This window comes from Apus apus, chromosome 1 (assembly GCF_020740795.1).
Source record: "Apus apus isolate bApuApu2 chromosome 1, bApuApu2.pri.cur, whole genome shotgun sequence".
Classification (NCBI taxonomy): Eukaryota; Metazoa; Chordata; class Aves; order Apodiformes; family Apodidae; genus Apus; species Apus apus.
In genome coordinates, this window is record NC_067282.1 from 15,089,830 (window position 1) to 15,378,187 (window position 288,358).

The window sequence follows — 288,358 nt, forward strand, 5'->3', positions numbered from 1 at the left end:
CCTAACATATCTGAGGTCAGTAACAATACCTAATTCAAAGTTCTTGTCAGAGGTACATGCAGTATTTCCTCCTTTCTTATGCATTGAATTTCTCCATCAAAGGCACATTTCTTTGATGTCTTGTAGATACAAACACTCAAAAGACAAAGCATGGCTGTTAGCAATATTTCAAGACTTGTGCAGAAGAAGCAAAACTGCAAAATTTGTAAAAAGAAATTCAGCTGAAGAGTTTCAATGAACTGCGACTAATAATTTTCAGTAGCATGTTAGCACTGAGCAGACTTCTCAACATTTCCTGTGTAATCAAAGGAAGCCTGGAAGAGGAAGACAGGGAGAAAAATGAGAGAGTCTTGCATAGTACTTGTATTAAAAGTCTTCAGTGAATTTCAAAGAAAGACAGAAAAATTTGGAATATTGCATCCAGGTCTGGGCTCCCCAGTTCAAGAGAGACAGGGAACTACTAGAGAGAGTCCAGTGGAGGGCAACAAAGATGACTGAGGGATTCGAGCATCTCCCTTATGAGGAAAGGCTGAGAGAGCTGGGACTCGCCAGCCTGGAGAAGAGAAGGCTGAGGGGAGACTTTATTAATCTGAAGGGTGGGTGCAAGGAAGATGGAGCCAGATTCTTTTCAGTAATTCCCAGTGACAGGATGAGGACCAACAGGCACAAGCTGGAACATAGGAAGTTCCACTTAAATATGAGGAAAAACTTCTTTACAGTGAGGGTGACAGAGCACTGGAACAGGCTGCCCAGGGAGGTTGTGGAGTCTCCTTCTCCGGAGACATTCAAGACCCACCTGGATGCAGTCCTGAGTAATGTGCTCTAAGGGATCCTGCTTTAGTGGGAGAGTTGGACTAGATGATCTCTAGAGGCCCATTCCAACTCCAGCAATTCTGTGGCTCTGTGTTTTCTCATTCCCTGCTGATGAATTTTATCTTTTATCTAGGATTTAAACTTTTTCCTGCTGTGTTTTAACTTGGAGCTATAGAAAATCTTATACACATACACGTATATGAAAATAATATATATGTGTAATACATATTTTTCTATATGCCTACATGGCTGTATTACTACAATCACAGATACATTAGCAAGATGCATTTGATCAGGGGATTGTTCCATTTTTTATTAAATGGAGAAGTAACTGCTTGGAACCAAATGCAGTGAAAAAAAATAGTCAGAAAATTTTCTGAGGCTAGGAAAAACCCCCACAACTTCAGTGGAATATATCATACACTATTGTAGAGCTCATTTCTTGGCCATTCAGTACCTTATCAGGTACTCTAGACTCAGAAAAGTTCATATGGTTCTTCACAGTTTTCAAGTTCCACTCAGATAATCTGGTTTTCCTGGATCAAGCAGTGTGCATGAGTTTTTCCAAGTTAAAGGTCTTAGCATGGTCTTAACATTTCCAGCACTTATCTGTAGGTGACTTTTTGCCTTTTTTATGCTGCCCCCACATAATGATATAGCTTACACAGGTTTTATAGAGAGTAAATAACAATATTGTGTCTCAGCCTTCACTCTGATAAGCTGGACGAATGTCAGGTTGCTTCTTTGGTCAGACCAGTTGTAGTGTCTCCTTGTATGGCCCTGAAGGCCAGTGTCACTGGGTGTCAGACACTGTAGTTTAGACAATCATAATGCAGTGGAAAAGGAATGAGCTGTCAATGGGATTAACAGTTTGCTTAGCAGATGCCTCACAAACATAGTTTATAGGTGGGTTATAAATTTGCCAATTTACTACCACTACTGGTTATTCAGTAGGGTGCTACATGAATATACATTGTATTTTGGACTCTGAAAGCAAATATCTGTCTTGAAACACATGCCAGCAACAAGAAAACTTTATCAGCACATATACAACTAATTCTAAACATGTTTGGGTGTTTTTTGCTATAAGTTGTAGACATTTGCGTGTCCTATGCAAAGATTACTTTTTGGTCTCTGCTTTTCAATAAGCACTGCTGTGAAGGGCAAAAACCAGCAGTTTAGTATTTGATGAAATTTGCATAGCTTGTCAAAATTCCTGTCAGACAAAAGAACTTATATACTCAGAAAAAATAAAAAGCACTTGATGCTGGCCAGAGCTCAGTACAATCAGCTAGTGATATTAAAATGCAAGGACTAGTTTTCATTTGCTCCTTGAATTAGCTTTTTATAGAAGGACTTTTCAAGGGATACTTCCATTTTGATCATTAAAATTGCTGACTTAGCCTGCACTGTTCAAATCCTGAAGATTTCAGGTATGCAGTATCTGCATTTCTCAGTGAAATTAATTTGCTTACCTTTTCTTGTTGGGGTCTTAATTTGGACCCAAGTGTCTTAATTTTAATTGAAATAAAACAATCAGTCTTCTTCATGGAAGCCTACATGGCTTATCTTAATTTAATAATCAGTTGTGTAATTGGTGTTCAGATGCAGCTTAACTGGGAAAATTGCAGCATTTTCCCTGTGTGGGGATATTTGAATACTGAACTGCAGCTTCCTATAAAGCAATCGATTCCTTGAGGACACACAAATCCTTGCCTGACCTTTTGAAATAAACTAGCAACAGAATCCAAGGGTTGGTATTTTGATGTAAAGGTTGCAATGAATGCCATCTGCCAGGCATCAGAACAGTCTAATGAAGGCCTCTTTTACATCAGGTGCTTTCTGAGTTCAGGAGGACACTTTGGGAGCTGTGCTGCAGCCTGGCCTGTATATTCCAGTAAAGCTGGACAATTTGCCTTCCTAAGACTTAATGAGAAAAACTATCTGAAAGATATGAAATGCTGCAGTTTCCAATCTTTTCACAGTTTATGAAAGACTCCCCTGTGATGGCTTGCTGAACAGTTAGCAGCTGCTCAGACCAGCAGTCTGGTGGAGGGGAGGCTGCCACAGCTTCATGCACCCACATCTAGCCAGCAGTGGGGTGAACACAAGTATCCATAGATACACCTGCACGTGGAGGTGGGTCTCAGCTGACCCCCAGGCCCCACAGTCCCTTAGGAAATTGTCCTGGACCCTCTAGTCTCTACAGCAGCCAACTCAGTCTCTCCAGTCCTTGGCACCATGGACACATGGGCCTCCCTCCAGTCCTACCCTAAGGGCTGTCACTAAGACCCCTCCCCAAACATCCCTGCAGACAGGACAGAGCCCCTCATCCAGGAAAATGGTTAGAAAAAGGGTTTAGTGAGAGGCCAGGACAGACTGTACTGGTCACACACAGGGCACATGACATGCTTGCACATGACAGGCTCTTTTTGTCCCTTATCTCCATTTTACCACTCACTCCTCCCCAAAAATCCTTGATCGTCCCTTTCCCCATCCTTCCTGGAACATTCCATAATAAATCCTGTGCCATCTTGAAATGCCCTTCCCCTGCCCTCCCATGGTGGTGCCCGTAGCCACTTCTCCATCTGTGGGGTGATGTGGGGCCACTTTCCCATCTGTGGGGCCCTCTCCTTTTGGACCGTGGTGATGGGTACCCCCTGGCCCATGGGCTGAGGCTCCTCAGGAGCACAGAGGTGAGGGGTTGGGGACTTCACTGCTCTGATGAGGTGACTGTGGCTCCCTCCTGTGCTGGTGTACGCCTCTGCTTCTCGTGTGTGGGGACAAGTCATTAGTCATGTAAGTTAACAAGGTGTATCTGTATTATTATTAATGAACCTGACACTTACTAAACCTTGGGGGAAAAGTCCTCCTGCCTGGATGTTTGGCCCTTCTCCCCACACCACCTAAGATACGTGGCTCTATCTGGTCTTTGAATTATCATATCATACTGCTGGGTATATGTGGGGCTAGGAGCTCAAAATTTTGTCTAACTTGAGAGAAGCACTTGGTCACCAAGAACCGGACAGTCTTCCCTGAGTCACAGCCTCCAGTGGAGGTCCAAGATTTTGTCAGACTTTTCTCTGTCTCTTGTTTCCACACAGTATGTCAAAACAAACTAAAGTCTCTCCCTCGCACTAACATAAAGTCTAGTAATAGAGTGGATTCTCCATCCCTGGAGAAATTCAAAACCCAAATGGACATGACTGAGCAACCTGCTGTAGGTTATTTTGCTTTGAGCAGATGGCTGGACAAGAACATCTTCAGAGACCTCTTCCCATCTCAGCCAGTCTGTGATTCTTCAATCCATATTACTTTTTCATTCTGGGGGAGCAAATCCTCTTTCTCCACATACTAGTTGCAAGTGGAAATACCATATTGCCAAACCAAATTGTTTTGTTTATTCTTTGTTTGGTAAAAGACTATGGCAATGACAGTGGGTAGAAGATTTGACAGATTTGTATTAATATGAAGGGTGGTTCTCTGGACCACCTTCATTTTGGAGAGGATAAACTGATTTCAGACCCAGCTGAGAAAGCTCATGTCAGTGCACCCACTGTTTGAGATAATACTTTTGAAACTCACACACAGAACAGAAAGGTTAAGATGTCTGCTCTTATTACTTATCTAATAAAATGCAATGAATAAAACGTCAAAGGTTTTTTTCTGATGTCATCACCATTTATATGAAAATACTTGAAAGGTAGCCAGTTCTTTTTATCCTGTTGTCTTCATACCAGTTATAAAACTGAAATTATTTTACCTCAAGTAGAAATCTTTTGTCAGCTTGAAATTGGAGCATCTAATACAGTAACTGTTGTTACATAACTAGGTCAATTTTTATTAAAGCATGTCTGTGCCACAACAACTTGCTAAAAGCAATAAATGAGGTTTTGAAACTACGTTTCAAAAATCAGCTTTTATAAATTCAAGTTTGAAATATCAGTTTTGCTACCTACAAAGGAATTTCAGAGCAAGTCTTAAAATCAATTTTAGAAGATGGCTTAAATACCTAGAATACTTCCTTCCCTCTATTCATGGTAGAATATTTGCTGGTTTGGAAATCCCATTTCTTGAATAGATCTTTGAATATAAATGCAAAAATAAATTTGCACTTTAAACACTTAAGGTAGATTTTTCAATGCCCATTTACAAAAGACCAAACAAATAATGAATGTTTTGCATTTCAGCATATTAGGCCAAGACTATCAATAAATAAAGTTAAAGTTCCTAGAACAAGAGACCAGAATACTAATTTCTGCATTTTCATTAGCTGCTGCATTGGAGTCCCTGGGAGAATAAATACAAATTGGACATCTGTTCAATACACATTACAGCAGTGTGACTGGTCAATGCACTCCAGAAAAGAGCATGAATTTGCAGGGAAGTATTTGTACAGCTGTTGCAGATCTTGAAATCAGCTAAAGATTGTGCATTCTTCAAAAGTGGGAAGAGGACTTCTTAAAAAACATATTTTTTTAAAAAAAAGGTAACGGCGAGTTCCTAAATGACCTCAGGAGCTGTGTACTTTCTCAGCTGATCTGCTCTTCACATGCAGATTTAGAAAAGCTTTCACTCCTGTGAACACAAGGACAAACTGATAATGTTAGCTAGCCATTAGCTATATAGGTACCTAGTGATGCCAGAGGGGAGGAGCTTTATACAAGCCTTGAACACTTAACAATTGCTGAGCTGCTGTCTACACAGTGTTTTCAGGGCACTCCTGAAAAGCAAAAAATGTCTTATCTACCTATTAAATATGTCCTTGTTCACTGTACACAAGAGAACTGCTTCCTTTGTTAGGTAATGTCTTTTCTGACTGCCTTCCCTCCCCCCCAAAAAAATAAATAAAAAATGTCTTTTTCTGAGTAACAAGGAGCAAACCAAAGGGATAAATATGCTCATTTGGACGGCTGACTGTTCCAGGTAGGGGTCATTGCCATACAGAACAAAGCACACCTTCATGAGGACAGGCTGCCAAGATGGGTCCCTGAATAATATGCTATCTGCATTTCCTTTATCAGACAGGGCATCTAGCTAGTGAAGAATTAATCTGGCAAAAAATTTCATGCCCTCATTCAGTTCAAGTTCTAGTGAATGGCTAAGGTAGCTTTAGCTTAACACAAGATTCTTGAACTGGAAATTATCAAAGGTATGGAAGTTGTGTTCCCAATGCAACACAACAAAATTTGCTTCTGACAAAGCTGGAGGAAATACCTGAACTCGCAAGGGTAGACTGACTTTCCACATCTTGAGAGGCTTTATGTTCCTGCAGCTGCACTGCACACAGCAACTGGATGATTAGCTCTGCCCTGATTCAGGTGAAGTGCACAGCTTCAGCAGGAGCTTCCTCTGCCAACAAGGACCAGCTTCAGTAGGACAAGCAAGGACATCTCTGCTTGAGCCAAGCCAAGCCAGCAAAGCATGAGACCAGCACTCAGCCTGGGAGAGTGCCCTAATCTGGTTATGAGAAATGTTGTGCCTCTGTCATGCTGCTGCTTCTTGGTAAGGAAGCTGTGAGCTCTTACACCTCAGGGATTCCAGCTCAGTTACCCCTAAACTGCACTTTGGTACTTCCCCAGCGGTCCTGGGAACGACTGCTAAAATTCACAAGGAGATCTAGAATGGATGGTCTCCTGTTGTGGAAACGTCTCCCAGTAAATAATGGGGTTTAGTCCATCTGAATTCTAAATAATCACTCAGAGCATCTTCTTTTAAAAGCAGTATTTATTTTTTCATCAAGATAAGACACATAACATACTGCATAATGTAAAAAATACTGCTAGAAAAGCTGCATTTAACTGAGATAGCAATAACAACAACAACAACAACAAAAAATATACAGAGATTGCACTTGAGAAAGTAGGCTCTATCCCAGAAGAATACAGTAAATAAAAAGCCAGTGAGTGGTTTGAAATTAGGAATCTTTCTGAACTTCCTTTGAATTTATATTTATTTTGCAGGTGTCAATTCCACCAATACAAAACATCAGGTTTAGGGTTTTTTAGCTTCTTTGCTTTTTAAGTTAAAATAGTAGGTAAACAACATAACAATTATTAAAAAGACAAATGAGGGAAAAAAAGGTATAGAAAAACATCTCTGCAATTTCTGCTAATAAATACAAAGTTTTGCTGGCATTTTGTTTCACCAAGATAATTGTAGGTTGGGACTCAGGCTTTTGGAAGTTTTTCTTAGTTCAAATATGGGTTATGATCCCCACAGTGTAACATAAAGCCCATCCTTGACTGTCCTGCACTGGCTGGGAACATGCCGTCTGCATGCCAGATGGCAGCATGAAGCAGTGAATGTGTCCCAGGAGTAATACTTTATATTTGTGACAAGATTAACCTATATTTAAGAAAGCAAGCCCACCATTAGCAAGAGGATAATACCTGTTACATTAGCCTCTTTTTACTTTACAGCTGAATTTTTCTGCTGGACTCTGACATCCACTGCTGCCTGTACCTAATTCAGTTAGCTAAACTATCAGCTGTTCAGTCTTTAAAGCAAGTATTCACACCATCTACCTTTGTGTACATCACTTAGATGTCCAAATCATATTTCTGATTTTTCTACATAGCCAAAAGAGAGAAAAAATAGTTCCCACACTGGGCAATTTCAATTCTGGGGCTAAGGCACACTTTGGAAGAGCCTCTCTCTCTCCCAGTTGCCTCTAGAGGTAAATCAGACTCCCAGACAAGGCTGGATCCCCCAAACTCGGAGGCACAAATACCCCTCCCAACACATGGCTGTTGGGGTGGAGATTGGGCCAGCAGAGGTGGGTGGAAGGTGTCAGACACAGGGAATGTCTGTTGCATACCTTCCCTTGGGCGGTGGGAATTAAAAGGACCACTCAAAGCCATGTGAAACTGCTGCTTCCTACAGCCAATGCTAACTACGAGGCCAGAGTGCTTAGATATAATTTGGACATAACTCAGGAATATACATCAGAGTGCACTGCCTCAAAAACAATCAGTACTGCTAAGGTCTTGCACGCAAATTTCTTCCAAAATTAGCTAAAAATTACGTAAGGGCTGGGTCATTCTTGTTGTGAAGCTAGAGCCAGAAAAAGAATCAAATCTTCTTTAAATAGCCCTAAACTATGAAACAAAGCTGGCCATCTTTGGTTACGTGCTGTTGTTTTAATGAGAATTGCTTTGAAAAAAGATGAATCACTTCCCAAGTCAGCATCCAGGAGCATTTTTAAATAGACATCTTGGAGCCAGAGAGGAAAAAATTAATATAAATAATAAAACCCCACACTTACTGAATCTCAAAGGTTAAAGCACAGGAATAAAAGTAACACAACATTTTGAAGGGATGATTCAGTAAAGTTTTGCTAAAATTATAAAAGAGTACTTATAAAATACTTGAGCTGCTGAAGAGGGTCAGAACATTAGGGCATTTTTGTAACAAAACTGTACGTTGCTAAAACATACTGGCTTGAAGGCTCTCTATATTATACTATAGCACATGCCTGTTTCCACTAATTATAACACACTATTGTCAACCTACTTCACTCTTTCAGAGAGACAGAAATACAAGTGGCAACATGAACAAGATTAATCAATGTCTTGTCATTAAACATGCTGCCCCGTTCCTTCTGTTATATTTATGATCAAAACTCCATTTCCTTGCCAGACTTAAATCTGCCTGAATTTTACACTTCAGGAGCAGCATTAAAAAATCTTTAATACTAGTTTGGAAGGATCTTTTTTTCCTTTTTCAGCTACAGCACTTCATAATATTTTAAAAGGTACAGGAAGCTATGCCGCAGCTTTTAAAATGCTTATTTTATTATGAGGTGGTGTTTAATAATATTCTTCTGGAAGTTAATAAATGATGCACGTTTTCCATGACAGACAGACATTGCTTAATGAGTTAATATGCTTCAGCAAAATGCAATCAAATGAAATTCACCGTCAACAGCTTAACCATGGCAATACACAGAGCTGAAATGAGACAACTAACCTCAGATAACTAAGATTAATGCATATATGACAAAGCTATAATAATCCATATTTAAAACAAACAAACAAACCCCAAACCAAATAATGATAATTAAATCTCAAGCACAATTTTGTTTTGCAGTAACACAACTGCAAAACAAATCAATATTTTCAACAAACAAGTGCCTTATCTTCATCGCCTGCATGGGGAAACACGGCACTCCTCAAACCACAGCGAGGATACAACAGGGATGCTGTCTCTCCCTTTTCATGTAGAGGAGGCTCCTACTGGGCAACTGTGGGCAGCTCTGAGCAAGGGACAGGAGTCCAGTCCAGGTAGGTAGAGACCAGAATCAGCCCCAGGCCACAGGAATTTGCCTGGGGAGCTGGCAGGAGCCCCCTCTTGCAGAAGCACCCAGGTGATGGCTCTAATGGAGTCACCATGGCAAAAGTACCAGCCTCTGCACCCCCTGATCTCCACCAGTGTCCCAGCTTATGCAATGCATCTACTCTTTTCAGCACACAATTTGCTCAAGTACAAACAATGAGATTTCATTTTAGTGGCATGTTATTTCATGTATTGATGGATTCTCCTCGTTATAGCTCACTCTGTTGGGCTAGAATGCTGGGCAGTTCCCTCTCGGAGTGGGACAAACCATTTTACACTCATACAGGCTCAAATTCTCTCTTCACTTATATTCACAAAACCCTGCTTATTGTTAGGAGAGCTGAGCAGGTAAAAATGGCAGCAAAATTTGAGTGTAGGAACTGGTAAGTGAGAAACACAAATGCCACACTATTTCATTGCCAGATACCACAAATACCTATACAACTGGTGTTTCACTTCAGTGGGCATGGTGCCTAAAGCTCACTATAAGTGAGCTTTGAAAATCTCAACCCTCAGAATCTAGCTACAGATAACCATAATCCTATATTCTTGGATGCTGATACATAAATCTACGATATACCTGTTCAGCTGCCATGGCACTAATCAGCACAGCTATGCTGAAACACAGCAATCATTTTTGCTAATTGCAAAGGCAGGCTAGTAGCAAAGTTCAAATTATTAGTGAGTAAAGGTCCTCAGAACAATCCTGCTTAAAAGTAAACATCTGGTAAGCTGCAATCAGTGTGTCCTGTTTTTTTCTTTTATGTATGTATGTATGTATGTATGTATGTATGTATGCATGTATGTATGTATGTATGTATCTATCGGGGTGGTCTTGAACTGCAGATACAATCACAACGCTCATGGTGATCCAGCTGTATATCTATTAAGGCCATGTTGTTCCTGGTTCTGCCTTTTCTTCTGGGATGCCCAGCCTCAGGGATGAATTTCAGCACCTGGGAGGATCAACAGAAATGTATCAATGAGAAAACACTGTGAGAGATTTGAGGATGAAGCGTTTAGGCCCTCAGGGCACCAACAGTATTTCTGCTCTAAAGAATACACAACATTTTTTTATGGAATTTGAAATTTATGATGCACATATCATTAGAAATGGTCAAAAAATGAAATGCCTGTGGGAGGCTGAAAGAGATGAATAGAACTTGTGCAGAATATGTGCCATATCCCATAGAGTTTCTCTGGAATATCACTTTTGTTGGCTTACCTTAGAAATCTCTGCCTCAATTTGAATAATTTCTTAAGAACTTACTGTGAACAATGTAAACCAAACAAACATATCATTTTTTCCTAGGGACGTATTTATCACGTAAGAGGCTTCTGAAAAAATTATATCGAGACAAGATAACACTGAGACACCTAGAGAGACAATGAACACAATTTGCAACAAAAGAAATTCTATTTGAGTATACAGAAGAAAACATGGAGAGTAGTCAAACACTGGAGAAGATTGTTATTCTGTGGTTCTATGACCTGCCAAAGCTGCCAGTCAAGTGGGAAGTGAGACCTAAAAGTCTTTAGTATTTCAGCCACAAAAAACACCCACACTTCTATCTAGAATAATGGGTTCCCTAACTACCATACTGTTAATCAATTATTAATCCTCTTTTCTTACAAAGTACTTTCTGTACTTTGTAACCATACCCTCTATGTACCATACCATGTAATACCATACAAGGATTGAGATGGTCTCAGGAAGGAGTGGGGCTGCATACCAGATCAACAAAACTATCAATCTCAACCAAACTAGAAAGTCCCCAAAAATAAGTGTGATTGCTGCGCCAAAGGTTGATCACAGATGCTGTGAAAAAGGTGAGCAAGGGCAGGCAGTTGAGCACCCTTTGAGAAGAGATAATCCATTCTCTACCATTAGTACCTGGAGAGCAGGAAGGCCATGGAATACGACACAAGTGATAAGCAATGAACAGTCTGTTTTGTGGTGATAAAATTAATGTTTAACATATGTAATACTGAGAGGAAGGACTGGGCCTAAGCAAGGTACAAAGATATTGCTTTAACGTGTTGGAAATGTATAATTACTTTTAATTACTTTTAATTGTTAGAAATGCAGACACAGCATTTTGTATTTTGTTTTAACGCATCTGGGTCCAACCTCCAAACCAAGATGATGTGACCAACGAAGTGATACTCAGGTTGCTCAGGCAAGCTTCGGGTCAACCAAACCTGGTACTTAATGGGAGACTTTAACTACCCAGACATTTGCTGGAGGAAGAACCTTGCAGTTCACCTGACATGCATCAAGTTCCCGGAATGTGTAGAAGACAGCTGCCTCATACCAATATTGGATGTGCCATCCAGGAATGGGGCACAGCTGGGCTTACTACTCACTAACCTGGGTGTCTTTGTGGACAACAGGGTCAACAGGAGTGAAAAGTGTGCTGCAGCAGCAAAGTAAGTCAAGATGTTGGTCTGCATCAAGAAGGGCATCACCAGCAGAGATAAAGAAGTCATCATCCCACTCTACTTGGCACTTGTCAGACCACACCTGGAGTATTGCTTTCAGGTCTGGTCCCCGCTCTACGAAAGGGACGGAGAAGGTCCACAGAAGGGCCACAAGGATGATGAAAGGACTGGAGGACCTGCCATACGAGGAGAGGCTGAGAAAACTGGGTTTGTTCAGCCTTGAGAAAAGAAGGCTTTGGGGAGACTTCTATTACCATGTTCCAGTACTTGAAGGGTGGCTACCAAGAAGATGGAGACTCTCTATTTACAAGTAAAAAACAAGGGGTAATGAGCACAACTTGCTCCTGGGGAGATTCCAATTGGACACAAGAGGTAAACTTTTCACCATGAGGACAATCAAACATTGGAATAGTCTCCCAAGGGAAGCAGTAGATTCCCCTGCATTGGACAGTTGTCTCAGCTTGACAGGGTGCTGAGCCATCTCATATAAACTATAGTAGTACCTATAAAGGTTGGACCTGGTCCCTTCCAACCTGGAATTCCATGATTCTATGATTCTATAATGGATTTTATCTTATTTCAAGCATTGACTGCCTCAATACATGCAGTAAGTCCTGATGGACACAAGAACAATTCACTATACCACATTGCCATCAAAAACACAGAGAAACTGTACTAAATCAAGTTCCTGTGATTATTACTGAGCTTAAAATCTACTACATCTTCCAAGATCCTTTTTTTAAGAAAACATACTTTTCAAATCAAGTACAGCTGCTAAAGCTGAACCCATGATAAAATTCATTCTTTAAAGAAACCTTTCATCAAAATCTGACAAATTCAGATGACTGGCACTTTACAAGATCATGGATAGGTGGATCTGCTTTTTTCAATTAAGAGTAAATGAAAGTATGCAACAAGATGAGAACGAAGATGTGGGCTGTATTTAAGCTAAGATACCTCCCAACAGCTTGGGGTTTTTCCCTGTTTTCCCTGTATGGGCTTTGCTGATAACGACTAGAAAAATGAATTGGCAGGACAAGACAGGAAAGCAGTGTTTGAACACAGCTGAAATTGGACTGCTTTAATAGCTTATCACAGAACTGATGTTCAAAGCTCTTCGTCTAGCTTCCATCTAATAGTTTTAGTTTCAGCTAAACACAAGGGGAATTGAAAAGAATCAGGAAGCAAGGTCATTTCTGGTGACCACAGTAGCCAAAAGAAAATCCTTTTTTTCTGAAAATAGCAGCTATTTATTCATCACATGGTCAGGTCCTTAAAGGTGAGGAACTACTGAATTAATTAAACAGTTCAAAGAAGTTTTGTTCAAGACATTTTATTGCTCCTTTCTTTTTGGAGTTCAGTAGCTATAAGAAAACACAGATGTGAGGGAGGTCTAGAATGTTCAAAAGATTTGTCTTGGGTGGGCAAAAAAGAATAACTTTGAAGTTTTCAAACTAAAGGAGCAATGTATGTCACTACGAATCAAAATGTGGTGCCTCAGCTGTTCAGATCAATGCCACACAAAGAGTATATAACTACAGCCATACTCCCCTCATCTCAAACACTGAGTTAATTATAGTCATTGAACTATTAACACAATTAAAAAAGAAAAAAATCAAGACAGAGGTCTGAGCTTCTGAGCTGGATTTGATGTTTATACTTAATACAAAACAGGGTATCAGGGCCTTATAGCATTTATTGTGTAGGCAGACGCATAGGATCAAGCCAAGCTGGTGGATGGTGTTTTGCTTTGTAGATATATGCCTGAGCATCTGAGAGGTTTCAAGGTGAGGTGACTGTAGCCACTGCATAATTTTTGGGGGCAGTGGTGAAGGAAATATAAAGAAAATGCTTACACTTGTTTCCCTGCCAGGAATCTTGCTCATTGACCGTTCCTTGAACTTGGATGCCAGCTTCTGAAGGACTCTTTAAATGAGAAAGCAAAGCCTTCACAAAAACCAGTATCTGGAAGCTGATGCCATAAAATCTGTAAATGGAATTAGGACCCACTTGTTTAAGACATGCTGACTCATGGCCTGGACAGCTCTTCAAAGAACCACGGTTTCCAGCCTGTTTGAAGACATCAGAAAATGGCTGCCTTTCCAGAAGTTATATGGTACAAGTTTGGGTCTTGCTTTGGGGGCAGCAGGGCACTCTCCAGGGGCCTGTGGAGCACGGGAGTCCCAGTGGCCCCTCTAACCTCAGTAGATCTGTAAGAGCACTTCATGATCAGGGATGGAGAAGAGCAGAGCATCGATGACTGCTGGGGAAAGGATCCAGCTGGAGGTAACCTGTTTACGCTGACCTATACCCAGTGTTTCTCCAGTACAAGCAGCAACAAAGAGGTGACTCCAGAGAGCGATTCATCTGAGACACCCACCTCTGGTGGGGCTATCTCTGATAACAAGGAAAGGAACCCAAATGCTGGACTTGTAGCTTTAAATAGGCAGAGTCAGATGAGGTGAACCGTTCCCTCCAGCATTCCTTGATGGTCCCAGCTGATGGTCCTAGCCATGGATCCTCCTACTTTAAAGTCAAGCAAAATTTAGCCATGACAGCACATGATGGCTGACTTCTGTTTTAATAAAAAGCAGAGTAATAGGAAAGCTGGTCAATACTTCTTAATATTAATTAAAAAAAGGGGTATTCAGTTGCTCATAGCCCTTTTTTACTTAATTTACTTAATTTATTAGGAACAATATTAACTGTCTTGGTAGAATTTTTGACCAGTAGTTAAAACCCCAATAGAAATCTGAAGCCTCACTTTTTTTTTTTTTCTTTTTCTTTTTACTTTTTTTTTTTTTACTTTTTTTTCCCCTTTTCTTTCTGGTTAACTTAAGAAGACCATGCACGTGACCAGGGCTTACCACATATCTGGTTAGCTTCATATTCCAGTGACAGGGAATGGAGAGCAACTTGGGAGGCTATTTTAGATAGTGAAATTTGTACTCTGCAGAATTTATTTTAAAATCCTGCTATGCAGCATTATCTAATCTCCTGATCATCTAAAAATACCATCATTCTAGCATGCAAACCAAATTATATTTGTCTGAGATTCATGAAAGAGGAAGCATCAAAAGTGCAAAACATTCAATACAGATCCAAGTTCTGATACAGATGAAAAATCTTACTCTGCAATTTTTGGAAGTTATCTAATCCAAAGTTCACATGCAGTTTAGCTGTGTTCAGAGCACAAGAAGCCAAGTATTATGGGAAAGTGGTTCATAATTTAGCATAAGGACCTTTATTCTAGTAGGAACACAGCCTAAAATAATGACAGACTCAAAGCTATATTCTCTCTTACCAGAGATAATTGCAGGATATCAGGAACAAGGAAAAAGAGTTCATTTGCTGATCAGTGGTATCATTCAATTTAAGGGATTATTAAATGTAGCTGGGATTATTGATTCTATTTTTTTCTCTGTCTGAATAAGAAACACCCGGTTTTAACACTGTAAACATGGGGGAAAAATGACATGGCTTAAAACTCAGTTATCTGAAACAAGCACTAAAGCTACGATGTTTTTGACATATATGACATCAGCAAGACCCTCACTTTTGGTGATCTTGTCACACATTATGGCTCCACCTTTTCACTGACTAGATACAGAGGTTCCTCCTTCCCAGATTGCCTCTGTGCCCAGACATGTATCACAGAATGTCTCACTTGCATAACTACCATGTGTTATCCCAAGAACTTTCATTTTCATCTTGTAAAAAATGAATATCTATTCTCTCACTGCACTTCTGTGCTCTCTCTGCTCATCCTGTGATTTAGCAGTAATTTCTGACTCATTCTGTTTCCTTGTATTTACATTCCAAATAAATCCCCTGGCTGCTTCTTGTATAATATTTCTATGCATTATCCCTTTTGCCAGGTTAATTCTGTGCTTTTATTACCATAACAACCTTTTATCTGCTTTATACACGTTCTATCAACTCCAGGACGTACAACAACCAGACCATATTCCTTGCAGACTGGTTTGATGACACTAGCTCCTTTTAATCCTTTAGCAGATTTCCTTTGTTGTATCAGCAGCATTTGTATAATTTTTGTCCATTTCTCTTATGTTTTCCTGTGTAAAGACAGGGTTAGAATGATTATCTACTCTCTCAAGTTCCTCTTCAGGGTTTAATTCTCATTTCTCTGAAAAAAAAATTAAGAAAAAAAAAATAAAAAAGCCTCCACAACACCAAATTGTGTTATAGTTCTTAGCTCCACTGCAACAATTCCTCTGTCTTACTGAAGACCTATGTCACCTCTTTATTTTCTCCCCTGCTCCCCTGTTAATTTCTACCCAACAATAATCCCTACTGTCTTGTTTTCCCTTTACATTGTTGGGTACAACTAAAGCTGTTTGTATGCCCTAGAAACTCGTGCAAAGACTTAGTATCATGCAGGTACTCAGAGGTGTCTACTACCTCAGGGCAGCAAGAGGCTATGCAGTAGCTACCTTAACAGTAATTTATACCTTGTTGAACTTATACCTTGTTGTTGAGAATTAACTGCGTGTATGTCCTATGAAGGCACCAGAGAAGCTGCAATCAATATGAAACATGAATGGAGGTATAATGCCTCAAAAAGGGGAGGATTAAGGGGGAGAAGAAGCACCATATAGAGTGAAAAATGCGCCACTCTTTACAGGAGAGACAAGCAAGTAGGTAAAAGATGCAACCAGCTTTCATCACTTTGCTTCTTTCCTTATATGCCTTTCAGCTGTGTTTCTCAGCATTGTGTGGAGTTTTACACATTCTGACAAATTCTAGTTGCTACCTTAAGAACATTTATTCCTCATGGAAAGTCATTTCACATCTCATCAGTTACAGCAATGAGACGAGGAAACCGATTTCTTGTTTCTCTGAGGTGCGTGCACGCTGGGTACAGCTGCAGCCTGAGCTGAATTGAGTCTTGGCCTGAGCTCCCCCACACCTCCTCTGGGCTGGGTGAGCTGCAGGTTTAGAGTCTACCTCTCTTTAAAGAGAAGCTTCAGACACTTCCAAGAAATGCACTGCAATGGAAAACACACTTTCATTTCAACCGCCCTTTAGCAAGTTAGACAGCAGTAGACATGAGCATTTGATTCACGTGTGCTGCATCTACTTCCATTTATTGCTTTGTCTTTCCCTTGCATGGAGCCCTGTGACATAACTCAGTATCGCTTATGGTAGACTGTGCCTGACAGTCATTTTGAGACACTGCCAGCACTTGGCCTGCTTGGTTTGCAGGGTTCGTGTGGTAAGTCATGAGTATTTGTCCATGAGCTCTGGTCACAAGCAAACCCAGAAACCATGGAAAACCACAGGGAATCACAAGACTCCTGCAAAAAAAAACAACCCATAAAACTATCTGTTTACTCAAGTTATGAACCCATTTACTTCTGGAAACTGCTGAGTATTTTGGTAAAGCTATGGCAAACTGCCAGGTCATAAAAAAGACCCAAGATCTCATTATTAGCATTTCCCAGGGCAATAAAGAAAAAGATACCCCTTACCGTGGCATTCTCATTTTCTCATTTTCCCTGCTGTTCCTTTACTTCTTACAATCGGACGTGATAGGAAAGAGCTGTACAGTCTGTTCAGGGAACCGGAGCAGTGCTCACAGCTTGGGGAAATTAAAGGCTACACGTGACAGCTATTAGTCCTGTGATACTAGGAGGGAACATTCAGTGATGAGTACAGCAATAGGCTCTGAATAGGAACTAAGGGGGAACTAAAAGACATTAAGAGCATAAAGAGAAGATAACTTTGAAATCTCTCTGGACCAGGAGCCTCTCTCTGAACAAACGCTCTGGGCAGTGGTACCCCCACAGCTGCTGTCATGCAGCTACTCTGGCACTGGCTACAAGCCAAAAAGGAACCTATTGCTTCTGGAAAATTTGCCTGTCTTTCTCACCCAGAAATACTTGGTAGCTCAGAAATGTGATTTCCAGTTGTATTTTTTACTGTTGAGGACAAGCATATCCACGTGCAGAAGTAGCTCGGGTGGGTCCAGGAACTCCGTAGATGAAGCTCCAGGATAGCAGTTAGGCAAAATCAGCCTGGCAAGAAAAGTGGTCTGTAGCCTCCAGGATTCAGTTTCAGCTGCTAAAAAAACACCTTCTCTGCTCCACTGCCTTATACTTCCTTGTGGTGCCTTTTGTGACTAAAATAAAAGTAATTAAGATTTGTGTTTGAATCTGGCCTACATTCTTTCGCACCAGAGGCAGAGATTTTTAACTAAATACTGAGGATATCATGAAGTCTGAGGCTCTGTCCTTTTTTATGCAGGTTTTTGGTTAAGGTCAGTCAATTTCAAATTAGTTTTGAAAAGAGTAAACGAGCTCCATGGTTCTAAAACTGTTATGTTGAAAGGCCCTTCCCCAGTACCTTTATTGCCAAGCATTTACATAAAATTAAAGTTAACTGTTGAAGGAGAATAAAGAATCAAACTGATTAGCTGTATGTGGCAAATAACAACAATACAGTGGAAAACATTTTGGACTAAAATTAATGGACATATCTTTAGTATGTCATACATTAATTTATCTTCATGACTTCCACTCATGTTAACGGGAGCCACTTGCATAAACTTCTACTCAGTGAGCTGTTAATTCATCCCTAAGGGTTGAAGCTTAAATTTAAATTTACAAAAGCCATTTAATGTTAAAGCTGAAACACTGTCTTTAACTCATATGGTTTTCAGTGAACAAATGAGTAGTGAAATAAATTATCGGTGATGTATTCGTGTGAATATTCAATTTCCCAAATTTAGTGATTAATCTGGGCTGGTCATAAATCATAACATCTCGATTCTGACCAATACCTGGTTAGCGTAGTATTCTGGTGTCTCAGCACTAAATGCTCCCTAACACCTAGCAAAAAATACGTGCTTGATAACATGTTATCAATCAGCATTTTTTCTAGCTACTGTCAATAGCTGTCTTAAGTTCTGATACAGATGTGACCCAGGATTCTTTAGTTTGTATAATATTTCTACATCTCTCAGAATCCTTCTGAATTATGCAGCACTCATATTTAAGGGTTGAAATTCCATACAGATTTACTGTGCAAAAAATTTGATTCCTTTTTATAACTTTGAATTAGTTCCCTTTTCCTTTGTTCTTTACGTAAGGAAAATATTATTTAGGAAGACCTAATTTTCCATTAGGTACTATTCACTGTTCTCTATCTTTCACTGTGTACTCTCTTATTCCCAGCTTTTTCTAAATGAAATTATCTAGAACTTTTGAGACACTTTCATTTCAAATGTTTTTGATGTGTATCTTCTCCTGTATCTCTCTTGATGTATGTTTTCTGCTTCTATGTAGCTTTTCTGATCCTATCTGTTTCCTTCTAATCACCAATGGCCAAAACCCATATATCCCAACAATATATTCAGGCCATAATATTTGCTGTGTTACTAAGTGTTCCCCTTTATTCCTGCAGAAGACTGTCACTTGTTTTTTTCCTATCACCACTTCAGTAACTTTTTCTGAACCTCTTCACAGCGATTCAATACTGAACCTTTAGTCCAACTTCCACCCCTTGTTTCTCCTTCCTCATCTCACACGCCCAGTGTTATATGAGTAAATAGTTGAGATTATTCAAACTAATGCTTCCTGCTTTTATGAACTCCATTCATAAGTAGTTACATAGCCTTCTGAAATGCCTCAGTCTCCTCTGCTGTTAAAGTATACTATCTCCTGTGCTAGCTTTCCTTTTTGCCACCTCTCTTTTTACCTCCTCCAGACTGAACATGCATGAAATAACATTTAATCTGCATCCTGGGGGCACCCACAGATAGCCACTTCCCATGTAGAAAACTGCTTCTCTCTCCCATCTCTTTGCTCTTTATCTCTTAACCAGCTTCTAATCCCGGTCTGATCTTGTCTGGTGGACTGTTCGCTCTCTGAAGGAGGTGACAGGTCTAGCAATCTTGTACAATGTTGTGGTGCTGTATAAATATTAATACATAAGGCATTCTGAGTTCATTATATCAGCTTATAGTCATCTAGGTGTTTTATATCTACTAATTTTTTTCCAATTAACTTCTCTACCATTGAGATAAGACTTTCCGCTCCATAATTACCAGGGTGATCCTCTGCATCTTGTTTAAAACGAGATGAAATATTAACTATTCTCTAGTCCTAGCTGATGTGGAGTATGCTGTATTCTGCTAGTAACTGTAAGAAAAAATCTCCTGCCTTGGAAAAGAGTAACCACATTGCTCACACTGAGACAAAGGTCTGACTTTGAATAGCCTGCTATTGCAGCCCTAGAGTCTCCCAAGTTAATGTCTTCAAGGTATGAGCCCACATCACATGCAGATTTAAAGTCCATAAAGTTCATTTTAACTTGAGACTTAAGAGCAGTGGTAAATAGCTCTTATAAGTGGTATGTTCAGAAATTAAGTCAGCATGGCATGCAGCTACTTACTTTTAGAAAACTGAAAGAATAATAACAAGTAATCTTCCTAGATATGTTCACTTTAGTGAACATTGTTCATGTCTGTTCTGAAAATACTGATTTAGAGGCAAGAATATAAACTGCTCTGTTCCTGATTTTTTCCTCTTTAGATGTGTTGTGAATGCATTAAAAATAAATATAATGGACTCTGTTCATATGTAAAAAAATTCATCTTCCTAAAAAATCGCTGAGTAGTAAAAAAGCAAAGACTGAAAGATTCAGCTGCTTTCTATAGGTAATAAATCTGGAAGGGAAGAGAGTTTACAAGTGACATAATTGTCATTTCCAAGCATGGTCATAAACTTAAAAGATACAGCACAAAACAAGAGGAAGGGCAGTTAAATGTCTCAAGGAATATGTCTCTGTGTTACTAAAAATAATATTTCCAGTGTTATATACATTCATGGTGTATCAGTCCTCTGCTGGGAAAAATCAGTCCAACACAAACAGATGCTCAGAGGGCTGGAGCACCTCTGCTATGAAGACAGGCTGAGGGAGCCGGGGCTGTTCATCCTGGAAAAGAGGAGGCTCTGGGGAGACCTTATAGCACCTTCCAGTACCTGAAGAGGCTACAGGAAAGCTGGGGAGGGGCTTTTCACCAGATAAGGCAGTGACAGGACAAGGGGCGATTGTTTTAAAATGAAAGAGGGGGGATTTAGGTTAGACATCAGGAAGAAATTCTTCACCATGAGGGTAGGAAGGCACTGGAACAGGTTGCCCAGAGAAGCTGTGGCTGCCCAGCCCCTGGAGGTGTTGAAGGGCCGGTTGGATGAGGCTTGTGCAGCCTAGTCCCTGCTCATAGCTGGGAGGTTGGAACCTGATGGTGTTTAAGGTCCCTTCCAACCTTAACCAATCTATGATTCTATGATAAAACTCATTCTCTCAACGAAGTTCACTAGAACCCTGTGTTAGCATCCATACAGAAAAGTGGCAAAAGTTCTCTCCAACATCTTTTAAATTAACTTCCCCAGAAATGCCTGTTACTACCCCTTTCTAACGCATAACCTCCTTTCACTCTGCTCATTCACCACTTCCAAATGTAAATCGCTGGGCGCTGTTCTGGCATTAATATGAGCATTATTTAAAATCAGTGTTTCCTGCAGGTTGGCTACTTGTGTGTGTGTGTTGATATAGCTTAATGATAATGATTATATAATATAAAATGATTAATATAACATGAAAATCAATACAAGCAGCATTTATGGCTCTGAGAAAAGTCTTCAGAACCATGTAAGCAATAAATAATGAAAAAAAGTACCAAATAAATGAAAAAGAATAAAAATACCTCATGATACTTTTTCACTGTTTTCCCTGACATGCATGTGCAGGATTTCCAGTTTGAAGTCCCACAGCCACAGTTTCCTCCACAGCGCTGGACAAGGAGGCAGCGGGGGAAGAAAACTACATTTGTCAGCTTCAGTTCCTCCCTTAAATTGACAGAGTAGTTTCTCGGGGTGCAGCTGTAACGTTTCACATCATCATTCAACCTGTCCAGGTCAACTGCAATGCAAAAGAAGTTTCATCAGTATGGTTTCAGTGGGACCTTGCTCTGGTTTATACCACTGCCCAGGCAGTCAATAACACAAAGTGATGACACTAGTTGAAAAATATGTTAAGTGTAGCAGTGATTTCTGAAGTTTTATATAATTACAGGTGGCCATCCAGGCTTTCATCCTACTCCCACTGACTCCCAGAGCAGAGCTCACACTGACTGTAAAGGTGAAGGGAAGGCTTGCAGTAAAATATTGGTCTGAATGCTCAAGTCTGGTTATTTTATTTGCTTTGTCACCAATCTCTGGAGTCCTTGGGAAAGAGATTCAATTCTGCTACTCTCGTCCCTGCTCCACATATACCTGGCTTTCTTAGATCATGATCTTTCTAGTTATGGGCATAACTTTTGTCTAACTACAGGCATACAAAAGACAAACACTGTCAGCAAGTACTTGTGGTCAGTAGAGAGAGAAACATCTTTGGAGAGTGATTCATCCCTTCCTCACAAGGGCATTTAGGACAGGTGGCATGACTTGTTTTCCCAAGTTGCCTGTCTCTATTGTTTATGGACAGAGTCTACATAACTCTCTTTTAGATGGAGAAATCATTCTAGGCAATATTAATTTTAGCTGGTAAATGCTACTATAATAGACATACAAATAAACACAATTAAAACTACTTCATTGCATGCCAGTAGTTGGTAGATGTTTAAATGTCTGATATCTCTGTGTGATGTGTCATGTAAACAAGTAGTAAAGCCAACAATAAAAATAACTTATAGACTATCAACTGTGAGTTTAAGTGCTGTTTCTAGCTTGCAAAGCTAAAACAAACAAACAAAACCTCTTCCATAAATAAAAGTAAAAAAAAAAAATTAGTTTTATTTCTAGATAAGTTTTATGGTTTTATGATTTCTTTTCCCCTGACTTCTTCCTTAGGGTTCTGTCCATCAGCTAAATATTCAAAAGCTCAGTAATTAATTCAGGACTGGAGAACATGTGAACTTGAAGTTCCCACCCCAAACAACTTTTGCTAATAGAAACATCAACAGTAAAATAAGAACAGCTCACACGAGAACTGAGATAACGATGCGTTTGTGAACATACAGATTTCAATGGCCATGTTTAATAGCTCAACACCATCTCTGGTCCTGAGTGCATGTACGCTTGCGCTTTACTACAAAAATATGAAACCTTCCAGCAAAGACACTTCATACCTTCTTGTGACTCAGTTCTTGTCAACAACACAAAGTAAAATGTGGAAAAAGCTGTGATTGTAAATATCATGCACCTTTACTTTCTGGCCTAGAGCTATTCATGAGGCAGATATGCAAGAGGCAAGGGTACGTAAATGTCATGAGTGCTATTATAGAAAATCATAGCAGCTTCACTTTTCTGGCAAGGTGTTATCTCAGTCAATGGGAATTTAGCTGATAAATTGCAATTTTATAGCAATTGTGATACATCTCACCATGAAATCTCAGTGGTTCTCTCCAGAGAACTAGCATCTCTCCAAAAGAGGTATAGATCATCCTCCTGATATAAGCACAAAATCAATAGGGCTGCTGGTATACTCATGCACTGGGAGAAAAATACACTCTGGATGTCCACAGCCAGGACTTAGAAGTCCAGAGAATATTGATTTCTTTGTTTTAACAGATGATATTTTCTTCTGTGTTGTCATTCTCCAAAGCCACCCGTTCTTGTTGCAGGCTCTCAGGCTAATTCTCACAAGGAAGTGTTTCTCATTCCTCTAAACGATCTCATCAGGACCTTTGCCATCAGCCTTGCTTACTGATAAAGCAAAGAGGTATCTGGCTATTATTCATTTCAGTTGATTGATGTGAAGGGAAAAATAAACAAAGGAAGAAGAGGGATGTGAAGGGAAAATTAACCAAAGGAAGAAAAGGGCAAAAAATATTCTACTTTCATGATTAATGAGATTTCTTGAGGGGAAAGCCTCAGTCACTCACACCCTGGCACTGCAACATTCCAGGGGAATGGCTACTGATACAAGCAAGCTCCTATCAGGACAGGATGGCCATGGACTATGACGGCATTTGTGGATGGTTCATCTTTAGACAGAATAACATGCTCGGAGACTTAATTCAGCCTTTGATCAGCTGAGGTAACATAGGAAACAAGGCTTCCAGCAACAAACTGGTCATTAAAGAGGTCCCAGACCCAGGTCACATGAACTGACATCTGTGTCCAAGAGAAGATGTCTGGGGGACTGAACAAAATTTTCTCTATCACAGATGAAATTTCCCCTCAGGCTCAGCCATCCTCCTTCCTGCACTGAGCTGATAGTTAGTATCACTGCTGTGTTATCAACACAGAAATGAGTCTGTAACGAGACTGGCAGAGAGGGAAAGCAGCAGCATTTAAAGGACCAGGGTGGGGGGCCTTTCCTGCAGAGAGCGTTTTACATCCATCACAGTGTTACACATATTAGCTGCAGAACTTAAGCTGCTCAATTTAAATGGCAAGAGGTGACCTGGCAAAGGGCTTTAAATGGAGAGAAGGCTTTGCTCACTAGCTTTCAAAAGCCTAGTTTTGATGACTTTCAGAAGTCTTTGCAGGGTCTCTTAGGGTGTAGCTGAGTCAGTACTGCAGATAGCCGTTAACTTCCTTGGAGCATAGGAAGGAATAACCAGATAATTAGGGTATTTTTTTTCTCTCTGCAGTATGAAAAAAATCAGCTGTTTTCAATGAGGACTGAAAATTTTCTCTGGATACATTATTCAGGAATTCTGAAATCAACCAGTAGCAAAATGCATTTAATTTAATGTATTCTTCTGTGATTAACTATATTAAAAAAAAACTATGGAAAACAATTCCAGTGGACAACTGCATTAATTCTCCTTGGTATCATACTCAAGGTAAGGATCCTGACTTATTAGCAGTTTTGGGGACCCCAAATTCCAGAGTTATCAGTTAAGATGTGAATTTTCTGCACTTCACCCTTTCTCAGGTATCAGAGTGCAGGCTGATATAGAAAAATAGAATATCAGAAAGGTCTTATTTTAGTGATGTTGAAATAATGAAAAAAAAGTAACTTCAAGCAGAGAATAAAAGGATAAAAAAAGGATTGAAAAGATACACAAGCCATTCTTCATAAATGTTAATCCAGAGGTAAACACCTACACTCTTTGACTTTGCTCTACAGAGGTCCAGTGCTTGCTGTGACAAGGCAAGTGTGCAATGTCTTCTGTGAAGAGCATATACTGTACTCTGGTACCACCACACTGACACCCAAGAACAGTTCCCACTGTCTAATTAGCTTCAGACCACGGTTTGCAGCCCCCTAACAAAAGAACACAATTTGCTCTGAACAGCTCTCTCTGCTGAAAGTTTTGATATACATTTTTCTCTGTCTTGGGATTGTTTTACTGTCGAGCCAGTCCATTTCCTATCCATATAACAATGAGATTTTACAGTACAGTCAGTTTCATGCATCACTTCACTGCTGTGACTAAAATGTAACTGAGCCTTGGTGTGATTGGTGTGAAATCCTGTGGCTTTACTTATCAAGGACTGAAACCACTGGAGTCCTTAATTTAAAACTAGAACTAAAAGATTCTGTAGACTGGATGCAAATAACTTCAAAGTATTATTATAGAATGTCTGCATCAGAGATTCAATTTACAGGCAAGGCAGACATAAAGAGATGCACTAGATCATTAAGCTTGGGGTACAGTCTTTGCCCCCTCCTTCCTCTTAAAGCTTATGCTGAAATCCATCCTCATTTCACAGAGTGCATATGGTGTGTGCTTACCTTGCAACATTGATCTCAATCAGGGGTAAGCACTGACATCAGGGACTGAAGCTAATACCATGACTTACTCAAAAGGGACAGACAGCCTTAAGGACTGGAGAGAAAACCTGTGCTGCTGGTCACTGATTAATTAAAAAAACCACAACAGGTCGTCTGTTAGGGTTTCTTTAAACACTTTATCTGTTCCAAATTAACACCTGCCCTAATATTACCATATCTGTATATTTTACACTTTTATTCATACATCACCCACAGACCAGAGCTGAAGTGTAAAGAGGGTAGTCACCTTGCCACCGTATTCCTTCACCACATGTTAAGGTCATCTGCAAGCAAGGCAAGAACTCAGGTAGGTGAAGACCAGTCAGCCTAACCGAAGCTCATGATAAAATTAAGGGGTAAATGCCCCTGGAAACAACGTCCAGGCACATGAAAGACAAGAATTTGCCTGGGAACAGGCAGAATAGATTTACCGAGGGTGAACTATGATGGACCGACCTGAGAAGCTTTTATGATGAGACAACTGCATTGCTGGATGAGGTGAAAGCAGCAGAGGCACCTGCTGGTTTTTGACAGTGATCTATAGCATCCCTGCAGCCAAACTGCTGAGATATAATGGGATAGGTGGACTACAAATTCAGTAGATAACTGTAAGGTCCAAGAGGCTTGAGCAAAATGGTCAGCAATTCTAAATGCTGGTAGCTGGTTTGTAGCCATGGATTAACACTGAGGTAAATACTACTAAAGGTCTTCAGTAATGATCTGAACCATGGAATGATGTGAACCCTCAGCAAGTTTGTCAGTGACATCATTTTAGGGAAATTCGTCCTCATGTTTGCAGGGCTGCCTTTCAGAAGGACCTCAGCAGGCTGGAGAAATGTGTTGACAAGAAAATCACGAGGTTCAGTGATGACAAATGGAAATTCCTGTGCCTGGGATGGAATAACCCCAAGCACCAGTCCACACTGGAGACACGATGGCTAAGCAGAAGCTTTGCAGGAAAAGCCTTGGCATCCTGGTGGACAGCAGGTTGAAAATTAGTCAGCTGTTTGCTTTGCAGTGACAGAGGCTTCACACTCAGCTGCATTACGAAGAATGTGGCAGCAGGTTGACGGACACCCCTTCATTCAGCTCTTGTGAACCTGCATCTGGAGTACAATATCCCATCCTGAGTCCCCTCCAGCAGATGAGAAGGATGCACAAACTAGGATTTCAGTGAAGGGTGATGATGATGGCTAAGATGCTGGTCCAAAACAGACACAGGGAGGCTGAGGTAACCAGATTTGTTTAGTCTGGAAAGAAAACTAAAGGGCATTCTAATAATAGTTTCCAGCTATCTAAAGGGGGCTGGGGAGAAGATGCTGCAATCTGGATTTACTGCAGAACTACAATGCCAAGACAAACTTCCTCAATACGGCAACTATTTTTTTAGAGCAAGAAGAGATCAGAATTTCAGTGGGATAATAACTGTCTGCATGAAAGAAGGTTTGCAATATATAGGCCTATTATAGACTGGCAAACCAATTATCAGCTGTGGTATGGGTCAAGTAGCAAAAGCAGGACAAACAATCAGTGTCATAAATGGACATAGCTTCATTGAAATTAATGGAATTGAGCAGCTTATTTCAGTGATAAATAATATGCTGCAGAAAGGATTTAATAAGAAAAGCTTTCACTATAGTGACTGACAACAATATAATGTAAAGCATGAGGGAAAATCTTATTTGTCACAGAGGGGGAAGAGTACAGATGTAGATCTGAATTAGAGTGTGAAGTGAATGAGTGTCTGTACATCACACGTAACAGGGAACTTAGTTCCCAAACTGAAGAAGAGTGGAAGAAATACCCTGCTTTCTAAGCACAGGGAATACTTTAAATTAGCACCTCTTTGGGAATGTATTCCATCTAATTGAAATATTCACATTTGCCATGAATGAACACGCATTCAGCATTTGTGATGCCTGCACTCCCTGTTTGGTGCACTGAAATTTTCTGGCAGGCATCCCAGAACCTTTCAAGGAAGAGTACATGGATGTTTGCAGCAATTTATTGGCCACTGTTTACAGACTCCTGAGAAATTATATTCTTGAGTTAAAATTTTAACTTCTTGCTAGACCATTGTAAGTAATGACAATTAAAAACTATTGCTAAGGACATGGCAAAACTTGTCTGATTTTGGGAACCGTTTGACAACAGACAGCAGAAACATTCCATGAAGACTTGGGATCTCATCTCACTACTCCTCTTCTACAGAGCAGTGTGACTATGACAGGAAGTGTTTATTTATTTAACTTGTAAAACTGCCATTGCAGACAGATGTTATTGCAAGAATGTCCCACCTGGTTAATTTCTTCTGATTGCCAAAGGCTGCTTGCACACTATTTCCAAAACAGAAAATGAGCTCAGAGGCCTGTGTAGTCTTGTTAATTACCAGAATGTATCTATCTACAAGTGTTTCTGCTTCCTAGGTTTATTTGTGAAAAAAACCCAACGAACAACAACACAAAAACCCCTCTCCATTCCTGTTAAAGGTGAACCCCTTTCTCTAGGCACCATCCCCTAGAGATTATTTACATCTACTTCTATGATGAGAAACAGTGAACTTTTTCTTTCTCCTTTCTTTCTTTCTTTCTTTCTTTCTTTCTTTCTTTCTTTCTTTCTTTCTTTCTTTCTTTCTTTCTTTCTTTCTTTCTTTCTTTCTTTCTTTCTTTCTTTCTTTCTTTCTTTCTTTCTTTCTTTCTTTCTTTCTTTCTTCTTTCTTTCTTTCTTTCTTTCTTTCTTTCTTTCTTTCTTTCTTTCTTTCTTTCTTCATTTATATATAAGCCATTTCACAGGCAGAGGTGTTTTTTTAAAAAAAATATATAAAGCCTTTTCAATGGGATGCAAAATTTCAGACTGAACAATAAAAGATAAAGGCAAACGAGCATGTGGGAAACATTAAATAATGTTTAACTGATAGTCAGAACTGTTTACAACAGTTATATTTGAGGAACTCTTCTAATATTATCAATCAGATACACTGATGCTTTCAAAAATTTAAACAGTAGGAGGAAGGGGTTTCCTTCAAACATCTCTGAATGGCCCTTATGCTACAAGAATAGAAATCCAGTTGTCTAGAAGTTCAACCTCACTGTTTAGTATGGCTGTTTTCTTTTTTATATCTATCTATGTTCTTGCTAAGAACGGTAAGAAATACCCCAGTAGCCAGTGATATCCTTTTAGAGATGCTTGATATTTGTAATAGTCAAAATACTATGGCACTGAGGTCAACTACAACTTATTACAGCAATGCAAAAGGAGTTATTTCAAAGGATTTACTTTTTCATGAGTTTAGGATGAGCTTAACACTGAATATTCATACTTTCAGAGTTTCTAAAATGCAGCAACAGCAAGCATGACTCTTTCAGTATATTTACACCTGCTGCAAAGGTTATTTGAAACATCTGCTTGTCATGTTTTGATGTAGGAGGTGTATACTCCAGATTATAGCTTAGAAAAGGCCTCTCATTTAAGGATTTTGAAAATGTGAATGTGTTTCTTTTCTATCTTTTTCTGGCAGTCTGGGTTTCACTGCAATTCTATAGTTAATTTGTACTGGAGTTGTTAACAGCAAATCTCACTGAACAAATGTAGAATGAAATTTCAAACTTCATGTGGTTATTAGTGAGATACTCCTGATATCAGTATCTCACTTCAATAGTGTAAATAGAAAGAAATGCATTTAACTCAATGGTGTTGCCCCAGTGTTGTGGAGGTGTGAGGTCAGATTCTTTTAAATGGTACTGAGTTATACATACAGATTTAATCCACACACTCTTCATCTTTCAGGTTCCTGCAGGAGGTATCTACAGAGGGACTGATCTGTATATCGATGTATATAAATACATCAAAGTAGGAAGTAATGAAGATCGAGCCAGAGTCTTCTTTACAAGGACAAGAGGCACTGGACACAAACTGCAACATAGGAAACCCTACTTAAATATTTAAAAAAACCCAACTTTATTTTTTGTTTGTTTGGAGGGTGGTCAGACGCAGGTTCTCCATGTGTAGTCTCCAATCTTGGAGATATTCAAAACCTGACTGGATATGCTCTCAAGCAACCTGCTATTGGTGACTCTGCTTTAGCAGGGAAGTTGGAGTAGACAGCTCCTGAGGTACACTCTCACTTCATCTATTCTGTGCTCCTGTGAGTTTCAGCTAAGCTAAAATACTGTACTTACTTCCTTGACACCAAACCTTATTGGTAGATTATTGATTGCCAAATTAAGAAAACATAACACTTAAATACAGTTTATCACATATCACAGAATTACAGAATTGTTCTTATTGAAAAAGACCTTTAAGATTATTGAGTCCAACCATTAACCTAACTCTACCAGTTCAGGGCTAAACCATGCCCCTAAGCCCCACATCTATATATATTTTAAATACCTCCAGGAACAGTGATTCAGACACCTCCCTGGGCAGCCTATTACAGTGTTTAATAATACTTTCAGTGAAGAAATTTCTTCTAATACCTGCTCTAGACCTCACTTGGCTCAACTTGAGCCCATTTCCTCTTGTTCCATCATTTTTTACCTGGGAGAAGAGACCAACCTCCTCCCCGCTACAACTTCCTTTCAGGTAGAGAGTGATAAGGTCTCCCCTCAGCCTCCTTTTCTCCAGGCTAAACAAGCTCAGTTCCCTCAGCTGCTCCCCATAAGGCTTGTGCTCCAGACCCTTCACCAGCTTTGTTGCCCTCCTCTGGACATGCTCCAGCACTTCAATGTCTTTCTTGTAGTGAGAGGCACAAAACTGAATACAGGATTCAAGGTGTGACCTCACCAGTGCTGAGTACAGGGGGACAATCACTGCCCTAGTTCTGCTGGCCACACTATTTCTGATGCAGGCCAGGATGCTGTTGGCCTTCTTGACCACCTAGGCACACTGCAGGCTCATATTCAAGCCATCTGTCAATCAACACACCCAGGTTCTTTTCCTCTGGGCAGATTTCCCACTCTTCCCCAAGCTTGTCATGTTGCGTGGGGTTGTTTTGACCCAAGTGCATGACCCAACACTTGACCTTGTTGAACCTTCTACAACTGGTCTAAGACCATCGATCCAGCCTGTCTAGGTCCTTCTGTAGAGCCCTTCTACCATCAGGATGATCAACACTCCCTCCCTACGTACTGCAAGTATGACTTACCAAGCCTTGGTAAGTAAAACTTACCAGACCTAACAAATCTGCAGACTTACTGAGGTGCATTCAATCCCCTCATATAGATCATTGTTATCAGAATTGGTATTTAGCAACATGGTCTCTTAAGCTCAATTTTGTGACACAATTTGGTATGGCCAGAGAGTTGGATAGGAGGGAAATCATTAGTGATTCATTTATACCAGTTATATGACATGTTCTGAAAACACTGTGAAAGATAGGCAGACATTACATAAAATTGTTCTTATCTGCTTCAGGGCTGTTCTAACTAAGGATAAAAAAAATAAAACCCAGGCTGAAAGCAGAAACAGATAGGTATCTGTAATAAATTATGATATAATCTATTGCTCTCTTTGCTGCAAGGTTATCCCAGTGCCTATAAACATTCCTCACAAATCCACAGTGTCTGTGTTAAAAATCCACTAAGCATTTCTAATTTAAGGACTTGTTAAAGCTATTCCCTTCTCCTGACATCATCCAAGAACAAGCCTTTAATCTTGTCAGAAGTTTATGACTAAATAAAAATTCTTAACTGAAATTTTTTTTTAGGCTTAGATTGTGGTGAGGTACTTTTGTCCAGAGGGCTGCTAACTGTCAGGGAATTTGGCCTTTACTTTGAAGACAAAAGAAAAACTGATATAAACCTTTATTTTCTTATTCCTGTAATCACAAAAAAATTACAATATTAAAATAGATCAGGTGTTAAAATAATAACTGGAAAACTGTTTTTTACAATGTTTGGTTATGCAAGAAGCTGGATTACATTTTTATTAAATAGAGAAACCTTAATGCATCTACATTTTCCAAGTACTACCATATCAGATTGATGCCACTAACCTAGACAGTCAGCATCAATAAAGCAGGAAATGTTATTTTCTATACACATGATCATTTAAATATGTAGAGCATTAGGCCAAGTAAGATCTGAGAATCAGCTGAAATCTGGAGAGCAGAATCAGTACAGGATCCAGGTTTCTAATCAGTTTCTATTAAAATCAAAACAGACCCTTTAATTCTTTTGTACACATGTCTATCAATGCCAAATTCGTCCTGAGAATAACAGACACTCAGATCATGTTTCACAGACCCCTCACTGAGATCAAACTGATCAGTGGTTAGGTGACTGTTTCCAAAAAACATGGGCTGTTGTGGTTGCCTGAAACTTCTGATGTGCCCAAAGGGTACAAAATAAAGTGGTTCAGTTTTCACTGGATGGGTGCTCAGGGCTTTATCACTGATTCCTTTGAAGTGCTCAGCCCAAAAATGGAGATGGCCAACACGTCTTGGAATCTGTATGCCAAGTTGGCTGTTCATCTACTAATACACTGTGAGTGCCTGAGGTCATTCTTTGGCACAAAGGCCAACCGTGGGACAGACTACATACCTACCATTTATCTCTTACTCTCCAAGACGAGGTGGCCACATACAAACTACCCACCAGGAATGGTTCAAGCCCAGCAATGACCTGGGAGAATGACACCTGGCCTAGGCCAAAACTAAGAAGAGATCAGGCTGACAATTTATCAATAAGGGATTTCAGGGTCTGGGAACACTCCTAGACACTGTTTCCCCTAATACAGATACAGCCTACAGATACAGCTTTAAGATCAAAGCTTCATCATTTGAGACCAAGTAAGTTATAAAGATAGAATTAAAATCCTCTCTCCCTGCTTAATATATGCTTAATGTAGTGGGGATGAGATTTGAGATGTAAATAAACGGTAGATTGCTCAGGATCAGAACTATGATTTGGGAATTACAATTTTAAATGTATGAAGAAGAATGCATATGAATGCAAAACTTGGAAATGGAAGACAGTATTAACAAGAAAACTCAAAAAAAATTTCACTTCAGATATTCTCTAAAAACTACAGCAACTGTCATCTTGGAGAACCCTAATAGACCTCCTAGATCTATTCTTGCACATCAAGGGCAATTTCAACAGGCCCTTCACTGTGTAGTTACCCGTGCATGACTGTCTATTCTAAATAGTGTTTCTTTATCATTATGGGCTTGCACTGCTAGCTGAGCATCCCTTTGCTTTACCATTTGGTGGACGATTTGAACTAACAGAAGGAAACAAGAAACATAACCCAGAAACGTGTGCTTTGCTCAATTACAGACAAAGATGTTAAACCATAATGATGTTCCCTGCCAACATAATGAAAAACAGTGAGACGTTCACATCCTAAAAAACCAGCTGTACATACAGGTGTCTGCACCAGATGCTTCCCTAAGCACAATGTGATAAAAGTGATTATTCCTCACTCAACAGAAAACAGTCCCTAAGTAGGGTATTTAAAGGAGGATGATCAGGTAATAAGGATCCCCATGCTTTACACACAAAGCAATGTTTTAGAGGGTGCAGCTGAGAACCATCTGTCCTTTCCACATGGACCTATGTTTTTATTTGCAAATTCATCATAATGATGGGCAGTTTTCTGTCTGATTTCTCAAGTGAGATCCTATTCAATCAGAAAATGATTAAGGATTAAATGACTTATCCTTTATTTTAATAGGTGGTACCTTGCCCTGTGACTCCAACAGGAACAGGCGCACCAAAACTGAATACCTAATCAACGGAAATTTCTATGAGGAGTGAAGAAATATTCTGTCTTGCCCCAAAGCATGTATATAGTGTCTTTTCCTACCTTTGGACTTCCTGTCATGGTAGCTCCTGCCTCGATAATGGTGGCCACTGTCTGTGTACAAATTCTCAAGATCTTCTTGCCAGGAGTCAGGGTTAAAGTGTTTCAGCAGATCCTCCACCGTGTCAAATGCTGCGATGGTTTGATCCAGAGCTTCTGCCGTGAGCGTAGGGTCAGTCACTGATGGAGAGGGATAGGATACCCCCTAAGAGTGACATATATCTCAGTGTACTTGGAATACATTACCGAACCACTTAAAACAACTGAAAACAGTTACTGAGAAACTTGTCTCAATATTGATTGAAACAGTAGCTTTTGGGCCATCCTTTGAAGTTTTGGTCAGGCTTTGCTATGCTTATGCTTTCTTTCTGCAAGGACAACAGACACCAAGGAACTTCCAAGCAAATCCTGGAGAAGATGCAAGGAGTAGAAATACTATCACTGCTGAACATGCATGCCCACTCCACAAATGGGATGATGGTTTGCACATGTACAAAGATGTAACGGAAACATCTTTTGAAAGTACTGTGATGGCCATGACCACAGAATGGAGGCACCTTGTACAGCTGGGGAGGTGCCTTCACAGGTCCACCAGCTCTGTTAGTAAATTCATAATAGGCAGATCTGAAACCACAGCACAGAAAAACTAAGGCAACAACTCCACTGGACTTTGTTTCCCTAGTCAATTTGAACAACAAATTTGGCTTGGTTATCGACTTAAAAAGATGGCCCTTTATTCTCAAGAATTAAATGTGTTATGAAAAACTAATGAATGCCAATTCTCCCACCGTTTTACCCCAAATACAAGTTACTAAGCAAACAAGAAAAAATGTGATTTCAGCAATGTGATCTCAGCTGTGTAACAACAAATACTGGAATTACCAACATAGAGATATCCTCACAATTTTATCATAATACTAAATGGAAGGGCAAAGTGCCATTTTCTGAACACATTTGCTTCCCAATGAACTTGTGGCACAACTTGACTTTGACAGTAAGGCTGCAACAATTTCTTTTTTACTGGAGGACTTGAAAAATTTTCAATAATCGTTATTTAGAATAACAATATTTGCTAGCCTGATTTCACTCTTCCCTTGTCCAAGCACAAAGCCTAATAGTATGTGTAAAGTATGCGCAAGAAACACTATTAATGCAGATCTGTTACCTTCTGAAGGACCACAATGAAAACACCTGATTTATTCAACAAGAATTATAAAATAGGAGTTGTTCAGATTTTGGCCTTATAAGTTAAAACTCTAGAAACCCTCTTCTCTCATGAAAACCCATCTCTGCATTCATATAGAAGAAATATGCCATTTAAAATTAATGGCTCCTCAAAATAATTTTTTTTGCCTCATCTCCCAAGTAAATGCATATGTTAAACTATTAATCTTTGTGATTAACTTCACTCAGTGGGGTAGTAATAGAAAGGTCAATTGTTTTGACTAAAGTTACTCACTTGCTTTCAGAATTGTGTCCTTCAAAGCTTACTAAAATGGTTCTAAAGTATCTATGTCTATAAAATAACACATTTGTCTTTAACAGTGTTATATCCCAATAAGAGAAATCCTTGATATTTTACTGCCTATGTTTAGTGAAAGTATGGACAGTCCAAATTATTAAAAAGAAAGAGAAGAAACAGAAAACATTACAAAAGCACAGTCAGAAAGCATAGCTGCACTTTATTGCTTATCGCCAATGGCACAAGAGTTTCAGAGGGCCCACTTGTGACTGCAATGCCTCTACAAGGCAGTGCTAAATAAGACACACTGCAGATGGCTGTGAAAATTCATGACCCACTAAAAGGGAAGGCATCTCTCCTGACTTCTAAGTGGCTTGCAATAGAGACCGCCAGAGAGAAAGGAGCCCCAGGAATTGAAAAGCTCAAGCCAGCAAAGTGAACACAGCGTTGTTATCTAAAACAAAGCTGCAGGACAGACTGTGCTGCGGGCAGGCATCACCAAGGGTGCAAGCGCAGTCTTTGAGCATACAAAAAGAAAAATGCACACAAATGCTACTTGCTTACTGAGGAGACCTCAGTGGAACTCCTGGCTCCTGTGTGACTGCAGTACTACAGGGAAATGTCAGTCCCCAACTGCCTTTCAGAAGTGAGGGCAATGGTGCAAGGATGGTGAAGAAACAGTACCATAAAAATGAGGCTATGGGTGTGTGGCTTAGACAATGCAAGAGTTTTTCCATATGTTCAACATTGCATTTCATTACAGAACTTGCAGGTCAGGCTGTGAATCTGCAGGGCACTTCAAACTCAGAGAGGCAGTAGGGATTCCCCATCTTCTTTTCATATAAAAGCTCCTACTTGAGAGATTTGTGCAACCTCGTCCACACACAGAAGAAAGCTTAACTTTTTTCTCAGTGACAACCAAGTCAAGAGGAATTCTTTCAACAGCTCAGATAACCTACTGGCAGCAACATCATGTGACAGGCCCAAAAGCAACTTCAAAGCTGCCAACCCAACTGCCTCTCTTTTGTTCTGCCAAGAATAAGGCTGTAGAAGAGCTTGTGCTCCTCATAATCTGGCTTCTGAGATTGCATCCAAAGATGGGGCAAGAAGACTGAAACGCAAGAAGCCATGAAGAGCAAAGATTTTCCACATTACGTACCTCTTCTCTGTTTCTTAAAAGCACTGAATACATTTTTAATTTCACACATGTATCCTTTTTTGTCAGTGCTCTTACCCTTAATTTCTGTTCCCCCATTTTTTTCTATTTTCTATCTGTTCTGTGAAGCTGACGAGCAGTTCAATGTGCATCACAGTTGTCTTCATAATACTACTTCACAAATAATGAAAACTGACCTATTGAGGACTGAATTTTGTATCTTTTTTTTTTCTGGGTTTGCCAAGCTTGGCTAAGGGGAGAAATACCAGTTTTGCCTTTCTGAGAAAAAAAAATAGTCATTCCAAAATATAGCTCTGTGATAGGACCTCAGACAAGGAAGAAAGAATTTGTTTGCACTAAAATTTTCATTCTGAGCGTTGTAATGTATCCAGATCCTAAACTGAGTCTTTGGGTAGACTGTGGGTTTGAGGGGCAAAACTTTGCTCTGCCAGGCTAAGCATCAGCAGTGCAGGATGTCTTCTCATTGGCAACTGACAGGTCTGAGTTTCTCCTTCTGTCCCTCAGGACCACAGCAGAATCCCTGAACTTTTTTTCTCCCAAACTATCGGTACACCCTCAGAGTTTTCCCTTGGTGCCACTGGGAAAAATTACTCAACCTCTCTACCTTATTTTCTCTGAGGATAAGAAGAGGTTAGTGGGTGCAATGCATGCCCAGTGAAAGAAGGCATGTTTATTAGATAGGAGTTGGCATGGGAAAACTAATGAAACTAGGGTGCTGCTTCTGGTTTAGCTGTAGGATTCCACGTGACCTTGAGCATTAGCTTCCTACGTGTAATATTCATACTGAAGTTCCCCACCTATAGCACATTCATAACAACTTTTTATAAATAAATAGATGTGAAAGAGAAGTATTTTTTCAAGATGAAAAGAATATTAGATTATTGTTTGGTGTATTGTGCACCCTATGATGTTAAGGAGGATAACTAACATGGTGTTTACCATATACTTAATCTCATTTTCATAGTTACCTGATGAGGGAGCCCTAGCCTTACATTTTCAGACAAGAGCCTACCATATTTTAAAATAAAATATTCTATCACATAGATATTTTTTTTTACAACCCCATATTAGAATGAAAAATGAGTTTATGTCTTTCAATAAAACAGTGTTTTAGCATCTCCTGCTTGGCACACCCAGTAGACCTCAACCCCACTAACATTACTACTGAGGACTTTCAGCACAATTAGTTCTAGGCTATCAATGCATCGTATCATGAAGGGCAGGTGTCTTTTGCAAACTCAAGGGTAAATACAAGTGAGACTGACTTAAGCTCTACTAATTTTGGCAATACAAAATTTTCTCTCTACTCGTTGCCCAGCTTGGACACTAATGAGTAGAATTTACCCATATTTTATTTACTTCTCTACTGGCAACCCCTGGAAGCCCTCGTAACAAAGGTGCCATCACTAAACCCTCTTCCACAAATGCTCCAAACATTGGTTTCAAGTCTGCTTTGAGTGCTTATCCTCATTTCATGTGATTTAAGAGGAGTTTACAAGAGCTGTGACATGGTGTTGACCAGGCAACAGCGTGCACAGAGTAGCACTGCCTGTATTTTGAATTTAGATGCTACATTGCCATTCCCCAGCATTTAACTTTACTTAGGAAATTTAAGACAGTACAGATTTTTGGTCCATGATGCAAATCAAAAGTAAAGAGAAAAATAACATTTTATATTGGATTACCTTTTTTCCTTTTTTTTTTTTCCTTTTTTGTCCCAAGTGACATTTCACTGCTGAATATGGAGACTTTAGATATAATATTTTATTAAAAACATTGAAAAAGAAACTCAGTATTGACAATGAAAAACTAAGTCAATTTTCTTGCTGGCTTGTTTTACGTAAAGTCTTCCATTTAGGTGAAGACATTTTTCAACTGAAAATGGTACGAAGTTTAAATCTTTCATTTTCATCTTGGCACGATAAATTTGAAAGCAAGAAATGCTTCCCAATGGATATCTCATGAAGTTACAACAGCTGATGGCATATCCTGAATCTTTTTCTCTTAAAAATATACTGGCTGACTCCACTACGAGTTGGATCAACACTTAATTCACTCCCTGCCAAAGGTGAATACATAGTTCCTCTGTGCAAATGCCATTTTAGTGAGCTGGATTCAAGACACCCTATCAATCCATCCATGGGCAAAATAGTAACAAATTACTTACTGAGAAAGAGCTTGTGACTGACTCCCAGTTGGTTTCTGAGGCTGCATGCTGGAAATCATCCTAAGGGGAAAAACCCACAGGAAAAATCACCATTAAGGTAATGTTCTAAAATAACTGCAGAATCAACAAATTCAACATCTGTCACCTTTTTTAACCCTCCTTAATGCAAGAGACCTTTGCCATGTGTCCTTCCTAAATAATGCTAGCTTCATTCAGGTTTCTCAGTTTTCATTGTTCATACACTAGCTTATTGTGAGCTTGCTGGGGCAATAATAGGCTTTATTAATAATTGTATGTTATAAATGCTTCCTGACGTAGCAGGACCTAATGTGGTCAAGGCCACTCCAGTTATCTTCCAACATAAATATTAAACACCATCTTTGTATGTCTGCAACCACAGCATTAATGCTGTTCCCCAAACCGACCCGTTCTGGCAATAATGCGGACATGCTAATACCCAGCACTATTTAGCCAAGGTGAAAATCGGGGTAATCTAATCCATTTAAAATTAAGTCCTAATATGACTGTACTGTTTTCGGTGCTTGTGCCAAACGTGACTTGCTCATCTGCACAGAGCACTAAATGACACTATGTCCTTCACATCAAAAGCTACAGCCACAGTACATTCGCATTAGAAGTGTCATTGCACAAAATCTCTAGGCATTTATGATTAATTTGAGCACAGGGAGGGATTATGCTCCTCTACCTTTGGACAGCTACAAAGCAAACTTCTAAGCTAGTCGTTCTTGTTTCCATTTGCAGCCAACCAAAACAAGCATTTTTTGGGTGCAAATTATCTGATCTACTTTAGAAGTTTAATTTGGGATGACACTGCATTCTAAAAATGTTTGGGTTTTTTGTTTTGTTTTTAGTTGTTTGGCTTTGTTTTGGGTTTTTTTCGTTTGTATGAGGGTTTTTTTGGTTGGCTTTTTTTCTTTTTTTGTGTGTTTTTTTAGTTTTTTGGGCTTTTTCTCTCCTTTTGTCTATGAGGGGAGCCTGAGAGGACTAGCTGAGTGCATATGTCAAAACTGTAGATATTGACATGTGATCACCTGAATCTCAATCCACTTCTCTCAGGATGGGCAATCATTGCTTAAATAATGAAGAAGCCATTTCTTTAATCTTTTGGCAGTTTTACTCATTTGCAACTGGAACACTTACACCATGAAAAGTGGGGAAAAAAAGGCAGCACTACAGAACAGTTATTAGACACATGCAGTGAATAGCTAATGATCAGCATGAATAGGCAGGTAAAGAAAGTGGTCTGAAGTGACAGCATACCAAACTTTTCTAATAACAGAATTTATAATGAAAGAATTTAAAGAAGATGGATCAATGCCTGGGCTCATGATTTTACATTTTTACATTGACTCAGTATCTGCTAAGCATTTTTGAGTTGGCAACTGAACTGAAATGGAAGGGTAGCTGCTTAGCTGATACTGTCTAGACTCAATGTTGCACTGGACCATACATATATGCAGGTATTCAATTATTTTTTAGGAAGTGGAAAGAGAAAATTGATCATATAATCTGCTAATTCATCAATAAAATTGTCCTTCAGTCAAGAAGGAATAGAGCTGCTTTCAGATCCTGACTCAATATACATGATATGTTAATGTTTTCCACTTGCTATAGAAAAATAGTTAAATGTCTCAAAAGTCACAAGATTGTTTATTCAATATTGTCACTGTTTATTCTTCCTTAAAATAGTTCTGTCTCTCAAATTTGAGGCACCAAAACTGTAGTGATTTCTTCGGTACTTAACATTAGTGAAAGTCATGAAACCCCATCAGATTACAATGTTACCAAGTGGCCACTGAAACTGCAGGGCTATTAAAACATTAATAATTAAAGTGGCAATTTTATTTTAGAAATACGAAAGCAAAATATTATTGGTGAAAATTTTAATGCAGATTTTTTCTATAAACAGTAGAGATTTGCAAATACTGTGATCAGGTCATAAATAATTCAGAAGCAGTGGGATATCTTGGCCACATTCTCTACACATTTGGTTGCCCAGTTCTTGACAAGCCATGATTTAAAGTACGTAAAAATGGATTTGAAAAGCTCATAGATCCTCTCATAATGGCTGCCAGTTACAAAACTTGGAAACAATTCCCTCTCTGTCATTAGTTTCCATTTAGCACTTCCAGAAAAAAGTGGCATTGAGTTCTGAGGCATTATTTTAAAACAGGAACAATCTGCCTCATTGAATGTCTGGAGAAGACCACAGACAAGCAATAATTTTGTGTTTGAAGTGACCATCCCCTTGTGTTATCTAATTGTAGATATCAAAACTGTTTCTTTAGTCTACCATTCTTTGAGATGGTTAATGCCAGGGAGCTTCTCCAAAACCCTGAGATAGACATGTACCACCTGCTTCTTACATCTCAAACCTGATGACTGCAAATTTTGACTTTGTGATTATATTTCATCTGCATAAACTATTCACAACTATATGGCTTTGTTCCACCATCACTCAAGGCAGCTGCAGTCATTCTTGGCTTTCAACCTCTACAGTTTGAAGATTATTATTATCTATGGCTTCTGCTTTCAGCTATTACAAGTAATAACATCAAAGTGGTTCTCATAATTTCAAAATCCTCTCCCACCATTGCCCCTAACAGAACCTGAAGGACAAATCTATTTTCAGTGCTAGTTCTTCAATTCATACTACCATGTTTATGTGAATTTACATATGATCACTTGGGTATTGTTTTCTTCATTACTTAAAATTACATTAAAATTTTTAGTTAAAACACAAAAAAATAAAACATAAATTGTGTCTTTTTAATCTGAATACTGGAAAAACAGGGTGTTAATAATTTGGCTACATCACCCTGACAACAGTACTTTTATTTTTGTATGTGTGTCATGGTAACATAACGCTACATGAGACTTCAGCAAAGCATTCCATTCACTTCTAAAAGCAGCAAAATACAGGCAAAGCAACAGGGCTACTGATCACTTTCTAATAGCAGCTACTTTTGTTGAAGAAAAACGACTTCCATACCTCAACTTCCAAAATTACACCTCAGCAAGACAAATCAGTCAGTCCTGAGAGTTAAATATGTATGGACAATGATATATTGTTCTTGGCACTGTTTCAGACAAAGATAAGCTACTCTCTCCTTCACAGACTGACTTTCTCTATAGCCTGTCTTCCACCACTGATCTCCAGTAAGTGACAAGGAGTCAGGAGGGATACTCTTTGTTTTACTTAGGGCTTTCACGAGTGGAGATCACAAGGCAAAAATCACTGCTGTCAAGGATATATGAGACTGCAGAGCCAGACAGCACAGGTTTCTGAGGAAGATGTTTTGCAGCCTGTGCATCCATGACGTGCAGCAGCACAGGCTCTGCCTGGCTCAACTCGTGGAGTTTTGCAGGGTCAGTAGGAATACAGAAGCATCAGGAAGACACAAGAGATGAGGTAGGAAAGCTTGCTAGATGGAGAAGCATGTTGTCCTCCCAGCCATGCTGAATTACTGGCTGGTCCTCAAATTAAAAGCAAGAAGCACTTTCTAACATTTCTGTGATTCTTCATTTTTTACATACTTTATGGCTGTAGGCCAGTCTTTTGTTATCTTGGTGTTTGACATCTATGAGGCATCATGCCTGGGATAGGCAATAACTGCCTCAGGACGGGCACGACACACCAGCAGCTCTCTCCAGTGAGAAGAAGCAGCCCCATATCTCTATAAGCTACTCTCTAAACTCTTTCTTCTAATCCGCAGGTTTCTGGGGTGGTTGGATTAGGCTTGGTAAAAGATTATCTGCCAAAAGAACTATAAACCATGGCTAATAAAGCTGAGGTGACGCTCTCTGCTTTGGGGAGTGGGAAACGTTCACAAAAGAGCTGTGGTTCAGAAGAGCCCAGACAGCATCCTAGAGTGATTGTTAGGGCCGACCGGTTTCATGAAGTCCTCTCCTGAAGGAGCAACTTCTCTACAGTGACCCTGTCATGGGAGTGGAAGAGAACTGAGGGGGGGAAAAGTTAGAAATGCAGGCATATTCTTGGGGAAAGTAAACATGAGAAAGGAGAAGAAAGAAACAATGGAAAAATTAACAGAGAAGCTGAAAATGTTTGGCTCTATCTGGGGTCACTCCATTTGTGGTATTTAGATGCCACAACTATAAACTATATAAAAAATAAGCAGTTTCTAGAAATGTGCAGAAGAACCTGGCTAAGGGATGTAGTGAGGCGCAAAGTATATTCTGCCAAACCAAATCAGAGGTGAAATGGGGCATGTTCAAAGAGGTCCAGTAGAGAAACAAAAATAAGTTGGAATGTCTCACTGGTACATAAGAATTAGGGACAAGGACAGCGAGAGGTCTGTAAAGACCTAGGGTAAATTACAACTTGAAAAAAAGATGAAAATATCCTAACATTTAAATTAATAAAAGGAAACTCAATGACAGCTATTTTTGAAGAATAGTCAACATGCATCTATTGCATTCAGAGCTCTTTGCAGACAAGCAGCTGACATGCAGATAAACTTGCACCTGTAGCTTGTAGCAATGAATTATAAAAATCTGGAAACAAGGCCTTTCTCTTTTTTTCTGTGTAATAAATAATAGTACCAATATTTTCTCAATAATTTAATTTATAGATATTATATTTTATATATAAGGCAACAGGTATTCCAAGCAAATAAACCCCAAACTCAGAACACTCTGTGTAACTGCAACAGTGTTAAGGAAGTGAGGGGCAAAAGAAAAGTCACAGTTTGACTTAAAAATGCTGTGATAAATACTCAAGTTTGTATATTTCTACTGATTAATTATAGTTTTTCATGTAGCATTTTAGTACACTCCAATTTCTAATTTTAAAGATAAATAAAAGCATAGTGATGTACACTTTGAAATATCTTTTTCTTTTACCATACTTTTGATCCATCACATTGTTATATTTCATTTTCATATCAGAATGATACTTATTAACATTTCTCCTAAGGATGCTGAAAAATACCTATTTTCCTACAGCAGGCTGCTCACTAGGAAGCCAGAAGCTTCATTTTTCTTACCCACAGTAATGGCCAAACCCCTGCTCTGTTTAGTTCATGGGGACCAGGCTTTAAAAGAAAATATTCCAAATTTGGAAAGCATGCAACAATGATTATTTGTTATCTGGTAATCATGCCTTGCAATGAAACACTAAACAGAGGCCAGTGTCTTTCAAGAAGGTTAGAGGTTATTTAACCTTGTCTCTCCAGATAATAACCCATAGTTAGCTGCAAGCAGCTCTTACCAAGCTCTTTTATCTAGCAGTGCAAGCATTTAATAAAACCAGGTGGCTGTAATCTAAAGGCAGTAATATTCAAACTGGAAGTACAAGCAGATTTTACCACTGATGGTAACTGTTACTGGGACAGATGAGAAATGAACAAATAACATTAACCATATTGAAATTTCTTTTCTATTTTTGGTGTAGCCCCATAAAGACAGGCCATCCATGACACTGCTACTTTAAAACCAGTAAACAAAAGGTCAGATAGACACCAAAGTGTCTGAACACAAATGTGACATTATGATTCTGGCTCTTTAAAAAAAAGACATAAATTGAGTTTCTGAAGCTCAGTTGCCACTAAATATCAGTAGCTACAAGCTTAACAGTCATGACTAAGTAATACTATTGCAAAATGACATATAAAATCACTCTTGATTTGTTCTGACACATTTACTAGCTATAAACGAGTGGGAAGCACAAGATACTTAAAATTTCAAAAAGTTTAAGGCTGTAATAACGATTTGGGTTAACTGCAGTTTGATACATTTATTTATGAAAAGTTGAAGTAAAACTGAAGCACAAAAATATAATTAATAACAGTTATGTTTGGTCATTACTTCTCTTCATCCTTCATCTAGTTTTGGAATTAGGCATTGCTGAGTGCGTATTATAAGAGTGCTCAAGACACTGACATTTAAATGATCTCTTTAAAAGGTCAGATAATACTTGCTCAAATGAGACAATAACTATACCTTTGAAAAATCAGATGTCATCTACCACTACACTGCCCATGAGCACCCTACTTGAGGAACATAGAGAGTGCAGAGGACTTCACTGCCATGCTGTCCAAATTGTTGATTACCTTTAATTTTTCTATTTATGACAGAGGCCTGTCCTTGTAACTTCATGTACAAGGGAATTCATTTGCTAATTGCTATGCTGGTGCATACTGCAGTTAAATAATTGTAACCAAAATATAAATCAACTAACATTCATTGTAAATACTCTGCAACCTCTCCTTTGTCATTTTTACCTGAATAGCAAATTTTACTTCTGGGACACAAAACCTGAAAGGCTCTTCCAGGTCATCAATTCCAAAACCCTCAGACGGGTTGGTGTTCCAAGCTAAATTTGTCTTTATTGCACTTATGTAAGTGCCAGCTTTGTCCTTCTCTTCCTCTCCTGAGTTTGCTTCTTGCAGTACTTCTGAAGAGATGCTGTATTTCTGCTCAGCATCCATTTTTTTACACTAAGCAAGCCAAGTTGTCTTGGCCCTCAGTAAGAAATCTTTCTTTTCCTTCAACTGTCCTGTAGCTGTACCCTGAATACCATCCAAGAAAGATGTGGATGCTCCATTATGGGGATCACAACTGTATGAAGTTTTCCAGAAAGAATGCAACTACCATCTCATTGGTCCCGTGCCTAGTACATCCAGAAAATTTATTCTCTCCCCTTTGCTAACCAGTGAGATGCCATTTAGCAGCAAATGCTTTTTAGTCTCTACATGAGTGACCTCTTTACTCTTTTTGGGCTGTTGAATATGACTGCAAATCAATTCTCCGGTGCTCAAGGTCACACAGTTCTCCTCTCCAATACTCTCCTTCTCCCATTAATGAGAAATGCACTTCAGCTTTGTTTGTGCTGCAAAAATCATTAAAATGCTGCTCTGACAAATTGTGCTTTGGTCTCTAAAAAAGCCTCAAAGCTAAACCAAATACAAGACCATCCCTTTGGAAATTCCCATTAGTGAGCTCTCCCTGGCTCTACTCCCTTTTGCAACTACAGCACCCTGCTTCCCCTCTGACTGCTGCACAGCTCTTGTATTAATTGCCATCCCCTCCAGCGTAAGGGATTTTTTCCTGTGTGGCACGGGGCGAGATGCTCCTCTGAAGTCCAATTAGATTTGCTATACAGCATTTCCTTCCTCTTCAGACTATCTTCCAGTCTGGCATGAGCTCCTTTGACAAAGAGACATGGAGTTTTTTCTAGTTTCCTGCATCTTTAACCACCTTCTCTGCTGACAAGTGCCCCATATGCTTTCTAGGTCAGACTAATGAGCATGCAGTTGCCCTGGCCACCCTCCTGCCATTGATGTTATAGACTGCTACTGCAAGTGCTGTTTCCATGTGAGCCCAAGCTCACCTGATTGCTCTCCAGGGATGCAAATCAGGTGTGTTAAGGCTGTGGCTGCTCCCAGCTCCCTTTACATTACTATTTTACAGAAAGAGAGACTTGCTTTCCACAGTGACTCTTTGTGCCTGGTGGTCTGCGGTGCCCATCTCTTGGCAGTGTCAGTGCAGGGTGCTGAAAACAGTCAGACTCCTTGCTCATCTTTGCTCAGTTCTAAGCACACCTGGGCCACAGTGCCAGCCCATTTTACAGAGCTTGCTGGTCCCCCTGCGGTGTTCCATGCTGACTCTGCCAGGGTGGTGGGGAGCAGACATTAGGGGGGCCCTAGTTAGTGTGATACTGCACATCAAAATGGTGTCAGGGATGTGACAAGCGGAAAAGAGCTTGGTAGGAGTGACCCCAGGAGCCAAAAACTCACTCCAGGTCAGAGTCCAGTGCCCTTGAAAGGACTTCAGCAAAGTTCTGCCATGCTGACTGCCAGGTTCTTGGAAGCAGGCTCCGTGGTAATAGGAAAATTTGCCCTGAGAGAAACTGAAAAAGCTGACACTTCATTTGCCTGGCAGTGTCCAGGTGGGCAAAAAATGTTTTCAGAGTTAACAGAAGGCAGTGACAGCTGGTTATTTCAGGTTCTTCTCGATGTGACGCATACCAAACGAGAATGTACTGAGAGGCCCCAGTAATAGGGGTAGAAGGAAAAATATTAATGAAAGAAAACCTCCTAGGAGCTGGGTATTAATTTTCTGTCTTCCTTCCACTTGGCTTTCTACCTGTTTTGTATAGATTTAAGCATGCTCTGTAATCAGTGGAAAATAATTATTAACAAATACAGCCTAATTTCTTTTAATATTCCAAGTTTTCTGTTGTTCTACTAGGAGGATCTGCTAAGTGATCTGACATGCATGCTCACATTTTCAGATGTGATTTAGGAGAAGCATGGGAGGAATAACAGTAATAATGAAAAACTCTAATTGAGCTAAGCAAATTTAATTCCAAAGCTAAGGACACAATGTAAAAAGGTACGAGTAAGGGACATTAGCTGTCCTAGCAGCAAACCCAGCCTATTGATTTTTGTGAAGGATCCATTTGTTTCTGAGCTCTTTCCCAGAGGATGCCGTTCAATTCTGCAGCAAGCATGCAGCAGGAGCATGTGTTATGATTCACAGATAATGCAAAGCAAAACAATTTGTTCACCCTCCTATGACTGCAAGGCATTGAGTTTTCTAGGACAACGCAAAAGGACTATCATACAAACTTTCTAAGATTATAGCAATAATCATAAAAACAGCAAGAATACAAAGTCTCTGAAGAACACAAAAACCACTTTCTACTAGTTTTTCCAGGTTTTTTATGGGATCAAAAGCAGCTGATTTATTGCAAACAACACAGAATACTATTTATTGGGAATTTCTTTTAACTTACCCTCCTGGACAGCCACTGCATCACCAGAAGATCAGCAGCTGTGCCAACATTGAGATTTCAACTGCTGCTATTTCAAGCATTTTCTCTGCTTTTAATCTATTTCTTAATGCACCTGGAAAATGTACCTGAACCAGCACTGAGGTAGCAATGCCAATACACAAAGGTGCTGCTAAGGTAGGAAAGCAGTGTTTCCTTTCATGTATCTCTGATGGAGATAAATGACACACATAGGGAGCAGAGTGTTCAGTTTTCTGCTGCCTTATATTACCTGCCCTGACTGTTGTGGTTTTTTTCTTCCCCTTCATAGCTTAATAATACTAATTTTTCGGTATAAACTCATGAATATGCAGGAAAAGGGTGGAAGGCCTGAATAAGACTAGGACTGACATATCCAGGCTCTTGGCTAACCTTGAGAATAAAACAAGCACAGAGGACCTTGTGCTTATCATGGTGCCTAGAAGACAGGCAGCTCAGAGCCAATACGGAGGTGTAGTACAATGCACATTTTGAAATAAGGATCTCATTTCCATTCAGGTGCTGAAGTTTCACCTCATCTGTAGAGAACAGCAATTGCTTGATGTTTAAGTACCCATACCTACACAGTATTCTCAATTTCTGTTCACTTCTAGTGAAAGCTAAGGTTTCAACAGCCTACTTCCATCACTAGCAGCTTCTTTAGTATGCCACACAACCCACATGGAGGAGTCAGGCTAACTGTCCTTAGTGTCCAGGTTTTTCCAAGCACTTTTTTGTTTCCAGTTTATTGGCCAGACCTTGGTGTGAAACAAAATTTGTGGCCCAAAGGTAGTTGTTTTACTCTGTCTCATAACAGTTGAAAAATTAGACTCATTCTTTCTAGGCAATTTTCCTAAGTTTCAGGGTTTGTTTTTACGTTTACATTTTTTGAGATTCTCTTTTAAAATTACCCAGAAGTCTACAAACCTTGAACCCGAGGGCTCACAGATGCCACTAACTCTGTCACTCATAGTGCCATAAAGCAGTGATGAGGAAATGAATGAAAAGACTGACCTCCATGTAAGAATTTTTGGGCTACGTCACATTAGTAAATAAAATGAGGTAGAGATTGATCAGACATGGTTTGACATAACCATTATCCTGCAAAACAGAGTGGCTACAACAAACTGTGTATTGGAAACAGCCTGGGACCTGTGCTGGCCCCAGACTACCTGGGCTACAAATGTGCAAATGCAAACAAACTCTTGTCTATGCTTTGGCTCACACCCAGCCTGTTTAATAGTCTTTTCTGACATGTTGGGATAATTTACACAGCTTATGCTGACAAGCTGGGATACACAGACTTCTTTATTAGAGGGTCTGATCCTGCAAGAGTTTGCATTTATGCTTCATTATATGACTGCTGGTTGGGCAACAAAGATGTCCGGAAAATATGACACAAATATTGACTAAAAGGAAGGATTTTTGTAGCTCAGAAGTACCATAAAAAAAAAAAAAAAGGGCCCTGGAAAAGAAATTTTGCTGCCACAAAACCTCAATTTGTGCAATTAAAATATTTCCTGAAACAAAAACTATTACAATGAAAAAAAAATAGTCAAGGGTCATAGAAAAACTGGATGTTGTTGGATCTGATAAGATACAGAAATTCCACAGATCTAAAAATTGTTTTTAGCTTTCAGTGCTGCAGATGAGTCGCAAAATCTGACCCTGTGTAGTTACAGGCTAAGTCCTTCACTAAGCAAGCATCAAATGGTATCAAACTGACAACTGAGGAAAACACATCTGCATTTTGTATTATTATACCAATACAGAAGTCCAACATATTTTTTTTTGGCACGGCATGTATGTTCAAAATCAGTTGAACACAGAGATAAATGTGTGGGTTGAAAAAACAGTGAGGGGGTTGTAGGCAAAGGATTATAGCAACAACCCAAGCACTGGGTTTGAGGAGGTGTTCAGTTGAGTAGCACAAAGTTCAGCACAAGGTGGGGGCTTATTTCACGTATCAGTGTAATTTATCTGATTTTTTTCCTGTAAGATTTATCCTATCAAGTCTAAAGTGACAGGAACTTTGCAACTAATAAAAGATGTATGTGTGAATATGCAGGTGTAAGGGAAAAACAGAAACACTCTGTGACATATCTGCCATCTGGGTTATTATGAAGACATGCACGGACTTTATCAAGTGCTCAGAGCAAAACAGAAGGTTGTAAATTTAATAAAGATATATGCATAGAAAATACAGATCAGATTTATACAGTGCCGTGGCTGTCTTTGGAAATGTGTTATATAGCATGAAGGTCACTGAAGCCAGAAGCAATGTGCTGAGCAAAGAACAGTGCCAGCCTGCAAGCACACCACTTTCTCCAGCATGGAGGAAGAACCTTCTCTGCTGACCTGAGAACTTCACAGTCAGAATAAGACTAAGAATTGTTAACAGGAAGTGTAGAGATCCCAGGAGTTTTGGTTATGATGCAGCATGAGGAGGAGGGGTGGGAATGAGAATGGCTTCTTTCACGCACCAAAACAGTTGCAAGTGTCTTGGCACAGTCTGAAGCTGATATCTGCTGTTTCATCTTCCTGGTTTGGAACATGGCATTGCTGTTCATCATTTTGTAATCATACAATTTCTTAAACTAAAGAGGACCTCAGGCAAGTCTGGCAGGCACAGAAAAAGCCAGCATCCAAACAAAAGAGCACGATAGACAAAGCCCTTTCTTCAGTCTCAGTTTGGCCATGCAGCCCACCCCACTGGTACAGTGGCCCAGATTGCAAGCAGGAACAACACAAAGTGTCTCTGCAGTGTCTTTCAGAAGTTAATCTTGTGGCACTTCATAAAGGCTTATTGTATCCATCTCTGAGGTGGGAAAACCTGAGGCTGTGAGAAGGTGTCAGGGCAAGCAGTGGTGGAGCCCGGCCCAGAGCTGCACCTGTGAGGCCAGCACCATCCCCAAGGCCAGCACCTTCCCTGAGGCCATGATGCTGTGCCCAAACCTGCAGGCAACACAGCAGTCGGCACAGCCAACTTCACTGAGGACACGGAAAAATCACAAATATTATCACAAGCCAGCCAGCCAAAAGTTCACCCTGGAAACATGCCACCTACTGTGTTCCTAAATTACATGCTGAGCACAAGGAGGACACATGAGAGCTCCAAGACAGAGTTGACAGAGGAAACCACATTAAAAGACACATTGCCAGTGTTAGGTTCGCCAAGCTGGCCCCTGCCATATAGCCCTGCCTAAGCAAGGCACTGTGGCAGGTGACACTCTACCCATAAGACAGCCCTGGTGATGCTTGAACCGCCAGATTCAGCTCCCTTCACCACCAAAGAGATATTGTAAAAAGGTGGGAAAATCTGGAGGAGTTTTAAAAAGAACATCAAAAGCTCCGAGGGGATTGCACTGCCTGAATTCTTGAGAAAGTTTAAAAGCTAAATACAGACATAATTTCTTGACCAAGCGATAAGCAAAGAAGTGTGAGAGCACTCTGCAAATATCTGAAGGAGACAGACACCCACAACAAAGATAACATAGACTTCCTTATCATAAATTAGGAAGGAATATTATTATTGCAGGCCATGGTACGGCATTAAGAAAAATAAAATTAAAACTGAGTAGCATAGAAAAAGTGTCTTTCCAACAGTGATTTATTAGTCTATTTTTAACCTCCCACGAGGTATGCTCCTATGCTTGTTATATTTTAAAATTATACTAGACAAACAACTAATGAATTTACAATACACAGAATTCTTGTTCTTAAAGAAAATGATCTGAGTGACCTCACACCTATATCAGATTCTAGGTTTCGCTGCATTACATATTGCTGAACAACAAAGAAAATAATCCACAACCCTCCTAAATTTAGACTCAGCAATCTTAAAAAAATCACTATAATTTGATCCAGGGATGTAAGTATTTTCCAGCATTCACAGCTGTTGCAACAAACGCGGCAAAAATTTATTCTGTAAACAATTTAACACATGCTATACACAATGCACTGTTTTCCATGGCTTGCCAAGAATGACAAAACCACACCGAGCAGTGCTAAGGTTGAAACAGACCCTGCAACCCAAACTTGGGCTAGAAAAGTATAAGAGCAGGATAACATCGACACACAGTTGAATAAATAGTACTGGTGGAATACAATACATCAAGTTCAGCCTAGGAGACCATCTCTCCACAAGACTGTGAAGACATGTAATGCTTTGTTTTGATTTAAGTGACAACTCACAACCAACACCTTCTGTGATGGGTTTTCACAAGTTCCTCAGTACAGGTTGGAGGTCTAGCAGGTCTCAGTTCACTATCACTTCCTCTGGAAGTCTGTCAGAAGAAAATGATGTACCCAGACTTGACTTCCTACTCATCTCCAACACAGAATCACAGAATCACGTAATTGTCAAGGTTAGAAAGGACCTCTGAGATCACAGAGTCCAACCATCAGAACAAAAAAAAAAACCCAAACAACTAACACAACCAACCACATACACTCCAGCAAAAAGTACCCACAAAAACCCCCACAACCTCAGCCACCATTGGTACACATCAAAATTACTCTGCATCTTCAGCTTTTGTGGAATATCTAGAGCAGAGGCTGCTCAAGACGAACAGGGCCTGGGAAGAACAGGCCATTTCCTGTTCCTTTGTGGCCATGGTGGTAAGAGGGACCAGCCCTGCCACACTGAAGCACCAGGAGTTAATTAGCACCTCTTTGCAGCATTGTAATTAAACCTTAGTGCCTAATCAACCTTTTTTCCAGAATCAAATTCTGTTCTCCCTACAAATATGTCTATCTATAAATGTGTTTCTATAAAATATCCTGTGCAGTTGCCAAATAAAAGGTAAGTCCTTCATGTATCATCATCATTTCACACCCTAACATTCTGCAAGTGTTGCTGAAGTAGAACTGAAGGACAGAATACAGATATACAGTGACAACATTATGTCCTCAAGTCAACAACCTAAAATAGTTTATCTTTTTGACCAAACAGTTAATGAGACAGACAGATTAATGACTGCTGTTAAAAAAGTTTGTCAGTGTAAACTCACCTTATGTTCACACACACTGATGAGAGGTTTAAGGCAAACTTAGATGAGAATGATTTTATTTAACCTTCCTTTTTAGTGTAGACACAGAGAGGTCCACACCTTCCCCAGCAGCACTAATCGGGTATTAGTGGCATGCCCAGCCTCCTACTGTATTTCCCTTTAAGCAGAAAAAGTAGCTACAAGGTCTTTCCATGTCTTCTAATGGGAAGTATTAAGGCTGCTATTGCTCTGTCCCTCTTGCAGTGTTCCTATTGCAGGTACACATCCAAGCTACAGGTATTTTGTTTCGTTACAGACATCAGAAGCAAAGTCAGGGAATACAATGGTCTTTGACCTTTCCCAGGTTTTGCTCATTATGGCACAGGAAATCTACACTTTCATTTCTTGTATTACAATCTTCAGTGCTGGATCTGTCCTAATTTTTTGCTACCTATACATGTTAAATGTTAATAATGTTGCTTTATGGATACTCTGAAAAAACTGTCCAGCAGACCTGGTAAGTATTATTACTGATTTTAAGACTGGCAAGCTCTAAAAACAAGCCTGAAATAATAAAAGATAGTTCTAAAACTGATTTGCCAGAGTTGATTTAATATAAAAATATCTTGGGTACCCTGAATCCATTTTTTAACTACCACTCATTCACAAGAATTCCAAACTGTTAGGAATTGGTATGTTTCTCCAATTACCAATGGTTACTTAAGAATTTTCTCACAAGTTTGGTGATGGGTTTCCTTTCCTATGTGTCCCATAGCATAATTTTGCCACTCACCAGTGGCAAATGAACTCTGGCTCACTGGAAGTCTACTTGTAGCATACTCTGTATTTTTATTTAACAGGGATTACTTGGCCCCAACTGGCATTTGAAGAACTGGGAAAAGATTAACTTTCATATGGATTTTTTTGTAATGTATCCAGTTATGTTAGCACTAGAAACTGAGTATAAAGCAGAAAGCAGCATGGACATGCAAGCTGAAGAGACAGACAATTCAGTATGAATCTTCACACAGTCTCTCACTTAGCTAAGTACAGTGGCAAGATCCTGGCCCGTTGCTATGAGAACAGGGTTCCCTTTATTCATTTAGTTAAAAAACCAAACTCACTATTCTGCCAGTATTACACACTTCCCAACAAATGCTGCATTCCTGTGCCCTTATCTTCTATTCTTACATGTTATGTAATTGTTTTAACTCATTACTAATATGGTTCAGTGCTTCTGGGAATTCGTATCTTCCAGTTTCCTTCTGCTGTATTTTGAAAGAAATAATGTTAATGTTGAATAAAGCTTTTGAGTTTCTACAAAGAATAAAGTAGGATCTATCTATCTATCTGCCTATCTATCTATCTATCTATCTATCTATCTATCTATCTATCTATCTATCTATTTCTTTATTGTCTAACATGGGTAATCCTCCTGCACACTTCATGATGGTCTTCTTCTCTTTTTGACTTTGTACCTCTAACTTACCTTGGAAAAGTAGGAATTTCCTCTGGGTCACTGACTTCCTCCGGAATTCTTAAAACAGGTAAGTACTGCCAGCAGGAAATGCAGTCCTTCAAAATCTAAAGCTGTCCTAAATGAACAATGCCTCCAAGTCTTGTTAGAGGCAACTATTTAAGACAGGATACCGGATTTGAAAAAAAAAAAAAACATGCTTGTGTTTGTATAATCCTTTGAAGATGTAAAGTGCTAAATTTTCTTGTCCTTGGCCACCACAACTTTGGTGAATTCTCAAAGAATGTATAACACACTACTGGATTAAAGACGTAGTGCTTTCAACAGGAACTGGCTATGAACAAAACTGCTGTTAAGACAGATGGATGACAACATCCTGCAAAGGAGCCACACTTAACTGAGCTGTCAACAAATCAGGGACAGAGGAGAGCAAATGGCCAATTCTCTGCTGTGCTGTTCAAACAACAAAACTGCCAGGCACACATGCTTGCAGCTGGGAAAACACAGACACTAAGGTCTATTTTCCTTTCTGATTAAGGCAATTATTTTATTAGTTGAAGTCTGACAGCTTCCAGGAGCTTCTGTGTGCTTACTGGGTCCCACTGCTTCTGGTTTTGGTATCTTCCTTGCCAAAAGGTCTGTATATCCCTGGCTGTAACTCAGTTCCTCACCCATAATCCCTTCTGACTTTTTTCACTTTTTGAAAGATCCCCAAATCCAGCCCTACTACTCCTCAAGTTCACAGTCAGAGGATTGCCAAAATAAGCTAGTGTAGTGAAATGGCCCTAGTTTTGCCCTGCTTTCTTCCTGGATCCACACCTGCCCTCCCTCCTCCCTGAGACTCAGTCTTTCCTGTGACAGATCCACTGCCCATTCAAAATCTCAAACTCATTTGTCTCCTTTCCTTCCTAACCATGCTGCCACAACCCCTCTGGTTTACATGGATCCCTCCTTCCCTTCATTCTCTTGTCAAAAATATTTCTTTAATTTCCATTCACCCATCTTAAGTCCAACTGAAACTGCTTTCATGTTACTATAACGAACAAGAGACATGTGGACATCTTCCTGGCAGAGGGAAGGCTTCTTCTTCCTCATCTTTCATGATGTGTTTGCTACGTTTTACATTGTCTGTCACACCCTCTCTGTCCTTTGGCTTTTTCCATTCAGCTTTCAATAATCTTTGCTTGTTTGGGACTTCTCCTTCTGTGACCATTGTGTTCTGACATTTCCACCCCCTTTTCTCTCTCAGGGGACTTGATTCTTTCACTGTACGTCCCTGCCTCACCCACGATTACCTTTATTTCTGAACTTGGACTATACTTATCTCTACTCCCTTGTCTGTGCTGCTGCTGCTGTTTCATTGCCAGTCCTGGATGACTCTACATCGGTCTTCTCTAGTACCATCCTCTGATGCCCAGCTGGTAGGCGACTCCACTTCTTCCTGCAACCTGCTTTTGCTCACCACTCTCTCATCAGTGTCATATCTGACTTACAAATGGCTTCAGAAACTAGGACAGAGGCCAGGGACACTCCAAATGAAATTTAAAATTTAGAGAGTCACAAAGCAGTAGGATTGGGATCAACTATTGCGTCTGAAACAACAAAAGTAAACATGGAAGTCGTATCAGACCTTCGGAAGAGATCTGCCAAGAGAAGGACTATGTTAGACAACAGCCTAGAGAAAACTAGGAAAAGATGCAGTCTGGGACAACTGACTGTGAACTGTTGGGCCAGGTCAGGTCATAGCCGCGGCTGCAGCCCCCAGGCTCCGACTCACATGCTGCATTCAGCTAGTGGGTCTCGGGCTTGAAAACCTGCAAGGTTTTCCACCTAAGGAGATGGGCCAGGCAAGTTTTAGGAGTTAGGCAGTAAACGTTTTGGGGTTTTGGAATGCATGACAGGCCGTTGGAGGGAGGAATTGCTCTTTGTTAATTACAAATGTAGGAATGAATATTTTAATAGGAACTTCAGCTGCCCTTGGAGCAGCCACTGCTGCCTGTAAAACTGCTTGTCCAGACATGCCCTCCCAACCCAAGTACGCCGCTTCCTTATTGCCAAGCTATCTCACTCCTGGTTCACTCCTTTCATATCCTTTACTATCTTTTGTTCTGCTCTAAGTGCTGGGAGAACTGCAACACCACTGCCGACCACACTGCTTGACTCTTCTACCATGTTACCTTCCTTTCTTCATCAAAGCCTGATGAAGAACAGGTCAGGTCCTGTGAGATGAATTAAGCAGCAAATTGAGGCTTGCTGGATTCTCGGGAACCTTAATTTAAATGGAAAACTATCCTCCTCCCCATAAGAAATTACTGTGAGATGCTCCATGTCTCAAGATACACTGAGGCACAATCTTTCTTTTTAACATGCTGTCATTTTATATTGCTTTTTAAAACATTATAACTTCCAAACAAGAAAAAAAATAACAAAATTGTGCGTAGATAATCTTTTAAATCTCTGCTTATGTAAAGTTGGGGAAGGAATGTTAAAGATTTTGAGCAAGTTTCATCTAATTAGAAAGGACTTAATTACTTCTCTCCTGAAAGATGAGCCTCCGGCTGCTATTTTTATGAGGATGGCATGCCTTGAGCAAAACCACAGAAAATAGGTTTCTGTCAGAAGTTAAGAAAATCAGTTTCATTATATAGATTGTTACAAGTTTTGCACATGGGTTGTATTTATAAAATGCCTTTTCTGTCTAGCACAGACAAGCAATCAGAACTGAAATCAGAGAAAGACTGGCAACTTGTCTTTACAACTGATAAGGCTTCCACGTATAAGTCCTTGCTTCCTCATTGTGAGATCTATTTCACGTTCAACCACTTTATTAAGCAAGACATTCTCCCCCACCCCACTCCTCTCCTTCTGTAACCCCAGCAATTTACTGGGATTCCTTTTGTGGATTATCGAAAAGCAGGGAAGGTATGCATGCACCATTATCATGCCTGCTGTCACTGGAGATACATTATATGGCTTTTCAGGCGGAATATTTTGTCTTTGAGACAGAAATGAAATGTCTATTCTGTGAAAGAAGTGACAAGCTAAAACAGAAGCACAGCAGCAAGGACTCAGGCAGCTTCTGGGATGGATTCAGCTCTGTTGCCGGTGACAAAGAATTAATCATCTTTTACAGTCTTTATGATTCTGTATTCACAGTGGTGCCCAAATCTTTTTGTGGTCATGTTAACTCTTACAAGGGAGTTTATTTATTGACTTAATAAAAACAACAACAACAACAACAATAACAACAAACGACCTGCAGACTGGTGCTGCACTACTTGTGCAAAAAAAAATCTGGTGAAATACAGGGAGTCAGTTATTTAATTCAGAGTGACTGTCTGTGAGTACAGTATCAGGATCAGGTCCTCATTCTGCCCATTTTAATTTTCTGATTGTGCTTTGAATTTTTGGTGCTTTCTTGTAAGCTTAACAGGAAAGTGTCAAAGAGTTTAAGTTCAGTATTGTAACTATGACTGGTCAATATTTTTCGCATGGGAAAATAATTAAATGTTATTAGACTGACTGTGGTATCTTGCCCCTCTTTGTGACTAGTGCTCTTTTTTTTTTTTATCACAAGTTGCGACCTATAGCCTGGCTGTTTAGCAGAAAGCTACTTTGTAAAATTCCACATTATGGATCAAATCCCAGAGTCTCACCCCTATATTTCATCAATTTATTCATGGACTCTTCATTCAAAATCGTAATTTCAAACAAGCAAAAATTGCTCATGATCTAGCACATTTGATACACATTTTGACACTTTAAATTTATCCTGGGATAAATGCATTTATGTTCTCCTGTTTAGCATCACATGTCCACCACTGTTGGTTTACAATTCCAAATAAGCAAAGATTGCTCTTAATACCAAATGATGTTTCTTAGTCATTAGTTATATTATAAAGAAAAGTAAAAGTACATATATGTGTATATATGTAAAAAGATGTATATGGAAATATGTATATAATTTAATCTTACTTTTTTGTATGTGTGCATCGTTATACATATACATATGTTCCTAGCTTTTCTGTAGGTCTTGTTTCCAATAATGATTTTACTCAAAGTTCGAAAATACAGATTTCATTTAAGATTAACAATTAGTAAGGCAATAACAATTTCCTGTTATAAATGTATAACAAATATGTGTCTTTTACAATAAACAAAATAATGGTTTTAATTAGCAAATGGAATTCAACATTTTCTAGTTGTCTCAATACAATCAAATTAGATGCAGGGTTGGGAATTTTAATTGAAAACAGTCACGTTTATGGTTGGAACACATTCCTGAATGAGTTCCTAGATTATTTTAGTAAAAGTTCATGCTAATGTGCTTGTAAAACATGGGGTCCAGTCTTGTTAACATTCCTTTCCAGAATTAGAACATTGCAAGAATTTCACTTCAGAAAGAAAAAGGGGATAGTATAAAGTTACTTCAATTAAGCAAATATTTTCATTTGTAGCAATGAAACTTAATTTACATTCCTACATCTCAAAATAATTGATGCAGTATTTTTAGTAATTATTGAACACTAACTTGCTACAATTGAGATCCCTCAGTTGTGGTAACTGCACTGTGAGCAGTGAGGGAGGGAATAATCACATCACCTACTTTAAGGTGTGCAACCCAGGGGCCTTTCTTATGACAGTGCCTACCTCTGCTACAGAAACTCTGTAACTAACCTAAGATTTGTTATCTTCCTCTTTATCACGTTTCTGCAGGGTTTGTTGTGAAACACTAGGTCCTCAGAATAAGAAATTATAGAATGTGTGAGAAAAAAAATCCAACAAACCTGGAATACCTCAGTGCCTTCTATACTGAAAATTAATGTGCCAAGGGCAACTCAATCAAGAAAAGCAAAACTAAAAAGGAAATAAGCCCTTTATGTGATAAAGGCAGGGAGAAATTTCAAACAAATTTGCAGCTAAGTGAGGTTCATGCCTAATAGCTGTCCAGGGTTTGCTCCAGACCATTTTTGCTCTAGGTCTGTGAAGCTTGAAGGAAAAGACAATTTTTAAAGAGGTTCAAGGGAGACATTTCTCTGTGTGGATACCCAGGCTAAGCCAACAAATTGCATAGCTACAGCTGGGGGCTTTGAACATGAGGTGTCCACAGACACCAGCCACCAGCTGCGCGTACTTACCTACTTCTGCACTGTCACAGACAGCACAGGAGTGACTTTTGCCAGCCACATTAGGACACTTTTGACTCTTAATCAACTTGGGATAAGCAGTAGGGCATACTCAACTCACTAATAAGGTCCTGAAATCAGGTCCACCCTGGAGGTCCCACCCCAGGGAGTCCTACAGCTTCAAGGGGAAAGAGGAGATCAGGGACAGGCAACAGGCAGCAGCATGTTGGATCTGCCCTTTCCCTCAAAAAACACTCTCAGTGCTCCACCTCCAGCCTTCTGTGTCCCTCAGACCCACACAGAGGAGAGCAGAGGCAGAGGACACGGGGAGAGGAGGAAGGTTCAAGCAAAAGTTGCTGAATGCTAGATGCTCAGACTTCATTTCACAGACCTGCTTCCTTTTCCATTGTCCTCTATCTTATACTGGGACAGTTAATTATTCTCACGCATCTATAAGGCTTTCAACCTTGTCCTGTTCAAGACCATACTTTTATTTTTCAGTCTAATATTCCAGAGTCACTTTGAATTCTAATCCCACTGTCCTAAGTGACTGAGCCCATTCATCTTCCATAGGCTGCTTACTTTGCATGCTTTGTTTTAATTGTTATGGATACAAGTCTAATTGATGTCTTCTCTAGAAGAACAATCCTTTTTTGTTTCTCTAAATGGTACTGAAATATGAAGTTAATGCAAAAAATCAAGTATATGAAGATAATGAAGCATGTTTCTGCTAAGCACTGTGGTGCCTCATTTATACCTCATGCAGAGTGCTGAGCTAAGTAAAAACTTGATCTGCATCAACTGAAGTGAACTTCACTGAATTCCTCAAAGATTCATAAGTGAGAGGGCCAGAGAGCCAGGCTGCAAGGCTGTTTGGCTGCATGTGCAATGCGGAGAAATTCACCCACCCCTCCTGTCACTATTCTCAGTAGATGCAGCTGATCAATAAACTCAGATAAACTCTCCAAATCACTTGCTTCAATTTTCTCTGGAAAATTGTCAGAATCTAGCATAAATAAATGACTGCCATGCAGATCTAAACTCCAAATATTAAAAAAAAAACAACAACGAAGGAGTTAAAAGATTTGCACAAATCTTGTGCAGAATTTTCCAAGAAAGCCCCAAGTAGTAGTAGCCTTGCCTTGCAGAAGGTTACAACGGAAAGAAAAAAAACCTATGTAAAGTTCTTTCGTTTAATGTGATACAAAATACCATATGTTATTGCATGCTTCATTAATACGCCCTGGTTTGCTGCCTAGAAACGCACAATGACTTCAACCTTCAGGGGTCAGCAGTGCTCAGCATATCTATGAACTGTGCTCCAAGTGGCTGAGGGGACTATGACATCAGGGCTGACTCTGCTGAATATTAATCCTGCAGTTTCAGCCTGGATGGCTTGGAATCTGAAGACCAGCTCAGTACATACCATCCCTCATCTTGCAAATGCCACTAATCACCTGTACGGTTCTCTTCTCAGAAATAAAATAGTATTTCATTCCAGAGGGTGCATTTGGAAATTTTTCTTCTGAATAGATTTGCTAGACTGTAAAATTATCTGTTTACTCATACCTTTGAAATTAAATATATATGGTAGCATTTTTGAGCTCTCTAGTGCTGAGAGCATTGTGTTTTGAGTGATAATGCTCATTTTTAGAAAGCCTAATACTACCAGACTTGCTGTACATGGTCTGGAATAAAGCTTGGTAAATTTGTGGCTGCACTGAACTATGAACAGTGTAAAGAGAGACTGCTTCACTGTCTTATTTTTACACCCAATGGTCTTTCATAAGCTGTTTTGCCTAAACTTTAGTTTTAGTAATTTTAGTTCACCTTCAAATTAGAGTAAATTTGAGCTCAGGATTTACTCACAGTACAATGCTTTACTCCACGAGAAGCCTAAAAATTTAAATGCAAGGGAGCAGTCTTTAGAGTTGTCTTGACAATGTGCTGTTTGTGGACTCTTTTTAGCATATATAGTCATACATGCATGCAAAGCTGGGAGGTTGAAGTGAAATGACTGAAACAGTGGATTTCTCCTGTTACAGCATTAACATTATTGCTATTCCAGGCTTTCTTATTCTTGTTAAATAACAGTGGCTTGAATAAAAAGGGAGTAAGTGTGATGGCTATGAAAATATAATGATGACAGTATGACAAATTAATGCTTACCATCTCCTGAGTGTTTGCAAAACCTGCCTCTTTTGAGCTACAGTGCACCAAAAGCATTATAATATTAATCAAGATCATACAAAAGAATACATATTGGTATCAAGATCTACTTAGAGCAATGAGCAGTCCCGCTTCCTAAATACAAAAAGAAAAAAAAGAGGAGGTTTTCCTCTCTCTGAAACAGTTCATGATACACTGCTAATGTCACTGCATATCCAAAGAAGCATGTTTATACGTGGTTAAACATAGAGCCTGAGCCTTAGCATATCATCGTGGACATAGAATTTTTATTGCATGGAGAATAAACTACTCTGCATCTAATTTAGAATCACTGCCATAACCCCTCAAGGTATTTTTATTTGTCCTCAAACATAAAAAAGGAATTTATAGAGCAGCCATTTCTTCGCTATTTCTGTAGCATCTGTCAAGACACTGACAATGCAGGCTCAGTGTAGAAGGTGTTAGTGCTTCTGAAACATGTTATTAGTGTACATCTTGGCCTGGACTTGACTTTATTTTATATTTAATGACAGGATGTCAAAAATACTTTGATCTGTATTAATGTAGTTGCTGGAATGGAAATACTTTCAGTCTATTAGTGTTTTGATCCAATGCAGTTAGCTAAGTACTAATGCTCTTTTACACTACAATCCATCTCTCACACATGACACAGAGAGGTGACTTACCACAAGGGAGTAACAAATCTTGAATCCAGGTTTAGCCACAAAGTAGTCATCGGATTTGAAGGTTATCTTTATCTGATTTGTTCTTGATGTTATTCTTGGAGGTACTTCCTTGTGTCCACACCACCGTCCTCGTATAACTGTGCTGGTCTCTGATATATCTTCCACTTCCACAAAGTCATACCTGGAAACCAGTTTGAGGGATTAGTTTTTACTAACTCTAGTTACAGAAGATGGTTGCAAATAGACAGGAGAACAGCTGGAGACATAAACAAATGTCCCCTGTTCTCCACTGCAAAACATCAGACTAAATATTACAAATGGTGGACATGCTCACATAGCACAAAATACACTAAGCTGCAAGATACTGCCTGAGTGCTCAAATGGCTGATTTTTAGGCTCCTGGAACATAACAGACAGTATTTTCTACCACATTAAAATAGCAATGAGAGGCACTTGCATGTGCTTAGTACACAGTAAGCATACACATTGCATTTCATGTGGTACATAAATAATGTAGAGAGGATAAGAGGACACAGTGACAGCACTCACTGCTGCAGTCTGTGAATTCTCTTGCTTGGGTCATTTACTCAGTTCATTTAATGAGTTGGAGAAAAAGGAAGGCAGAAAATAAAGTCCTGTTCTCTCTACGTCTGTGAGAAAAACAGCCCCTCAAGGCCTGTGGAGCCAGAATTAGGCCCCAGACATTGGGGCTGGCAAGCAAGAGGTGATAACAAGAGGGGCAGGTTGAGTGCAGACAAAGAGAGATGGGGAGAGCAGCCACCCTCACAGTACAATTAAGCCTTGAAACTTTGGAGGTCTTTACCGGGGAAGTTTTTTACTAACAATGCATGTGCTCTCTCCAAAGAAGGTGTTTAGCACTGCTAAACAAATGTTACTAGCAATGTACTGCTCTTCACCCTGGGACTGTGGGCCAAGTGCCTGCCTCCCTGCCCTGTTGTGGTAGCTGAATATCTCTGTAAATAACAGACCTCTTTTTCTTTTTCTGCTGACAGCCCATGTGAAAAAAAAACAAGTACTGTGTGGTTTGAGAATATCAGCACTGCTGCTTTTATATTCACCAACCCCAAATTGCACAGAACAGAAAATAACAGATTTGCCTTAACCAAATCACTTAAATCTGTCCAAACTCTGCTGAAACATACACTTTTATTTTGTAACATGACTAAGTTTAGTTTCAGACAAAGGTAAACTTGTTTCAGGCTCTCTTCACCATCCCCTACTCCCCTTTCCTCATGGTGATGGACATGGTACCTGGGCAGAGCTCTGTGTCTCTGCACCCACATCCACCACCACACCCCAGGCTGCACAGCAACAGTGGAATGCTTATTGTTAACACCAGGGCTTGCAGAGTTTTCAGCATAAGGGAACCTTGCAGGCTGTGGTTAAATTGTCCTGACTGGCTTCCCCATTTTTTGAGGGCAGGAGCCAGAATAACCTCTTGCAAAAATGGGGGAAAACCACAGGCTTTCAGGGTTTTTTTTTCCTGCTTTCAACAGCAGAGGCTTTGCTGAAATGATCATGGAAGTAGGTTCAATCTCAGTTGTTTCTGAGCATCCAAAGAGCCTCAGAAGCTGGTAATTTAATTGCTTTTCAGAATCATCTCTTACCAAGTGCCTGTGGAAATGCTATTGGCACTTCCAGAAAATTCTGTAAAACCTTGAATATATCCCCTCCTGCAACAGCTCTGCTAAAGTATACTTTTCCATTCCTCAGTCTGATTTAATTTCAATCAGTTCAGTCTTAATAGTATGCAAATTTCAATAATTAGTTAATGAAAAATTGAAAGAAAACACCAGGAAGTTTCTGGGAGAAAAAGTGTAAGGTCAAAAGCAAGTACAAAAGAAAGGTAAGGAGAAGAGGTCCTGAATTACGTGTCCAATATGCACAGCATTCAAGCACACGCTCAGCTCTCAGCATTCATTTCAATTAAAACATGCCTGGCTGTCTCTGTAAAGCAGCACTGCAGAGATTGTCAGGGACTGAAGTTGCAGAAAGGACCAACTTTTGAAAAACACACTGAGCATTAGCAAAAAAAACCAACTATGCACTCAGTACTTAACAGGCTTAAAGCCATCACAAGCTGCCTGCCTGAGAAATTCCTCACTCTGGAAGCAATGCTACACAAACGAAGGTCTTCCAGGAACACCAGGGAAAGCTTTATTGCAGAAAAGAATGTGACAGTTCTCCAGCTTCTGTGGACACTGGATAATGGAATGTCTTTGCTTCTCAGCATCCTAAATTAGCTGCTCTGGAAGAAGCAAGAGGACTGTCTTCCATGACAGTCCCCAAGTCCGTAATGCCAGTAACAGCTTGGCTTCTCCTCACCATGCCACCACGTTTAATGGCTCTTGACAGAGAATATTTCATCTTTTTTTTCTCCCAGTAAATTAGCCCTTGGTTTCAAAGTTGCAATGCTTTAAGGTCAGCCACAGTTTATCCACTATGTAAATATTAACAGCCCACTTCTGTATGCTTTAGGCTCTCAATCTGGGAAAGTATTTGCCGTGCTTGGAGGTAACTGTCATAACTGACTCTGCTGCTGATCTTGGACCAACAGCACTGGAGCAGAGCAGCAGCTGCCAAGACCATCAAGTCACAGGGAAGGAGAGCTAGTTTCAGGCTGCATTCTTTTATTACTATATGGAAAGCAAACCTGCACAAATGGTTCTGTGTATTGGTAAAGCAGAAAATTAACAAAGCAAAACAAAATAAAAAATGCACGCTGTAAAACCCTGCAGAGCTGCCAAACCCTATAAATGCAAATTATTTGACGAAGATAAGATAAGAAGGAGCTGGGTGTGCAGAAATCCTAACAACCCAGTTCTCTGCACAGATAAAGTGTAAGTAACAACATGATCAGGCAGAGAGCTGGAAGCTGAGACTTGAGCGTTTTATGTAAGTAGCATCACAGCAATCTGCCTTTCGGGGCACATGAGCCTGCTCTATCCCACAGAACAGACAGCTGAGTAAAAGAAATACAAACAAAAAACTCCATGGATTTATACTGTTTTAGTAAATTTTGGCATGATTCATCTCTGTGCTCTGCTAACGCAAAGCAGTTTATCCACCTGGGTTAATCAGCCACATCAACTGAGCTTACGGTCACTTTTGCTTAAAAGGGGAAACCAATGCAATTGGGATATAGTAGAGTATACTTTCTTAGTATCTTATATATGCAGAGTACACTGATGTTTGTGGACATGTCTTTGAAGGTTTTAAAAGAAACTGTACCACTAAATAATAACACTGAATACAAACAAATAATTTGAAGGCTATACTTCTCAATGCATTTTTATCAGTCCCTCATAGCCCAATATAAAAACATACCTAAGCACTCACACTTCCCAGAGCCTTCCACCTACTGAATGAGATGGGTTTTTTTTTTGCCTGGCTGAAACACGACAGAGGTGACAGAGGACAAAAGTCTATTAAAATAGTACCCGAGTTGTTAGGTAGCTGAATTTGACCATACAAGTGCCTCGTACTTAAAATATAATAGAAAGACTAAAGCCTGCCAAAGTCTGGGATGGCCCAGTTTATTATTTTCAACTCAAAGAGCAATTCAGGTTAGACTGGATGCCTGGGGGCCTGTCCTTGAAGCAGAGCCACCATAGGCCCAGCAGGAGATACCCAAGTTTCCAATTGCAGTCTCACGTCAGTGGCCACATCTTCGAGCTCTAACGTCATGTTAAGGAGCCCTTTGCAAACTTCCACACAAGATGGCTTGCCACTCACCTGCAGATCTCATTTTCGGGCTCCTCCAGTCCAAACTGATTATCAAAAGCCAGCTGGATCCTTGTCCTCTCTGCAGAGTGGAGCCGCCATGTCAGCAAGAGGTTCCTGGGGTAACTGCTGGGGAAGCGTGGACTGTGGATGCAGCCGTTCCCTGCCACGCTGATGGTCTCTTCTTTTCGGTACAAGTCTGTGAGGTGATTGCTCTCTGTTAGTAGTCACAACTTGTAGAAATTAGTATGTTGTTCCAGTTACAGGAAGGCAAAAAACACAACAGTTTATAACACAGCACAAATTATTTGCAACTAATGTCTATAAAAAGTTGGGTCTAGGAGCACTTATCATTGAGTGAGAAGCACGGAGCATTTTCTCTTAATTCAACCCCCTTTAAAAAGCACTCAACTATATAAACTGTATTTATTTTACGATAAATACATATTTACTTTTATATTGATACTGATTATACATTTTCCTTCTCATAACTTTGGTTTTAAATCAGAGTTTAAAATTTAATAAAAGCTGAAGCACAAGAACAATCAAGTGAGACAGACTGAACTAAAAAGGTAAACATCCCTGCTTCTGAAACTTGGTGCTCTGGGGAGAGATGCACTCTGAACAAAAACAGGAATAATGAGGCTGCAGGACAGCATGTGCAAGTGAGTCTTAAGTTTATTTACTGTTCTTAAGTACTTCCTCCTAAAAGCATGTATTAGGTCACACTTTGATTTTATTTATCCGGTGTGAATCATTTGCTGTCAATGGATCATTAACAAAAATAGCTACTCCGCGCTTACACTGCTGTAACTGAAGTCAGAAACTGCTCCTCCATCATACTGAGTTACTTCAAGACAAATAGTCACTTAATTAAAATTCCACAACTTCTGCCTGAGCAAATACTCAGTTGCTCCTCAAGTTTACTTATATTGAGGTAGTCTCAGCTGCTGTAAATCCCTGGCTCCAAGATAACAGGAACCGTGGCAAGATCCAACTCTAAAAATCAAAATGCCTTCTCAGTTAAACCATGCACTTGCATTGTCCATCTGTTACTAGAATTTGGCTCCCAGCATCAAAAAACTGCCAACAACTAATTTTTTGTGCATTGTCAACTTTAGTGTGGTGAAATTTCGAGGATCAGAGGACTTCCAGGCAACAGGCAGACTATTAGAGGACTCAGTCCCCAGTTAGGACTCTCAAATCAGAGCCTCCACAGGTGAGATGTCCACCTCTACTCCCCATGTGGGGGGTGGTGATCTAAGGCTCAGTTCAGTTACTCACAAAGAGATTTCTAACACCATTTAAGACAGAGTACAGTTTCCTGTCTGGCCTCCATGAGGCCAGGGAGATCCAGCAGCACATTCAGCAGGCCCCAGCACAAGTCTCATGGAAACTGTGCTGTCTCACAGAACCAACTATATGTGGAAAAACTGAGCCCTTTCTAAAAATAGCTGGTGGAAGCTACACCTGGACAGGTTAGCTGTCACCCAACTGCATTGTCCAAATTTCTTACTACAGGAACTTGGAAAACTGTTTTCATGTAAACACCTGAACTCTGGTGTCCTGATTTTTAACTAAACATCACCACCAGTACTCTGCAGAAGGTCAGGTCAACCTCCAGTTCCACTACAAGCAAGAGAATTTGGCTACTGAAGAAGAGCTAATGGAGAAAATTTCTCTCTCCAAGCCACTCTATGAATGTTGGTAATACAAAATCGAAGCAAGTAACCAGCCACAGCCATCTGTCACACATAGTAATCAAAGTTTTCTCTCCTAAAATAAAATCCAATGACTGACTGAAGCTTTCCAAGCTCTTTATACGAAATACATATTTTTGTTTATTGAAAACAGTAATGCAGAAAAATGGTACACACTTCATGTAAGTACATTTATTTTTCAGGTTACTTTTCACTGGTTTCTGGCTGTAAACACCTCCCTGCACATATCTCTAAGCAAAGCATAGTTGTGTGTCAACAGTTCATTGTACCCTTCTGACAGGCTAGTAATTCTAGCTTCCAAACAACCTGAAACTTAGAATTTAAAAGTCTGTGTTTCCTCTAAAAACTACCTGCAAAGATCTGTTTGTGACATTCTTTTAAGATGCTTTCTTTCAAGAAATCTTCTCACATCCTGAGACACCCTTCCTAAGCAAATACAGCCCTGACTGCATGGTTCCCAAAGTGCAGAACTGGCCAGATTAAACAGTTTTGTTCTGTTTTGACCAAACATTTTGCACTGAAAAAGGGATAACTCAGTGAGAATTCAGAATAAAGACCACTCTCCCACCAGTTTGTTGCAATTTTCATCAGGAACATCTACATTCAAGTATGTTTTCTATTTTATTTTATTGCATTATATTTTTTTCTTAGAAAAAAAAAAATTAAAAAAAGAAATAATAAAGACACTTCTGGTACTTTTTTTCCCTAATCTGGAATGAAACAAGATGTCCAGCCAACACTACTGAGTTCCTACTGAAATACTGAGGACCTTTGGACTCTGAAAACACCCACTACACCCAAGAGGATAGAATATTTCACAGGACTATGTTCAAAATGTCCAGGAAAAGGGATAAAAATAAAACAGTTTTGATGAAAGCAAATTCTGGACTTTTGAATGAAAGAACCATTCCCTAAGTCAGAACAAAAGTTATTGCAGTAAAACATGGCAGAACTCGTCCTATACCTCAGAGTACTTTGCTCTTTTCTCTTGGACAGCAAACTCTTTCCATTTTCCCACTGTCAGCACACACTTCACTCTGTGGTTCCATGTGGTTCATGCTTTTGAGGGAAAAGCTCTCTTATCCCAGCCAGTCCTCATACAGGCTTTACTTTGGAGTTGTTAGCTGCTGCTATTAGGCTGCTGTCTTTTAAATGTGCTAATATATATCCCCAAACATAACATCTGCGCACTGTACTCAGCACATCAGCTGAGAGAGCATGTGACCAGAGTTCCTGTAGCCCAAGAAGACAGGCTCTATCACAGCTTTTCATATGTCTTTAACTGTGAATCCCACAGACTAAGTTGCTCTGCCTGTAAGTTAGCCACAGCTGACCAATATCTGAGAGGAAATGTATTGCCTGGCACAGCACTACCCAAGTTGAACAGGTAAATGGAGAAATAAAGCTGTATATGTTAAAAAGCTTAAAAATCAAAGCCCAGTGACTTGTTATTTCTATCATGGTAAATGCAGTAACTACAGTCATTACAGAGGAAAGGCTGGAAAGAAGCATGGGGAAAAAACTGGGTGTAGTAAAATAGGGGATATATAAATATGACAGTATGAAGATGCCATTTCCATGAAGAAAGAAAGTACCTTTGATGAGAATGGCCATACTGTTCCTGTAACTCACATGAGAAGAAATGCAAAGCCACTCAGAGCCTCCACCCAACAATGGAGTAGAGTCTTCAGAGCTCTTAAACAGCTTGAATCCCTCTTACCTCTCTCCCCATGTGATAATGACAACATGAAGTGGTGCAGTCAGGATTGAACTAAAAGCACCAGAGTTTTCTAAAGGGATTGGCAGTGGTGTTTTGCAGAGTTTAGACAGTCAACCCAAACTTCGTCTCTGGAGGTTGGCCCCCCATGAATCATCAAGCATCTGGGAAACAGCTTGAGGAGATGTGAGCAACCCCTGTACTTCTTGTAGCAACTAAGATGTGAGACTTAAATGACAAGACCTTTCCAAGAAGGCAAGCATTGTCCTAATCAGATACACTGGGGGAACTCGTGGAAACTAGACACTGGCCATGGAGAAAGCCAGGAAAAAAACAACCTTGAGAAAGGATGTAGGCAAAGGAAAAGGCAGTGCCTCTTTTGCGGCACTGAGTTGTCCCACATTGAAATGCAGTACAATGCAGTATTATACAGTGTCATGGATGTCACATACTAAGTGTATTCCATAATGCTTTATGGGAGTAAATAAAATATGACAGTGGGTAATACACTGCCTGTCATAGTTACTAAAAAGCATATACAATCATTTCACAATGAATAAAAATAGGTGTTAAGTCTTAAGGCAGAAAGGCCATTTCAGCAATATATAAAAGGAGGATATTCTAGATGGCAGGAGCTACAAAGACACCCTTGCACTAAGGGACATCCTTTGCAGTGAGGCAGCTCCCAAAAAGTGTCTGAACTGACTGGGAAGCAACTTGGTCCACATTTTATTTATCTCAACTAATCTCTCATTTATTTGCCTCCTAATTCTTTCCCAACCACTAATTTTAAACATAATGGTACACCTAATGTTCCAGCTGTCCAAGGTAGAGAAGCTGCCATTTAAGTGCAGAAAGCAGCTGCATTTTCAGAAGTGCTCGCCTTCCTGCCCCTGCCTGTAGGGCAGCTGGGTGTCCAGCTGGGAAGGTCAGCTCAATATTCAGAAAATTATGCTTGTCTCAAGACTTTCTCCACCATGGGCGCTCAGCACATCCAGTGTTTCTTCTTCACAGCTAGGGCATGTTCTCCTAATGCCATGCTGCATGAGCAGCCAGATTCAGAAACACAAATTTCATCCCACATTTGCTCTGGATGCCTGTTTTTTCTTGCAAACTTTAACAGTGTATCAACACTTTATCCTAGTCAAGTTATTCCTAGTCATGACATACACACTAGAAAAAGAAGTTTACTTTTATTATAATCATTCAACAGACAATTAATTCCTTTACTAAAAACAAACAAAAAAACCCAAGCCAAAACTCAAACCAGAAGACAATTACTGCTTGCTAATCTGACTTCTGTTCTAGGATATCCATCGAGCAAGGACAGTCTGTACATGTCAATTCCTTCAGAAAGAAGAATTTGGAAAACCTTGTCTAAGGACCTAACTAGGAATATGGACTATTTAGTTTCATTTTTCTAAGGTTTCCAGCATTATAACCTTGCTTCTTAAGGTGTTATCCTGTGAGTAATTTGCTTCTGACTTTCTTTCCTTTGTAGTAGTGATTGACCAATCTCAACAACTTGGACCTAGTGGCAATGGCCAGAAAGATACCATATTCTGAAATGTTTTATGACAAGAAATATAACCTTTTCAATCCCATGGACTGTAACCTGATGAGCTCATCCTCTGCTACAGCGGAGGAGTTGCTGGAAATCATGTGAAGTACATTTCACCACTCGTGAAACTATTTGTTACTTTCAGGAAAGGACCTTGGGAATTTGCATGTGGGAGTTTTCCAGATATAACCTCCTCCCCCACAACTGCTCTTTTTGAAATAAATACAGTGGTCAATGGTTTGCCACCAGTTTTTAAACAAATGAGATAACCTTCAGGGAGAATAATGGCTCCTCAGTTCTTCAGTTGAAAATTAGCCTGATCTAAATAGCTGAATCCACAGAGTGAGAAGCAAAGAACAGTAAAACATTTTTTAATCCAGGCTACAAATCAGTTCATCTCAGGGACAGGCATGGCAAGTTGTATTTATGGCAGCCTGTTCAGATATTCATTGGCTTTTTTTTTTTATTCCCCCACTCTATGAGGAGAAACTTTGTTACCCATAAGGTTCTGTGTAAATCAGAAGAAAAAATGACAGAGTTCATGGTCAACATAGTGTATTCCATAGGTGGTATCAGCTTGTTGGGAAGACATAAAACTTGTTAATTTTTTATTATTTTTTTGTGAATATAAACAACAAAATGAATCCTAGCCAGTGAACAGAATGTTACATTTCCACTCTCTAATGAAGAAAATAATAACACCTGTCTTAGACACCTCTGTCTTTCTAAGGACAGAAGCCTAACACACCTAACTCAGCTCTGCTCCCACTGAAATTCACCAGCAGTTCTCCAGGATGGCAGACTAACGGAGGGAAAGTGTTTGTTTGGAACACCAGAAATTAAACAGGAATAGCACAACACTGGCCAGGCTAAAATGATATATGGCAGCACTAGGCTAAGAAAATGGTCATTCTGGTATAAGAATGCACATGTAAGAGCACATCAGGCCAGTGGATCCCATCCAAAGCATTGCTTCAGGTCACTTTCAGCTTTATAAAACTTCAGTAGTCCCATTCATTTCAAGGAGCCGACAAAGTAACTTACAGTTAAGCTCATACTTAAGGAGCTTGCTGGATCAAATAAGAGAGCAGCATTTTAGCACCTCCCTGTTACTTGTCACCTAGGAACAAAGCAATTAAGAAGTGGAACAAAACCCCACTGGAGTTGATGAAAGACTCAGTCTGGTTGGCTTGCCACTGAATTTCAAAGCAGCAGCTCCAGGTATCTGTTGTTTCTCTTATCAGCTGGCACTTTCTTTTTATCAGGGGCATGAAAGATACTTCTGGCATCATCAGAACACAAATTCAAAGCGTGACCCATTCTGTTACTGAGGCAATATCAAAAGATGCTTTGTGCATGTTCAGCCAAATTCAGACTTCATGTGCACTCCCCCAGTTCCTTCTGAGTCTCCGAGCTGTGTGGAGATCTTTGCTATAAGAGTATGTTTTATATCTATATAGGATATCTCAAAGCAATGAAAAATTGCACTGTAGTTGAAAGAAGCAAAATTATCCAGTGCAGAGGGTATCAGAGAATGAAAAAAACCCAGCTGTTTAAAATTCAACTCAGAGCCATAATTCATTTTATAACAGAATGGTTAGTCATCTGCCTGTGCTTCCATGCACAGCAACCCCATGAGTCTTGGCATTACATAGGGAGCCTATGGTTTAACAGGACCTTAGTGATGACCACTTACGAGAACATTAAGCTGGCAATTGATAAGGAAGTCCAGGAATATAATTTGTAGAGACAGTCTATTAAAATGCTTCTCACTAAAGTAAGTGTTTTTTATTTGCTTTTATTAAGATTATTTGTACTGTGGAGTGGTCACCATTGCAATTGCATTTTGAATGCAGTAATAAAAAAATGGTCCTGAATTGAAGAAAAGACTGGCCTGGATTTTGGTGGGATGAAGGCTGTGACTCTACTTTGCCCCTTTGGTGGGTATCTTGCTCAGACTTCCACAGATGAACACTGAGAAAACAATTATTTACTTATTTTTATGGGAATATCAAACCTTGTGATATTTGCTTTTTGCAGTGACTTGTATTACTTGCCTTTATTTAAATTATTGATAGAGATTTTGTTCGACACCAAAGAACATGCTGAATGTCTTCTGGCAAAAGTGTCTATAGAAGAGTAACATATGTTAGGCCAACATATAAAAAATCTTGTTAACTGCTAGTTCCTTCACGAGTGGTAGTGTTGTAACACATCTCTCTGTTGGACTCTTAAACCAACAGCAAACTGAATGTATTTTTCCCTTGGGATTCCATAATTAAGTATGAAAAAAATAATGTGTATATCAAGAATGTGTAGCTCTGATGATGTGGAATATGACTAATGTTCATGAGAACAAAAATACATAAAACCTTGAAAAAACACAAGGAAAAAAAAAAAAAAAGGAGCAAAATTACTATCCTCGTGCTCCAGAAAACTTTAGGGAAACCTGATAACTGACACAGAAGTTTGCAGTGAGCACCAACACCTCCATGAGAAGGCTGGTACATAACAAACTCATGTGGTGCCTCAGACATGATGATGACAATTATAGACACAATTGCTATTAAGCATGAATACCAACACTGGGCTCACACTGTTTTGCAAAGAACTAGTGCACTGTGCATTTAGGCATTCCAATTTTTTCCTGGTTAGACAGTGCTTCAAGTAAGCACATCTTTGTGGGAAAATTCTTTCAAGTCCTCTCGGTGCAATAAAAATACACTTTTCCTTTTTCCCTTCACTATTTTGCAAATTTCTACAGCCATGGATTATTTGCCTCAGAAGTCTGGCATGGCTCAAGTCTTAAAAGAGATTTTGTTTTAAGATACTGTTTTAGAAGCTGTTCTCATCAATCACCCCTAAGACTCTACAAGGTGTGGAACTTCCTTAAAGAAAGAAAAATGTTGATAGAAGGAAAGAGAAAATCCAGTTAAAGGGGGAAAGGCTTCTCATGTTAAATATATTGTAGCAGATAGACAAGCAATTACTGAGTGGAAGGCTGCACATTAGAACATTAGGCAATAAAAGGAGAAGCAGTTTCAAAAGAAAAATCAAGGCAATTTTCTCTTGTGAGTTTCTTTACCCTCCATTCCAGTACTGAAGATCCAAAATCTCTGGAAGGGAATTAAAAGTCACTTCTTATAATGGAAAGTCGAGAAATAGTGTTCTAGCACACATTGTTTCCTTGGCCTGAGTTTGCCATGGGCATGTTTTTAGTCTCTTACGGTCTGTATATCAACTGATTTCATGAAACCAAAAACTTATCAGGATATTTCAGTCCCTTTTAAAAGACTTAAGAGCCTTAAAGTTATCTAGATCTTTTAAAGACACCAACCACAGACAGATCTCACTGTATTAAAATATGATTGTCAGTAGTGCTTTCATTTTTCTATAGTAGCCTAACAGCTAAATCTGCTGCAAGGAGATAGGAGCCTGTGTTGTGATTACTTTACATGCCTGAGAGACTTCAGACCACTCTGGCTCCTCTCAAGAGACAGAGGAGTTCTGGATGCTGCTTCAAAGATGGGTTGTTCATTTACCAAGAAACAGTTAGAGATAGAATGCAGAAGCCGTTCTTGGAGCAGGAACCCCAGCCTGAGACTTAGCCACAAAAGTAAAGACCCAGCAGCTTTTCTACATTCTACTCCAAGGCACACACTGCCATGGGTCTCTGACAGTTTAGACCAGAGCACAGTACGGCTCCCTTTTTGTTCACACACCTCTGTTTTCTTCTCCTGGAAACCACAGCACTGGGGCAAAGAGGGCAGTAGACATTGAGGTCTTTTCTCAGCACTGAGGCGGAACACAAGGAGGGCCACAGGGACATCTTTCCACCATTTAGATAAAACCCATGCATTGAGAAACAACATTTCCCCAGTGCGAAAAGAAATTTAAGTCATACATACTGAAAGTACTGAGTACATTAAGTGCAGAGGATCCTTCCTGTAAGTGCTTAGGATTTTCTCTGGTGGTTTGGCATCAGAATGCTTCAGAGCTATCATGTGGATAGATATTGCAATTTACCAAAGTTTCCAGGCACATTCATAAAATTCTTGGCTGTGGCTGCCTTTTCTTGTTATGATCTTGCACCAAAAGATTGTCTGTGGTGAAAGAGCAGGAGAGCTCATTCACTGCTCTTCACAGGGACAAGGGGCTGGGAAGATGATGCTGGTGCACATCAGCACAGCTGACAAGCTCAGGTGCTGCTATGCCACATGCAACAACAATCTCTCACATATCAGCACGCTGCATCCCGATCACTGTAAGGTGAAACCAAAACTGGAAATGGAGTTGCCTCCAAAGGCTCAATTTACACACTGCAGCTTCCCAAGTCCTTTCTGGAAAAGCAGCTGTTTGGCTGGTTACCAAGAGGAAGTGATTGGAAACATTCCTTCTAGGCTGTGTGTGGGTGTTTTGACAAAAAAACAGAAGACCCTAAGAAGTTCAGGCTGAACAGGCACTGCTGCCTCATGCAGTCCCTGCTGCAGCCACCCCCCTGCACTGAGCCCGAGGGGGGCCAGGGCTTCATGTCTGGGACTGGTTGGTCACAGCTCTGCAGTGAGGGTAAAGATGTCAAGTCACGACAATCACATAATTTTTAGTTCCAACTGCACAATTTACCAGCTATTTAGTGATATTTGTGGCATGAATTGAGCCATCTAGTGCAAAACTGTTCTCTTACTGTATCCTCAATGTAGTGCCCAACACCAGGGCAGCAACGTAAAGTGTAACATAATGGAAATTATAAAAAAATGCAAAAAAACCCAGTGCAAAGACAGACACCAGTAAAGGTAATCCTGAGGACAGGAGACTATTGCAATACCAGTTCTCTGTTCAACAGTGCTGTCTCATTGCTTTTACTCCCTGTCCACCTGAACCTAACACGTTCGACAGTTTTGTGATGGTTGGAGATTCTGATCAATATTGTGTTGTGCACTAGGGAAACAAAGCGAGAGATAACTTCTCCTCTGAAAATTTTATAGTTTGCAAGATAAAGGATGGAATAACTAGAACTAGAAAGTCCAGAGAAACATTATTTATATTGTCCAGCAAAAGAATGATGTGACAAAGAATTAAATATATCTTTCCAGATTTCTTTTCCAACGCCCTCGCTGGAAAACCAGGTTTTATTCTTCACCCAGGAGCTCCCCAGATGACACAGGAAAACTACAAAGATGAACAATAATAATAAAAAAAAATCAGTAGGTTACCTTCTCCTTTTATAGCAAATTAAGCTGCAATAAAATGGAAGATGTGCATGGAGGTTTTCTTTCTGAAAGGTTTTCTGTCCATTTCACCCATTAAATAGATTCCAACTCACAGACTTTCAGCTGAAAAACATGTAATCAGAGAAGGACTGGGACTTTCTGCTGTACATGTTCCCAAACACTTCATAATGCATTTCCCTACTCTAAGGTTTGTTAAGTTACAGCCCCAACAGGTACTGCATGAGCAGGTGAAAACACATTGAAACCTGTCTGGAGAAAACAATACTCTGTTAAAACTCCATCGAGCACAGACATGATGTATCTTTATGTTCTCAACAGAGCTGAGTATACTGTTAGCAAACCAAGAAGTTATTAAATAATCCTTCACTTCCCTGAGGCTTCAATGAACTCTTAATTTTAAACAGAAAACCGGAGTCACCCGTGTCATCTTATTGGAGGCAAAGCCAAACTTCAAAATTGTCCTTTGATGGTGGATTCAGTGAAACGTTTGACAGAAGAAGAATTGAGCAGTTACAATGATAAATTCAGCCACCTTTGGCTCCGGATATCACCAGCAGGAACTCGAAGCAGCACATTTCACTCCTCCAGCTTTCAGACAACATGTGAGATGACATAGTATTAACCAGCAGGCATCATCAGCACCTTAAAGCTTCCAGAGAAACATAGTGAACCAACCAAACTCAGTTTGCCCCTACCCTGATGAAAGCCTAATGCTATGGATAAATGCCTGTAGGTGTCAGGGCAGAGGATTTAAGGGAGAAGTCTCAGGCTGTGCCTTCCTCCTCCTGACCCAGACTGCATACCAAAAAAGCAGAGAAGCACACAACGGTGATATGAATGTGGCTGGACACCAGACCGGCTGTTGATGCTTGGCTCAGGCATGAACGTCCCAGGGAACATGTGGAGACCAATGCCAGCCCACCAAGGCTTGCAGCCTGCAGGTGTCCCTATGGTGAGAAGGTCCACTCTCCATCTGTGTTGGCTGGAAAGTAAAAAATTTCACTGCTGTCTCACCCCAGCTCTGGGCTGGTATTGATCTTGCACATCTACATGAACATCACATGCTGAGGTCCTGTTCACTAGCAAGGCACAGCTGTGTGTTTACTATTTAACACAGCTCCAAGCAGCTGTTTGACCAGAGAGGAGCCTGATAAGAGGCTATGTGACTGAGATAAAAAGGGTGAGAAAGTCCAATAAACACAGTACTCTCACATGATTTCATTTTGAGGACACACTGTATCAGAGCTATTGAATGGAGACAGGGACATAACTGCACCATTTTCTCAGAAGGCTTTTTTTCCACACTAATGCTTCAAAAGCAGAAGGCGAGCTTGGCAATCTTTGGGCTACCCAAACAGGTGCCTTCTTTTCAGTTAGCTTTGCATCTACCATTACAGTCAAGTAACACATAAAATTCAGCATCAGTCCATCTCTACTCATAAGAACAACAGAGTATATGATGCCAGGGTTTGGCTTTTTTATTAGCTTCAGCAACCTTGAGCCAGATATTACCAGCCATGGCACCAATTAAAAAAAAAAAACTAAAAATCACCATAGTACTGCCTAAACTATGCTTTGGTCAGTCACCAGAAAATATGTTCCTTTATTGCACTTAAAGCTCAGAAAATAACAGCTACAAGCCACTTCACTCTTGCCAGGTTGAACCCTTGCCCAAAAGAGGAAATATGTTAAAGTTCATGTGTTTGACACAAGAAAGAAAAGCACAAAAAATTGGCTTGGTAGAACAGACATGAAAACAGGATTAATGACAAAGTTGGTGTCAACATTTTATTTTTCTAGTTTCTATTTGTTGGAAAGAATTCTAAAGACCTTTTTATGTTGTTGTTTGCTTGCACTTCCAACCTGCTACAGTTATGTCTGCTGAATTGATCTCAGTCTTTACCAAGGAAACCATGGAGTAACACTCTTATCAAAGGATTAAATTTTAAACCTCTCTTGATTTAGAGACTTCAGAAGTCCTACTTTACAGCAGAAACTCAAGAGTACTCAGTAAGATGGACTGCCAACCACCAGTTTTGGGTTCCCTTGGGTGAAACGTTCTGGGTTTTTTTAGAGTGCAATTAAGAAAATACCACAACTATGACCCCAAATATGTTCTAGTATAAACTATAATTAAATAACTGGCATCCTTGGTAAATAAGAGCTGCACTGTGTGTTGCTAAAATCAGTCATGGTTAGTCAGACAGCTCTGAACCACTGTTTTATCAGTTGCTGGCCTGTTAATTGATTTACTTGATTTAAAGCGTTTTGTTGTTTGGGGTTTTTTTGTATTCTCAGGGTACTCCTCACCTTTATCAGACCTTCACTTCTGATCTGTTACTAAACCAAATTTCCTATATGGCAAATCTCATGTACTCTTATGACCAGTGATTCACTCCATGCCACCATTTCTCCCCTCTCTGCTGGCAGCTGAAGCTGGGCAACTGCAAGGACTGGGTAGATGCTGGATTTGGCTCCGTATGGCAGGAGGGGAGGGGACATGACACCAGCTCAGGGATGCTGCAGGATCAAAGGGGGAATCACACCGAGACTTTTCAGCCCACCTCCTTCTCACATAGTGGATATACCAACCCAGTCCATGCCCTTTCAGTGCACAAGAGGTGTGGCAGCATTTTGGAGGCACTGCCCTCACCACACTCCCTGAGAGCATCACGGGCTATGGATAGGATGGAGCATGCTATGGCACAGGCTGACTGCATCGACACTCCCTCTCCAAATTACAGGTCTGGGTGAACTTTTCAAAACCACATTGACATGTGCAAACACTACCAAAATTTGTAAAACAAAGACTTAGCAAGGAGAAGACAGTCCTCCCCACCTCCATGCCCGGATGCAGCAGGGTCAGTGCTGGCACGCAGTGGCAGAAGGTGGTGGTATTCCCAAAAAGCAATCTGCAGGTCATAGCCTGCCCAGTGTTTGTCTGACACACAGCTGTAAGGTAAAGGCTGTGAGTCTTCCTGATGCATTCACTTTGATTAAAGGACTGGTAATCCCCGACTTGCCAATTCAAGTCTACCCATATGCATATTTACTTGGTTATTTCATACATACAGTTTTAAATAATTTCTTTTTACCTCCTACTTTTTAATAGATGCAGAGAACCATCCTGTCAAGAAAGAAACAAATGTTCCACTAAACCCATCTCGATGGACAATTTGTTTCTTCAATGCAGCATTAAAGTAATAATGAAAGAATAAACATAAAATTATCCTAAGAAATAAAATTAAAACAATCTTAAAAAATACTTGTCTGAGGCATATTAAGATGCTTATAAACTCACACATTTACCGACGAAGCCTGCTTGCCAAAACCATTTTCATATAGCAGTAAGACAACCTGGAACCAAATTATTTGCTTATGTACATCAGCAGCATCCTTACAGTGATCATAGCTATTGATACCAGCTAAAGATCTGACAAGAGTAGCAGATGACAGGAGGAAGAAAAAATTCTAAAGGCAGGATAAGAAGCATGATGAAATCTGTGAAGGAACAGGAACAATAAATGTCCAATGCAGTGATACACTGAACTAATGAGAAATTGGACTAAATCAGCCCATAGTGATATCTGAGAAAATTCAAGTAATTAAGAGCTGAAGAAATAATGGACGTTTTTCATTCACAGGTTGAACTGGGGAGGGAAAGTTTCCTATTTATATAAACATGGGATGAGTTGTTTGATCGAAAGAAAAACCTTTAGGTTTCATGTATTTCTAAAAAAATATTGAAAGGTAATGTATCAATTTCTTTTTTGTAATTTCTGAATTATATTCTGGACATAAAAGTAATGGCTGAATTCAACCAAATTTGTGACTTTCATTCACTACTTTTCACATTTTTAGGGGGGTTATAATTTGCTGGGGTTAGGAAGGCACCCCTGAAAGTCTCTCCCATCTGCACTGGGGACTCCCACGACTCAACGAGAAGATCAGCTCAAAAAGCAGCGCAAATCAGTATTGTTCAGATGGCTAAACTGGAGGTCATCTGATTTATGGTCCCAGAGCTAGGGCTGGGCAGTGAGTGTGCAGTGAAGGGAGCTGCTCTTCAGCTGGCAGGAGGAAGAGCTTCAGGCTCTCTGTCATTAACACCACTCAGCCCTTTAGCAGAATTAAATGGTCAATGCCTTCACCCAGGCAACATAATCCTATCATATTTTTTCCTCTCCTGATCACACCTTTGAAAATAATTTCCACAACTGCACGCAGAGCTAGAACACAGATGTTAAAGTTTGACATTAAAATGCATAGTTTACCATTTATAAATTACTCAGATGCTATATAATTAGTGATTTTTTTAAAACCAATGTAATCCCTTTAACATTATGTTTCTGATACAAACATATCGATAGTTTAAGATCCTTAATTCAAAATTCACCTAAAATCTTGTCAACAATAGATGCTTGGGCATGGTGTTTTACTTTATTTCCCGCTCCCCCCCTCCTTGAATAATCAGAAATATTTCCATATGGCCATAAAGCAAGTCCTGAAAGAATTGCCAACTAGTCATTAAAAGCCTATGAATCAATTAGATATGGGCTGAGTCCTTCACATTTGCCAAATACACATTATGTCAAGGTGCAGAATTACCAGTCTTTATGTACTATAACAACTAATCCAGAAATCCAAGGGCAGAAGGAGTCAGCTCAAAAAACCTCTGAGTTTGGATGAGCTGGTTCCAAAAAGGCACATTGGCAACAGCATCCTGCTAAAAGGAACATCAAAGGACAGAAAGTCAAGCCAACTGCAGGCTTTAAAGCAGATTAAAAAAAAAAAAAAAAAAATATATATATATATATATTAAAAAAAATTGGAAATTTATTTTCTTAGCTGAGAGTGTACAGCATGGATGTAGGGATTAATTTATTTTTTTCCCTCCAAAAAGAAAATAACTCACATACTGGACCAACTATTAGAGAGGAAAAAAGTTTACAAAGAATGACTTTCTACCAGAACATAATGCAGGGCTGATTATAAGGAAGCCTGCAGACTGCATTTTCTCTCAGATACTAAAGGAGCAAGAGGCAAAGACTGTCAAAGTGTAGGATGTTACCATAAATATCTAAGATTAGTGGAAAGACATTAAAGGTAGCATTACTCTCCAAATTCAACAGTGGCAGATAAGAGAAGGGAGTTTTCTTGGCTTCTGGAAAAGACAAGAGACATGTTAGAGATATAAATTATTAATATCATCCTAGTAGCAGCAATATTGTTAATATACAGTAACTTTCAGCAGACGAAGACCAAGGCTCTGCTATGGCAGGTGTTGACAATATAATGGGAAACAGAATGCAGCCCTAGGAGGTTACGTATTGAATATCTATTACCAAGGGAATCTAAATTACCTTGGGATTCAGACAAAATTTACAATTCAGAGGGATTATACACTGCCTCATTTTATCAGAAAAATCAATACATTTGTCATCAGTCACATTCTTTTGTACCTTAAATTGTGGCTAGATCCAAAAATACCAGTTGGGCATAATTTTTGTACAACTGACAGAATTGTACTTCTGAGATCCATGAGCGTGCTCCACAAAACTACTTCTCTTTTTGGTGCCTTGGAGCCTGAGAGCCCACACTCAGGAGGCATCAAACATAGTCCAGGAATAAAGTACTCCTGGTCCCATGTTTGTAAGAGTTATTAGGTTATTTTCTGCCAGAACATAACAGCTTTTCATCAGGCATGCCATGGAGCACTGCATACTGTCACAGAAGTAAAAATGTTGATAGTTTTAATTTCTGTGCATGCAGGGAGTATATATTCATAGCCATATTTTTAGTATCTGCACATACAACTAAAGACAATTCTGCATGCATGTCTCTGGTGATTTTTTTTCCTAAATGAGCACATCTATGATTAAATTATTATCGTTTTCTGCATAGTTTTCCTAATGTTTAAACTGATTGATAGAAGAATATGTTTTACTCCCATTACTTGAAAAAGCTCTCTTACTGAAAGTAAATAGTGATTAAGGAAACTGTAAACATTGCTTCATTCAGAATTAAAGCTCCTCCAACTACTTCTTTTGCAGAAACTACAGAAAAAAGCAAGGCAGACAGGGCACTGTTATCGCATAGAATCTGCTCATGGTACAAGTACTTTTTAAGTGTCTTCAGATTTTCACAGGAAGTAATACAACTGTCACCATAGGCCTGGATATCAAAACGTTTTACTCTCCCCCTCAATGCATTGCCAGCAGGAATAAAAGAAACCAGGCAGACAGAAACTTAAAAAACTCAAACCATAATCAAGTCACAATTATTTATTATGAAAGGCTCCCTTGTTATAATATTCTTTACTTTAGATCCTGCTTGTAATTAAAAAGGGAATTGATTATTACAGAACACACCCAGGGGCTTAAGCACATTCTGAACAAAAAACAGAAATCTTGAGAGAAAAGCCCCCTCTGCTTTTGCCAGACAGAATTAGGGGAGGATGGTATTTGTGGATGTTCGTGTAGCTGCTCTCTTAGGACATGTTCTTATTCTCCTTGAAGCTGCATTAGTTTCTTCAGCTACTGGATTTGGCTCCAATTTTTCATTCTGGATTTATTTTCTGTTTCGCTTCTCCCCATCCCTTTTTTAGGGTTGGGAAAGATGCAAACCGTATAAACAGATGGGATTTTGCTACACTAGTTAGCATGTTGATCAATCACATCATCTGCTGTGTGAGCCATCCTCCCCTCTTCTCCTTCCACAAACACACAAAGAAAACCACCAGACTGTTTGTGTATCACTGTTAACAATGATAGGCAACACATTTCTTCATTTGCTCCCCACTTTGAACACATAAAGGTCTAAACAAAGTTTTTGCACCTAACAATCACAGATACCCAATGCTCAGAAAAAAAACAACCCAGTGCTGGTTTCTCCTGTGTGGTGTAAGATCTGGGACATACATGCCCATAGCTTTTTGGAAGTCTTCCTCTGGGGTTGGCAAAAGGACATGCCGCAACCACCTGGGGACACCTTCAGTGATGAAATGTCTTTTTATAATACGGCTTTTGCTCTTAAAATGTATTATGGCAGCAACTTGTAGTCATCAAGATTCAAGGCATTTCCTGAGCTAGGCACCATATGGCCATACAAAACCCTTCTGCAAAAGCTGCTGCGATGACAAGAGAGAGGATAGGGAAAGAAGTAGAGAAGGGGCACGAAAATCAGGTCACTGCAAGAATGATACGTGGTAGGAGAATATATAAAAAGCAACAATCACTTCACATTTACATTAATTACTACTTATATGTTTAGTGTTTGCCAGCAGAAAAACACTATGTGGTCTGAGGGTAGAAAAGAAAGTTTGCAAGAAAAGGTGGTATTTTTTAATTAGACTAGCTGAATTGGCTTAAATTAAAAAGGCCTTTGGGCATGAAGTGGTTTTATTGGTTCTCTCTTCTTCACGTCTGAGTCCCATTGGTGAAGTTTAGAACTTTAGGACTAGGTTTTTTTGAGGCCTCAAAAGACTCAGGGGTGGGAGAGGGCAGATAAAATTTACTGTCAAGACCACTGGGGACAGAGCTGGTCTCCTGGGATTGAACACCTTGAGGAAAATGAAAAAGGGCCAGAACAATCCTGACTTAAACAAAAGCAGCTTCCTTCCTGCATGCCAATGACACCTTGGGGCTGGACCCCATTTTTAAAGAAAACACATAAATAGAACCATATCTCCTTTATTCCAAGCACTTTTTAGCAGTAATTAACACACACAGATTGCAAAGGAAAGACATGCCACTACTCCCTGCCTTAAAAGCTACCGTCTAATAAAAGCAGACATTAATTCCAAATTACATTCAGAGCACATGGGGGAGCAAAATCAATGTTTGGCCAAAGAGGTCGAGGAAAACAACTTCTTGGCAAAGCAACTGTGTTTTTCAGACTCCTATGTGCCCAGTTGAGATGCTACTGAAGTCAATCCAAAAACTCCCTTGGGGTTTTGAGAGAACAAAAAAACAATGCCAAAAAATAATCAAATACAAACCCAAAACCTTGACTGTGAAACACATTTAAAATATACACCTCATATTCTCAGGACCCAGTGTTTTAGTGTGAGAATCAACAAAAGTGCTGACGGTCCCTTCAGCTGGTATACGTATCAAGGAAACAATTTTGCCAGCTGTCAGGATTTGAGCTCCAATATCACTTCTGTTTAGTGTTGTCTGAAAGAGCTGTAGCATCTAATATTTAAACATCAAAGGAGTTGAAAATATGCCATTAAAACAATTAATCTTTAGAGGCAGAAGAAAGCTAGTATTTTGAATACACTGAGAGATGGAAGATTTCTCTGCATTATCTCACTATTGTTCAATAATCTGTATCTATTTGGAGGTAGCAGCACACACTTAAAACACTGGAAAAAAATACATTCCAGCAGTGGCAACAGTACTGATGACTTTTGACTTAGATTACTTCAAAGGAAAAAGGCTGAAAATGGGGCTGTATTTATGCCACAATCAGTGCAAAAGTCACCGGAGAAAGGCAGGGAGAAAAAAATGCTAAAGCTTTTCTTATAAAGTGACATCTTAACTTGAATATAAAGATTCACTTATTATTCATAGAGTTGTGTTTTCAATAGACCTTTTCATCAAACCCATAAAGGAAAAAACAACTCCAGCATTAATCGTAAATCACTTGCATTACACCATTTTTTCCATTTTTGTGGAAGGTTTACCACTAGAAAGTGGTTGCTAAAAACCTACATGTATCTCTGAAACTGCTTTTCTTTAAAAACTTCCAAAGCTTCCTTTAAAAAAAAATACACAGAAAATACAGGCAAAGAAACTAAAGAAAAGAGCAGCAGTGGACAGAATTCATATTATGAGAAATTACTGATTCTGTGTAAGCATTACAGACAATGTAAGAGCAAGGACTTGCTGCTCTTCAGGATGCAATGTTTTATGCAATAGTCATTGATTCCTACTAGTGAGAAACCACAGGCAATACTATTTTTGTCTTCTTAACTCCATGACCAAAATGTGAAAATTGCATGCCTAGCATTGCCTTATGTGCATTTGCCTTCTGCAGCTGGATTCAAATGATTCAGAACATTTTCCTGATAACAATCATGCTCTTCTGCAACATTTTTTATTACCCCTCCCATGTCTGTATATTGCAATTATATTAGAGAAAAAGACTCAAAACTGACTAGGGACCCAAGCACTCTCTCCCACATGGTTTGCTTCAACAAAGCCTTTCCATAATACTAAATGTTCAGAAATAAAAATTAACAAAGGTGCTTGCAACAATTTTTTGTGACAATCAAGTAACTTTATGGAGCATTAAATATTTTCCCAAATAGAAATGATACCTTTGAAGAACAATCTAGTAGCAAACAAAACTTAGACCAGTATTAAGTTGTTTGCCTGGGTTTTATACACAGCACTGATGCAATAGCTGGTGAACACTACTATGGAAAAGAAATTAGATAAGGGATGGAGAGACAATGAAACTGCTCATGTCCTTTAGCTGTTCTGGTAGGTATTAACACATGCTACAGTGATACCTATACAGGTCTTGGGTGCATGATTCAGAAAGTCTATGGCTTAAGAAGGGATAAAATTGCTTGAGGAAAAGAAGTAAAGCTCTTCTCACAACCTTGCTGAAGACATTTAGAATCGTTTTGAGATAACAGGCAGCAGTTAACTACCTAATCAATAACCTAACCACACCAAAATCATTGTCTAAATCCATGATCAACAGCTCATACTCACAATGGCATAAAAAAAAAAAAAAAGGGAAATAAAAAGAAAAATGTGGACATGGGATAGATGTTGATATGTATCCAAGAATCAACAAATATATTATTGTTAGTTCACAGATCATAAAACCAAGAGGGAGCATCACGAACATCCATTACAACTTGTGGCAGGATACAGGCTGTAGCCTAAAGCCAAAACGTATTAGGTTCTGGGAACGGCAGAACAAACACTGAGGTATTCTGTTATCTCTCCCCTTACAAACTTTATCCCACAGTATTTGGCAATGTCCCATAGACCACTCCACCACACAGGTTCCAGAGATGTGATTGATGGCTGCAGAACTGAAATAACCTGTTCAAGATTATGCAGCAAGACAGTGGCAGAATGGGTAGAATAACCTAACATGAGCAGTAACCACCTGATCTCCAGCCAGGGCAAGAGCTCATGGTGAGCATTTTCTAAAGCCAGCCCCACTGCTGGTTTCAGACAGAGTGCCTTAACGAGAGACATCAGGGAGATGTGTAGGAACCAGATAATGCCTAAGTTGCCTTTTCTAAAGAGATCAGGAGATAACTGATAAAATGTGTACATGCATACATCCACGTGTGTATACACATGTATTTGTGGTAACCAATACCTATGAATGGGAAAGAAGTAGGGCACTTCAGCTACATAGAGGGAACTATTTATACCCAAACACAGACATGTTTCCCAGCTTGACTCCAGCAGCAATATGGAGCATATAGTCATGAATTAGCTTTCTTCTAGATGCCTCTAGGGATAATGAGCAAAGCAAATTAAAATGCCATGAAAAAAAAGTAATGGCATTCTTTCTCCATTAAATTCCAACACACATTTAATTCTCCAAATGTTGTGTCAAAGCTGCACTCTGAGAAGTACAAGCAGCTCTTGCTGGCTGAATAGAATGAAACCAGATCCCAGGGACTGCACATGGCATTTAAACTAGCCATCTTTCAAATCAGAAAAAAACTGAATGGAAAAGGTATGTGGAGAAAGGAGTTCCCAGCTGCATTAATTTCTAACCCTGTCTTTTCCCAGAAATTACTATATAGAAAAGTGGTCAACATCTTTCCTTCAGTTTCTTTCAGTGTGACAGCATATTTATGTGTTTGTCACATATGATGACCATTGCTAACCACCATTCATTATGGATCCCAACCACATTTCCCACACCCTGTTTTGAAAGTACACACACATCAAAAAAGCAGAAAAATAGATGAGCAATTATATCAATTTATCCCCCTCTAAATCCTAAGCATTGGAAGGAGTACGTTTGTCATTGCTCTTCAATTGATGGAAAAGGTCAACATGTACAGAAGAAACAGCTGCTAATGCTGTATTATCTAATCTTTCTGTCACAGGCAGTTTTAATGTAACCTTAACATGGAACCTACATTTAGAATAATGGAAGCGTCAACTTCATGTAACAAGGCAACTGCACCAGTAGGTAAAGAAAGGAGGGTGAGAATGAATAATCTAACAATAAATTTTGTGTCAACATTGTAAAGGTTTGTGAAATCTAGAAAATATCTTATAGCAGCAGTGGTCATTACTACAAGGGTAAGGTTTGAGGGTGGGGATTTTATTTTTCAATTTTTAAATTTCAAAATTTCAATTTTTTAATTTCAAAAATTTCCAATTTAGAGGGCAAATATGAACAGTTCAATTATAGGGGAGATAGTTTTTTCTTACCCTATAATAGAATTCCAGTGACTTTGCAGCAGCACCGAGACTTTACAATGTCACAAAAAACAGCTGTTGCACCCAGGAACTGCTCCTCGAGACTCTGAAGACATTCAGATCACACTTAGTCAGGAATACAGCATGGAAAATATTTTATTTTATATAGATGTTTTTGTAAAGTTGTATGCAATAAGCAGCATTTTTTACTTTGAAAGGCAGCTATTCATATGGCTTCATCTATCCTCAGGCACAGACTGAGGTGAAGACAGTTCTTGCCATTTGCAAAAGGGATCTGAAGTCTCTCAACAGTACTTAATGCAACCGCTCGTCTCTGAAGTTACATATGGACCTAAATGCCTGGAAAAAGACAAGTATCACTACATTCTCTTTGTTTTCTAACAACATTATATGCAAAATTCATTCCCCTCCCTCTCAGAATTACCTGCCCTAGCAGAGATAAGACTGAGTGCATTTGGTTGCCAAAACCCAAAATATGGGCTATAATGTAGCTTGTGCCCTGTGCAGGGCAGCGTGTAGCTCTGCCATCCCTGTGATGGACCAAGGGATGAGGACACTCTGCCACTCGCAACTCATTCGGTTTGCTCTGGGTCCTGAGGTCCAGAGCCCATGTCAGGGCACTAATCTGACAAGATGCCTTGGTGGAAGGACGTGGTCCTGCACACCTAGGTCCACACACACAAAGCTAACAGGACTCCATAGCAAAACAGAACAGTATGTTGCCTTCAAGTCAGGGAGTTCTGATATACTACAGTCAGCATAAAAAGAGCAGCTTAAAAGTTATTCAGAGCTGTAACAGAAGAAAAAGATCTTCCAAGGTAAGAAATACCTCAAAGAAAGGGATTTCTGATTTCAGGAAAAAATACAACCTTTATGGAAGCCTTGCTTTGGTCTGCAGGTAGAACTCTAATAAAAATTACTTTTTTATTATTGATATAAGTCCTTTAGAGGTGCCTTAAAACAAAACATATGACAATAATTTATTTTTAAAGGCCATGATCAAAGGCCAGAGTCTGAAATTCCTTTATTGTCTGCTCTTCCTTGTTCAAGAGCTAGTTGTAGACTCAACAGTGTGCCAAGCTAACAGAGTGCCAAGCTTCTCACCAGTGTGAAAGCCACAAACCTTGTACAAGTGTCACATTTCTGAGGACTGAAAACACTGATAGTCTGCAATACTAAACAGGAATGAAATGGAGTAAATCACCAAACATGACCTTGTCACAATGCTCATATACCTCTCTGCATGCTTTTTCACATAACCCAACAGTATCCGTGAAGACACTTTCACTGCCAGGCAGTGACACACCAAAGCTTTGCTGAATGAGACAAACTTGTGGTTATTCTTTTCAATTAATAGCTGAAAATACTGAGCTTTGCTGTATCCAGCGAAGCCAAGTATCTATGACAAAATATGTACTGATAAAATAAATGGGCACTCCCTTCCTTCACATTCACTGGGCTCCTTTTTGCCATGCTTCTGGCATGTTGGCAGCATTTTCTCACTCCAGATCCTGTATTTGTTACACCATACATAAACTGTATCGATTATGCCTGGATAATGGGATACAGACTTTCACAGCAACCTGGACAGCTGAAACGCAGCCTAAGCTGTTATCATGTGGACTTGTACACTATTCATATCCATCCTGGAATCTCCTGCAGACATTTCCCAGGGCTATGCCTTTGACCATATCACACCATCTACATGTCAGTGACCCACTCAGGTCTGACATATCAAATATAAGGTACTTGTCATGACTCCAAAAGTCTGTAAAATTTATTATGGCTCACTCATAACTTCTTATGTGCTAGCAAACTATTGATGACTATAGTGATAAACTATGATCTGCAGTCTCACCACAACAGTTAGTCTGCTATCAAACCTTCAAAGATGCATCGTCCCATCAGACCCTGGGAAACTAATTTATGCTTCCTTGTGCTCTTTTGCATATAATACCTATGAAAACTTTACAATGGCCTTGTCAGTCCAGCTGCTGGTTATTACGCTAACTCATTTTAGAATCACAGAATCATAGAACGGTTTGAGTTGGAAGGAACTTTCATAGACCATCTAGTCCAACCCCCCTGCCATCGGAGGTGAAATCTCTCATTACATCAGGTTCCTCAGAGTGGTGGGGCATCCACCACTTCTCTCAGTGACCTGTTCCAGCATTTCACTACCTTCACCGCAGGAAATTTCTTCCAGACATCAAATCTGAACCTCCTCTCTTTCAATTTAAACCATCACCCTTTGACCTGTCACTACAGGCCTCTCCATCTTTCTTATAAGCCCTCTTCATATGTTGAAAGGCCAAAATAAGGCCTCCTGGGAGCCCTCTCTTCTCCTGGCTAAACAACCCCAACTCTTTCAGCCTTTCCTCACAAGAGAGGTGATCCAGTCCTCTGACCATTTCAGGGCCCTCCACTGGACTTGCTCCAACAGGTCTTTTCTGTGCTGAGGACTTCAGAGCTGGACACAGCATTCAAGCTAGGGTCTCACCAGAGCAGAGCAAAGGGGGAGAACCACCTCCTTCAACCTGTTGGCCATGCTTGTTTTGCTGCATTCCAGGATATGGTTGGCTTCCTGAGCTGTGAGTGCACATTGCCAGGTCATGTCCAATTTTTCATCCACCAGTATGTAAATTTAGCCTGCTATTGCTTGTGTTGGAGTCCATCTGGTCAGGGTAACCTCCTCTTCTTTTTCATTCTTGCAACACACAGGACAAAGAAGATGCTCGACTGTATTGATGGCAGAGGGTTAGACTGTTTTTTCTTTGGGGAATGTAACCTAAACAAATTCAGGACTGGCATGTGAGCATGCTGAAGATGGGTCATGTCTTTGAATTTTTGCTGCCTGAAAGTAAGGCTTCTTACTAAACCTGTCACATAGGCTCCATTTACATTCAGTGGTTTGAGAATTAATTAAGATGTTTATCTGCTGGCAGGAACAGCAGAATTGTCTCACTTTAGGATGCTCATCACTTGATATGCTAATGCTCACCTTGGAATAGGAGGCAGCATGGGAGGGCTCAGGGCTGTTGGTTTCTCTAGCTCCTCTCTGGAAACTCTGCCCCAATCCACTGAGGACCTGCTCACACCTGGGCAAGGTGTGGCAAGCTGCAGTAACTTAACTTCAGTCCCCCTCCCCACGGCTCGGTACCTTGACCAAGAATGTAACAGCATCTGGTCTCACCAACAGGGTACAGGATCTCAGGGACTGCTGTCACAATTTTTACCAGCTACTGGAATTTACTTTCACCTCTATAATGACAGGAAGTCAGATTTAAATAAAAAGAGATCAGCCTCCTGGTCTTCTTGCCCTGCTGTCAAAATGCTGCCCTCACTGGAGTAACAGGGGTTTCTCATACACGACTTTAAGCAAAGGCTTTGTATTAAGTTATAGTGTAGTGACAGGGCAAGGCATAATGGTTTTAAACTGAAAGAGAGTAGATTTAGGTTAGACATCAGGAGGAAATTCTTCACTATGAGGGTAGTAAGGCACTGGAATACGTTGCCCAGGGAGGTTATGGATGCCCTCTCCCTGGAGGTGTTTAAGGCCAGGTTAGTTGAGGCTTTATGCAGCCTGGTCTAGTGTGAGGTGTCCCTGCTCATCGCAGGGAGGCTGGAACCTGATGATCTTTAAAGTCCCTTCAAAACTTAATCATTCAAAGATTCTATGATCCTACAGAGAGATGCTTGGGAGTACTTTGGTGCCTCCTAATTGGAAAAGGAGAATTAAAAAAAGATTCACTATTCTTTTTCTTCGGGACTACACGTTTGGCATTTCTTCCCCTCAGCCAGCTTGAACCAGACTTGGCATCAGCTGTTAAAGCTGCAGGACTTGACAACACTGACAACTTTTTATAGGAATGCGTTGTTTCAGCTTCCTTTTTGAAAACCAGAATGTTTGACTGCTTGTTCTCAGCTACTTGCACAAGCTTGGAATTTGAAAGTGTTTCTTTTTCCTTGCTCCTTACACAAAACCCTCCCCAAACTAGCACAGCTTAGGAGGAACAAAGAGGTTAAAAAGAGTAAGTCCTGATTTATTTTTTTTATTTCCCCTGCCACCATTTGGTGCTGCTGTGGGACCACAACAAACCTTGGCTCCTTGTCCCTTTTTTAATAAAGATATATGTGACTGCCAGCCCCCATACCACATGATCACCCTTTATGTAAGAAAATATGCCATCTGCATACATTTCAATTCCATGAGACAAAGTTTATCAGTCACCTTACCCTCAAACATCCAGGTGTAGATAAAGTCACTAAGCAGTAACACAAGTCAGAAATAGACTTGAAAGAGGCACACAGAAAAAGAGGACCCCCACCATTAGTGAGCAATGCTGGCTGGGTTTAACGTCAGGAGTGTGATTTCCAACTCCAAGCTGCCAATTTTGGGTGTTCTGAGTACTATGACTCAGGAGTCAAGAATGTGTGAGGAGCGACGCAGAGACCTCAAATGCTGTAGCAGCCATCATTGCATGGGTGCATGCACAAGTTCATGTGCCAGAGACAACACATCTGACACGAGGCTGCAAATCACCCACCACTTTGAGATGGAGGAGGAGAGGGAAGAGCTCTCTCCTGTGAGCAGCCCCTTCTTCCTGGTGGGCAATGGAAAATATAGTGCCTCTCATACAAATCATGCCACTCAGCAGGAATGTCATGGAAAGCACATGCAGTTCTGTGTCACCATAGGTAAAGTCTTCTTTAGCCTTCACCAAGAGATGATGCACTCACAGCAGCTCTGGGGAGTATCCACTGAGCATGGACAAACACACAGATTTTCTCTTAGGTAAGTGTATGAGGGGCAGAAATTCTGCCTCTCATCCCCAGCACCAACCATCTCCTGACAAATTTCAGGTCTCCACCAAAATACAGAGGAGCTATAGTTACTTAAAGAAAGTTACCACATTTATCAAGACCAGAAAACAAACATGTTCTTCTCCTCTTATTCCCAGAAATGCATGCATTTTTTGGCCACCGCTTTCTCCTATAACATAATTAAAATAATACGGCTTAGGGTGGATACCCATGATTGAAAAACTCATCCCAAGCTGTCAAAGTGTAGCACAGTCATTAATCTTTAAAAAAAAAAAAAAAAAAAAAAAAAAAAAAAGAGGAAATGAGTGAGGTCTTCAGAAGATATGTTAATCCTAAAGGTGCTCAATGGCACCCTGAGCAGAGCACAGCTGAGCTGATCTTCCCTCCCACAAGATGTCCCACCCCACAGATGGCAGGGTGGGGTGCTAGGCCAGACCCCAACTGTGCTCAGCAGCAGCTGCCACTGCTCCTCCCCGGGGCACAATGCCCAGCACCTGAGATCTCACTCCAAGCACAGAATTATAAGGATAAACTCCAGGCCATGGTAGTGTATCAAGTCTACCTTTAAAGGCAGACAGATATGATTAATAATCCTACAGATATGTTTTAAAAGGAGCTCCCCTGATCCAGCTCTACCAAGGACCCACCCTGCTCTGGTATGACACCAGGGTTTATCAGCACTCCTCCAGGAAGAGCGCGTTACTGTGTCAAGGCTCCTCTCCAGTAATACAGCCAGACCCTGCAAGACTCACAATAAAGACTCATATCTCACAGAATACTGTTTTTTCCCTTTCAATCTTCCTTGCTCCTTTTCACCCTTCTCTCTACCTATAAACACATACAACTTTGAGGCCACTTCCACATACTCCTGTGTGTAATCTTGTATACAATATACACATTGTATTAATTACACCTGAAAAAATAACCTCACAAAATACATTAACAGAGTTTTGTTTTTTTAAAAATAAGGCTAACATGAAATGCTTATCACATTATGACATTCAGATTTCTCAGATTAAAATATGCACATATTTACATGCACATAAAGGATAACGTGAACAGATCATTCTTAGAGAAGACATCTTTAACTGAAAACTGCCTTCCTATTTTGCTCCCTGCAGGGATATATTTCTAAATACTTTAAGAAAAATCGGAATTACTAACTAATATACTTCAGTCTCAACTTATTCTATTTTTTTACACTCTTCAGTCACTCACACTTTTGTCCTAGAAGGTCAATCATTTAAGAAGACAACATTTCACATTTTTAGAGCACTATGTATCACTATAAGTGTTGAAGAATGTCACTGAAAGCTCTGATGAAACATTCCTTTGAAAAAAACAAAAATCAATAAAATCTTTGAAGCGTTGTTCTGAAGTACAACTGGACTCATTTTCTGATGAGCCAGCATAAAAGTGACTTCTGAGCAATTTTTACACAGAGAAATAAGTAGGAATTGTCTTTATTTGAAATGGAAGCCACAATAAAATCAATGGAAAATGGATAAAATATTTTAGATAAATGCCTTGAGAGGCTAACAAAAATACACAAGTACAGTAAGTGTTTAAAAAAAAAGAATAACAGAGCCAAATTCTTGAATGTAGGAAAGAGGAATTTGAGATCCCAGTTCCAAGGATTCTTCCAATTTTATAGGAAAGAGAATCTAAGAGGTCTGTGGGTAGTCCCTGCAGCCTCCCCAGCAGTTCATCTGATGCTGGTGTGATTTGGGAAGATCACATGCATCCCACAGGAGAGGGCACACTCAAGCCCACAACAGTCTGCTGCAGCAGACACAGAAGTCTTGTCTGGGCTTAATTTCAGCATGCATCATTACCCTTTATTGCACTCAAACCCAGCAGGGTCCATGCCTACTTCACATTCATCAATTTGTACAAAAGGCAATAAGCTTTAGCTTCTACCCTCACAAATGCCCACTGTGTACCTGCCTTGTACCCACTCTGTACATCCTTGTGTATTTATTCTATCCTTCATGAGAGTGCTATATCTATGGAACATTATGATCCAAATTAATCCTAATCAATGATTAACCATCACAAAGCCTGTGCAGACTACTGAAGTAACTCAGAACCACTGAATGATAATACTACCTAATAGGGTTGCAAAAGCTTTTGTCATCCTTTCTTAAAGAAAAACTGCAATAAAGGTGTACAGCTCACCACTTCTCCCCAGATGTTCAGCACCATCTTCATGTGTTTCCAGGGTCATCATAGCACTTAGGGGATCATCCTTAGCATCAAAGTAATTGTTCAGCTGCTTCAAATATCACTACATTTTCATGTTGCATTGGTAAGAAATGTTTTTTACTCAACATTATATTTTATGCATCTCACTTCCTTAATATGTTTTCACTCAGTTGCTATTTTCCTTTCTTCTTTTTAATTTTTTTTAAGTATCTCAGTTTTTTACACACTAAAGCATCTTTGTGAGATTGCTAATTAAAAGGCATTCCTTGGATGAAAGGTTAGAAGAAGTTAGAAGAAAGGACTTTTGTGCCTTTTTTTTCTAGCATCCATGAAGACGAGTACAAAATACTCAGGAACTCAGACCACTTCCAAGAGACCATGGGCAATGCTCACAGGGCTTCTGAGAAGAACAGAGCACTGCCAGGTCCTGCTGCCTCTGAAGCTGCTTGCTTCATGTTCCACATCTTGTTTCATTCTGAAAGATAATTTAGCATCACCTCCACACTGCTCTTTGCAGCCTTACAATTAAATTATCTGCAGTAAACAAACAGGCTGGCAGCACTGATGTGCACATGCTACACCAGGCCTCCAATAGAACACAAAATGTCCCTCACCCAAACCAGACTCACATCATCCTGACCTTCAGGCAAACATTAATGTCAGGAACTATTAACTTTGCTAAGTTCATTACGTGTTGAGAGTTTTTCTTGGAAATAGTCTTGTTTGTGATCTTGTGTTGAATAATGCTATACTCACAATGGTCTGGAATTGGACTTGGAATGACATTACTACAAAAGCAGAACAGCCATATTTGTATTTCTTTAATTTTGAGACATAATTGCAAATAATATAGAAGAAACAGGTGAGCAATCACGGCAAACAGAAGCAGATACAGTCTGTTGCTGAACCATGTCACTAGATCACCCCTTCAGGAAAAAAATGAGACAACATCCCACTACTCCATGAGCAGCTGAGGGATTCCACATAACCAGATGCAATTATAGGAATTACACCAATATTAACATGAAGTCCTCATGTTTTAAATTACAGACATCACAATTTCATGACTACTACAATAGTACAGAACTAATTTGAAAAACAGAAGAAATGTCCACACAGGCAGCCATGGACCTAGCAAGATCTCCAGGGTCACATAGGTGACTTCCAACACCTTTTAAATGATCTTTAAATGCTTAAACTTTTAACAGTTTGAAAATGTCTTTTAAAACCTTCTGCAATATTAGAAGGTCCTGACATGGTTAATGGGCAACAGCAATTCTGAAGTAATGTGAAAGACCTCTCAACATCTCTGTTACAGCTCGTTCATAATAATGGGCTCCAGACTACACTAACATTTTTTTTTGCCTCAGAGCAGTTCCTAAAATATTCAAAATAATCACTGTGATTACTCTCTGGCTACATATATGTGGGTGATATATGGGATCTTAGTGTCTTTCACCCTTTTTCATAGTCCTGCACAGAAAAAAATGGCTTGATATTGTCATTAATATTTTGCAGGCCACTAATATGTGCTGTGAAATGCAGCCTCAAGTGAGAGGGGAATAAATTAACTTTCTGAGCCACTGGCAAGTAGTTTCAAAAGATCGTGTACATCTAGTGAGATCCTGAAGAAACAGAGGAAGGAAAATTTGGCCTCTGTATTTAAAAAAAATTGAGATAACAGTTATCTAAAAAGGCAAAGCAATGTGCCTCTGGCTCTTCCAAAGGCAGACCAGCCAAGATCCCAGCCCTTTGTTTTACCCACAGTGCGAACATATCCTTTGGGTGTCACATTGAATGAGTACAAAAGAGGAGAAAAGTGCTAGACTACTCATGGGATAGTGACCAAAGTGTGACATGGAAGAACAGCAGTTTTCTGCATCCTGGCTGCTTTCAGGAAAACCAGCAAAAAACATGGAAGTTTACTTTCAATGTAGAAAACCACATCAAAGAAGACAATCCTTTCTCCACAAGTGAAGTGATCCATATGAAATGCTTAACTCTGTTTAGCTCATCAAATAACACTTTGCACCCCAAAGTTACTTCGGCAGACCTGAAGTTGTTTAAGGTCAGATCTGAGCCTCTGTAATTTCTGGGTTTGTAAAAACACTCTATTCCACAGAGTTTATGTTCACAGTAAGAGACAAGAGTCCTGGAAAGAATACTACCAGAGAAACTGAAAGAATTTCTAACAAAATAATTAAGTGCTTTATTCCAAAAGATAAAGGGGAGAAAGACAAATTGCAATCCAGCACTGTAGCACAGCAATGTATGAACGTGAATGAAGTGTTACAGAAAAGGGAGGAGAATACACATAGAAATACAGCAAAGATGAATACAAAGAGTAGAAGATTAAAATGCATTTCTGTGCTAGATGCTAACCCTCAGGGTATTATTTCAGAGCATACATATTCTCAGATACTGGCCCTAAACAAGAGTCTAGAGAAAGCTTTTTCTGTCAATTAAAGGCAGATTTTTCTGTCCCCAGTGCTGAAGTGGCCATTTTATTCCCTGCCAAGCTACATATTGCTTTGAGAGAAAAAAGGTTTCTTTTTTATTATGACCGTAAAACAGTAACAGCTGTCTAACAAAACAGATGTGGGACAGCCGAAGTGGAGTAAAGTTCACTGGATCGACTCTAAAGGAAATAATTGTGAGACAATATGCTATTCTGAAACTGTAGGTCATTGTAGAAATGCTAACAGTTTTCATGTGGACTCCCCCTTCCTTCCCAACAGCATGACTGCTGACAAATGTAGGCACTGGTAAATTCTGTTCACTTGCTCCTGGAAGGCTCCAACGCTGCATGTGCTGCTGTGATGCTCAGAATTTTAATGCTGCCCTATCACAAGAAAAAGCAAACAGAGTGATCCTTATCATGATGATGTCCTGTCCCTCCATTCCATAATTTTCCTCACCTTTTTCATTTCCTGCAGTCAAACTGAATACCTACAAATGAATAAAAGCAGTCTTGCTTTTCCATTTTCCATTATCTCGTTGGATATACCCCATATATTACATAGAATACTTATGCCCTGTGTAATCAGAGCACTTATTCACAGTCAGCACTCTCGTCACGAGAGCTCAAGGGAACATATTTGAGCTATCTTTAAATTAGCTATCTCAGTATTGATAGCAGGGCAGCCATCATAACACAGAGCACAGCACAGCAGGCCAAAAATTGCAGTTCCTTGGAAGTTACCACAGGTATTTCTAGGAGAGCTGCAATCTCAGCAGCATTTTCAATGATGAGATTTCTTTTTTCGTATTTATTGTAACTATCACAAGTTCAGAAAGGGAGAGGATAATAAAACAGATAAGAGAATGAGGGATGAAAACCAGCATCAATCAGTTGAAGGAAGAAAATAGAAAACACCTCCTTCATCCCTTAAGTCACTGAGGTTATTAAGTAGCATTATTTACTAAATTACCATCTAAAACAATTTTTCTGGCTCAAACTGGACTCAAGAACAAAAAAAAAAATTAAAAATGAAAAACAAAGCAAGAAGAATGGGATGAGGCTATCAGCTGGAGAAACTTCCCAGGGCTTAAAACTACATAGAAATGTGATGACAAACACTAGGAACTCTGGAAAGTCAGTACTTTGATTAAAGTTTAGGACTCTGAAAGAAGCTAAATTTGCAGTTCTGCAACAGGCTCTTACATTTGCTTAAGTTTCTTCATATGAAAGTAGGAAAGCATATGCTTTTGGGTGACAGAGGGATACAGTCCTGGTCAGCAGGACATATGGATGGGGGAAGGTCCTCAGGTATGATGCCCAAGCAATATCTAACATTTCTATTTATTTATTCAAGATAAGGACATTTCCAAGGAATTAGTGCTGGGAAATTGCCCATATCTGGCAAGTTACGTCAGGCATCACATACACAACAGAAAGCAGATGAGAAAAGAGACAATACAACTTAGAACACAAACTCTGGACTCTCTTACTGGTCAGCCTTGGTTGACTTAAACCATTATTTGAGCAATCTAATGCTCTGGATCACAGATCTTGACAGAAGGCAGTATATATAAGTGGATGTGCCACCAGTCAGTTCTTTCTCCTCCTGTTTTGAAACTTACGATCTATCTACACACAGCTTAAAGATATGATCCCACTGATGCATTTTCACTTAATCTTCATTTCCCCCCAGATTTTCTGCTTAGTCAGATAATATATATGATCAATATGTTATTAAGTCAAGAATTACCAGAAGATATAATGAAAGATCCACAAAAACTGGAATAAAGATTAAAAAAAAATTTTTTTGGATTACATCCCAAAACTTGCATAAAGCCACCAAACTTGTGTAAACCTATGGTAAACTGAACCCACTTCTCTCATTCCAGTGAATTACCAAATGTCAGAGGTCTTGTATGATCCAAGTATAGATATGGAATAAAAATGAGCCCAAAAGCCAAAGTCTATCAGAAAAGAATTAGTTTACAAAAGAAATAGTGCTATAAATACCCATGAAAAGCATTCCTGCTAAGTACTCACCAGAGGGAGTGCCACAGATCTAAAAAGAGATACTAAAGATGAATGCTGAAGCTTAATTTTCTAAGAGATATCAGATTTTTGCCTCTAGAGACAGAAAGTGAATTCAATCATGTAAAATGACTGTGATCAAAAGCTTGGATAGTCATAAAAATGCTCTGGGGGAAAGGGATGATATTGAATACTACAAACATTTAGTGTTGTACTATGGTTGGCACAGCTTCTTATCAATAAAGAATTTACTTACCTGTACACATCTTGGGGCAAATATTGTCCTCAGCTACACCAAGGCCACTCAACTGAGGTCAATGAGTTCAGGCAGATACAGAAAAAGGCAGGATAATGTTATTTAGTGTAACTCATCATTCATGAACCATGCTAACAACACCCACTTGTAATAAAAGACATACAGGGAAATATTTAAATAGGTTGTTACTGGTTAACTTTTTATGTCTTTCCCTTTTAGATAAATTAGTCTTTTTCAAACTAATGCAGCACAATCATGGGTGACTATCTATGTCCTCAGAGAATAGTAACATTAGAAATAATTATGAGTAATTTTAATTAATTAAAGCTGTTTTTCCACACATTTAAGTTTTTAATCTATTGCTGTGCTAGCCAACTGAGAATTGACACGCTGACAGTAAAGAAATTATTATAACATCACTGACATTTTCTGAAAAAGCTAAGAGCCAAACTCTGGTTCATCCTTGGGAAAGAATGCAGTTTTAGGAAAGAAAGTGGAACTAAAACTGGTAAAAGCAACAACAGATGCAAGACTTGAGGCATTTCTGTAATGATGTCTTCCCAAAGCCAAACTTCAGGAAGACATATGCTCATACTGCTACAGGTGAAAGGCTAGAATGAGATCAATGTGACAAGAATCAAAAAAGTCAACAGTACCAACCTAACCTCCCTGTAACATCCAAAGAATGATCTGGGTTGGAAAGGACCTAGAAGATCATCTAGTTCCAACCCCCATGCAAGGGCAGGGACACCTCCAACTAGACAAGGCTGCACTAAGCCCTGTCCAACCTGGCCTTGAACACCTCTAGGGAGAGGGCATTCACAACCTCCCTGGGCAACTTGTTCCCATGCCTCACCACCCTCACAGTAAAGAATTTCTTCCAGGAACAAAAATATTATTTTAATTTTGTCCTTAATTTAGGCATATATTTTAAAAGGCTTTTCAGAAAGAATGGTGCTTGCAGGCTCCACATTCAAAGCCATATTGTTTCCAAATGATGTGAAAAATTTTGGCCAGGAGTAAATGTGGCTTTGCTACTGTAGGTGCCACTGCACAGAATTATAGAATAATACTTACAGGATCAAGGAAGGCGTGTACATGCAATAGCAAATACAAAAGCAGAGCATGTCAGAGTGCAAACCCCCTGGACCAATAAATAAAAGCTACCAGTGGATCAAGAAAATTTAATTCATTTCACAGGTAAGCTTTAAAACTCCTATATTTGAGAATTCAAGAGAGCAGACTTTGGTCTGTTTGAGGATCTGCTTGGAAGAATTCCATGGTATAGCATCCAGAAGCAAAAAAAGGTTCAAGAGCTGGTTGATTTTCAATTATCCTCTCCCCCAAGGTCAAGATTAGTCCACCCCTAAAAGCACAGGTGTTCCCATGGCAAAGAAGGCCAACAGCATCCTGGGCTGTGTTTCCATGTGGAGGGAGCTGATCACTCTCCCATCTGCTCAACACTGGTGAGGCCACACTTGGAGTGCCATGTCCAGTACTGGGCTCCTTAGTACAATGGAGACATGGACACATTGGAGACAGTGCAGCAAAGGGCCACAAAGATGATGAAGGTCTTGAAGCATGTGGGGAGAGACTGTAAGAGCTGGCACTGTTCAGCCTGGAAAAGAGAAGACTTGGGGGGATCTAATCAATGCATATAAGTATCTGACAGGAGGTAAAGAAGATGGAGCCAGTCTTTTCAGTGGTGCTCAAAGAAAAAGAGGCAACAGGCACCAACTGAAATGCATGGAATTTTATTTAAACATAGCCCGTCCCCACCCCCCATTATTTACTGTTAAGGATGGTCAAACCAAGCTGCCCACAGAGGTTGTTGAGTCTTATTCTTGGAGATATTCAAAATCCAACTGGACATGACCCTGGGCAATCTGCTTTGTTGACCCCGTTTTGAGCAGCAGGGTTGGACTAGATGATGCCTTTACAGATGTTTGTAGTCATCTTTAGCAGATGCCTTTACTGAGCATTTCTCACTGCATGGAAGTTGTGCCACAACCTCTATCCTTTGACAGCAGAAAATCAGTTATCCCTTATTCATCTTTTTGCAATCAAAGTAAAAGAAACAAGGAGTGATGTGCGTGCGCGATGTACCAGGAATGTTGGGAAGAAAAGTGCCAGCAACCAAACCACATCTGTACTCCTGGTGTATCATTTTACACTGTTGATGTCTGGAATGTGCTAAAGCAGCATGGCCCAGCTGGCAGCTGGCGAGTCAAACCCCATGTCTCCATACAGCCTGCTGCCTTTTCCCTGGGCAGCACAAAGAATGGCTGGCTGGGCAGCCAAAGGTCTCCTCCTGTGCTGGCTGGCAGGACTTCGGGCTCCACTGGCTGGCTCTGAGGGAGCAGATGGAAAGAGGCTGCTATTTCTGGGGAAAGTAGAGGGGAGAGAATAATCCTTGGTTGCCTACCAGGGAAAAAGTAGGAGTAGGTTGCCGGTGCCCTGGGGTGGTGGGGAAGGCATGTGCATGTTTAGGGAGGGTGAAGACAGGCAGATGCTGTTAGAAGAGTGGGTGGTCTTTAAGATGGAAGGACCAGGGGTGGTTCTCTCTGGGATACCACAGATTAGATCCAGCTGCCAAGATCACTCTGCACAAGTGGATCTCCACAACAACCTCCTAAACAGCACTTGTGATTAAATGCCTTGTGCCTAGCATCACAGTTCTACACCACCTAATTGCCCACCGTGCCCCTCCAGGTATGAGTGTGCTGCTCCCATGCCCAGGCACAGTGCCCACCTTCTCTGTAGGTGTGCAGCTGCAGCCACCCTGCAGTGCAATCACATATGCAGGGGGACCTCACAGACAGAGCTACCAATCTGGCAAGCCTCTTCCAAACCTGCCTGTTTCTTCCTTATATACTCTGTGACATATGACATTGTTTAAGCACCACCAGTGCTTTAACTAAATCCGGTAAACAGGAAGAATAGAAAGAAGAGGCATTCACTTTTTGAATACCAATAGGTGTTAACAATTTTTACTAGTAGTCTCCTGTTCTCTCAAGCCAATTTTTCAGGTCAGTTTTACTTTACTGTGTAGTTCATGTATGCAAAATTATCACGTAATTTTTCAGAGATATATGCAAGTATGCCTATGCACATACATATATGCAGTATTAGACAGAAGAGACACAGCATCAGAATTTGTCTTAAAATGGAATTGACTGACCCAAGAGAGAATGTGTTGGACACTGACAATCAGAGAAAAATTTAGTTGATGCAGACTGTAATCACTCACCATCCCGTAACTGCACACGTGTAGAAAATACTGTGGTAGCCGTAACAATCCTAGATGGTGTAGTACTCTGGCAGAATGTGTAATATTGTTTCCAAAACAAAAGCAAACTCCAGATCCTAAATCCAGCTTATAAGACAGGCTCACAAAGCTAATTTCCCACTGAGTCTGAAGTGAGGTGCCCATCTGCTCTTCTCAATTGGAGATACACTTCCACAACAATAAACAGCTGCTTGAAAAACTCTCAGACACATCAACTTAGAACACAGAATCACAGGATGGTTTGGATTGGAAGGGACCTTAAAAGATAATCTAGTTCCAACCCCCCTGAATGGCAGGGGCACCTCCAACTAGACCAGGTTGCTCAAAGCCCCATTCAACCTGGCCTTGAACACTTCCAGGAAGGGGGCATAAGAATAGAAAGACAAGCTGTATCAGAAAAGTGACTTCAAAAACTGCATTTCTGATGTCAAACCAAAAGGTCTGACTGAGATATAAATTTCAGATAGTGGCTACATATTAGCACCCTTAAATCCCTATGATCCATAGCTTCAGGGAATATTTTCTGCTCTGTGGGGAAATGATTAATCTCTGAAAGTTCCAAGATGCTAGACAGATGGGGAACTAACACTACCTACTGAAGACACTGAGAACTTTGTGTCTATCTGTCATGTTCGGCAGGACAAATGGTAGGGCAGAAAGGGTGCTGTGGCCTCAGCTGTCAGGAAGGGGAGAGTCCAGGCAGGAGGTGTCTGGAAACAGCCGGAAAACCTCCCTACACTTTCTACTCCATAATAAACCAGCAATAAAACAATACTTTGTAAACCAAGTAAGAACCCGGATTTAGTGCAGACTTTCCTTCCAGTGACCCCTGCAGCACTGTACAATGATGGGAAAGGGTCACGGTGTTCATTTTACATGGAGGGAACTGGCAGCACATCTAATGGCAGTGATGAAAATGAAATTCAAAGCTGCACTCCTAGCTCTGTGGTAATCCTAAAAGTTTAACCACTAATGTCACTGGAGCCAAATTCCACTTAGATCTTTTTCTGTACATGCATCTGTGCATTCCTTTCAGCCTCTGGTGGGGTTTTTTGGGTTTTGGAGGGGCTTTTTGTTGGTTTGTTGTTTTGTTGTTTTTTGGGGGGGAGTTTGTTTGGTTTTTTTGTATGAATTTGCTTTTGGTTTTTGTAGAGCTATTACCTAGGACTCCTCTGGCAATGCCCGTCTCTTTGTCACTAACATGGTCACTACATGCCAGGGAAACAAGGCTTGGATTGGGGCAAGGCACTAGGACACTAAATCTGGTATGTAGAAAAAAGGCATCTCTTGAGTAAGTGTCACAGAAGGACACTGACTTCTCCTGTCACCATAAGTAACCAGCACACACTCTCTCCCTACTCCAAATGCAAAAAAACCCCAGCAATCCCAACCCAACAAAACCAAGCCCATGACAGCTTTTCTCAAAGACACCTGTGCCTTTGAGCAACACAGAGCCACATCACATCTGGAACAGCAAATTAATTTCAGGTCACCACAGTGCTTTCAAGAGGGTGGTAGGGAACAATTGGTACAGCAGCAGCCTCGCTCCATCCCTGGCCAGCATCTGGGGCAGAGTCATCACTCATCCCCACTGGGAAAGCAGCAGCATTCACCTCCAACTCTTGGCATGAGAAGGAGTGGAGCAGCTCAGTTTGGCTGATGTGAGGATGCACATGTTTGGCTGATGCAAGGACGTACATGTGTCTTGATCTGATCAGGCTGCATCCAGCACCACACACCATCCAACACAGTGGGCATGGTACAGGCTCTGTAAAAGTCACAATGAGTAGACAGCATGCTCTTCAGTGCCAGATGGCTCTAAACAAGCTCGTACATAAAATCAGAAGTAATCTGTAGAACTGTAACTTCCATTCTGATTATCATAGAAGCAATATTGATAGGGCTACTGTATCATAAGGTTAACCTGCAGTTTCATTACCTCCACCCCTCAATACATACATACATAACACAGAACAAACCATTCACATTTCAAGAGATTGTATCTCCTCCAGACATGTCATGTAGCAGACAAATCAGAGCCCAGAAGCACTCACTTACCATAGTAACACTAAAAGGCTTGTAGGTATATTTGAAGTTGAGGAGGTCTAATAAAACCTGGGTACATTTTCATGCCAGCTTGTTTCACACACTTCAACAAAACAGCTTTTACTTTTTCTTATTGAGAAATTTTGCACCCTATTAACCTTTTCTCTATTGAATCAGAAACACAAGCATAGGAACACTATTCTCCTGTGCAGGAACCAGAGACTGCACCTGTGCCTGGGGACTGATCCTTTTCTTTGATTTTTTCAGTCTCAGTAAATTTGCAGAACGTAGCCATCTCACAAAACACATGAATTAAAATGTATCACTACCAGCAGTAAAAGGTGAACCACTTTACTGAAGCAGAAATTTTAAACTGGCATTGTCCCTTTAATATTATGAATTATTCTTCTGAAATAAAATCCATAATATCTATTGTTTTTGAGACATTTTAAAAATGGCTAAACATTTTGGGATTGTTATCAGAGAAAACCAAATTATCTTCTTTCATATAACAGCTTCACCTTCTAAAAAATATCACCAATGAGGAAATGATATACTTGTTCAATATAATGCTCAACTATGAATCCCCACAAGAATATCAGTGAGATTTTGGGTGATGAACACTGTAATATTGAACATTATATGAGACTGAAGAAAAAAATGAGGGAATTTTCAGTGCATTAAAAGCAATTACCAACTAAACTAAGATCGATGACATGACAAACCACAGCACAGGAATGCTTTTTGCTCTCAAGCTTCAAATTTCTTCTGAATTTCATGACCTTCTAATACAATTTGCTGAGTTCACAACAAAACCTTGCAGATAAATACATCAGTCACATTACTCTGATGGCATAAGAGCAGTCTAGACCCATTGCAACATACTCTGTTATACGGCAACAACACATCATAGGCGGTGAGAGTATCTCAACCTAAAATGTACATTTACTCTTGACACCAAAAGCAGGGCATTTTTTTTAAAGGACTGTTGTAGTTAGGTCACTATACAAAGACTAGAGGGAAATAAATCTTAACTTTCTCTTTAGAAGATCTGACATCAAACAAAGTGTGGAGAGCTGGTAAAGAGCTGAATTTTGGTTGCCTCAGCAGATGTTTTGTGGCAGGAAAAAGTAGGAAGAGGCCAGAAAATTATCTGCTTCATCTAAGGTTTCCTACAAACCAAACTGGATTACATTTGCTATTAATTAAGTCTTTAGAATCTTACCCCTTATGAGGTTTTCTAAATGACTGGGTGAGGGATAAGAGTGTGGCCGGAGGATTTTGGCTTGCTCTGCCTTTGTACTCACAGAGCTCCCTGTTCTCAGAGGAGATGGCAAAAAACACCCTGCTCCAGAAGACCGAAAATGTGTTAGTGGCTGCACAGAAGAGGCATTTTTAAAACCAACTATGGGTATTTGGAATAAAACCCACAAGTTTCAAATTAAGTTGAGCTACGTACAATCCATTTTAGTAAATTAAGGTTAGAAAAAAAAAAAATATTCCTAATCCAGGGAAATTACTGCCTCCAAGCAACTTGCTATACAATGCCAACAGACTCCGTTTTTCAAAGGACAAAAATCCACCATCTCCAAATTCACCAAAAAGCTGAATATCACATGATGTATTTAAGGCACTTCATAGTGCTATATGTGCAGAAATATAGTCCATATAAGAGCAATAACTGAATGAGAACAGCCTGACCTGATATTTCAGTCCCAATAGGTCTCAATAAGGACATACCCATGGTAGCCCTGTGCTTAGCACTACCATAGCACTGTAAAATCTTTTAACACATGTATCTTCACAAAACTCCTGCAAGGCAAGGCAGTATCATTGCATCAGGAGATTCAGGTCTGGCTCCAGGAGGGATATTACTGCACCACATGGCACTGCTTTATACTAATGAGAGAAGACAATCCTCCAGCAGTCCCTGAAATACCTGTCATTATTAACACTGTACAGAGAATTGAGACACAGATGGATTGTTTGGTCAATAAGGGTTGCAATGGAAGTTGTAGATGAAGCACAGGTTTGAAATACTCTTTCCCAAGCAGCCTTCAGACTCTTATTTTCTTCCACTCTTTATATTCAGAGCTAATATTTATCATCCCTCAAACCTCTTGGTTTTATTTGCCAGTTACATAGGACCTAGAGCAAACTATTATTACAGACCTGGTGCTGGCCTGATCGCCTCATAATTACCAGTTTAAGAGAAGAAGGAGGAATGAATACCTGGAATTCAAGCCTCGAGAAGTTTTTGACGAGGAAGAAGAAATAACTTCACAGGCAATTAATATGGAAATGTATTTTAATTTGCAAACTATGTCTGGCATCTTTTGCCCTATCAAGACTCAATCTACACCACGAGAGAACAAAAAATGTCTAACCTTAGTTACAGACAACTGCCTAAATCCTGAATGAGACAGGTACTCTGTCTGAAGTGTCAAAAGCTATTGCAAAAGCTAGCTCATTTTTTAAAGTTATGTACATATTGAACAGCATGGTTATGTGCTAAGGATAAAAGAAAAACATTGTGGTTGAAGTGTGGCATGTGTTTGTGAATGTAAAACGTAACACTTGCAGAGGAGACTTTGGCAGAGCCTCAGTTATTTCCACTATATGCAAATAATTTTCACTATAATTTAATGCAGACATTTCAAATATTTCAAACATTTAGAATTTCTGCACAATGACTATGCTTTTGAAAAACCACTGCATTAGCCAGCTATCCAAGTTCTAGCACACATATTTACATGCAGCTATAGAATTTCAGATTTCAATAAAAGAGTCAGTCTTTATCACCCTGTATCTAATATAGATTTTATTTCAAAAGATCAGTGTATATTTATAAACTTTAACTCCCCTTTTCCTCATGATAAAAACAAGTTAGTTTTTTTCCTTCTAATAAGTGAGAAATATTTTTTCTTATATAGTATCATGTAAATAAACTGCTATCTAAATTTGCAAATTCCACAAATTAGGTATTAAGTGGCCTAGGCTTTTGCTTCAGAATAACAATTTTGCACAGTATGTGCCATTTCTTCTTGAGCACAGCTAACCATTAAAGTAACATTAACTTTTACTACAAAAATACTAAGATACTTATGAATATTTCCTATGTAAAAATGGGATTAAAGAAATCTTGAAGCAAACAAAAATTAGTATCTCTCCCTATCTCTATTAACATCCCTATTAATTATCCCTAAATTTATAACAAATCTACTTAAGCATTTAATTCCTTAATCAATAAAGTCATACCAGCATTCAAAAATGGAAAGAAAACTGAATATATTTAACATTAGTTCACTTAGCACTTGATGAAAACCAAAGGAATTATCTACCTCTGGAACCAGCAGTTCTTAAGTATGACAGAGCTTTGTTTTGTCTCTGTGCAATGAAATGATCTGTTGGATCAAGCACTGGCTGGACTGTCAGGCCAAAGAGTGGTGGTCAATTGAGTCAAATCCAGCTGGGGCCAGTCACAAGTGGTGTTCCTCAGGGCTCAGTGTTGGGACCATTTCTGTTTAACTTCTTTATTGATGAACTCGATAAGGACATAGAGTGTATCATCAGTAAGTTGGCAGATGACAACAAGCTAGGTGGAGTCTATACAGAGGGACTTGGATAGATTGGATCATTGGGCTGATGTTAATGGTCTGGGCTTCAACAAGGCCAAGTGCCGGGTCCTGCACTTGGGCCACAACAACCCCAGGCAACACTCCAGGCTTGGGGAAGTGTAGCTGGAAAGTGTCTGGCAGAAAAGGACCTTGGGGGTTCTAATTGACAAGCTGCTGAATATGAGCCAGCAGTGTGCCCAGGTGGCCAAGAAAGCCAATGGCATCCTGGCCTGTATTAGAAATGGTGAGACCAGCAGAAGTAGAGAGGTGATTGTTCCCCTGTACTCAGCACTGGTGAGGCCACACCTGGAGTACTGCGTCCAGTTTTGGGCACCTCAATTCAAGAGAGATATCGAGGTGCTGGAGCGAGCACAGAGGAGGGCAACAAAGCTGGTGAAGGGCCTAGAGAATAAATCTTATGAAGAACGCTTGAAGGAGCTGGGAATGTTTAGTTTGAGAAAGAGGAGGCTGAGGGGAGACCTCATCAATCTCTACAATTACCTGAAAGGTCATTGTAGAGAGGTTGGTGTTGGTCTCTTTTCACAGGTAATTAGCAACAGAACAAGAGGGAATGGCTTCAAGCTGCAACAGGGGAGGTTTAGACTGGACATTAGGAAAAAATTTTTCACAGAACGAGTGGTCAGACACTGGAATAGGCTGCCCGGGGAGGTGGTTGAGTCACCATCCCTGGATGTGTTTAAGGGTCATTTGGATGTGGTGCTGGTGGATATGGTTTAGTGGAGAACTTTGTAGAGTAGGGATGATGGTTGGACTCAGTGATCCCAAGGGATTTTTCCAACCTGAATAGTTCTATGATTCTGCAATTCTATGATTCATGGCCCACACAGCCACACTCTCACACTACTGCAAGAACTCAGCCTTGCTCTTGCCATTTTACAGAGAATTGAGGCCCAACCTTAGTCCTATGAAATCAATCTGAGGCTTCCCATGCTGTCACCAGTGCACCAGAAGTAACCTAGTGACAGTTCACACCACCTATGAGAGATACCACCTGTAGGACTGGATTAACTGTGTTATGGAGGCGAGCAGGTCTTTCCATTGACCGTGGAGGAAAAGTACAGAAGTTTTCAGAAGCTTTGCCTACGCTAGATGGTTAACTTTAAAATCTCCAGAGCCAGATGGAACCCAGTCTGACCAGGAGAGACACCTGGCACCCATCACAGAGGACCTCAAAGCACAACAGCCACTGAGGGCTGGCCAGCAGGCATCCTGGTGTGGCAGGCCACTTTTCTATGGTGAATGAACAAGCCTTATAGGAGCATTTCATAGAATCATAGAATAATAAAATGGTTAAGGTTGGAAGGGACCTTAAAGATCATCAGGTCTTAACCTCCCCGCTATGAGCAGGGACACCTCACACTAGACCAGGCTGCACAAAGCCTCATCCAACCTGGCCTTAAACACCTCCAGGGAGGGGATTTCCGCAACCTTCCTGGGAAATGTATTCCAGTGCCTTACTACTCTCATGATGAAGAATTTCTTCCGAATGTCTAACCTAAATCTACCCTCTTTTGGTTTAAACCCATTACCCCTTGTCCCATCACTTCTCTTTCTGCTGAAAAGCCCCTCCCCAGCTTTCCTGTAGGCCCCCTTCAGGTACTGGGAAGGTTCCTATGAGGTCTTCCCGAACCCTTCTCTTCTCCAGAGTGAACAGTCCCAAATCCCTCAGCCTGTCTTCATAGCAGAGGTTCATTTGCAGCTCTGATTTCTTAGAAACACAGGTGGTTCAGCAACAACCTCATAACTATGTAAGGAAAGCCACAGAGGGAGTTGAGGGTATAAAGTCCACTCAATAAAAAGGGGGTGTGTGGTCCTCAAAAGTGACCCTTACACCTCAAGTGCATTTCACCTTTCCCTGCTCATCCAAAATCACTTCACTTAGTTTCCTCTCTGCAATCTCATTACTCTCCCAACTGCTAATGTGAAAGATGTCTGAACAACAGACTGTGACCCACTTGATCCACTGCTATGGACACCAGAAGTTTTGTACTGCAGGTAATGGACATCAATGCCACCAATACCATACTGCAGTTTCCTGCGTTGTTTCCTCCAAATAACCTTAGGTCACATGATGTCACTCTCTTCCAGTAGGAGCTGTTCATATGAATAAAGGACACTTACCAGACTCTAAGTGCACAAGAAGAGGCCTGTAAGACTAGCACAGCTATTCCAGCTGTGAGGGCCCTATGATCAGGTTATAAGAGGACTGGAAAGTGCCTTGCATCAGTGTGAACTTTCTTATATATGAATATATGCATATTTAGGTCTACATTTTTAAGCAAGAAGAAAATCCAAGGACACTCTATTTGCATCAACTATACACTGAGATGTGAAGAATCTCTCACTTCATTAATGTAATGAAAAATAAACAAGAGTCGTAACATATATTATTCTGAGAACAAGCCGTGGTTGTTCATAAAGTATTCAAATGGTCTGGCAGCCCTTTCTGCCCATAGTCAGGCTGTAACTGCTGCCTCTCTGCTGGAGTGCACCTCCAGCCTAGTTCCTGACCTTGAGCTCACCCCACTTTCATCTTTTATATTCGCTTAACAGACAAGGCAGCTTTATAAAATCTGTGCCTAACGTGTTTTGGCAAAGTACCATAACTTGATACTGTTTTGCTTTTGTCAGGCTTCTCGTAACCCTGGCCACTTCTGTAGTTTCATTAGCTGCAACTATCCAGTATCATCCAAGGATCGAAATGTGCATGTGGTATGCTGCTTGTAAAAAAAAACAAAAAACAACACCCAAAAAACCCAACAAAAAAAGTCTCATCCTGGCCAAAGGAAATTCACCCCCTGCCCTTGAGCTGAGCTCTCCTCATTCTTGGTCTTGCTGGGCTTGTGTGTGGAGGCAGAGCTTGGTTCCATGTGCCAGAGGAGAAGCTGCCAGCCCCCAGCGAGGGTCCAGCCTGGCACAGGCCCCAGCAGAAACCTTGGCAGAAGGTGTGACGGCTGGGATGTATGACTGAGGTGGAAACGCTGGGGCTTCCAGAGCAACAAGGATTAGATCATAGAATCATAGAATCTTAGGGTTGGAAGGGACCTCAGAGATCATCTAGTCCAACCCCCCCTGCCAGGGCAGGGTCACCTAGAGCACATCACACAAGAACGCATCCAGGTGGGTTTTGAATGACTCCAGTGAAGGAGACTCCACAACCTCCCTGGGCAGCCTGTTCCAGTGCTCTGTCACTCTCACAGTAAAAAAATTTTTTCGCATATTCACCTTGAACCTCCTATGCTCCAATTTCCACCCATTACCCCATTACCCATTAGATAAGTGGCAGTTTTGCAGCTAAACAAGATTTGACATGGATATTTGGGCCACTGTTTGTTTATAGGTTTGGATACAGAAAGATGATAAAGATTCTCAACAAGAAAAGCCACAATTAAACCAATATAGCAATATAGAGGAATGGAGGCTCTTGGAAAGATCCAAGATTTTTAAGTAACAAATTCCAGAAAAGGAAGGAGTGACACTTGGTTGCTGATGCTTTCTGATCAGAAAAACTGAACTCTCTCCTTTGTGTCACACAACTACCCCTCACTCAAAACTGTCTCAGACGAGAATGGACCATTCCTGCCTTCTCTTTCCACTTTGAACCCAAGATAGGTACCAGCTGAAACCCACACATGAAATTTTTTCTCCTCCAAACAAGTAGAAAATAAATGCATGTTACATTACCCAAGGTGGGGTTCATCTAAGTATAGTTATCTAAAGCAGAGGTATCTGACACTCCAAGGCTTTTTTCTGTGGCCAGCATAGACAGGCTGCCCTGGAAAGGAGTTCACCCTCCATGCACCTTAGAATGGGATGCATTTACTTTTAAATTAACAAAGTTGGATGATGCGAGCTCCCACCAGAGTGTGCCCTTTTCCACATACCTTCTTTCCTACACAAGCTCAAGACAACTGCAAGGAGCAAAACTGATGCCAAAACAAAACTAGAATAATGGTCTGCATCAGTTCAGGGGAATCCCTGGCTCCATCTGAAGTCAGGAGTACCAGCAGCAGTGAATGGGAGGTTGTACTCTGAAATTCACTGTGGGGTCTGTGATGGGGATGTGAAAACGCTACTGAATTTCTGGCCTGTATCATTCCTGTGTTAGGGGATTGCTCTCCTTGCCCTGCTGCAGCATGTCTGTGGCACTTCTGTGCTGACAGGAGAGCACACACAGACACTGTCAGGGATGAGAATCAGCTGCAATAACTTGCTGCATTAAAATACTAGAAGGCAGCTGGCTTCAGCTCTTCTGTACCAAGCAAAGCAATAGAGATGAGAGCCAGAGGGGAAAAGCAGTACTTTAGGAGCTCCTTACAGCCTCACATGTCTGCTCTCTTGATCCTCATAAATTGTTTGCTCAGTCTGTCAAAGTTATCCAACAGTTATTTTCCCAGCTCAGCTGTTTTGCAGGGACTCTAACAACACAGAGTCTAGGATCCCCAGCAACGTATCACAGAATAAAGAATGCTACAAAGAACTAAACAAATGAGGAAGAAATAGCAGAAGACATGGGGACATCCAGACTGTAGATCAAAAGATGGAGAGACTCTCTTTTCCAGGCTCACGAATGAAGAAGAAAGGCTAAAAAGCTACCTTGGATGAGCACTACCCTGCAGACGGCTTTGGAGAATACATACAGTTTCCAAGGAGTAGTTTTCAAGAGCCAAAAGAAAAAGTGAACCAGAGTTGCCACAGAATCCCTGACACAGAAGAATTTTACAGCTTCATAAGTTGACTGACACTACTTGTGGGTATTGCAAATAATGCAGGAGACGGTAACATGGACATACATGGGGCAGAAAGCCAAGAACACAGGATTTCTATCTAATACCCCCTAATCTCATCCTAGGAAGTATCCAATGAAGACCAGATCTAAATGAATGGGTGCTTAGGGATCTCATGCCTCTGCACAAGCTTCAGCTATCTGTGGCCTAAGAACTAGAAACTGAAGGACCTTGGCTCTCCAGGATGTGTCTTGGTCAACTACAGGTGTGTAAGGATCAATTAATAAAACATCACATAGAACCCAATCATTATTTGTTTAAATTATGCTATTGTGTGATTTCAATTGCATTTGAAACCATTTGTCTCTAGTAAACCTATTTAAAGTCAAATTGCAGATAATTATATATCTATGAACATAAAATATTGATACCGTTTTAGTTACACTGAATAATTGAAACAGTACATGCTTGTTGTCAAAGTTTTCAAACAAGTCAAATATCTAAAGTGGTTTATTAGTAACAAGTTAAATGGAAGACACTGTTTAAGCATCTAGAATAAGAAGTGCTAAAGCAGATTCTGACAGCACCAGTCTCTTCTGCAAATACAGAGATAGTGTATCTTTCTTTATAGTTTATTTAAATATTTTCAGTTCACTGAGTAATTAATTCCAAGTTGAAATCAACTAAGAGCTGAAGAAAAATAAACCAAACCAAAAAGCTTCAGAGACAACCTGCTTTCTAATTTCATCTTGTGAATAAAAGCACAGGGTGAGAGGATGAGCACTGCAGCTCCAAAATCCAGAAGGTAGTTATCAGAAAGAAACAGATCAAGTAATTAATTACCAAGCTCTTTTGGTTAATTAATCACTTTGTGTCAAATGATAAAACTTGCAGAAAATAATTATCTAAAGGTAAAATATATTCCACATATATAAGGTAGTTCTGATTCTTTAATGACATTTTAAGAGTGCTGCTTTTGGACTCTTTTCAGCTAATCTGAAAAGCTGGGTCTTGAAAAAGTAGGAGAAAATTATTATTATCCCAGGAGAGTTGCATTATTCTTTTTGCTTGTTTGCTTTATAAAAATGTATAGGTAATGGATCTGGGTGAACTTGGTGTTTCTGGGTAACAAAGAGATGCTAACTCCAAGTTGCCACTTGACAGCTTGCAGAAGGGGAAGGCTTCGCTCACAGACCAAAAGTGCTGCTGGGGAAAGTGCCTTGTACGAAGGGAGGGTAATGGCAGTGCAACCCTAGAGATGCTCTCCTTAGTCCTCAAGCAGGGAGGGCTTGGAGATCACAGATCAAGCTGTGTTTGACCTATGGAGTCCAGGGACGGGACAGAGGCCACAGCTCTGCAGTGCAAATACATGAGAAGCAGGTTCAGCTGTTGTAGCATGTAAGACGAGTCAGCTGCATAGACCTCATTCTCAACACGACAGTGTAGTATCTGGTCTTCACTGTAATATTCTGACATCAAAGCCCTGCTCTGCTACCAACCTGAACTCTAGCAAAGTCACAAGCTCCCTACAACCTGCATATTGGCCAGGAGACTTTTTACCTTGATTTTAATTTGTGAAGTGGTGGGAGCAATGTTTCCCTACCTTGTCCACACTGATGCAAGGAAAGTGATTGAGCTAATATTTGGAGGGCACTTCTGACTAAAGAAAGTGCCATATACTTAAATTAAATGGACTGAAAATCAATAGGAAAAGGGGCAGGAGGAGGCCTTGAAGACTACTTCACTGCTCTCTTAGAAGGAGATTCCAATCTGTATGTGAACACTAAGACTAAGAAAATAACAACCCCATCAAGGTAAAAAAGATTAGAAAAGTCAGTGTGAAGGATTGCACTTTTAGAGATCCAGTTACTCCTGTATTTGATTTCTATTAAAGTTCATCAAGCTGTAAATTTAATATATCAATTTATCATATCACAGGTCCTTTATTACTCTGAAAAGAAACATTTATGCTGCTTAATTTGTACCTAGAAAAAAAAAAAGGCAAAAAATTCACCTGACACTGAGTTACGCAGCCATTTCTTAATGCTGCTGTATTACTACACAAGATAGATAAAGTACCATCACTGGGGAAGCTTTGAATGCTTTCATGTAGGTAACAGCTTAACAGGTGCATCTTCTCAAACAGAGCTACATTTCACTCACTGCACCAGCATTTCTCTGAACAGTGTGCTGGAAATGAAAGGCTGGCAGATTCCCTGGATGGAGCACCTGGCCACTAACTGTGGTAATGCAACACCTAGAGACGCTCTTAACAGATTTCTTCCAAGAAAAAATTTAAAAATATAAATTAAGTTTGGTCATGTCAAACATTGTGTGGGTACAAGAAAAAGACTACTCTTGTGACAGACAGAAAGTCTACCTGAATTGCATGGTTTGGCACTAGAAAATCCTGAACCCGTTCTGTACTGCAGGGAAAGAAACAGCAGCAAGAGTTACTGCTGTCAGTGGTGGGACAGAAATGCCCAAACAATGCTGGCATGCTTTATTTCCACTAGCATGAAATGGAAATTATTCAGTCCAATACTTGTACAAACAATCTTCTGTACTTCAATGCTTCATGACAAAAAAGTAAAACAAGAGACCTTATTCCCCAGCATATGACTAAAGCAACACTTTGCTATTCCTGAGATGCTGCAGAGGAAAGGAGCAGTGCCCATGCACCTCACTGCTCCCCACACACGCGAGTGCCCACTTTGATCTTAGTGGCCAAGAGGACGAGTGGTTGATTGCGCTCCCCCAGATCCCAGTGCAGATACAACTGCAACCCCAAAACTGGGTCCCTTGGGCAGTCCCACCTCCTCCCTGCCTGCCCACGCAGCCCCCACAGGGCACCAATACCTGGCAGCAAGGGGTACCCAATATGGACCCACTCACCATAAGCTCGAGCATCACAATGGTTGCAGCTTCAGATGGGTGTCACAGGAGGTCTGAACTCAAGGAACTTTAATTCCTTCTCAGATCCGCAGTGACAAAACAGAAGCTGCTGAAGCATTTTGGCTCCCCAAGGCAAAGACAGAGTTAGTTGGTTTGTTTATCTTGTTTGCTTCTTCCAGGGTTGCCCTATGTGTCTTAAACACAAGTAGTTTTACAGACACAAACAACATCCCCGAGCCTTTGCTGCTGTTTCCGGTGGGTGTGGAGCCACCCCTTGCCAATACTTGAGCTGCTCCTCCCATCTGGGAGCTTGACAAAGCAGCATCTCCCAAGGCCAAGCTCTACCAACGACAGGATCATCAATTATCTCATTAAGAATCACCATCTTAAGGCAGAACTGACTCTTTGGGGCAGGAAAAACATCTCTGGGGGAGAGCACCATGGATAATCAGTGCACCATAACAAAAACACTACTTGTGGAGTCTCCTTTTCCGGAGGCATTCAAAACCCACCTGGATACATTCCTATGTAACCTACTCTAGGGGATCCTGCTCTGACAGAGGGAATGGACTAGATGATCTTTCGAGGTCCCTTCCAAACCCGAATTCTGTGACTCTGTGATAGGCAAGCCAGGCTGTAGCAGAGCAGCCCTACAGAACAGGTATTCCACATCCAGGATTTATAGAAATGTTAGGAGTTCAAGAGGAATTACTCTAAAAAACTACAGGATTTACTAGATGGTTCTAAACTTACTATTAGCTTTTTGACCTATCACATAAAATACAACAGATACACAACTTTTTAGTGTAGAGCATGTTCCAAATATGGCATGCGTTTTTTTTTCTTATTTTCTATTAAAAGTTACATGAGCTTTCAGCAGGCATTTAATGCCTATAGAATTTATTTGAGATCCTTGTCTGTTAGCCCAGTAGTGGTCCAGAAACACTTGAAAGGTCTTACAATGACATTTTTCCCTCCGCTGTTAGATCTTTTCAAAAGGTGAAACGTTCTCCATGAATGGTTGGCTAGCTGCCCAGCACAGTAAAGAGATGAAGCACCTGCCACCTCCCCTCCTGTTTCTGTAAGAAGGGAAAAGAGAAATCTTCTACCCTGAAAAGCACGAGTTGAGCTGCATAGACACACTATTGTGTACAGCTGCTCTGGGACAGCATGGGGGAAGGTCTCTAATGAACAATCAAGAGAAATCAGGAAAAATGTCATCCTTAGACAAAAGAAAAATCTGCCTAGAAAGTGAAGCCAGGAAAGACCTTGAAAATTTGCTTTTAGTGCTCTTGAGCAATTCAGAGCAATGCTGGCAGGCCTGGGAAGACCCTGTCATACAGAGAAGATGCTGCTGCACTTTCAAGGTCTCTCTCCCACTGGAGGGACCTGTTAAGGCAGGAGGACCCACATCAGCTCTGCAGTACATGCCAGAGTCGCAGCAGGTTTAACAAAAAAATGTTGCCTCCTCCCTACTTGTTTCACTCATGGAAGCTAAGAGAAAGAAAAGAGTCCAGCATTAAAACACAATACCAGACACACACACCATAATCTAGTATTAAAAGGAAACAACAGAAACTGTTAAGATCTCAGTGAATATTAATCTTTACTTTATGAACTATTGTTATCCACCATAAAAAGTACAATTGGCTGTGCATTAAATATTGTTTGTATGTGACTTTAATTTTCTTTTTTAATTAGCAGGAGTAAGTTTCTGGGGTTTAATGAAAACTAACTAAAATAACTGTCTGATGGGCTTAAGGATTAAATGTTTTTCCATTCCTAGGATGAAAAGGATACAGCATGTTTGCAACAGAGAGGTTATGGGGAAGGTCAGACACTTCATTAAATACAGTCTTGTTCCAGAAAGTCAGCAGAAGTGCCACTGATAGGTTTTTCTGTGAAAAGAAAGCAGGCCAAGAAATGCTTGGGTTGAGGTTAAAACGGAAAGGATATTCCTTTACTTCCCTGTAGCCAGGGAATCTCTAGTAGAGTGGCTCAGTCACCCCAGTCATGTGCTACCTGGCTCACAAGAGGCAGAAGGGCAGTCACCACGTGCACAATTACAGCCAGGCCTCTCAAGCCCCACTCTCTGACACTTCTTACCCTCTGCATGGGGACAGGATGGAAGTCACATTCCAGTGAAGAAAAATGGATATTGTGGAATACAAATAGCATATTTACAGCCAGCAAAATGAAACAGTTTCTATACAGCATGTAATTGCTTTGTGGAGCTCAATGTTATGGGACATAGAAGAAGGTAACAGTTTAAATCAGTTTGAAAAGGGACTAGACATTTGTAGAGCATGGATTCATTATAAGCTGTAAAATATGATTACTTGGATGCAAACTATGGCTCAGCAAGTCTCCATAATATTGATTACTGAGAGCTGGAAGATTGTAGCTGAGAAAATTTCTCCAGCTTTCCTCTGATTTTCATATTCTTCGGTTCGACTCTCACGCTGTTGCAGTCTATACACAACTGAAAATAACCTCTCTGTGTGCAAGGGACTGCAACAAGAACACTAGGAGGTACTTTGTATCAGGCACCATCTCCCTTTATGGCCCTGGACAAGGCATTTGGCCTCTGTTCTCTGTGTGCAGTCACCAACTTACAAGTAGTTTAAAGCAACTAATTAGCTAATGTTATAAATCAAACATGAAATATGTTACAATTCATCAATTGTCCTCATTTAAAAAACCCAAAAGAAAAATATTTATTAAAACCCCTATTTCTTTAGGAACTAGTACAAACAGGCAGCTGTTACAGCTTCTAGCACAATAACCTGACAGTTTCAAAAAAGTCCCAGTATTAAAATTTCATATTAAAACAGTACGACCTTGAGGATGAGATCGAATAATCAACAATATAGCCAATTCTACTCAGTTTTTACATAGTACCAACTTCAAAGACATTGAGTTCACATGGATACAAGCCAGGTATCACAAAATTTCAGAGATGAGATATTACATATCCAGTATCTTCCAGATGGATCTCATCTCACAGAACGTGGATGAGACTATACCACAGTGTACAGCAATGGCAGCTTGTGGAAACAACTGCATTATCTTTACCTAAATCTGAATAGCTGTAACAGTACAGCTGCAGCAGCACACAGCTTAGGATTAATTAACTACCAAAGGATCTACTCAGATCCTTGGGCAAGCTCACGTACCTGTCTTGAGCTCTGTACTTACACCAGTGGCAATGTGTAATCAAGCTAGTCCAAAATTCCATTGGGTATACATGAATGCAGTGCTTACAGTCAAGGAGAAATGGGCTCACTAGCTGGGATAAGCCATATGAAGCTACCTGTCCGGTCTAAATGAAATGTCAGGGTTTCCTCTGGAGTCACAAGGGCTGGAATGACCAATGACCAACCCAAAGTTGACACCGTGTGCATAAGAATCAATATCCAGTTCTGGACACCATATTTTCTGGGCATCAGATGTGAACTACATTTGTACCTCCATCCTTCATTCAGGTTGTCTGCTGGTTTAATTGAATAAAGTAATAAAACTATCACTGTGCTATGTAAAAAGCCTTAATGTGGCTGCCAACAGGGCAAATTAAGAGACAAAAGGATCAGTAGTTTATCATGTAGTTTATTGCTGAGAAAAACAGTATGCTCAAGCTATTATCACTATTATGCCACAAGTTATAACAGGAAATCAATAAGGATAAGACAAAGAAACATTCACATTCATCCCCAAGGCACTGAAATCTCCCCTCCTTTATGCAAAAGAAAAAAAGATAATTGAATGGCTGCAGTGTCCCTGAACGATGCCAAAAGGCACATCTGTTGCTCACAGAACCAGGGCTGCAGCAGCAGCCATTTGGTGAACTTCAACTACCTTAAACCAAACCTATCTTCAGTGAATTTCCTAGCACATGAGTATCACACTGTAGCAAATGGGGTGCAGAAGCAAATCCTCTGCCTAGCAGTGCTCCCCCCAGCCCTGACACTGACTGGAGCTGGGTCTTGAGCTGCCACAGACATGGGCTGGTGTCCATCTGCCGTGCCACTGCACGTGAAGGAGTTCCCCCACACTTCTGCTCTGTTCCCAGCGCTGCTTTTCTTTCGCCAACACCAGCTGCAGCACAGGCTGTTCCTCCCTCCCCAGCTCATTGCCTCCTGACCTCTGGGACCTTCTGCTGAATGCTGCCACTTGCTATTGTCATTACTACTTGGAAAGAAATATACACATTCTAGAGAACGGTAGCAGAGAAGCAAGTAAGACAGACATTTCTAAATAAAAGGTCAGTTCATTATCCTTGGGAAAAAAAGATACTAAGAATTACTTTTACACGTATGTGTTTCACCCATTGACCTTGGCAGTGTAGCTCTTGAGAACTGAAGGAAAAAGAAACACAGGAGCGGGTGAGGAATGGACACAAGGAATGAATGGATGAGGACAGTGAGGAGAAGGGTAGAGATAAAATGAATGTAGTAAAAGTGAGAACTAAATGAGAGAGAGTTTAAAGAAAAATTAAACAACAATAAAACAAACCAACCACATAACAAAAAAAAACAAAGCTGTGATAATGATCTTGTCCCAAGACATCTCTATAATTTTTTATATCAGCTTTTGTATAAATATGTTAAAATAAAATAAAAATCCATTATGTTGAAGTCTAAGTATTATAAGGATGTGTGCTTTGACCCTTTGTCTATCTTCTATTTCAGTATCTATATGACAACATTAGAACAGAAGAGAACTGGCCAGTTAACATCTCTCAAATGATACATCTGATTAATGAAATTACAGTAATGGATTATTGAAAAGTGATTATGGTGTTTCAATTCTGCCCCCCCAAACACCTGTCCCTATTATTCATTCAGCTTAAATGCTGTTGTTTTTACAAGTAGAAATTCATTAAAAAAACAACACTGGACTATTTCAAACTCTCTCAAAATATTTCTAAAATACATATGGCATACACAGAATCTTTAATTTAATGCTGTTACAGAAACAAAACATAGTTCTGGAGAATGGCTTAATGTTTTTGTTTAACCTCAAGTAAGCAGGGCACCACTTTCAGCTAGATATGTTTTACTTGACAATACCCCTTTTTCATATTCTTATCTACTGCTATGCAAAAATTATCATCCATTTTAGGAAGTTGCCAGACTGCACAACCAGGAACTAGAACATCTAAGCGAAAAAAGCAGTGAGGTCACTCATGATCACATCTGAGTCCCTTCATTCCACTGCGCAGCCTCTGCTTCCACTCACATTAACACACTTTTGTTTCATGATTTTCTCTGGCCTGGGATGTGCAAAACTTAAGGCACTGGAGTCACTTCTCCTAAATTACAAGGAAAAGCAAATTTAATCTAGACTATTACTGTTTTGGGGGGAAGCAGGGCCTCAGTAAATATTTTGGATTCTTATTTCTTTTTCACTTCTTATGCATCCTTTAGTCTCTGTTCTTTCACAGACTCTTCTATCATATATTAAATATTTCAACTTCTCTCTGGTAACTAGATACAAACACAGAAACTGGCAGCTCATGGTAGGTTTCAGCTTTTCCATGCTGTCTTCCATCTTGGCCATTTTTAGTCCCAGTTGTGCAACACTTAGGACATGCTACAAGTTCTTCAGAGCAACATGTGACCTAGCATGTAATTTGCAAAGAGACAGAAATTAAGTCAAAAAAGTAATGTAAGCTAAATGTAAATTATCCTACAAAGACAGGCTGAGAGCATGGGGGTTGTCCAGTCTAGAGAAGAGAAGGCTCTGGGCAGACCTTATAGTGGTCTTCCAGTACCTGAAGAGGGAGAGGCTCTTGACAAGAGCATGTAGTGACAGAACAAGGGATGATGGTTTTAAACCGGAAGGGGGTAGATTTAGATTAGGTATTAGGAAGTAATTCTTTACTGTGAGGGTGATGAGACACTGGCACAGGTTGCCCAGGGAAGCTGTGGTTGCCCCTTCCTGGAAGTGTTCAAGGCCAGGTTGGATGGGGCTCTGAGCAATTTGATCTAGCAGGAGATGTCCCTGCCCATGCCATGGCATTGGAACTAGATGACCTTCAAGGTCCCATTCCAACCCAAACCATTCTATGATTCTATGATCCTATGACTCTCCCTGGGGACTACAAAAAATAAAAAAGGAAAAGAAGGAATAAGAGAGGTCACAGACCAAGGAAATACCCTAACCAAAATTTTCCATTGAATGGAAAATAAGAAACAGCTACTGTGCTCTAAAATGCTAATAGTTAAGGAGGTGGATCTTTTTTTTTTCTTTTTTTCTTTTTTTTTTTTTTTTGTGGAAAAACAGTCCCACAGGACAGCCAGAAGGTTAGTGAAAAAAAAACCCACAACCCAAAAACCAACCAAACAACAAACAACCAAAAAACACACAGAAAAGAGAGGGGATTAATATAACCTTTTCTCAACATCAGTGTGAGGCTGGGTATAGCCTTCTCAGGATGAACTTGTCAGGGTTCATTGCCTATGGAGACAAACCAGATGACCAGCTACATGTGAACACCCCTTAAATCCTTAAGTAAGAAGAATCCAAAGGTGTCACCAACTGCTCTATTTCAGTGGGGCATTCTTCAGTAAGGACAAAACAAAGCATACCTGTAAGGCAGCTACAGGGAACAGCTGTATTTATGTGCGTCTTTGCAAGTCAGTAAACAAGATTATATCACTTTCTGTTTTTCATCCTTTCTGGCACACTACTTCATCAGCATTTCTTCTATAATCACTAATTAACCACACATGCTAGCGTTTTCCAGCATAATATTTAACATTGCACACAGAGAGATCTCTGCCAACATTTGACTGTTGCACTGGCATGTTAGGCATAGCTGGAAATACTCTCCCACCAGAAAGCTTACTACCCCACAATCTACTTTTTTTTTTTTTTAGAACAATTTGAAATTCATTCTTCCCCAATTCTGCAGGAGTCTCAAGCTTTCTGGAGTATTTTCTTGTTCTTTGAAAGCTTCATTAAAACAATTAATACATTAAAATGATCTCCAGCTAAGTTTCCAATGTCCTTTTCCCAGAATGACGTCTTATACTCCACCACAAACCACATGCTTCTGTTAAGCAAGAGCTAATGGCTCACAAAGTGAGGGCTTCTGGGGACTGACAAGAATGATTCCCAAGGATCCACACTTCTGAAGTTTTACATAGACTTTCTTCAGTAGTAAGGAGGATAAAGGGGAGCAGAAGTTGAAGGGAACACAACAGGCCTTACCAGGTGGAAGACATGAGAAACAGGTCTCCTTTTATCAGCTGAAAAATTGTTAATTCCACAGTTCTCACAAATGGAAAGGAACAGACCCAGCAAAGTGGTGGGGGCAGAAATCTTGTTCATAACAACGACCTTCACTAGCGGGTCCAAGATATAAAGTATGTACTTCTGGCAAAGCGGCTGTGTTATGAACGTGCTTCTCACCAGCAGATCATAAATTGCTCTAAGTCTGGAAATCATCCTGGGACATACCTCACACAGGTGTAACAGGAGTATTTAATTTCATATTACATCAGATTTTAAAATCTATTAATAAAGTGTACATTTGTCTTGGAGAATCTGAATTCTGGTCAGTCACATAGGTGACAAGACTGTATAAAACTGACATAAATAACAAGCTTGTCTCATTGACCTCATCAATGTTTACAAATATGTAAAGGGTGAGTGTCAAGACGATGGAGTTAAGCTTTTTTCAGTGAAGACCAGTGATAGGACAAGGGGTAATGGATACAAGTTGGAGCATAGGAGGTTTAAGATGAATATCAGGAAAAATTTTTTTACTGTAAGAGTGACAGAGCACTGGAACAGGCTGCCCAGAGAGGTTGTGGAGTCTCCTTCGCTGGAGACATTCAAAACCCGCCTGGATGCCTTCCTGTGTGATGTACTCTAGGTGACCCTGCTCTGGCAGGGGGGTTGGACTAGATGATCTTTCGAGGTCCCTTCCAACCCCTAGGATTCTATGATTCTATGATTCTATGATTGCCTTAAAAAGCTGGGATTAGACTTTCACACTAGAACAAATTCATACACTTAAAATTTTCTTAGCCAGTACACATAATCTGTTCCCATTGCCCTTATTGCAAATATTTGTATTTGAGGCACTGCAAGCTGCTACAGTTGAAAGGCAAGTCTAGACAAATTCAGGCTGAAAATGAGATCAAATTAAAGCCTGGGCCAGTGGTTAACTTAACAATGGATTATAGCAAGTTTAAGCGTTAAAAATAGTATTTTTAAATAATGAAACAAGTATTTGCTCTAAACTTAATCAGAAATGTGTCACTGCAATGAAGCAATCATGTGGTGAACTATTACAGCCTGCTTAATGAAAAATGCTTGAATAAATCTAGTTCTTCTGGTCTAAAACTTGCTTACAAGTTCTACAGGAACTCCTCTTGCAGAATTTACTACCCTATGATGAATAAACCTGTGTTTATAACAGTATTCTAAATCTACCACAACGGCATTAATTGAAAGGCCACTGTCAGTCTTGGAGGCCTAACACATCAGGCCATTCCTTTGTAACATCCTACTTCTGCTGAAATCATTCAAGTTACAGTGGCATAAAACAAGAGAAAGATCTTGAAGACTCAAAAAATTGAGCTTTTGTTTAGAGCTGAAAGAGTTGTTGAGATCAGTCTTTCAGCTCAATATCCACATGGTGATCAGCATCCACAATTGGGAATAATGATAATGCACAGACAAAGGGAGTAGGCTTCAAGGTAAGATAAAGATTCCTCAAAGTCCTTCCACCTTAAAATAGCATTAATGCATCATTTATCAGAATGTTTATGTTAGCTGTTTTCATTCTTAGCTCACAACATACCTCTCAATACGAAAAAAAAAGCCAAACCTAAAGAATAATAATAATATGAAGTATATTATGTTACTCTAAACAAATGCAAATATTGGTCACATTTCACCCTGCAGCGACATGTAACTTCTGCTGAGAGTGCCCTTAGTTGCTGGCACGTAACAGCACATTCTGTGATCTCCTAAGTATGAAGATTTAACGGTGCATCTTGGAAACAGATTTTCACCTTCAGGCAACTGGTTCAAATAATCTTGCAATGAGGCCTTTGCTTACAATGTACATGCACAGACACAAACAAGCTTAATGCTATTGAAGTCAATGGGATGGAAGTACATGCCTGCGTGTTCTCTTGATTGAGGGACAAAAAGTAAGGCTCTTGAAAAGAAGAGGTTCAAAAACGGGTGTTGGAAGGTGGGACACCGATGGAGAATTTTGCTAAGTATTTAATAACCAATAAATCTCAAGAGTCAAACACCCCAACCTAGTTTCTTCCACTAAGCCAACATAAAGTCCAAGATGGGAAAAGAAGAAAATCATCAGAGCTCTGACACTTAATGGATTGTATATGACTGATATTTCAAGAATATCAACATTACATCCATTTTCTGCAAAGGACCGTGGTAAACAAACATAGCTAGTCCTTTATACTGGTACGAGACTTGCCTTTAAGCTGTTTCCACATAAATTCTTTAGTTATATATATTTTTCATCAAACTAACTTAGTATTTTTAAGCACATGAGACTTGCACTATAATTTCATAGTTAAATCATGCTTGAACCATGTACAATAACATTCAATATAAAAAGGGATCCTATATCAGGTCAGCACATCTACAGGCAAACAGAGCTTTAGAGCTGGTTTCCCATGTGAACAAACCAAATATATAGAATCATAGAATCAGGGAATCACAGAATGGTGTGAGTTGGAAGGGACGTTAAAGATCACCTAGTTTCAATCCCCCGGCATGAGCAGGGACACCTCCCACTAGATCAGGTTGCTAAGAGCCCCATCCACTTGTTGGATAAAGAACTGGCTGGACGGTTACCCTCAAAGAGTGGTGATTTAACAGCTCAACGTCCAGATGGAGCCCTGTGAGGAGTGGTGTTCCCCAAGGGTCGGTACTCAGACCAGTGCTGTTTAACATCTTTGTCGGCGATGTGGACAGTGGCATTGAGTGCACTCTAAGCAAGTTTGCTGACGATACCGAAGTGTGCGGTGAGGTTGACAGGCTGGAGGAAAGGGCCACCATATTGATGCTGGCCTTAGCGCGGACGCCCACTCACCACAGCCACCGCAGCCCAGAACTCCTGGGCTCAAGCGATCCGGCGGGCTCAGCCTCCCGGCAGCTGGGACTACAGGCACGCGCCACCGCGCCCGGCGCTATGTGATTATACAAAGGTGTGGGCAGAAGCCTCTCGCCTCCCCCCACCCCCAGCAACTCCCCCAGCACTTCCCTCAGACGAGACAATTTCAAGGAATCCCGAAGCTGCTCCTGGAGAAAGTCAGAGAGTTACGAGGGTCAGAAGGGCTTGAGGTCGATGGGTCAACGATGATGGGCAGATGGTGTTTTCCCAGATGCCGGCCACGAACGGAAGAGAGAGAGAGAGAAGAAGGAAGGCAGACAGAGAGGCGAGGCGAAGCTGCGAGAGAGCAAAGCAGGAAGGAAGGAAGTTTTCTTCTGTCATCTCCGACCTTCCCCCGAGCCTACGTAGATATATGGGATGGAATATCTCTGGCCAGTTTGCTGTTCATCTAACCCAGCCTCCCACGGGGGGGGCACAAATCCCCCCGCTGTGTCTGAGCCAGCAGAGCAAAGGCACGACTTTGAGGGCCCAGCAATTCTAAAAACATTCCAGTGTCTTATCAACCTAGCAGAACACGCAGTTGCTAGTTGAAGAAAGCTCACTGAAAAGAAAAAAAGGAATCAGCAAAAGAAAAACTGGCTTCATCCTGGCTCAAACCAGGACATGAGGCCACCCAGTAGGACCTTGACAGGCTTGAGAAGTGTGCTCATGCAAACTGCATGAAGATCAACACTGCCAAGTGCAAGGTTCTGCACCTGGGTCAGGGCAATCCCAAGCACAAACACAGGCTGGGAGTAGAAAGGATCAAAAACAGTCCAGAGGAAAAGGACTTAGGGGTGATGGTGGACAAGAAGCAAACATGAGGTGGTAATGTGCACTCGCAACCTAGAAAGCCAACTGCATCCTGGGCTGCATCAAAAGAAGCATGGCCAGCAAGCCAAGGGAGGGTATTCTCCCCCCTTTACTCTGCTCTGGTGAGACCCCACCTGGAGTAGTGTCCTGTTCTGGAGACCCCAACATAAGAAGGACATGGAGCTGTTGGAGCAAGTCCAGAGGAGGGCCACGAAGATGAACCGAGGGCTGGAGCATCTCTCCTACAAAGAAAGGGTGGGAGAGGGGGAGCTGTTCAGCCTGAAGAAGAGAAGATTCCAGGAGGACCTCATAGCAGCTGTCCAGTACCTGAAGGGGGAAAGCTGGGGAGGGACTGCTTACAAGAGCTTGTAGCGAAAGGAGAAGGGGTAACAGATCAAAACTGGAAGAGGGAAGATTTAGGTTAGGTACATGTCTGCTTCTCAATCCCTACTACTGAATGTTTAACCTTTGAGCAAATTGGCACCAATAAGAGATAGGAAGAGACTGCAAAACATGCTGTCTCTACATGTGAAGAGAAAACAGAAAGCCAGGTAGAAAAAGCACCATCTGTTAATGACACCACTCAGAAAAAGGCTGCAGAATGGGAGCACCCTTATCAGGCACCAGGGAATCCATACTGGCTCTCACCATAAAGACTGAAAACTCTTAAGAAACCAAACTTCGTTGATTTGCTGCTCACAAAACAACTTGTCACTCATAAAGGTATTTTAGGAACTCACTAATTTGTATCTTCTCTCTTTTAGTTTCAATCAGTTTCTTAATATGCTGCCACTGTTTGTACAGCAGTATATCGTTTGTGCGCTAAAACTGGACACCAGTGTGCTAGTTCTGCATTTTAGAAAGGAATGGAAAACAAAGCAATTTGGAACATTTTCTTATTACCAAGGGTCAGTTTATCAATACTTAACATGATCACTTTCTATAAATACACCAAGGAGTTAATTCCAAAGACTGAGAAGCACCCAAGCCAGAGGACAGAGTTCATCTGGGACCAAACAGATGTAAAGCTGGCAACAGGGAAATCATGGCCAGGATTACAGGAAGGCTGCTAAGCAGCTTTGGTACAGCCCCCATGTAGTACCAGCAGTAACACAGACTATACTATATTTAAATGGAGCTCACTTGACCTGTATACGGGAACTTGGACAGAAGCAGCTCTTCCACCTGCAGTGTAAGCTAAAAAAAGACAGAGGTGAAACACCAGCACATATTTTAAGATGAATAAACATGTGAATTTTAGCAAAGGATTTAATAGAAAATGTGAAAAGCAGTAAATTACGTTAGGAATATTGCGTAGCAGGAAGACAGATAGAGCTCTGTTGATGGGGAAACTGTCAGGCCTTAGAAAAGATGTTGATTTAGCAGAGTACAGCATAGAAACAAAAAGGCACGAGAAGTCAAAGACAAACTGCGGGTAGTGTGAGGCACGACTTACCCTTCCTAAAAAAAAAGCTAGAAATGGGAATGAGCTTCACAGAGAAATGAAGGACAAAAATAGTTCAGTCAAAGAATGAAAGGACAACCAAGCTGAGAAGATTCCAGTCATAAAGCAAAAAGCCCTTGGAAGTGGACTATAGCTTAGACAAACTATAGGCATGCAAAATGTAAAGGACACTGCATACCCTACTCTCAGGATTAAACATGTTTATGTTTGTTGCTATACCTAAGCCCCAACTGTCACCATTTCTTAAGATCAAGCTGGTAAGGAGGAGAAGAAAGAAATCTAACAGTTCTGAAGTCCATGAAGATGTCAAGTGAAAAGATGGAGAGATGCAGGAAAAGAAATTAGGACCTTAGCTTTATTTTCAATACCTGATAAAAGCCTTCAAGGAGTAGAATAAAATTAAGAGAATACATGCTATTATTATTATACATGCTATTATTATTTTCAGTTCCTTTGTTCTGTACTAGCCTCTCCCCCAGTGGACAGCTATTCATACTAAAAGATGATTAATGCTGAAATCCTTTGGTTCAGATCACATCCAAGTGATCTTTTTCAGTGTGTCAACAGATAATAATCAGAGAAGAGGACAAACAGCCATTGCGTGCCCAAATCATTATCTCCAACATGTTCTACACTTCCACCTTTGCTTTTCTGTTTAATCTAAGGTCAATAATAAGAGCCAAGGAGGAACTCATAGGATTGTTGGTTTGTATGTCTTGGTAGGAACTGCTGGAACAGGTCAAATAAGTAATTCAGTCTCATATCTTTCTTCAGATAGTACTTCTGCATGGTTCCTCAGAGGGCAATTTAAAACTACAGTACACATAAGCAATTTTGTAATATTAGGTAACAAAATAAAGCATATTTTTGATTACAGATATTTTTTTTAATTATATTTAGAGTCATAGCCCTAGAAACACTCAGTTAATGTAATGATAGTTCCTATTCTGTTTCATTCATGGACAAGTTCTCCACACTGGAAATAATGGTAGCAATGTAATTATCTTCAAGGGCATATGGTCACATAAAGAAATTATTAGCATTGCTCAAAACTTATTAAACCATTTGTCTCACATTAGATGTAATCAAATATCCTTTAGAAATATTCTGAAACAGGACTTCTACCACCTGTACTTTTGCAAGTGAATTTATTGTGTAAATAAATATTTACAAGACCTCTAGAGAAACACTGGGTTTTTTCAGTTAATTTGGCTTCCACCATCTATTCCAAAGAGGGTCAAAGAAAAAAATCTCACCTTAGCCTTTCTGCACTGTGTTATTTATACACTCTCCACTTCTGCATTTCTATTCACTAGCTCTTACATATTTTTTTTGGTGCAATTTGTTTACCCAAATAAAAGATGCCTCACAGCTGTAAGACAAAGAAGCAAGTCTTAAAGTTCCCACTGGACATGTCTGTATTTCTTCAGGTTTGTATTATTGGTGTATCAGTATCTAAAGCTTTTCAAGCTTCACTTTGAAAAGACAACTGATTAATAATGGTATCATTTAAATTACAAGGTATTTGTGGGATGGAAGTCCAAGCTTGCAAATACCTTTTTTAACATCACTAGTTGGAAGGAAATAATGTAAAGGACTGAATAAGAATAGAGTGAGATCTTTTCTTGAAAATAATGGAATGGGGCACACTGAGCTATGATGTTTTATTTGTGTTGCAAATGCAGCACATGTGAAACAAAAACTGTATTCAGCTGTCCAGAAAATCCCCAGTTTCTAATTGCAATTACTTTGGATTCAGAGCAACTGCACAAAGCTAAACAAACCTTGCAGACTCATGGTGTTCCAACTGAGATACAAATCTCAGACTAATGACTAAAATGTGATTTACCTCCTCTACTTCTCCCATGCAGTCTGTAATCTATAATATGTTATGCATATGTTCTACTTCCAAATGGGAATTACACATTAACTACCTTTACTGGTAAGTTTAGATATATACACCTTATGTCCATCCTTAATGGCACAGAATCTCTCCAGACTCTTACTTTCATTAACTTAACTCTTACATATTTCAAGAAGAGATATTATTTTTCTTTTTCAAGAAGAGAAATTCCTTACCTCCTATGACTTTGACTTTCTTCCTTTATGTGTTTAAATTCTATTATCTGAAATACTCATAACTCTCTAAGAAATAAAAATATGACTGGATGGGGATTTCTGAAAGCTCTCAGTACTGTATTCCCACTGAAGTCACTGCTAGCTTTATCCCACACTCCAGTGGGATAAGTGCTCAGGCAATGCTGAGGTCTGATTTTGTTTTGTAGTGCTTCCATAAATGGACTTCTAGATACATACAAAATCTATTTTTTAAATACTTTAGCACTCAATAACATCACCAGTGTGAATCTGCTCTATGCTTATATTCCCATTTGTGAGGTTCCCTAATAACTATTGAAACTATTGGCTAAATTGAGGATAAAAGCCTCAAAGGTATTTCAGTTCTATTAGTTTTCTGAAGATAAGCACGAAAACAGTGAAGAGAGACTGTATTAATGTTTCCCTGGGAGCAGGGAAGCAAAATGAGCCTCATCCTCACTGGTTAGCAGGCAGTCCAGAGGAAGAACATTATTGTATGCCTTAACACTGAGAAAAGTTTCAAATGCAGTTCACATTTCACAGCATAGCCTATCAATGCAGTACAAAGTCTTAAGAGATCAGGTTGCACTACTTCTGCTGTTGAAAGAATTACATTTTATTTGAATCCAATATACTTAATACAGTTTAGGCCATAAGATAGTAATATAGTAAGTAAGGTTTGATAGTAAGATTTAGGTATTTTATATCTGCATTTAGATAGATTTATGTTAAGCAAGGAAATGCAACTTAAAATTCTAAAGATGTGGGGAACTATTTTTTTTTCTTCGTTTTTACAACTGCTAACGAACAAGAGAAAACACTGTCTTACAACACAAGTGATAGGCAGCCACCAGATATCTCCCATGACACAGCCTGAGGTGCTGGAACACATGTAGCAGTCAATGTCTGCGTATGCTACAGCTGAAGGTGTAGGAAGGAAATCTGCCAGCAAAGGTCTCTATCAGCATCATGTCTGAGTGGGTTTGGTCAGGATGAGGGAAGAGAGGAAAAGGGGAAAGTGGCTTCAGTTGAGCAGTGAGACACAGCTGCAAGGACTCAGAAGGTAGCGAGGTAATGGGTTCAGAAAGTGTAGATTCATGTTTGAACTTACATGTTAACATAACGAGACCGCACCCAAAGGTATCTTTCAAGAAACCACAAGATTAATGATGTTCCTGGCAGTTTGGGAGTCTATATTCAACCAACACCTTTTCCTCCCAGTACTTCCAACTCTGCAGCAACCTCTGGCTCAACTTTTGTGACTGTGTACCTTCAACCAGGCACTGTCAAGAGCTGCTTCCTTACAAGCAGTGATTTCAGTCCCTGCCAGAAACCTCCGACAAATTCATTCTCTGTGAGTCAGAGCCCAGTGCCATTATGAGGTCTGTAACAGCTGGCAGGGGCAATACTTACTAACTCAGTTGACCTCTGTACATATAAATAATTGCTAACACAAGATCTTGTGCAAATATATGCTGGTCTAAATATATCTAATGACTGCCTGTGATCCTAAAGAAGAAAAGCCAAATCTAATCCTAAACCTGCCCTTCTCCCAGTGGTAGTGTCAACCCTCCACATTTGAGCCCAAAACTAGTAGTAGTGAATGCTATTGTTGAAGCTCACGCTCCCAGAATAAGTTGCTAGTACCACTCACTAGTCAGAAATAACTAGTATCATGCCATTGTTCATCACTCCAAATAAATCTTTTATCGTAAACATGCTGCATTTTTAAGAGATCAAGAAGACCCAACTCACATTTCACATAGAGAGAGATAAAAACTGGAGTAATTTTAGGTACTTCTCTCCCCTTCAATTATAAGGGAAGCATTAACAAGATGCTTCATTTTTCAAACGACCGAAGTTTGGTAAAATGAACATTCTTTCTCTACCAGTTACATTTCTGCCTTATTTAAACGCACAGTAAGGCAGACTGGATCTTAATAGAAATGTTTAAGAATCCCTTAAGCACAAGGCAATCACACACATTCTTATGTATGTAAGTACGTACATAGGTAGACAGACACACACACACTATTCAAAGGCCTTCAGCTAGGACCTAAGACAAAGGGACTGACTTAATGATGTATTTTCTGATCTGCTCTGGAGTTGGGAAGATGGGTTGGTTCACATATTAGATTTCAGCTGGGAATTAAAGTTGCTAGTAGGAAACGTAGCTTTATAGCTTTCATTTTAATCTGAGTTTTTATTTTTACTTTTCAGGCTTGTTTTTTTTTAAAAAGAATATTTAAAGATACAACCATTAAGAATGTATTTGCCTGCAATTAAATGAAACTTAGCAAAATCGGGTAATTCTTTCTGTTTCCTACGAAGATGAGCTACACCTGATAGTATTTACAGCTACTTTGTCTCACCATATATTTCTTGCACATCCTGAATGTTATATCAGAGAACATATTCATAATAATGAAAATTATTGTTTTGACTGTGATTTGCATCAAGCTGCATTTGGATAGAAATCAGAATTAAATTAAAATGTGCACAGCCCAGCATTTTAAATAGCTCTTAGTTAAACAAAATTACCTTAATTGTGTAAAAAATGTCAGAAAAAGACGTACCATAACATGTTTTGCATTCAAGTTTGACTTAGCAACTAAAGGAAATACTGCCTATTAATGAACTCCCTATTCACACAACAGCCATATTTCTGAAATGATTCATGGGCCTCAGAATACAATAAAGCAAAATTTTAAATCTTTATGAAAGCATCCATGCAAGTATGTTCCTATTTGTATTTTGGATGTTTTTCTCATGCAATGCTGACTTCATACACATCTAGTTATTTCTAATTACGGATTGAAAGAGCAAATGAATAATTCTGTTTGTGTTCTGTTCATTCTGTGTTTTTTTGTAAGCCCAAACTGATTTCTCAATTTTGAGTGAGCTAAGCAGAATGAAAAAAGAATATTCACTCTACACTTGCCACATAAATTGAAACCAAGAATAGTAAAGGAAAAAATTATGTAAGCAGCAATTGAAGTCTTAGATTTTGAAAAAAACATGCAAACACCAGCATTCAACCTACTGTAAATATAGAAAATACAGGTATTTAGTGAACTACATCCTACTGTGATACGATTGCAAAACTTGAGCTGACCTCAAGGGATAAAAATAGTTCTTCAGTTCCATATATAATTAAGAAAATTTTAGTTCAGAAGTTGCCAGAATAATCACAGGAAGAGACAGTAAGTGCTAGAGGATAATACAGCTTATAAAAAGACTGAGTGATCCTGATGGATTTGTGAGACACAATGCCAGAAATTGTTTACTTTTAAGACTCCTCAAATACATCTTTTCTTTGCACATAGGATGCTCTCTGCCTACCAGATCTAGAGGAAAGCACACATGAAGAAGCTGCGCCTCCAGTTTTCTGTAATATTCCTTCATCCTCTGCAACCCACAGGGGAGAAAAGCCATAATTGTTTTGTATAAAGCTCAACGAGATCTATTCCTTCTCCATTTCTCTACTAAAAATCAAATAGTGTGAATCTAGGAATACCAGACAATATTGGAAGCAAGGACATCACTCAATTGTGGCATTAACAGCTTCATCTCAGTTTGAGTCCTCGCGGCGAAGATGTCTAAAAATTGTCACACTGAATGCAGTGTAGTGTGGAAATCAGGTGCTAATTAAGTCATCTGAACACCTGAACTTTTGCAACACAAAAGCTGTAAAATAGATTAGCATTTTATTTACCAATCATTAGTAAGAGCTGTACAGCAGCTGAAATTACACTACATGAATAAGGTCACAATTACAGTACTTTTGTACAAATTGAGCACAAATACACAATATTGAAAACTGTATTATTTCCAGTCCTGGGAGCAAGGTGAAGACAGGATATATCCAGCATCCATTTTCCTTGGGAAGTGAAAATGGCACACATGAACACAAAATTATGCAACAGATATGCCTCCTGTGAGGTGCATGTGGACTGGCTCTCCCACATGGCTCAATGAGGAACACAAGACTGAACACATCATCCGTTTCTCCTAGCAAAAGCTGCACTACCAGATGGAGGAACTGCAAAAAGTCACATTTGGCAATATATCGGATTGTTTGCTGGCATGAGGCTAAGCTGTGGCTTCAGTTCTTCAGGCAAAGGGGAGGAGGCAGAAGGGAGCCCCGTCCAGCACATGGGGGAACGAGGGGATGCCCTTCCATGTTCATCAGCAATACACGGAGCAGGGACTTCAGCAGTAAGTCTTAACATACTATCCAGCCTGTTCCAGCCTCTGCCTTAGTTCTTATGTACAACAACATCCTTTCTATTGCACTGTGTTTGTATACCTAAGAGAAGAATTCACTGAGAAACTAAGGCAGGGCTGTAGCTCCTTCCCTGTCATTGCCTGACACTCAGTACATGGCTAGTAATGCACATGGTCAACTTGTATTATCTTATCCGTTAGTCCTGCTATGTGTGGCCCTACAATTGATCTAACAAGATTAAAGATAACATCTTTAGTTCTTCTGTTTTATTTACTTTGTACAGCCAACAAGGATGTAGTAAATTTCACTACATACCTAACATGACTTAAAATTTCATTTAAAATATCACATTTCAGGTTAATCCCACATGTTTACTCATCCGGCAACACTGGGGTTTTTGCCCTGGCAAGAACTGAAATGTCTCTTGTTGCCAAAACCTTTTTTCTTCTTCCTTTATTTCTTGTTTTTTATCTTTGCCTTATTTGCAAGTATTTGAAAAAGGTTTGTGAGGGCAGTGCTTTTTTTTTCAATACTGTAAAGGTGGAGATTTGACAGGTACTAGAAATCTTCAGGTCCTGGTATTGTCAGTCTGTTCTCAACTTCATTTTTCTGGGCCTCAGATGTCAGCATCAAAAAGTCAAAATGTACCAACTTTTTTACAGAAATGGTGCATAAGTGTGTGAAAAGAAATGTACATTGCCTTTGAAATAATTCAGTAACCATGACAGTTTATTAGTACCCATCGTATAAACATGCACAGTGTATCTTGGATGTGGAATGCTGATTTCTTACAGAAGTTGAGCTACATCCCTGGTGGGAGCTCCCTGGGCTTTTTCTTGTCAGCTCTTCCAACAGACCTGCCTCACACTCTCTGAACAGCTGTGCCAGCTGCTGCTACTGCACAGCTAAGAACCTCTGTCAAAATCAATTTACAGAAACACCCAGCTCCAGGTGCTGGCATCAGATCCTCTATTTTTACTGATAATTTTAAGACATTTTAAACTGGCAATAAAATAATTATAATACAGTGAAGTACACGCTGATTTGTATGTTAAGTTTAGGCCTTTCTTTAGCTGTAGTAAATGTAAAATAAAAATAAAAAATCAATAAGACTGATTTATAATAAATAAGCAAAGGAAATGTTTGTCTCCTACCCATGTGAACAGAAGGGAAACAGAAGCTGTATTAGGTGATCAGGCTAGCTTTCCTCTCTACAAACAAAGCAGCTGTGGGCATTTCTGTTCTGGTTTGGCCAATAATTTTTAAAGGCCTTCTTGAAGATTAAATGCGAGACATATGTTGCCAAAATTCATAGAATCATAGAATCCTAGGGGTTGGAAGGGACCTCGAAAGATCATCTAGTCCAACCCCCCTGCCAGAGCAGGGTCACCTAGAGTACATCACACAGGAAGGCGTCCAGGCGGGTTTTGAATGTCTCCAGAGAAGGAGACTCCACAACCTCTCTGGGCAGCCTGTTCCAGTGCTCTGTCACTCTCACAGTAAAAAAAAAATTTCTGATATTCACCTTAAACCTCCTGTGCTCCAATTTGTATCCATTACTCCTTGTCCTATCACTGGTCATCACTGAAAAAAGCTTAACTCCGTCTTCTTGACACTCACCCTTTACGTATTTGTAAACATTGATGAGGTCACCCCTCAGTCTCCTTTTCTCCAAACTAAAAAGACCCAGCTCCCTCAGCCTTTCCTCATAAGGGAGATGTTCCTCTCCCTTAATCATCTTTGTGGCTCTGCACTGGACTCTTTCCAGCAGTTCCCTGTCCTTCCTGAACTGAGGGGCCCAGAACTGGACACAATACTCCAGATGCGGCCTCACCAATGCAGAATAGAGGGGGAGGAGAACCTCTCTTGACTGACTAACCACACCCTTTCTAATACACCCCAGGATGCCATTGGCCTTCTTAGCCACAAGGGCACATTGCTGGCTCATGGTCATCCTCCTGTCTACCAGGACCCCCAGGTCCCTTTCACCTACACTGCTCTCCAGCAGGTCAGCCCCCAGCCTGTACTGGTACATGGCATTTTTCTTCCCCAAATGCAAAACTCTACACTTGCCCTTGTTGAACTTCATCAGGTTTTTCCCCGCCCAAGTCTCCAGCCTGTCTAGGTCTCTCTGAATGGCAGCACAGCCTTCTGGTGTGTCAGCCACTCCTCCCAGCTTGGTGTCATCAGCAAACTTGCTGAGGGTACATTCTGTGCCCTCATCCAGGTCGTTGATGAAGATGTTGAACAACACCGGTCCCAGTACTGACCCCTGAGGGACTCCACTAGTCACGGACCTCCAACTAGATTCTGCCCCATTGACTACAACTCTCTGACTTCTTCCTTTCAACCAGTTCTTGATCCACCTCATTGCCTGATCATCAAACCCATACTTGATCAACTTGTCTACAAGGATGCTGTGGGAGACAGTGTCAAATGCTTTACTGAAATCAAGACAGACCACATCTACCGCTCTACCATCATCCATCCACCTAGTAATTTCCTCATAGAAGGCTATGAGGTTACTCAAACATTACTTACCCTTGGTACAACCATGTTGACTGCTCTTGATGACCCCCATGTCCTTGATGTGCCTAGAGATAGTGCCAAGGACAAGTTGTTCCATCACCTTTCCAGGGGTGGAGGTGAGGCTGATTGGTCTATAGTTACCCGGGTCCTCCTTCTTGCCATTCTTGTAGACTGGAGTGACATTTGCTATCCTCCAGTCCTCAGGCACCTCTCCTGTTGTCCATGACTTACCGAAGATGATGGAGAGTGGACTAGCAATGACCTCCGCCAGCTCCCTCAGCACCCTTGGATGCATTTCATCCGGACCCATCGATTTATGGATGTCCAGATTACTCAACTGATCCCTAACCCAATCCTCATCTACCTTAGCAAACTCCTCCTTTATCTTGACTTCTTCTGGGGCTATATGAAACTGGGGCTCATGGGGAAAGCCTGCAGGAGTAAAGACAGAGGCAAAGAAGGCATTCAGCACCTCTGCCTTCTTTAAATCCTCTGTCACCAGGGCACCCACCTCATTCAGCAGTGGGCCTGTATTGCCTCTGGTGTTAGTTTTGTTGGCTATGTATTTGAAAAAGCCCTTTCTATTGTCCTTAACCTGACTCGCAAGGTTAAGTTCCAAGGAGGCCTTAGCTTTCCTAATTGCCTCCCTACATTCTCTGACAACAGTCCTATATTCCTCCCAAGTGACCATCTAATGATGTGTACTTCAATTTACAAACATTTCATTGCAAATGCATATATAGAAATACATTCTATTTCTCCTCTGAGAGACAAAAAAAAAAAAAGGCATTGCCATTGTAAGGCTGTAGGGAGAAATATACCTGCAACTCTTGAAAAATATCCCTCACATATTGAAAAAAAGCCTTTAAAGTCATTCTTCAAAAACAATAAAAACATATAAAGTCATGATCTCTTCTTAATGGCCTTCCTCTATTTCCTTATGCACTAGATGAAACTAAATCCAAGGAATATGCAAAGAAACAAAACCATAATAACAGATTTCCCTGTTTTGTTCTGGGATTTCTTTGCAGGTTTCTTTGCTATTTAACTCCCACATCACAGGAGCTGTTTTCAGACAAGCACGCAAGAGTCAAGATATTATTTTTTTATGCAGGACATCACACTGTTGTTTTGTATGATTCTCTGTTCCCCAAAAACAGCTATCCACATGCCCTGTTATTTCACCTCAGTATGTCACACACCTCTGAGCCTGCAAAAATGTTGGCAACTCTGAGCAGGAAAGTGGACAGGAAGCAGGACACTACAGACAGCAAGGCCTCAGAATTTTAAGGATGGCTGCATCCTGGTAAGGATCTTCAGTCTTTGCCCACATGTAATGACTGCTGTGGGAGCCACTTCTGCCTCTTCAAGCTGCTGGGGCTGGACCCCTACAGTGAAACACAAGGTATTGCCACGTAAGTCTTACTGCCTGCAGAAAACTGTTACCAAATTCATGAGCACTGCCCAGTGAAGGCCCGCTACGCCTGCTGTGACTGGTTAAGGGACTGGGGAAAAAACAGGCTGAACAGCCACACTGGTCCACTTCTCATTCTGCTCTGCTTGGCACTGTGGGAATCATGCTAGTCCAGGATTGGTCCTCAGATGTGTCCTAGAGTATGGCATGAAGTTCCTCTGTGGTGCAAATAATTTTTTTTTCTGGAGTGATGCTTGTTTCCACGTTGTCATGTGGCCAAGGGATTTATTCATGTCTTCAAGTCTGCTGGGAGGCAGGCTGGATGTATGGAGATGGGGATGTAACATCAAAACCTGTCTCTGCTGTGCAGGTCCGAGGACAGACCAAAGACACCTCAGCATCACTCAACAGTGCTGCAAAGGTGGGGTTGCCACAAGGATCCCCTGCTCTCCATTCCTCAGAGGCACAGCCTGAGTGCACTGTACAGTAAATGTGGGGTGCACTGTCAGAAAACTGACTTTGGAGGTTCATGTGTTTGCATGTGCTAATTATGTACAAGCAGATCACATATATACTATAAGTAGCCAGGTCACTAGTATGTGATGGAACAATTTTATCTCTTGCTTAGAAGAGATAACTTTGCCATTTTCTAGGACCTAATGACTTATGGGAATTGGTAAGAAGTATGCCCCACGTCATTAAACTTCCCTGGGTGACAAGTTCTAATTACAAACAAAAAAAGAAAGAAGAAAGAAGCTGCGTTGGTCCATTTCCACAAATAATCTAATGGCATTATTACCACCTACTCACTATTTTTGTGCAACACATCTGTCACTGCTTTGCTAAAGCAAAGGATTTATCCTTCAAGTAACTTCCTAGTTGAAAAACTAAGGGCACAATGGTACATAAAGGGTTTCCAGATTCCACAGTACTTCTTGTAATCAACATTCTATGTACCTATTTTTATCCCTTCTCTCTAACCAGCCTGGGTCTCTGCTTTATCCTCAATTCAGTTTTACTGTGAGTCACATCAGATTAGAAATACATTCAACTATGAGAAAAATCTTCTGCAACTGATCCAAGAAGAAACAATAACAAAAACCTATGCGTATTAGACTTGGAGCCTCTTTAAAAGTAAAAAACAAACAGAAACAATGCAAGATACTGAAAAATACTGACAGGTCTCCTTAAGGTCTTGCCTAGAAATGTATCACAGCAGAAGTCTCTTGTAGGATATCCTGTGTATGACACGTAAGATTGTCAGGAGAAAAAGGAGCAGGACACACTGAACCCATGAGGCTTTGTTCTGTACTTTCACCACACGACATGTAACCCCATCAGCTCCCCCTTCCTCTGTATCAGTGCAAAGGATTTGGGTTTTTTTTTCAGTGCACGGACTTCAACTGAGTATCTTAACTGTGAGTACTATAACACTTAACTACATAAGCACCCCACTACAAGAAAGATATCAAAGTGCCAGTGTGTCCAAAGAAGAGCAATAAAGTTGGCGAAGGGTCTAGAGCACAGGTCTCATGAGGAGCAGAGGGAAGTGCGGTTGCTTAGTCCGAAGAAAAGGAGGCTGAGGGGAGACCTTACAGTTCTCTACAACTATCTGAAAGGAGGTTGGAGCAAGGTGGTAGGCAGTTTCTTCTTCCAAGTAACAAGCAATAGGATGAGTGGAAATAGCCTCAAGTTGTGCCAAGTGAGGTTCAGACTGGATATTAAGAAAAATTTCTTCACCTAAAGAGTAATTAAGCATTAGCACAAGCTGCCCATGGAAGTGGTAGAGTGACCATTCCTGGAGGTATTTAAAAGCCATATAGATGTGGTGCTTAGGGATGTAGTTTAGCGGTGGACTTGCCAGTGTTAAATTTATGGTTGGAGTCGATGATCTTAAAGGTCTTCTCCAACCTAAATGATTCTATAACAAACTCATCACTGAATGCTTAAACATTTTATTTTATCCTGTATAAATTCATGCAACCCGTGTGCCTTACTGCTGCAGTTAAAAGCTGGCAAAAGTTTTGTCACTGGTTTCAATGCAAAAAAGGTCAGAATGGCTATTTTTCCAGTTTTTCATGGACCTAGTGTTTAATAAATATTTTTACAAACTCTAACATCATAAAGACTCAATGCACATCAGGGCTAATTGACAGGAATTTTGTACAGAAGGTAAAAGTGTGTCCTCCAGCACCATCTCCAAGTATGCAGAGCCCTGACTGCCAAAGCAGAATTATGGGATGCTGGGCTTCACAGCATGGGACACAGATCAAAAAGGAAGAATGAAACTGAAGATTACTCAAGTACAATAGGAAGCTCAAGACCATATAGCATTTATTCCCTACCCAAAATATTAGAGCCAACCCCAAACTCCCAAAAGAAAATCTAGCCAGTTTGACACTGTAAACAGGACATTTCCGTAACTTTGTAAACCGGAGATTGATTTGAAATAAACTGTCAAGTAATCTAACACAATCCAGTATTTTAGCCAAGAGATCCTCACCAGAAGCAATGATGTAAATGGTCTCTTTTATCCAAAATGTGATACAATGTAATCAACCTCATAAATATAATAGCAGGATTTTTTGAGGCAATTCTTGAATACAGCTTGAATCAACTACCTAAAAGGAGTACTACTAAACTTTCCTGCATTAGTGGGCAAAATATTACTACAGAGAAAGCCAACACAGAGCCTTCATGGTATTTCTTAGGAAATGAATTTAGTATGCTGTATTTCAAATCCCTGCATTACTGTTGCTTTCAAGCCAAATTCCATACATCACATAGCTAACAACCTCACATAAAGAAGATCTTAACTACATCAAAAAGTCATACTCAAGTATTTGTGTAGCAGTTCTATGTTCAACTAGGACTTCAAAAAGTTACATTAAACTTGGGGTTGGTTTTTTTTTAGTATTCTAAAAAAAAAAATCCCTTGGTACAGTATCTTTAAGATTTTAATGCTAATTTAGAACAAATTATATTAAGTATATTTATTCTCATTTCCCTGTGCATGTGTCCTCTGATTTATGCATTATATATGTGCATACATAATATACTAGATAATATGTGAAAGATACAAAATATATTTATTCTGTGTATGCACACACATAATATTCATGCCTATGATACACAAGCATTTTTTACTAACAGAATATTTGACAAATTTTGTAAATACTCTTGCTTCACCATAAGTTACAGAATCACAAAGTTTTTGAGTTGGAAGGGACCTTAAAGATCAGAGTTCCAAACCCCCCGCATGGGCAGGGACACCTTCCACTAGAACAGGCTGCTCAGAGCCCCATCCAACCTGCCCTTGAACACCTAAGGGATGGAGCGCCCACAACATCCCTGGGCAGCCTGTTCCAGTGTTTCTCTAGCCTTACACTGAAGAATTTACGCCTGATCTCTAACCTAAATACCGATATAGTTCGTTTTACATGACATTGTCTCACTTACATATAAGCTATTCTAGCTTTCTTACCACAGAATCCTGTAGGACTGAGCCTCTTGACTTTAATTGAAATATAAAGATCCTCAAAGTTAAGGACATGAAGAATGTTATTGCACTAATGTCTTCCCGTGAGTTTCCTATTTATGCCCATTGCTAGGTGTTTTATACTACCTCTCTGTGGAATCACAGTGAAATAAAAACAGTATTTGAGAAGTTTTAGCACTGTTCCGTTTTTAAGAATCAAAGCAATTCAGTTATCAAGTTTTGTCTTTTTAAGAATCAACTGGCCTAATTATGTTTCATACAAATATATATATATATATATATGAAGAAAAAAAAAAAGAAAGAAAGAAAAGGAAACAAGAAGAGTTGAGACACTGGCTGGAGAGTTTATAAGTGAACAGACTTCCACTATATGATACGCATCTGCCTGATAAAATGTGTTTCAAAGCTCCTTTGCAGAATTCCTCCATGCTGCTTGCTGCTGAGTCAGTTGGAATTCTCATGTAATATCCTTTGATATTTCAGTTCAGACAGCTAATTACACAGATAAGAGACGTCATCAAAGTTAAATAATTGTAGACCAAAGTGCATTACTACAAGTAAATCACTAAGTTGTTTTGGTTTGTTTTTTTTATCTGACAAAGCCTAAAATACACTTTTTTCTTTTTTCTTTTTTTTTTCTTTTTTTTTTTTCAGAAGAAAAACAGCCAGGAAAGTAATGCTTAGAAAAGCAAATTTAGGTATTTCCAGTTGACACGTTATGTTGCCAGAGTCCTTTAAAATAACCCATGTATACAAACCTAGTATAGAACTAGTATAGAAGAACTCAGTAAATGCATTCCAAAACTGAGGCTTCCTATGCCACTAGTGATACAAGAGACATTTCAAAGTGATAGGAAAGAAACCTCAACTATGTCTTTTCCCAAGAGCAGACAGTTAACAGCTATTTGGTGAGAGAATTCTGCCCAAATCACTGAATGCTTTTCCCTGCACTTAGGCACAGGCCAACACAAAGGGAAGGGGAGAGTTAAAGTCCTTTGGACAGGCCATTGAAGAGCCAAAAGATGTTGTCATTTCCCCAGAATGGTAAACTGCAATTTTTCTTTGTATTTGGTGGTGCAGAAGAAAACCAAGTATGGAAATTCCTATTTATTTTTTGTTATTCGAAATGAAAACAACCAGAGCCCAGAATCTTATCTCAAGTCATCTGATGTTACTGTCTCAAATCCACATCAGAAGATACTGATTCCATGGCCTTCAGTTGTTTACACACTGAAATGATTTGACACTATGCTGTCTGTTTTGTTCTGCCTTTTCTTTAAACTTTGGATTTTAAAGTTTAAAATATGTATAGTAATGCACAGTCTGAGTGTACAGACAAAGCATACTTTCCTAGATTGTGCATTCATACAGATGTTTGTTCGGTGACAGATAAGAATGAGCAACAACTGTTTCAGTTATACACCATACAGTAAATATTGTTACTTAGTGCTTTTCATCTCCAAGTACACATAAACAGCCAAAACAGCAGAAACAAAATATCATACTTCTTTTAATTGGCAGCATTACCTGCATACTGTAAACTGAGAAACTGAGGGAAAAAGAACAACAGAAGCATCTAGAAGCCCCTAGATTGTTATTCTGCCAAACTTCAAAGGACTTAAGAGGTTACAGCATTAAAAAACACTTTAAATAAATACCACTACATGTGCTATAAATGCAGTTGGCATCTCCAGGACACTTTAAAAAATTGATTAGTGCTACACTGGACAGCTGATTCATCAATGTCCGTCCTTCCACTAGGACAAGAGGATGTCTTGTGATGAGGTTATTTATATTCTTAATAACTTCAGCAGGAAGTACAGTCAGGTTAGGTTTGGTAGTCAGTAAACAGCATTTTTGTTTTATGTGCTGCCCTTCCTCTATAGATTTCTTCCTAGAGCAACCTCAGTCTTAGGTAAGAGCCTTTACAAATCAGCCAACCTCTTTTAGCTTAAAAGAAGAAAGACAATCTCAAATCATGGCACAATGCAAAGGTTTGTTCTGGCCGAAAGCAAGACCAAGCGTCTGTATTAAAGCTCTGCTTATGCAGTATCACTAGTTTATCCTGCTTGGAGATAACAGAAAACTGTTATCCAAATGATTGTTGTCTTTTTGAAATAAAATGCAGATGATCTTGGACTTGCCAAGATATAATACTTTAATTTAAAGAGCTCAACAGACCTTGCTTCCTCTCCAGTATCTCAGTTCCACAAAAAAATAATCATGAGCATCAACCCAGGACATAATATTAGATTTTTATACCTGCTGTGCATTTTGAGAGACTGTTGGAACATGTTACTCCCAGTGTATTCTGTGCTTAGATCCTATTTTGTATTGTCATGTCTGCAAATATTTAGAAGGCAAAAAAACTGTCTAACACAGCAATGCAGCCCACATGTCTTTAATGCTATTTCAGCGCTTTAGACCAAAACAAGACACAAACACCACTGAAAATTATAAAAGACAGAAATACTTTTAGTGGCCTACAGCCAATTGTGGTCTAAACACTTTGCTCATGAGCTCATCATATGCATGCAACATTTGGAATACAGCTCATAACCTTTGGCTGCACAAATACAGACCTTTAGTCAACAAACTAAAAGAACAGTTTGGTTCATTTGAGTAAAATCAGGCCAATCAGCAGCTGATGTGCTTTAGATGCTGTGACTGGACACCCAGCTCCACTTGCTATACCAGAACACACCATCCTTTCCAGAGGGAAAGCAAGAGAATTCCCAAGCACAAGCAGAGTGTAAGGCTGCAGCATGCTAAGGGTCTGCATATGGTCTTCCTAAAAGTGTGTTACCTCCTCAGTACATGGAGAATCTGCTAAAGGTCTGCACAGGTGTTTGACTTCAGCATGGATGAGTTTCGCTATGTCTGTAAGCCTGATTAGCACGTGGCCCAGGGAGGGTTAAGGTAGCATGCCATTTCATATAAATCTGCTGCTTTCAAACAGCCCCAGAAAAAGTCCACCCTCGTACACAGGAAGTGCAGCCAACACAAGTTGTGGAAGATAATTTTGAAGGTACAAAGCTTAATCACGTTAAATGATCACAACTAGGGAAAGAGAAATTATCTAATAATTTCACACAGGCTTGTTCTCTTCATCACTTCAAGAAGCAGTTTCATCTTCTCTGGAGTAAAAAACCCATCACACTGCCAGTAAGCTGAAAACTTTATTTGTATTAGGTGTTACCAATTTCTTCAGACTCTACAGAAAGATCAGTCAGACACACTTTGAAGTTCCAAGTAAATCACTGCAGTTTTCCATGAAAAAGCTTGATTGGAGTTTCTCTTGCAAGAAAGTTGGCTTGGCTTAGCTTAATTCAGAGATGGTCTCAGGTCTTCTATGAAGTTTAAGATGACAGGCTACCAAGTCATGAAGCTTGATAAAATACACAATACTTTTGGAGGATTAAACAGAAATAAGGGCTATATGCTTTTATTAGAAACTCATACATTTTTAATGTTTTTTGACATCCAGACTTGCTCTCTCAGTTGTAAGAAAAAGCCTCTTCACCTCCTCTAAGCTTTCTTTCAATGACTAGGAAAGGCATACAAAGGATTATTAAGTCCAAGATGGCTCCAAAGCTGAAACAAAAACATCTTCCTGAATCAACTGTATACCCATTACACACATTGTATACATACTGAAAAATAAACACTGGCAAATATAGAGTACAATCTTGGAAATGGCTCAAGTGGCTGAGTTTTTGAAAAACGTTTATAAAATATATAAGTTCTGGCAACTGGAAGACATAACTTGAAGACTGAACTGAACTCTGTTCATTTTTAGGGAGAAGATCTTGCCTTTCTCTCCGCAAGAAGGTATACACACCACCATGTGCAAAAGCAGGTCCTCTCACATATAGCTGGAACACAACAGGCTGCTCCCCAACCTGACGCTCACTGTTCTTCCCAAACTGAGATGATCTGATTTTCTTTATCTCGAATCACGAATAAGTGGATTCCAAAGGTGAATCTCAGTGGTACTATTTTTATGGAGCCTCCACATTCATTCACTACAGGGCCACAGCACATGGCCACGCTGACCGCTCACTTGAGGCACTTGTGTCTCACACAGCTGCGCTGCAGACCCTCAGCTGTCGAGGATATCCTCTGCCGGCAGCTCGCAGGGGGAAATGTGCCAAATTTCACACACGGAAAGTGAAGCCACCCTCCCTACCAGGCGGGCAGTGTCTGAAAGCCCACTGCCGCCCTTCTTGGTGCTCAACACCGCTAGGCATCCCAGTCCTGCCGACCGTGAGGCAGGCACAAGGGACGAGTCTTCGTGGAGCAGAGCGGGACGAACACCCCGCCCGGGCCCAGACCCTCCCGCCAAAGCAGCCCTCCACCTGGACAGATGGAGGACGTTACCCCGGGAGCCATTTCAGGAGCCGAAAGCGGGAGAAGGAGTCACGCTCCCGCCGAGCACCCCCGAGGCGACACCGGCATCGCCCGCGCCCGGCCCAGCGCCGCCTGCCCGCCCTGGCCCGCCACGCACCGCCCCGAAGGGACCCCGCAGCGGCCTCGCTCGGCCGGGCCAGCCCTTGCCCTGCCCGTCGGCACATCAACGGGACACAGAGCAGACGGGGCCCGCGGGTGCCGTGGGGCTCCGGGCAGGGCCCTCTGAGGCAGCTGGGACCGGGCACCCCGCGTTGTCACGGGCGAGGTGCCACCCGCAGGGGACGCTGAGGGCGCCGCCGGCTCCAAGAAACCTCCTGGAAGTTGCCCCGAGTTTAGGACCGCCCGGAGGAGCAGCCCCCGCAGCCCACACCTCCCTCCACCTGGCCGCACGCTCCCGGGCAGACACCCGCCGCCCTCGGGGGACTGGCCCCCGTGCCCCTGCCGGCCTCCCAGGGACGGGACCCCGGCCCAGACAGACCCCCCGCCGGGCTCCGGGGACGTGGCCCCCGCTACCGGAGAAGGGGGGACAGCAGCCCCCGGCGCGCGCTCCGGGCTCAGGGCTTCCTCTGCAAATGCAGCCCTTAGGGTTAAAATAGGCAGAGAGACACTTACCATCTCGCCTGATATTCGAGGATCGCAAGGCTTTTATAGATCCGCTCTGGGCAGGGGCAGTGGTGCCCTGACGGCTGCAAAAGTTCGCACAGACGACAGCGTAGAGGAGGAGGAGGAAGATGAGCAGTTGCATTGGGATCGGCTGGGAACGGGACCGCGTCTCTGCAGAGAAGCCGGCTCTTCCCACCGAGGGTGCTTCCTTTTCTCGTGTTCTTTCCCCGTTCCCGAACTTTAGTTTGTTGTTGTTGCGGGCTGCTTGTGTGTTTGAGGGATTTGTAGGGAGTGGGGGGGGAAGAAACAACAAGAAGACACACACAAAAGAAACCCCAAAACAAAAAACACCACCACCCGAAACAGCAGCCGCAGCTGCTGAGTTACTCTCCGAGCTGCCTCCAAACTTCCTGCATGCAGAACTTTTCTACCGCGTGTCTGGGGCCGGCCAAACTCGGCAAAGGTGAGAAATCCCCCGCCGGGTTGGCCGCCCCCTCCCTCGCAGGCGGGGGGCTGCCGCAGCCGCGCTCCCCCGCGGCCGCCCCGCCCTGCTCCGCTGCCGGGCTGCGCCCGCCCCGCCCCGCCGAGCCGCCCCGGGGTCTGGAGCGGCGGGAGCACCTCGGGCTGCGGGGCAGGGACCGGAGAAAAGAGGCCGCCCCGGGGAAGGAGGCGGCCCGGGGGCAGGGGGGGAGGCAGGGAGAGGCAGGGAGCAGTGCCCGCGCCCTCCGTGAGATGCCGGTCGCGCCGTCTCCAGCCCGAGCAGAAAGTGACAGGAGAGGTGGTTCGAGGGAGGCCTGTCCCCCCTCCGGGACCCGGTGGGAACCGTATCCCATGGGCTTCCCGCCAGCGAACAGGCCGCGCACTGAGGCGTCCTGTCACCTGCGGGACCGCAGCGTCCACGTGAAGGTTATTGCTTGGGCTGGCATTACTCAAATTACTTAAGTTACACCAGGAAGGGTGAGGAGACTTGGTGGAATAAGGGATGAAAACCCATTGTCTGAAGAAGACTCATTCGCAGTTGTCCCTGGGAGAAATAGATGGTCTCTTCTGTCATGTCAAGCAGTGTCCAAAGCATTTCATAAAAAGTTATTTCCTACTAATTTAGGTCCTCATTAAATTGTGTCTGATATTAAAAGATTGTATTGCTGCCTGGAAGAGATTATGTCTAAAACAAAGGTATGTGAGGATTGTGATCAGATTGCTGTTTTAATACTCTTTTTCCTTCCATTAGCTGCAATGAAAATAATCAAATGAAGGCTTACAAAAAAACAGTTTTTAACAGTTCTCTAAAAAATTCTTACCTACTCAGTTTACACTTCATACAGTCTTAGCCAGTCTTAACAAATCATAACATGCTGCCAGACCTTTGACATGAAACACCTCACTAGTAGAAGAATGTCAATACAGTGCTGTACGAGGAATATTGGATGAGTCCTGCTACACTTGGAGGGCTGCCTCTGGCTGTGTGAAGCATTTTCTCCAAGAGCATCTTAGAATGACAATGGGACTGAAACATCTTGTATGTCTTAAGGAACCAGTAGGGTGCAATTCTGTTAGGCATAATTAATGGTTCTTTATCCCTTTCATGTTCCCCAAAACTGACAGCAAACCTAATCCTGCTCCCATGTGGTAGATAATGGAAAGGCTCCAACAGCATTTCATTTTTGAGCAGACTTGCTTGCATTTTAGGTGCTCATTTCAGGGGGGAAACTGAGCAGAGGGAAGGTGGCCAATCCAATCATCCTAATAGAAGTAGAAAGTCAAGTAGAGGATATACAGCAAATGAAGATAGGGGGAGCTCCGAAGATGTCTTCTGCTCATCCAGTCAATGTGTCTGCCTCTTTCCCATCACTTTACCACGAACTGGCAGAAAGCATCAATAGGATCCCAGCTACCTAGCTCTCTTCCAAGTGATAGGAGATATCTCTTCCAAGATAAAAGGACATGCTCAATACCCTGCCCTCTACCACAACTCCTTTGTGAAGTCTTTCCTTTCTCAGTGCCCTCAGGTCCTCGTTCTCTCTCAGACTCAGGTCCCGTAATTGATTCCCCTTTGGCCATTTTAAAGTGGTGGATGAGGAAGAGAAATAAGAACAAATCATCTTCCACCCAGAAGGCAGACAAAAGGTTTTTGACAGTGTCTGAGCAGTTACAAAATTCAATCAAGAAAGGGCACCATTTCCTCTTTGTCTACCCAGTTTTATCCACATAATTTTTCTCACATAGAATTCATCCATCTTCCCAACAGCTGGGTTGGAAGCTAGAGTTGTATGGTGTCTTTCTGGCCCCATGCCTCCCTGGCTGCACAGGTCCAGCTTTGACTCTTCACAACTGTTTGGCTGATACGCTCCCTGGCTTGATACAGACTATAAACTTAAACTTCCTCAAGCTGACCGAGGCACAAAACTGAGTTGTTTCTCAGCACCTTCTTTTGTGTGTTTTTTTTGTTTTGTTTTGGGTTTTGTTTTGGTGTGGTTTTTGTTGTTTATTTTGCTCTTTTTTCCCCCCCCCCCTTTTTTTTTGAGAAGAGTACAGAGTACATACACACTGCTGTGGAGCATAAGATGAAATTCCTGTTTCTGCAGCAGAGGTACTTGTTGGTTAGAGAACTTTCAAGCGAAACAGCACAAGGCTTCGTAAATTTGTGATTAAAACAGGCAAGTGGATTCCATCACACCAATGGCTTTGAAATATACCAAGGGTAACCGTGTACAGCTTGTATCTTATGCTCGTGGTACTTTTCAGTTCTTCCCTGTGCAAAGCATGAGATGCTGCCATCATAGTTCTAAACCCAAAAATGTTTTTGTAGCAGAAGGGACCAGTCTTTTTCTCACATCAGGAAACAGCCAGGGATTGTTACTGTGGAGTTCTAAACAGAGGCCTAGCTCTATCAATTATCAGATATTTATTTTAGTCCTAGTATCAAAAAAACCCATCTTTTTCCATTTGATGTACAGATGTACAGAAAGGTTTTTCGGTTAAAGCAGCAAGACTGACATGCATTGGTAGACCTTTGTAAAGAAGTCTATGTTTCAATGACTTGCTACAGTTTCTGCATTCATTTAAAAAAGCAGTAAACCCACTGCAAAACAGAACGGTATCTTTATAATAAGGTGTCACAGAACCTCACGTCAAAGGGTGAGAAGTTTGGATTGTGTTCAGACAGTTTTATGAGCCTATCACCAGATCTTCACTTTCTGGAGAACATTCTAGTACATTGGCTAATCTATATTCTAAAGGACTGTGATAATTTAAAGGATCAGGAGATTTCTATATGGAGACCTACAGCAAATCATGGTTACTGTATAAAAGGACGCACTGATGTATAAGTGTGATGACCTAGGTAATTATAAATCTGTCACCCTGGCTGAGATCCTGATAAAATAATGTAACAGTTGATATGAGACTCAATTAATTCAAATTAAAAGGAAACTAATTATAAGTAATGCTAATCAACCTGGAAAATCTTACCATGCTAACTTGGAAATCTGGTTGACAGAGAATAAGCTTCAAATTACAGCTTTCATAAGGTATTTGCCTCAGTGCTATACAATTTAAATCATATGAAATTAAAGTCATGCATATTAGGTGTTTTCAAAACTTGTTAAATGACAGGTTTAAAAATGTTTACTGAAAGGGGAAATGTGATTAAGTGGATTCTTTGCAAGAGAGTCCCACTTGGGGTAATTTTTGCTTCTGCATTGATTTGCATTTCCAACAATGACCTGGGAAAAATGCAGTCATTATTCATGACATTTGCAGATGACAAAACCTTGGGGGAATAATGGGCTAATTTATAGTAAGAGTGTTATACGGAGATAGACATTTAGATAATGGGTGGAACTGTAAAGCTGAGCCTTGGAATAACTTAGGCTTTAAAGTAGCCAATGGGAACACTACCAGTGCCTATACTGTCTATCTCATCTCATTTTAATCTTCTGAAAGAGCCTGATGTAAGCCAGTCACATGGATTCTCATTTTTCATTGAGAAAATGGAATACCCATCAGAGGGAACTCTAGCCCAGCAGTTTTAGGCAGTTGTACCTGGATGGCATAAGTTTGTTGTTGTTTTTTTTTTTTTCTGGAAGGTCCAGTTTCTCTCTACTGGCTATGAAGAGAGCATAGGCAGAAAATACACCTGTAGTTACTGGATAAAGTAATTAATCCTGGAAAACATTGGTGCAGGAAAAAATATGGGCGTGGTTTATCAAGGAAGTCAATGGACTATAGTCCTCTCTATTATCATTTGTTGACTGGGAGTTGCTCATGTGTCATACAGTTTGTCCATGGAGCATAGATGTGCTGTGTGATTAAGTAGCAAAACCCAAGGTCTTTGTGAATTATCACTGAGATCCTTGGATATTTGTTTAAAGAGGAGAATATCAATTACAGTAGGGGCATTACCCTTTGTTCTATAATTATTAGACTTCATGCATCACGTTCCTGTGAGAATAGTCTAAAAAAGGACCTGATAAAGTGAAAAACAGTGAGAGGAAAACCACAAGATTGGATAGAGGTTGAGAAACATGCTGTTGAGGTAAAGTGTAAAAATAATGAGTCATTTAGCTTGTCAAGGAGAAAATCAGTGGGTCACAGCTGCCTCCTGGAGGTAGGATATTGATTCTAGAATACTATTCTGTCTAATGGATTATGACATATCAAGGAGAAAGTTTGGGTTAGACAAATTAAGATTAGAAATGAAAGGCATACTTTTCAGTGTGTAAAGCCATAGAAGTATCAAAGTTTTTTATTTTTATCACTGAAAATTTGATAGGCAACATTTGATGCTTTTCTAAAACCAGGCAAGTGGTTTCAAACTGTACTTAGATACTGATGTGGTCTATTGATCACTTCTTAAAGGTCTGTAAAGGTGACAGAGAAAAGCATGTTCATATGTACTGTGCTACAAGCCACAGATGAAATTTCTAAGTGCTTTTGCAGTTTATTGGAAACCGACAACTAAATAAATGTACCTCTAGTGAGTAAGTCAGGGCAGCACTATGATTTCTGTTACATAGGAGGGCAGGCAAGTGATGACAATAACCTCATCCCCTCATTTAGAATCTTATGATTTGAGAATGAGCAGAGGTGTGTAGAGTAGAATGGAGAAACATCTCATAAATGCTAAAATGTGCAAGTAAGTGAATGTAACCATGATGGCAGACCAAAGGAATGCAAGGAAAAGGTACACCAGAGATATTATATGTCTGAAATTACAAAACAGAGGCAAATTTGCGTGTTGCTGAGAAAATCACAGTACCCCACAGGCACCAAGAGGAGAAGTGCAGCACAGTGATCCATGGTCCAGATTTACTATGTGAGCTACAGGCATTAGAGCAACAACATACAAAGGAAATTCCCAGTGAACCTGATAACTTTAGATATGGAGATTATAAAACAAAAACCCAAGCACTGCTGCCTGGTATCCCTGCAAACTTGGCATTGATTCATAGGAAATGAAGAGCATATTAAAATGCTCTGAACATTAGATTCGGGCCACAGAGCTGTTTGTCCTCCTCCAGCCACCAGCTGTGCATGCTCACTTGTCTTGTCCATTCTTGCAAACAGCTGCAGGCAGCATTGATTTATCCAGCCTGCTTCCTCTCTCGTGCCTGCACTGCTACAGGATACTATGCCCTTCTCCCTTCCAATGTCCACCTGCTTCCCTTCCCAACTCTCAAATTACTTTTGCTATCTATATGTAATTTTTGGCTACTTACCCACTACACATGTTACAGACAAATATTGCATCATTAACATGCATGTAGGGAGGGAGAAGAAAAGTATAACCCAAGTTGAAAACATTAATTTATTACATATTTTAGAAACTGCTGTATCACTCAGACTCTCCCACCCATACCTAGTTACAAGGCCAATTGACATGTAGTGTGCATGCAATATTCAGAGACATGCTTTAAAAAATGAGTGTAAACCACAATAAAAGAAGAAATGTTGCCCTCCTGAGGTGAAGTAGTATTTTTTATTTTCCCCCATTGATATCAGTAAAACAGCACTTAATTTTAAATTCAGTTTAAAAAATTATCTATGTTTTCTCACAAGTTTTTCTTAATAAGAAAAAAATACCTTCATACAATTCATCTGCATCCCAGTTCCCAGGTTCATAGATTTAAAGGATAGAAGAGAACTCTCTGACATTATATAATTTGACTTCTTGCATAAATATACCAAAGCATTTTGCTTTCTGACCTCTTGCTTTCATTTCTCCAGAGTTAGAGTGGTATCTTTTAGAAAAAAATATCAACATTTGATTTTAAAATATGAAAAACCTCAGTTTTACAGTATCTTGAGACAGAGATTTCCACACCATCAATATGAAGTGATTCAAGGAATTAATGACTGTTTTAAAGTTTTGGTGCTTTTTCCCCTCTGCACCTTTTACTGTGTATAAAAAGAGTAATCATTTATCAGGATCCTTTGCTTGGCCTTTCAAAATACTTCAATGTAAGTAATCTGAACCTACTGTTCTGGACTTTGCAAAATAACTGTCCTCAAGCCATAATAACTTCTCTACTTCTTACTTCTGTGATCAATTTATTCCTTTGCGCCTGTCAAAATTAAGTCAGATTTTGTTTCTCTTGGATATATTTGAGTTAGAAGACTGTCACCTAGACTTTCACAGAAATTCTAGAAATGTATGACTGGTAGCACAAGATCTCTAGGATTGGAGGTTGCAGACTGAAACTTCTCATGATAACTCAAGTTTTCTTGAGTATTGTAGGTATTGCATAAGAAATAAAGCATCTCATTTTAGTAAGAGAACAGTAAGGTGTAGCTTCCTCTGTGTCTTATCCTGCTCAGGTGTTACCTTTGAACTATTCTGTGTTCTCTCCTCTGGGACACAAAGCATTTTCCTTGTCTTGATGAGCATTTTCCTTCTTCAGTACATTTTCAGCCTGGGAACACTCTCAAATTCTGTAATTATCTTATGAACAATTTAGAACATACCATTTGAGCAATGTTGTAAAGACTGAAATGCAACCCCATGCTGGACCTTCTGAGCAGTAAGTTGTGTCTTGGCACCATGAGGATGACACATGAACTTCTTGTCCTCTGCTGTTTTTCAGTTTGTGGTCAGCTGAGAAGATTTGTTAGAGATCAAGTGTCTTCATTTGTTGATTAAAAATTTCCCCTCCATTTTCTGAGAGTTGAAGTTCTGATGTTCTGAAGTTCTGATGAAGCTCTGATACATACACATGTATCCTATACAAAGTCCTCTATTCAGCCATTTAGATCATCAGAAGTTTATTATACTATTTCCAGGATTTTGTAAGGACTGAACCTCCTAGTTATTTACAGTTTTTCCTTGTCCTCCTGAATTACATCCTCCTGAGTTACAGCTTGCTGTTCATCTTTTGTCTTCAGTTTTGCAGAACACCGCTTACTCATCTTGTCAACAGTGTTTCAAAATTGCTGAAGCATGACTCTGGGTTTGTTTTGCTGTTGTTGTGTATGTTTTATTTTATTTGTGTGTGTGTGTTTGGCTTTGTTTTGGTTGGTTTGTGGGGGGGGTGGGGTTCGTGTTTTTTGTTGTTTGGGTTTTTTTTATTCATGGGTAATTTCATCCCTCTTTGAGGCTTGGGTACAATGTATGATGGAGATACTTACTAAATCAAATTGCCCAGAAACCTCAGCCTCATTTATTTTCTGTTCTTTATTCTCACTCAAGAATTTTCCAACACCATTTTACAAATAGGGAAGTTTCTGGCTTGCAGTAAGAAATGCACAATGCACAATGGAGAACCACTTTTCCGTTGCTGACCATCTTAGTATTGTGTGTGGCTTTTGCTAGGAAAACACACTTGACACACTGCTTCTTGACGTGGCTATATTTCAAAAATACAGCAAGATGAGGCATTTTCAGTCATTTAAGAATTAATAAATTGATGTGATTAAATGGACAAATCCAGAACCTGAGGTTCAGAAATGCAAGAGGGTCAGAAATGCAGGAAGGTCAGAAGGCTCAAAATTCTGTCTCCTGGAGCTTGTATCACAGAATCATACAATAGTTTGGGTTGGAAGGGACCTTCAGATACCACTGAGTTCCAACTCCCCTGCATGGGCAGGGACACCTCCCACTAGATCATGTTGCTCAGAGCCCCATCCAACCTGGCCTTTTCCAGGGATGGAGCCCCCACAACTTCTCTCAGCAACCTGTTCCACTGTCTCTCTACCCTCACACTAAGGAATTTCCTCCTGATATCTAACCTAAATCTCTCCTCTTTCAGTTTAAAACCATTACCCCTTGTCCTCTCAACCCCATGTCCTCTCAACACCTTCCCCTGGACCAGGTTGCTCAAAGCCCTGTCCAACCTGACTTTCAACACTTCCAGTGATGGGGCATCAACAACTTCTCTCAGTAACCTGTTGCAGTGTCTCAGCACTCTCATTGTAAAAAAATTTCTTCCTTACATCCAATTAAAACATACCCTTGTACCCAAGGTCCCTTGTCCTGTCACTGCAGGCTCTGTTGAAGAGTCTCTCCATCTTTCTTGTAAGCCCCTTGTATGTCTTGAAATGCCACAGTGAGGCCTCCACAGAGCCTTCCATTTTCCAGGCTGAACAACCCAACTTGCTCAGCCTTTTCTCACAGGAGGGGTGCTTCAGCCTTCTGATCATTTATGTGGCCTTCCTCTGGACCTGCTCCAACAGGTGCATGTCTTTCTTGTACTGGTGATTCCAGAGCTGGACACAGTACTCCAGGTGAGTTCTCATCAGAGCGGAGCAGAGGGGGAGAGTCACCTCCAAACTCTTCTTTTGATGCAGCCCAGACTACAATTCACTTTCTGGTCTGTGAACACACTTTGCCAACTTGCATCCAATTTTTTGTCCACCAGTATCCTCAAGTCTTTCTCTGTGGAGCTGTTCTCAATCCAATTATCTCTCCAGTCTCTATTGATAGTGGGGATTGTCTTACCCAAGTGCAGGACTGTACACTCAGCCATGTATATATTAAAATGTATTCTGTGCTTACAGTTCATTTTCTTTCAAGGAAGCTAATTTTATATCATACTGAGCATAGAACCCATATACAACAGAGTAAGCAACCAGATTTTCAACTGGAGTTAATTTATAAGTATTAGGAAAAACACATTAAGCATATTTTAACTTGTTTCTTTTAAATATGGGTGCTTTGTAAGTCAGCCTGTTAAGAAAGCATTCTTTTCAATCTGCTTAAATGGTAACACATGAGAGTCTTCATTTTATTTTAGGGGGAACAGTGAGAATTATTTATCTCTGCTTCCAAGTTAGTGGGAATACATTCAGGCTGTCCAACTCTTTCTTCAGATCACGTTGTCATACAGAGGAGCTGACTTCACAGTTTTATGCACACAACACATTAACATAAACTAGTTAACCACCTGGCATTGGTTAAGCAGAATTTATGCTGATACTGTGCTAATGACCTTGCACACTATCATTAGACTAAATCAGTCTCCTGGGGCGAAACCCAACAAAGCATACTAATTCAATGCATTCCTAGGAAGTAGCATGTACAGTAAAATATATTCTGTCATTTATCTATATCCATTTTCATTCAAAATTACTTTCTAAATTAAATACCGAGGCCTCTCCAGGGGCCTCTGAAATGGCAGAATGAGACCAAAACAAGCACTTGAAAAAAAGACAAACAAAAGAAAGATTAGTGCATACCTACGGTCAATGTGGGCATTTTAAAACACTGATGTACTGTATGAGCAAGTGGAGGCATAATCTGTTCTGAGCAGAGACCTAAAAAAAATGCAACTTAGAAGGCTAAATAAAACTTAGAAGGCTAAGTCTGATGTGTATGCTATAGGCTCCCTTTACAGTCTGTGAAAGAAACAGGTGCTATTAGAGAGTGCTTGGTCTAACATGCTATTGTCATAATTATCTTAGGAAGTGTTGAGTTCCCCTTGTCCTTCCCTCCCCTCCAATGGCTTTCTCTTTCCCCAGTGACTGAAAGAAAACCACAGGTCATTAACATGGACTTAGGTGTGTGACTTGAGGAAACGTAAGTTTGGGCAGTTGAATTTCAGCCCAAATAATCACAGCAATCAGGAATTATAAAATGTCAAGAATAAAATAATTTACGAATCTTAATTTAGACTCCTTTTACATATGAAGGACATATGCTTTAATTATGAGGAATTCTCCCTGCTTTTTTCAGAGGATTCAGTACACGTAATAGAAGAGATTAACCATGTTTTTACAGTACAAAGGGAAATAGTCTGTAGAACCTTTACCTCAGTTGTTGCAAAGTCAAAATTTACGAAGTGAGTAGGGCAGGAGGTGGATGGAAAACTGTATCCTTAAGTCAGTTGTCTCCTGAAAGAGTTTCTACACCTGCCTATTTGTGTTGCTACATGGATGACATAAACTAGATTTCTCACAGCTGGTCTCTAGTGTTGTGTTTCTCATTTTCTGGATGCCCAGCTGGAGAGACTAGGGTCTAACTTGAAGAAGTGCAGAACACACATAACTACAATTGAAGTTTACTGAAGTTGTCTCTTAAACATGTGTAGTGCTATATAATGCCATGCATTCTAAATCTTAGTATCTAAAACTAATGGAAATAATTTACCTTATTCTTTCTGTGCCCCAGTCCCATCTGAGAAAGGGAATGATGTCTGATAGTTTTTGAAAAGTGTTCATGTGTTTTAATGTCTATCTATGAATAAGGTGAATTGCACCCTAGAAGTACCTGTTTCTTTTCCCAGTGACAATAAGGGAAGCCCAAAGTGACTAGTTCAGGTGCAGAAATCAGGTCTGCAGATGTCTGAAGGCAGGGAAGGTGTATCCTGCCTTCTGTTATGACTTCATTTAGGGCACTGAATGAGGCAGAGAATCCATATGAAAAAATAGTCTCCGATCATGTATTTATTAGTTGGCTTCATAATAGATATGCACAAAGGAACAAATTAAGGTTGCACAGAATGCCTTTTGAAATCTTGGCATGACAACCTTAGTAGCAGTATAATAGTTATTCTTGGTGAATGAATCCAGGTGTCAGTCTGAGGCAGACACTTGGAATGTTGCATTTCAGCTCAAACAGTTAAATTTTGAAAAGGGAGTCTTACAGTAGGAAAGGAGGGCAAACTAATAATAGGTGCTTTTACCAGCTCTCCCTGAGAAACTTGAAGCTTTTCTTGGCTCTGTGGCAGCCAACAGAGCTTACATGGGAGCCCTGTAAGCCTGTGCATGCCTCAGCTCTCGTCCTTTATTCAGCATTCCTCCAGAGTTACTAAGGACATTGCATTTTCAAAAGTTTTTACAAAAATTGCCCAATCATCAGAGCCTTTCTCTGGAAGCTAGCAAGTTGTTTGTTAATATTCACACTGTAGAGACAGGGAAAGCTGTAAAAAATTATTTGTACCGTGTCACATCACACAAAATTATCAGGTAACAAATAGCAGTCCAAGTCAGTCTTTAGCTCATTAGGCTAAAATGCTGAACAATTGTTTCTCTCCGATTCCTCTTGGCAAATCTGCGCTCTACTGTTGCATGTAGGACAATGACTTCGCATGTAGATGTTACAGACTTATGTAAAAGGAAAAGGACCTTGACTAGGCACTTAAAACTGATTGTGCAATTTTGTTACTTGAAATATCTCAAGGAAAGGAGTGTCTGGCAGAAGGTAATTGTACCGCTTACTTCACAGTTCCTCAGATACAGTTTATGTGAAACTACAAAGTATCTTTCATGTGTCCTCCTGGTTTAAGACTTAGGGATACTGTAAGAGCAACAAGAAGTCTTTCAGTCCCACCAAACAGCATTAACTACCATTGCCTTTCCTTCTTAACTTCCTTTCATCTGCACTTGTTCAGAAGCTGCCCTCACTGGTGGAAGTCAACAGGATCAGGCATTAGAGGCTCCGCTGTAGGCTCCTGCTGGCTGTATAGGAATGGAAACTGCCATTAAGGGAGGTAGATCATACAAGCTGCTTATAAGCTATTATGAACCCACTGAACAGTGAATGAGAATTTGGTGACCTTCCTAGGCAGGGCATTAACATCTAACACAGTGGAAATAGGCTTTGGAGGCTTGAATTCTAATTCTGACTTAATGTAGTTTACTGCAGGACACCAGACAACTGATTCAGCCCTGTATTTCCAAAATTGCCTACTAATTTTGGCAACCTTGTTTTCAGAAGAGTGCATAATCTGCAGGCTCAGTAGATATCCAGGCATTACAATTGTACATTTGCAGCTGCAAATTTACTTGGGAAGGAAGAGGAAAAATGGACCATGAACCTTTTAGTAATTCCATCAACACTGACCATTTCAGCCCATTATTAGGCATATTTGCATTACCACCATTCCCCACCCTCAGCTGAAATAAGTACTGTGGGACTGGTCTCTGTGTTAGGTGTTTTGGAGAGATCTGGTATTTGTACAGCTGTACTGGCAGCTGGTTTATATCACAAGCCAGGGAAGGTGGGAAGCAATCTGACATTTGAATTAACCCATTGCAAATTCACATGGCCAAAAAGTGACATGCCACACAGTGACTGCTATACACAGGCAGCTGTTTCAGACTGAGCACATTGTGGTGTTGGTGCAAATCTAAGACACCAAGCAAAAACTGCAGTAAAGAAACCTACAAATATTTACCTGTGAAAGAAATATCCTTGCTTAAAACTTCAGGACTACAGAATCTGCTGCTCTAGTCCTCAGTCAGTTGTCAATGTAAATTAAACTGGGACAAAATCAGTTGAGTTACTGAGATCTGAGAAGAACAATTTGTAGAGAGGAAAATGGTAGGGATCTTTCTTGGATAAAAGAGAGAAAAGAGGTTTACTACAGGTATTACAAAAGCATTTGAACATTGTTTTCTGATCAAACCTCACAGTTTAACACAATTAATTTAAGTAATTGAAAACAGTGGTGTCTGTGAAAGATTCCATACTGGAAGTTATGTGCTTATCTTGACTGTATTCTTACAGCTGACACTTTAACCTATCCACACAGTGCTGGTTATTTACTGTTCATTAGAGTAATTTGCTCTATGCACTGCACACACACACACACTGTCTTCTAATGTATTTGCAGAAGAGAGAGACCCTATTTTATGTTGATCATTGGATCTAGTCAGTGATTAAAAAGAACTCAGTTGCAGTAACCAAGCTCTGTGACTGTGAGGGAGGTATATTTTCTTAACATTTTCGTAAACAAAATAAGGATAATAACTTTCTACGGAAGGAGTAATAATACCTTCTTCTAAATTCTGTTGCAGAAGGCACAAAAGAAAAAGCAAATTAAGTGTAAGGCACAATTTCTGTTTGACAATTTGCGGCTGAGTCTGTTACACTTTAAATAGTGTAAACAGAGATTTAGATGAAAAATGAGAATCATTGCTCTTATATTAGATATTTGAGAAGAAGAAAGAAAGCATTTAATCCAAAGAAGATGCACTTTCTTAGCTTTGAGTTCAGTCCATAACTGCAGTGAAAGAGGTCATGGTTTGAAGAATCGAATCAGGAGTGTTAGTTTGACATTCATAAAATGTAATTAATCGCTTTACTTCTTGTCAACAGATGTGTATTTTCAGATACTCTCAGTGTGTTTGCCAGCCATCAGCTGTAGTCCAAGTAATCATTAGGTGCAGCCCAAGTAACTGATTATTAACGCCTCTGCGAATTGCATTAGCAGAATCTACATTCAGCACAAAAGTTTTCATGAGCTTCACTCACACCACAAAACAAACAAACAAATAGGAAAAAAAAAACACATCAAAATAAAGACAGCAGCATGATACCACACAAAAAAACAATAATTTACACACAATCCACCCCTTGTCCATTTACTACAATATTAACAATGAAATTTCCCCATAATCATACTTTAGTCCATATTTTGCCCGTTACCTCTCCTTATTTATATCCTTGCCTCTGTCCCATCTGGGTCACCAATAATGTTGTGGTTCCTTGTCCCTCTCCTGCCTGGCTCACCAATAAATGTGGTTTTGGGCCCAACACAACAAAAGAACAGCCGCATGGCCACTCACTCACCTCCCCACACACACACAGTCTGGGATGAGGATAAAGCTTTGGTCGAGCCAAAGGACAAGGAGGGTTCTTCAGCCATTAAGGTCCTGGGCAAAACAGACTCGACTTGGGGAAAAATAATTTAATTTCACTCTAATCAAACGCACACAGGACACAGGCAACACAAAGAGCAGGGCTTGCATATGTTACCCCACCCCTCCCTTCTTCCCGGGCCCAAATCACTTTGTTCCCGCTTTCTCTCCTTCCTTCCCCCCAGTGGCACAGGGGGATGGGGTTTAGAGTCACTTCACAGGCTGGTGGTTCTTGCTGCTCCATCATCCTCAGGAAGAAGGATTCCTTACAGTCCTTCCCTGCTTCCCCACGGGGTCCCTCCCATGGGAAAGAGTCCTCCACGGACCTCTCCTTCATGAGTCCTTCCCACGAGGTCCGGAGCTGCTCCAGCCTGGGCTTCCCACAGAGTCACCAACTCCACTGGTGCAGGGTCTTCAAAGCTTCGCAGAGTCCACAGGCAACAAATCCTCTGGCCACAAAATCCAAGTCCACTGGCCAAGTTCACCCCTCCTGGCGCCTTCAGGGAATGTTCCTCCATGTTCCTCCATGAGTGCAGGGGCACAGCTGCCGTCTCGCCATGGGCTGCAGGGAAACTTCTGCTTGGGCACCTTCTTCCCCTTCTTCCTCACCAACCACCAGCACCGCTCTCATCTTCCAGCATAGCTCCTCTTCTCCAGCACAGCTCTTCTCCCCCTCCTTCTCTGCTCAGGTGTTAATCGGTTCTTTCGTATGTTAATCGCTGAGGCAGTTCTATTGTATCTCTAATGGCTCCTTGGCTGGTTTTGGAGCAGGGGCAGCTTCTCAGCTTCTTACGGGAGCCATCCTTGTGGCCCTTCTCCCGATACCAAAAAACCCGCCAAACCAGATCAGTTGCGCTACCACATACAGCACTTATGCTTATCTTAATCTTCGTCCTGAGTTTTAAGATACCCAAAGTGTTAACTTTTGCCTTCGAGAGGGAGTGATGGAAATGGCCTCGGGCTTGTTTACAACTGGAACTCATCTATCAGCTGGAGTTTATTTGTACGTTTTTGTTGGTTTCCAGTAAAAATATTGATTTAAAAAAATGGAATTCCATCATGTTAAACATGTCTGATTTGGTAAGAATATCTCATCACAGTTTGAACAGATCAAGCTCTTGGTAGTTTACAACCATTTGTGTCTTTGTATCTTTTTAGGAGTACTGAAACTTAAGTGGCAGTCTACCTGGTTGCAGGATGAGGTGTCTCAGTGTGTTCCACAACCACCGAATTACTGTCTTGGGTACAGTCTATAATCAGTAATTTGTGACCCTATATAGGTCATAAATTACTGTCTTAGGTACAGCCTATAATCAGTAATTTGTGACCCTGTATAGGTCACACAGAGGTTTCAAGCAGAGTTAGTGAAATCACAATATGTGTGCCTTCCTTTTATTTAGAATTAACATTGCCTTAATTTTCCTTCTGCCTCCCCAGTTCACATTTTCTTCCTTTTTTTGTAGCTATTCTCAAACTTTGTCATCCACATCTTAGGCTTTCTGAAGGCAAGTGTATTGGCCTATGCTGTAGTAATCTTCCTTAATTGATTTGGCATGTCTGCCAGTCTCTTCTATTATTCGTTGTCGATATCTTTATATGACTGGCTTTTATCCAACTACTGTCATCGTTTGCATTTTCTTTATCCCTTTGCTCTTTCTGTGCTGAGAGACATAGCCTTTGAGTGTTGCCCCTTCATCCCTCACGTTTGTGGTGTAAAAGGTACAAAGGGCAAACTTTCCAAATATTACAATCTCCATACTTGCCCTTTCTGAGATTTTCTCTACTCTTTTTATTTAAGGAGGTTGTTGCATGGCATTCATCTACTTAATAAGATGACATTTAAAGGTTTGATTCATTTTACTTCCATTTAGTACCTCGGTGAACTTATGTTTAGTGCCTTAATTTCTTCTTGGTATTTTATTTTGTATTTTCCACTCTATATTTGATTCATAAAAGAAAAGGAAGTGATTCATATTCAGAACACTGCCATCATCATGTTCCCATAAAGCTTTCTTATGAAGCTTTCTGATTTCTGTAAAACATGTTGGAAAAGAGAAGAATTCATAACGAGTTTTAATGTAATTGAAAAGCAACTTGGTTTTATGCTGGGGATCGTTATGTTTTCATCTTCATGATAAGGCTCATAATGTATAATAATATTAACATAAGGCTCAAACTTCTTTAAGTTTACAGGAACAAAGCTCTCTCTAGAAAACTCAAAATTCCTGTGTTGGGGTTATATTTGATTGCTTTTACATGGTCCAGCTCTTTCATTGTGTGTCATCTGCTGCAAAATGAGCTCAGCTCTGAAAAACATGGAAGAAAAGTGTCATGCTATAAAATACCAGCAGTGGCCTACAGAGGAAGAAATATAAATTCAATTTAATTACAGACCAAAATCAAACCACATGTAACTGATTTCCTGAATACATATATTGTTAGTATTTAATTAAAATCCCAACCTTTCAAAACCAATTTTTATTTTATTTTATTTTATTTTATTTTACTTTATTTTATTTTCATTTCATTGGTCTGTCAATCAGGCAATTAATCCTTGGATAATAGAGCAACCATATTCATCACAGTGCATTACTACTCCCTTAGTCAAAACTGTGTGGCTAATTCAGTCAACCTAACTTATGTTAAAAATTAGGTTTTTTGGATTTATTATCTGATCAGCCAGATGCCCATCACCGGATTAAAAAAGACTTTGTAGCCATCTTCTGTCTTCAGTTCATGAAATCATCAGTGATTCAACTTTTATTCCTCTAAGACCTAATGTTTTTGTGTATGTAAAATCTTTCATGGATGAACCCACCTGGCTCTCAGCTGTCAAAGTGAATGGAGAAGGACAATTTATTATATTCTTTATGTAACTAAGATTATTATTTTAGTGTCTGTGTTTTTAGGGTTCTAAGTACTGGAGAACATATGTATAGAAGTTGGAGATCTGATTCTACCAACGATTAGGATTAATATCTGTATGTTTTGAGATGACACTGTCTAGATATATTTCAGAAGTGTAAGATTTCTTCTTGGATCATTATGCAAATATTTATATTTAAAGATAACACATTGTAACTGTCAATAATTATTTTTTAGTAGTACTAAAAGTACTAATAAATTATCATGCTTTTAGTATATTTTATGTAATATACTATGTGGAACAGATGCACTTAAAATCAATAATATGTATTTATAGTCCCCATCTAAAATAGTACCTGAGCCATATATAAAATGTGTTTATCTCCATAATACCTCTGATAGGTGTTGTTAATTACAATCTGCTATTGTTTTACAGAAGGAGAACTGGAAAACTGTGTACACTGGTTTTTGAAAACAGATTCACCAGGTGACCATGTTATTCACCACAAGGAGTGATGCAAAGGCCAGATTTAGGGTAAGGCAGCTGCTGCACACAGTAGGAAAATCTCTAGAATCTTCTGCATTGTGAACTGCATACAAAGGAGCAGGAAAATCTCTAGAACCTTCTGCATTGTGAACTGCATACAAAGGCACGTACCTGCAGTGACACCAGATCTACCCCAGCAGCCTGTGTCTGGCTATTTTCATATTTCTTGCCTGCCATTGTAGTGATGTCACAGCACTAATATAATGCATGCAAGAGAACCCAAACATCTTAGAAGGGGCTGATTTGCCATTTACAAGGAACAGTGGGATTTTTAGTCAGTCTGCATTCTTGTTGTCTACCAGCACAAGGTAGCTACCTGGCACCAGGTGTCCAGAATAGATATGAGTGTGACATTGCTGTGACCAGGTAGCTCAGGTTCAGTATAGACATCATCATGGAGACTAGATAACTTGCCTTGTATCACACAGGGAGTATGTGTTAAAGTAGGGAATCTCTGTCTCCCTATCCTGCAGGAAAGCTATAGCTATTGGGCCTTCTATCCTATACCCTGCAAGTTATACTTGCCAGTCATGTAGCACAGTGTATTTTTGAAAAGTTATATAAACAGTAGCTAGTTAGTGCTCACAAAATTTTTAGCAGGCAGGTGATTATCCTGTGTACATGGGTATTAGCCCTGAACCCAAAGGTTCAGTGTTTAACTAATGCAGATCATAGAGTTGAATTTTCTGTTCAACTTGAAATTCCAGACATAGAACTGCAGAAGATCACATGTCTGCAAGGTCTGTTCAAATGACTCAGTAGGCTGTTTTGCCATCTTGTCCTGTAATTAACTATGGCAAGTAGTAATTAACAAAGGTGCTCTAAATCCTTGATTTAATGTGCTTTTAAAATAGATACAAGGTAAATGGAACCCTGGACAATCTTGTCTGGCTTTCTCTTCTCCAGCATTTCAAAGGCACCTAGAAACTTGGCTTCTAAGTACTACTAAGCAGATTTAGACCCAAAGGGCATGAAATACATAAAAAATTAGCCTGGTTGTAAGAGAAAATGGAAAGGGCAGATTGGCAGCATTACATCAGAGAAGACAGTCTGTTCAGCATAAAAGAGGAAGGTTGGACTATCTCTTATAAGTCTTAGACTTTAGATGACTTTAATAAGCTACTTTCTCTCTCATGCTTGTAGCATTATTATGTACAGGAGAAGGATATCATGCTCTTGTGTATAATATATTCAGTCCCTGCCCTGTAGATGCCTAATCTCATGCTCTGGGGAGATTTTTCAGAGTTTGACTCCAAATTCCTAAGACTTTCAGAGATGACAGAGCAAGCATAGCTGCAGATTCGTGAGCAATAAAGTTGATATTAAAAGTAGATAGGGAAGAGAACTGCCAGTATAACTCATTGACTCAAGTCTTTAAGTTTAATGTGTAGTGTCATATCAAACTTTTCTCAGTAGCACAGAAGGAGGCTGTCATTGCAAGCTCTGTAGGACCCACTGAGCATAAATGTTATTTATTTCTCACAATGTAGCTTCTACAGTATTTTAATTAAGAAATTTACTGTGTACTTAGTTTTCTATTCAAGATTTTAAAAGGTAATGGATTTCTCTCTCTTTTGAGTCAAAGTTGGCTGATTTAGTTAATGAATCAATTAATCTGCTAATACTATGCAAAATTGAAGTGAAAACTAGTTGAAGATAATATAGGCATCCAAAAAAAAAAAAAAAGGGCAAAAGAACTTCAGAAGATTAGTTAGACTGAACTCCTGCCCTGAATCAAGTCTTTTAGAAAATATTTCTGTTTAGAACTAGCTCAGATTTAATATCAAATTATATGTATAATGAAAAACAGAACAATGTAAAAAGTGAATTGCTGTTCAGGAAGTAGAGGTTCCTTATTCCCTTCTTCAATACAATTTAGCATGACTGGTATTTTTGGAATTGACATCGACACATTTAGCAAAATCACCACTGTCCCAGTCTCAAACAGTATATAAGCAAATATCTAAATTTAAATACATATATAGTCTAGTGGCTAGATTTTTAAAGGTATTTGAGCACCTAACTTAGCCTAATGTGTTCTGGTACCTTTCCTAATCATGTCATATTCATCTATCAAGCACTTGCTGTCTTAAGATAGGAATCTACTTTGCAAATATTATTTATTGAATTCTCAGGGCCCTGTGAGTTAGGCCACTGTAAAGACTGGTACTTAGAGGGTCAAAGGTACTAAATGGATGGTAAGCTGCATCAGTAGATCTGTGTCAAGTACCTCACAGACTTAAATTCTAGCCCTCAATATTTCTTTATAAAGTTTCCTGTATATCATATAAAATCATAGAGTCATAGAATATTTTGGGTTGGAAGGAACATTTAAAGGTCATCTAGGCCATTTAAGCCCAAACAAGGTTCAATTTAATAATATTTCTTGTGCACTCCCTTAGATTGAGTACCTGGATGGTCTCCTAGAAGTCAAGACAAATGATGTGTGAATAGTTGCCATCCCAATTCTTAAGGTATAAGTGGGATTTTTTCCAAAGCTCACCTTGCTGCTTGATTTTCTTGTGGCTTGTTTGGATTATTTTTCAGTTTTTTTGGTAGTGATTTGGTAATCTTTATTGTTAGAAAATACAGAGCTGTCCTGTGCCACTTGCTTTGCCTCATGGATGACAACAGGAAGACACTGCCAAAGGTTAGAGCTGCCAAAATTCACTTTATTCACAGCAAAACAGAAATAGGAAAGATAGTAAAATCAGCTTCTGTTTGTAGCTTTATAATATATACTGCAAAATACCTCAGTTGCAAAGTGTCTTATCATTGAATGTTAAATGTCAGTCATAGCAGTATAAATTATGCAACAATTTTATAGTACAAATTTTGAAAATTTCTGCATAAGCAAAGAAAAGACAAATACAGTTTGTAAAAGGAATTCATACATATTGCTCAGCTAACATTAGCTCCTGAGCTGTAGAAGCTTGCATCCCATTAAGTGATATCCAAGTAACCTTTGTTTTCTCACTATTCATCCACTCAAGGGAGTCAGAAATTCTGTAACACTGGCAAGCCATACAATTATAAAGGACTGTATGTAAAGGCTCTTCTTCATCTTTCCTACATTTCCAGCTATACTACTTGGATTAATAAGGAGTGTTGCCATTATTTACAGACTTTTCCATGTTCTTAGGTGGCTGTGATTACATCACTGCTGAGCTCTCAGCTGTGGCACCTCAACACAGCCTGTCCCAAATATGATGAAACTAATGAGGCTGTGAATCTGAAAAATGTCTTGAGCCTTATTTTAAACCCTACAACATCCATCTTCAAATTGAACCCCTTTACAAGCCTAAGTTTAGGCACTTGGTTAATTATTTTGTTGAATGAGAATGTTGATGAGCCACAGTGGCATAAGAGAGGGAAACCTGGTGAAAAGGCTTTAATAGTGTTTTCCTATGTATTCCAGCTTCTCAGGATATTGTAACATAAATGTTGTAAACCAACATAAAAAAACCCAAACCCAAACAAAAAACCCAGAAGATGGAAGGCCTAAATAAATGAAGAAAAAATAATTTTGAGCAATGTCTACTAAGAAAAATGTATTCAAAACTGTAAAAATAATTCCTCTTCAGAGGAAAGATATCCTCTTCAGATATATATGATGCTGTTATGTTAAAAGAAAATATGAGTTTTAATATTCATCTTGACAACCTGTAATGCCACAGTGCATTTTTTATTGCTGCTTGTAAGCTATTTTTATTTTATGTTACCGTAAGTATGCAAATCCATTTACTCAGTGACATGTAAAAAGCCATGTTTCAGTGTATTTTTAAACTGTTTTTCAAACCTGATCATTGTTTATTCTTAGAGATTGGACCAGATGATTTGTCTATTTATTTTAATTATTTTTTCCATTTTCTTATCCATTGTATTTAAGATGCTGAGTGGGAATCCTAAAAATTCATTAACAATGCTGAATATATTCCTACCTGTCTTTTTTGCACATCAACAAATAGCTCTAACCTAAACCAAAGTGGCAGGCAATTGATTTCCTGGAAGTCCGCTGTCTGCAATTGGCTAAGAGCAGAAAACAGTACATTTTAAAAGGCTGAGCTAATATAATTCTATTAAATACAACATGATGAACATGAACAAATACTACAATAAATACAAAAAAAAATATGAAAGTTTTGAAAATTTATTTAGAGTACTACATAAAACAACAACAACAAAACAAGCAAAAAACCCCACAAACCTGCAGTGATTCGAAATGGATTATTTGCAAAGAGCTAAGCCAACTCCAAATTTCTCTGAAAATCTACCAAGTGCTCTTTTAGATGTGTCAAGTGTGTCTCTCTGTGTTTTTTCCTGTCACTCTTTATATAGACTTTTTACAAAATTTGCTGTGTGGCAAAAAGCGAGAACTTCCATTTTTTTCAGGATTGATTGATGTCATTGTCAAGATCCAAGCTTTTGGACTGCCTCACAGCTGTGACAGATCTATCCCTGTTGTCATTTTTTTATGAGTTGCATCAGGTCAGTGTTGTACCTCATGCACAATTTTTGGCCACTTGTTTCAAAGTGCAATGAGGGAATACGGGGGTTCTAAGAGAATAACCTGATTATTTTTCAAGTGGAACTGATATATAGCAATGTTAATGCTCAAATCTATGAAAGATACAGACATCTCCCCAGGGCTGGAAGGAATATAGACATTCAAGTGCAGAAATGCAGGCCCTAATCCCACTTCTCTTAACTGCAAGGTTTGGCTGATGCTTTGTCTTCTCATCCTGACACCGACACATGTCAATCTTTTATGAGGGATGAAAGGTTTGGTTTCTGACTTGTTAGAAACCCCTTCCAGACAGCAGGCATTCTCACAGTCCATACTCAGAAGTGGCCCAGTGGCCCATGTCAGCAGGGGTGCCTTTAGCTTATCTTGAGAGGACCTACAGACTCATGCACAGCATGTGTTTTGTAGCAAATGTTATCTTTCTTCTCTTTAAATCAGCAATTATATGGACTTAAGAGAAGCAAGGCACTGTTTTAAATGCCCTTAAAAATGTCTATTCAAACTGTTGGATTCACTGGAAAATAGACATAAATTTCAGGAGAAGAATTTACGACCAAAGAAGAAGGAAAAAAGACTTTCTTTGACTGTAACACTACCCATTACTTAATAATACCCTGGCTTAACTGTATTCCATTGAGCTAGTGGTAAAAAGAATATTTGAAAGGTAAGCATTTGATCATTGTCTCTGAGAGCTGACAGCCTTACCCAAAGCGTAATTATCAATGTAGTCATCTTCTTTGTACCATTGGCTTTGTGATTGAGTGCACAAAAAAAGCAGCGAAAAGACAGGCAGAGTGGAACAAAAGGCACAAAGTTCACAGGTATCAGTTTAGAGTCAGAAAATGGAGAAGTCAGGCATCAGAAGCATTCTTAAACTATGAGGAAAATAATAGAACTGTACAACTTTCCCAGGAAAGCAACATCATCTCAAATGCTTTGTCGAATTTTGTTGAGTGGACTTTCTTTTGGATTGTTACAAAAATTTAAAAGAGACATTAGGCTCATAAATGAAATATGGGAATAAGACATAATCAAATTGTAACAAATGGTTTTCTGAACTGGAGTCTACTAGTGTTCTTTTCCATGGCTGGGGATTTTTTCTCTAGTTTTGGTAACTACTAGAGAATTGATTCCTACATAGAATATTTTTTAATACACAACATTTCTAAGTCTTAACAGTAAAAAAAAGTAGCAGAGGGATAATAAAAATCTGTTACAGATTAAAAGTTTTGCGCTGTGTGCTGGTTTGGTAGCAGGGGTGGACCCCCAGGCGTGGCTCCTATAGGAAGTTGAACCCCCCCCCAAGGCTCATTTGGTCGAAACTGAGCCACTAGAGAGTCAATGGATGCTCCTCTGAAATTAACATATTAAAGAACTGATATAAGACCTCAGAGCAGAGGTGGAGGAGAAGCACCGGAGTGAGAGCAGTGCCAGAACTGAGATCCCGAGGTTGGTGGGGGAGGAGGTGCCTGAGAAGAAGTTCCCCTGCAGCCATGCCGAGGTGGCAGGCTGTCCCCCTGCAACGCATGGAGAAGCACGGCGGAGGATCCCCTGAAGGCACAAAGGAAGGAAAGAGAAGGCTCTGGGGAGACCTTACAGTGACCTTCCAGTACCTGAAGGGTACAGGAAAGTTGGGGAGGGGCTTTTCATCAGCAGGGGCAGTGACAGGAAAAGGGATAATGTTTTTAAACTGAAAGAGGGGAGATCTAGGTTAAACATCAGGAAGAAATTCTTCACCATGAGGTTAGTAAGGTGCTGGAACAGGTTGCCCAGGGAAGTTAGGGAAGTTCCCTACCTGGAGGTGTTCAAGGCCAGGTTGGATGAGGCTTGTGCAGCCTGGTCTAGTGTGAGGTGTCCCTGCTCATAGCAGGGAGGTTGGAACCTTTAAGGTCCCTTCCAACCTTAACCATTCTATGATTCTATAATAAGGTGGGGGAAATGTGGACCTGCAGACTGTGGACTTGGGTCTGCAGCCATTGAGGGCCCCACATGAAGGGGAGCAGGCCATGACTGTGTGGGAAGCCTGCCCTGGCACAGTCTGCTCCTGAGGGACTGCACCTTGTGGGAGGAACTCATGTTGGAGAGGTTTGTGAAGAACTGTCTCCCATGGGAGGGACCCCATGGGGAAACATGCAGAAATTGTAAGGAAACCTTCTCCCTGAGCAGAATCATGGAATCATAGAATGGTTTGAATTGGAAGGGACCTTAAAGATCATCTAGTTCAAATCCTGCAGCATGGGCAGGGACACCTCCCACTAGATCCTGCCCTTGAACACTTCCAGGGATGGGGATTCCACAACCTCTCTGGGCAACTTGTTCAAGGGTCTTACCACCCCCACACTGAAGAATTCCTTCCTAATGTCTAGCCTAAATCTCCCCTCTTCCAGTTTTGACCCATTACCTCTTGTCCTCCCACTACAAGCCCTTGTAAAAAGTTCCTCCCCAGCTTTCCTGTGGGCTGTCTAAAGATACTGGAAGGCTGCTATGAGGTCTCCCTTCAGCCTTTTCTTCTCCAGGCTGAACAACTTCAACAATCTCAGCCTGTCTTCATAGGATAGGTGCTCCAACCCTCTGATCATGTTCGTGGCCCTCCTCTGGATTCTGTCCAGGAGCTCCATGTCCTTCTTATGTTGGGGACAAGAAAACAAGACAGTGAACTGACTCTAAATCCCATTTCCTTGTTCCCTTGTGCCTCTAGAGGAAAGGAGGTAGAAAAATTGGGAAGAAAGTAATTTGGGGCCAGGAAGAAGGGAGGTGTGGGGTTAAGTATTTAAGCAATGCTTTTTGTTTTGTTTTTTTTGTCTTGCATGCATCTGATTAGTGATAAATTAAATTATTATTTTTTCCCCAGGTTGTCTGTTTTGCTCATGACCATAATTGGTGAGTGAACTCTTCTTGTCCTTGTTTCAACCCATGATCTCCTAGTTGGCTTTTGTCCTCCCCATCCCACAGTGTGTGTGTGTGCATGTGGGGCATGAATGAGCGGCCATGTGGCTGGTTCTTTGTTGTCAGCTAGGCCCAAACCATGGCACACAGACAAAGTGGAGCTGTGCTAGTCTACCTCAATTGCAGTAGATCAGTAGATCTAGGAAGCCAATAGATTTGGCAACACATAAGCCTGCAAGTAAATAGAGTCACTGCAACATAATACTGTAATGCCTGTAAGAGTGAAAGATCTTTGATGTCTTGAAGCATTAAGCACAAAACTTTTATCATGTCCATGATTGCTTTGTGCAATAAAAAAGAGCACCATGGTGATGACTTAGCAAAGTAGATATTATGTACATTAAAACTCACAAGCAAAAGTAAGAGCCGAAGGTACTAAGAGCAGCAATCCAAAATGTAGTCAGTTGTCTCTGTGTGGTGAGTACATTACCTTTTTTTTCTCATTATTTTTAGGGCCAAATTATTAATTTTCATGACCTGTATAAAACAGTAAAGGGTTAAAATATAGTTTATGCTAAATACATGTTATTTCATTACCCAACTCAGGAATTAAAACTAATCAATGCATTCCCAAATGACATTTTTAGTGAAATTCTGAAAGTCAAGGAAAAACTTACACATAATACATTCATAGCATTATTGTGACTTCTGATACCTTTCCAGTTTTCCAGCCTGTATTTTTAAATGAAGACACTAGTGGCCTTTCACAGGTACTACTGTCATCCATAAACAGAGTTGGAAAATCACCTTCTTATATGCTACTTTCTTACTTACAGAGGCAAAGTTTACACTTCAGAGTAGTGGTCAGAGCTTATCCCTAACCCTAGCAAATTATGGGGACAGCATTTAAAGAAAGTTGTACACAGTCATAATATTGAGCAATTCTTCCCACATTATCTGGGATTTTCTATTTCCTTATCTCCTCTGATGTGTCTATTTGGAAACCATTTTTCTTGCCTGGATCACTGCAGCACACTGTACCTCTCTCCATAGGGAACATCCCAATGAAGGCTTGCAAGGTCTTCCATCCATTAGCATTTGACAGGCAGTTCTACACAGAATTCTCAGGTGGATGCTTTTATATTAGAGTCAAAATGTTGAAGGGTTCACAGTACCTTCTGCTAAGTGCTCTTCTCTAGACAGCACATGTTTGTTCTCCAGACAGCATATTCATAAATGAACTGGAAAAGAGACTGAGCTCTGAGTTTATAGTGTCTGCTGATGATATGAAGTTATTCAAAGTAAAAAAGACAGGAGATCACTATGAAGCTACACAGGGAACTTATGAGGCTGAGTGATTGGGCAATAAAATGCTGAATTCAGTATAGATAAATGTCAAGTGATGTGTGTAAGGAGAAAGAATCTCGGCTTGCTGTCTAAAATTATGGGCTCTGAGGTGACCATTAATGCTACATGAGTGAGACTTGAAGTTGTGAGAGAAATTATGCTCAGAACCAGCCACTTGGCAAAACGAACAACCAAAAAAAAAACCCTACAGATCAAATCCCGGGACTTATTAGGAAGTGACTTGAGATAAAAACAGAAAACAAAACTATGAACCACATGCCTTTTTGCACAGAAAAACTTAGCAAAATATTAGATTAGATGTGTCTCTGAATGAGTAGTTTGCTGGAGAAATGGAAATGAGTGCCCTAGGAAAGCCAGCCTTCCTCTTCCAGTCTTTAGTTTCATAAGGATGATTTCTGCACAACATGTGAATCTGGAAATACTGTTGAAAGTAGTGAATATATAAAAATGAGTTCACTGTATCTATAGATTTACTTATTTAATCAAAATTTTTGCCTGGTTAATTCTGATTAGTTAGAAGTTTGCAGTCACTTTACAGAAGCATGGTTATTCATGGTGCCAGCTAACATGGAAGCAATAGCAACAACAGGATTAATTCCTTACTAGAAGCGGGGACACTGGAACATACCACAGGATGATAATCAGATGTTTCTTTTGGTGCAGAGCCGTGCCCTTTCAGGACATTACTTATATTAAAACAGCAATAAAAACTTTCAGAGGAAGTATTTCAGTTGCACAGATTAATTGCTAGAGAAGGGGAAATGATATTTGGATGACACTGATGCAATTAATTAGCATTGTACTGTCTTGGTTTTCCCCTTAACAAGTCAGAACCTTCTGTCAGTAAAGAGTAAGAAACTGAATGAAAGAGAATTTAAGTATCCCAAAAGAGTTTAATGAATAGAGGGAGAAAACAGTCTTTTACTCTTTGGCTATGTGCATCTGGTGACAGTGATGTGACAGCTCACTAGAAAATAGGGTGGAATAATGAATATTAGGAAGCTAGATACTAGGAAAGTAGAAATCATTCATTATTTATATTGCTAGAAGCTTGTCATGGACTGTTTTACATTGTCCTACAAAGGAAATGCATCTGAGGGAAAAGAGTATGAAAAAGATTTCTAATAATTTCTCTATTTTCTCCCTTGGTTTACATACTACCTGTCTTTGCACCTTTCTTTTTCACTTCATACTTATTTCTCTCTTCGCCTTCCTTCTGCTGCTTCCCATCATTTTGGTATCCTCAGCCTCCACGTCAAGGTCTACTCCTAAATATATTTGCCAACATCCTCTCAAAAGCCTGCATGAATTGAGTTCCAAGTAAGTGGTCACAGAGTGTTTGTAATGATGATGAAGAGGACTGTTTTGTGCTACTGGTGTTGTATATTAATTGAACTGTAAGATCATAATTGGAAATGTAGGGAAATTGCTTCACATACTTTTTCTAACTCCTTCCACATGGTGTTTTTCCTGAAGGAAAGGAAAAACCATGGGGAGTGAGAGGACAAGAAAATCTTGTGACCCATGTCAAGCTGCAACCAAATTAGGGTGGAGTAAAAAAGTGGACTTCTGTAAAGTGGGAGCACTATTATTTCCCATATATCGTCTCTTAATGTCTTTTTTATTTAGATTAAAAGCTATGTGGGATAAGACCTTCTTTTGCTAGAGGCTACCAACCATGACTACTAGCCTGATGTTCCTGTGCAAGGGAACAGATGTCAAGCAGCAGGGAAACAGGTTCTGCAGGGGCCTGTCTGCCAAGATACACGGAAAAGTGGGAACAGATAGGACCTGCACCATGCACAGTAACATACGTTGTGCTGTATAAAGGGAAGAAGGAATCTTGATCTTGCTTAGTGCCTGGAGAATAACACATTATACTTACTCAGGGGGAAAAAAAGCCCCCACAGTTGTTTAATATGTGTAAGACAACCTAAGAAGCTTGGATTTGGATAATTTAAGTCATGCTGTTTGAAAAGGGATCATAGAAAAAGAAGTCAAATTTTCTGGGACCAAAGGTACTAGCTTAAAATCTCTGACACACATCTTACATTTTCTGTTAAATCTCTGTGTGTGGAATCTGGCTTAAAACCTGGAATAGGTTCCTGGAATGTTCTTAAGGCAAGGGCCTGATAAGGGGAGAACAGTAGATTTGGCAAGTCTGAGAAGCAGTCTATTGCTTATTTTTGTTGCCCTTTGCATTCACCTTGTTGCTGTGTGAAAGCATATTTTTTCAGAACAAAGCAGAGAGGAAATCTGTTCATATGAAAGTCCTGACATGTTCCCTTCCTGCTCAGATTTTATCCTAACAAAGAGTGTTTCATCATGGTACCATAACCCAGGGGAGCTATAAAGATAGTACTGATGTATTTTCACTTTTTAGGACTCAGAGTCATGTTAGGGCAGTATACTAAATGATACATAAAAAAACCCCCAAAAATCCAAAACCTTTTGAGGCTACTTTTTAGGCATATTACCCAATAAATGTCTCATGCAGACCTCAAAAATAGTCCTCATTACTCCCAGAACTATCCCCTCTTGTGTGTGTGAAACATTAGCCTACAGGATCAAGGCTCTGGGAAGACTAAAAGTTCACGCAGTGAGAGACCAAAACTTGCTCTACTACCTGTGATACTAAAGAGGCATCCTTTCTCCTTAGGACTGGTTATATTAGACTCCTGTGACAGTCAATGGAAAGAAACAAGAATATTTAATGTTGCCATTTATCTTAATCGAAGAGGTCATCTGCCACAGAAGTACTGATCACTCTCCACTGACTCAATTGTCTGCATATCTATAGAGACAGACATCTCTATGTGTCTGTAGTGTAATTGCCTGTGGTGGAAGGGGACAAATACCAGTCACTGAGGATTTTGTTGGTACAGAAATGTTACAAAAACAAAGTCCATATGAGATTATGTGTAAGAATACTGTGTTAGGAGACCTGCAAAACCAGGCCTTAAGATTCTCAGGCTGGGCACCCCAAATTTGCAGGTATTTTAAAATTTCTATGCTTAAAGACTAGGACTAAAACTACTGGCTTAAACTGGGAGGTGGTTATAAAGCCTGTGAAGTTGCAGCATTTTAAAAGTCCTCCGTGACCACTCAGCCAGAGATTTCTGCAGCTCTCTATAAGCCATTGCCCTAAGGACAAGGAAGCATACACAGCTTCAGTCTGCACTGTCATGGTCCCATAAGCAGCTGGAGGGTCCCCACAGCCACGGACAAGGGGAGCTCTGTGTCACTTGCCCTCTCTGAACTGACCTTGAAATAAAATTTTCTGATTCATGAACCATACACAAAGCAAGTGTCCAATCTGTAGTTAGTATAGACTGGCAACAGCTTGTAAGAAGTCCTTGGGCTTTAGTCTAAGGGCCTTTGCTTTTGGGAGTAAGTGAGACAGAACCACAAATTATAAAAACAGAAAATTAGTAATTTTCCTTGTTTCTTTTGGAGCCACCTGTCTGGCATAATATTAACAAAAAATTCTGTGTACCTACATTGACAGGTTTCTGAGATAATGTTTAGGCCTTATGATACCAAAGCTGATGTCACCTAGAGTGAGCAGTGAAGGGTGTGGCTTATGGGACATCTTCAACAGGAACATATTTACTGTGCCCTTTGTACTCCCTATAGAAGTGAGAGAACTCACAGGAAAGATAGTGGATGACTTTAAGGCCAATATGTCTCTTCACCTTGTTAAAATGGTTATATTTAAGGCAGAAGTTAAGGAACAGGTCAGGTATTTTCTTGCTGTACAGCTTTGGATAGACTGATAACAGGTAAGATTTTTCAAAAGATAACAGGAAGATAGTTTCAACTGAAATTAGTGAAATTCAGGCATCTTAGTTTCTTTTGGAAAATTCACTTATGCAACTTTTGGCTTTACTGTTATGGGATGATTTTATTCCTGTCATTCAAGAAAGAGGAAAGAAAAGCATGTAAGTTCTTGGGAGATCTACAGGAAGATTTTCGGGTCTGGATGTTTTTGCCATTAGGTGGCACCATTAGAAGTTACGCCAGAAAGCCACAGTGCTTTGTGTTCATTTTATGAATGCATTATTAACACCCCTCACCATGGTCCCTATGTGCTTAATCTGTGTGCAGACCTACAAAGTTAAAATGACTTTATTCTTGGCAGTGATCCAGCATGTAAAGAGTCACTAGGAAAGTCAGCTGACAAAATAAAAACTGGAAAGTGTGAGTGTCCTGGAGTTGACATGACTGAAACTTCAGTTCAAACAGATTAATTTTAAAATAGCATCTCATTCTGTGAAGAAAGTAGGTTCCCATTTGTTTGTATCATCTCTCTGAATGACATTGTATGATGTATGATGCTCAAGGGCAGTGTCTTTGTAAGTTATTAAGCCAGCATATCTTCTAAGCCAGCAAAACAAGAGCTTAGAGGATCTAGGAATGCTGTAGAGAATTATACTGGGTGAGGAGAACTGCTTTTGGTCCAAAGATGGTTCTCAAATATGAAGAGGGTTTTCTGACGTTTGTAATAGGAGGAGATACAGAGGATGACCTCAGAGTTTCTTTTCAGGCTTGAGAAGACCTGGGAAGTAACTAATCTAGTTTTGTCTTTAGACTTTGAAACTTTCCTGGGGCAAAGGCCTCTCTTTATATTCAAGAGTGACACAGTTCAGAGCCCTGTCTCAGTTCTTCATTGGAGTGAATATCAGCACCACATGCATTTCAGTTGCCAGGAGTAGTTCTGAATACAGTCAAAGTAGGAAGTAGATTACAGCAGTTGCCAGTCATGGGTGGGTAACAGTCATGGCAAAAATGCTTACTTGTGCCAGAGCTATGAAAATAATTTTAACTACCTTCCTTTTCCTTCTCTTGGAAAGAATGTGGAGTTGTAATGCTTCCTGAAATAAGTTGTTCTGGCATTACCATATTCAAACAGAGTCTGGTTCTCTGGGTTTCTGTCCTTGGCTCTGTCTCAGCTTCATCTCTTCCCATTTGTTCTTCTTCCCTCCCTTCGCTTACCCTTGTTTGGTTCCAATCTTCCTTTTTCGGAGAAAATGCCAAATTGACAATAGTTACTTCCAAGTAGCTTTGAGACTATGCTGGCAGAGAAGAAAACCTTCAAGTTGTACAGTGTGGCATGTGCCTGAAGCCTTATTGTGTTTGCCTTCAGCAGAAACCCTTAAGTGTTTGACAAGTGATGTGTTCCACAGAATAGCCCTGATTCAGGAAGCTGACTGATAGTGTGGCAGTCGTCCAGTCTTAGGGGGCCATACAAACAAACCTCCAGGTTCTGGAGATGGAGGGCAGCAACATTCAGGATGATTTCTCCTTCCTCCAAATATGTTCTTGTAATGAGAGAACATAATTTCTTATTTAGTGCGATGTAGTTTTCAAGGCAACCTTCACTGATGCTATAAGTAAGCTCCAGGGCTTGTATTTACTTCACTTATAGCTGATCTGTTCTTACTGATGCAGTTAGTAGATCCCATACGCAAGCATGTCACATATATACACACATGCACACCTGTCTATCACATTCCTGCACAGTCACACTAGATTTACTTACCAATTATCTTCTTTCAGATGGACTAGGGCATTTGTGTAATAATCTTGCAAAAATGCTACATGATAGGAAGATATCTATTTAATAAATAAAATGCAGGGTTGTTATACTTGGAAATATTTTATAATTAAACTGGAAGCAATCTGAAGGAAGAAGTATTAATATATATTTACAATATGGTAATCTAAATCCACTTTTTTAAAGGCTGCTGAAAGCCAAGTTCAAGCTAACCACCATTTAAGGTGTTTTATTGATATGCCATTGCTTGAGCTTTACAGTACAACTGAATTGAATTATAGGGTCAGACATTCTCTGTGACCTAGTTTATGCTTTAGCACCCAAATATATATGTGTTTTGGGTTGTGTTCCCCCACCTCCTCATTTATTATGCTTTATTTTGATGCATAACTGCTGTACTGGTAAATTGATTATGTGCCTTTGGTGATCTGGCATCCTAGTCTCTCTCCCGCTCTAAAATAATGGCTTGTAATTCTTCATCATAAAGAAGCTTGTAAAGAATTTTAAAAAGGATTCGAACCCCTTAGCATCAATAATGTATGTTTCTGTTTCTTTGTTGCTAGCAGCTTTTTATTATATTTTATCAGTTCAAAAATATAAATGAAACTCTTTAAATATTTTTTGATTAATTTAAAAATTATTGATAAGACACTTATGGTATGAATATCATGCCAATCGTTCCAGTGCAATCAAGTATGGTAATTACGATTCAGCAGCTAAAATTAGTATATGATCTAGATATAAATGTTTTAAAAAAATAATCCCCAGAGCAGGCATCAGTTGTATTCTTTAGTCCAGAGAAGTTAAAATAGAGGGGAGATGTGATACTCTTAAATATGGAAAATTTCACAACAAAGAGGCTGGAAACAAATCGTTCAAAGTGGACTTGGGCAGAAGAAAATGAATCTGCAGAAACAGCAATGTGAAGGATTTAATTTAGGAAACAGAAAATACATTCAATGATGAGGGAAGTTGAGCACTGAAATAGTTGGCTTGGGGAAGCTGTGAAATTGCCATCACTGATATTTTTGAAAGCAGGTTAGATAAACATTGATCAGGAGTGATTTAGACAGAATTGATTGTGCCCAGCAACATGAGGATGGACTGACTATATGACTTTGCTTCGGGAGTTATGCATCTTTATTGAGGGCTTTGGAGGAGTCCAGTATGGAGAATGATTGTTCCTAGTGATAGTCTTATCAGTATAGTTGCAGTTTGTGTTAAGAGATCACAGTTCATCTTATAGAAAGACACACTGTGTTATCAAAATATTGATAACCACACAGAAAAGCATCAAAACCCCTTGTCTTATTTGTTTAAATGCAGCTCAGTCTGAATTTAATGAGGCTATTTTTACCCAGACTTATTTCAGAGTACACATGTCTCTGCCTGCCACAGACAAGTCTCTTAAGAAGAACAAAAAGGATTTTATAAACTTGACTGCAACTGGACCTGTTAACATTTGTTATATTGAGACTCTAAGATGTCAAGATTGGGAGTTTCTAAACATCTAAGTGTTCTCTAAAACTTTGTTTTATTTTTTTAAGGTTGCTACACAAATGAACTTTTATTTTTCTTTTTTCAGAAAATCATAGAATCATAGAATCATAGAATCACAGAATCCTAGGGGTTGGAAGGGACCTCGAAAGATCATCTAGTCCAACCCCCCTGCCAGAGCAGGGTCACCTAGAGTACATCACACATGTGATTAAATGCGGTTATTTGCTAGGAAAACCTGCTCTATCTGCAGTATTAGGAAAAAACATAAGCAGTAAGAATTACAGTAGCATGAAATAACAGTGTCCAGACATGACACCAGTGTAATTTAATGTTGCTTTGGCAGGAGTATTGGAGAACTATGAGAATAATTATCACTGAAGAAGGTATAAATGTTGTGAATTTGAAGGTACATGGTTTCAAACTCTATCAGGTATTTTTAATGCTCCTCTGAAGTCCAATGAAGTTGTTGTTATCTATTTAGGCTCCTTAGTATCTTTTCTGTGAAAAGCAGGAAAATTAGACAACATTACCAATTTCCAATGATAAGTCTTGCCCGGAGCAACATTTGACTCATACATCTTGGCTCTAATAGTAAGCAGGTGAATGATGGTGCTTTGAAATTTGTCTGGATGTTCTTCTGCAGAATCCAGGGGGGTCTGCAGGAGGGGAACCTCAGGGTGAAAATTTCCTCTTGGTTGCTAAAGGCATACAAAGTTGCTAAAGGCTTACTGCTGGTGATCACAGCCTGAGGGTTTTGGAGCTCCTTCCCTCAGGGAGCTGTGATGGTGCATGTGACCAGAGCTCTGAATGTCTGTCTCCCTGTGGCTTGCTCTTGAGTAAAACTGAACATCTGTGATTACTGATAAATTCCAATTTCAAACATGTTGCAAGAGTTGAGCAGGTGATAAGAGGATGCTTCTCATGGTTTCAAAGCAAACAGTGACAATGAGACACCTTCAGAGAAGGATCAATATCAGTGATTTAAGGAAGAGGAAAGAACCAGAGGCTAAGAGTAATAGCCAACTTATTTTAAAGGTTTGTGGTTTTGATCACAAAAGCAGTGAGTGGCTGGGACAAACTGCCACTACAAATGATGGGTTCTTTATCTTTTTGGATATTAAGGGTCTGGATGCTTGCATTGTGGATGTGTTTTTTTCCAGGCAAATAATTGAAAGAAGACTTATATGAAACATTATATAGAGGGTTGGATTAGGTGATTTTATAGTTTGTTCTGGCTGTAACTCCATTCACCTGCAATAACTGCTCATTTATTCCATGCCTCTGAAGTCTGCTTGTCACATGCTTCTGATGAACACCTAATGAGTTTTTGTAAATTGGACTATTTTCTGTATTGTGCCAGTACATCAGATATTGACCCAACCTCTTCTGCATCAGTCCTAGTGGGTGAGGTTGTAAGTAAATGGAGGTGTCTGAGCTTGAAGCAGGTGTGTGTCTCCTTTAGTCCATTTGTTGGAATTCCAGAAAAAAAATGCATTAGGCATTCTAAACCATTTAAAATGTAATATAAGGGTCAGGATTTATTTCTTTGTGGGGAGGAAAGAGGGTCTCTTCATTCTCTCCATCTTCATCCCTAATTGGATGAGAGAGGGAATACAGCAACCAAGGATGAAGAAAAGGCTGAAATACTCAATGCCTTATTCACCTCCATCTTTATTAGTCAGACCAGCTGCCCTCAGGGTGTTCAACCTGCTGAGAAGAACATAAAATTGGAGAACAGAACAACCCCCTCATAATCCATGAGGATGCAGTCAGAGAGCTGTTGCAGTACCTAGACACTCAAACTCTATGGGGCCAGATGGGATTCACTCGAGGGTACTGAGAGAGCTGGCAGAGGAGATTGCCAAGCCCCTCTCTATCATACATCAACAGTTCTGGATAACAGGGGAGGTCCCAGATGACTGGAGGCTTGCCAATGTGATACCCATCTACAAGAAGGGTCCGAAGGAAGATCCTGGGAACTACAGGCCAGTCTTTCTGACCTCAGTACCAGGGAAAATGGAGAGGCTCATCTTCAGTGAACTCACATGGCAAGTGCAGGACAGACACGGGATCTGGCCCAGCCAGCACAGGTTCAGGAAAGGCAGGTCCTGCTTGACCAACCTGATCTCCTTCTATGATTAAGCGAACCAACTGGTGGATGAGGGAAGAGCTGTGGATGTTGTCTACCTGGACTTTGCGAAGGCCTTTGACACAGTGTCCCACAGCATTCTCCTGGAGAAACTGATGGCACATGGCATAGATAGGTACACTTTCTGCTGTTAAAAACTGGCTGGTGATTCTGTTATTCTGTGATTCTGTTATTTCAATAAAAGCTACTCCTGCATTTAGAACTGTATTCTTAATAGTTAATCTTAAACTTCCTTAACTGCAGTCTGGACATAGTGCATATGGATTTATGCATGATGAACAATTGACACTATTCATTCTGTTACCAGCTTGCCACATTTGTCTTTATTCTAGACAGATTACATCTAGATAATTTGTTTTTGGTTGTTGTTGTTTGGTTTTTTGTGTGTTTTTGGTTTGGTTTGGTTTTGGGGTTTGTTTTTTTTTTTTGTTGTTTTGGTTTGTTTTTTTTTTCTCCACCCTCTACTCTATATCCAATTTTTCAAGGTTTTTTGGCATTCTTTTCCTAAAATTCTTGGTAGTGTTTGAAGTCTAGAAGCAAAAATAGCATTTGAAATCTTGCTTAATGAGGAGCAGAGAGTAAAATTATTTCTCATATGTAGCCAGGGTCTGGCAGCCGGAAGATCTCGTGCTGTACGGAAAGACAGGGCCCTCCCCCCCCCCCCCTCTCCGGACAGCCAATAGTGTATAGACTGTGATGTAAGCAAAACGGATGTGACGTTACTCAAGCTATATAATGCCATGCCGCATGGCAATAAACGCCATTTTGTCATCCACCACATTGGTGTCTGTGTGCATATGGACCGAGCGACCAGGGGTCGGTCGCCGTGCCGTTCCTGAACCAGGTCGCCTTGCCTTTCCGAAGGCAACACTCATAGTTACAGTCACATGGATGCATTGGATATAAGGTCTTCTGACAGTAATGTCAGCTAGAACTAAATACACTTAGATAATTCTTTGATACTTACCAGAATTACATTAATCTTCTAAATACTGGGAAGGCTGTATCTCAATATCTACTAGAGTGTCTGTCAAACAAAGTGGTCAGTTGATTTGACAAAATTAGCTACACTATTAAACCACAGCCATTTGTCTCCCCTCATATGTTTCTTGTTAGCTTTATAATGTCTTAGATACCCAGCTGTAATTGAAATTTTAAAACATTTTTTTCACTGAAGTCTTCAATATGATGTAGGATGCTTTAAAAACAGATGTTCTTTGATGGATTAAGTCAGCTCCAGTTACTGATGAGAAATGGATGAAATTCCTGCTTGATTTCTGAAAAATATTTATGCAGATGCCAGGAAACAGAAGGTGTTTCTTCTTGCAAAGTAGTCTTATTTGTCTCTTATGAAAGATAAATGCTTTGGCACCTGCCCAGTGTTGAGGGTTTATTTTATTTTATTTTGTGGGTGTTGTTTTGAATTCTTTTCATTGGCAAAGATTCACTAGAGCTGTTCAGCAGCAATGCAGTGTCACCACAAAAACTGGGTAGCTACTGCAAAGGACCCAATATGCATGTGCACTCATTTAATATCCCTTTGCTAGGACATTTGCAGAAGGGATGACTTATGGATTTACCTGGAGGCAGAAGTAAAGAGCAGTGTGCTGTTGCTATGCTGTGCACAGCCCAAGAGTGGCCTCTGAAGCCCTGGTCTCCTCTCCCAGGTGTCCTGATTTCATAGTGAGGAAAGATGCACTCTCCACAGATTTGATGATACTGTTCTCAGAACCAGAAAGGATAATCTACCCTCTTGCATCTAATTTTAATTTTTCAGGCTTCATTATAACCCCGTCTCATTTCTGTCTTCCTCTGAGATAAATTTTCTCATCCTTTGTTCTTCATGAGTTTCTGGGACTTCTGATCTATTTGCTTTCCTTGTTTTTTGCCTCTTCTTACTCACGGAAACTGAGAGACAGCAGCAAGACAGATGCTTCTGCCTCACTGTTCACTGCCGTGCTGTCGTGGTTTTGTGCCCAACATGACAACATAAGAACAGCCCCATGGCCACTCACTCACCTCCCCACACACACACTCTGGGATGAGGAGGACAAAGCTCATGGGTCGAGACACAGGACAAGGGGGGTTCTTCACGCATTAAGGTCCCAGGCAAAACAGACTCAACTTGGGGAAAAATAATTTAATTTCACACTAATCAAACACACACAGGACACAGACAACACAAAGAGCAGGGCTTGCATATGTTACCCCACCCCTCCCTTCTTCCCGGGACCAAATCTCTTTGTTCCCACTTTCTCTCCCTCCTTCCCCCCAGCAGCACAGGGGGATGGGGATGGGGTTTAGAGTCAGTTCACAGGCTGGTGGTTCCTGCTGCTCCTTCCTCCTCAGGAAGGATTCCTTACAGTCCTTCCCTGCTTCCCCACAGGGTCCCTCCCATGGGAAAGAGTCCTCCACGGACCTCTCCTTCATGAGTCCTTCCCACGAGGTCCGGAGCTGCTCCAGCCTGGGCTTCCCACAGAGTCACAGCTGCTTCGGGAACAAACTCCCCTGGCACCGGGGTCTTCCAAAGCTGCACAATCAGAGTCCACAGGCAGCAAATCCTCTGGCCACAAAATCCAAGTCCACTGGTCAAGTTCACCCCTCCTGGCGCCTTCAGGGAATGTTCCTCCATGTTCCTCCATGAGTGCAGGGGCACAGCTGCCATCTCGCCATGGGCTGCAGGGAAACTTCTGCTTGGGCACCTTCTTCCCCTTCTTCCTCACCAACCACCAGCACCGCTCTCATCTTCCAGCATAGCTCCTCTTCTCCAGCACAGCTCTTCTCCCCCTCCTTCTCTGCTCAGGTGTTAATCGGTTCTTTCGTATGTTAATCGCTGAGGCACTTCTATTGTATCTCTAATGGCTCCTTGGCTGGTTTTGGAGCAGGGGCAGCTTCTCAGCTTCTTATGGGAGCCACCCTTGTGGCCCTTCCCCCGATACCAAAAAACCCACCGAACCAAACCAGAACACATGCCCATAAAGAAAGTGCATGCAGGGGCTTTTGAAGTGATGTTTTTTGGTCTCCAATCTATAACATAAAGAGGTTTATTTTGCTTCTGCATAAATCGGACCATTCCTAAAAATACAGACTTTAGACAAGTTGAGCATCCAGTGACTTCCGATGATTGCCTGCAATGAGTTGTGCTCAGATAGTTAGGGAACCAAGATGTGCTCACTATCCAGTCAAAACCATTTATATTCTGAATCCTCTTAATTTGCTATTCAGAGTGCATTATTGGATGCGATTTTACAAAGAATTGTAATGATTGGACCACTGCAAATCCCATGATCTGCTAAGGGATAATTTGTGAGCTGGAAGTTTACGAGAGAATACCGTGAATTAAACATTAAAGTAATCTCTGTAACAGCCTCAGCTAATTTTCCTGTTTGGTATGGTTTTTGTTACTTTTCTAAAGTGACACAGCCAAGCTAGAATAGCTGTAGAAGGAAATACATACAGGTGCTCCTGTTCTGCATAGGTCTGCAGAGCTCACCAAACTCTGTGTCAGCTACAGGCAGCAGGATATCACTACATTATTTTTCAGTGTTTTTCCAAATGTCTCAGAAAGAGACTGCTATTGTTTTGCAAGCCCTTTAGAGGATTCCACTCTGTGGTCTAGGTAGCTTCTCTGGTACCACAAAGTAATATTTTATTGGGTTCCATCAGTTCACAGGCAACATCTCATTATTTCCTGTTGTTGTCACTTGCTGCAGAGCAACAGTGCTGATAAATTACTGTGGAGAACAAAGAGTTGTTGGTAAACCTATTGGATTTTCAGTTTTCTTCTATTTTGTGCTGCATGGCTGGGTATCCTGAACCCTTTGCGTATTGTGAATAATTCCAGTCAATCTCACAGATGAATTAGAATGCAAAGGTCTATCTTAAAGGCTGAAATGTAGCTGAAGCAGCAACGATTGCAGTTGAGAAAGGAGGTTTCAGTGTACGTGACTTGATGTGGAATGCTGTGACCTGGAGGCTGTTTTTTCACCGGCTTGTGATAAATATGCCTGCTGAGGTCATCAAGGGCACAAACAGTAATTAACAAAAAGAGAGAGCAGGGAACAAAAACTCTGCTGAAAGTAAGGGAACATTCTGCCTTTCTCTCTGCAGAGGATAATTGCTGAGGGTGCATGCATTCTCCTTGCTGCACTCTTGGAATTGTTTTACCTCTCTGAACTTCATTTTTTTACTAGAGAGGATTTTCTCCCCCGTGGCTAAGGCTCAGGTTACAGAGCCCGAATGCCAGCTTCACCACCTAAGCCTACCAGGTGTCACTTATGACCTGGGCTTTTCTGATTCCATTAAAGTGAGCCTCCCTCTGTCCATGCCCATTGTCTGGCAGATACACAACTGATATCTCTTACAAGATGCAGTTGTCATACGTCACTGCTATTAACATGTATTTCTCTGCCCCATCTTTAACCTTATGATACTGTGCAGTTTTAAGACTGTAATCATGTCAGAAGCCTGATGACATTGCAGGGCAAAACAGTGGAAAGAATGGGGTCAGAGTGAAAGCTTCTATTCCAGTATAAATATCTGAAATAACACAGGCACACCCAGGCCTTGACAACACATTTTTCTTTGCATATGTGTTTTCTTTTCATTTTAATAAAATGTTCTCTGTTCCCAAATTCCCACTTCTGTCATGGAGGTGTTAGAACTGGATGAGCTACATTTTAACCTCTTGAAAGATCAGTGATCCTCTAACACAGATTTTAATGGCTCATTAATGTAAAAGGAAGTGCTTCTGGGACATACACATGATTTATATTCAAAAATAATATATTGCTCTGAATTCACTTGCTAACTCCTTCTGGCTAAAAGGGCAAAGTGCAGCCATTAAAAGGCAGAAACCAAGAAAATACAAAGTGCTTCTGACCTGAATGACATGCAGGCAAACTCCCATCACTGAAGGAGGTCAGATAATTTTACAGATGTAAGTGGGTGCACCTCTATGGGATTAGGTAGAGCTATTCAGATATACAGCAGCCAAGAATGTAACCCCAAGTGTCTTAATAGCTTAATACACAGTTGGGAGCGTAGAAATCCACTGTCCATCATTTAGTTTTATTGAACATTTGAATCGTCCATATTTTCTGATGTCTCTAGCTCACACTGTGACCCCAAAGGAAAAAAAAAATGAAGTAATAAAACCAATGAAGTCTAGGCTAAAAATGAAAAGTTGGAGGTGGGTTTGTATTTGGGCTGTTTGCTCTGGCTGTTTCTTCTGTGACAAGATCATCCCCTCTGTAGATCTCATTCAAAAGTCCCTTTGGCAGAGGTGTGAGCATAGCTGCTTTGAAGACTACATTGCCTGTAACCACTGATGAGCTAATTGCCACTGACTCTCCATCCAAAAGTTGGTGTAGAACAGTTTGTTTGGCATTGTTCTTTGCTGACAGCTGGCTGAGTAACCTCATTACTTATCTAAAACATTTTTTTGTCTCTTTTATTAATTCTGTCACTGTTTGACTCCAGAACCTACCTATAACTCTTGCTCTGGCACTTTGGAGGAGGTATTCATGCATTCAGCACCTCCTCTGATATTCTGAGGAAACTGGGGGAAAAAAGATGTCCTGCAGGGCTCAGCTGTAAGTGCCTACGAAGTGGGACTAAGTTTGTGTTATCACTGTGCTAGCAAGATGTAATTAAGAATATTCCTGTTCTGCAGGTACTCAGCAGCATTAATTTCATTTCAGTAGTAATTCATTCAGGAGTAATTAACTCCTTTTTTTTTGCTAATCAATATGCTTCAGTTTAGAAATCACTGATTTGGGGTTTTATCTGCATTTGGGCTAGTAGCCTTGATTAAATAGTTCTTCCTTGATTTCCAGTGCAGTGATTCATTCAAGAAGAGTTTTGCCAAAATTTATAAGTATCTTAAAATGAAATAATTCTGTCCAATGCTAGATCATAATGAAGGCTCAACAATTATCTTTCTCTCTTTCTTTAGTGAAGATACATATATACACATATCCTCTTTAATAGCTGAGGCAATATGACTTTGTCTCGTGACTGTTTTATTTATATTGAAAGAACTGTCAATTAAAAATTATTTCTATTTGACAGTACTGACATTTTATGTGCTTACATTGTCCATTTTATTTTTTTCTTTCCACTGGTCTTCTACTGTTTCACATCTCTTACACAAGATGGATTATGGATGTAAACAATAAGTCATGCTGGGTTAAGAACTTTCCATTAATCTCTAAAGACTGATTTAACGGATGTGTCTGAAGCTGTTTTGAAACACTAAATATATTTAACTGATGCAAAAAGTTTTCCTGAAATCCTAGCCAGTCTGAAATAATATCTTTTGCTTTCCTGTTAATTTCAGGAGGTGTTAAGGATCAGTAATGACACAGATGGCAGTTAAAAAACTAGACCTTTAATAAAAATAAGAGGACATGTTAGGGTAAAACTTTACTTGAAAAGCTGCTGTAGGATGTAGGATGACACATGGAGAGGCAGTGAAAGGAGGAGGCAGTGTGTTTATCTGACCAAATATTTATTTCTTATACAGCTGTTTAAACCTAAGTTGATTGTTGAACCTCCTTTTGTAGTCATTGGAGAGAAATACGAGCACCTCAGATTTAGCTTGTCTCATCCTGAAGTAGAGAGCTAAAAAAGATCAGATGAATCACACCCTAAACATTTCCCTTTTCTCTATGTTTACAGGGAGTCTTGATGTTACCTAGCTTAGGTTTAAAGTAGTGGCTGTGATGCACTGAGGATGTTTTGTTCCAAATTTATCCAAGGGGGTGTGGCTCTAGTGAGGGTCTCCCTCGCACTGAGCTGATGCCATGAGATTTGATTTACTGCTGTATGGGGAAGCATCTGTGTCCCATGGTGATACTGGAACCTCACTGGTACTTATTGATCAGGTAGGTCCCTGAAATTAAGTGGGATAGATGCCAGTCCAAGTTGATTAGTGTGTCTGTTCATCTACTGCAGTTTCTTGAGGAATAATGAGAAGTCTTGGTTTTGTGCCCTGATATGGAGCAAAAAAATATTTGGACTAGTCATGGAAGCAACTAATTGTAAAATGACAAAGGATCAAGACAACTGGATAGATCTGACTTTTGCTAAACGAAGGATCAGTTATTTAACTGCTTGAGGGGATACCAGAAGTAAGAGTAATGTTAGGCTACTGAAATGTTCCTGTAATTCGAGACAGTTAATCTTTTAGTACCATTGAACAGTGATTTTTTAATACTTGCCATTATCACTTTAATACATGCAATTTATCCTTATCTGTTTCTGAAAAAAAACACACCTGTTCTTGGAAGAGCTTAATTATCTGTTTCTTTTCCTCCTTTTTACAACTCTTCCCTCTGCTATCAATTATCTGCATAACATTTTTTTTGAACACTGAATGCATATGTGTTTTAAAGTCTACTGATTGTAGAGACGTTGCAGTATACAGTTGACTGGAGACATGACAAATAAAGATGGTTTCCAACTGGAATTTCCAAGTACATTAACATCATGATGGTATTGTGCCCACACTTATTTCCCAAACAGTTGTGTTCCCTCCAAAATGTGAGTTACGTAGGTAAGGAGAGCTTATAATAGAGAGGTGAAATTTCTCTTAAGAAGTCAGACTCAGCTAAGAAAATGTAGTTCTAAACAGAATGATGGAGGGACTGCTGCAGTTGTTTGCTGTGGTGTTAGCCCAGAGATCAAGCTGACTTCACTGTGTAATTAATACATTGCAATGAATGCACTGGATTATATCACTGAATAGGAGGAACTTGTGCTAAACATCATTATCATTACTGCATGCTTTTTCAATTTCATATTGTGGTTAACTGATTTGACATTAAATTCCACTTTACTTTTGCCTTGCACTGCAGAGATGAATTGCTTTGTGGCCAGAGATCAACAGAATATTGATCTACAAGTCAAATCTGTCTGCCCACCTTTTATATGCCTTTTTTGCTTACTACATGGGAGAATAAATTATACTGATTTGCTACTGTAAGCTTCTATTTCAAAATAAATCTCTCCTTTTATCTTAAGCTCTTTATCATGGTTTTAACAGTAAATTCTGTTCTCTCAGTTATTCCTGTTTGTTCAGATTCACCAGTTCTAGGATCCTTCATGCCAGACAGTAACTGCTTCAGTAAGATCAGAATAATTTAGCGGCTTTGAAAATGCTACTGTCATTTATTCTAGGAGTCAGCTGTCTTACAAGGACCAGGAAAGGCCAAAGTAGTTTGCATTTATTGGCAAACTATTGCTAGTGTTAGTACTGGCTTTTAATTTCCTTGCAAAGAGCAGAAAGTAAACATTATTTTTGACACTTTTGTCCGAGTCACTAGAGATTGTTGAAGAAATTTTCATTATTTAGAAAAAATCAAACCAAATGTTAATCACAGAATCACTAAATCACAGAATGGAAGGGGTTGGAAGGGACCTCTGGACATCATTGAGTCCAACCCCCCTGCCAGAGAAGGACCAAAACTAGGACAGATCACTCAGAAAGGCATCCAGACAGGTTTTGAAAATCTCCAGAGAAGGAGACTCCACAACCTGGGCAGCCTGTTCCAGTGCTCTGTCACCCTTACAGTTTTTCCTCATGTTGAGGTGGAACTTCCTGTGCTCTAGTTTGGATTCATTGCCCCCTAAGGCTGTAATTAATAAGCTGGAACAATTAAAAATATCTTTTAAATGCTTTTGGGACAAAATTAGTCAGTATACTTGTATATTTAACGAATTGAAAGGACAGAGGAACATGAGGGTGGCATAAAAAGCTATCCTACAATAGCTACCTCAGGAAAAATACAAGGTTTCTCTTAAAGTCAGAAAAGTGACAGACCCAAGCACAAATCCAGAAAGATCCAGTCTGTGTGTCTTGTGCTTTTGCCAAGGATGTTTGGGAAACTGTCCCTGCCCCTGCCTGGAGAAGGAAACTTGTGACCAGATCTGCAGCAGACTCTTGCCAATGACAAATGTCACCAAGCAGAATCAATGCAATTCTCAGATTTGTGCACCCATATTACTTTGCAATTTCTCTGAGAAGGGCTGGGATATAAAAACAAGTATTCTGTTGAGTAGTTGGAAGTCTTTTTACAGAAATGATGGGAAAGTCCAAATTTAGTGACTAAATAAACACACCACCCATGTAGAAAGTGAAAAAAAAGACAAAATAAAAACAGTTTCTGCGGTACAAAGTATCTAGTGTAGAGTGGAAGGGAATGAAGCACCAAGGCCCATTGATTTTAATGGAAACTGACTTTGACTTCCAGAAATAATGAGTTTCAACCTACTTTTTCACTCAATATAATCAAATGAAATTATATTAAGATTACTTGGCTATTTGGAAGTGCACAAAACAAAGACGTCAGAAAATTTAAAAGTTTCTAAACTCTGAAGCATGAAGTTTAGCTTAAGATTTAAGTAATCTTGGCATATCAAAACAACCTGTGATATGGCAGATAACTCTCACTTTTTTTTAAGCTTTTGCTGGAGATTCTTTTAGACCATATATTGGTGCATAGCAATTTTTTTTATATAAAAATGTTATGGAGGGACATTGGGTTTGCTTCTCAGTGCTCAGCATAGGTATAGATCACCTTAACATGTCCTTGCAGATGTTATCTCAATTAATTGCAGAGAAGAGTTTTGCTGCTGGTTTTGAGTGCAAAAGTGAGTAATAAAACCTTCAAATAATTTTCAGCAGCACAAAATACAGATTAAAGTGTGGATTTTATAACAGTTCTGGGGATCTACCTTTCCATAACTCTGCATTAACTAAGAAAAAAATATTTGTTGTGGATGTATGTTTCAGATAGATTGGTCAAAAATTGCAGTGGTGCTGAAGTAATCTGGAGATAATGTAAGGAAAGAGCTAGCAAGCAAAGCAGATTTCACCAGTGTTTGCACACAGTAACATGCTGAAGTTGGTTAAAGGTTTTAGAAATCTTGAGCAATTACGATTTTTATTTCCTTTCTAGTAGTGATTATGCCTTTAGGAAAAGCAACATTGAATAATTGCTCTGCCTTATTTCAATATCTCAAGCATCAGTAACTGTTTTTCCCCTCACTGTGCATCAAGGTTGTCTTACAGGTAGAAAAGAGAGAAGTTTTATTCTCTGCTAAAGGAAGAAAAGCTTTTGAGGTCTTTAGTGTGCTCCTCTAGTGGACATCGAATTTAAAATTTCCAGTATTGTGAAGTCTTATGATTTTTATAAATGTTTGGGTTTTTTTTAATCATCAAAAGATTTCACAGAGAATCATAGAATATGCTGAGTTGGAAGGGACCCATCAGGATTATCAGTTCAACTCCTGTCTCTGTGTAGGGCACCCCAAGAATCATAGAATGTGCTGAGACCATCATCCAAACACTTCTTGAGCTCAGGCAGGCTTGGTGCTGTGACCACTTCCCTAGAGAGCTTGTTCCAGTGCTCAACCACCCTCTGGGTAAAAAACCTTTTCCTGATATCCAACCTAAACCTCCCCTAATTCTCCTTGGGAGTCTGCACTTTGGGAATCAGGAACTTGTATGAAAATCCTAGCTTATGCAAAGGGAAGTGTTTTCTTGGGTTTTGGGTTTTTTTGTGGATGGGGGGGTTAAAATATGATCACTAACAGCTCTGTGGAGCTCAGAAAGCAATTCAAAGCAACTTCTTCACTGTTATTTCATTATATTCTGTCATGATAGAAGAGGAACAGAAAACACAGTCAGGTTTGGTCATTTAAGAGTAAATGCTGAATTTCAAAAATGTTCAGTCAGAAAATAACTGTTCTTTCCACTGTCTCTGCCTTCTCTGCGGGATCTGTCTGGTGGGCAGCAAAGATACCTTCTAGAGGAAAAATAACTCTGTAGGAAAAATCTAGACTTGAGGTCTGAGATTCTCATTTGCATCAGGGAAGCTCACCCTGGAAGGAAAAGAGTAACACGAGATCCTCCAACTTTCTTTAGGATGAGGAAAGAGGGCACAACAGGTAGATCTATGCTGACTACGACTAGCAATACTTTAGGACAGAGTCTTTTATAAAAAGTCAATTTATGAATGTAAAATAGTTGCAGTAATGTTGTACTTCACTAGGATTAACACATGCTGCTTCCAGTAACTTTGTTTTCCTGCAAAACTGTAGGCAGCAGAAAGGGGCACTATGTCATCTCAGTGACATTTTTATAATCATTAACGTTACAACTTGAAATTCTCAATAGCTGCAGAGAGGCTCAGTGGCTGAAATAAATGTGTCTGCAATACTGATTAGAAACTGAAAGGATTAACTTGAAGTCTCTTATGTTATTGCTTGCTGGAATGAAAAGGCAAAAATGTTCAAAGGCTCAGACATAATGTACCTGCCTTCTCCAGTCCTATCAAAGGGTTAGCATCAATAACCAACTAATGGCTGCTTTATAGTTTGAATTTTCTGACCCCATGTTTTCAAAAGGCTAATAAAAAGCCACACTGCTGAGAGGAAATTTTAGGTTGGAATGATGATAACGATAAAATACTAATGATAAAGCAATTTGTGTCTGTCTAAGAGTGGAAGTTAAACCTGTAACTATACTACTCTTGAAAAGCTAGCTGCAAAAAATGCTCTGTGTTTGCATGTGCATAGCAAAGCATGCTGCAAAGTGGGGTTTGTATAGGAATAGAATGTAAAAAAATGTTGTTAAACATCTGCTTTCATTCAAAGTGTCCTCTGTCACTCTACAAGAGGGTCTTAACCACTGTCAAAGGCTAGGCTGTTCAAAACAGTGGTAGTAAAGATGCTGACTATGTCATTTTGTGTGCGAATTAGATCTCTCATAACAATGTTATGTGAAACTTCATGTAGGCTACATCTTAAGCTTTACTCCTGCAAATACTTTTTTTTTGATTTTTATGTATCTATCATCCTTCATGAAACTGGAGCTGGAATTCATAAACAGAGAGAAGTGTTTGGGCCTAAAAGAACGTGATAACTCACTCACTGGTGTCACTGGAATCAGTGGAGTTACATCGCTTGAAACCAGCTTGTTTGTAGTTATATACTCCTATGTTACCAGTGGCTATAACAGCTTCATTTTACATACAACATGATTAAAATTAACTGGATTTTTGTGCCTGTTTCAGGTTCCTCCATAAATCCTAGGGAAGGGAACAAGATTATATTGGTTATTTTGCATCTTAAATAATTTGTACTTTCTGCCTTTCATTTTGGGTCAATACATATGTACAAGGGTAAAGAACATCTGATAGAAAAGGGATTTTCTCTCTCAGATTTAATAAACACTTTCTTTCCCTTTTTGTCTGAAGCTGGAAAAATCTTTCTGTCCAGAAAACAGAGCACAGGAAAACTGTTGGTTACCTTATGCACTCTTCTCTGAAATCCAGGTTCTGCAGCTCTGTCAGATAATACCATCAGCACCTCTGGAGCTTGTATTTAGCCTTTCAGATTGTAAAAGATCATACTGGGACTCCTTTGGATCCCACTGGGCTCAGCAAAACCGTAGGAAAAGTTGAATGATCAGAAATAATTTCTTCAGCTCTAACAATGTGGGTTGGAAAGACTGTGGTGTCTGAGTTATTATCCCCTGTTCTATGCTCAGAAACCAGGTCACATAGTGCCTGCTGTAGCCTTTTCCCCCTATATCTGGGATGACATCTGAAAGACTTACGTGAGTCTGGAAGTGCCCTTATTCAGGTAATTGTTAGGATAAATAATACGGAGAAGAGTAATGGGAACAGAAATGCTTTAACACTTCCCTTCACAAAGTGGATTTTTTCCCCTCTTGTTGAAAGATTTTCTTATATTTATAGCTCACATTTGTCCAGTTGTGTACTCTTGTGCCTATTATGGTGGATCTGAGAAGTTATATGTGCCTTTGCAGGGCCAGCAATGGTGGTGCAGCCAAGTGCCTTCCGCTTATCCAAGTTCTACTCCACCTTTCTAGATGGTTTCTCTGAAATATTGTTGAGTTCTAGTCTCCATTTTCCTTGTAGATCTAGGTTTTGCTTTTCCATTACACTATTTGCCTGTTTTCTTCTGGCTTATAATCCCAGAGCACCTGGGAAACTCTGTTTAGATCTATACAATTCATAGAGACAGAGACTTTGTATGCCAGTTTTTTGGACCCCATAGAAGAAATAAAACATCTCACTTGTAATGAAAGATTGTTGTAATGAAAGTTGTAATGAAAGAACACAAGTGTTCTTTCTGAAAGCTGTGCCATCTGTGATTTAGTCGTAGATAATGTGTGTTACATATATTCAAGTGTTTTTACATTCCTTTGTCAACTCTTTAAGTAGACAAAGTCCCCTGTTACCTTGTAGCCAAGGTCATGCTGTGTTGAATGACAAAATAAACTTCAGTATCAAATCTGTTGAAAACACTGGATGTTTTCCTATGAGAATTACAAGATCCATTACAATGGGCTGAATTTCTGTATTTGGGGATTTTTATCTTTTGGTTTGGTTTGTGTTTGTTTTCTTGTTTGTGTGTTTTGGGTTTTTTTTTACAATGCCTGCTCTTTCTGCTGTCCTTGTGAGTTACAGCAGTACTGCTGTTCCTTGGTTATTTTAGATGGAAAGCTGAGGTAAGGTGAGGTAAGCTCAGTGTTATATGGCAGATCTCAAGAAGGAACTGGGCTTCTCCAGCAAAGCTGAGGTGAAAGCTCTCAGTGAAGGGAAATGCTTCTCTGCTGAGGGAGCCAGTGCTTCCCCTTCCCTTGGCAAAGCTTTAGTTGGGGCCCTCAAGCCAGGTCATAAATGCAATGGGATTCAAACTTTCTACCTTCAACTCATGAGTCTGAAATCCTGCCTCTGCATCTTTTCCTTCATTTTGTGTTTACTAAGTTTTGCTTCGGAACAACTTATGCATGAGGGATGCCTAATAAAGAAAACAGACAGCTTTTTATTCTGCTGCAGTGGCTGTAAATTGATGAAACAGATATGGAAAACAGGTTGTTCTCCCTTCTTCTCATCCTCTCAGCAGGCCACTTGGTTATTAAAGTCTGACAGACTTGCTGTCTTTCCTTCCAGCATATAAGGCAGGCATAATTTCTTTGGAAGGAGGCTTGGGAAAAGCCTTAAAAGTTGGGGTTTTTTTTCAGTGGTGTCCCAGCATTAAGGAATAGTACCTTGTCACACATCTGCTCTTGTTCTTTTACCTGCAGACCACATGCATACATGTTGAAAAAGGTGTGACTCCTGGCTAAGGTAATTGTTTCCAGCCCATGCTCATAACCAAGGTGCTTCCTGTAAGTTCTCCCAATTTTTCCTGTAGCTGTAGCTGAACCTCGTAGGGGTAGCAAAGCATGATGGTAGTGTGCCTGGTGTTGTTACACCACAGTCAGAGTAACTCAAAGACTAACAATCTGAATCATTCAAATGCATCCATGTACCATTATGTCTAATAGCTGATGGCTTCAGTGTTGTTCATATTTAATGCCACCTTTCCACAGAAGGAATGTGAACCTGTTGTAGATACAGGGATTGAAGCACAGAGAGAGGTGCTGGCAGCAGTGGATAGGCTAAGCAGGAAATGGCTAAATCAGCAAATAGGTAATGCCAAAAAAGAAGGCTGTATCCAATCAACCAAAAAAGAAGGCTGTATCCAATCAACAACCTTTCTCCTGGATTCCCATGCCACTACAGCTGGGGATATGAGTATAGTCTTCTGCACACAGTAGGGGAGAGGAAGTCACTGGCTGCTTTTGCAGAAGAGCTTTGCAGTTAGAGCATTCTCTGGCAATTTATGTGTAGGCTCAATTCCTGCATTTCCTGGATGGAATCAAATATACTTCACAGCAGAGGGTCAAGCTAAATGCATTGTGCTGAGGTAGGGAGAATTCTAGGCTGACTTTGCAACCAGATACCTACATCATCCAGCTGGAAGACTCTCTCCCACACTCTAAGCAAAGGATCTGTCAGTTTGGTTGCTGTCAGCTGTTGCCTGTCTTCAATAGCAGAGCTTTGAGCACCTTCAAGAAGCTTAGTTTCCTGATAAGTCCTATACCCATAAGCAGTGAATGTAGGAGACATGGGAAATGTTGTCAAGCTCTTTTGCAAATAAGCCTTTAATACCTGCACTTTTGATAATTTAGTGCTTTAGATTTTGTGCTAGTTTTCTGCAAAACATTTTATCTACTGAATGAAACTGAAGGAAGAAAAAGTTACTATTCTTGGTCTCTTTGAAGAACAAAAAGTATATCAGGCAAGTTTTAATCTGTAAGAAAAAGAAACAGGAGTCTAATTCTTAACCTCTAAAACTTAACAGATTCTGAAAGAAACCTCTTGGTAAAATATTTTTAAAAGCTAGAGGTATTAGAAAATGCACTGAAATTATTAAATTAGCTGACATGGGTCATCTTTTAGGGTGCAATTGCTGATAAAAATCTAAACTTTGTAAGTGTCCTTGTATATTTGCCACTCCCCTTTGCTTAAACTATTTCTTTTTGGTGCTCCAGGCCATTCCATTTTTCTTACAGACTACTTTATCTCTAATGGGATGTAGTGGGGCAACAAAATTCTGCTGTAAAAAGCATCTACAATTAGAAGAACTTGCAGCAAACTCAGTCCATTGCCCCTTAAATTTAGGGCCTACATGTGCCATTAGGTATCTGTAATTATGTCACTCATGAAGACTAAACATCCAGAAATATTGTCCAAACTCACAAAACCGAAAGCAGAGTCAGAAGTACAACCACTGTCTCTTAGATCCAAGTGCCATTTTACTAGTTGTAGTGTGAGCCAAAATTCACTGTTACATACCAGGTTTAGTTAACCTAGTTAGCAGTTACAGTTAAACATAAGATAGTTAATATAAAATATTTTTGGCAGGAGTGTACAGGCATTGAATACTGCACAAATGTTTAGCCACCCCTAAGAATACATGCAATACTGTAGATTTTAAGCACAGGCAGTATGCACATTCAGTGTACTATGTACCTAGCTAGTAAAAGAAATAATATCTGACTTTTAGTATGGCCATGGAAATCTTTTCATAATTCTGCCTCCAGAGAGAAAAATAACATCTGTATTAAAAACATTACGACAACATTTACTTTATATTCCTAGCTTTGAAAAACATTGCTCATGAAAAACCCTGGTGTTTACAATATGATGAAAGACCACATCACACAGGACTTCCATGAAACCTAATCCATCAGATCAATAGAACTAATGTGGTATGTCTTTGACGTGTGATCTTAAGAAAACTATAAAAAGGGAAATCATTTTGCTAGCCCAGTCTAATCTTCGAGTTCTTAACGTCTATTGTGATGGAGTTTTCTGAGAACAGTTGTCTACTAAGAACAGGGCTGAAATCATCTTGGCTGAGCTTGAACTGGTCATTGAAAAACAGTCATTAGTCACCCAGCTACAAATTCCTTAGAAAGATATGATGCCTCACACTTTACTGCATAATGAATTGAACCTGAAAAACCCCTACCTTCAATCAAAAGAGCATGCCTAAAAAAGCATATACAGATTCACAAAGACATCTGAAGAACTGAAAGATTTAACAGAGAGGGTGAGGATGGATCAACAGGGCAACAACAAAACATGCACTATTTATCATGTAGTCTTTCCTCTTCCAGCACTCTTTCAAAAGTTTAGTAAAGGATTCAAGTGAGACCAGATCTCTTTAGCACATTGTAAATATAACTTAGATTTTTTCCGTGTTTCTTTTAACACTTTGCATTTTAGAGTTATTGCTGTCATCTTTAAAATTCATCAAGCAAAGTATGAAAACAAAAAGCTGCTGGCACAGCTGTGTCATATGGGCTGGAACTGCATCCAGACCTATTTGCAAACCTGGTGGTAAAAAGGTGTCTAAAACCAATCAGCAGTGAATCTTCTTTACAAGGCTGTTTCATGCCATATCAAATTGACATCATGCATAAAATTGTTAGCGATGTTGTCTGTTGTATTTTTAGAGCCTTATGCATTTTTAATGAGGAGTTCATTCCTTGAATAAATCCACACCTAAGTAATTGTGTGATTTCTGCAAATATGATCATGAGTCACTTTGATTAACGGTCTGTCTGAAGAAATGGGAACTAGGCTTGTAGTAGTGTCAGGGATGGGGAGAATACAAATGGATACAATCAGGTTATCAAGTTCTCCAAAATATTTTTATGCATTGACTGATCATTCAGAAAGCTAAAGATTAATTTGCCCATGTGACCATCTTTTTGGCAAAAAACTCATAGAATCATAAGAGTTGTAAGGGACATGTGGAGATCATTGAATGCAATCCCCACTCTCAGAGCAGGATACCTAGGGCAGGTCACGCTGAGGTGCATCCAAATAGGTCTTGAAAGTCTCCAGAGAGTCTGTGCCAACATGCCCCAACGTGAACAATTTTACCTAAAAGAACCTCGTACAAATAGATTTTTCATTTCTTATTGACAGCAATTCCAGGGCATCTTGGAACAACACTTGCTAACTGTAGGCAATAAATAAGTAAATAAAATAAAATTTTATTTTTCTCTGTAATCCTTCAGGAGCCAAGTTAATTGAGATTCAGAGCTGATTCCTACTGTATATTACAATCATTTTTCATACTGAAGTACTTTCCCTTTGTACATACCCATGGGTACTGCAGTCTGGGAGTATACTATGGTGAGCTGTAATATAATCTGTATATGAGCTTTGACTAAAGGGAAGGCATACAAAGAAAGGCCAGATTTAAAATAATTTCTTTTCCATTGTGAAAATGAAGTAATAGCAAGTGATTCTTTGTGGGTTATTAGTAGTTGTGTGACGAAATGTGATTTTCAGCAGTATGTAAAATAAGACTGGATTGAAATGTGTGAGATTTCTAGTACTGAACCTGTTGTACAAAGTGCTCAGAAGTGGCACTTCATCTCTCAAGTGCTGATGTAAATAAAGTATAACTCCACTGAAATCAGCTCAGCAAAGTCAGAGTATTTTAGGGGAAGAACTGTAACTATGGCAATAATGTAGGGGTTTCATACTAATTCAGAAGAACAGTTGTTCTTCATATTCCTTAAAATATTTAGTCCATAACAAATCTGCCAGGGATGTCAAAACACGATTTGTACAGAGACAGTAAGGAGAAAAAGACCTTAGTGTGATGATTAAATTTACTATTTATTTTGTTCCTTAAAACTGAATAAAATTAACCTGACATATTATTTTCAAAGATGTGTGGTCTGAAATTTTACAGTTTCCTGTAAAACAGTAGTTAATAACTGTAGTTACTGCAGCTATATCCAGGGGGCAATTGTTTCAGGTTCTCCAATATCTTCTGCTGAAATGGAACGAGCCACCTGTGGTGAGTTTCTGTGACTGTCTCTCCATACTGAAAGTGTTTCCAATTTCTCAGGCCTAGTGCTTGCTCTGGCTGTCCCCTAGCACGAGACTAGATGAGAAACATGCCCAGGCCTTGCTCTGTGTCCCAGATCCATGATGGAGGATCCAGAAAATGTGGCTCACCTCAAGTCCTTGATGTGGCTTATCAGGATATTAGGAGCAGGCAGTGGGCTACCGGGTCACTCAGCAGTTCAGTCTGGGTGTAACCTACATCCCCACTACTGACTGTGAACAGCATGTTGATGAGCGGCTTTGCCAAGGGGCTTGATTTTCTGCAGATGGAGAACATTAATCTCACTTCACTTTAAACATCTAAAAATTAAAAGTTTTATATACAGGTGCACATATGCATCATGAATCTGTATGTGTGCTGTCAGAGCTGTGAAATGTGATCTGTATTTGAGAAAATGTCCTTATTTAGGAAGGGTTTAAGCACCTTTTTAAGGGTTGCTTTATCTGCCAAACAGTTAAGCCTGTGCTTATTGAAAGGAATGAGGGCTAGATGATTTGGCCTGCCAGTAACAGTTTGGTAGTGTTTCACAATAAACAACACTGCCATGGCTTCATGACTACAGAAAGTACACCTGAAATAAAATTCTCCTCTACTGCTTCAGAACTGTTAAATAGCTATTCTTCTATAATTTGTCTTAGGCAACACCTAAAGTGTTTCCTCAAGTGCCTCTAACTCAAGCACCGCATAGCAAGATGATATAGAAGATCAATAATAGAATCCTAACCTACCTCTGCAGTCAGTGGTGAACATTTGGCAGTTTCAGAGCCCATGTGTGTTTGGAGACTTTCTTCAGATAAGTAAAAGGAAATTATTTTGGTACAGTAGTGTCTGGACTCTAGTGTTCTGAAGTGTATGTGACCACATATAGCTGAGCATAAGGAATTTCTATCTATTTTCTGTGTTTCAGTGAAAGCCAACTTTAAACTGTGCTCAGAAATCAAAGGCCATTTCTGGGGCTGACTAGTGCCATTGGAGATGGGGCAAAAGCTGCAAAAGGCAGGCAGTTTGTTGCAGTAGACAGTACTGGCCACTGCCGGTAACACAGCTTTGGTTCAAGCACTATCCCAAGGCTGTCAATCTGTGCCATTTAGCATGGACCCTGTAATAATCTGGGCCAGTGCTTACTAAGAATCTTCCAGACAGATGCTGGGAATAGTCCTGGACTTACCAAGGGCTAGGGACCCTCTGCAATAAAGAAATCGGCTGTGGCCACCCCATTTTGGAGAGTGAAAAGTAATGCTGCACGTGTGTAATCATTCCATCTCAAGAGACTTCAGAAGGGAGTTTAATGTGTGTGTCAAGTGATGCAACCACCAACAGCTCACCTTTTGGCTCACTTTTACTTGAAGTAAGGTTTCTAAATGCCACTCATGCCTGCGTTCTACGTGCTGGACTACCTACTCTGCAGCGTTCCTTAGAGACCAACACTGAGCCTTTTATAAAGCCCTTAAACTGATGTGTTTACAGCCCTAAGTAACTTAGGGTACCATTGCTTTTCTGCATTGATGTGTGATTGTACCAATAAAACAGACAACTGATAGTGAAAGCAGTGAGCTGCACAAGGAACAAAATTGTATCTGTAATTATTCCAAATCACAAACTCTTGCACTAATGGGAGATCTGGTTTTAAAACTCTTGTTTAAGGTAAGAATTTTTCCAGCCTGGCATTTCTGTTGCACAATACCAATTGTATTTAATAGTTTACTGAAAACTTGTTCAGAGTTACACCCTATAAATCATAACACAGAATATATTTTGTAAATTATTAGCAAACTTGGAAATCATATTAATAATTTATTCTATTTACATCAAGAATGTGGTTTACTAGAAAGTCTTAATGCATCCATGCAGTGTAAGGCATTACTATTTTAATCCACATCCATAGTACTATTCCACTTAAATGAATAACAGTGAGATGTGAGCTAATTGGTAATGTCAAGACTGGAGGCAGCCTGGACTGCAGCGATCTGCACTGGTGGAGTACACAGTCCTGAAGGACAGGGGTCAAGCAAAGAGTAAAGTCAGAATTTCCTGAATTTTAGGAAAGCAAAATTCCAGCTCTTCAAGGAGTTAATCAGTGGGATCCACTGGGGAACTACCCTTTGGGACAAAGGAGCAGAACAGAACTGGTATATCTTTAGGGATGATTTCCATAGAGCACAAGAGCTCTGGCTCCCCACATGTAAGAGTTCAGACAAGGAAGGGAAGAGAGCAGCATGGTTGAATTGAGACTTGCTGGCCAAACTGAAGGGAAAGAAGAAAATGCACAGGCTGTGGAAGCAGCAACAGGTATTTTGCAAAGAGTACTGAGGTACTCAACAACTTTTTCACTTCAGTTTTCACTGGCAACCTCTCTTCCTACAAGTCTCGAGAGCAAGGACTTCAAGGGAGGGACTGGGGGAGCAAAGTTCCTCCCACTGTAAGAGAAGATTAGGTTTGTGACCATCTGAGAAAACTAAATAAATGTAAGTCTATGGGGCCTGATGAGATGCATCCCAGAGTCCTGGGGGAACTGGCTGTTGTAGTTGCCAAGCCACTCTCCATGTTACTTGAAAAGTCATAGCAGTCAGGTGAAGTTCCGTGTGACTGGAAGAAAGGAAACATTACGCCCATTTAAAAAAAGGTAGAAAGGTGGACCCTGGGAACTACTGACCTGTCAGCCTCACCTCTGTGCCTGGGAAGATCGTGGAACAGATCCTCCTAGCTCTGATAAGTCATATGGAGAGAGGGAGGTTATTCAAGACCCCCAGCATGGCTTCATCAAGTGCAAGTCCTGCCTGATCATCCTGTTGGCCTTTTATGATGGAATTACTGCATCAGTGCACAAGGGAAGAGCTACTGATGTCATCTATCTAGACTTCTGTAAGGCCTTTGACATGATCCTCCAGAGCATCTTTCTCTCTAAGCTGGAGAGATTTGGAATTGATGGGTGGATTGTTCACTGGATAAGGAATTGGTTGGATGGTCACATCCAGAGAGTAGTGGTCAAAGGCTCAATGTCCAGATGGAGATGAGTGACAAGTAGTGTCCCTCAGGGTTCTGTGCTGGCACCAGGACTTTTTAATATATTAATTAATGACATAGAGAGTATGATTGAGTGTCCCATAAACAAGTTTGCAGATCACAGAATCACAGAATTATTGAGGCTGGAAAAGAACTTTAAGATCATCAAGTCCAGCCTCTGACCTCAAACCACCACATCAGTTAGACCATGGCACTAAGTGCCACATTCAGTCTTTCCTTAAACACCTCCAGAGATGGTGACTCCACCACTTCCTTGGCTAGTCCATTCCAATGTCTAATCACCCTTTCCGAGACAAAGTGCTTCCTAATATCTCACCTAAACATAAAGATGATAATGAGTAGTGTGGTTGACATGCCAGAGGGATGGGATGCCATCCAGAGGGACCTGGACAAGCTCAAAAAGTGGGCCCATGTGAACTTCATGAGATTCAACAAGGCCAAGTGCAAGGTCCTGCACATGGGTCAGAGACCGAAGGAACCCCTGGGCTATAGCCTTTCCCTGGAAAGGTGATGGAACAACTTGTCCTTGGCACTATCTCTAGGCATATCAAGGACATGGGGGTCATCAAGAGCAGTCAACATGGTTTTACCAAGGGTAAGTCATGTTTGACTAACCGTATAGCCTTCTATGAGGAAATTACTAGGTGGATAGATGATGGCAGAGCGGTAGATGTGGTTTATCTTGATTTCAGTAAAGCATTTGACACCGTCTCCCACAGCATCCTTGTAGATAAGTTGATCAAGTATGGGTTTGGTGATCAGGCAGTGAGGTGGATCAAGAACTGGTTGAAAGGAAGAAGTCAGAGAGTTGTAGTCAATGGGACAGAATCTAGTTGGAGGCCTGTGACTAGTGGAGTCCCTCAGGGGTCAGTACTGGGACCGGTGTTGTTCAACATCTTCATCAACGACCTGGATGAGGGTACAGAATGTACTCTCAGCAAGTTTGCTGGTGACACCAAGCTGGGAGGAGTGGCTGACACACCAGGAGTGGCTGCCATTCAGAGAGACCTAGACAGGCTGCAGACTTGGGTGGGAAGAAACCTGATGAAGTTCAACAAGGGCAAGTGTAGAGTTTTGCATTTGGGGAAGAAAAACGCCATGTACCAGTACAGGCTGGGGGCTGACCTGCTGGAGAGCAGTGTAGGTGAAAGGGACCTGGGGGTCCTGGTAGACAGGAGGATGACCATGAGCCAGCAATGTGCCCTTGTGGCTAAGAAGGCCAATGGCATCTTGGGGTGCATTAGAAAGGGTGTGGTTAGTAGGTCAAGAGAGGTTCTCCTACCTCTTTATTCTGCATTGGTGAGGCCGCATCTGGAGTATTGTGTCCAGTTCTGGGCCCCTCAGTTCAGGAAGGACAGGGAAGTGCTTGAAAGAGTCCAGTGCAGAGCCACAAAGATGATTAAGGGAGTGGAACATCTCCCTTATGAGGAAAGGCTGAGGGAGCTGGGTCTCTTTAGTTTGGAGAAGAGGAGACTGAGGGGTGACCTCATCAATGTTTACAAATACGTAAAGGGTGAGTGTCAAGAAGATGGAGTTAGGCTTTTCTCAGTGATGACCAGTGATAGGACAAGGAGTAATGGATGCAAATTGGAGCACAGGAGGTTCAAGGTGAATATCAGAAAAATTTTTTTTCCTGTGAGAGTGACAGAGCACTGGAACAGGCTGCCCAGAGAGGTTGTGGAGTCTCCTTCGCTGGAGACATTCAAAACCCACCTGGATGCCTTCCTGTGTGATGTACTCTAGGTGACCCTGCTCTGGCAGGGGGGTTGGACTAGATGATCTTTCGAGGTCCCTTCCAACCCCTAGGATTCTATGATTCTATGATTCAGAGCAATCCTCAGTATCAGTACAGATTGGGGGACAAAGGGATTGAGAGAAGCCATATGGAAAAAGACTTGTGGGTACTGGTTTCTGAAAAGCTGAGCATGATCCAGAAGACCAACAGTGTCCCAGGCTGCATCAAAAGAAGTGCAACCAGCGGGTCAAGGGAGGTGATTCTCCCCCTCTACTCTGCTCTCATGAGTCCCCACCTGAAGTACTGTGTCCAGTTTTCCAGTCCTCAGCACAAGAAGGACATGGAACTGTTGGAAAAAGACCAGAGTGCCACAAAAATTGTCAGAGGGCTGGAGAACCTCTCCTATGAAGACAGGCTGAGATCATTGGAGCTGTTCAGCTTGGAGAAGGGACACCTTATTGCAGCATTTCAATACTTAAGGGGGGCCTATAATAAAGATGGGGACAAACTTTTTAGCAGTGCCTGTAGTGATAGCACAAGGTGTAATGATTTTAAATTGAAAGAGGGGAAATTCAGATTAGATATTAGAGAGAATATTTTTTACACTGTGGGTGATGAAACTCTGAAACAGGTTGCCCACAGAGTTGGTAGAAGCCCCATCCCTGGAAACATTCAAGGCCAGGTTGAACAAGGCTCTCAGCAACCTGATGCAGGGGAGTTGGACTAGATGAACTTTAAAGACCTCTTCCATTCTGTGATTCTGTGATTGAGATACTGAAAAAATAAATCACCAACTATGAAATAAAAACTATTAAATCCTTAAGATAAAACAGTAAATAGTTCACCAGTGCTCAAAGTAGGATAGTTAACTGCAAAGCTGGACATCTCTGAGAGAAAACTGGCATTTTATTAACTTTGCACAAGCTGATGCTGTTATTGATAAATCATTTTAAGGGATGACTTAATGGGATTTAGCTAATATCATAACATTTTTCTACAGCACATGAAAAAATAGTCTAATCCATACCTAGACAAAAGAAAGGATGTGGAGGAGGAAAACACAAACCAATAAACATTTTGCATTTCTTCTATCAGTCTTCTTTTTAGATAGTTTCATACTCTGTAATATCCAGGAACAGAAGTGTCTGGATTCCTTTTCTTTCATAGTTTTTGGTTCTCACTGAGATGATTTTTAATTGTACCAATAGAAGGGTCATAAGATTTGTTTATTTCAAAGACTTTGAGACCAAATGTCAGGGATTTAGTATCTTCTGTTGACTTTTTCACATCAAGTTCAGGTTTACCATTTTGAAATCCTGGCTGACTCTACCAGATCAACACCTCTTACCTTACATCCTTTCTCTTCAGGTACCTGAGAACTATTTGTTTCAGTCTAACCCAGCTCTGTAGACCCCCACCCTGAACAGTGGGCAGATGTCTCCAGAATACAATTTACTCCACGGCCAGTGTTTCTGGTAAGAAATTACACTCAGAAGGTGCTTTGCTGTATCTCATCCCCTTAATCCATCACAAATTCTACCAGAATCCTCTCAGTTAATACATAAGCACTTGGTAGTTTTTAGGGTGCCTTAGTACACCAAGCAGCCTTGGCTGCCAGCTGGGGATGCAGCTCTCATTAGGTTTGCTGGCATATTTGCAAGCCCTGTGCAAATGGCTCTGGGTGTCTTAGATGACTGTTACTTAACAGTCTTAAAAAACAACTCCCTTTCCTTCTTGCAGTTTATTTCAGTACTTCACTATCTTTACCAAGGAAAAAATGCCTTTTAAATTGTCCTTGAATTTTTCTTGATATAGTTTCATCCCTGTATCTGTTGTACTAGCTGTTGTTAGCATGAAAGACAAATTATTTCCTTCTCTGTTTTGCAGCAATCCTTTGTTATCAGGTACCTTCTCAGTCTTCTCCTCTTTAAACCAAACAATTTAATTTTTTTCAGTTTTCCTGATAGAGGACAGTTTTTCTGTCCTTTCATCATTCTTGTCATTCTCCTTTGGACATTCTTAATTCGCAATGTTTTGCTCAAAACTGATCCCAGCATTGCAGCTGCCTCAGTATAAAAGGATTTCTTCACTTCATGTGGATTGCTGTCCTTTCTGTGTGTGTCCTGGGGGGCATACTGCTTTTTTCACAAGTGTTGACTCGTGTCCAGCTGTCATCTATTGTAAACTTGGACCCATCCCTGAAGATATGTTTCCTAACCAGTTGTTCTCTGTTCTGTGTTTAAGTGGATTATTCCTGCACAAGTGTTGAACTTGGCCCTTATCCCACTTCAAATTTTGTTTATTATTTTTATTCCATGTGCTCAGTTTGTCAAAATCACTTTGAATTCCTATCCTGTCCTCCATTATACTGACAATCACTCCCACTTTCACATTTCTTGCAAATTTTGTAAGCATAAAGTCTATGTCATAATTTATGTCATGAAAGAAAACATTAAAAAAGCTCAGAACGTGGAGAAACTTTATGCTAGACATGTTTCTGTTTGATTACTGGTAACTACTTTCAAGATATTGTTAAAAAAGCAGACTCTGATATTTTAATCTAGATCATATGTGCATAACTTTACTGTGCAAGTATGATTTGAGCTACTTGCAGACAAAGTTCTCAAAAAACAGATAGGTCATGTCTAGACTTAAAAACCTGCTATCTGTGTATTCTTGCTTGTAGAAGACAATTAGACTTATTTAACATAAGATGTTATTGCCCAATACATATTGGCTATTTTTCATCTCTTTTTCTGGCTGTTTGCTGCTATCTAGATAATTATTTGCCACATAATTCTTTTTGGAATTGAAGTTACAGTGATCAGTGTGTAGTTCACTGTCCCTTATTTTGTTCTGAATGTTAAAATCAGCACTATCTTCAATCTTTCTTCCACTTCCTAATACTTTGCTCTCTTTTCCTCTTGTGACTTCTCAGAGCTAATTACTAACGGCTCTGAGATTGCATCAGCCATTTTCTTAAGTGTTCTAGAATTGGTTTTATCAGAAAAAATGAATTTGGATTTATTGCAAAATTTTGGTAGAAGCTGAGTGCTTTTGAAGGCAGTGGATCTCAGAAGATGATAACAGACTAAGTGCCCTAAATGATGGCTCTACAGAAATACAATTATGCATATAGAGGATAGCAGAAGAGGTTTGGTTCTGTTGTATTTTGAGAGACAGAGAAGTGTAAAAGTCTCTTCTCAGACTCAAAGCCTCCTATGCAATTCTCTTCATTCATGGTGCAATGCACAGGAGATACATTTATGATCAGGGCCTTGGGACATCTAAGGGGAGTTTATGACTGTCATGTCTTTTTTCTAGCAAAATCAAGGCAGAAGGAGGACAGGTTGCTGTTGATGTTATAGATAACTGTAACAATTATAATAGCTATAAGGCAGTACAGAGGTTTTTTGTTCCTGGTTCACCATGGTTATACCTAATTCTTCTTTTAGGACAGCTGCTTTTGATCAGCCAGAGGTGAAAATTTATGGATTTTGCCATCTTGATTATTTGAGCCTACAGTTCAAAAGATCCTCAAGGGACAACCCTGAGAGAACCAGCAAGTTGTACAAAATAAATCCCCACTCCATAAAAAAAAAAAGAAAAAAAAAAAAAGAAAAAAGAGAGAGAGAATGAAGTAGAGAACGGAATAAACTTTGAAGTCTATTCTCCTTATGAGCAGCCAGAATAATTAATATAAGTGATGTGCAGCACATTTATCTACATTATAAGACATGGGTGGCTGAGGAGAAGAGATCATGTATTGGTCTTTATTACATAAACTGCCAAGCAGATTAATCATTCTTGGAAAAATAATGATCAGAAAAATGATAAAGATTTTTCTTTCCTATAAAGACAGATACAGAAAGTTTAACCTGCTACAGCAGCACTGCCAACAGACGGGAACATCTGTTTGTGGTGTTTTGACAGGCAATGGTTTTAAAGACACCAGGTGCCAGGATTATGTACCACTAAAAGATCCGCTTTTTAAGCCATCAAGTTCCATGCTGGCAAACATCCAGAGGGATCAAACTGAAAGATAAATTTCCTATGGCATAAGTGGCATGCATTTGTTTAAACTGAAGATGTGAGATGTTCCAGGGCTGCTATGACAGAAAAGAATTCTATTTCCCTAATTATGGACTAAAGTTTTTTCTCCTGAGTAGCTGAATGCTGCTGCTACCCTCATCATGATGAGAGTTGTCATGTTGCATGAATAAATCTGTGAATAAAGAATAGCCTGTCAAAATTCAGAAAAGATGGCTGAACAGTTTAAATAGTCATTTAATTTCATTCAGTATATCTTGACAAAGTATTTTTCAAGAGTAAGATTATATTCTTGCTAATCAGTAGAAGAACATGTAGGTACAGTCTTAGTTCATTTAACTCATTTAGGATCAGAAATTGAAATTCACATTGCTTATGGCTTGTGAGGTACTATTGGGATGTACTGTCTGTGTTAATGGTTAGCTTTTGAAGATGACAATTCCTAGCTTTTCAGTGGTGTTCCAGTTCCCCTCACTTTCTTTTGCTGTGATGTTGCCATGAGCAATTCAACCAAATTATTAAGAAAATAGTACAAGGAAGAATTCTTGCTTGAGGGAGAGCCCTTTTTTTCAATCTGCCTCTGCTAAGACAGTGTCCAGAGGACACTTTGAAGCACTGAATATCTCTGTACCAGCAAGTTTTTCTCAAATTAGCAGGTCATCAGTAGAGTTCTACCTAATTGATTAAATGACTAGGATAAATGATTTATGAGAAAAGATTAAAATAACTTCATATGTATTGCTTCATTAAATTACAATTACTCTGCCTTTAATAACGATCTACAAGTATTATTTGAGGAGCATATGTTCCTAGGAAGGAGATGAATTGTTCACTGTTATCCAGGGAACTATAACTAGAAATAAAGCTGCAAGAAAGTTACAAAAGCAATCGCCAAAATTATATTTGTGATCCCTTTATTCACTTAAAATTAAGATTCATGGAAAACCAATTTCCTTGACAAGCAAGTTCATAGAATATTCACATCAGAGTTTTCCTATACACAGAGAGTACCATTTGTGCACACAGATAATCTCCTTGTGTTGGCAACAGCTAAATATCAGCTTAAAAAAATATCTTTGGATTCAAAACCATCCATTGCAGGGACAGAAGCAACAGCAAGTAGCTAGGCAGAAAAAACAATTAGTCAGGTATGAGTAGATTATATTCAAAGCAGTAATCAATGAATGCTTAGGGAAGGGTCATCAGGAAATGCTAATATTATCCTAAGGAAGCTCCATCTTTAGCCAAGGACATGGGGAAAAACAGGCAGACAGACTAGGACAGGAGGCAGAAACTATCATGCTCTGAATTGCTCTGAATTAAGTTGTTTTGTTTCTCCCCAGACTCTGTTGGCCGGTGACATTCTCTCCAGGCTACAGTTAGACATTATGAACACCCCACTGTATTGTCTGAAACAGGCTTGTTACAGCCATTCATCATGCCACTTTGCAAAGACAGGGCTTTCTTTCTGGCAGTGCAGTCATGGGCTAACTTACCCACTGGAAACATCTGTCAGGATTCTTTCAAATATTACTCAGATTTACTTCTTTCTTTCAGTTTTGTTTTGTGTTTTTGTTGTGGTTTTGTTTTGTTTGTTTGTTTGTTTGTTTTAATTTTTTTTTTATATACTTTTTAAAAAACTCTATGGGTTTATTCTATGTTACTGATAAATACTGTTAGGAAATTCAAGCCATTTTTACAGGTGGGATTTGTTATGTTGTTTCCTGGTATAGTCTTAGGCCAGTGCATTACAGATATTTCTGAGCAAGTTTTACTGCTGAAGTACAAATTTAAATAAGCTTTTTCTCCCCTTTTAATTCTTTTATTCTTTTAGCTGTAGATGAGTAGACGTTGAGGGCTGCAGCGCAATTAGAAATGGTTAGTCTGGGTAGTAATGGGCATTTGGAAGCAGGTCTGAGCTTTGTATCTTCTTTCCAGGGTGGTTAGCAAAGGACATAGGGCAAGGAGAGGACATGATGAAGCTGGAAGAGGGCACAGTCAGCCCTGTGATTCTTGCAAGAGCATTTATTTATCCTTGCACAGTCTGCCTGTTTCTAATGACAGGCAGCTTTTATTCCCCTGTATGCTCCAACCTCTTTGAAAATATTTTGACATACAGATGTGTAACTCTCATGTATAGATACACAAGTGTACATGCATACACCTCACTAACAACAGCTGTTACAGAACAAGAATCCCTTTGTTAATACTTCTGATTCAGGACTGTTTCAGAAAGATTTAATCACATGTTCCTCTTTAAGACATGTCAGACCTGAGGATAACAACTTGGAACCCTATTCAAATCTATGAATCTAGAATTCAATCTATGAATCTATCTGGAATGAATAAGACCCAAGATTTTGTATCCTTATGGAGAAACTAGATTTTCACTGTTAACAAGTTTTTTCTGTTTTACACAGGCAGACACTTCAGCTTAAAATGCTGGAGGATGCAGCTTCTAGAGTTCTAAGTGCCATGAATTTGACACTGAGATAAATGGCCAATATGAGTTTGAGTGTGTTTTACAGTGAGATGGGAAGTTTGTGAAGACATAACTGTTGTCTTTTTTTAGACCTTTCTGACAGATGAAAGGACCCTTAATAAGAATGTAGAATAAGAATTTATACCCACTTCAAACCTCCTTTATACTGCCAAAGTGGCGATTAGTGGCATTTGTGCAAATGGCAATCAGACCCATGCGGTTTCAAACTGTTTTTTTGATGTGTGGAGAGCATCTTTGTAGAGTTATGCTGTGTAGAATGGTTTCTCATAGCTACAACTTCATTAATTTTTGTACAGTTAAATATGGAAAATAAGAGGGTTAATTGTAATTTTATCAAGTTTATCCACTGGCTGTCAAGTGAAAAAAAAATAAATGAGGAGGAAAGGGAATTATTTTCTTTGCTTAAAAAAAAAAAAAAAAAAAAAAGTAGGTTTGGGGGTAAAATATCAAACAGTATATTATTTATTTTCTGATCTGATCAGTCTCTGTACATCTTTGTGAACTTTATAAAACATACTCTCCAAAAGAGTGGGTAAGGTTGTTTCTTCTAATGTTTGCTTGTTTATTTTGTCCTGCTGTGCCTGGTGTCAGCTTTCTGACGCTTCTCTTAAAAGTTGTTTAGGAGAGGGAGGAGATCTCATTATTTTGGGAATTAAGTGAGAACTCAGTATTTCAATGAGATTTCAAGGTGACCTAGTGTCGTGGTTTGTGCCCAACACGACAACAAAGGAACAGCCCCATGGTCACTCACTCACCTCCCCCCACACACACACTCTGGGATGAGGAGGACAAAGCTTATGGGTTGAGACAAAGGACAAGGAGGGTTCTTCACTGATTAAGGTCCTTGGCAAAACAGACTCAACTTGGGGAAAAATAATAATTTAATTTCACACTAATCAAACACACACAGGACACAGACAACACAAAGAGCAGGGCTTACATAAGTTACCCCCACCCTTCCCTCCTTCCCAAGCCCAAATTACTTTGTTCCCAGTTTCTCTTCCTCCTTCCCCCCAGCAGCACAGGGGGATGGGGATGGGGTCTAGAGTCAGTTCACAGGCTGGTGGTTCTTGCCACACCATCCTGCTCAGGAAGAAGGATTCCTTACAGTCCTTCCCTGCTTCCCCACAGGGTCCTTCCAATGGGAGAGAGTCCTCCAGGAACCTCTCCTTCACGAGTCCTTCCCACGAGGTCCGGAGCTGCTCCAGCCTGGGCTTCCCACAGAGTCACGGGTGCTTTGGGAACAAACTCCCCTGGCACCAGGGTCTTCCAAAGCTGCGTAATCAGAGTCCACTGGCAGCAAATCCTCTGGCCACAAAATCCAAGTCCACTGGCCAAGTTCACCCCTCCTGGCACCTTCAGGGAATGTTCCTCCATGTTCCTCCATGAGTGCAGGGGAACAGCTGCCATCTTCTGCTAAGGAACCTTCTTCCCCTTCTTCCTCACTGACCACCAGCACCACTCTCCGCCTCCAGCACAGCTCTTCTCCCCCAAGTGCTTCTCTGCTCAGGTGTTATCTCTGTTCTTTCATATGTTAATCACTGAGGCACATCTATTATCCCTCTTATGGCTCCTTGGCTGGGTTTGGAGCAGGGGGAGCTTCTCAGCTTCTTATGGGAGCCGCTCCCGGTGCCCTTCTCTCGCTACCAAAGAAACCACCAAACCAGAACATGTAGTAAGTAAGTACTGATTACTACAGTGTTATGATCACTAAAATTGTTAGCATTTTTGTGATGTTCCAGGTACAACAAACACAATACAAAGGATCAAGTTATTAACTGTACTGGAAGCAAAAGCCATGGTTTGGATCATAGGGAGTAAACTTGAAGGCTTGTTAGGCTACATGAAACTGTGGAGTCATTTGTTAACTCCAGAGAAAATGAAATATGAGTTGTAATTACTGATTTGTCTACTGCATTTCCAACTTCTTGAGTTTCATCTGGCTAAGCTACATGAAGTACGCATCAAGTACACAGAGTGCGTGAGGTATTCAGGCTCAGCTACACTCAATGAGATACGGAGAGCAAAGTGTATGTTCACTCTGAGTAGGATTGGCAGTTCAGGTAAATTTTCGGTGGCTTTTCTGTGACTATGGTAGCTTAGACGACCTCACACTCTTTGCTAGACATCTTAGAAACTCCACCACAGTGCTTCAGCACAGAAGATACTGGTTTTGCTGATGTTATTACCTAAATACCTGCTGATGGCTCCAGATCCCAACTGCTGTGCTGCCACAGCAGAGAGATCCAGCTCCAAAAAGATCTATCTCATAATATTATAATATAATACATGACCAAAGTGTAAGAGTGTAAGCAGTGAAATTTCCCAATGATCAAGTCAGTAGATATCTAACCAGTGTCAAGCATTTTCAAGCATGATTTCAAAACTTTGAATAAGGAAATTTCTTTAAAGAATAACGAAGTACCTTTGATGATCACAGGAAACACTTTCTAAAAAGAATGCCAGTCATGGAAAAGGCATGAAAATGATTTTCTAAAAATATAGTGAGAAATAGCCTTGGAGCATCAGGAAAATGAAGACAGTTTGTTTGATGTAATAGAGAGAGGATCACAAAGGCCAGCCATGGGAAAGAAGGTAAAGATCCAAGATTTGCGAAAGGACAATATCTTGCTATCTTTGAGAACTGAGAGCTGTGTAGGCTTTGGGCTAAGTAAAGAATGCTGTAGGTGGAAAGTGAGGGGCTGTTCAAGCAATTACACTGGGTTCATGGCTAGCCTTACTCAAGGCTAGCCATGTACTAACTTAGTTACAACATAATACTCACCTCCCTGTGTTCTGTGCTGTGCTGCTGTTGCCTTTCCTCTGTCTTTTCTTTCTCCTGGTTTCCACCCCCCAAAAAAAACCAACAAAAACCCAAAAAACCCTCCAACAACAAAAATCCCCAAGTAAGAAATGGATTTTTTATGTGTTTGGGAAGAAGTCTTCAATTCCTTCCGGTTGCACATTCTGAGGGACTGAGCTGCAAACCCCGAGGGGTGAGAAGACAGCTCTTCCTCCTGGGTTTGCACAGTTTTTTCCTAATGTAAAATTGTGGACTAGGTCTGAGACTCCAGCAGGGACAGCTACTGCAATGCAAATGGTACAAGACTAATTACTTTAGTTACTATCAGTAGGGGCTTGGGGTCCTAGAGGGGATTAGGTCTGTACAAGATTCAGCCTGAAAGTTATTTTAACTGTTCTTTCTTCCACCACGCTGCACTTGCAATATTGTCAGAAACCATATGTCAAAACAGCCTGGAGGGAATTTTTTATCTGAGTTGTCATCCCTTTAAGACCAGGATTTAAAATAGGAACTTAGATCCAGACTTACTTACCTATTGCAATCCTACGGAGCACTGCTATAAACAAAAAAATATGTAAGTATAGCTAGATAGGTGGATTAATAGATAAAAAGCCTTCTGAATAGCTGCTAGACTCTTACTATTTCCCATGACAGACTATTGCAAATGATTGCATTGATCTCTATTGGATACAAATTAGTCAGGACTTTGGCAGAACATACTTCCTGGAATTATTTGGAGAATAAGTTGCAGAATCAATGTTTTAATGGGCAAACGTGCTTGCAGAACAGTATTTTAAACAATTTAGTAGCAATAACAAAATTCTATTAGAAGCAAGAGGAGAAAAAAACTTTTTTTTTTTTTTAACAATATGGTCTTCTTTTAGTGCAGAAATAATTTCAGAAATCTCTGAATGTAAATAACATTTTTCCTTGAAAGTTTAAAGGATATAACCATAGCTGCATAGTTGCATTTCAAATACATACTGAAGAAATCATACTGTCATTTAATTGTGGTGAATTTCTAAAAATCACCAAACAAATTCATCTCATGACTGTTTTTAGTTTTACTCCTGTCTGTTTCTTCCAAAAGTAGACTGTACCACACATTGCTGCACAGGCTAGAGATGTCTGAGCATCAGACTAGTGTGGCTAGCTGGAGACAGTCTAGCCAAGGCTGCATGAGGCCACATCTGCACTGATTAATACAAGTGAAAAGCATTACACAGAGAGCTGTGCTGCACTGAGTTGGTTGCTTACAGTCCTTCATTCAGGATTGATTTGGTGTCTGTGCACACTCTACACTAAAAGACAGTGGCTCTGCATCCCTTACCACACTTGCTCTGTGCCTTTGAAATATTTTAATAATACAGTTGCCATGACAACCTCTGCTGCTGTTTCATCTAACAAAACTGATTACCTTGTGCTAGTGTTGTTTGTGTGAGGGAGTCTGTGTGTCTCTCTAGAGGTGCTGCAAGGAAAGTAGGTAAAAGTTCATCTAATGCTGTTTTGACTGTAGCAAATACAGAAAAAGAGAACTGAGCTGAAAAAAGAAGGTGCAAATTGACACAAAGTTAACAATGTCAGCTAAGCACTGGGAAGGCAAAACTGAGCCAAGTTTCACACAGAATTATGAGCCCAGTTCTGTGATGTAAGTAATTTAATAGGTAAATTTTAATGGAAATTATCTTTCTATAATAGCTTAAAATTACTGAGCAACCTTGGGAGTTCAAGTAGAAAATAAATTTCTAGCTTTTGTGGATGAATGCATAAAATTCTACTGGTCACAACAAATAGCTCTGCATACTAAAGTATAACTTAACTTTAAAGCCTGTAAGTTACATCCATTGAATATATCTGTATAGTCTAGCATGCAGGAAATCAAGCAGCCAGCAAATGACCAAGGTTTTTAAGAAATGAATGAATGTCTCCTGTTTTTTGAAATTTCCACTTAAGAGTTTGATTCATTAAAGTCCTTTATTCAGTTGAGGGATGGAGATCTATTCCTGTGACCAAAATGACCTTCTAAGGCTTTATCTTCTGGTGTAGTAGTTCTTGGGAGAATATGATGATAGAAGCTATAATTCCCTTTCCAAGTGGCATGTGGAAAACAATCCTTTTATGTTACTGTGCTGACAGAATTAAGCTATGTGCAATTCCATTCACTCTCAGCTCTACGTAGATGACTTTTTCTTAACTAAAGTAAAATACTTCCTACGACAACTTTTAAATGAACTTCTCTTTTTTTCTTCAGGGTTTAATGTGCATGTCTAGTACTGGTACAATTTTATTTTTTTAGCTCTGCTATAATTTTTGTTTAGCAATTAAAATACAGCCCTGTCACATCCCACAAGCTGGGTATGACACTGTCATGTCCCACAAAGTGGGCGCGGCTCCCCAGAGGTGGGGGCCCAAACTAAATATCACGTCCCACAAAGTGGGTATGGTGTTACATCCCACGAAGTGGGCACGAGTAGTGTTCCCCAGAGGTGGCAGTCAACCCGGGGAGATTCAGATCCAGTTCTCCTCTCTTAATTAATCTCTTTTAAAAGCACGTTTGGCAAGATTAAGCTCAGGAATTCTTTGCATGGTACTCTAAGAGTAAGACCATTACCCAGGGGGCTTTCACAAAACACACCTTTACTTAAAATGGAGTAAGATTAAAAAGTTTGTCAAAAGGAAATACATAACAGTATCACTCTCAAAGCAACAGATTACACCTAGCAGCACCTAGCAAAATGGTACTCTCAAAACAACAGGTTACAACTGGAAAAAAACTTAGCAAAATTAGAAATTATGCTACCCCTGTGTGCTGAGACTAAGATTAGAAACAGAGAGAGAGAGAGGAAGAGAGAGAGAGAGAGGCGGAGAGAGAGAGATGAAGAGAGAGAGGGAGAGAAAGAGACAGAGACACAGAGATGAAGAAAGAGGGGCTAGGAAGGCTATCAGCACCCTTGGATCCAGCAAGGATCTCGGCATGACGTTGTGATCCTTGGATGGCGAGTGCGCACCCCGAGCATTTCGAGTCTGCCTCTTTTATGGCACCAGGCCCCGCCTCTCTTGGTGAGGCTCAGCCTGCTTTGCACAGACTCAGTGCTGGATTCAGGAATGTTCTGGAAATGAGCCAGTGGGGCATGGGGGTCCAGGTGATCACTTGCCCTCCCCATCTGGGTTGACCGAGCAATGACCTCTATTTTCACACATGTGCTCTGTCCTTAAACAGGACAGTGGACTTTTGCAAGATAGCGTGGTGCCTCCATGGGGCTCCTCTTGCCATCCACTGTTCCTTATCTTGTAAAGTCAGTGTTCCATTTATCAGGGTGGCTGCCAGAGGAGGTGCTCCCCTTTCAAGGACAGTGTCCAGTTTATCAGAGGGCTATGAGCTCTCCTTGCGAGAGCAGTGTCCTGGTGGTTATTGAATGAGGCCCCCACCAGAGCACAATGTCGAGTTTGTCAGGGCAGCTGTTTTGAGGCAATTATTCTCTAAAAGCCCCCAGCTCGGAAAAGATTCTTAAACTCTTGACATTCATGTAAAAAGTAGCCCCGTGGGTTGTTGTATTCCTAAGTTTCAGGCATGGAAGTTCAAGACAATATGAAGCCAAAGTCAATTAAATACGTTATTTGAAGAAAAGGAAAGGCTGTGTAAGAGAGGACCTTTAGCTCTATATTTGCCTCTTTCAAGTCTATATTTAGTATCCATGGTAAGACACTGCTTTGGCTAGAGAGGGTTCAACTGCAATGTGTTGAAGGAATTACCAGGTACCATATGCACTTCTTCTGTCTTTTCACTTCCTTCTCATTTCCTTTTGTATGTCTAACACCCACCTCAGAATTTTCCTCCATAGCCTTTTTATATCTCGTGTGACGTTTTTTCCCCTCTTCAACTCCTGCTGTGTAAAAATATCTTATTTTTAACACAACTTTTTAATGTCCTCCTTTTCATAATTTCTCATTACTCTCATTGCATGAAACAACTCTCTAATGTGTGGAATCATGTAATATTATTTTGTAAATGTTTTTGCTTAATTGCTCAATTTTCATTGACCTTACTATAGGTCGCTGGTCTGCTGATATGTAAGATGCTGTGTAAAATATATTATAATTAATTACCAATTATTTGGATACCAATAGGTGTCATTCAGCGAACTGACATCTGTTAGACACGTGTCTGTGCTGCATACTACCGAGTTACACCTATTGTTTATATAAAAGCCCATTGGGCAGTTAGCAAAGCAAATAATTGCACTGTTTTCATGCAGAATATAATGAAATTTAGCATTAAATTCTAGGCATGTAGATTAATTCATTTTTTCTCAAGTGGCAGTGCTCCAAGATACAGGCTGGATGATGTGGTGAATCCTATAATGTGATTCATAATACCACTAGTGCAATACCAGTGCTGTTACTTCCAGATACTCTTCTTACTTAAACAGGTACATTATATGAGGTAAGGAGCATTTCCTCAGTGTCTGGGCAGCTTAAAAGTTGAAAATTCTATCTGTTTATATCTTTATCCCATGTCTTAGCTATTTGTGAAAGAAAAAGGCAGGACCAAGGTTTCAGCTGATTCAAATTTAGGGCATCTGCTTTGACTTCATCAGAGGTGCATGGGCTCAACATGAGCCCATGAGCTGGGAAATCCCCTCTAATTGACATGTAATTTTACTCACTATCTAGGAAATGTGATTCAAATTAAGTTGGAATTGTAAAGCTTCCAGGAGTCCAGTGTGATGTGAACTGAAATTTTTCAGTGCCTATAGTCCAATTAGCTTCTGTAAATGACAGTTGAGATGATTTCCTTGCCAAAATAAAGTGGCATTGAGATGTGGGATGTAGAAATTAGCATGAGGCAAAAGGAAAAACAGAACACTACAGAAGGAAAATATCAGCATCAAGACTGACAAACTGTTCTCTCATTTTCAGAAGACAAGTAAATAGAAAGTTATATTGATATTGCAAACAGATGTCTGAAAACTCTCTGGCTCATGCAACAGAATTAGACACACATAAATACTTAAATCAACAGAATTTTGATTTGTGGCTAAACCAAACTCATACTGACCACACTATATCAGCTACGTTGCAGCTGTCTCTGACAATCAAAGCTTCCTTATCCTGACCTAAGGGAATGGTAAAAATGCAAAATTCAAGAAAAATAATTCTTTAAGATATTGGGAATGAAAAAAAAAAACCCAAAAGTCATGTTATGGTCACAAAGTAGAATACAATAAACTGTAACACACAGATGGTCTGTTCATAGAAGGCCATCCAGTTGCCTCTGCTTACATTGTGTGGGAGGGAACAGAAGGACCTAAATCTTGTCAAGTACCTTATGCCTATCTGCTGCTTCTTCCTAAGAGTAGTTCTGATTGAAGATTTTAAGGCAAACATAAAATGGGAGATGGCAGGTTGATGAAAAGTGCAACCATTTCAGTATAAGGCAGGTTTTGATGTCCACACAATACATTCTTGCTTAGGACAGTATTGGACTATGGGAGAGGTCTAGTTATGAAGAACTGTGGCTTTGCACAAGCAAGCAATGCTTTCACATCTGAGAACAGAAGAAAGCAGGGTGGAGATGATTGGGATCTTCTTCCTCATGTTACACAGACTTACAGGTCATGCTCCTTCCCCTTCTCCACAGCTGCTATAGCCTTACAGTGACCCCTAGGGGACTTCTGCCTTTGCCCAGTTTGAATTCTGCTGCAGTAGCTGTCAGGGTTGGGCAAGTTGGTTCTAGCTCATTTCTGGCTACCCAACTTGCACTGCATCCTGACTTGCAACCTGCTGGCTTCAGAGAGGTGATGCTTCAGGTATGCAGGGCTATCAGTTACCTTGTATCTTTTATGATATTTCTGTGAAAAAAGAGTGCTATGCCACAGTATTTTAATTATTCTTTATGCCAATACATAGCATTCTTTCCCTTCTACACAGAAGAGAAGTAAAATGGAATGCAAAAGCTCCCAGGCTTAGATGTCAATGAAATTTTCTCAGAACAATTGACTGGTCCATGAATAATCATATCTAGTCTGTTTGACCTGATAACACCATTTAGTTACATCCTCTTTGTCTCACTAAGCTCATGGAGGTATATGGAAAAAATAGAAGCTTCCAAACAAGAAAATCAAGGCCAGATTATTCTAACCAATGTTTTCTACAAGTATGAACTATTTTCATTTGGTTACCTTAAACCAGGTAAATGATGCAGAATACAAGTAGAAACCAGGCATTATCTTAATCCAGTATTTATAAACCAAAGTGGGAGTTTTTTGGCACAGCCAAAACATGCCAGTCAGGAACAAAAAAGCTAAGTGATGGTTGAAGTTTGGACTCAGTGATCTCAGAGGTCCTTTCCAACCATGAGGTTTCTGCGATTCCGTGATTCTGTATTAACACAACTCAAGGGAAAAATCCTCACTAGATTCTGAGATTGCTTTGAGCTGTGGCGGTGAATTGCTTGCTCCTGCTATCTGTGTGGCTAGCAGGCTGTTAGAGAAGGTGAGCTTGTGTGAAGAGATGTGTACATCCAGGAAGAGTTTTCAGGATGTAATTTTATCTCATAAGCTCTGAAAGAAAGAAAAAACCCACATTTTTTCTCCTGAGTATTTCTTACTAAAACACAGACAGTTGACACTGGCAGTCCCTTTGCTCTCTGGCTTTTCCCATTCCTGGAAGCCCCATCCCAGAAAGTGTTCAAGGCCAGGATGGATGGGGCTCTGAGCAACCTGATCTAGTGGCAGGTGTCTCTGTCCATGGCAGGGAGTTGGGATTAGATGATCTTTAAGGTCCTTTCTGACTCAAACCATTCTATAATTCTATATGAAATTCTGTTTTTTCCCTTGGATGTTTGCATCCTGAATGGTGTAACATTCAACATACCTTGTTAATTTGGATCCAAAGATACTCATGAAATCTCTAACAGCACAGGAGAATCTATATGGGCTTTTATAAAATCCAAAGCATTGTACAGACCATCTTCCTAGAATAAGACCGTCAGAAGAATGCTTGTCTCTTAAAATGTAGGAACAGCTAGAGAAAAAAGCCAATTTACTTCCATGAAAATCCTTAGTCATTACTAGTAACATTACTGGTCTGGAAATTACTGTGACCAGATGACATTCCTTTTTTGTTGTCAAAGAATCTGAGACTCAATATGCTTTACTGTACCTCTTTTCAATCTGTGTATGCTGTGTTTTCAGTCTAAATTGTTGTTGTTGTTGTATGTTGCATGTTCTGTTGCAGACCTATAGAATATATAGAGTCCTTCATTCCATCTCTTTTTAATACATTGTCAAAAGATAAAGCAAAAAGGCATGACTTTATTCTAATCCCTTAGAGTATTTGCTCATGTTGACATTAGCCTTGTGCATTTCCTTAGTCATCAAACAGCTGATACTTAAAGGGTTTTTTTACAGGGTATCTGTACTATCACTCATAGTAGCTGAAACATCCATGACAAGTTGGTAGGTAGTTCAGCCTTGCCTGTAGGGTGTCACAATGATTCTGAGATATCTGTGAATAGCTGAACTGGAGTTTTTATTGAAAAGGATAGAATTATTTGCAGTCAATTTATATCTTAGCCAGCCCTCTTTTTTTTATTTTATTTTTATTTTCCCCTCACAATCTATCTAGTCCTCTTATTTAATTGTATTCATTTTTCTCTTTAATGTACCTAACTCAAGATACATCAAGACCAGGGATCTGAACCTAGTTCATTTTGGTTATTTAGGCCACACCTTAGACTGAAAGCAAATTATACAGGGCTCTATTTGTTCTCTGATTGGATAAGTATGTGAGCACTTATCAAATAAACAGTTAAAGAAGCAAATTTAGATGCATGAAATTGGAATTTGTTTTGCCATGAACATAAACTGCATACAGAAATTAACTCCAGGTGGGTGAAGGAAAGTGTAACTGGAAGAGATTCAGCTACTAACACAAGTCTGCATCCTACTGGTGTTTTTAAACAATATTATCTTAGCTTGACTTTCTGTTCTCTTGGTTTCATTTCCCCCCACATCTGAAGTCTTCCCTACTGCATCTTAAGCTCATTCATTCATATGCTTCACTCATTAACTAATGACTACAGTTGTGCAAACACCCCATGTTTTCTGGCTTAGCTGCAGAACAATTATCTAAGCAGAGTAATAAATGACAGGGGGAGGAGAAGCAGTTCAGTCTGAACCGAGTACTGGTTTCCTCTGTTGTTGCAAAGAACAAAACAGAAAAATTAGGTTTTGGTTCAGTCATTCCAAATGAAATAAAACAAGTGGATCAATGGGGCTTACTTGAGACAACTACAGGAAAAAAAATCTCACAAACCCGAACTGAACAACAGAAAAAGGAGGAAAAAAAGATATATGGAAGCAAAATTTTCACAAGACTGAGATGCTGGGGGGTGACATCCTCTGTTTGCATAATAGCTGTTGGAATGAAGAGTGACTAGGGTATCAAGGTGCTGAGGCACCTGCATCAATCTCAACAGGAAGAGTCTGATCACGACCCTGTTCCCTATTCAGAGGATGTGGAACATTTGGAGCTAACAGGGAGGATTCTTGGTAAATATTTAAATCTCAGTAAAGTGGAGAGTAAAAGTTTCATATGACAATGAGCAGTACAGTGAGAACAGGCAACATATCATGATTCTGAATGTATCTAATGTCAGATTATATCAAAGTTGTTATTACTGTGATAGGCAGTATATTATTTTTTTGCATCGGGCCTGTATAATATATTTCCCCTCTTCCAGTTCTGATCCATTACCTCTTGTCCACTCACTAGAAGCCCTTGTAAAAAGTCCCTCCCCAACTTTCCTGTAGGCTGATATCAGGTCTCCCTGGAGCCTTCTCTTCTCCAGGCTGAACATTCTCAACTCTCTCAGCCTTGTCTTCGCTTGTGACACTTTGTGACATCTAAACTGGGTGTAGGGGTGTGTGAATTTCCCCTGTAGGTACTTCTGGGAGCTTCCAATTAATCTTTTCTTTGGATGCATTTATCAATTTCAGTCAAGAGATAAATTTTATTTTCTTGTAGAGAGGGAGCAGAGTGTGTCTGAGGGTGCCCTTAATAAGTGTGCCAGGGGATGATCTACAGCAGCGAGAGCCTGCCAGGGATCCAGCTGGAGGAGACTGGGCTGCAGAAAGGCATAGACTGGAAAAGAGCTTGGTGTTTGGTCTGTGTGGTCATGGCTGGGAGTCCAGCTCTAGCTGCTGCACCCCAGGAAAACCAGGATCTTTACAGATGGGCAACTTTAGTTGTGTGGAGTCCTTCCCTGTAATTATCCAATAGAGAAAGCGTGATGTTCTGCGCCAGCAGCCAGCCTGCTGGGACTCACAGCAGGGAGGAGTGTGCTCAGGCAAACAGAGCAGCAGGCAGCCAGGGAGGGCTCAGCAGAGAGGGAGGGCTAGATGGCTTCACACAAAAAAACCCAACATGTCTCAGCCTGAAAAAAAAAAAAAAAAAAAAAAGTGGGTGTATATGCACAGCTAGTGCCAGGAAACAGGAAAATTGAAAGAATGGGCTTAAATCTCTTTTTCTGTTTCACTGTGCAGGAACAGGGTAAGGATAGGAAATTAGTTGAAAAAGGGTAGGAACAGAAGCCATGTGGCCCAGAGCCTGGGCTTCAGATTAGATTTAGGAAAGCTGAATTCTGCTTTTGTGTTTTCTCCTGACCTCCTACTTTGCTTTTGGATTCATTATGTCTTGTAGCTTCTGTTTCACTTCCTCTTTCACCTGCCTTGTCTGATCAGACAGTATCAAAGGCAGCAGCAGACCCTAAGGGCTGTTTATCTGTACACAGCCAAGGACAGCAAGGCTCCTGTCATGATTGTGGCTTGCAGGCAATGCATTATTATGCATTTGGCAAATAACAACAATAAAAACCATGGAAACATGTTCAAGAAGGTTTTTCCTATATTTTGGATGGAAATTCTCAAAGTCCAGCAGTATGGCATGGGCTCAGGTATGACTACTGTCATATGAGATATGAAGACTCTGTCCCAGGTTTGGCAGATGAGCTGAAACCCTGTGTTTTTTCCTGGCTTTCCTGTCCTTACAGGTGGGATTCATCTCACCTGACTCTAGGATCTAGATGCAGTTGCATGACCAGAGGTATCTAGGTCTGTGTAGAGCTGTTGTACACTGTCATGACATTCTCCATAATGCTTGTATATTTGAGCCAGCAGTTACAAGACTCACTCGTCTCTGAAATGGCTGTAAAAGGTTTAAGGTTATATGAAGGCTATAATGCAGCACCTAAAATTACACTGGACATCTATTTATACTTAGGCAACACTGGAAATGGTTTGGGCCAGATTCTGTTCTCACTCCAGCATCACAAGATGCTGACCTTTGATTTCAGTGGTTATCAAAGTGAAAGCTGGTAGTCATCCATGACATAGGGTTAGTACAAGTTTACAATTGTTGACCTGGATCTCCCATACAGCCTGACATTATTAGGGAAAAAAATATACAATACTGTAAAGAACACTTTTCTTTACTAGAAGACTAAGAGCAAATAATGACACCTGCTTTTTAGTCTTGTATTTGCTATATAATATTCTGCAGGTCTTTTGCATTTCATTTTTACAATCAAGCTTGTTAAGTAGCACAAGTTATGCCTGCAAGAGCTTTCCACTACAATTCTGCCCTCTTTTCTTATTCATATGTACCTGAAGTGATAAATACAAGTTGAAGTTATAATCTGCAAAGTTGTGAAATGTATGTCTGCCCACTGAGTCGTTTTCTTGCCATTGAGAAAGGGCAGGGTCACAGGTTAAAATTAGTTTAACATGTTTTCATATATACTGCTGGTATCAACAGTCACTCCAGGTTTGTGCCAATGCCAAGTACTTTTACTTACCCATCAGAGCAAGGTAAGACTCCTCACCAAATAGGGTGCTGGGTGAGATGTGAGAAGGTCAAATGACCAAAAAGCCACCTGGGATCAGCCTTTGAATCTAGATGTTCTTCAACAGTAAAGCCTCCAGGAAGGGATTCTATGAAGGAGGGATTTTGTTGTTGTTGTTGTTTAAATAAATAAATATTTCCCCCCCCCCAAACATTTGTACATCTTCCCTGACTCTTGTTTTCCAGGCTGGCAGGATTATTCCCTTTCATCCTTTTCTGAGCAATTCTCAGAGCCTTCCCTCAAGCTTGGATGTGTGCAGAAGGCCAGTTCTTGGTAGATCCCTAAGGAGCTCTAGCTGTGCTAGTCCCATCATCCAGGGACACTGGAATCACAGAATCGTCATAGTTGGAAAGGACCTCTGATATCACTGAGTCCAACCATCAATACAAAAAAACTAAACACAAACAACCACACACACTGCATCAAAAAATGCCCACAAACCCCCCCCGACCTCAGCCACTAGAACATGCCCTGAAGTGCCCCATCTACATTTTTTTAAAGTACATCCAAGGATGATGAGTCAAGCACCTCCCTGGGCAGGCTTTCCCAGTGCCTGACCACCCTTTCAGTATATAAATTCTTTTTAATATCAAATTTGCCCCCCCCTCCCCCCCCCAACTTCAGGCTATTTCCTCTGGTCCTGTCATTTACTTGGTAGAAGAGGCCAACCCCCACCTCCCTACAACCTCCTTTCAGGTAATTGTAGAGGGCAATGAGGTCTCCCCTCAGCCTCCTTTTCTTCAGACTAAACAACCTCAGTTCCTTCAGCCTCTCCTTGGTTTATCTACACAGGGAGACAGAAACTACTGAGGCAGAGGAAGATCAGACTCCACCATCTGTGGTGGAAAGAGAAGACCAGTCAGTCCTAACTGGGAACTGATTCATTATGGGAGCTGAATGGCTGATACAGAAAGTTTATGTTTAAAAAACATTTCTCAACTTGCATGTGTTTGCCTTTGGTTTTGAACCAGATTGTACTTGCAGAGCACGGTATGTGTTTGTACTCTACTGAAAGCCTGCAGCCAGCAAGGGAGATAAAGGCATTCTGTTCCTCATGCCACACAATGATATGGAAGGCTTTAATAATGCTGCTCTGAAAAATAAGCCTTCTGTTTAGATAGCTTTATGCAACAATAATAGAAGCCTGTTCATGAGCTCAGTGTACTCTCTATTTACTAGGTACACTATGTACAAATTACACAAACTTGCTCAAGCCCCTGAAATTACAAAATTCAAAGCTAATTAATCAGAACTTGACAACCCAGCAGAGGCCACTTCACCTCACATTCAGTGCTAGAGAGGGAAGATAATTTCACCATGCAAGCACAAGCCTGTGCTAGAGAACAGCTGGTTTTGACTTCTAGCTTTATTCAGTCAATTCTGCTTCAATTCTCAAGGAAATATTTCTGATTTAGCAATCTATCTGTGTTAATAATTAAAATTTGAAATTGGGGGCAGAGTTGTGTGTGTATGTGAAACAGGAATACCTTTATTCATAGATGAATACTTTGCCCAAACAGGAATTAATTTGTGGACTATCTATATTTCTGTAATATAAATAATAACACATAATGTACAACACAAGAAGATGTGTGATTTACAGCTAGTGCAGAGACAGTATCATCTGTAAAATAAAGTGAGTTTCAGCTTGTCTTAAGAATTTGTTCTAGGACATTTAGAATTTTTTTCTTAATTTCTTTTCTAAGACCTACAAGATACACTCTCTGTGTATGATCTTGTGAACTTCCCAGCTGTCCATGGAACTGAGTAAGTAAGTTTCTGTTTATATGGCAAAATGAGACAGCAGGAATATTTTCAGTGAGAGATCCTTAGCTAATAACTATAGTAACAAAAAAGTAGTTGTGTTGTTGTTTTTTTTTTTTAATGTGATTATCATAGATAGACAGGCTGTGAAGCAAATCTGTGCATAAAATTAAACAAAGCAATCAATCACACAAGCTGCATGAAGCATATTGATGAAGCTGTAGAAACTCTGAAAGAAACAAATCCTCTTGTAGTGCAGCAGTTCGGGGTATCCTGTCTTTCATAAAAGTTTGCCATATTGGCCTCTCCAGAGATCTCAGGCTCATATGAAAAAGATTTTGTCATTATCCTTAGTTTAAGGGTTGTTTTGGTCAGTCACTGTGCTCCAGCATTAACCACAGCAATGTGAAGCATGAACATTGCTGCATATTGTGAGCACTGTAACAGTAGTCAATATTTGCCTGTACCAGAGAGTTTAACATTGTGATTGTTTTCTGTTCAATGAAGCATGTAAAAAACTTTCCACTGCTGCAATTATCTCATGGAAGTTAAATGCATATGTTACTTGGAATACCCAAGCTTTTAATAGATAGTCACCATTTTTAAAGGATTTACATTAATTTTTGTTTTCAGAGGTGTATCTAGACAGACCTAGGGTACCAGGTATGTCTGGACATGAAGGATATGAAAAGACTTGATAAATGTTTTAAGAACTGACACATTTCCAAAACTGTTTTTCTGTAAAATATATGACCTATATAGAATAAATGATGGAGCAAGGCATGAAGAAAATTTTACTGGCACAACCTTTATATAACTCTATTGTAATTTCTGTCTATATATTTTTAGTGAAAAAAACAGGGAATATGAACAGGATTTGATTGTCTTTTTGAAATAGTAGCATATAGAATTTTTTCAGCCTTACATTCTCTGAAATGTATTATTAAGCTCCCTCTTAGATTTCCTTTCTAAAGTTCATTTCAAAAAGGCTCAGTGGTGGAAAACATCTTTCAAAAAGTGTTTTTGTAAAGGGAAGGTTCTAAAGGTATGAGAATCTGTGCATGTTAACATTTCCTGTTGTTAACATCATAGCATTTTCATGTAGAATAACAATAAGGAAAGCATTTTTCTTTTCTCATCATTTTTTTATCTTTTCTGTAACAACAGATTGCTGTTTTCCTATCTGCACTAAACTTGCACCAGCTGTATCTGAAATTCAGCTCAGGAAAAGAAAAAAGGTCAGTTACCTTGCAGATCCAACAGCAGGAAGTACTCCCCAGGTCTTTGGCTAGAGATGATCAATATAAAGAAGGGCTAGTTTCAGTTTATACAGCATTAGATGATGGGGTCACACAATAGAAGCTATTCCAAAAATAAAAATGTTTATAAAAAAGGAAGAAAAAATGAGCCTAGCCATCAGTTTTTCAAAATAATGGAACTCCTTCTTTTCTAAATTCACCCTGCTAAGATTTTCTAAAGCATCACATTTTGATGTGCTAGCTTAAAGTTTGATGTTTCATAAATCTGATTTTCTCAAGGATGTCCTTTTTGACCACGGATGTTTTGCAAATTTCTCTACAAGAGTAAAAAATACTGAGTTTAGCTTACATGTGAACATACAGCTTCTTGGAGGCCTGACATACTTCTCTGAAAGACCCTCAGTTGGAAGTAGTTAGCAGCTGCTGAAAAAAATGGAAAAGAACATCAAGATCTGTTGCATAAAAGAAGAGAATATGATCAACCTACTATAAACGACATAAAGCTGCTAGGAGTCTTGTTAATCTTCTCCCTTCTGAAGGCCTTTTTTGCCTGAGGAATTTGAGAAGGGTAAGAAGGAGTAGGGTAGGGAGGCAAAAATACGATGGAACTTTTAATATAGCAAAATAGGTTTTGCCATGGAAAATGTTGCTCTTTTGCACTGGCGAAAAATATTTAAAATCAATTGATAAAGAAGCATAGATCAAGCATTTCTAATCTAAATCTGCCTTCTTCAAGTTTTATCCATTACTGGGGTTAAAATGCTATGATTCATTATGACTTTAGCTTCCTGGTGACCATTTGCATGGATATGACCCTTCTCACCCAACAGCTCTCATCTGCATTAGGTATTTATCCTTACACTAGTACCCACAAAGAAAAGAAAAAGCACAGTGTGGCAATGATTTACAAAGACAGACAAAACACTGAAGCAATATTTCACACAGTCCTCAGATCATGAAAGAAAACTGAATTCCTGGAGGGAACAGTAGCCATCTAACTAATTACTTTAAGCAAAAAACTCACTGTCAAGGTCAGTCTAAAGACACACCGAGGCAGGGTATATTTTATTACATGGAATCTCTCAGTGTTTTAATTTGATTATGTTATTAGTTCCATGTAACTGTATTAACTGAAAAGGCACAATTAGCTGAATACATTTCAGAAGTGACGTGAAGGCTGGTGTCAGCAGTTAGAATCCAGGCACCCGTTTTTGCCTATGAAGGCAAGAAATAAAAATTTAAGGTGGAACTTCTGAGAAAAGACACCTGGAATAGGAACATGTATCAGATTTCTCCTTGTCCAGATAAAGGAAAAACCTCTTTGGTAAAATGACAAGAAAAAGGACAGTTAACAGAATCTTTTGAAGGTCAAGTCAACCTTGGAAAACTAATTTGGAAAACATAGCTCTAAACAAAGTTTCCAATAGCAGAGAGCAGCACTGTCACAAGGCTCTGTCTGAAAAATCTTTGTACACTGACAAATGGTGTTCACATTGAAAAAAACTCAAACCACACAATATTTATTTCGACACTTTAAATATAAAGAAAGTTGACTCTGCTTCAAAGTATATTTGAAGACTTCAAAGGTATGACTGAAATTCCATTAGACCACTATTGTATGCTTTTGAACACTTTAAAGACAAATGCTTGTCCTATAAATAAAAGCATCCGGATGTGAACCCAGATATCCTTCTTTCTTTTTCCCTCTGCCTCTCCTTGTAGCTTTAGGCATTCGGCTGCTCTTTATGTTGCTCTTAGAATTCGAGATAATCTTCTGATTTTAAATGTCATCACTGCAGAAAGAAAAAACTGAGAACATTAGGAATTAGAAAGACTACATCTGTCTGGATACCAAAAAGGAAGCACTGACTGGGCAATGTCAGAGAAAGCAGCGGGTTTTTTTTAGTGATGCAAAGAAAGAAAAGCTGAATCTACACAGGAATTGCACATGTGTATAACAAACCGTATCGATGTTTGTGCTTTTCTAGGATGAGAAAGGTCTCCTGTTGTGAAGAAGACCTTGATGTTGTCTTTGGCTTCCTATTTGCAAGGTGTCAGGACTGCTCAATCTTGGTGCTGCTGGCAAAGGCCATGTTTCCCCCCAGGCCTGTGCTGCCGAGCTTGCAGAAGGGAAAGCAAGGCAGAATGGCATGACATGAACATAGAAGAGCTCTCCAAGGGAAGGAGGCAAGCACAAAGAATGAGAATGAGAAGCCTGGGGAAGAAACTAGTGCTCTTGGGCCAGCAAAGGTGGTAGCAGTTCTGTCCCTCCAGCCCAGTGGGCTGTTTCTAGCCAGAGGTAAGCAAATCAAGCCCTGAATATTTCCTAATGGTCAGGACCCAGTGTGAGATTTTGCTGCAAAAGGCTGCATTCCTACTTTCATAAAAGGTGAAAAGACATGTCAGGAGAGATTATTTTCCACTTTGAATTCATATGAGGTGCTGTAAATCAATCAGACATTTCAGAATCTCTTCACAATGGCACAAATCACAAGTATCTGTTCCTCTGATCTTCTCTTCCCCTCTTGTGACTTCTGGATGAATCAGCTTTGACATTTTAATGCAGAAAGGATGAAATCTGTGATACCCATTTTAAAATGCTGATTTTTTTCCCCATTTGACTTGGATTTTCATTCCAGTTGCCCTTTTTGCAGAAAAAAAATATACAAGAAATAAGGTCCTTGTGACAACTCACTTCTCTTAACAGTTTTAAGCTTATATTGTAAGACATCATTGACTGGAGCTTGGTTATGCAATATGTGGGACAAGGACCTTTAAAGGAAGGAATTTTTTTTCCTTCCTTTGATCTTGGTTTCGTTTTTCCAGGAATAAGCGTTTTGGGAAATAATGATCCTGAGTTGGTTTTGCATCCTTGAGATATGCGACTTTTAGACTTATCTTACCTATGGGAAGGACTGGGACTGTATTACAGAGACACAAGTGAATGAAAAGCAGAGCTGTGTTGTTCTGTAGAAACAGAACAATATGCACCAACCATACTACTATGTTACTGCCCAAAGGAAGAGTATGTGCATATATCAAACTCTACATTTTGATAAGGTTGAAAAATAGATTACATCATCATGCTTTTGCCTCTGGGGAGGCAAAGAAAAAAATTGCTTGGATCTTCCTGTCAGACAGGCTATGAAATATTGAGTGAGAAGGCATCAGTGGCAGCCAAATAGAAGTCATGTGTTTACCCTTAGAAGATGGTTCTGCAAGCTATCACTGTTTCAGGAAACCCTGTTGAAATCAGTGTGAGCACCACCATGAGTCCTTATTTTAAAGAACTAGACACTTTTCTAGAATTAAGGAAATTCTTTATAAATTGTGTGTTTATTGAAACTGCCGTGATATATAAAAATTGAATTAAAAGTACACCAGTCACTGTTATGATTAGAACAGATCAAACCATTCATTATGAATCACACTTATTATAAACTGTGCTTTTGTACTGAATAATGAAGTACCAGAATCCCAGGAGTGAAACAGTTTGATTCACCTTCCTCACCAAGAGTTCCTATCTATAGCATATTTTAAGTTTAGTTATTAAACTCTGAGCCAATACTTGACTGCTATTTTTGGAACATGACGGAGCAGGCTGTGAAGAGTTACAGCTGTGAGCAAAAGTTCTCTGAACTGGCCTCTAACTGTTTTTCAAGCTTACCAAGACATAGACCAGTCAACACATTGTCAAATGTCCTCTTCTAACTCGGCTGGAAGCAAGGATGAGACTGACATTTTCACAACAACTCATTGCTGTGTAAGGGAAGGAAGGTGAGGTGCTACCCCAGGGCACTATTCCAGGGTCAAATCCTACACCTGTGCTGTTTTACAAAAGGCTTTTCCAAACAGGCAGAGGTAGCAGCCCGCAATGAAAGAAGCCAAAAGATTTTTGTCAAATATTTCCCACTAAATCTTATCAAAGAATTGGGCTAAAACTATTTATGGGGAATTAATTCCCAAAGATTACAGCTTTGGAGAGCTTTAATCACCTAGAAATAAAAGCAAAAATTAATGTACCTGCTCTAACATAACGTCCACTGCATTAGAATAAATTTTAAAGCTAAAGGAACAGTGAGAAGTGTTGTGCACAATAAAAATTAATACTAATACCTAAAGAATTAATAAAACATACACATTATTAAGCAACAGGAAATCAATAAATACATTAATTACTAAAGCTGCAAAACCCATCAGTCTTTTAGGAAGGTGTAGTCTTATATAATTTGCTCAAATTCAGCATTTTCTACAACTGATTAGATAGTTACGTCCAGACATTTTGAACGCCGTAATGTAGTAAGATTTACTTGAAGAAACGGCACAGTTAATTTCTTATCCCTGGCAGCTTTCTGTCATAGGAAAATCTCTTTTTCTGCCTAAGGACTGTAGCTGATCGCCAAAGACTTTTTATTTCCTAACATACTTCTTTGGGCATTGACATTAATGCTCTGATGCATTTTTGTAAAAAATATCACAAAGTTTAAATGAAATACTTTTCCTTTGGAAAAGCGACTTTCTTCCCATAAGAAAATCTATGATAAGATTTCCATTTCCTTTGAATTCACTTGGGGAAAAAAACCAATTGATTGGTCTCAGAAAGTAAAAATATATTAACAATTATGATATGATATTTTTTTGAATCTATAGCAAAGAATAATATAAAAAGAAATTCATAGAGTATTAAAAATGTATATTGTGCTTTTGCTATGAGCACATGCTGAAGAAAGCTTTTTGTGCAGAATCAAGGAAAGTTTCTGTAAGATATAAAGTTCATATGTCCCTGAATAGTCATAAAATTCCAGGTTGTGTGGAATATATTTCACCTTCTGGCAAACCCTAATCTGAGACTCAGGTGGGTGCCCCAGCTCACCTCCTGTGCACACCTTTATGCTTGGTATGCCAAATCTGTTTGCCTGCTGACCACCCCAAAATCCACAAGCTGGAGCGCTGCTTCACACTGATGGGCACTGCAACTGTGCTTGGGAGGACACCTAAAAGCAAGGCTTTGTTCCAAGTATCTTCTCAGCTCATTGCAGGCTTCCTTTCAATTTCTTCTCATTGTCAGTTGCTACCACAGGGATTTTCTGTTGGACCAATACACTGCTCTCACCACACAAGTGGAGGCAATAAAGTAATATAATCTCCTTAAAATGTGACATTATTTGTTGCTAGCAGGTGTTTAAAGACAGTGAGCTCATGACTATGCAGTATAAAATAAGACTTAAACTTTACTCACCACTGAAGAGAAATGAGCAGACTCAAACTGGGAGTTGCGATTATTGAGAAAAGTAATGTGATGCAGTGAGGCAATACTCCAGATTTTCTGATTCTTGTTTCCTCTTCTCTGTCTTTTGGAAAAAAAGGATGGTGTCTCTTGCTTATCAGCTGATAGATGGCTCCAGTTGCACCGGCTTTTTGAATGCTGTCATCTATTAGCATCCAGCACAGCAGGTAAAGTGAACATAAAGTTGCATTGGTGCATATCACTAATGGCATCATCTGGTAATTGTCAATTTTGTTGGGTATCCGTGATGAGCTGAATGCAGATGTTCCAAGTTCACAGTCAGATTTTGAATGAAAAATGGTGTGCCTCTAAGGCACTACATACCGTCTAGGTGTGGTTGAGCAGGATGTCTAATCTCTTAATACAGTCAGTTGAAATCTGGGATGCAATATACCTGCCTACACGCCATCCATTTGTGTTGCTTCCTGTTCTACCCATCTGGCTCTTGATGCCAGTCAAGGAGATTGTGGGTGTCCCAAAGGTCTTTTCATACATAGGTAGAAACATCTCTAAGTAGGTACTCAAATGCAGGTGTCTCAGTTCAGAGTGGAATGTCCTTTATAAGTAGTCTGGATGACAGAGACATAGATAACATGCAAAGTAAAAAATTTCACTTCAGCTGGAATTCATGCATAGTCACTCTGCCTGCTTATCCAAACATACATATTCTTAGAGCCAAGTAGTATTCTAAAATTCATTATTTTATTTGAAATTCATTATTTGTTGACACTTTTTTCTAATTAACCCTCTCTAATGGAAGTAGTTAAGAATCCAGCCCTCTGAAGTGGCAACAAATAACTTCATGCACAGCTGATGTGTACCACGAAGGTATTAGATTGTCTCTTCCCAGGACATTCTGTTTCTAGTCCTGATGAGGCCTATAAATATTATTCTGAGAAGTGTTACTCTGTTTACATACACGCACATTTCAAGGAAGTATCATGCAAAAAGAAACAACAAACAACTAATAAAAAATAGGTTTTATGTCCTCAACTTGAGGGTTTGTATCACCAACTAGTCTTTTTATATTTATAAAACATTTGTTATTCAACCTTTGGATATCCTATTCACTGATCAAAAGAAGAATGGTCACATTTACAGGCCCTTGCTAAACTCTTCATTCCCAGAACCGTGGATACATTCACTCACTCACTCAGGCAGCATGATTAATTTCATCTGAGCTGAGGATTGAGCAGTTCTCAGCCATAGCCAAATCATATCTAGCTATCCAGTGCTGACACTGGCCATTGGGATAGGTCAAGACAAGCTGTGGTACAAAGCAGAATAGTCAGAATTATCAAGGACTCAGTCTATGTCTTTCCATTCCTCTCTTCACTGACTCAAAAAAAGTAAAGTCTTTGTGTAGTGTTGCCCAGTCAGAGGACAGAAAGGTTTTTCTGTTGGGTGATGCTTAACACCCTAAAGTGCATACTATGACGTTATGCAAGGTCACTGCACCAATTTTAAGATGAAGTGGGGACAGTCTTATTACTTCCTTGGCAAAATTAGTAGCACACTGTTAGTGGTACCAAGAAACTGATGGAAAAAAGCTCTCATTTAGACAAATTGCTCTGTGTTCCTCTGTTTGTCACTGCTCCATCTGGCAATGGCCATTTTAGTGGCATAGATAGGTCTAGAGGCAATAGTACAATGTCTTATGCTGATAAAGGAAAATAAGGCTTCTGCAATTCATAAGCTGTACTCATAAACATGACTGCTGCATGTGGGATTTCTGAGCTGCAAATACTATATATTCTTCCCCAGCTGAACAGATTACTTACAATTTGTTAAGCAGCTTCCCTCTGGAGCACAAGAAAATAGGAAACTTCATTTTGCTGCAATAGTATTGGTGTTATTTGTGTTTTGATATTTGTATGAAAATTTTAGGAGGCTTATAGTTTCATCTTAATTTTGAGTTAAATAAAGTTTTATTGTGTTTCCTTTGCTGTCGTAAGGAGAAATGTGGCCTGATGTTTTTAGCCTCAGGCTTAATTCACATACTTTGGCTTCAGCTGGGAAATGTGAAATTCTTAATTACTCCAAGGCTTCTCAAGATTGACCAGTCTATGAAGACCTGAGGCCTTCAGCCTTTACTTGCACTGAACAAGACTTCGGGGAATGACTAGTATTGCTGAAACCTATGACCCAAATGTTGAGGCATTTACTTCCTGTTGACTGGAGGGCTGCAAGGCAGCTATGAACATTTTATCCATCTAGGCTTGGTGAAGGGACATTCCACAGCATTTCTGAGGGTTGTAGGACCAGAGCCAAACTGGAAACAAAGAGGGATACAAGCGTCATTAATGACGGCTTTAAGTGTTGATTAGTAATAACAGCTTTTATATATTAGAAATTGTGAAATATCACCAGGAGGGGAACATGTTTGAAAAACACTAAAAATAATTTAGAAGAAATATAACAGTTGCTTATGGTAGGGAGCTTGTTTTGTATTGTTGTCATTGACGTGATGGGGTTGTGGTAATTATGATGCGACTGCAATAACTCCTAGAGGTCCTATTTTGCTACTTCTTATGAAGGTTCTGGAAAAGAGAGGTCCTTGAATAATAATGTTAATGAAACACTCCAAAGGAGGACAGTTGCCAAGAATGGTGTCTATGTTCTTGACGTTACAGAGCAGGGGAGGAAGCTCATTTCTTCACTGGGATTGGTAAGAAAAGGATCTTCATGCATCTTCATGCAAAACATAAGGAATCATCAATAAATGGGAATGTTTCCAGTACTCTTCTACACAGATATGTACAGTCAGTGTATAGGGTGATTCAGAAACCATTGAAACTAAATAAACAATACAGTCAGGTCAGCTGGACCACCCCTGAGTTTCAGACAACTCAGTGAGTTGGACCTATGAGAACAGTATGTTTCAATACAGTCAAATGCAAGGTCACACACGTGGGAACAAATAATGCAGGCAGGAAACCAGATTCCTAAGAGAGATTCATCTCACCTACTTTCAGTTGCTTTAAATGTGTCTGTTAACATCTCAGGTGGTCATGATAGGTGGTCACCTTTATAGTCAGTAGGTAGAAATGGGCACCTCTAGATTGTAATTCATAAAGCCTAAACTAATTGTCTAAATTCTACCTGTCAGTCCTAAAAATGTTACTGGCTTTCACAGATTATAAAAGGAGGCCAAATGCCTAGAATCTACCCTCCCATGGGTAGATTCTCCTTACAAATGCTTAGGAAACCAAGATTCTTTTTGCTGTTCATCCCAGTAATCTGAAATACAAGAACACAGACGAGTAGTCTCACAGCAGCTTTGATTATTGGTATTTTATAGATGCTGTGAGGTCCTAGTCCTTTTGGTAATTATTTATTGTTAGTAGGAGTATTAATATTGGTATAATTTATTTTAAGCTTAGCAGGGAAGCTCCTAAAATAGGTACGCTGGGGTTTTTTTGTCTTTTTGTAGGATCACTAAGTTAGGCTTTTGAGTCATGTACAGCTTAGGGGGAGGCTGGAGCTCTATTGACATGGAAGCAAATATGCATCTCCAACTGTGGGAAGCAGTAGGCTAGAAAATGTGATGAGGTAGATGTTAATGGGATCTCAGCTGAACATTCAGCCAATTCTGGAGCACCTCTGCTATGAAGACAGGCTAAGAGAGTTGGGGCTGTTCAGCCTAGAGAAGAGAAGGCTCCAGGGAGACCTTATAGTGACCTTCCAGTACTTGAAGGGGCTACAGAAAAGCTGGGAAGGGGCTTTTCATCGGAGAAGGTAGTGATAGGAGAAGGGGTAATGGTTTTAAACTGAGAGAGGGGAGATTTAGGTTAGACATTAGGAGGAAATTCTTCACCATGAGGGTCGTAAAGCACTGAAATATGTTGCCCAGGGAAGTTGTTGATGCCCCCTCCCTGGAGGTGTTTAAGGTCAGGTTGGATGAGGCTTTGTGCAACCTGGTCTAGGGTGAGGTGTCCCTGCTCATAGCAGGAGGGTTGGAACCTGATAATCTTTAAGGTCCCTTCCAACCTCAACCATTCTATGATTCTATAAGATTTTATGGTAGTTAATATAACAGTTTATACTTGGCAAAATTCCCATTAAGATTTATGCATGTGGTATCTGAATAATGATTAAAGGATTTGGCATGTATATGAGAAAGCTGATGAATTGCTACTTCTGGCAATGACACTTGTTCTTTTGTTCCCAGCCACACAGCATTAGATGCTGCCTTTACAAAACAGTCTTGACTTTGTTAAGCAGGAGATAATTTGGAACCTCTATTTCAACCATCTCTTCTTTGCTGAATCTTTGTGAGGTGCCCCAGTGTCCTGGTTCTGGCTATCCTTACAATACTCTGAATTCCTCTTATAGCTTTAGGCTTCAGAGGGAAGCACACGGGACCACGTGGTGTACTTTTTCTCTACCAGATACATCCCAATTTCTTAGGTGTTCTTTCTGCTCATGCCTCTGATGTTTCTGTTTGCTTTTCTGCAATATACGAAGAGAGAGACCTACAGGGGTATGAACTGCAAGAATAGTTGGTCCATACACATATTTACTATACCTCAAATTAACAGGGCTGCTTCTTATGGGAATAATTAGATCCTCCTACACATTGGAGCTGTTTGCAGATCCTGGCAATCAGAAGTAGATCAATTCAATTAATGCCCAAAGAAAATTGCTGAAATTTCTCCTGTATTATCAGTTGGAAGGCCAAAAAGGAGTTCCCACTGCTATAATCCCTTGCTGTGTTAATGTGGGTGACAGGAAATGTTTTTTCCCATTGTCTAATTGAATGCCAGCACTGTTAGAACTGATAGCAGCTGCTATCAGCCAGAATAATCCATTTGTAGAACAAAATAGAAGGTTTATCAAGCCTGCAAAATCGGAAGTTATGCTATATGACAAGACTCTTGAAAAAGCATTATCAACAATGATTTGAAAAACATACCAGCACTATTGTGGGTAGGTGGTCTGTCTGATGGGCAGCAATTGTAGGAAATGGTATAGCACTGGTCCAATTGAAAACTGCAGACTTTATGATTTAGTCCTTGGGCTTCATAGCAGCATCTGAGCTTTGCACCCCTGGAACAGCCTGAGTGGAGTAACGTGGAAAATCTGATGACTGTCTGAGGTCCCGAAGCAAGGTTGGAATGAAACCTGTATTTATTTAAGGATATGTTTCTTGGCAGCATTAGAGGGACATTACCACAACTTCTCTGCTTTCAAGCTAATTCCTGCAGTAACAATAAAAGTTTTAGGTCAGAGATCATACAGAGCTTTTTTAAGGAGAAGCAAATTAAATTTCATTTAAAAATTAATACGTATTAAATATTCACAGAGTTGTATCTTCTAGAAGTAAAGATTATAGCCCTTGCTAGGAAACTTTTATTAGTTTTAAAAACTTGTAAAAATTTACTGCTAGGTCACATATCTGTAATCAGCACAGATTGTACCTTCAGTATGGGAGACTGTGCTGTGGAAAGCAGCAGTCTGGAAAAAGACTTCAGCTGATTAAGGAGCAGGCAGTGTGATGTAATCACTGAAAAAGTTAACATACATAGAGAAGGTGCAACTGAGTAGTACAGGTCTGGTATTGCTACTCTGTAGGAAAGCAAGGGGATATGGGGACCCCAGGGTCCATTTTGTGGCCAAGAACACCAAGGAGAGGTGCTCAGTCAAGAGTTCCATGAAAGAGCTGGATTATTATTTCAGTGAAGCTTTTTTTTTTTGTACTGAGAATCATAATAAACCCACAGTATTTAGTCTATCCAAGAGAAATTTGAAGGACAACTTGATAACAGACTTTAAGCATTCCCATTGGGGTGAAGTCGGATCAGTTCAGAGTGAGACTATGCAAACCATTCTTAGCAGTGAGGATAAGAGAATATTGGAAATCAAAGGTGTAACACAATAGCATCTTTGGAAAATCCTGATATCTGTATTATTGCAGGACTGTTTCAAAAAAGCCTTTTCTGGCTTTACAATATGTGAATAAAGCCTTCCCTTCCCCCACCTACTCTCCATATCAATTAACAGATGTGCTGTTGCTCTTTCTAAAGAAATATTCTTTGGGTTCTGTTTTTCAAATCCAGTAACACTTGAGTTGAAATTGAGTCATCATTAAATTTAGACACTGGTGCTTTCTGCCTTTTCGATACTGGAATTTTCATCTTGTTTTCACGAAAGGCTTACCAACGTAAAGGTACTTAGGGATAAAATCTTTGTGTGATGTGTTCTGTGCTGAATAAGCGTGTTTGCATATAGAGTAACTCATGAATAATTGCTCTCCATAGCTATATCTACAGACACATCTGGAAAATTTTTTACTTCCATTCAATATTGTGAAATTGTCTGTAAATGTATACTTACATTTTAGGTGTATGTTCATATTCTGCAAAGAGTTCTTCTGTAAATATAGAATAGCTTTAATTTAAAAATGCAGTGCAGTCCATCTCTTCATGATCCTTCCTGGCATTTTCAGCCTGTGCAAGAAGAGTTTGCACAGTGTCAGTGAACATGTTAGGGTCAAGCTGGAACAGCCCTGGAGAATCAGTCCCACATGGGTCTGGTTATGTCGTGCCACTTGAGAATATGCTCAGTTGTGCTTTCATAAAACTGGTGAGAAATGGCTGAGCATTGAGCTGCAGCAGAGCTTTGATTTCTAGAAATGAAAACACAAGGTAGAAGGTGAGGAGTTAATTCAGACACCTTCCATATATCCAACTGACAGCAGAGTGTGTTCACAACCAGTTTGGCCCAAAACACATTTGGATTGTCGTAGAAATCACAAAGGTTTAAATGAAATATTTGGGGGTTTTTGTTGCTTTTTTTTTTTCTTATTCGCTACTTACATTTTAAGTCTTTTGAACTAAGTTTATTTGCAACCATGAACATAATAACTTTTTCGTAATAAAGTAAACCATAAATAAATGGGTAATTTAAGAAAAAAATTCAACACTGACAATAAAAATCCTGTGTCATCAATACTGAAATAAGGTAAAGTCAAGGTTGTCCACTTTTTTTTCCAGAGAATTGTTATTTCTAGTCCTGTTTCTCTTATAAAATATGATGCCATCTTTCTACTTCAACATATTATTGTAACCTGTATAATCACTTAAAGATGAACAGGGAAGGTGTTTTGGTTCCAACGGCATTATACAAACAAATTAACAGGAGCTTAGGATGTTTGCAAAAAACAGGATTTCCTTACAACTTTTTAATATGAAAGCTAATACAGCCCCTTCCATCCCAGAACTAAAAGGCAGAATAACTCCCTCATTAATTAGCTTTTTCTTCAGCTTAATAATACGTAGCAGTCACATCATGCTTTGCATCCCCCAAGCACTATACCAAAATTAAGAATCCTATTAAATAGTTGTGTTACTACTGACAGCAACCATTAAGTAAAAGTTGTTTCAAGTTAAAAAAAAAAAAAAGGGAAAAAACCTAAGTGCTTAAAATAATGCCCACAACTTTAAAGGACTGTTATTTTTTCCCTGTTTACAGTGATCAGATATCATGTTGATAAATGCCTTGGTACCTCTGAAGAAAAATAGACCATCAGTATGTGGTAATTTTGCCCAAGCTCCTAGGAATACCACATATGAAAAAGCAGCAGGGCAGCAGATTTTATGTAGTAATTTCTCTTATGCTCGTCTAGGTCATTTGATAACTTTTGCTATGCCTATATTGTGAAGTAATGTGGACAAATAAGATCTAAAGAAATAACAGCTGATGTTTAGGGCCTGACATCCTCAATATGCACATTTCAGCAGTTTTATATTAGAACTAAACTGGTCTCATGACCTGAGTGCCCTTTACAGCTGGAGTGCATTAAGTACACTCCCAGGAGCCCATCTTCCAGTTTAGTTTCATCCAGAAGGAATCCAGGTCATGCACTCTGAGACCACTCTGTAGTGCAAATCAAAGCATGACAAATAGAGATCATAGGAAATTTGCTTCAAAATTTCACTTTTCCTCTAAACTGAAACACTAACATAGGCACCCCTCTGGGGCTTGGATGGAAAGTGGTGTCTCTAACTCAACAGAAGATCCTGTACTGGCACACACTGAGGAGGCCATATATCATTTTTAAGCATTGGCTGGCTTGTTTTCAGGGGAAAGGAATATTAATCTTTCATTAAGGTTTGTAAGCAGCAGCTAGAAATAGAGGTGGGAGAGTTGGAATGAAAAACATTGATTTAATAAAGTGTTTAAGCATGTACAGTTTCTAGAGCTTACTTAATTCTTTGCTGAATCTGAGCTCCTGAAAGCTTGTGCCTGAAAAGACTGGGGTATCTACAATAATAGTTTCCTGTGGTAGTCCTCAAATATCAATTCTTACTGTAAATTTGGCCATATGTTGCCATATGGATACCCACATGGAGACTACTAGGCCAATGTGTTGTCTGAAGCAGTGTTTCTCTTTCCCAAGAGTACAGCAGAGGCTCTACTACACCACAGTAGATGGCTGTGTAACAGTCTGCCCCCAGCTTGAGGTTGCCAGTCCTAATTTATGTGAGAGAGTGACCAGATTTTGAACTAAGTCATGATTAACACCTATTCCAAAGTGCTAAAGAGAGCAATTCTAACTTTGGGTACAAGCCAGGTTTGCATGGTGTGTTTAAGGCCCATCTCTAGCAGGAGTCACCAGGGGTCAGTAGACTGTAGACATCCATCTGGACAAAAGTTGTTGGTCAGTGACCAGCACATCATGAGAATTGTCCAAACATAGACAGAAATGTGCAAATGAGGGACAACCTGAAAAAAGAATGTGTACTTATTGAAAGTAAATTTAGGCAGCCACCAAAAAGAGGAGTATTTTAATGGTACTGTATGATAAAGTTGCCTTGAGTTACAGCAGGCTAGAAATCTTACAAGCTGTTCCTAAGGAAGAAGCTTCTTTCTCATTGTTTCATTTAAAAGCTGGTATCCTGAGGCATCCTGAGGCAGGGGGCTTCCATGCTTTCCAAATTTTTAGATATGTTCATAGTTTATAAGCCTGTATCTTTGCATGGTCCCATCCATGCAAATGTATAGTTCTTTTTGAGTCATGCTGAGCTCCTGGCTGAGTTTCTTCCTCATGAGAAGATGTTCTGTAGGCCAACTGGGAAAAAAAATAATGTTTCCTTTTACTGGTTTTATATCTGCTGCCTTTCTGTTTCCTGAGATGTCCCCCTGTTATGACAAAGTAAGGGACTAAGTATACAGGAATGTTCAATTTACCACCTCACTGCTCCTCATTATTTTGCATGTCTCTATTTTGCACATTCTTATCTATCTTCTCTTTATCTTACAGTGAAACAAACAGTCACAATTATTTTTCATTACTTCTCAGTTCCTGAAAGTAATTTTCTCTGGAACCATCTTTTCTCTGTTGTGTTATTTTTGTTTCAGGACAACTAGAACTCAGCAGATGACTTCTTGCCTCAACGCAGTCCTTACAGATGGTCCTTACATACTATCTTGATGTAACCCCACAGAAACTCCTAATCCTAGCAGAGGTGTCCTGGTTCAAGCAACCTCAGTCTTCCTCCTAAGGTTCCCTCTCTGTGTTATCACTGACCTTAGTATCTTCTTCCCTTTACACAGCCCAAGCCCTATAACTGTCTTACTCTGCCATACCCTCTTCATCTACTTCTTTGTTTCTTCTTTGGCTTTATTTAACCTCCCTGATGCTCTCTGACCATTTGTCCATGCATTTTATCAGAAAGACTGAACTGCCAGAGATTTTAGCCCATCTGTCTACTACTACACATATATCTTGTTACCTTCATCAGCTGCTAACTGTAGAATTACTTCATTCGTATTAGTTCCTGTTTGTATATCCAATAGTTACTTTTTCTCCCTTTCTGCCCAATTTCTTCGTCTATAACTCCTAAAAGCAGTTTGTTTCCTACCCAAGTCACTCTTTCACTTCACAATTGAATATTCTTCTGCTTATTTCCTTTTTCTCTATCTTGCTTTTGCTTTCCTGTATTCAAAAAACCTACTTCCCCTTCTATATAACCCAGGTGCCTGGAAGACAGCCACAGAGAGGACAAGATGCCTCTCAAGCTCAGTGCCCACCACTTTTTGCTCAGCTGCTCTGAGGTTGTGGCATTGACATCCCTTGTGTCCCATGACGGGTGAAAGAAATGAACTTTTTTGTGTGGGGAGAAGATATGGTTACATTTTAATTGGGATGTAAGCTCTTGCCCCACAGAATAGTTTTACTGCTGCTCAAAGTCACTGTGATTTTTTAACATGGATCAAATAATGTATCATTTCCCCTGGTTTCAGACTTGGTACAGGCTGAACTGTTTCTGAAAGAGACACCAGGTTAAGATCTATTATTAATAATAAGAAGAGGGACATACTGTGAAAGATGTTAGCAAACCCAGATAGAGGAAAATGTAACGTACTTCCACAGTATGAAAACTGTAATTCAGATATTGGAATGGAAGAAAATTTACAAACCCAAGTAAAATGCCTTTACATTCTCAGAGAAACATTTGTTGAATGCAATTAATCAAATTTGATGGAATTAATCTGTTGTTCCCCCATTGTGGTTTAACCCCAGGTGACAGCTTAGCATCACACAGTCACTCACTTTCTCCTGTGGGATGGGGGAGAGAATTGGAAGGGTAAAAGTGAGAAAACTTGTGGTCAAGGTGAAGACAGTTTAATGGGTAAAGAAAAAGCCACACGCACAAGCAAAGCAAGAAATTTCTTCACTGCCTCCCATGGGCAGGTGGGTGTTCAGCCGTCTCCAGGAACACAGGGCTCTGTCACACTTGACGGTTACTTGGGAACCCCATCACTCTGAACATTGTCTCCTTCCTTCTTCCACCAGATTTGTTTGCTGAGTGTAACATCATATGTTCTGGGACATCCCTTTGGTTAGTTGGGGTTGGCTGTCCCAGCTGTGTGCCCTCACCAGCCTACTCACTGGTGGGTTGGGCTGAGAAGCAGAAAAGACCTTGACCCTACGCAAGCACTGCTCAGCAGTAACAAAAACATCTCTGCATTATCAACACTGTTTTCAGCAGAAATCCAAAAACATAGCCCCAAATTACTTACTAAGAAGAAAATTAAGTCTATCCCAGCCAAACCCAGCACACTCTCCATGAAGCACTTTAATATCACTTGAATTGAACTGAGAGATTTAAAGACTGCTGTTTGATATTTGTTTGTTAAAACCAATATACTCCTCAGGCAAATTTACGTTCTGAAGGAGACAACTCTTCCAGTGGAAAAAAAATAAATCCATTGAAACCAGAACAAAAATGACAACTGCCTCATCTATTCTTTCTTTTTTCTCATGGTAAGTGCTGACTGACACCAACTCCTTGTCCTGGACTTAGCAGTATTGTCCAAGTTGATCATAAGCCTTTATGCAAAGCTGTTTAAAAAGTTTCAGTTTTTACATAATGTAGATAGTTCCCCTATGATTATGTCATTAATATATTTGAGGAAACAACTAACTTGGGTATGTAGAATGGGTTATGAGAACAAATAGATTCTCTTCAGTGCAGTCCTCTTCATCAGGGACAGTGTTCTGCTTTAACATAAAAGGCTGTTGTTCCTGAGTTGAAAGGATGCCTAATAAAATCCTATGTAGTGAAGCAGCTTGTATACTTAGGATTTCCATATACAATGCTTTGGTACTGTTTTATATTCAGGGCTCACACTGCTCTCCATAGAATGGTTCAGTAAATATCCATTGGTTAGTTTTGAGTAGGAGGCTGGAAAGGAGTTTGCTCAGGTTGAAAGTTGTTATCAATTTCAACTAATTTTAGATATCTGCACTCTAGAGGTTTGTATGTGAGATAATCCTCCTAGGATGCCTTTGTAACAAGTGTTTGGACTATTTTAATAGCCTGTCTTAGAAGTGCCTGCCTATAGTGCTCTATAGCACTTTCAATGTTCAGTGACTGCAAGCTCAGGTAAAGACATTCATATGTAGTCAGATGAATGCTCCCTTGGTGCTCTATTGTCCCAGAATCTCTTACATAGACTTGAAATTTGGATTGGAGGGTCTGGCCTCCAAACCAGATGTGCCGTGTGTAATTTTTGAAAACCTGCCCAGTTACAAGCCTTTTGGGGAAAAGTGCAATTTACACATGCTGAGACTTGCTATAGCTTCACAATTAAGTCTGCTGAAAAGTTCTGTCCCATGTACAGTCTAATGAGTGTTATTCCGGGAGGACTTTATTTTTTTTCCTGCATACCTGAAGGGGGTCTACAAGAAAGATGGGGCAGGACTTTTTGCACTGGCACGTAGCAAGAGGACAAGGGGCAATGGTTTAAAACTTTAAGAGGGATATTTAGAGGATTAGATATTAGGAGGAAATTCTTTACTATGAGGGTGGTAAGGCACTGAACAGACTTCCCAGGGAGGTCATGGAAGCCCCATCTCTGGCAGTATTCAAGGCCAAGCTGAATGGGGCTTTGAGCAACGCGATCTAGTGGGAGGTGTCCCTGCCGGCTCAGGGGGGTTGGATCTAGATGATCTTTAAGGTCCCTTCCAACCCTAACCTTTCTATGATTTTACAAAATTTTTGTTGTTACACACTTGGGCCTGCCTCAGTCCCTGTGTCAAGAGTATCTTACAGCTCTCCAAACTGATCCCTGGAAAGCAAGAAAGGAGAAGTTATTTCACTAAATTAGAAGGCAATTATGTGTGGTCAGGAAGTTCACACCAGCGTAAGCAGCCTATAGGTTGGCTGGGGGATAAAGAAAGAAAGGAAGGTCTGGACTGGCAACGTGAAGCCATTGAGTGTAAGGTGGTAGGCTAGGAAAAGAGGTTTTCCAAGCAGCCATCATGTGGTGGGAGAATTAGGTTTGATGAAGCGAGAGGAAGAATCGGAATTAGAAGTGTGAGAATGGGAGAAGGATGGAAATTTTGGTTCCTCCAGGGCAAGGATGAAGGATAGAGATAGGCCTGGGACAAAATAGAGATGGACCAAGATGCAGACTTATCCTTTTTCTGGCAAGGAGAGAAACCATTCCCAGGAACAGCACCAAGCCCCCAAACCTCCTCTGTTGTCATCAAGTGTCTGTGAAGCCCCTTGGCAAAGTGAGTGACCCATTGCCTTCTAGTGGTTCACAGCCAGAGCAATGGTCGGTTGCTGCCCTCTGTTACTCCAGGTCCTCAGGTGGGGAGGGCTGCAGCACCAGTGCAGTCCTGGCAGGACAGGTGGGATATGACTCCTGAATTTGTTTGCTTCCCAATGTAATGTTTTCCAAGGAGTAAAGCCTTCTCTTTTTCCTCCCTTTTGAGAAGTGAAAATCAATTGCACAGAAGTAAGAAAATGCCATAATTGACTTTTATCAATAAACTATGGCCTTTAAACTTATGACCACAGTATATTTTCCCTATTTAATTACTTCTCTCATATTTATTTATACCATTATTATTTACTGTCTGGATTCTCACAGTCTAGTGCAATATTGCTTTAAAGCACACAGTTAATATCTGCTGTCCCTAGTAGTTGTGTGCTGACAAAAAAAAAACACAAAAAATTGAGCAATGATAATTACATTTGTCCCACAGAGATGTATAGAGCTAGACCTTTGCCCTTGGATCTTCCAAAGATTTTTGGGAAGATTATTTCATTGTTTTTCATAATTTTAAGAAGTCATCTAGTTGAAAACAGAGATCTGTGAATGTGGAAAGAACCACAAAGGTGATACATTTTTCAGGCTCTTACCTTGCACCAAGATTGTTGTGAACGGTGCTGCTGAAGCTGCCTAAGTGCTTAGTGCCTTAAGGCTGGGCTGCAGTCCTGACCATGTCTCCTCACACAGATGTTCTTCTTGGAGATCTTGGGTCTCTCTGGATCTCTGAAGGCAGGGTGGGCTGGTTTAATGGAATTACTGCTCATACATTTACCATGTGCTCCTAGTGCCCTAACGTTTAGGCTTGTTTTGGTTGGGGTTTTTTTGTCTTTTTCTTGTACTCTCTGTGTTTAAGCGTGTGTGTGTAAAACCAAACAAACAATCCAAAATGCAAAAATGACTAGAACAACAAGCAAATCCCTGCAGAGACCAGGCCCTGACAAAGGCAGCCTGATGAAAGCCTCAAGGACTCTGCTTTGCATTCTGCTGTCATCCCAAGAATCCTAAGGAGACTGGCTGCGAAGGCTCCTGGGAAGATGCACCCTGTTTGTGAATGAACAGCAGCTCTTTCCATTTACATCCTCTTTGGTTCATTTCCCTACATAAGCACAAAAATAACTACTTTGGATATTTAGTGAAGGGAGAGGAAGGAAAAAAATCTCCCAGAATTAACTCAGGGAAAGAAAGCCAGGTGCCATCTTTGCATTATATCCAAATGAGATGCAGCTGTTTAAATGTAAATATTAAACAAGAGAGAAGAATGCCTTAATTAGCTGTCAAAAGGAGACAGGAAAGCTGTAAGAATGCACCTGACACTAAGCAGTATGAAATAAACTCATTCCAGCTGTCATTGAACTGACTGTTTGAAGGCAGAAAAATGCTATTTTGTGCAAACAATGTAAAATGCTTAGGGAACTGCAATTAGCATCAACATCCATAGTGTAAGTGAATGCAGCCTGCTGGTGTTTACTTGGCTTTGAATTGCTAGGGTTTGGAGTAAAAAAACCCATAAAATTAGCTATGCACTACACACTGGAGATTTTACTCCAGACTTTTATGCATTACTAAGAAAAAGGCATAGGAGAGTGAAAAGGAGAGAAGCCATCAATCTGACTTTAAAAGATGGTATGATACTCAAAGGTCATTCTGAGTTTTCTCTTCCCACTTGAGCATTAAAATGAACAGATTTGGTCTATAAGAGAAATGTTCATACATACTTTCCATCACATAAATAAGCATGAAATATACCATGTAGTGTGTCAACATAACACATCTTGCCAGGAAGAAAAAATACAGATCTGATAAAAAAAAACAAAACAAAACACCAAAACACAACACATACAAAAAGCAGGATCAAGATTATTTAATATAATAAAATTATCCAGATTACTCTATGTATTTATATAAAAAGTAATACATATAAATTAACGTTATATAAGTTACAGATACCAGTATACCAGTGTGTACAAGAAATGGAGATGTACAGAAATATTGCTCTACCCAATATATTCTCATTATAGGACACAGCTTCCTCTCACTAACCTTGAGTATAAGCCAAAATTCTGTATGTTTTCTATACTAATGGGAGTTCACCTCAATACTCAAGGTTTTCTTATCTCTCACCAGACTTACATTATTAAAGCTGATGTTTCGTGCATGAAACAGATGAAGCTGTACATAAATGGCCTTTGTGTTAATTTTGCCAAATATTCTGTAAATAAATATCTTATGGAAAATAAAGACCCAAAGGAATTGAGTCTAGAAGTTAGAGATTTACCTAGTGATTTAAGATACTATCTAAATGTAAAGACATTTTGAAGGGAGAAGAAATTAAGAATATAAAAGGGCTTTTTCAACTATAGGTTGGATCACTTATATTTTGATTCGAAGCAGGTGTATACCTGATGTTATGATCTATTATGCAAGACTGAAGCCAAATATTTTGAAGTTAGAGTTTTATAGCTGCAGAAGAGGAACTAAAAAAACCTTCTGAGATATCAGTATTGGCAGGATTAGCCCATTTTTGCTTGCTTAGGATAACAGGTGTATGTGACAGGGTTGGTCTGTGCCAGCCATCCAAGGTGACTCTGGGAGGACTTGATCTGGCAAGTGCAGAGCAACACTGATCAGAAGTAATGAGTAAATTATTTTGGTCTCCTGACTAGTCATTTCAGCTATCTGGTTTATCTTACCTGCTCATGAGACATGTTGCAGCAAGAGTTTACAATTGTGGCATTATTTTGCTTTGAAATGTGACAAGCTCTCTCAGATATGCCAAGATAACAAGACTGAATACAAAAAGTCACAGCAGGTATTGTTCATTTTTGAGTATGTGCACATCATGGGAATGACAAGGCTTGCACTGTGGCACCCACAATTTGGTGCCACATCTCCTGGAAACATCCATTTGTAAACACAGCAGCAGACAGCATGGTCCCAAATACAGTATGTAGGGACATTTATACTCCAGTTGCTGCTTGGTTTGCAGACTTCCCAGACAGACAAGAACAGTAAAGCATCCCTTCTGCTGTGGAGCAGGGCAGCTCACTTGAGTGGAATGAGAAGGCACATTTATGAGATCCAATTATTCACATATTTGTATGCGAAATGAATCCTCAGCCAGCAAACCCTTGATTTTGTGCACGTTATGTAAAAAAACTTCACATTAACTATTCATAATATTAACAGATCCCCACATGAGGGACCAATTGATAAGAGATAGTGTCAATAGGCATATACAACTCATATTCTGATAAAAGAAATTACATATGAAAAACTGGGGGATTTGAATGTATACAATGTCTCCTAATTGGCATGGAAAAAAAGAGGATGCTGATGCCTGGCACCCTTTAACCTTATTCTGAATTGTATGATATTAGAAGGGTGTCAAATACTTGCAAATACTAGAGAGAGAAAAAATATTATCTCTAACATTGTAAACTTTCTATAAAGACAGAATGTGGGAGGGAATTCGGTGGCTGGTGTTTTGGGTCATACAGCTGGTATTGGCAGAAGTAGGAATGCAAATGAGGTCTCCTGACTTCCTGCTTATACACTATATGCTGCTGTCTTTGATAGCATGGACTTCAGCACAGACAGATATTCCAGTGGAGAAACAATGGGTTTGAACTGGAGCAAAAAGCACCATTCTATGATTCTATGATTAACAAGAACAACTGAATGAAGAACTGAAAGGTATTTAGGTGAAATAACCCATAAGATCTTTGCATCATATCATATTATCCATTTGGACTGATAGATCTCAAAAAACCCCTCTTCCTGATGATGCAGCAGAAAGCAAGAAACTTCCTCCTTCCTGAAGTAAACCTAAGAAAGTTTTCTTTGTGTGACAATAGCAGCAATTAGGCTGGATTGTCTGAAAAGTATGTTATTCTTTTCCATATTACCACAGATGAATCATATATCAATGACTATTTTCTCTTTGTATATTCTCTCTCTATAAGCTAGGAGATCCATGCTTACCTATTTTTGGTCATTAAAAATGGAACTGTAGTCCTTCATTAGTTCTTTGTAATACCACCTTTGAAAGGAAAGCGTTCACATTATTTTGAATGATCAGCCTCAAGTTTGCCAACTGCTCATGCTGGGTAGCCACAGGAGCACCCTTTAAACTTCTGTTCAGATGCTCAGCTGTCATGTTCACCCTGAGTGTTCTTGGCCTGGCTTTCTGACAAGGAGCTCCCAGACAGATGCTCGTGGATTTTGCAGTCCGCCTAACCAGAACATGATGCCAAATTGTATTCTGTGCTTCTTCAGAAGCTGAAGGTTTGTACCATTCATGTACGGTCATACACTGACTCCCAGAAGCTAGGAGAGATACCAGCTGTGCCACTGAAGACCTGACCACTCTGGAAGGATGACATATTGGTTGTAGCTTGAACATCCATCCATAACTCTAAAGTTTATGCACTAATTTGCATCTTGATGAACCTCCAAGATTATAATGGTACTGGCCTACGTGCTCCTTATGGCCTGCCAATGTTGTTTGGACAACCATCTTCTGGAGACCCTCTACTGGGGGACTATGGTTGAGTCAATGACTATACATAACCTCTTCTTACCAGTAGGCCAAGCTGTACCCTGTCAGGACACTATTTACTGTGAAAGGTGGGTCAGACAGAAGTACAGATGTCCTAGACCAGCCAACAGTCTGCTCTTTGAGAAAACTGAAGTGGTTCCTCTGTCCTGAAGCTGATTGGAGATGGCTGCTGCTCTCTTCTAGCCCAGACTCAACTATCAAACCTTTGTCCTTGTCAGTAGACTAGGTGCACGAGACAGTACATCTCTGTATACATATGCCACCAAGAGGGCAGTCAGCTCTAACCCCTGCTGGCCTCCAGGAGATGTGTGTAAGTGCTCAGAGTGTTTTGAGCAATAAGGCTCTGTCTGGGTGGGCACACAGACACACACCTTCCCTTTGCCTGCCACCTCTATAGGCTCTCCTCAAAGAAAGTGTATTTTCATCTAGAAACATGCCAAAAAGCTGTTATAGAAAAAGTGGGTGATCATGCTGCCCTGCCAGGGGCAGAGTAACAGATAGGACAATCCCCAACCTATTTAAGTAAAGTGGTGGAAGGTGCCAAGGCAAAGTGACTGTGATGCCAAAGAACTGCCACCAGCAACAGCAGCCAGGAATATGCAGAGACAGCCAGCTGGCCAAAGAACCCAACTTGTCACCTACCACAGAGGTGACTGCAGCTTCAGACTCCTGTTCACAAAGGGCATTGAGGGAAGAAGAGGACCTGGAGGAAAGGGTGGGAAATAAAACCGGTGAGGGGACAGCCAAAGGTCGAGCCTCCAACAGTAATGTCATATCATCTAAGGGTGTAGCATGGCTTATTTCCAAGTGATACTATCCACTTTCTAATGGACTTCCACAGCACCTCAAGGATCCAATACTGGTTTGAGCAACCTGGACCAGTCCAGAGTGGGTATTGTCATACACTGTTAGATGGGATGGCAAAATATGCTCTTTTCTATAGATCTGTATCAAAGAAAGTGATAGCTATCAAAGTGTGGCAGTTCCTGAGCAGCAAAACCTTGCAGAAGAACTGATATCCCCATGGACATCTCATTCAGTGTGCATGTGTGAAACAGAAATGAAGAGCATCAGCCAGGGTTGGGGGGCAGCTCTTGAGGGTGCCCTAGAGAGGAATGTTGATGTAACTACCAATAACTGCAGGATCTCTTCCAGAATATTTGGTGGGGTCATTTCCAAAATTACTGCAGCTTTCCACAACATGATGCAGTCACCATTAGATTGCACCCTCACAGCTGGGCTTATAAATCAGCTTTCCTCAGCCACTTAGTGGCGATTACTCCTGACTCCTAATATTAAGTAACACTGGACAGATTAATTGTTATTTTTTACTTCTTTGATGAACTGAGTCCTGTGCTGGCTGATGAATGATGCAGGAGATTATTACAAATGCAACATAACATGACAAGAATTATAAACATAATATCTAATCCTATAAATTAAAAACACTGGTTGGTATTTAGTAACAAAATTTCTACCCACCCCTTGCCTCCCAAAAGAAGTGACAGTTATCCTAAAGAGAGGTCCCAAGCTTGCCTCACTCTTTGCTCCAGTGAAGCAAGTCATTGTGGTTCCAGCATTTGTGTGCCATAGTGGAAAAGAAGGTGTCAAAATTAGTCTTTTACATTTCATAATGAATTAAGGAACTTTAATCCCAGTTGGAAGTCACAGAGCAAGCACGATCAGCCTCTTTCTAAAGAAGATCTCCCAACAACACAAGTGTGACAATGAAAAAGAACAGTCAGAAGTGCCCTGGGCATTACTGTTGCTGTTACTTTTAGATAGAAGGTGTTTGTAGGTGTTACTCAGGGTGATAGATAGCAAGAGAAAGCTGTGAGTACACATCCATGCTGTAGAGATGTAGCAGACTTTTGGCTTTCCTAACTAATCCTTTCTTAAGGAGTAAAAAGGCTATTTTTGTCATGTTTATGTAGGAGGATGAGTTTGGGGAGTATGAGGATGCTTGGCTTGTGAAGACGACTTTGTGCTAGAGTTGAGTGGGTCGATATACTCACATATGACAGTTATTGTGGGAATACTAGTTAGGCTCTGAAGATCACATAACCATGATATTGGCAAGCTTTTGTCAAATGTAATGAAAATTACTTTTTGTTTCATGTAACCAGGAGGAGCTAGTTTTGGTTTTTGATGGTATTTCTCTCTTTAACCTCTGCACAGGATTTGAAGAGTCTTTTCCTTTTGGTTTTGGTTAGTTTATATTTTTGTGGGGGTTTTTTTTCTTCTTTTTTTTTTTTTTTTCTCTTGAAATGTCCTGTTTGAAGCACATGAAAGCTCTGACTTTTTTTGTCAATGGGCAAAACCCCCACCTTTTGTCCTTTCATTGACTTCCTTGATCTTGGATAATCCCCATAATTCTCTCTGACACACATTTAGTATTTTTCATCAATCATAGGCAGTGTAATCATGACTGTTTCCTAAAACTTTTTTATTGCAATAAAAAACATGAAAAAAAGGGGGAGATGGGATGTTGCCACCTTTGTATCCCTTCTGTCATCATCACCTACACACACGACTCTGCTGGTTCCATTGCCAGTGCTCTCTCATGCAGGAAGCAGACTGAAAGGGAATGAATGTATCATCCACTATTATACACCCTCTGGCATGTAATTTCAAATAGTCACCTTGTCAATGCTTTAGATTTTGGGAGGGATAAATGTTTACCCCATAAAGCCTCAGCTTAACAACCTAGACAGCCCAAAATACCTACTTGACTTGAAGCTGTGTACAGAGGCAATGGAGAGTCTTGGTTTGAAGTGACAGGAAACTGTGACAGATGAGGAAGAGAAAGTGAATGTTTCAGGATGTAAGTGAAGTTTTCACTAGAACATTGACTACTGAACATTTTTTTGAATTATTTTGAATGAATGACTGAGACTTGGCTTTGGTCAACCAGACAGTTTGGTATGAGGACTGGCTACATTTAAGGAAATAAATAGAATTGAATAAGTATTTTTTCTTTTACCTTTTTTTTTCTTTTTCTTTTCTTTTTTCCTTTTCTTTAAAAAAAACATGAATAAACAAACAACAAAAAGCCCACAAAACTCTTGATGCTGCACTTTAATATTTTTAAATAGATGAAAAACAAACTCATCTTCTTTGTCATTCGCCTTATGTGTGAATACAACTGTGATGTGTGGAAAAAGCTGCTAATGATGAGCCTACATCACCCTTTTTTTTTTTCAACTATTCTCAAAATGTTATACAAGTGAAGTCATTCCTGTTATTCTCATTGTACAGACTAAGGGAAATTGAGGCAATAAACAGAGAATTATTGTACTCAGGTTTATTCAATAAACCATTACTCAAACAAAGATTTGAAATAGGTCCTCCTTGAGTTCAAGAAAAACTGGAGTAAATTTAACTGTTAATGAAAATTATATACTATGTAACATTTTTATGGAATGCTGAGAGATATCTTGGAAGATACTATGAAGAAAAACCTTCATTAAAGGATGTATAGCATACATTATATGTGCACACATACACATAGACACATATACAAGTGTGTATGTATAAGTATATTTCAATGTGTTTTAGTTGGATTGAACTGTTTTTCATGTGCTACAGAACTGGAAATTGTCAACTTGCCTGTCACTGGGACCCACAGCCAAGGCACTGTCACAGACCCTGACTTTGGTGTTCACACTCAGTTGTCTCCTGAAGTTTTTTTCTGGATAACGTCTCACCTTCACAGCTGAAATTCATCTAGAGTAACATGTTCTTATAACTTTTCTTACAATATCCTTTTGTCTTGCCCTGAAATTTGTCCTCCCATTATCCATGCAGGATGCTGTTGCAATTGGCTATAAAGCCCTTCCAATGGCTTACAACTACTGCATTAAATGTAAGTAGCCTATTCTCACATTCACAGTCTTTCACAGACTATGCTTTTCTGAATCCTATGGGTGCTGAGAGGTCAAATTCTCATTGCCAGTCAGTTTATGCTACAAGCCTCTCTTATCCACTGGTTACATTTCCAAACAAACTTACTTATCTTTTCCTCCATTTTGCCTTTCATGCTTGTAAGGAGATCCCTTTAAACAAAGTTGCCTGATTATCTTATATCCAGTTCCTCCTCCAAACCCTGTAGAGATGCTTACAAAACCCACATATTTGACTTTTATTAGATTACAACCATGTTCTGACTACTCCCCACCATGCACACCCACACTGTCCTACAGTTACTCCGCACTCGCTTTTCCTTTGTGCCTTCCTGTTGTCTTCTGTCCTGATGTGCAAGTGCTTGCAGGCAGAGTAATCTTGCTCTGGTTTTGCTTTGCAGTGAGATACTGGTTTACAAGCACAGCTGAGGCACTGCACAGCTGTCTTTTGTAAGTTCTATTCAATTGATGGCTTTGTCAAGTCTAAAAAGCAAGCAGGATCTGAGCACAGGTGATATATCTAGCTGCCATGCTACCCTCCCTACATTCAAAACTTACTAATGGAGGAAAAAACCCTCTGACTTAGTCTCACCAGGGCAATCTACACATGAACAATGCTAAGTACTCATCCATGTTCAAGTTACTTACAGATGCTGAAGCAATGCCGAGATGTGAACTGTGCACACCTTTAGTGGATGCTTTGTGGGTGCAAGGCCGGACCTTTGCCAAAACCAATTTAATACATACGATGTTAAAAAGAGGAACTTAGAGACTGGGTCATAGGTAATTAGTCTCATTAAGGTTCCTTCCCAGAAAGGGGCTTATTTTTCTAAGCAAGATTCATACCTTATTCTTGCCTGTGTTAGTGGCATCATGTCTGTGTTACCACAAGAAGAGAATCACACAAAGGCTCACCTTTGTGTATATGTTTTGCAAGCATCTTCCAGCAGCTGTGACTTCTGTTATCTGCTTTAGCCTATTCTACATACATTTCCAAGCAAGCACAACTATATGACTCCCATTAATTCCTAGATAACTGTCAGGGCTGGAAACTGTCCCAACAAACCTTATTATACATGTGTTTTATCAGTGGAGTTTAAATTAAAACAGCTGTAAAAGCACTCTGTCTCTCAACAAAGATGCAAGCGCGTTCTGAACTGAGATCAATAAAGACCCTGACTTGGAGGATGTGTTGAGATTTACATTAATGTACACTATGGGAAAATTATAGTCTTATTCTGCCTGGTTTAGGATAGCCAAGAATTAGTTCTATGTGTCCTTTCACAGATGAGAAATGCCACAAAAATGCAACATTTTTTGGTAGCTCATGTCACAGGCTCTTTCATAGCACTTTTTCCTCGGATTAAATTGAAAGACTTAGTAACTGAGTAGTGTGATGTCTGTTGAAATAGTCTAGGCTGTTGTGCCTGCCCTGAAATTTCAACAGCTAAGAGGAAAATGTATTGTCATGCAAAATCTCTCTCATAACAATTTAATCCAAAAGGTCACTGGATTCAGGAATGTCAGTGCTTTGCTTCAAAGCAGGAAAAAAAAAAGAAAAGGAAAAAAGCAAGGGACAAAGGGATTGGTCTTAAATGTTTCTTGAATAAAATTTGTAAATTCAATCATCTTGCCAGCAAAGAAAAATTAAAACCTTCTGGAAGCTTCCTAAGCTCTCAGTCAAGTTCATGATACTATTTTGTGCCCTGAAGAAAATTGTAGCCATTTGTTTAAGTGATGAAGTTTCCATCTGTTCTGTCTTGGTTTAAAGAAGCAGTATATTTTCAAAGCCCTCAAGGCAATGTTTACTGAAAGCATAAGAAGTCCCTGAAGTGACATCACAGAAACAAAATATAGATGGCAGAATTTTAAAGCTCACAATCACCGGAAAATGCAGTTACAGTTCCATTCACACACATATGCTGCATAATTATGTCTGTATATATAAATAAAGAATAAACAGGGACAGAAGGAGCACTGGATTTACTTTAAAAATTAATTACTAATTTCATCTGACTTCCCTGGCTAGCAGAAAATCTATCTAAATAAAAGAAATACATTTTTATTTTGTGTTACAAGCAGAAACTACATTAAACATCAACTTACATGTAGCTTATGAAATTTTCAACCTAGGTATTGCACTACATCTCTACTTAGCATATATGTAATGTGTTTACAAGCAATTTTAGAACAATACAGAAAGTCCCAAGATAAATTCTAAAGTGCTCTAATTGAGGCTGATTTTATTTACACTGTATACTACCTACAGAAATGTTAGTAAAAAGAACTGAAGTGAAGCCTGTCAATGCAAGGATTCAGATAGCAGATAACAAAATACCTGGGTAGTGTCCTGAGTTCTCAGAATGATTTGAATGAATGTCATCTCTCAAACTAACTTTGTTTCTGTTATACTAAGAATGCTAACATAGAATCATAGAACTATTCAAGTTGGAAAAGAACTTTGGGATCACTGAGTCCAACTATCCATCATCCCTACTCTACAAAGTTCTCCCATATAAATGTTAATAATCTATAAATACTAGTACCCTGTGGCAACAGAAGTAAAAAAACATCCAGTGTCTTCCAAAGTCCCAAGCATTTGGGGATCCATTAGGAGCTATAGTTGAGCTATGCATTTAGGGATTTGTCACATCCTACTGAGGGTCTGTGGATCATGCTTCCTAATTTACCAGTAGAAGACAATGCCCCCTGTATTCTGAATGCAGACAGACTTTCTTGCTTGTTGACGGACAGGTAATTTCACTAACTCAGGGGGTAATTCAACCCATGGTATTATTATTGGGGTACTTGATTAGTAAGCCTGTCATTCCCTTCTTGCATAATATGCTGAGGACTACCAGCATGTAACCATGACTATGATGAGTGAGTCATAAATAACAGTCCTGATGTAAAATATAACATCAATAAAAATCACTAAGACAGAAAATCAGATTAAGTGGAACACTGCACAGGAGCCAGAGGAAAAGCTGAAGAGTCTGAATATGAAACTTAAACTCACACAGCTTTTTGCAAAATAAAGTTTCCAGCTGCCTTGAAAACAATCAGAGGGAAGAGATCCATTTCCCGCTGCTCCTAATGGGAGTACCTATTTACTGGTCTAGGGAGAAATTGGGTGTGGTGGTGGTATTAGGGAGGCTGGGTATGTGTTTAAAGTAGCTAACTCCATCTTTGCAGTGGCCTGAAAAATGTGTGTGAGGCACCATCACCATCACTGCACTTACTTATCTTACCAGCACACAACTGCATCTTTCCCCATGCCTCCACTCAATCTGCTCCCTTCACTCACTCCTGCAGCTTCTGCATCAGCTGTGGTCCTGGATGCTCCTCCTGCTTCCTTCTTTGGGGTCTCCATCCTCCTTTGCTGGGTGCCACTACAAAGGAATTAAGTTGTTTTGCTAGATGCTTTCTGTTTCTTTTTTCTCCTTGTTTTTAAGAACAGGGTCATGGGAGCAGAGAATTGGAGCCCTCTCCACCTTTTGCAATAAACCTCCCAGCTCCTTCACTCCTGGGCAGCAGTGGCAGGGCAGTCAGCCAGGTGGATGGAAATGCTCCAGTCAGGGACCTGGAAATATGCAGTGACTCACTTGCTGTTTCCAAGATGTGATTCGCAGTTCTCTGATCTGCCTCAATCTAGACCATTTTAGACACTAAGTACAGTTTTCATATACTGTGCTTACACTAGAGGGTATATTCAGCACAATTATAAAGCTGGCATGCAGCTTTAAGCTTAGTCACTATGCCAGTGTGGTGGGTTGACCCTGACTAGATGCCAAGGTGCCCACCAAAGCTGCTCTTTCACTCCCTTTCTCAAGTGGACAGGAAAGAGAAAATATAGCAGAAGGCTCATGTGTTAAGATAAGGACAGGGAGATAATTCACCAATTACCATCCTGGGCAAAATAGTCACAACTGGAGTCCCACAGCATCCTTGTAGATAAGTTGATCAAGTATGGGTTTGATGATCAGGCAGTGAGGTGGATCAAGAACTGGTTGAAAGGAAGAAGTCAGAGAGTTGTAGTCAATGGGGCAAAATCTAGTTGGAGGCCTGTGACTAGTGGAGTCCCTCAGGGGTCGGTACTGGGACCGGTGTTGTTCAATATCTTCATCAACGACCTGGATGAGGGTACAGAATGTACCCTCAGCAAGTTTGCTGATGACACCAAGCTGGGAGTAGTGGCTGACACACCAGAAGGCTGTGCTGCCATTCAGAGAGACTTAGACAGGCTGGAGACTTGGGCAGGGAAAAACCTGATGAAGTTTAACAAGGGCAAGTGTAGAGTTTTGCATTTGGGGAAGAAAAATGTCATGCACCAGTACAGGTTGGGGGCTGACCTGCTGGAGAGCAGTGTAGGTGAAAGGGACCTGGGGTTCCTGGTAGACAGGAGGATGACCATGAGCCAGCAGTGTGCCCTTGTGGCTAAGAAGGCCAATGGCATCCTGGGGTGTATTAGAAAGGGTGTGGTTAGTAGGTCAAGAGAGGTTCTCCTCCCCCTCTATTCTGCATTGGTGAGGCCGCATCTGGAGTATTGTGTCCAGTTCTGGGCCCCTCAGTTCCAGAAGGACAGGGAACTGCTGGAAAGAGTCCAGCGCAGAGCCACAAAGATGATTAAGGGAGTGGAACATCTCCCTTATGAGGAAAGGCTGAGGGAGCTGGGTCTCTTTAGTTTGGAGAAGAGGAGATTGAGGGGTGACCTCATCAATGTTTACAAATACGTAAAGGGTGAGTGTCAAGAAGATGGAGTTAAGCTTTTTTCAGTGATGACCAGTGATAGGACAAGGAGTAATGGATACAAATTGGAGCATAGGAGGTTCAAGGTGAATATCAGGAAGAACTTCTTTAGTGTGAGAGTGACAGAGCACTGGAACAGGCTGCCCAGAGAGGTTGTGACTTCCTTCTCTGGAGGCATTCAAAACCCGCCTGGACGCCTTCCTGTGTGATGTACTCTAGGTGACCCTGCTCTGGCGGGGGGGTTGGACTAGATGATCTTTCGAGGTCCCTTCCAACCCCTAGGATTCTGTGATTCTGTGATTCTGTGGAGGAAAATAATTTAATTTATTACAAATCATATCAGAATAAGATAATGAGAAATTAAAGCAAATCTTAAAAATACCTTCGTCCCACCCCTCCTGTGTCCTGGGCTCAACTTCACTGCGTAAATTTCCTCCCCCCACCAGCAGTGCAGGGACAGTGGAATGTTGTTTGTAGTCAGTTCATTACACGTTGTTCCTGCTGATCCTTCCTCCTCAGGGGGAGGACTCCTCACACTCTTCCCCCACTCCAGCAGGGGGCCCTCCCACAGGAGACAGTCCTCCATTAATTTCTCCAGCGTGAGTCCTTCCCACGGGCTACAATTCTTCACAAGCTGCTCACACGTGCAGTCCTTCAGGAACAGACTACTCCAGCATGAGTCCCCCGTGGAGTCACGAGTCCTGCCAACAAACCTGTTCAAGCAAGAACTCCTCTCTCCATGGGTTCACAGGTCCTGCCGAGAGCCTGCTCCAGCACTAGCTTCCCACAGGATCACATCCACCTGCTCCAGCCTGGGGTCCTCCATGAGCTGCAGGTGGATATCTGCTCCACCATTAACCTCCATGGGCTGCAGCTGGCTCACCATGGTCTTCACCATGGGCTGCAGGGGAATGTCTGCTCCAGTGCCTGGAGCATCTCCTGCCCCTCCTTCTTCACTGACCTTGGTGTCTGCAGAGTTGTTTCTTTGACATTTTCTCACTCCTCTCTCCAGCTGCAGTAATGCACTTGTTTTTTTTCCCCTGTCTTCTTAACTATGCTACCCCAGAGGTGCTACCACCATCACTGGTGGTCTTGGCCTTGGCCAGCAGTGGGTCCAGATTTGGAGCCAGCTGGCATTGGGTCTGTTGGACATGGGGGGAAGTTTTTAGCAGCTTCTCACAGAAGCCACCCCTATACCCCCTCTGCTACACAAACCAAATGCAGCCATCAAGACTAAAAAAGGTATGCTTGTTCTGTAAACCTTATATGTGTTTATTGCCAATTTTATGCATCCTATTGATCTATTTATCTAGATGTAAGCCTAAGTCCCTAGGCTTACATATTTATATGCTTTGTGAGTGTGCCATGCTGTACCAATTACCTAGTTTCTCAATAACTTCCACTAGATTTGTGCTGTACAGCAAAAATAGCAGATAAAGGTTAAAGAAACAGTACTTGATTCAATATTTTTAACAAATTACCTTTTAAATCAAGGCATTGCAGTTTCAGGTCTTTGAGTCCAAGTAACATTGAAGTAACATTCTAGAAAAATGATAGCAATGGTATTATATTCACATTTAAACTTAACAGCAGCTGTTTCTACAGTTCCTTTGTATTACACATTTTCCTGCCATAAAGGTTATATGTTAGCCTATTTGGATCTGTTTTGTGTGTGTTAAGCCTGGGTATGATTGTTAAATGGCAGTAAAGTTACAAAGAATATTGATTTTGAAATGTTTCCCACAATGCATGGCAACATTTTTTCAGACGAACCATTTGATTTTACTAGTGCAGAGGTCATAGTTCATGCTGTGTTACAGCATCATAAACCAAACAGATTTAACCCATAGTAACGAGGAATGACTTTACAAATAACTGTCTGCTCAGATGATTAAAAATACTTCAGATATTTAGGAGGTTAGGACATGTGACATCATTTGCAACCTATCCACTGTACTAATCTCTGCATTTTATAAGGCCTTTTTGGCCTTCAAAGATTAAGACATTGTAATTTGAGATAATCCATCAATCACCTACAAAGAATTAGTGCTAAATAGGATACTGAAGATTTTTTTCTGTAACAGAAGAAATGAGATACAGAGTAAGCACCTATGGTGCTATTACTAATCCTAGAATTGTGAAAAATAGCCATATAAAGAATAAAGCTAGATATGGTTAACAGCAGTTGGTTATTCAAATTGACAGTCAAATTGCAGTTCATGATAAGGAATCGGTGCATGCAAAATAGACCTAGCGTTCAATCTACAAACTGATTTGTCTCTCAAGTACTGAAGCTTCCTCTTGTTCATCTCAGTTTCAGAACCAGCTTGGTTGATCTTCTTTGTAACATTCTCTAAGAAATGTAGAAAACTCCAGGTCAGAGCCAGAAGTTCTAGAGCTAGGAAATGTGTCCCTGAGGATGGAGACTCCACCACCTGCCTGGGAAACCGGTTCTACTGTCTGACCACACTCACAGCAATTTTTCTTTTCTTATTTTTAAATAGAATTTGCTGTGTCCCAGCTCTCTCAGCCACTCCTTGAATGACAGATGCTCTAAGCCTTTAATTCTCTGAGTGGACTTTTGCTAGACTGCATCCATTATGTCCATGTCTCTCTTGCACCAGGAAGACCAGCACTGGACACAGTATGTCAGGTGTGTCTCAACAGACCTAAGAAGAGGGGAAGGATCACCTCCTTGATCTGGCAATACCCTGATATAGCCCAGGAAGTTGTTAGCCTTCTTTTTTGAGATTGCATTGTTGGCCTATGGCCAGCTGGGTGTCCACTAGGGCTTCCCTGATCCTTTCCTACAGAGCTGCTTGCCAGGCAGTTGCCCCTAGTCCTGTCCTCCCGCCTGCGACTTGGTTATTTCTGTTTGTTCAGGTTTATAAGGCACTTGTCAGCTCATTTCTTCAGCTTTTTGAGATCCCTCTGGTTGTCATTATGCCCATCTAGTGTATCAGTCACTCTTCACAGTTTTGTATCATCTGCAAACTTTCGGAGGGTGCGCTTTGTCCCATCATTCATGTCCTTGATGAGATGTTAAAACATACAGGTCCCAGTATTGACTCCTGGGGCCCACCAGTGATGTATCCCAACTGGCCTTTATGCTGCTGATCACCACTGTTTGAGCTCAGCACTTACTCCAGTTTTCAGTCCACCTCAGTGTCCTTATGTCTAGTCCACAATTTGTTAGTTTGTCAGTGACAAATGTCATGGGAGACAGTGTTGGAAGTCTTGCTAAAGTCAAGATAAAAAATATCCACAGGTCTTCTCTCATCCAGTAATCTCTACTGAGAAGGCTACCATGTTCTCAGACATGATTTTCCTTTCATAAATGTGTTACCTACCTGCAAGCACAAGACAAGACTCTGAAGGACAAGACTTCTTGTCCTTCAAACACAAGGAAGTGGCTTCCAGGATTATTGCTCCATCACCTTCCAAGGGACTGAGGTGAGGGTCACCTGCCTGTTGTTCCTCAGATCCTCCTTCTTGCCCTTCTTGAAGACAGGAGTGAAATATGCTTTCTTCTAGTACTCAAGAGCCTCCCCTGTTCACCACAGTCTGTCAATCTAGACTGTCATCACAATTACATAGATTAGCATTGACAGCACACCTGGGTGCATCCTATTAGGTCTCATTAACTTGTGTGTTTTCAGTTTGTTTAAGTGTTCCCTAACCTTCCTCCTCCACTGAGAAGGAGTATTCCTTGCTTAACACTCTCCCCCTGCCTCAGGGACCTGTAATTGTCTTACCGGTAAAGACAGAGGTGAAGTAGCATTTTGGCCTTTTCTCTGTTCTTTGCCCCCAGGTCCCCATTCCCACTCAGCAACAGACCCACAGTCTCCTTTGTCTTCCTTTTGCTGCTGATGTACCTGTAGAAAACTTTCTTATTGCCCTTCATTCCTTCCCCAGATAAATCTGGCAGACAGACTTAGGCTATTCTAGCATTTCAAAGCCTTTTTATAGAGCTTACCTGTAAGAGCAGCAATTGCATTCCTCCTTTTGATATAGACCAGGGGTTAGAAATTACTCTGCTAGAGGTGGAAAGGGAGAGTATGGGTGTCTTGGCCCTCTGGTCTACAGCCCTGGTAAACATCACTGCAAAATTTTAGCTGTGTGACAGTTGTTTTACAGTTTAAAAATGTATGAAAAGAATGGAGTCACAGGTGACATTTCTTCTTAAGGTAATACTGAAATTTGAAGCCTATTTTTTGCTGGTTTTGGTTCAGGGACTTCAGCAGGAATCTGAATATTTAAAACTAATTGCATTTGTCTACATTTCAATGCAAGTAATTCTTAGTCAGGCGAATGCTGGGTTGTTCAGTGAAAGTTTATTCTGCATGATGAAAAATGGTGCTAGGGTAGCTCATGTAGCTAAATATATTCAGGTAGCTGAAAACCTCTCCACATGGGTGAAAAAAAAAATACACAGCTAAATAATGTACCATACAAGCTGCTCTGAATGGTACTATGATGACAGAACAGTGGTCTGTAATTAGTTTGGATTTCTTTAATAAAGAGCTTATAGCAAAGCACATGTGGAGAGCTGGCTGCTTCATCCAAGGTCTTACTGCACATCTAGGCAGCAAATATTAATTATAGTTTATCCTTGTCTGCTATCTCAATTATCTAGATTTTTTTCTTTTTAAATACTTCAACATCTGATGCACCTCTATTTTGTCCTTTTGACTTGACTATTGCACATTCTCTTCTTGTTCTGATCTTGCTTCACATAGTTGCTAAAAAGATAATTTTCTTTGTATGCCATAAAAATAATACATAAATCTAACTCCCCAGGGGGTGAGTCTCTCTTCACGTAAGCTTCCCATTGTTAATTAAAAGCTATTTATCATTAAAGCCTTCTGTAGTCTGTTGCTGCCAGCTATTGTCTTTTGTATCTGCCAATGAATCATTTCTCTCATTCTTACTGCATCTGTGATGCTGCTTCTCACTGATCTGTGATTCAATGTACAGTTATCAATGGCTTATTTTCTTCTTCAGGAAGAATCTGTCCTAGGACCACTCCCAACTTCATGGAATTACTTATTCAGTGATTTATATAATGTTTGTTTTATAACCACCTAAAAGTTTTGTAAGCTTTTGAAGGGCAGAGTCAAAATCCAAATAATCTGAACTGGAGAAAGTATAAAAATTGACAAAATGACATTTCCCAAGAGCAAATAGAAAACACTGGCCTTAAGATAGAGTAGAATCAAATATCTTAGCCTAATGCAGGGAATAACTGCTTGTGTAAGCATTGAAGACTGTAGGAATGCAAGTCATCAGCATCGTGTATTACTGTGTGTGTTGTGCAGATGTCACCAGGGCTGTATTAACAGAACTGTTTTATTTAACATGCCAGCTTCTTTCTCTTTCCAGTAGGTGTTCACTTTTTTCACTTGATTTGCATTTGCATTACTTGAACTGCATAAATGGCCCCCAAAACCGTCTTTGAACTGAGTACTGAACAGCAGCAACAGTCATAGCCAGGGTGGCTAAAGAGTATGTAGCTCAGTGCCTGTTTGTCCCAGAGTACCATACAAAATACATTCTGACTCCTCACCTCTAGAAAATGTCTCGTGTCAGGGCTTAAAGGAGTCTTTATAACAATCTCCTATCAAGCGGCTGAATATGAGCCAGCAGTGTGCCCAGGTGGCCAAGAAAGCCAATAGCATCCTGGCCTGTATTAGAAGTGGTGAGAGCAGCAGAAGTAGAGAGGTGATTGTGCCCCTGTACTCAGCACTGGTGAGGCCACACCTGAAGTATTGTGTCCAGTTTTGGGCACCTCAATTCAAGAGAGATATGGAGGTGCTGGAGCGAGTACAGAGGAGGGCAACGAGGCTGGTGAAGGGCCTAGAGAAAATATATTATGAAGAACACTTGAAGGAGCTGGGAATGTTTAGTCTGAGAAAGAGGAGGCTGAGGGGAGACCTCATCAGTGTCTACAACTACCTGAAAGGTCATTGTAGCGAGGTTGGTTCTTGTCTCTTCTCACAGGTAATTAGCAACAGAACAAGAGGGAGTGGCTTCAAGCTGCAACAGGGGAGGTTTAGACTGGACATTAGGAAAAAAAATGTGCTCAGAAAGAGTGGTTAGACACTGTGTCAACGTTTGACTGAGTTTGACAACAATGCTCTCGATCCCCTCCCCCTTCCACCCAGGTAGGGAAGGAGAGAGAGAAAAAAGAGAGAGAGACTTGGCTAGATTGAAAACTGAACCGTGCAACTTTATTTATAATACTAATATGTGATATAAGAGTGTATATATATATATATATATAGTGATTATACAAAGGTGTGGTAGAAGCCTCTCGCCTCCCGCCACCCCCAGCAACTCCCACAGCACTTCCCTCAGATGAGACAATTCCGAGGAATCCTGAAGCTGCTCCTGGAGAAAGGCAGAGAGTTACGAGGGTCAGGAGGGCTTGAGGTCGATGGGTCGACGATGATGGGCAGATGGTGTTTTCCCAGATGCCGGCCATGAACGAAAGAAAGAGAAAAAGAGAGAAGAAGGAAGGCAGACAGAGAGGCGAAGCGAAGCGGCGAGAGAGCGAAGCAGGAAGGAAGGAAGTTTTCTTCTGTCATCTTTGACCTTCCCCCGAGCCTACGTAGATATATGGAATGGAATATCTCTGGCCAGTTTTGCTGTTCATCTAACCCAGCCTCCCACGGGGGGGCCACAAATCCCCCCATAGTGTCTGAGCTGGCAGAGCAAAGGCATGACCTTGAGAGCCCAGCAATTACAAAAACATTCCAGTGTCTTATCAACCTAGCAGAACACGCAGTTGCTAGTTGAAGAAAGCTCACTGAAATGAAAAAAAGGAATCAGCAAAAGAAAAACTGGCTTCATCCTGGCTCAAACCAGGACACACTGGAATAGGCTGCCCAGGGAAGGTGGTTGAGTCACCATCTCTGGATGTGTTTAAGGGTCATTTGGATGTGGTGTTGGTGGATATGGTTTCGGGGAGAACTTTGTAGGGATGGTGGTTGGACTCAGTGATCTCAAGGATCTTTTCCAACCTGAATAGTTCTATGATTCTGTGATTCTATGATTCTATTAAGAAACATCCACCCTGTGAAACCCAGGAGTGATTCTTAACTCCATGTGTGATGATTGTGTCCCAAGAGCAGATGAAGACAGGAATGGCTTTTCATGAGGTTTTCCCCAACGTCTTGTCTTCCTTGCAAAGTCCCTGTGCGGTATGCAGCAGGGAGGAGCCATGGCACACACCAGGGGTGGACTGAGGCTGCAGTGCACACTGAACAAGATTGTGAGTTCAGTCTGATTCTTTTTCCTCAACGTGTCTCAATAAAATGCAGCAATGGCATGAAGTACAAGTACGTAGGAAGAGCTGTAAGATGTCAAACTTGAGGGCTAGCCTGATATCCTGTCCTTGAGAGAAGTCAACTCTGAATGCCTAGATAAGAGCATAAGAAAAAGGCTTGGAGAACAGTTACAATCCGGTAATAAATTTCGAAGTATATCACCTGGAAGCAGGAAATCAGAAGATAATGACTTTGCAGTAATGAGAGGATCTTGATGAAACACAAGCCAAGCAAGAGGAACTCTTGTTTAAAGATCTCACAGTTGGGTTTTTTTGTAGCCGTTTTTGCTATTTCATGGTAGCCATTTCTGTTGGTAATTAGATTAAAACTGGTTCTGCAACAGTTCCACATATTAAACTTCCATTTGATTTAGTAGATCTGTTCATACTACTGAAAAGGTATGTCCTCTAGACAAGAATTATTATTTCTTTTTCCTTTCAGCTCTGCATTTGGTATTCTTCATTTCAGAGCTCACCAGGGGGCTAGGTCAACAATTTTATTCTTCAGCAGCTTCCTGACATTAATCTATGGGTTTCTTTGCAAAGCTTTTCCAAAGTCTAGAACAAGCATCTTCCTTAAACTTTAAAAAATATCTTAATATATGTAACCTAGTCTTATCTTTAGACTTTCCAGATTTGTCAAGAAATTTACTTGTTACAGAGACATGAAGGCATTCCAAAACCAGAATATGCTCAATTTATAGCCTTCCTGGTAGAGACAAAAACTTATTATGCATACTTAAAAGAGTAAATTCAGTGGACACTAACAAAGAAACACTACATTTAACAACAGAAAAAGGCTATTGCTTAAAATATTTAAAATATATAAATAAGAACATAGACATCACCATCTCAGTATCTGGAACTCTGTGGAAAGCTCACTGAAGTTCTCTAACTTAATGGCCACAAGGTGTTCAAGGGCAACTCTGCATCCTAAACCTTAACTTTCTTTGTTTCTGTAAGGGTTGTATTAGCAGCCAACATGCCAGCATGTTTCTTAGACAATCCATGGCTGTGGAAGACACTTTACATCCCAAAGAGAAGTGGACAACAAGAGTGATTCATACTCCTGATAAAACTGACCTCAGGTGTCACTACTGCAGTGTTGTGTTTTCCCTCTGTTTATTGTTGATCTTTAGGTATTCTTTCAGGATTTTTAGCTCTGGAGATACTGAACTTCTAGGATTTCAGCTGTACCTTGGACTGTCACTGGCCAGGTCAGAATGTAACCATAAACACCAAAATATTCTTCGGCATCACCTAAAAGGTAAGAGGTTAAGTCCATTCCTGGTATAGCTTTGATGAAAGATGCACTGGTCCTGTAGTGCTGCAGGAGATACTTGGTGCTTTCCTGTAATGCAGAGAAGTCAGCAAAACCAGCAGAAATATACCAAAACTCCTTGACAGTGTTTGTTTGAATACAACCAATGAAACACTTGACATTTAATTAACACACAGTTCATGGCTACCTCTTAAAGCACTGTAAGTCTTGTTTTACCACGTCAAGATACTGTTATAGAGGCAGGAAAGGAGCATCCACTCTTCAGCACAGCAGTAAAAGGGAACTGAAGACTTTGCGTACAGTGATAGCCTGCCTTCCCCTTTTAGCTGTCCCACCTAGACTGACCAAAGAAAGGAGCCTCTTTGCCCCCATTTGAGCTCTCTCCAGGAAAGTTACAACAACCGAACCTCTGCCAACACTGTATCTGCCATCCAAGAGCACAAAAATGAGGCTTGTTTGGTGTTGTACCATCTAGAGCAAATGCTGCCTCAGCCTTTCTGAAAGAGGGAGCAGATACTATTAGAACTTATGCATTGAAATATATGGTTGATAAAAAGTAATTGAAAAACTGTTTTTATTAACTGCCTACAGTAGTAAAGGCTTTGTGTTAAATCATACATTAAAATAAAACTTGCATAGAGTTCCCATTTGTTACGGCAAATTTTGTGACAGATGGAAAAACGTTATTTCATCATTTCATTAATGCAATGTGCATTTTTTTTCAGATATACTTTCCTTGTATGCTTTCTTGATGGATGGATGACATTTATTTACAGATGATACATAACTACTCAACTATCTACACAGCTAACTGTCATTAAGATGTCAAAATACAGTTATATTATTCCATATATATTTCCTCTGTGGTACAAGCAGAACGTTCCATAGACATGGTAAAAAGCTTATAAAGATACATAGCCCCTCATTTTACTAACAAATGCCAAGCCTCCCAAGCCCTCAGGGATCTTTTTCAAAGTCCGGGGCTGGAACTCAGATGCTACTGCAGTGGTTTGGAGAAAGATCTGCTTCAGTCCAGGTGGAAAGAGATTTCCTGTACTTAGTAAATAGCCCACAGGCAGTTATGAGCCTCTGAAGTCAGTTGTCCACCTTGGGCTGTGGTGTTGCAAATAAATAAATAGGGGAATTAAGAACACTTTCAATCTAACACTTAACACAATGACACTTTCCACTAATCATCTTTCATAGCTGCTATGCATAGAAAGGTAATCACTTAAATCAATTGTTGTGTTATTTTGGACCTCAAAGATCATAATCAGCCACCCAAACTGCACCTAGAAAAGGAGTTTTTTCCACCAAGCACAGAGTACCAATTCCCAGAGTACTGGTCGGAAGGCCACGGAATTGCTGCATCACTCCCCCTGACCAGGGCGTGCTACTGAGCAGTTTTGAGGGCCACTGTAGAAAAAAAGTCACTGTACTGGCTTAATGTAATGTAGATTCATATATTCATTGTGATTCTTGCCTTGACTTGGTAATTGGTGCATAGCATTTAAGGAAAAAAGGTTCTTGGCAGAAAATGTTCTCCTAATCAATTATGTTGTGTGTTCATCAAAAACACCAGGGGACTCAGTTGTATCCCTGAGGAGGGGATTCAAGTACAGAATTCTAGGTGACATTTTGAAATGACAGGTACAGCAACTGACAAATCTGGTACTCTCTTATTTACATAAATAATTAGTGTTTAATTAATACTTTGCTGAGAACACTGATCTTGCCTGCCTACAGCCATGTGTATGCAACCAGTATTTTTAAACTGTTGGGAAACGAGCAGAAGCACTGCTCCTTACAGAAACATTTGAATTATTTCTGCCTGAGGTCTGATTTATCACAGGCATCAGCATGAACTGTGATGGTTCTGTGGATGGTGTGGCCCTTTCCACCCCCTTTGTGGGCCTGTGTTTTCTAGCAGGGAACATGAAAGGAACACTGAGGAAGCAAGGCAGCATCTGCCTGTGCAGAGAGGGTAGAACAGGGCATCTGGGAAGTGAAATCATGTGTGGGTATTTCTGTGACAGAGGCTTGATTTCCATTCAAAAGTAACGCGTCTGCCCACGTGCATCAGCTACTGTGTCCACCCTCCTCAGCTGTCAGAGCAGATGACATGGGTCACTTCAGCTGATGACTCTGATTTTTGCAATTCAGATGACAACTCCCTCTTCCTCTTGGCCAACAGAAAGATGGATTTAACTCAAGGTGGATGTCCTTTTTAAACTTTAGTGATGTCTTCCCTCTCATGTGTGAATACAAGATTTTTCGAAGCTATATCTTAAAAAGTATGCCAATGCATATGGAAAAAAAGGCAGAAAATCTCTGATGGCACCTACATCCACATTATCTCCTTCGCTTTTTTAGCATTCTCTGATGTTCAGGCTTCCATGTTTTCTGCTGTTTCACTTAAACTTCTGAAGCCTCAATGCTTCTTCTGCTCCATAAAGACAGAGATTACAACATAAGTCCCAAGGGAAGATTCTACCAATATGATTTGCCTTCCTTATATTCTACCTTAATTCTTCACACGAGCATTTCCTCTATTTTCAAATGTTTAAGACTGTTCTCATCTACCTTATCCCTTGAGTCATCTCACAGCTAAGTTATACAAACTCAAATCTTTTGATCTTTCTTCAGTTTTCATTTGCTTGGTGCTTGGTCAGTTTAAGTATTGGGACAAGTGGGTTTGAAGACAAATTTCCACTGTGCTCTGGCTTCGTTGTATTTTGGTTTTAATGTTGAGTGGAGGGGTGTATTTTATTGCAAAATGGATTGGCTTCTAAAGGGTCCGCCATCATCCAGTGATAAAGGTATGTTTTGCACTTACCCCAAATGTTCTGTTTATCTCTCTTAGAAAGTAAAGCAAATTAACTGAACATTTGAGTGATGTTGTTATTCTGGAAAAAATAGATATCTATAAACAGGCTTGTTTTTGAGCACAAAATAAGAAGGAAGTTGGTTTTCACTTATGAGAACTAACTGAAGTAGTTAAACAAAATCTTGAGTTTGGTCAACAACATGCAAAGTCATTTAGGAGGTGACCATTGCAGGGAAAGTTTGCAGGCACATGCCAGACACAGATAAAAAAAACCCCAAGAAAACAACAAACAAACACAAAAACAAAATAGCAAGCAAAACCAAATAGAAAATGGATTGATAATTTGCCATGACAGGTATTTAAGAGATAGAAAGCTCATTACTCCTGTGTCTAGGAAAACAGGCTTAGGAATATGAGAAAGGAAGCTGTTTCCTCTGTATGAAATGGTCAGCTTGCATAGACAAATAAACAAAATTATATACAAAAAATAACCCAACATTTATCATCAGCTTATTTAAATGGAGAAAAATGCCACAAAATCTGAGTATGAGTCAAATAGAAAGAGCAATGTATGTTTTAGAAGACCACAGGGACATAGGGACCACAAAGAAATGAACATGGCAAGTTATCCCCCAGGGCAGTAGGACCTACTTTTGGGTTTTGTCTACTAGCAGCCCTTCCTTCAGCTGCCCTTCAGTGCTCTGCCAGCTTGGCAGGGGCACTGCTGTGAGCCATTACAGAACACATACATGCTAGTTGTCTACCAGTGCACATATATTGATTGGCTCACTGCTGCCAGGAAGGTGTAATCAAATTTAACTGTCTTCTGCCCTCCTGCTGATTTTACCAAAATATGTAAGAACTTATTTATTAATTACTAAAAGTACAGGCAGGCATGAGCCCTCTAACATTCCTGCAATACTGGGTTTTGGTGAAAGGGTTTCACGTGTTCTGCCTAAATGGCTTCTACTACTGCCACTGACCAAGGCAGAAACCCAGTGGGTCGATGTGCCACTGCTGTGAGCTGGGAGGGTGTTTCTTATGTTCTTAAATGCAAGGCATCTGTACCTGTCAAATGTGGTTGAAGTTGGCTGGCAGCTTTAGAAGTTATGGGGACTGTGGTAGAATTAATAGGAAGAGAGACTGTATAAGCTTCATTTCCTTAGAAACCAGGGAAAAAATATCCCAAGCCATTATCTCTTTCTGAATTATTTCTGTAAAGATTGCCTGAACAAGCTTTAGATATCTAAGCTACACTGGTAGAATATTCACAGTACACAGGCGATTCGTAAATGTTTTCAGATTATGTCTTTGTTAGCTTGAGAAACACAAGAAAGCAAGAAGGTGCAGATAAACATAGCAACTTTTTTTTTTTTACCCAAGTCCAAAAGTGCATTTCTTTATTTAGCAGGCCATGAAGGTAGAGCACAGTTCACAGCTGCTCTGCTCTCAGTCCAGATCACCATGTCTGCACAAGAAGAGCAGGATCAAAAGAGGTCATCTTTGAGGCTGCATCCTCCAGTAAACATTTAACAGCTGCCACCATATGTGGCTAGAAATTGTGAGTCCTTGCAGTGCATCAGATCTGTACTGCATACATTCTTCATTCTTCCTGTGCAACTATTCCACAGCATTTATTACTTTAATTCTGAAAGGAACATCCCTACTGCAAAGAGACCATAGGAAGTAATTGGCTTTTAACCAGACAGCATGTGCAGCCTCCTTCTGCAGGATTCTTTATTTTTTACTTTTCCCTGCTGTGACATGAACAAGCTTTGTGGTTTAAAGCAGGGACTGGTATTTTTATATGTTCTTCCACACGCTTGTGAGCCTCAGCTCAGGTCAGCCAGAGAATCTATGAAATACACTGAGGTTAACACTGATAAATCCAGACTCTTATTAATTTTATACAATTAGCTTTAGTAGAATTTCCTATTTTTATTCTTATTACTTTAAGACTTAATTTGAAATACAGTAGTGGAAATATAACCAAACCTGAACTCTATTAACCTAGTTAAAAATCTGTATCCTCTTGCTTCTTTTAAAAATTGCTAGACATATGAATATCATCAGAATCACAGAATCATAATGCTTGGATTTCGGATGATTCCGCATATCAAAAACTGGTAGGCAGAGAATACCAAATTTAGAAGAGAAAGTAGATGTAGAAAGATTCAGTGGTGAAAGGGAGACAGTGGGAAAAACAGCATACAAAAGTGATTAGCCTCTGCTGAAAATTTGTCCTGGGCGTGGCCAGCAGGTTGAGGGAGATGATTCTCTCCCTTTATTAGGTTCTCATGAGACCACACCTGGAGTACTGTGTCCAGTTCTGGGACATAGGGAGAACATGGAGCTCATGGAGAATGTCCAAAGGAGGGTCATGAAGATGAGGGCTGGAACTCCTCTCCTATGAGGACAGGCTGAGAGAGCTGGGCTACTCAGCCTGGAGAAGAGAAGGCTCCAGGGGGACCTCATAGTAGCCTCCCAGTACCTGAAGGGGCTACATGAAAGATGGGGAGGGGCTTTTTACAGGGTTTGTAGTGAGAGGACAAGAGGTAATGTGTCAAATCTGGAAGAGGGGAGATTTAAGTTAGACATTAGGAGGAAACTCTTTAGTGTTAGGGTGGTGAGACACTGGAACAGGTGACCCAGGGAAGCTGAGGAAGCCCCATCCCAGGAAGTGTTCAAGACCAGATTGGATGGGGCCCTGAGCAACCTGATCTAGTGGGAGGTGTCCCTTCCCATGCATGGGGGTTGGAACTAGATGGTCCTTCCGACTCAAACCATTCAATGATTCAATGATTCTATGATCCTTGTATTTTTTTCAATTTAGAATGATCAGTGGCGTTAGAAATGGCCCTTTGAAGTATGTGTTTCAGAAGCATTCAGAGTTGATGTAATATCCAGCCATCAGAGCAGAGGGAGTATGGCCAGTAACTCAACCTAATCAGTAATGCTAATTGCAATTCCTATGAGCTTGAGCAGTTCAGCTTCTTACATGCTAACCTGCAATGGTTCACTACATGCAAATACTACTTCATTACCACCAGAGATTTCTCTTTACTTACAGGACCAATGAAGCTTATATTTACTCTTTTAGGAATATTCATGTTAACAAAATCTGACACTTTGTGGTATAAACTACCACAATGACATGAAGACGTTTCAGTGGTGAGGATAATCAGGGATAGTCCCCTGCTCTTCAATGTCTATAATAACAATAATAATGATAACAATAACAACAATAACAGTATTAATATGCTGTATCTCGAATTGAATGTAAAGTTTTGAGGGAAAATAATAGTGGCTGAGGTTCCTTAGCATGAACGTTTTACCTGGACAGCCTGGCAGTCCCTAATAATATTTCCCTTTCTGGACTGATGCAAAGTTATTTCAAATTCAAACAAATGACTACTTGTAAGTGGATATAATTTGCACTAGCAAGATAATATGTGAATAGTAGGCAGTTTGACTGAGGTACTTGTATTTCAAGTAAATATCTGAAATTTTCCTCATCTTTATGTTTAAATACAGAGCCTGCCATTGCATAATTAGCATCACATTTTAAATTCAAGTATCCCAGACAAATCTGGCTATTGAACTGATTTAACAATCACAGGCATTAAGAATTAAAGAACATAAATATTAAATCTGTATGACTTCTGTCAAAACTTTAAACTGGTCTTAAAGCTAGATGGAGACTATTTATTTATTCATTTATTTTAAATAGGCTTTTAAAATGGTGTAAGAATCATGAGAGGATCACTAATGTTTAATATTAAAATAAAATTGCTAATATTTAAATGCTGAAATATATTTCCTATTTTAAGGCAAAAAATAAGAACTCTACTAAAATAAAGTAAAATAAAAAATGGGTAACATAAATCAATGAATAGCCCCTATTCTAAATAGATTATCATTGCTAAATATTTATTTGAAGACTAAAAACATTTAAATGATGTTAAATACAAATTAACTTGTGGTTAATTATGACATTCTTAATTATGATATTCTTATTAATAGCTGCTGGGCACTGATAATTTTGTAACTCTCAGCCTTGTATTGGCTGTTTTTACATTTTCTCCTCAGACCTAAAACTTCCAAAAACTGCTTGCTTGCAAAGCAAATTATTTGGCAGCAACATTAACACACAGAAATGCTTTCTTACAGTTCTTAATTTATTTTGATTGTTGAAATAAGATTTTTGAATCTAGCTAAGTAGTACAAAAGAAGCAAATCTGACTTTCTGGAACTTGTGTTTTGAATTGATCCCTTTTTCTGGGTTTGTTTCTGTTCCTAGTTGTTAGAAGAGTCAAAATGTTTTTGAATCTGCAGAACTTGTGCTAGAATCATAGAATCATAGAATCCTAGGGGTTGGAAGGGACCTCGAAAGATCATCTAGTCCAACCCCCCTGCCAGAGCAGGGTCACCTAGAGTGCCTCACACAGGAAGGCGTCCAGGCGGGTTTTGAATGTCTCCAGTGAAGAAGACTCCACAACCTCTCTGGGCAGCCTGTTCCAGTGCTCTGTCACTCTCACAGTAAAAAAAAATTTTCTGATATTCACCTTAAACCTCCAATTTGCATCCATTGCTCCTTGTCCTATCACTGGTCATCACTGAAAAAAGCTTAACTCCATCTTCTTGACACTCACCCTTTACGTATTTGTAAACATTGATGAGGTCACCCCTCAGTCTCCTTTTCTCCAAACTAAAAAGACCCAGCTCCCTCAGCCTTTCCTCATAAGGGAGATGTTCCACACCCTTCATCATCTTTGTGGCTCTGTGCTGGACTCTTTCCAGCAGTTCCCTGTCCTTCCTGATCTGAGGGGCCCAGAACTGGACACAATACTCCAGATGCGGCCTCACCAATGCAGAATAGAGGGGGAGGAGAACCTCTCTTGACCTACTAACCACACCCTTTCTAATGCACCCCAGGATGCCATTGGCCTTCTTAGCCGCAAGGGCACATTGCTGGCTCATGGTCATCCTCCTGTCTACCAGGACCCCCGGGTCCCTTTCACCTACACTGCTCTCCAGCAGGTCAGTCCCCAACCAGTACTGGTACATGGCGTTTTTCTTCCTCAAATGCAAAACTCTACACTTGCCCTTGTTGAACTTCATCAGGTTTTTCCCTGAATTTAATGAGAAGATTTATGAGGAAGCCAGCATGCCATTTTTAGTTTCTTTGCCTCGTAGATAGACATTTTCTGAAACTTATCTTTTTCATGTCTTCTAGCAGGCGCAGCATCTGAGCTAGATGGTGTGGTTATTCCTATGATCAAGAGTGGAAGGCCTCAATCCTACTCCCATCCCGAGGACCTGTCCCTCTCCACTGTGTATCAGGTGAGCTCAGCCTGCCAGCTTTGATCAGATGCTCAACTTCTAGAGAGCTAAAGCAAAGTGAGATAGTCCCACTGATAGTAGGTGGAATAAAAATGTCTGTGACATAGATACTGAAGTTTTACAAAGAGACAGAAGCAAGCAGAGTGGGCTTGTGTAGGCAAGTATATAGTTTATTCCAGATGGTGTTTTGCTTCAGTAAAACCTGCAGATTCTCTAAAAGGCACTTCTGTGCCCCTCAATGTAGCATTTGAACAATTTGCAACTGATGTATTCAGAAAATTTATAAAAGACATTGCTAAGAGAAGAATATATGGTGGATGTCATAAAGCACTGGTCTTGGCAGGACAGAGGATGAAGAAGAAATTGGTGTAACTGCAGTAATAGCCAGAGCCTCAGGAGCACACAGCAAGCTGCAGTGGGGGAACTGCAGCTGGGAGCCCCTGAAGGAAGCAGTTAAATATACTCACTGGCCACAAAATGCAGCTGCTTCTGGGACTAGTTGGCATTCAAGAAAAACCTCTAGTGAACACACAGGACATTAGGGAGAAAAGTCCCAGTGTTTTGAACACAGATTTCAGTAGAAATGATTCTATCAACTCCTACAGTAATCCCTGTCTCAAAGATGTGTGCATTTGTAGAAAGTGTCTGGGGAGCTTTTAAAATTTGTTTTCCGGTTTAAACAAAATTCCTTACCCAGAACCATAAATAAGATGTATAAGAAGGCAAATAACAAAACATTCCCACACACAGATACACAGATACACACACTTTAAAAGCATTTGGCTTCTAAAATGTTTTGTTCCCAGAAAATCTAATATCTTGAAAGCTTTGTGTTCAGTTTAACTCCTGGGTTTCAAATGTGGGCAAGACACTGTGGGAAATACCTAAATACATCCTTGTCCTCCTCTTATTTCTTTTTAAACAGTCTTACATTTATTAACGTTTTCTAACTACTTGCATGTAAAGATAATACAGGGAAGAGAACTCCAAGAAAGACATGGCAATCCTTCTATATTTGCATCCAAATCAGAGAAGAAAATTAGAACAATAGTCCACCTCCCTGACTGGAAAACCAAGGCACGCATGTTAAAAAGATATATGAAAAAATATATTAAAAAATAATAATAAAGAATCCACATTTCAATGTGCATTTTCAGACACAAAAAGGTGATAATAGAGTAAAATCTGAGATTTCATGTTAGTAACACTAAGGAACCCTCTATTCTTAAATTATACACAGGAATTTTTAAAGATTAAACATGTTAAATGAAGATTTGTTGTGATTCAAACTGAAATTTGAAATGCAGTAAGAACTAGGGGTGCATAATCATAGTTGTAAAACACAGTGAGCAGGAAAATCAGTGAGTTTGGAGATCAGCTCAAGTACAACTTTTGACTGCAAGGCCTCAACAGCCTTAGCTATAACAATAAATTGCGAGACTGTGATATGAGTATTTCTGCTGAAATCGAAGATGCTCATTGACCCATGTATTATGAGTCACTTTTGCTTCAGTTTTTCCTCTCATTCTTTGTCTGTCTTTTTTTGTACTCAAGACAAACGTTGGATTAGACTTTGTCTTGATCATTGGTACTGTCATTAGTGTAATAAAGGACAGAAATAATAAAACAATATAGTTCATACACAAAACTACATTGCTTCAGACCAACATGATCCACATGTACTTTAAACTGCTTATTACTAAAATGTGAATAATACTTTAGTTATCATGTTATCACTGTTTCTTTTTTAAATGAATCAACAGTGGAGTTTCTGTTTTTCCTGGCAAATAAGGAACAAGTATGACTTGACTCCCTTACCCACAAATGCACCATGTGAAGGATACTCTCGGTGATGTAACGTTCCTAATGAGTTACACATGTCTCTGGCTGCCTCTACCAACAAAACTGTGGGAAACACTGGGTTATGTCCTTTTCCTGGCTCATCCAAAAGCAAACACAACAAAACATTAAAAGTCCATGGTGCTGTAGTATGGTTTTGTTTGTCCTAGGAAGTATATATCATGTACTGCTGCAAAGAGATATTGCTATGTTCTCCTAAAAGACAAAAAAAACCCCAGAGATGACTCTGCTGCATGACTAATAGTAGTGTTCTGAGGAGATACTTCAAACCCAATTTATAAAAGCTTTGCAGCTCAAAAGGAGACATGAAAGTTGAAAAGGATAAAAGAACCAGTATTTTAAATGGAAATAAAAGAATAAGTGCCTTTAATACAAATAGGAGAATAACAGCAATTTCTGAAACACAGTAATTCTATCCAAGTAAAGGTACTTTAATGGTTATGGGTAATAACATGTAGTTTGCAACTTCAGAGTCAGTCAGGTGCATATTAAATTGATCAAAATAAACCTCTAACAGTCACCTCTGGGTGTGACAACCAGAAAAAGTAGAGATAGATGTTCAAATAAGGTTAAAGGAAAAGTGAAGATAGAACACTAATAATGAAGTAAAATAATAAAAGCTAAGTAAGCTGAGAAAAAGGGTTGTCTTGGCCCTCAGTCAATATATTGGTCTCTCCTGTGAGTAAGAAAAAAAAGAAATAATACAGTAATAACATTTACTAGACTTACCTCACAGGCAAGTTGGGGAGATTCATTAAGCAATATTCCTACAGTAGCTGAGAATTAAAAGCACTATTTAAGCATAAATTTTATAACACCGAGTAGCTTAAATCAAATCCTTATGTCCAGTCAGAAAAGCCACATGGCATTGCAGAAAATGGGAAGTTGGTATTTAGGACAAGAGAAAAACTGGAGAAAAGGCAAAGCAGATGACAAGGAGTGAGCAAAGTTTTCAGTAGAATATAAAGAAAAAAATCTCTCACACAGAAGATGGAAAAAAATGAGTGAAACTAATGTGGATGTCTGCTTACTGCTGAGATTTTGTCACTAGACATAGGTGTCCCAGTCAGGATCCTAAGATGGGATCCAGCCCAAGAAGCCAGCAGCCTTAAATTATCAGTAACCTACCAAAATCATCCTTCTGAAACAAATGCTTGATTTGTCTGATCATGAGCAGGCAAGAGTGAGTGCCTCTTCCACAGGAACAGCCAATCTGCCAGGGTTCATTTAAAATTTCAGTTGAAGCTTCATACTTGAGGTGGGGGCTTACTTTCATTTGTCATTTCCTGATTTAGCACATCAGTGAAGTCTCTGTAGCCTAAAGGCCACAAGTCTGCACCTGAAATTAAATAACATAGTTATTCTTTTAAATTATTAAGTTCACAAGCTGTGTAGGTGTTGTATGCAAATGGAGCATCAGAGTTTTCGTTGGCTTGAGTGCACTTTTACAGCCACAGGTATCAGACCTTGCATTTAGATCTGACTGGAAAGTGGGATTTTCCATCTCTGAGTGTCCATCCTGGTAGCTCAACAGCAGAGACACAACAGGGGAAGGCCCAACTTGAAGACCATGCTTGATCTCAACTGTAAACCCCTGGATCATAAAATATTCTTGATACTATATATCAGTATCTTCACTTCGCATGCAAGCTCATGGGTTGCTCTGAAGACTGTACACGCTTTCTCCTCTGTTATGTGTGAAAAGAAACTAACTGAAAGATTGCATTTTTGTTCTGATACAGGCTATAAGCAATTGTGACAATTTTAACCTGAGATCTTAACTAATTTCAAAAGACTCACCTCTTCCTGAATATATTGGTTCTTTTATCATTTTTTTTAAATCCAGGAAAATTAAATCAGCCATGTGAGAGTGTGAGTGGTTTTGTTGCCACTGTATGAAGGCTAAGATGACAAAAGATGTTATTAGAGCTTTTTAGCTCTGGTTATTGTGGTCCACACTGAAAAAAATGGAGAATAAAACATATAATAGCTAGACGAGTACAGTATTTGCATTTCTATATTTGTTCCAAAGAAAAAGCAGAGGGAGACATTTGCTGTGTATTAATAATCTGAATTGATATCCTGAAGTATGCATTACTGAAGGAGGCACATCTACGTACAGAAAAGGAAAATCTGCATGAACACAGACCTGTCAGTGAAGGGACATGGAGAATAACTCTGCAAGCTGGCTTAGCTGACAAAAGCCATAGAGGCTATATGAGGAACACACACTCCAAGCAAAACGGAGCACAAATGATTAAGCCTTTATGGGTTTCCTCATTTACAGCTAATTGCTTCTTTTCTTAAATTGATTTATCTTGGTATGGACTCATGTTGGCAGAGCCCTATTAAATCCCTGTGTACGTTAGCTAAATCTCTTCAGACAACAGAACTGCTTCTCTTTGACTGTTTGCAGCATGTTCCCATAAAAAGAATGCATGAGACTGGCAATGTGACAGTCCTTCAAGGCAAAGTCTATTTCATCAGTCAAGAAGAAATCTTTGAGGAATACTAGTAGAAGAGATGAATGTTTTTGATTTTATGAGGCTTTCATTATAAAAGGAATTTCAATAATCTGAAAGAATGTTCTCAAGTGATTGTTTAAATAGTTCTAATTTTTTTTTCACTTGTTATTGTTGATTGTGCCCTATAAGATGTTTGAAACAATTTTCCTCTACAGACTTCCCTTTTTTTGCCACATGACAAATTTTACTTTTCCTCTTATTGTTTCAATGAAATTCAAGTGGTTAAGAGAACTTTTATCTTATTTAAACACAATGTCTTAAATATATGTGTGTAGCACCTTGTGTTGCCAAAATACTTTTCCTCTGAGATCAGAAAAAATAAAAGCATCCTTTTAGTGCTAGCTGGTTGCTATGACTCCTACTGAAGAATCATGAAAACAGTGCTCTCTCCACCATTTACATGATCTAGTGCCCAGTATTTGTCTTGCTTTCAGCCAAAGCAGATAAGGAAGAGCGGGGCTTGTCTCCCTTGCAGCATCCTGGAAATGCTATGTTTCATTTCTTTGGTTTAGCTGGATTTCTGGTTGTAGTATATGAGTAATACATATTCAGGCAGGACCAGATAATGTGATGTTATTGTGTAGTTCTTGTCACTTGAGCTCCAGATTTAGTCAGGATCATTCAGAAGCTGATGGTCTGCAATGGTGAATGCTGAAAAAACGGAGATTATTCACCCACTTTGGTCTCTGAAGAATCTGTGTATGGTTTTTTGAGACTCCTGTTTGATACTGTAGCTTGTTCAGCAGCAAGACTTTGCCTTTCCTCCTTTTCCTTTTCCTTTTCTTTTTTTTTTTTTTTTTTTTTCCCTTTTCCTATTTCTCCTCTCCTCTCCTCTCTTCTCCTCTCCTCTCCTCTTCTCTCTTTTTTTCTTTCATTGACAGTTTTGTATTTCCCATTGGCTATGTGCTTTCATATGCTTCACAGTGTGGGACAGAACAGAAACCCTTGCCAGCAGAGATGGTGACACCATGAACTGAAGTGCTGAAATAAGAGGCTGGATTATGATGAGACTTTCTTATGCGTCAACTGCTACCAAAACTTTTCTTTTAGAGAAATTCTTATCTATAAACTCAGTTTTGCAGGTGATCCTGACCATAGGTCAGGAGTCTTGAATGGGGGCGGAGTGTCCAGTTTCCTTTTTTTTTCTTTTAATACTGTGATGCTATAAAATCTATGTTTCCTGAGATGAAGTACACCTCTTCTGTTGAGTTCTAGTTGAGGAACTATGAAAAGTGTTGGCAGTCCATCAAAGAAGGCAGTAATAGGAGAGGGAGCTTCTTCATTCATCAAATACTTCAAATGGACATCATACCCAATATCTTTCTTAGTCTGTAAAAAGAATATAGATTAAATTTCGGGTGCAACAGAACTCTGAAAAGTAGAGGTTTAAACAATTACTTGAATAATCATATCATTCAACAATAATAGGAAACCATTTCCCCATTTTAAAACAGATTTGTCTTGAAATGTTTTTATTCACAGAACTCACAAGTACATATAGTCCTAGTTTTTCTCAAGAAATCCGTTATTACTTTATAGGCAAATACAGATGAGATAGCTCTTTAATTGTGCTAATGCATTCAGTAGATCTCACACTATTAGAGCCGTAAGAGCAATGTAAATAGTATAGGAGTTAATAATTGATTTTAATGTACTTGTGATCTGGGGACCCAAGAGCATGACACTGCCATCCATGAACAATATTTGGTCAGAATTGTATTTATAATTTGAAACTACTTCCATTGCAGCTTACTTGGATTTGATAATTGTATACATTTACGTAATGTTGCATAGAATGACATGAAGATCTGTTAATCCATAGAGTCTGTTTCAAGTCTCTTAATTTAGTTTTATTGTTAATATCTGAAATGTGCATAAATTAATATTGCAATATAAGTGTGCAACATTCAGTGATGCCCTCAAAATTACTTCTGATCTATAAATGTTTCCAGCTAGAAAAAGCCTTGGCAATCTCTTTCCTTGAGTCAAGACTTTTAAAATGTGCACCACTGAAGCAAAAGTTTTCAATGATTTATGTCCTGGAGGGGTTATTTTTGCAACATCCATCGCTCTTAGGACAATGCTTTGTACTCAGATCTATGTCCATGGGTTTTGGTTTGAGAACATTGTGACTTTGATCCCTCTCATATGATCTGAGTGAAAGACCTTTCAACGTGAAAGTAAAGGGGAAGGGGGAGGGGGAAGGGGAAGGAGAAAAGGAAGGGGGAGGGGGAAGGGGAGCGGAAGGGGGAGGGGGAGGGAAGAAGGGAAAGGGGAGGGGCAGGGGAAGGGGGAAGGGAAAGAGGAAGGGGAAAGGGAAGGGGAAGAGCAAGCTAAGCACATATGTGTTTTCCATTCTCCCAAACTATATTTCAAAGCTTTTTCATCCCCTTGGCTCTCTATTCTGCTCTTTTGTGTGTAAGTTACCCTCCAATTCCAGCTACTCATAAAAATACTTCGGGTCCCATGGGACCTACTCAATTTTTAAAGTTTCTCCTTTGTGTATTTGTTGAATTTCTTACCTTATTCTCCAATTTCCTTTAATAGAAAAGCAGGTAAAAGGCAAACCAATAGTAGTAGTACTGAAGGTAATTTTGACAGAAAGCCCATGAAAGCTCAGCCATCTTAAGTGAGAATTTAAGAAAAAAATGGGAAAGTGGGAATTAGCACACAAAACTGTGATATTTTCTGGCAATCCTGTTTCTTATGGCTTCTGAGCTTTCCTTGTGATTTTATGTGGTTTTATGCTCCCTTCACTAGACACATTCCACCACAGAGGGAGAAGACAATACTTGATGTCTTAGTTCATTCCAGCACAGCCCCCAACCTCTAGCTTTGCCATCACTCTTCATTGTGGAAAGAAAGAAAGAAACAATATTATGAAGAAAAGAAAAAACACTTAATTTCTTTGAGTATTGTACTTTTTATTCTGTTTTTTTCCACTTCTTCTTCCTTATGTCTACTCCTGTTCTGACCTTCAGATTTGCTCCCATGTACAGGATTCCTGCAGAGTTAGAATAGGCAACAGAAAAAACTAAAGTGTCTTCTGCCACCACTGTGTGGATATGCAGTCTACAGGAGGGAAAGGGAAAAGAAAATACTGGCAAAGGAATTTACCGGTAGAGGAATCTTCCTGAACTGAACCAAACTTTTCTTCTACTGCAGACAAAAATCCCTTTTACCTGTAAAGCTACCATCTCTCCAGCCTAGGCTTACAGAGCCCAAAATCAAAAGGTTTTAAGGAGAGATAGAGGATTGTTATTTTTTTTTCTCAGAGTTATTGCTCCCTCAGTGAAATAGGCCAACTCCTTCCTGAGTGAATGACCTACAGTACTTGAAGATCAGCAGAAGTTCTACTAAAATCACTTTCTCAAGTGTAAGCCACCATCAAGGCACAATGTTTTTGAATTAGCTACATTGTCAAAGTGTTTCTCACCATGATTCTCTTATGCTATTTTCCAGATGGGATGGAGTTCTGTGAAACCTCTGTTCTTTTTGTGCTGCTAATCTTGCCTCATGACTCAGAGGCTGAAAGCCCTAAATAATGTTGATAATCCTCTGCAGTCTCTTTTCAGTCCTAGCAATGTCTTAAACTTTGCAGGAGAGATCCCATGATTATTTTTCCTACTAAGCCTTCACTCCATACCTACTGACATTGCAAGTCATTCTTCTGATTTGTATCACAGAAAAGGATTTAGAAGTTTACATACATTATAGGATCTGTATATAATAATAAAAAAAATACTTTTCAGAATCCACAGAATATTTGTCATGCAAGCCTAGCTGGTTTCTCTGTGAAGGACATAAGAAATGCATGACTTGGTCAGAGGCACCTATCTTTAGTGTCTATGTGTGAGCTTGCAAATACGTATCAAAGCTTTGCATACAGTCAACAAACGCCTTCCTAAACATAGGTGCCTACTGCCATCTGAGATAACAAAGGCCAGCCAAAATACTTGTAGATGGTTGGCAAATGGAATAAATGACTTAAAGGAGACACATAGCCTGAGAGGCTAACTGAATGCTAGGCAAGATACCTACACTGACTACAGTGAAGCTATCTCTGTTAGACAGCAAATGCTTGTTTGATATATAGGCACCTACATGTAAACTTTTAGATGAGTTATTCCCTAATGGATTCCCATCTTAATCTGTCTTTGGCTCTGTTGAGTCCTTTCAGTGCCATCTCAACAGGCTGGTCTGTAGCTGCCACTGAAGTAAGGCATTGCTCCTGCTGGTCCAGTCATATCTGTCAGCTCTTTGCAGATATCTTAGGTGCCCTAGATGTATTTTGGATACCTGTGCATGGCAATAGAGTCAAACCCATCATGTGTGTGCCTGGCAGTGTGGACCATTGTGGGTCCAATGGCAATGCTTTTGCATCTTTAGGAGACAAAAATATGTTTGTTGCTCTGTTAAGGCTCATACAGACAATAATTAAGCAAATGCTAAACTTTGTGTGTGTTAGTTAAAAATTAAATATACTATCACTGTGCATTTAGTGTTGTGAATTATAGTGCAAACCAGCTCTTCTAATTAATATGCTGAAAAGTTAATTATCTTCTGTGTCTTTTCTATGTGGCTGTGATCTACAGACCCCAGTGAAGAATGCAGAATTTTCCCATGCTCCTACTCAAGTATGCTGGCAGAAGCTATTCTCTACCTTTTGATAATGACTTGGATGCAGAACTCGAAGGAATTCTAAGGCAGTTTGCTGGTGATGCAAATCTGGGAGGAGCTGTTGACTCCCTTGAGAGCAGGCAGGCCTTGCAGAGAGACCTCAACAGGCTAGAGAAATGGGCAGTCACCAATCACATGAAGTTTAACAAGGGCAAGTAACAGATTCTGCACCTGGGACGGGGCAACCCTGGTGGTGAGTACAGACTAGGGAATGAGTGGCTGGAGAGCAGAGTGGCAGAAAGGGACCTGGGGGGCCAGGCTCATGATAGACTGAAGATGATCCAGCAGTGTGCCCTGGCAGCCAGGAGGGCCACCTGTGTCCTAAGGTGCATCAAGCACCACGTTGCCAGCCAGTCAAGGCAGGTGATTGCCTGCTCTGTGCAGCCTCACCTTGAGTACTGCCTGCAGTTTTGGATGCCACAATATAAAAAGGACATTAGGCTACTGGAGAGTGTCCAAAGGATAGCCACGAGGATGGAGAAGGGTCTGGATGTGATGTCTTATGAGGAGTGGCTAAGGTCACTTGGATTATTCAGCTTGGAGAAGAGGAGGCTGAGGGGTGACCTCATTGCAGTCTATGGCTTCCTCACGAGGGGAAGAGATGGGGCAGGTACTGGTCTCTTCATTCCTGTGACCAGTGACAGGAGCTGGGGAAATGGCAGGAAGCTGAATCAGGGAAGCTCTAGGTCAGATATCAGGAACAGGTTTTTCATGCAGAGGGTGGCTGACCACTGGAACAAGCTCTCCAGGGAAGTGGTCACAGCACCAAGCCTGCCTGAGTTCAAGAAGTGTTTGGATGATGCTCTCAGCAGATGGTGTGATTCTTGGGGTGTCCTACACCAGGACAGGAGTTGGACTCGATCCCTATGGGTCCCTTCCAACTCAGCATATTCTATGACTCTGTGAGTCTGTGATAACTGCCATGAAAAAAAAAAAACTCACACAGAAAATGTACACACACACAGATAAGTGCCATCCAGAGGTGGATCACAGAATCACAGAATTGTCAGAGTTGGAAGGGACCTCTAAAGATCATCTAGTCCAACTCACCTGCTAAAGCAGGATCCCTTAGAGCACATTACTCAGGACTGTATACTGGAGGGTCTTGAATATCTCCAGAGGAAGGGACTCCACAACCTCCCTGGGCAGCCTGTTCCACTGCTCTGTCACCCTCACTGTGAAGAAGTTTTTCCTCATATTTAAAAGGAACTTCCTATGTTCCAGCTTGTGCCCTTTGCCCCTCGTCCTGTCACTGGGAACTACTGAAAAGAATCTGGCTCCATCCTCCTTGCACCCACCCTTCAGATACTTATAGGCATTGGATCAGACTGTATTTTGCTTCCCTAATTTAATGAAGTTTGCATTTGTATCTTCTTTTTTTATGACACTAGTTGTGTAAAGAAGCAACTGCATAAATAATAATCAGTGACAGAAATAACTTTCATGACACATGGATCGTGTTAAAGAGTAGCACATGTTTTTAAAAGCATGTGGTAGAGCAGGGAATTTATGTTGAGATTGTCTTCAGCAATATTAAAGAAAAAAATCAGTTCCCTTCTAGAAAATAATTGAAATAAATAGTTTTCCTTTTTCTCCTTTTTAAAAAAAGTTTAAGGCAGAAAAACATTAACTTTCTGCACTAGCTGGTGAGATGCTCATTAAAAAGTCTAAATATCTATTGAACTTTTGGTCTCAGAACTGGAAATAGTGTTCATAATAGAATTGCACTATAAAAACTATTTTTATTATGAAAAACCTCTTTATTTATATGTAAATTATTTATATTAGTAGCTGCAGTTTAGGATAATGAATATTCATATCTTCAGTATTTAGCAATACAAGATTAAAGGGAATCTATCAAGTTACATTATCCAAAGGATTTGCTAAATTATTTTGGGTCATATAAGAAGTTCAGGCCTATGAACTGAAAGTGGATGGAGTTTAATAAATAGGAGATACATAAGATGTGAAAGGAACCTATGGAAGAGAAGTATCATTCAAGAAAGTTGGAAGCCCAAATCCATATCTTTAGACCTTCATAAAAGCACTCACATTCACTGGGGAGTGTTTAAACTTGGGGTTTTATAAAGGACACCTGTTTCCATTATTTGCTTTGGCAGGAAACAGGCTATTGCTCCTCTACCTTTAGAAAATGTGAGTACCTATGCAGAGAATAGAGCTAATTTTCTATATGGATTATATTGATTCTGCACTTTTTAAAGGATGACTTAATTTGATGAGGGATAAATAGCTTAATTAATTAGTGACTGTTTCTATCTATTAAACCTAACAATTGATTTTAGACCACCAGAGACTGCAGTGACTTTGAAGGATCTATGCAGCATTTAAGTGTTAACATGCTGTTTAAAATCCCTACATTTCTGGGCTGTCTGAATAGAAGTCTTGAAGCACAACCATGCCCTCTTTTTGTATGAAATATTTTCTAGAAGCTTAACCTGAATCTCTCTTGCATGGTTAGAAGTGTGAGAAGTTTCTTAGTTCAAATGCTTCTGACACCTCACCTTTATAAAAAGCACACCAGCCAGTTGAAAAAGGCCAAGAAACTGAGACCTCTCCTCCTAGTGTTGCTGTCCCCGTAAGTGGACTACTGATGCAGGTTCCTTCTTTTGTGTATCTTCTCTCTAGCTTCACACGCTTATTTCTGTGCAGACATCTGGTTTCATCATGCACAAAGAGTGGCACTATGGTCTGTGCTGAGAAGGTAATATTTTCAGAGCTTTACCTGTGATTCTCCCTGAGACATGAGAAACAGGTCTCAACCAATGCTTCAACAAAAATTATGCATTTAAGCAGAAGATGTTTTTGTTTACATGAACCAGCATTATCCAAGAAAAAGAGTCTTATCTGACTATAATAGCAGTATTGTATAAATTACAAAACTACAGGCCAAATGCCTGCCCACAGCAGGATCGATATCTCTGTATACTCTC

At 40.0% G+C, this 288,358-nt stretch overlaps 1 protein-coding gene across 2 annotated transcripts; it reads right to left on the bottom strand.

Moving 5' to 3' along the window:
• Window positions 1-6,522: 6,522 nt before the first annotated feature.
• On the bottom strand, window positions 6,523-146,681 carry PDGFD (platelet derived growth factor D). Of its 2 annotated transcripts, none has more exons than XM_051608985.1 (7): window positions 146,189-146,681; window positions 64,953-65,139; window positions 61,197-61,377; window positions 37,954-38,013; window positions 33,151-33,352; window positions 21,323-21,537; window positions 6,523-10,106 (listed from the first exon to the last, which is right to left on the bottom strand). In XM_051608985.1, exons 1-7 carry the CDS (start codon window positions 146,319-146,321, stop codon window positions 9,972-9,974), a joined length of 1,113 nt encoding a protein of 370 aa, XP_051464945.1. In that variant the 5' UTR covers window positions 146,322-146,681; the 3' UTR covers window positions 6,523-9,971. The 2 variants fall into 2 exon arrangements, with proteins under 2 accessions (XP_051464945.1, XP_051464936.1); XM_051608976.1 differs by having other exon boundaries at window positions 64,953-65,157.
• Between the last annotated feature and the right edge of the window lie 141,677 nt (window positions 146,682-288,358).

Excerpts from the sequence above, each read along its gene's own strand:
- PDGFD (XM_051608976.1), bottom strand. The coding sequence starts at position 146,321 with ATGCAACTGCTCATCTTCCTCCTCCTCCTCTACGCTGTCGTCTGTGCG. Across the intron at positions 38,014-61,196 it reads AGATTTGTTACTCCCTTGTG|GATGATTTCCAGCATGCAGC; the intron begins GTAAGTCACCTC and ends TTTTCCCCTTAG. Across the intron at positions 10,107-21,322 it reads CAGTGAAAAAGTATCATGAG|GTGCTGAAATTCATCCCTGA; the intron begins GTATTTTTATTC and ends TGATCCTCCCAG.